Below are 288,358 nucleotides of genomic sequence, written 5' to 3'. Positions count from 1 at the left end.
AGTGGCTGGCCTGATGAGATGAAAAGCCAGGCTACAGCTGGCAGAGCTGTAGGGTGGTATTGCAGATAGGAGCTGCCCTCAGCAGTTTCATAGTCTTCCTTGGACAAAACAGTGAGGTCTGTGGTGTTGCATATTGCCTCATGATTGACTGAAAATCTCATCTGTCAGGTGACCTTTTGTCTTGATGCAGGAGGGCACGCAAGGGGTCTTATTCTGCCTCTCTCAAGCAGGTGGAGCGGTCTGTTCCTTCGCTGGAAAGCTTCTCTGTGAGTGAGAGTAGGGGCTTGTTAGCTTGGCCTTTGCCTGCAGCTACGGATGGCTTCTTTCTAGAATAACCATGTTCCTGCTCCTGTCACTCTTTAGATTTCCTAGTTGGTGGTGATCAGTCAAGAGTAGTAAGGCACAGTGACAAAAGGCTCGGTCATTTCTTCTCTGTCAGCTCGGAGACCTGAAAGATTATTTCTGTGTTTGTACTTAAGGAGTTGCACAAACCGTGGAAAGACATATTCTGTTTCAACCATCAGTGGAGTTTCTCAAAGATCTTTGCAAATACCACATTTGGGATAGGTCTGTCAGGCATAACTCAAGTAATTTCTTGTTTCTGGGTAAATACTGAAGAAGTTGGTCTGTCTTTAGAGTTTTAGATGTTGTACCTCTGTTTCTACTTAAAGGTATCACAGGGTCAAAACCTACTTTTGATCAAATTGGAAGCCAGCTGTGGATGATTTCTCTTTGGTTTATCTGCACGGAAGTAGTGTCAGCTACCTGTAGATGTGTAAATGGGCATCTATTGCAAGAAAATGACTGGAGGAGAAGAAATTTACTTTTCATCTAGAGGTTTTTTCCTTCTAATAATGTACCTGAATGCCTAGGGAAGGAGGCAGGACCATTACAAAACTTCATTAATTTCACTGTTACCCGCTGTTTTCCAGCGGGTAATCTTATATGGGAACAGAACATGTTTGAGCTGAGTTTTTTTGTATGCTAATAGCAAGACATGCGTACAAAGAAATTGTCCTCTTCTGTTGTGCTCTTCATCTAGTACCTCCACAGCCTTTGACAGAGCAGATGTGTTCTTGCCATATTAATGAAACTATCCTGTGTCTGTTACTGTTGATTAGAAACATTTTAAGGAGAGGAAGAGCATAGTGGTGTGAGTGGACTCCTCATTACTGTATTTTCATATAGTGTGTAACTTATTCCCAGCATGCTGGATACTACGTATAGTTTACTGTTGCAATATGCATTTTTATATTGAAAATACAAGTTAGATGATGTTTTGAATTGGAACTTGATGAAGCAGAGCGTACTGCTGCACTGACATGGTCTGTCTCAACATCCTGAGCCTTTTTTCCTCCTGAGTGATTTGTTGCCAAAGTTGGACCTGCCACTTCGGAGATACTTGTCCTTGAAAGCTTACCTGTGCTTCAGACTTTTTGCTCTTTTCCACAGTTTGAGAAAACTGATGCCTGACTGTTTGTTTGCTTGTTTGTTTTCATTTTCCTCTCATCCTTTCCCTTTCTCTCTTCTCAGTCCCTGACAATCTTGCTGTCTTATTCCCCTGTTTCAGTACAGCTCTCTTACAGCCTTGCCTCATCAGCCAGGATAATGAAGAGGCACATCAGGCTGCTCTCAGGATGCACAGTTTCCAGCTAATTGTGTACTCTTGAATTGTCCTCTTAAGAGAATTTTTCCGAGATGGACTATATGTACCTTCACAACCAGTTTCAAAAACGCCTTTGGGTGTTCTAAGCATTAAGGAAGCTGTCCCAGTACCTTCTCTTGCTTTAATTCATTTACATGCTGCGAAAGCAGAGCATCCTAATTACACCTCATCACTTGGAAGGTCACTTTAGCAGCTCTTCCAATTAACTTGTCTACATCAGTTAAACAGGAATTTATTTTTTTTTCCCCAGATTTTTATTTGACTAAGACTAAAGTCTCTCATGTCCCTTCGGTGTAGTCATTGTAAAACTTCAGGAAGGGAAGAATAGTGGTTTCTTCATGTAATGTACTGTTCTTTCAAAACTACTTTGATGTCAAATTGCAGGGCTTGTTTATTGTAGGTAGTGGTGTCCTTAGTGGAAGTTGGATGATGTGTCTCTTCTGTCAGCTGAAATCAAATCACCTTTCCTGCTGAGGCTTTGCTTGCTCACTTTGGTTTTTTTTTTTTTGTTTGTTTGTTTTTTTCCAAGTCCCAGTAAGAGCTTATCTCTGTCTTAATTTCTTTCACTGATTTTAGAATGTATTTAACTATTGTAGCATTGTGAATCTTTACAGTGGAATAACTCATGCAAACATACCAAGTTTCACCATTACAAATAGTGGGCTTCTTTGTATTTATTATTATTAAGCATGCTTAATAGGGAAGACTCTGAACATTTCTAATGATGGTGAACTAATTTTGTCCCATTGTAAAATGGCAACCCCACCCTGAGATTACTGTGGTCCAATACCCGCTTTTGTGTGTTGCATGTGTAACTTCTCTATTAAAACAAAACATTAAACTAGTGAAGTTCTGTACTGGTATATTGTACATGCAAAATGACTCTATTATAAATTAGTACAATTGTTTCTCTTCTAGTCTGGCATGAAGGATCTCCTTCAGGTTTTTTAGTGCTTAGAGGAGAATAGCCTTCTTCAAGGCATTCAGGAAAATGCCTTCATGACTATGAAAGCTTGGTGTGTTTGTATAAGATTGATTGCTATACTTTGCTCTTAGTCTTGTGTTCTTGTGAGCATTTGTTTTAGTTTTGCCCTTCAGAAGTTTTACTAGGTTAGTTCATAAGTGACAATATAGTACCTTAAGTGGGTGTGTTAGGTATTCCAAGGTGCTGTGTTCTTTATTGATGTTTGCAAGTTGCACTAAATATTGTTAGGAAAAAATAAAGCTGAGCACAAGAGATCTTTATGAATAATTGTATGCTTTCAAAAGTGTTATGCTTAGCTTAATGCACACTCTAATTCTCCAGAAAGCACCCAAGTGAAAGATACAATGCAACAAACTTAAGTTAATCACTTTATCTCCTCTACTTCAAATTACATATATCACAGCATCTGAAGTGTTTGCGGTGTTTTTTTAATGCCAGAAAGGTGTGAGCAGATCATGGAGCTATGGAAAAAAAAAAATGCAAATTTTCATACAGGAAGATTTGTGATAAAAGGACGAAAGGATAAAAGGACAGAAATAAGGGAGGGAAAGGAGGGTGCTGATGCAAATACATGAGGTATGGAGAGCAGGAGGAAATATCTCAAAATAAAAGTACATTAATGAAACTGTTACTCATTTATATGAAAATTTATAGGACAAAGTATATCTAACTGTTTATAACGGGAAATCTGGACCATATAAAACTCTCTTCCATCATACTATAATTTGTTAAAAGCTTGTGTTCAGTATGGGGTTGAGTTTGGCTTGTGATGGTGTTTGACTAAATGGAAGGCTGCATTTACCTGTTTAATCTTTACCCAGGTCTATTGTTAGATTTTCAGATGATGTAAAGCTAAATTTAGGCTCATAGTGGATGGTCATATGCCATCCAAGTGTGTAAAATTTCTTCCTTGCTTTTCTGTTCTTAGGTTTAACCCTTGATCCTTGAAAATCTGCCAGACTGTAACATCAGGTTTCCATGGCTGTGGATCAGCTGAGACCACTGTATTTGAAGTCCTTTAAAGTCAGTCTTTGAATAACACTGTAAGCAGGAGTGGGATGAATATGTGTGTGTGAAGGCAAGAGATGTATGTGTGTTGCTTTTGATTTAGTTGTCCTTTCTGAAACAAAATGACATGATGTCTTTATGCTACCAACACAAGATCAGAGCATCTCTTTCGAGACCTGGTGAAATGTACTGACCTGTGAGCACACAGCATTGAACAAGATTCACAGATTTTTATGAAAGAGGGCAATAATGGATTATTCAAGCAACTACATTAACTGGGCTTGTTACTGTCAAGGCACACAGGACTGTGTTGTGAGAGCTCTGCTGCCTGTCACTGAAGTGAACTACCAGCAGAGCAGGTGGGTAGTGCTCAGTACACATCCCTGTGAAATGCTGGCTTAAGTCGTGTGAGAAGTATTCCCCTGGAAAGGGCTGGCTTTCTGTGTACCAGAAATTGTGGGTTTGTGTGGCAAGGTTTTGGTAGCAGGGGGCTACAGGGGTGGCTTCCATGAGAAGCTGCCAGAAGCTTCTCCTGTGTTCAACAGAGCCAATGCAACTGGCTCCAGGATGTACCCAATGCTGGCCAAGGCCAAGCCCATTGTTGACGATGGTAGTGCCTCTGGGATAATATATTTAGGAAGAGGAAGAACACCTGCTGCGCAACAGCAGCTGGAAGAAAGAGTGAGACTGACACACACAACTCTGCAGACACCAAGGTCAGTGAAGAAGGAGAGGGAGGAGGTGCTCCAGGCACTGGAGCAGAGATTCCCCTGCAGCCTGTGGTGAAGGCCATGGTGAGGCAGGCTGTGACAGTGCAGCCCATGGAGGTCCACGGTGGAGCAGATACCCACCTGCAGCCTGGGGAGGACCTCATGCCAGAGCAGATGTACTCACTTGAAGGAGGCTGTGACCCTGTGGGAAGCCTGAACTGGAGCAGGCTCCTGGCAGGACGTGTGGACCTGTGGAGAGAGGAGCCCACACTGGATCAGGTTTTCTGGCAGGACTTGTGACCCTCTGGGGAACCCACACTGGAGCAGTCTGTTCCTTAAGGACTGCACTCCGTGGAAGTGACCCACACTGAAGCAGTTTGGGAAGGACTAATGTTGGAGAAGTCTGTGGAGCACTGTCTCCCATGGCAGGGACCCTGTGCTGGAGCAGAGGAAGAGTGTGAGGAGTCCTCCCCCCGAGGAGAAAGGAATGGCAGAGACATGTGATGTACTGACCACAACCCCCATTCCCTGTCCCCCTGTGCCACTAAGGGGGAGGAGGTAGAGAAATCGGGAGTGAAGTTGAGCCTGGGAAGAAGGGAGGGGTGGAGGGAAGGCATTTTAAGGTTTAGTTTTTATTTCTCATTATTCTACTCTGATTTGATTGATAATAAATTAAGCTAATTTCCCCAAGCTGAGTCTGTTTTGCCCATGATGGTAATTGCTAAGTGATCTCTCCCTGTCCTTATCTCAACCCATGAGCCTTTTGTTATATTTTCTCTCTCCTGTCCAGCTGAGGAGGGAAGTGATAGAGTGGCTTTGGTGGGCACCTGGTGTCCAGCCCAGGGTCAACCCACCATAACCAGCCACATAACTTGTGGGAAATACCTGTTTGCTCTTGAGCTGTGGGCATCTGCTAGAAATGGAGCAGCACGGCCTGCGCTTCGATGTGTTTTGGAGTACTTGAGTGTGGCCTTTAACTGCTGAGGTGGCTCAGTGTGTCAGACTGCTGCAGAGGCTGCTCAATTCTGTGCAGGGAACAAAGCCTCCCAAAGTCCTCTGACTTGGGTGTCTGTGGGAGTGATCGTTTGAAGAACTTCAGCTCTTAATTAGTTGAAATTTGAAAGGCATTTACAGAAGCTAAGAGCATGAAGTAATTTGTAAAGAGAGTAAAAGCTGCTGTAATTCAGATTAAGGACCTCTTCTATCCTTTCACCTACCTGTGGTCATACCAGGAATACCAGTCTGAGATCACTACTGAGTGGCTTATATCTCAGGTTGCAGTTTTTTCACTGAGAGGAAAAGTCTTCACAGAAAGTGACAAGAACGGTCATGCCTGTCTCTTAGAGATGTTCTTAAAGCATTTGTGTTTAAAAAAAAAAAAAAATCCCAGAGCTCCTATTTTTCTACTGGTTTTGTGGCTTATTTTAATTTATCATGGTCATTAAGAACCATGAAGTCTAATTTGCATATGCCTCATCAGAGTTGTTTTTTCTGTCTAGATTAAAATGTAAACATTTAAGTATAGAAAAGTGTCCATACTAAGAATTCAGTGACTGCCTTGTTATAATTGAACTTTCTCTCAGAGTAGGCATTTGTGCTTTAGCTAGTTTAATTTGCATTTGAATGAAGAAGTAGAAATTTTGGATTGGATAGTCTATTAGAAAATGGTATGCAGGTACATTCTTCCTTACTGCAGCCTCCAGAGACACTATTTATCTGTATAAGGTCAAGTTCTAGGTTTCCTGTTCAATATTTAGTTTTAGATTTAAAAAGTGTTGTTGGGGTTGGTTTGCTTTTTCTCTACCAATCTCAAACCTAGAATTTCCAGACTTGAATTGGGATTCTCTTTCAGAAATGTTGGGGTTTTTCTTTGCATTGATGTGGAGAGTGTAACAGGCTTGGTATTTTACTTGTTAGTGATCTTGAAAAACAGTAATATCTGGTGTGAGGTATGTTTGTTAAGCAGAGGTGATGCACGACAAGTCCCAATCCACAGAATCAAATTAGATGAAATTTACTCCAACTAAGCAAAAGAGATATTTCCAGATATTTTTAGAACATGTAGGAGAAGATATATAAAATCAAGTATGTAATTTGGAAGGTAGTTTAATACTGGTTTTTTGGTGAGACACCTTAGCTTGGCAGCACCACCATCACCACTAACAAATTGCAGGTGGGAGATGCAGGCAAATAAATACTTGCTGTTAAACTTGCTCATTACATGCTAAAAAAGCTACAGTGTGTCACTTCTAAAACATCACTTCAGAAGACTTTTCTTGTAGACATGTATTCCGAGATAAAGCATGAAGAGCAGGACAAGGGGAGGAGAAGGCAGAGTGTGAAGCATGACCAAAGGTGAATCTGCGCCTTCTCAGGCTGGTGGTGCATCCCCAGTGCTGTAGGGGGGAAGTGCGAGGGTACCGGGTGTGTAACGTGCTCCTGTCAGTCTCTAAAGCTTCTGCTTGAAGCACTAGGCTAGAGTGTGTTGTTATAGGTCCGATAAATTCAGAAGAGAGAAATTGATATTTTAAGCAAGAAAACAGTGAAGACATGGAAGAGCAGGGAGACACAGAAAGTAATTTTTGGTAGATCTATGTTAAATATATAAGGAGCTAGGCAGCAAGAAGTTCCTTATAGGGGAATTCGTTTAAAAATTCAGCAGACTGGAAAATGGAAGTAGGCTCAGAGGACTCTTACGTTTCCAGTTCAAGTGTTCACTGCTAATTTCAGGCCAGAGGGCATGGCGTGTTTGGGTGAAGCCAAGTGGTTTATGCCCACACTGGAATTTCCTTTGGGAAGATTTATAGTGACATTAGCAAGAAAGAGGTGCACACTTAAGACTGGAAGGGGCATCTTGGATCACTAAGTCACACCCACATGGTCACAGATGATGATATAAATTCAATTTATGAACTGACTGACTCCTTTTAAAAATGAGGAAGTCCCCTGCCATTGCTTCTTCCCCTCAGAAGGCTAGGAAACTTTGGCTTGTCAGAATTCAGTGATAATACATTAGTTTTGTGGCAGTACTTAAAATGCAGTTTAAACAGGTCTGTCCCCAGTATGTTTAGAGAACAAAGTCTTCTCTCCTAGCCTTCTCTCGTATGATACTTTCCTTTTCGACAAGTGAATAATCTTTTTACTTATTCGAGTTAAACTGGGTGGTCTTGATAATACACAAACAGAAATGTGCTACCGAGATGAGGCTTCACTATTGTCATTGTATAGTAACATTAATACTTTATGTCCCCAGGTATAATTTAGGCTCCTATTTCTGTTTGAGCTGAGCTGTCAGCCCATAGTTGCCGTGTCATCTGTCATGCCTAGGCTTATCTACTTGTACAGTGCTTGCAAGTGAGATGCCCTGGAGACCTTGCATTACTCTAACTTTTGTCTCATTTCTGTTACTCCACTTCTAAGGCAATCCCAGATCTTTCCATGTGGTTCTTTCCTCTTTTCTGATGACAATGCCTCTCCCCTCTGCTCAGCCCATGGGTCTCATTAGCACACTGTAAGGAGCATTAGTGAGAATTCAAATAAAGAATTTTGGTGGCAAGACAAGTAATTTAAGTCCACAGATAATTTTCCATTTCTGGTTAGACTTAACTTCTTATGTGGTTAATATTTACCCTTATCAAAACTTGCTTTGAGAATGAACATAGTGACAAAAGTAGTAGGGCTGTTGACTTGGTTATGAGCTGTATAGTGTCATTGTCTTGATTGAAGCTGGAGTAATTGATACAGCGTTTTCTTCATGTCTTAGCTCTGAAGCATACTTATCTTTGGAAGGCTAGTTTGTTCTTCTGGTATCAGACATTCTCTAGCATAAGTACAAATACAGTGGTTTTTTTGAGACAAAACATTTTGTTAGAGGAGAAAAATGGCTGATCTGTGAAAATGTCATGAATATAGGAAGGTAGATATGGATAGGAAACTTGACTGATATTTAAGGCACGTGAAAGTGCTGGACCTTTGTTCTAAAGACTTAGTCATACCTGCTTATACATGATTTTACTTACAGCTCTGCAGAGCTGAACCTGGTTCAGTTATTACTGGGTAAATCCTTTCCCTTCTGTTCGTCATCACTACATGTTTTCTGTTAGATTGCATGTGTGCAAGAACATATGCTTCCTACAGCTGATTGAAAGGAACCTGTAAATGTATACCTGACTGCAGGTAGGAGGAAAGGGTGTGTGCCTTCCTACCTGAAGACATCCTGAGATCTAGGATGTCTTAGATCTCAGAATCAATACCTAATACCTTAGGACACAGTTCAGCTCACTGTCCTTGATGTTAGTGTCCATGATGACCCCCCCACCACTCCACCCCCTTGTGTTCATTGAAAATCGGAGAAGAATTTGAGGTATAAAGTTTGGTGAAGTTTTTTGAGACAAGGAACTTGAAGATATTTTGAAGGTAAACATGTAATCACTTTTTACAGCATTTCAGGAGTAGGAAGTAATTGTTCTAACTATATCATTAAAACTATTTTTTATATTAAAATATGTTAAGGAATAAAAATAATGCATGAATTTTTTATGGAGTGTACACTCAGTAGGAAAAAGTAATGTAGTGGGAGAGATAGGAGGTAAATGAGAAAGGAAGGTATGTGAAAATGGTGAAAAATGCTACATGAAAAGTCAGTATGATGTGGTTTCATGTATTTTCTTATCAACATCAGATCCGCTGATTTCAAAGTCATACATACAGCATATTTGTAGGACAGGAGCAGGGATATAAGCAGTCTAGAGAGGCTGATTCATTCCAAACTTCTGACTTGAGTGAAAAAAAACCAAAATTGATATTTCTAGTGTCTCAGTAACACTTCTGTGAAAAGACATGGTTTTTTTCTGTACACATCCAGCTTTCCCTACCCACACATTAAAAAAAAAAAAAAAAAAATTGTTCCTTTTGCTGCTGAGTAACGACCTTGAGGGAGCAAAGCAGTGAAGTACTGCTGTGAGATAGGGTGGCTGCATGATTCATCACAAGGAGGCTGGACTGAAGGATGCCCAGTTTCCTAAGAGTCTGCCTACTTTTTTTTTGTTTTTGTTTTCCCCACAAATGTCAGGATACAAGTATCTGTAATAGCTTCTTTTAAGGTGGAAGAATATTTGAGAAAGTAGCAACACTAGAAGTGTGTGGAAGAATATTTATTCCCAGCCAGCATCTTCTGAGTGGAATGATTCTGAATGTATTTCTTCTGCTACTCTCTATATTCACCAATTATTTTGTCCTTAGTGTACTGAAAATAAGCAGTCATTTTTCTGACTGCCAGTGAAGCAGTGCCCTGCCATTTCTCACTTAACTGGAAGAAAGGTTGCTTATTTTGTGCACTTGTGAACCAACAAGAAGAGCTGATTCCAGAGAGCCAGGATCTACTCCCTTGTAATTATGAAATCAGGATTAATGGCTTTACATTTTTTGACATGTATTATTTCTTGCAACTACCCACACAGTTAGTGCAAATGCAGTGATAAAATAAGGGCAGGGAGGGGGAATAAAATCATGTCCACTAATTGATTTAGATAGGGAATATGCATAATGCTTTGGAGTGAACGTGCAGCTGGACTTAACTTTTTCAAAAATGGCGTTGTAATGAGACTCATGCTAGTTTAGGTTTCCCTGTCTATTGAAAAATACTTGTTTCCATATATTATTTCTACTAAATATTAGCTGACCCTAACTGTTTTAGTGACATAGTAAATTACATAGGGATTAATTTCTTCCTGGTTTCTATAAATAAAGAAATATCCAAAACAAACAAACAAGCAAACCAACAAAAAACAAACCTCAAGCAATACTGCAGTAGTGGTGTAAGGCTTACTGCTTTGGCGTTTGATGGTTGACTTTGGAGTTAACAATCAAAACTCTTGTTTTTTCAGAAGACAAAGCAATACGGAAGATAAGTAGAACGTCTTGTTTTTGTATCCTTTTCTCCCCAGCAGAAAGAAATTGGTGACGAGATGATAAAATAGAAGGCAAATAACAATGGCTGGTCCTGCTGAAAACTCAGCCTCCCTGGTTACGAAAGCCCGTTTCCTGCAGTAGCAGGCAGTGGCAGCCTATGCGTGTAGTGTATCTCTTACAAAGCAGAGAATGTGCAGTCCTCAAGTGCTAAACTGGTTTATTTTAACTTGTTTGTTGGCTTGGTGTGTTTTTCTTCTTTTAAAGTAATAAAGATAACCCTGAAGAAATGTAGAAATATTTTGGAAATTCCTGCACTCACATTTCTGGGAAGTGGTAAATATCACTCTTCATGAGTAAAAACTATACAGTGTAGGAGATGGTTTTGGTTCTCTCACTAACAATTTAAGAAAAAAGTCAGGAGAATAGGCTATTGGGAAAAAAAATAATCCTTAAATCTGTGTTTTACATTCAGACATTGAGCTATAACATGGTGCTCTATAATATGACTTTTCAGTTTTTGGGGCTAGCTGATAAATTCAGTTCTGGCATTTTTCCTTATGCTGAAGTAAATCTTCATGAGAAGATGAAAAGGTGGGATTTATAGTGAAATCACATCTAACTGTAAAGTAAGTGTAATGTTAACGTGCCCAGCTTCCAAAATGGTGATCAAATAGAACTTAAAAGGGGCTGAAACTGGACATCTCTCATGTTTAACATGATTGCAGGTTTTTTTTTGAGAAGTCTTATTCAAATACTGAGGCTGTAAATTGTGTTGTTATTGTTGTGTGGGAAGAGACTGTTACAAGAATAAATAACATGTCTTGCTGCCTTTTTCCCACTCCCACCCTGCGCAAGAGGGTGAAAGGACAGGACAGATAAAGCGATCAAATGAAGTTGGCAGGAAACATATGCAACACAATTGAGTTAGAGATGTCTGCTAAAAGGAATATATCTCTGTGCATTGAAGTCTTTAGACTTCAGCTGTCTAACCCAGAAACTAAAAAAAAAAAAAAAAAATTGGAATCTTTCATGAAAATAAAACCCAATGTACTAGAAATAAAACATTTCAAAAACGTGAGCAAAACCAAAAAAATAACTTCTCAAAGCAGCATAAGAAGCGCAGCGTAGCAATTAGGGTGATTCCTGTTTGGCATGGGAGCCATGGTGTAATTTTCTGGACATACAAATCTAAGAACCCTTGGCCAGTACCCGACCTGCGGGGTAGGGAGGGAGGTCTGAGCAGCCACCTCATGTATATTCATAAGTGTTCGCTGCAGCAGAAGTGGAGCCTGCATGTGTCAACTCCTAGGAAGCATCTCAACCCCCAGAAGAAGTCATCTGCATACAGAAGCAGCATGTCAACGAGAGAAACTGAGAGGGTCATGGCGCTTTGGCTTCTGGGCTTGCTACTGTGATGTGCAAGCGTTGCTCAAGCCAGCCGAAGAAACTGAACCCAAGCGTCCGAAACGCTCCCAGGAGCTGAGGGAGAAATAAAAGTGCATTATTTCACCTGTTTTGTGGCTGGTGTTCTTTGTAATAGGCCTGTAAAAAAACTGGTGGGTAGCGGGTAGTTTTCAGTGTGTTTTGGTTTTTGGGTTGGTTTTCTTTTTTTTTTTTGTTTAGCAAAATCAGCTAATCTGGTTGGGGGCAGTGGGTGTGTTTACTTCTAGAATTGACTTCTACTTGAAGAATTACCAAAGCATGAAACAGTTACTGCCTGAACACAGCTCCTCTCTTTCAAACCTTCTGTTTGTGCCAACACACATACTGTTCTTGTTTCTAAATTGTGGATTATAGCCATGGTGTGCAGCACGCTTGCATGAATCTGACATGAGAAAAGAGATTTCTGCTGGAAGGCAAGATCCTTGGAGGCCCTTGCCTTGATTTTTTTTTTTTTTTTTTCCTTATGCTTTTCTGTGTGAAGAAAAAAGTACTCTCCCTTGCTTGCTACACTGACAATACAATGTGGAGGCTTCTTTGCCCCTAGGAGAGCCCAAGGACCCTGTATGCTCCCATATGGAAATGAGGTTCAACCTAAAAATGAGCAGTTTATTGTAGCCAGTATTAGATTAACAGATTGCTGTGGTTTTCTGATCTGTTGGTTCAGTGTCAGTTAATTGTCTAGGCTGTGATTTATAAACAAAAAGCTTTTCAAAGTCTAGCCTACAACTGTATCGGAAGAAATTTCTGTTCACTTTATTTTTTTTCTAATCTCTTCTTAGTGGGTAAGCAAAGACTAATTTTTGGATGCTGTTACAAACTGATGAAGGAAGGGGAGGGCATTTCCTTCTCTGACGTATGAAAGTTACAGAAAAAGCTTTTTATAAGGTTAAAAAACAACACTAAAGTCTTAATTGACATACATGTTTATTGGTGAGTGGAGAAGGCAGGAGTTATTTTCTTAGTGCTGGGGAATTTTATTTCTTTTTGGCAGACTTCAGATTCAGGAGTTGCTTAAAACACTTTTTGAAAGTCCAGAGATGTAATCTTTAGAATACAGGTGTGGGTTTTTTTCCCATACAGTTGAAGAGCAGGAATAAATCCGTTGTATAAATGTGATGTCAGGATCTGAAGTGTTAGACTGTTTTTTATCTGAAGTGTGAAGTTTTAATAGCCATTTTAAAAGCTATTGTGAAGCACTATTCATATCCTACAAAGGTTAAGTTTTATAGCTTTCTAAAAATGGTGTGTGCTTAGGTTACAAATGCATTTTGAATTCTCTGGTACCATCTAAAATGTTAGTGTGGGGAAAGATACTGAATCTGAATGGATCTTTTTTGACCAATAGCGAACACAGTGAAATGTAATTTTTTTATCCGTAAGATTTTTTTCTCCTTTTTACTGTAAAAGTAAAATACATATTTTTTTTGAATAGAGGAAATAGACACTGGTATGCAAATATATGAAGTATACTGTGAGCTATGAATGAAAGTACTTAAAGCCTTAGAAGTTAGGTCAATGGAAAGTAGTGAGGGAGGAGATTACAGGTGTACACTTGCAGCCCTTGGGAAGACATGCAGTCTAATCCCTCAACATCTGTGTCGGACTGAATGGGGATTGCATTGGCCAGTTCTACATGGTGAATGACTTTAGAATTAGCAAGAGGTGAAAGAAGGCACATAACATCTGGCTAGCGAGGAGATATTTGTGCATCTCAGCAGTTCCCAGTGTCATTTTCCTCTGAGGATGCATCTTTGTGTGTTCTTGCAGTGGGGTTTCCTTAGGGATGAGCTGTGACCTTGGACAAAGATGAGGAATTCTGGTTTGTCACTTAATCTCCTTATGTTAAGAAATGTACATCTTTGGCAATAGTTAAGGGGTTCATTTGGGTTTTTTAACTACATACCTGTGAAAAATCAGAATGTTTCTAGGTATTTTTGCCATTATTGGTGTTCCACCATTTTTCTTAGCCCACACATACTCAAGATAAACAAAAGAAGCAGACAAATATTTAAAGAGCCTGTTGGCTTTCTTGGGCAGAATGTGCTGAAAGCATCGACAATAGTTTGGTGGTGTGATTTTTTTTTTTTTTTTTTTTTTTTTGGGGGGTGGGGAGAGTGTGTCTCTTTGAAAAAATTAAACAACAAACAAACAAAAAAACCACAACAACAAAACCAAGAACATGAACAGTGGCTTCTGAAAAACCTGCAGGATACCGGAGAAGCTGTGACTTAACATGTCTTATATCACTGTGCTTCTAGTGTATCCCAGTAACTACAAGTGGCTTCACTTCTCTGTTCAGGCAAAAAATTGAGTTTCAGAATGCAAATGGGTAAGAGTGATTGAAAATAAAATCTCATCTATGTGCATAATGCCTGATCAGAATTTCATCAGTCATCATTTAGTAGTCAGCATTGTTACCTGCCTTCCAGCGTATCCTGGCTATGTGGCTGATGGTGACTGCAGAAGTGATTAGGGCTTTCGAAGGGCAGTGGGGCCGTAAAAGACAGGGACTTTTTTTTTTTTCTGTCTCTGAAAATGAGCACATCTAGAATCTGGCAAACTCTGTGGCAGAGACCAAGAGAGAGACACTTTCTCTTACTAAGAAGCAGCTTTTCTGGCAGAAAAGTGTGACAGCTTTTGTTGTCCTCTTGGACAGAGTCACATGGGCTGGAGCAAAAACTTTGCTTAGTGAGGGATGTCACTAAACACAGAAATAGGGGAGCAAACTCTCAAACACTGTTGCTGAACTTCCAACATGATAAAGTGTTGCTCTTGCTCCCTCTAACTTTTCTATTGCAAGTGTGTTTTTGTTAAATTTACAAGCTGTAAATCTTGGATTTAAACTATTGTGCCACATGTTAAGAACCCTTCACAAAAACAAAAGGAAAACCACCATTTAAACTGGGGCTGACTTTCTTAAAAGGAACTGTGATTTTTATAGTGTAGCTACAAATGACTGAATAACCATTTATTTGAACAGCTTGTGCGTTTCTAACAATAGATCTGTTCTTTTTGATGGTAACCATAGTGAAATGCCTTTCAACTTTACTTGACTTCAGAAGAAACCTGGCAGAGAACTTTGTATGGCTGAAACATTTGTTTAACAATCTTATGATTTAAGCAAAACTAAAATTCATATTTAGCAGTATGTTTTGTGATGCAAAAGATGCTTTGGAATAAATTCCTGTGTGCTTCTTGGTGATTGACTTCACATAAACTAACACGGTAAAACTTTAAATATATATTCTTGTTGCTCTGAAGAGATTCTTAGTGCCTCTGTATAATATCTGAAATGACAATTGTTGCATAATGGTATGGGCTAGTCCAAGGACTGTGAGGGAACTTAGCTAGTTCAGCATTTTCAGATGTCTGGGTTTAGTTACTATGATTATGTGTGATAGCAATTGGCTAATTACAAGTATATGAAAGCACTTGGTTTATTAAGAAAGATAGACTAGTAATAAGCAGACTTGTTTTTTCTCTGTATGATTCAAATTAAAGTAGGTCTGAGAGTTCTTACTGTTTGATAAAGCTGTGAACATGGCAGGGTTTTTCTGTGATTCCCTTGTTAAAAAGTGTATTCTACTTAGTAGAGCTAGAAAGAGAAGTGCTCAAGCAACATAACATTTAGTTGGAATTGTTAAACATTTAAAGGTAATAATACATGGACTGACTGTTGAAACATGATGCCAATTTTGTATAATTCTAGAAAATGTGGGGTGATAGATTAAATTCTTGGGATACTTAGCTCGTTTGGTACTTCTGAGTTTTTAATCTTAACCCAGTGAAGTATTTTGTATTTCCTTTTTTTAAATTGTGTTGGAAAAAAAACGTAAATAAAAATGTCATGTACTAAAAAGTGAAGTACAATTATTACCAAGTCTGTAAAAATCAGAAAAAAAAAAAATCTCTTAAGCCTGTAAATCTTTTCCATATTAATTTATGCCAAGTCTAGAAGTTCGATAAGCCCTACTTATGGGAATATACAAAGGATAAAGTGGTCCTGCTAAGAAGTTCTCGTTGTTGTATTTAAGAAGCAGTAATTTAAATCGCAATGTAAATACGCAGGTTTAGTTTGTGGCTTATTCCTAAAAGTGTAGCTCAGTGCATCTACATTTCACAGCTTTGTTTGTTTTCTTCATTAACTCCTCCCATCCCAAGTCTGAACCAACCAGAACTGAAGCCATTTTGTATTCACATGAAAATAGAGAGTTGCTGTGGTAATGTTCTCAAATTGGATAACACCTATTTTTCCATTTTAAAACCCAAAGACCCACATGGCTCATATGACAGTGAATAAAAGTCTGTAAGTCCTTTTTTCATCTCAAAACTGGATTAAAGCATTAATGTGCAGAGGTGGAGAAGTGGGGGGAGGCTGTAACTGATCTTCAATTTTAAAGACTACATGTTTGACCTCTTTTACCCAGCAGTTCCCCTCCTTTCCCCATTCTTCTCCTCCTTTCCCTAGAGACGTGGTGTTTCCTACTGTCTGCCTTTCTGCTTCTTCCCCCTGCCCCGCACTGGGGTTGCTGCAGTCGTCTCTAGTCTGTCCGCACTCCCTCCTGGGGCACCATCCATACCAGCCATTGGAAAGGGCAGGCGGTTCAGCAGGGTGGACGTCCAACAGCCTAACGTCCTGCTGGGAGCAAAGCCTGGCTGGTGTGGTTTCGCTGGCATCGTGCCTTGGCACGGCCGCGTTGTGCTGGAGCACGTGCAGAACCCCAAACAGCACGTAGGCACGGGGAGCCTGTGCCCTTGCCCTGCCTTGCTCGCTGGTGTAGGTGTAGCCCACGAGATCGTACCCCACCCCATCCTTACTTACCATTACATGGTTATGTCTGGCGAGCAAACGGAGGAGGATCTCTCTCCATTAAGCTGTTCTGAAGTAGAAGCTTTTATTTTTCAGAAGATTTAACTAGAAAGTAACTTTACCTTTGCAGAGCCAGTGTTTCTAGGCTAGCTAGTTTGGATGTTGCTTTGTGACCCCCTTCAGGTATTTAACCTCACACACATGAACAGTGAGCTGCTATCCAGGAAAAACTTTAGCTTAATAAGCAGGATGAGGTCCTGAATTCTCAGGGTGACCATGAGTATACGTATGAGCTTACTGGTGTATGTTTACAGTAGTGACTTTGGTGTCAAACACTGTTTTGGGTTTTTTTTTGTTTGTTTATAAAGACCCATCAGTATACAGTCCTGGTCACAAAAAGAAGGAGAATTGGAGACGAAATTTCTAAAAATGTAAACAACACAATTTTCTCAAACATGCCACATACCCAGGGCATTAGGAGGCTTGCAAAGGTTTCCTTGATAAACAGAAGTTTCTCACTCACAAATGCTTGGTTCAAAGTTCAAACCAAAGCAAAATCTATTGGGAATAACAGGATTTTTGTTAAGATTTCAGTCCTCCATTACAGAAGATGCCATGGGTTTTTTTTATTTTTTTTTTCTGCAACTCCTGTTTACAAGTTATTTTGCAAATTGCAAATGCCTTCTGACTTGTAGTGGGAGTCTAATACCAGCATTAGAAGGGGAGGAAAAAAAATGAAAAGCTAGAACGCTCTTCCATTTTCCCTGGCAGTAACCTTAGTGTTTGGATGGAAGGCAGTTGTAGGCAACAACAGGAACAGTGTACTTAACAAATACGCAAATGCTATATGGTTTTGACATAGTGTTAAACAGTCTTACCCAAGAGTAATTGCCATAATCATCTTTATGTAGTTCAGATAGTTACTTTCTGAGGCATTCATCCTATAAACCTACAATTAAAGCACTTAGGCACTTGCACAGGTACAATTTAGTGATGATACAATAAGGATAACAATGAAGCTGGTTTTGTGTTCAAAGGGTATTTTAAAGTAACTAAGTTTCACAGTAAGACATGTAATTAGATCTGTTATTGTAGGAGGAAGGTTATGAGGGTAGTGCCAGGTTACAGTACACTGAATTCAATAATTTTAAGTTTCAGGTCATTTTTGGTTAATGCAAAACAAAAATTTTGAGCTCACCTGTAGCTTTTTCTTAAGAACATTCTGTTCTTTATGATACATAATCCGTCAAAAAACACCCACAGATATGCTCTTTTGAAATTCCTGTGTGGAAACGTCAAAACTTAAATGCTTTAGCATAAACAGCCTTACACAAAATTCTGTCTTTTGATCCATGTGAATGTCATCGTGAATGTTTCTTGGATTTAATATTTGGGCTTTGCCATTTGAGATTATTGAAAAGGTATGGCTTTGTTGAAGAACAGTGACAACGTCATTGCTGTTTCTCAAGTGAGGATTGTGAAGAGTCTGTGTGTACTGTTAAGATTGTTGAGATTACTTATACTGTGTGCCTTGTGTTGGTTCTTAAATACCAGGCCATCTTCTTAATACAAACCCCTAAGCAGGGGATTATTTTACCTACTTTTTTTTTTTTTTTTTTTTCTGATTATGTGCTACAGGGATAATAACCTTTTCAGATATTTAGTCAAGAAGCAACGTGTAGCTGCTTAACTCTTACTGCACAGCTCTGTTTCATGAATCATAAAATGCGCACACAACTTGTTTCTTGTTAAGGGCTTGTCTGGACAGGTTTGCTGGGGAAATTCATGGTGAGTCCGGTTAGCTCAAGAGCTTGGAGTCATTCTCTACCCCAGAACGGGAAAAATATGTGGAGGTTTGCAGATGTCCGTATCAAATGCACTCATTCGGTTGTTTCACAGTATTTTTCTGGGAGTGTGATGGCCCCTAGGAAACAAGCCCATAAAAAGTGCTTTGAAACCGTGAAGTGTCACTAGGCATTTGAAATAGAACTGAGCCATTATCTGACACATTTTGCAGTGGTTGTATTGACAGAGGAGAGCTCTGCTCTAAATTTAGTCTCCTGACTGCAAGTGTGCACTTCTGCAATATGGGCATATCATTTGCTGAAGCTGTGAACTCTCGCCTGGCTGTTTTGCGATGCTCTTGGTTTGGCCTGTGTTCTATGAGAACTTTCATCAGCTATAGGACATACTAATATAGGCTTTTAAGAAACACCTTCATTGCGTCAACAGTTTAAATGATTACCTGAAGCCCATTTACTTTTAGTTTTTGTAAATATTCTGTGACAAATTAAGTGGAAAGCTACATGGAAGAATTGTGGTGTTGCAACACAGCCTCATGGAAGAGATGAGAGAAGGTGATAGAGAGTATTACTATCCACAGAAATCTGAAAGATAACCATGTTCTCTTTTCCTTAGCATGTTTTAAAGTGGAATAAAAGCTGCTATGTGATTAAAGGAAGAAGTAAGTGTGATTGCTATAAAAGTAGGTTACCTTTCTGTGTCAGAATTTAAGGAAACCAGTTAAACTTGAAGTATAACAACAACCACTACACAAACAGTGTAAGACTTTATCTATGCAAAATCAGTCTGGGAGAAAAAGTAAGAAAAAACCCTATATAATCTCTGCATCTGGACTTGAAGCAAACGTACAGTGAGATTTTTATTTTATTTAATGTTAGAGGATTGATATATTTCTGTTGTAACAGTGGTAGCCACCCAACATCTTTTACAAGTCACTGTTGCCTGCCTTCTGGTTAATTAAATTTGTTTTCTTTTGATGAGTGGTAAAAGTTGTGGAAGGTAGGCTGCCTGCCTTAGCACATTGCATGTATGTCAGCATGTGCACAACAGGTGTTCCAGATACAAGTTTAATCTAAAATTTCTTGAGAGGACACATTCTCTTATAACACTTGGAAACCCAGGGTGCCGAAGAGAGCTGCGTTCACATGGGTCAAACAGTGGGTTTGAGAGTTTGTGGTTAGAAAAATATTGTGGTAAAGGAGTGTGAGGTCCATCCTCACAGGGTTGGGAAATACATGAATGAAGCTCAGCATTCTTTGGATGCTCCCACTGTTCTTTTCTGCTGTGTGAAAATTGTTTTCAAAAGGAAACAAGCTATTGCACATTTAAAAATTCTTACAAAAATTAACCTTCCAAAAGACAGTTCTCAAATGTTATATAATTAACCACTTTTGGAAACAAGGAAAGACAGATTTTTGAATGTGTAATTTAGAGTGATGTCACAGAATCCATAATTCAGGAGATAAGGGATGGGGTTGGTTGTTCTTGATTGATTGTAATTGCAACCAGATTTAAAAAAAAAAAAAACAAGGCAGAGAAATTCTAAAGGTAATTTTAACATGAAAAAATTAAAAAAGACTGTGGCACTAGTATGGAATTCATGACTTTTATCAGTGTAAATTGTCCAAATCTTAATACTTTATTACAGTATTCAGTAGTGACATCAATCAGCCTTTGACCTTATATTTTACTTCATGCTGATCCACTCTTCCTGAGGCTGTTACATTTTCAGCCCCCCTAAGCAGCTTCAAATAGCAGTTATTTGAGGGCAGGGGAAGATGAGCATGCTGGAGCTGTCAGATCTCATGCACACCGACTCCACAGAAAAAAGGAGATTCGCGGTTCACTGTGCATGTTGTTGCAAGCTGCAGAAGACATGTCATTAGAGGACACAGGGTTAGCTCCCACAGCATGCTTGAGCCTCTTGTCTTAAAGCAATTTTGTGGCAAGGAGTCCTTTAAAACTAGTGTAATATAGATGGGAAAGGGGTCTGTTTAGATACAGAGGGAAAGTTTGAATTGTCTCACAGTTGGGAAATTTAATGGCAGATTTGATTGCAGTTATGTTGGGTATACAGTGGCTTATAACAAGAGAAGTACAGGACAAGAATAAACAGTTGTACTTGAACTGTTGTGCTGATAAAATTAAGAGCAGACTGACAAGGGCTTTGCCCATTAAAATGACTAATAAATCTTCCTATGGCACAGTGGAAATCCCAGTGAAAGTACCAGGGGATGGTTAAAAGCCATTGGACTTCCTCAGTAACTGTTGTGTTTTGTAAGGCACAGGAGGGTTTTTTTATTCTTTTTTTTTCTTCTTCAGAGGAGAGAGGTGAATGGTAGACACAAAAGGGTCAGAATCTTATCATTGACCTCTTGGTATGAATGAGACTGGGTCGGCAAATCTGGGAGGAGAACTGATGACATTTCTGCAGGAGACAACTTCTGTTTTCAGTGACTTGGGGCAAAAGAAGGTGGTTCTGGAATTTCCTTCTTGCAGAGCCCTTCCTGAAGCATTTTCTTCAGAAGACCTATCTGAACCATGCTAAGGGTAAATAATCTTGCCCCAGTGCTTACAAAGAAAAGATGATTTTTGATGTATGTAGACAACAGAGGAACTATGGGTTGAGGGCATATTTTAGTATTTGTCTCCCAATACTCTGAAATGGAGAAATGAGTTACATGATGATTTATAGAAGACCATGAAAATAGCCTTACCAGATGGAAAAGTGTTGCAGTTTTGGGATTGGAAATTCAAACATTGAAGTGAAGATTCCTGAAATGAGAGATGTGCTGTTAGACAAAAGAGCTTGCGAATTAGAGAAAAAGCTGTTTTATCATCTCTGGGTCTGAATCTTGTCCTCTTATAAGGCCGTAGTGTTTAGAGTAGGTTGCTTGCTTTCTCTTAATGAAGGCTAGCAGCTGTTTGCAATGCTGAATTTAAGCCCTTAGAGACATGCATTAACAAGCAGTAGTACTCAAAATACATGATAAATGAGTGTTGTACGACTGCTCTTTCAGCATATATGCCTGTGTGATGGCCATGCACAAAGGAGGATTTATATTAATATATTTCACTTCAAGGGAAAACAGCCGTGATAGCCAGTTGGGAAATACAGTAAGTGATCCTAATCACCCTCCCCCTTGTTTATTCAGGTTGAAGTCTGCTGTGTGGCAAGCAAGCAGTTAAAAATAAAGCTATAAATAATTGTGTTAATCAGTATATAATTTATCTTTGTATTTGTTTATTGCCTTGGGTACTTGATTAGACAGCTCTAACATACAATTAATCAGTAACCTTCAGTGTTAACTTCTCAGCACTGTTTAATTAATCGGTTGTGTTGCAGAGGCTCTACTGGCTAGGAAAGCCAGGAACTGTGCCATGTAAACACTTTTGTTAATGTCAAGTGAAGGTTGAGATACACTTTATTTTTTTTCTTTATTAGCTTAATTGAACTAATCAGCCTTTCAGGGTCTAGGTGCAAGTTCTAGAGGCAATTCTGAAAAGTAGACAAAAAACATGGAAACAATGTGTCATATAAATGCTGAAAAGGTTTTGTGCCTTAACCATTATCATAAGTCTTCTCAAGTGTACAGAGCATCACATGTTTATTAAGTACCAACCAGTCCAAGATAAAGACCAAAGTGAAATCAGTTATGTTATGATAGTTCTGTATTTCATTAATACTGACAATGCAAGGACTGATTTTTACCTTTTCTAGACACAGAAAAGCTACCTGCAGATCCAGTAAGCATGGAAAATTTTCATATTGGTACTGCAAGTAATTACCGTAGACACAGGTACTGATGAATTTTGGGTATCAGATCTTTGTATATGTCCTGTGTGAAAGAGATTTTTGAAGTTCTTACAGGGTTGTCTAGGAGAGAGTGAAGAGGCAGGTTCTGGTTCTGGGATTCTAAAAAGAAGCCATCTGTGCAGGTTTAAGCCTTGCCCACCTATGATGTTATTCAGACCCTCAAAATGCCATGAATGTAAGAAATACTGGTTTCAAAAGTGGTAGGTCTTCATTACTTTGTAACAGTTATGTGAACTTGAAAGGAAAATTTCACATTTCAGTCTTAATACTTTGAATTTGATTAAATTTATGAAGATTGTATGAATGAAGTACCAGTGGAAGTGCTGTGTGTATGTGCTTGTGTTTCTGTGAAAACACCAGAAGAAAGAGCAGGATGAGGATTGTAGGAACGGGCTGTCTTCATAACAACAGACACAGTTTGAGGATACTGCTCCCAGGACATCATTTTTAGTAGTAAAATTGAAGAATGTGTGGTTTATATTGAGACTAGAAGGTTTGCACTCTAAGACCACAACATAAATGACTACTCAGAACAGTGTCTTTTGCTGGCGATGGGATGATGACAATGAGGTTGCAACATACCATCTATGTGATTTTTCTTTCTTGTTAGCTCATGAGAGAAGAACAAACATATTTCAAACAAACAAGGAGAAAGAACAGGTGAACGACAACCTGGTCCTACGATTTGTGGAGGCTGAAGTAAGCAACACTTTGAAGAAAAGGATGGTGCCATAACAAGGGTTGACCCCAACTGTTTACATGAGAATATTACAGGATGCTGGCATGCAAATCGGTGCTGCACACGGGAGACTCTGGTCAGACCACTTGGGCACATGTGCTTTGTACTTCCAAGTCTGCGATTGCAAGAGTGGGAATGAATGAAATCTGCGAGAGAACGGAGCTGGTAAAATCAGCTTAGAGATATGATAAATAAATATCGCTTCCCCTTTCCATATCTTCTTCCATAGAGTTCTCTTAGAGAAACTTTCTGATTATATTTGTCAAGGGTGGCCTTTCCCAAAAGATACAACTCAGGACATGCTACTGTAAATGTTGATCATGTTGGTTAGGATATACTAGTTAACATGTATTCCCAATTCGACATGTTCATCTGCAGGCAGAAGAAATACTGTAGTCTCTTTTTAAACAGCTTTGTATTGTCTGTCCCACACCTCCCTTCGACCTCCTCAAACTGCTGAAACCCTGACCCCCCTCTCCATGATAACCCTGACCCACTTACAAGGAGAATCAGCTAGACATGACTTAATTTCTCAAAAGGGGAACAAGTTAAAATGGATATTAGCTTAATGTAGTCCTCTAAGTGAGAAAATTGTAAGTACTTAAGATCCTTGAGGCTGGTAGCTCTGTATAAACTCTGAGATATTTTCAGGCCAAAGTAATTAGAGCTCAGCTAATGGATGGATGGGTACACAGATCAGTATGATTACATAAGCTTTGTTTCCATAGGACAGCAGGCTCCATATACAACAGTGTTTATTGTAGATGAGCAAAACCTGTTGTGGCTTTCAGCCGGTGGGACGGTAGATGGGGATTCTTCACAGAAAGAGAATGAGAAGTAGTGGCAGTACTGACAAAAATGCCAGATCGTGAACTGAAACAGTGAAAAGGTGGTATTGCAAAATCAATGCAGCTCCCTTCCAGGGTAATGTAGAGGGGTCATCTATCTTCTTCCTAGCAGACAGTTATCTACATCAGATACAGCTGAATATATTAAATAGAAGCCTTGTCCAAAAAAAGTATCAAGGATGGCACTGCTAAAAAAGACCAATGTTACTCCTTCTACCTGACAGTGAGGTGGGGCTGGAGTAGGAAGGTTGCTCTGTCACACAAAACACAGTGCTGTCTAGAGGTGTGGGGGGGGTGGGGGTGGGAAAGACTTCTGTGAATAGTAAACTAGTTATAGAATGCTTTAACTGTGAAAGAAATATTCTTCTTTACTCTTCTTCATTAAAAAATGTGCTTTTTAATAAAGAATTGGGCACTTTTTGTGTTTGTTCCTTTGGGTTTAGTGTGACCTACAAAACTACCATATATTCAGATGCAGGATCCCCTCTGCCAATATTTAACTTGTGTACTCAAGTGTATATTTTTCTGATACTCACTGAAATGCTGCAAAGTAGACATCTTTATTCATTGCACGCATCTGGTTGCTTTAGATAAACTAAGTAAAAAGAGGTGAAATAACCAATGTTAGTATTTTTCAGCTTAGTCTTTATTTGTCTGTGATTTGCCATAACCTTCGATACCTGTTACTTCGATAAACTGTTTCTTAGCCTGGAAGTTCACATTACGTTACTTTTTTAATACATGGGCTAATCTCAAGACACTGACAGGCTCATTACTGCCCTAAGTCTGGATACAGTGACCACTGCTATCAAGTGCAGGTCTATCTGATTTTTTACGGCCCCATAGTAGGTGACTGAGCAAAGTAGCTGAAACAAATCACCCAAATATTAAGAGACTTCAAAGTCGAGAGGCAACTTAAATGCATTTTTCACAAAATCCATCATTTACATAAGATATAATACCTTAGAATTATAAAATTGATATTGAAGTAGACTTAGAATTACCTTTTTTTGTTAACATGGATACTGACAGGACCTAGGGGTAATAGTTTTCTGATCTGTGGCTCATGAACAAGAAGAAACTGGTTGGTGATGTAGTCAATGACTGTAGCAACTATCAAATGATGGAGCTCATGATCTTGAGGAGATCTCAAGTGATCTGGCGAGTCTTTAAGACTGACATCCCCCACCCTCCTCCAGGCATGAAGACATTACTACCTGTTATTCAGGGAAACAAGGAGATAGATCACAACCAAGCTTCAGTTTGAAAGGGCAATATTGAGTAGGTGGGAGCAGGCACGGGCCACAAAGGAGAAATTTAGAAATGTTGCCCGGGCTCGTAGTAACTGTGTTAGGAAAGCCAAAGCTCAGCTGGAGCTGGAAGTGGAAAGGAACCAAGGGCAGCAAGGTGAGCTTCTGTCACTGAATGAGCAGTAGAAGGAAGAAAAATGTGGACCTGTTGACCTGTTGCTGAACAGAACAGGTAATTCAGTGACAGTGGGCACAGATAAGAAGTCCTCAGACACACTAAGTTCCCAGAGCCTTCTTTCCCTCAGTTTTCACCAGGATTTCTCAGAAGTCTTGATAGAGGAGTTGACCACAAGCTAGCAGTATGCCCTTAAAGCAGAGGGCAAACAGTATCCTGGGCTCTGTTAACAGGAGAATAGCTCCAGGTCAAGTGAAGTGGTTATTCCCTTTCCTTGGTACTCACTACACCACATATGAAATACTGCATCTGATTTTGGGCCTGTCAATACATGGCAGACATGGATAAACCAGAGCAATTGTGATGGGGAGCATGTCATATAAGGAGGGGCTGAGGGAGAGCGGCTTGTACAGCCTGGAGGAGAGGTGGCTTTAGGGGCACCTGACAGGAGCCTCCCCCCTATGAGAAGGTTACAGAAAAGACAGATAGGCTCCGTACTGAGGTTCAGAGGGGGGAAATAAAACATAGTGGCCTTAGATTGAAATGGGACAGCAAAGAAAATAAATACTTTCACTGGGAAGGTAGGGAAGTTTCACTGAAAAAAGAGTGAGTTGTCTGGAGAGATTGTGCAGGCTCCGTCTTTGGGAGTTTTAAAGATCTGGCTGGATAAAGCCTTGAGCAGCTTGATGTGATCTCATGTCTGACTCTGCTTTGAGCAGGGAGTTGGATTAGAGACCTCCCAGGATCCGGTCCAACCTGAATTATTCTGTGATGATTCTGTGAAACTGGTTAATTTCTGGATTATTGTCCTTCCTTTGCTTTCCTTCTTCATTTGTAGTCTTGATACTGGATGTACATGAAGTGTGTTATAAGAGGAGAAAAAGATCTTTTGAAACCCTGTTTTGGGGGGTTTGCCCAATAGTAAATTTTGTTTGAAAACTAGGTAATGCTGGTGCAGGGTGATATGCTTGGAGTTAGTAGTCTGCATTGTGACTTTTTTTCCCTAATGGCAGCCTGTTAGCAATATACAATCCCAACACAATTCAGTGATTTCCTGACGTATTTGGGAAACGTATTGTGTTCCCCTCTGACTTTTCTCTCCTCTCATACTTTACTACAAAGCCTGTGTCACAGCATACATTTCGCGCTGACACAAAGTAGTAGGAATCTAATACCGTATGCTTGGTAGTCTGTGTATCGTAAGTATTAGATACCAGACACACTGGTGCCAAACTAACTAACAGAATCATTTATCGGATCACTTCAGGGGGTTTCCTGCATTTGCTTTATCACTCTTTGAAGAGTGATGTAATAGGCTCTGACTGACTTCTTGTCAGCAGGGAATATACAATACTGTGTCTGGCTTTTGAAATCAAACCTCCAAGAGTATGCTCTATGAGGGGAGCTGTAATGTGACTCTTGAATTCTCAATACAGAAAAGTCCACTTTCATAAAAAGGCAGTTAGTATGAATGACAGTGGAAAGCAGTAGAACTTAATGTTCAGCATTTTTTCTTCCCTGTTTATCAGGAACCACTTCTCAGCTGTGCATTTTTCAGAAAAGGAATGACTTAGACCAGGTCACTTGGATCATTTAAAGCAACTAAGGTGGAGAACTCATGCATGCTATATGTACACTTATATACTATGCAAGACAGTTGTGTTTTCTCAGGAGAGTGCCCTAAATTGTTGGTCTTTTTTCAGTGTGGCCTCTATTTTACATATGAATGTAAAATCCTAATGTTGTTGCTCCTAGAGAGCCATGGCTTCTTTGTACCTCTCTCCAAAGCATTGCATGAAAACATCAATATAAAGGAAACCATGTATGCCTTTTGATGTATTTAGTCTGCAGGGATCTTTAAAAGCCTTTACTTTCACTGACAAATAGATCATATAAGTAGTTTCATTGAAATAAGCCTTTATGCTGGCAGGTATCATGTGCTTTGTCCATCTAAGGAAAAAAAAAAAAAAAGATGCACACTAAATTGCCTATTTCCTTAGTGTCTTTTTTTCTATGGGTTCATGACCAGACACTTCTGTTCTTGGACTTTTCTTCTTTGGGCAAGAATAATTTAGAGCGTAGAGTTTGAAAGTCTCTGTGCTAAAAAGCTTAATGGGTCTTACTTGCAAATTTTTATAATTTTTCAACTGTTCAATTCCCACTCCTGAAACTTCTGTTATTTCTGGATCTTCTTGAGAAGTTGTTGGTAATTGCAATAAGAAATATTATCACTAAATACAACAGTAGTCAATGTTCTCTAAATGTGCTAGTAATTTTTACCTTATTGTTTAGGGGTACTAATTTTGAAGAAGTTGTGTATTGTTGCTGTATCCCACCCTCATCCAGACTCAACATTAAAATAAGGTACCAAGTGTAGTTCATTCACTAAACATCTGCCAAAACTGATTCACAATAATTTTGAATGACTGGAGCAAGATTTTCCTGAGGGCTCAGCAATGTAAGTTTGAAAACTAATTTGGCACCGTAAATGGGTTTATCACCACATGGACATATATAGTCCAGAGAGTTTTATTCCAGCCTTGCTTCCAGAGAACTGTAGTTTATCATAAGCATATATACCTGTTTTCTCAAATTCTTGGGCTTTAATCTTGGGGTTATATGGCATCTGGACAGGTTAATCAAATATTCTGGGTTGTCATTTTGTTCCTCCTTTTTGAAATGAAGTTTCACACACTGTGAGCTGACTGTTGTGCCTATTTAGAAAGCAATGAATGGGTTACTCCATTTGAAGCAGAGTGCGAAGTTAAAGGACCTGATAAGTGCTGGAACTAATGCAGCGAGGTCAGGGCCTGTTACCTTCAGTTTATGAATTCAGTCTGTTAAGCAGCATCTGTAACACTTAGCTTTTGGCAATTACAAACAAAGAGTGTCACCATCTGCATTCCTCTTCCATCAGCTTTGAAAATGGGAAGATCTGGGGCTACCTAGGCTGTCAAGAGATGCTGCCTCCCTGCAGTGTGTAGCCTGGCACTTCCAAGGTCCTTCAGTCTCACCTACCTTTCCTGCTTGCTGGTCCTACTGATGTCAGGCTGGTGGCCTGAGATGTTTGCAGAAATGTTTGTGTGTCAGGCTGGTGACCCTGTACATAAGCAACCTGAACTGTGGTCTAATATGACCTTTAACGTTCCATGTTTGGTTGCAAGTTGTTACTTTGCTGGATATTAAGTCCGGTCTCTCTAAGCTCAAAACTCTGTTAAACAGTTGATTTTTCTCTTTTATTTTGTTCAGCTTCTGTGCCTGCAAAATAGAAACGGTAATACTGCTCTTTATAGGTGGCTTATATAGATGTAGCAAAAATCCTGTAAACTGGTTCATTCAAAAACCATTTATTATTTAAAAATAAAATAATATGAAAAATATATCAAATACATGGGGGTCCTTACATATGCAAATTTTTATATTGACTTCAGCATTTTTACAGTGCACTGGTACGAGTTTTGCAATTAAATTCAAGTGGAAAAAGGATGAAAAGGCAATTTTTTCCCCTTTGTCAGCTCATTAGTTTTCTCCAGCATCATTGAGACCAGTGTAGCACGTGTCATGTTGTCTGCTGGATTTATAAAGCTGGATGTAATTAATTAAGATGAATCTATCCAGAGCTAGTTTCTAGATCAGGTGAAACCTCTGGCCTTGTCCTCTTCTTTGAATGTGTATATGCGCTTTTGGTGGGTGGAACAGAGATTTCTACAGAAAATGTACTGGCTTTCATTTTGTTCAGAGCGTCTAGTTTCTTGCTTGGGGAGGGCAAAGGGCAGGAGGAAGAAGGAATGTGGCCGGATGAGCTGTCTGGTTTTGCTTGCCTTTCCCCCTCTAGTTTTGGAAACTTTATGGTGAGGAAGCATATCCTGGGCTCATCTACAGAAAAAGGTAGTAGCAGCAGGTAGATCAATGTGATACAAAGAGTAGGAAAGCAAGACTGGGAACAAAGGACTCCCCGCTGAAGCTCCTTGATGCTTCCATGACCAGACCAGCTAATTCTTTTCCTGTTTCTTCCCAGATAGAGCTCGGAGGCTAAGTGCTTCCTGACCAGAAACAGAGCCAGGATTAGTTATGCTTTTGAAGTTCGACAGCAGGAGACCCTTAGGCCTTTTGGACAGCTGGCGTTTGGAGAATTTATCACCCAGGTAGTCCCACCGCATGAGAAAATTAATTCTGACCAGATGACATATTAGTGAGCTAGTAAGTATGCAGTGTTTTTTCTTACTTTGCTTTTGAGCATCTCTCAGGGAGCAGCCAATGCACTTAAAATTGCCCCAAAACATATTTTTTAAAATTGCAACATAAAGTTAGGCTTCTTTTAGTCTGGAGATGATAAGGAAAGACTTCCTTCAGTATTTCCCATGACACTGGAATTGAAGGACAGGGGAGTGGCAGAGGTAGACCCCTCTGCCCATCTGTTTGCTTTCATTTTGTGTTCAAGAGCACATATCTTGATTTTGAAATAACATGTTTGATGTTAATGACCATAAAGAATTGACTACAAAACAGTTATCTACCCAGTAAAAAGTAAAAGCCTATTCAAGCCCCCTGTATCCCAGTCTGTTGGCCTTTGCAATTATATTCTGTCGTGCACTCAAGAGATTTGTCTAAGACACAGAAGAGAGATCCAACTCCTCTCTGTGCATCTAACCCTTCTTGGAGAAACTGCTTTTATGCTGCACCTCAACTACTGAATTTAAAGTCTGAGTGAGGCTGTGGAAGACAGCCAGGGTAAAGTCACACCTCTAAACTTTACAGTCTGTTGTCATGTACCTTACAGTGACAGCTTTCATACTGCAGAAGGGATGTAAAATACAATGGTCGTAACAAGGATTTGTTTGCTCTTGGCTTACACACAGTTCTCGCAAAATGACTGTAGAAGTATAGGTCAGAAGAAAATAAAACTGGAGAGAGTACCCGTCCAGCGATCTTAATACAGTATGTTGAATAATCTGTACCAGCTCTGCTTCTTCCCAACCTTGGTTCTTGAATGGCAGTACGGTTTATGCTTGAATAATCTTACTCAAATGTTCCTTCTTTTCTTGTAGGAAGAAAATGCAGACATAGGTCATGGCATATAAAAAAAATCCATTTACATCCCAGCAGTAATATTCTCTACTATAAGGTTAAACAGAGTTGACAACACATGGTGCCACATAAGTTATCCTCGTTTGTATGGGGGGTAGGACAATAATTTCTGTATGTTACTTTTGTGATCTTCCCAAAGAAAAAGAATAGCAGCATTTATCCTTCCCTGTGAAGAGTCACATATTGGTTAATAAAGTTGATCAAGTTACTGATAGCGGTGATGATAGTCAGTCAGTCAGTGCAGAAATGTGAGAAGATAAAATTCTTTTAAGCATCCCCCAAATCAGTAGGTATCAGCTAATTTCCGTGTTTAGTAGAGTGGGTAGATATCCATCCAAATATCTGATCTTGATATTCTGAGGAGGCAAAATAGTTGTGTAGTAAATAATGCATTTATTTTTTTTTATTTTCCCCCAAAGGGCAAAGGTTTCTGATTCAAGTAATTCTGATTCACTAGCAAAACAAATGTACTCAGGTGTTGTTTTTGACATCAGTCTGAGAGAGACAATAGTGCATTTAAACATTGAAACCAGCAGTTTCTTGGCTGTGTCTCAAAGCAAATTCCCTCAGGTCTTCACCATTTTGGGAGATAGTCTTCAGTCAGAATCAATTACAGTGATCTTTTCTTGAAGAAATACTAGGAAATTTGAAAAATTATGTGTATTGGAAAGACCTTAGATCAGGAAGAGAAGATCGCAAAGAGATTACAAAGAGCCAACAGCTCTTTGAAGGATAAGGAGTAGCAGCTTACACTGCTTAAGGGAGAGTGTGTGGATGATGACTATGTTGCTTGGGATGGTAGCTTAATACTTACCTGTTTCTATTTTGTTGAAATTGCTACTCTCATCAAAATGTTCCTAGATAAACTTTGTCTGAAAACAAGTGAGAAAAATGTGGGATTCTTCCTTTGAAACAGAAACTATCTGTCCTTTTTGTGAGTTATAGACAAAAAGATATACTATCTTTTTTACTGTGCTGGAGATCAGTGAATAGGAGAAAGGACTTCTTACGTTAATCCTATCTTTCTCCCAGGAACAGACTTTCCTTTGAAAAATGAGCTGTTCACAAGTTCTTAATTGTGGCAGTCTTAAAACTATAAACAGATTCCCCCCCCCCCCCCATTTACTTTACAACGTTTATTTACTTATTGTCAGGGCCAAATCTGCAGTGTCACAAAAGCTTACTAGGAAATTTCTTTGGTATTTGCTAACAGCAAAATTGTGTTATTAATTGAAGTTATTAGATTAATTTGAAGAAGTAACATAAACCACTATACATTTTTTTTAATCCTGGTGATTTATGGTAATAATGATATCTTTCAAAAATTATGTAGGTTTTTAACTGAGATATCTAGAGAATCTTTAGATTAATATGTATGAATGTCTCAATTACGAAGTTTTATACATTGTTGTCATTGTTACATCTTCTACAATACTTTGAATGTTTTAATACCACAGACTAGATGAAATGCCTGTATAGTGTTCTGTATTCAATGTCTGTGAAATATCTGCTGGTCTTTGGGGAAAGAAATCCATCACTTATGTTATCTGTGAAAAGTAATACTCTCAACACTGATCTATTACATGATTTTGCAAATGTGTATTTTTTTTTTCTAGTTGTATAACTTTAAAGATATTGGTAGCACTTGCAGCAAGTTAATGTCAGCATTTTTACTAGAAACCTTTACTTTTTGTCTGCAAAAATTGTAAAATACTGAAACTGCATATTCAGCATTTCAGCTTGCAAACAAGTGACTCCGCAAAATCAGTGTATTTGTACCAGTGTGATAGAAATGAGCATGTGAATCAAATCTTGATAAATATGTGAACAGTCTTTCACACTCCATAATACTGTGTTGTTATTTCGTGCATGTGGATCTTCTTGGATACCCAAAGTCACTTGATGGAACAGCTAAGGGAGGAGGTCTCTGCTGCACGAGTGGACCTGCAGCAGCAGCAAGCGTGGACTCACCGGGTAGCCCTGATCTGTAGGGAGGACTTTCAGTAGCTTCAGGTTTGTAAATGGTACCATCTGAGGCAGGGCTGGGAACAGTTGCAAGCTTTTGCATGGTATATTTGAGCGTCAGCTTCTGTTGAGAACTTCTTTATAAGAACTGTTGTCTGTTTGAGTCCTTTTTTTTGCATTGTGTTTTGTTTTGTTTTTCCAAATAGTTTGAGTACAATACTCACAGGAATTCATCTGGCCACCTGGGGATGTGTACATCAAAGCCAGCTGTCTAAATGGCGTTAGTTCACAAAAAAGAGAAAAAGTGCATGATTCACCATAAGGAAGACTATTCGTTACTAGTTCACTAGAAGTGCCGTTTTCTCTCATCTGAGCATAAAGGTGATGCTAGAGTAATATATGAGTCCATATTGAAAGTAACTGCAGTTAGGTGAGATTAGTTTTACCTGAGATTACTTCTCTATTAATTTTCTTAGAGTAAGAAAATGGCTCTAGATGGTTTTGTTGGGGGTTGCAAGAAATACAGTATGAAAAGTATCCTAAGTTTATGAGTTCATGACTCTGTTTTAATAAATAATTACTTGGTAAGCTTTACATCAGCATACAGAAAGTCAGTGGACTTTTTTACATACTTAGCCCGGATAATATTTACCTTTTAAAGTAGAGAAAAGTGTGTGTGTAGCTTAAAGCAGTTGAGGAGCTGAAATGGCAATTTTACAGCATGAACATAAAAGGCAAGAGTGGTAGTGTTCAGCTGCATTTTTGTTGTAGATTTTGTGTATGCCTCGGATACTGGTAGAAATAACTTATTTGTACAGCTCAAGAAGGACTGTTCATGAATCAGAATTAATTTGTATGCTAAAAAAAAAGATTATTTTGACATTGATAAAACAATCAGACAACAACATTCACGAAACCCAACTTAATAAACCACAGTTTTGACAGATAGTCAAAAGACACTGGTCTTGATAATTTTCTAAAAAAATTGAATAGGGAATTTTGTAATGTCTTACTGTACCCAAAACTCTCTACGGATTAGGAAGATTAAGATCCTTGAAGTATTTAGTGATTTAATAGAATCAGAATAAATTAGGGTTCTTCAGGTTTTTGCAGCGTTCTGTGAAATTTTATTTTATACTACAAAACATTTTTTCGTATGACCTGTTAATTTTGTCAGTGTTTGGTACTGAATCACATTAACTGATGAACTTTTAACTGAAATTAAAGTTTTTTGTCATCTAACCTCTTGTTATTCAGTTGCTTCCACTTCCTCGTCTTTTTTCCTGATATTTTTCTTGCCAGTGCTATGTTTGTATCTGCTGCTTTTAGCAGTATTTATGCAAGGAACCTTGAGTAACAAGAACAGCAAATTTCAGATTGCTTCTAGAGTGACACTGCTTAAATAGTAAATCAGCGGGTTTTTTCCTCATAATTATTTTGGAGATATGTTTCATTTGATTTGTTGTGGATGATGTTACAAGAAATGTGCTGTACTCCCCTTAGTGTAGTAGATACTACGGCTAGTGGTTGGTTATGATGCCTATCAAGTGATGCATTTCTCAAAGGTATAGATTGCGTCCTGTCTGCGTATGTCCAAGATAACGATTCTTTTTCATGATCAGGTGCTAAGTTCTTGACTTCATCTTTTGGCTGAAGACTTATTTCTCTTGCTTTGCAGCATCAACTTCAGAATAGTTAATCACAGCCTCAACAGGTAAAGTGCCCTCCCAGCTGTTGTTTTGGAGCCTGGCAGTCCAGGCATCTCTTTACACGACTGGGGTAATTCTTACTAACAAGTAGCTAGTGATCCTGGTTTCCCATGAAGAGTCTTTTTCATAAAAACTGTATCAGTGGCTACTTAAAGTGCAAATAACACCTATTTTAGCAATCAGGTGAAGAGTTCAGGGGGAAGAAAGAAAAGCCTTCTTGCACAACTTGAAGTCACATTTCTTTCTTGTATCTCTTTTTTTTTTTTTTTTTTTTTTCTTTCTTAAAATACTCCTTTTAACAAAACTGACATACAGAAGATCTTTCTTCCCTGTGGTCTTAATCTGACATTGAGTTCCTTAATGGAACCACCCTTTGAGCCTTCCAGTCTTGATTGGTTGTAATTCTTCTCTTTCCGAGTGCCTTTCCAGTAGTTATTTGTTCTCCTCAGTTAGTGTTTCAGATATATCCTTACTCTTCAGGAGACAAATTTTCCAACTTCTCCCAACTGCTCTTTTTCCAGTGTTCCAGGATTCAGATGAAAAGTTAATTTGCCCTTCAGTTAATCAAGGCTGTGTTATGCTTCTGTTCTCATCAATATCCAGAGCATTTTAGCTGATTAGGAAATTGTTAAAACAGATTAACCTTAACTGTAGATTAAGGACCTAAAATGTTTGTTCTGGTCCTGGAGGGAGAGCCTTGCAACTTTAAGAGAACAACCTGTCCTCTTTGGTTAATGGTCAGTTGCTTGTTGAACAAACTGTGAGATTGACAAAGCCTTAATTAAATTGCTTAAATTCTCAGATGTGGATCTGATCCAACACTCACTGAAGTTGATTGATGTCAGCAAGCTTTAGACAGACCCAAGTCTAACACAAAAGAGGTATTCGACTACTGTCTCCACTGTCTCATGATAATTATAAAAACAGCTCAGCATCTTCTTTCTCTCTCCGACTGGAAAACAATGTGGTGGCTTGGGTTTTGCACCAAATGGTACCTGGAATACAGGGTCTCTAGGATGCTTTGCTCAAGGCTGTGGAGCTGCATCATTATTGGTGGTGTTATCTCTATGCTGATATAAAACCAGAACAGGAAGATATTGGGTGGTTTTGAACCAACTTTTTAACCTTGCCTTTATTTTCTGCTTTGAAATTATATTAGAAGTTGTTGTTCCTTAAGTGAAAAGACTTAATAAGTGAAAACTAATCAAAATGAGAGGCCTCCATTAAAGTCAACACCCATCTGGTGTTTGAATGTTGTTCTTACACTTGTTACCTAATTTGAAAAGGAAAAATAGATAAAAACATAGTATTTCACTGTAAATATTTAATAACTGGCTTGACAGGGCCATGAATAACCTGATTTGAGCCCTCCTTTGAAAAGAAGGTTGGGCTAGATGATCTCCAAATTCTCCTTCAACCCAGACTTTTCGATGAGTCCATGATTCTGCAGTGTCTCCACGTGCACAGTGGGTGGGTATCTACCCAGAGCTGACTAATCTTAAAGATGTTACCTTTGACTAACTTTCTGCTCATGCTTCTTTGCATTTCTACCTCTTCCAAAAAGCTCAGTATAAAACAAAGTTATAAATGATGCACACCAGAAGAATTGGGAGATCTCTTTTCTGTACTTGGCAAGAGCTAGCTTTTCAGAATACATTATTGTTAGCATTTTAGGCCTGCAGGCAGTAACTGGAAAACCAAAGGAATGCTGGGAGCATTAATGGAGCTCCGAGCAGACATGACAACAAGTATAGGTAAGCGGAGTAAAGAAATCATTTATTACTTTGTTCTTTTTAAAAATTGTATGATGGGCCTTACCTTAGACTATTAGACTGTTCAATATGACATGGAGGACTTCAGGTGTGTTTAGCAGCAAAAAAAAAAAAAAAAGAAAAACAAAAGTATTTATACAGCTTACCTTTGGAATGGTCCATTTTTAGATGCAGTGAGATTATGCGGGGAGACTAATGTTAGTGAAAAAGCATATGGGTTGGGTCTATAATGAGTCCACTGTGAGAAGAGTGAGGGAAGTGTGGGGATTGTAGCCATCAGCAACTTGTCTTGTGTATCCTGCAGTGGATGGGGAGTTTCCTGATGACACCTTTCAAAAGCTGGGTAAAATGCTCTTAACAGCACTTACGTCTGTTTGACATACACCGAAGGGCCTGTACTCTTCAGATAGCTGTTTGGCTTATTTTCTAAGATGATGGGCCTAAATTCCTGGAGCAAGCTGAAAAAATCCACAACTGAGGTTAAACTATATTCTAAATATCTTACTACAAATCCTTGTTCAAAAGTTTTGATTTTAAAAAAAATAATTTCTGAATGTGTAGAAGGGTTTTATTTTCTGCCTTTTTAGGAACCTGAAATATCTTCAGATAGTAAGAAAAAGTTGTTTGTTTATTTTGACTACTTTCAACTTAGAATTTGCTGAGTTGGGATGGATTTTGTTTTGTTTTTCTCTCTCTAAATACATTAATTGATATTTTTATATAACTGAGGATTCTACGGGTTTGCACCAGATAGCAGAATTTTACTTATCCATGACAACAGAATTTTGGGGGATGTTATGTTGTGTAGAGGCATAATAATCATAAGTCGCTGTGCAATTGTCTGTGCTTAACCTTGGGATGCTGAGATGGATATCTTCTTGGAGTGTGGCTGAGGGGCAACTTCAGGAAATCGGATTTCTCCAGTGTCTCACTTTGATCACCCAAAAAGCAATACTGACTCTCTAAACTCATGTTAGTGGCTGTGCTGCCATGCTCGTACAGAAATATCTCTCTGACTGAATTAATGCTTTTGAGGAGTCTGATTTATAAATGTTCTTTGTTAATGATTAACTGAATTAAAAGATAATCTGAGTCTTATTACGGCTTACCGTTCTGTAGTTTCTGCTGCTTTTACTTATTCCTATTAAAAAATATCAAAGTTATTATCTGGGAACAGCTTTACCAGCTCTGCTTCCCTTTTGTACACTTTTCTGATTGAAAGCATAAAGTTGAGGTGAATGCGAGTCCTTGCCTCTTACCCCCTCCCATCTCCCCTGAGGTCACCGCTTAAAACAAACCAACCAAGGTGCCACAGAAACAGCATATTTAGAATTGAATTCCCAGGTTGATCCTGTCAGAGAAGGCGATTTCAGTCTCTGACCCCTTGTAATAGGCGGGTCTGCCCCTCTCCCCAGTTTCAGGCCTTGACCTGAGGAAGAGCATCGTAAGGCGTGAGGTTTCCAGCAGCCTGTCTGCAGGTGAGGCTGCCTGCAGGACGCAGGCGTGCGTGACCCGTTCTGCGGTGGCCTGCGTGCCACGGAAGGTCTCGTGGCAAGCCAGAGAGCCCGGCAGCAGCGGCGGGCGGCAAGCCGTTCCCAGCTCCGCGCTGCAGCTCCTCACCTGGAAAGCACACGGGTGTCTGCTCGCTGGATCCTACTTCCCAGGGCTACTTTAAGGGCGGGGAGGGTGCGGGGAGGAGAGGCCGAAGAAGAAATTGTTTACCTTTTGTCTTTTCCCTTTGCTATTTGCTTGTTTTGCAAGGTGTTTTGTGGCAGTTTGCCTCCAGAGGCGTGTAGTGCCTGGTACAGTGGAGGCTGAGCCTTCAGGTTGCTTCATGCTGCTATGATAGAAGCCCAAACAATGCCAACATTTGAAATGCAGAGAGAAATTGTGGTATCTTTTATCTGAGCAGTACGGAAGATTGTAAATCTGTAATAACAGGAAAGAAAAAAATGCTGACATCTCTGTAAAATCAAGTAGATTATATGTGTGTTTTAATGCTTACTCTGCTGACTGCTTTTTGCTGTCACATAATTTTTGAACAGAAAATATAAGCAACTGAAGGAGGAGTAATTCTGATATTTTATGTATAAGTGGAATAGCAATAAGTTGTTAGAAGGACTGATCTATGTGCTATAGTGGAAAAGTTACAAAATCTTGCTTTCTATAGTTTTGTGATGGGCAGCCCAGTCAAATTAAATTGTGTTTAGAACATGAGGTTAATACTTAGGAGACCTGGAATTGGGTTTGTAATATGATGTATTATGGGTTTAATTTTCTAAGTAGCTGTGCCTCCAAGTGACATTTACAAGCACCAGTTTAAAGCTGCTTCTTCCCTCCTCGTGTTTCATGAAGCATTAGCTGAAAGCAAGATCTGTTTTGTTTTTCCAAAACAGAAAATGGCTTTTTGTTTTCACAGTTGGGCACCAAATTATAACAATTATTTTTTTTTTACTGATTGCAATTAAAACTAGAGATTAGAATCTCAGAAGCAGTGTATAAATTCATATTTCAATTTATAATACATATAGAATGACTTAAAGAATCATTCAAAATATTATTATTGGTTTTGTTCAGTTTATCTATTCCCTGGATATATAATGCTGATATGTCATAAAACCCATAGAAAAGTCTTACAAAGTTGTCACTGTCAGACCGGTTTCACGTTTTTCTGTGGAAATTGGTGAATTTCTGTGAATTAACTGTGCATTGACAGGTTATTTTGCAGTGCTCATAGAAGCTGGATGAAATAACACGTTTTGTTTTTTTTTTTTTTCAGAGGCAGTTGCTTCTGTAGCATGTATCCATAGAGTGGAAATACAGATCAGCCAAAGGAGCCACGTGTGCTATAATCCAGTAACAAAGGGTTAGGTAAAATACGAAGTGCCTCAGTGGACCAGGGCCTCTGTCATTTCTTCCTTTGTTGTGCCATCTTCAACCTAAATGTGTTGGCCTGTTTTGGCAAAAGTCAACAAAATCGCTTAAATCTTTTATAGATTATTGTGAAACACAAGTAATTCACTAATCTGAAAGGGGCTGAACAGAGAGAGTTGTGTGAGTTACTCAGTGAAGACTGAAGTCAGGAGAAACCTTTGGCCAAAAATGCATTTGTTAGTCAAAGTTTCTTTTATTTCCAAAGCATGCGGGCATGAGCAAGTTATTTATTATATAGGTTTAGGTAGATACGTTTTAAAACCAGCCTGTTTTAGAGTTAATTTTAATCTTCAAGGGTATTACAGGGTCCAACCTGCTTCATGATCCATAGGTACAGCCAACACTCAGTAACCAATAAATATATCTAAGTGCACTATATACATCTGAGGAAAATGTTGGATAAGAAAACTGCTGCCCAGCTTCCGTATTCTAACTTGGGCACCTGGGTTAGATATGAATGTACTTCCAAAAAAGTAAAGAAGTAGCCATATGAAGGCAGAGTTATCTTTGTGAATTTCACCCATATTTTAGAAACACACACTGTAGATAAAAATTGATCATGTGTCTTGGATCACCTAAATTTTTTATCGTAAAATACTTAGGACTTGGCGGTTTGGTTATTTTAAATTCTCATTATATAGCTTAGTAATCTTTAGACTCCATATGTTGTTTGGGTAACTAAAACCGCTGTAGGTAGGAAGAACTGTGAGCATAGTAGGCAAGCTGTGAAGGAAGATCTTGAGTCTTAACCATGGAGACACACTTAATTGAGCCTAGAGGGCTGTATAAAGAGCTGTTCTCTGAACTGGAAACTTTCCCAGATGACATGCACGGGATCTGGAGTGTGCTCAGTCAAAAGCAAGCAGACCTAAGACACAGGTGACTACATTAGGTAAATGTACTGAGCTGTAGCAAACTTTTCATGGATAGGAATTAAAAAGTTATTTCTTAAATGTAGCAAGCAGATTCCCCTGTTGAGCTTCACTGTTTTCCTAAGCCTATTACAACGTTACTTCTCACACAAGTTTTCTTTAATTTTTATTTTTCTATTTCTCCACTGTTTTTGTGGTGCACAGTGGGTGTCACCGTTCTACTCCTACTGCTAAGCTTTTCATTTTGGGGATGTGTTGTTTTCTGCATGCTAACTTGGGTCTTCTTTATGGATGGTTTGTAATGAGTTGGTTGTGTAGTACTCTTCATACTGAAACCGTAATGATACGGAAAATACAGTAATTGTTTTACATTAACGAAACTACAAGTATTTGTCTTTATGCCAGAATAGAGTTTGTCATTATTTATTGAGTATTGCAACCTCAATATTTAACCTAACAGAGTTTAAAGCTAGATACTTCATGAAAACCTGATCTGCAGATTGGTAATCAAGTGTTAGGTCATTTTACTGTACTAACAGAATAATGATTTTTTTTTTTTTTAATATAATGTATTATTATTTAATCACAAAATACTTCAGAGTTGGATTTAAAAAAAAAAAAAGTTTGAAAGCAATTTGCCTGAAGTGCTGCATGCACAACATTTTATTTTTTGATGGCAGAACAAGAATATGAGTGTCCTTGTTCAGATCTTTAGCAAAAAGACTTTAGTTTCTGTAATACTCATAGATTGGTTGTGGCTCTGTTATACTCCACTTGTTACTTTAGATGTAGAACATAAAATTTTCCTAGCAGTATATCTTTCACATTAAGGTATCTGGCTTACATAAAGTCTTTTGCCCTTTTCTTCATGCAAACTGACTGGTGTGTTTAAGAGAATTAATTTAGAAGCAGCATGAAAGATAATGCTCCAGTGTGTTGACTAGCTTGAGCAGGGAGAGGAGGTAAGGACATACGGATTTGAAATAATTGGCTTTTAAAGTTTTGTTTTGGAGGCCATAACAAAATTTTCCACTATGATTTTAAAAATCTACATGATGACATTCAAAATGTAGAGCCAGATCTTAATTGCCCTAGTATGGCTCTGGAATAACTCCTACATTTCAGTAATCTATGCAGCTGCAACTGAAGTCAGAACCTAAGCCTCAATGAGTGTGTTTCATCTTCTCTCCATGCATTTGAAGAGGGGGAACTTGAAGGCTGAAATCTCAAGAAATTGTAATGAGTTCACTAACCTGTTTCTTTTTTTTTTTTTTTTTTTAATTGTGTTTGGAGTCTCAGTAAAATGTGTTTGAGCTAGAATATAAAATTTCCAGTTAAATCAGTCCGTATTTATAGTGTGATTGTACATACACATAACTGTGTGTAGGTATGTACACACCCTACATTTAACCCACTTTCTCTTTTCAGAAACCCTAAATACAAAATATCCTATCTAGTGTTGTTTTTTTTTTTTTTCAGTTGAGTGCATACAACAGCTTCTTAATATTTTGATGAGTCCCATCTTCATCTGCTGGTTTGAATATTTCATAGTATTTTATTACTCATTCCATGATATCTTGCAGGAATTTGTAGCTGAAAGAATAATGCAGAGACTGAATCATAATAGATCAAAGATTTGACATCTTTATAGGCCTCTGCTTAGTTATATGTAGGGTTCTGCAGAATTGCATAAAGTTCTTCATAAATCAGAATTTCCACTTGCCAGACTTGTTGCCTTGGAAGAGCTGTATGTGATCCCTTCTCTTGTTTTAGACTGGTGGCAGGGAAGGGAAAAGTCACAACCTGGTCACAGATGTGGTTTTTCATCAGTAAAAAAAGCAAGTTATAGAATACACATAAGTGCTGGTAGGTTTCCAGCCCATAAGTAATGAAATATGCCAAAATTTAAATTTTCAGCTCTTTACAACACGTTTTTTTTTCAGGATAGTAAGCTTATAAAATTTTGTAACCAGGGAAGGAAGAGTACACTTAATGGCAAGAGTATTTAAATCATTCAGAAGCTAAGAATATATCATATATATCTGTGAAATGTTGAACTTATTATTTGCAGTGTAATTTTATTTTAAAATCAGATATGTTGGCTTCAGCTCTTACCAGATATAAATTTTAAAGTTATCCTGCCAGAAAGATGATAGCTGGAACTTAAGTATCTGAAAAAGATCACACATGCATTTCTTTTAAAAATGAATGTGTAAATCTTATAATTAACGATTATAATTAAAAATATTTTTCTTTAGGCAATCAACTATCAAAGATCTAGTATTTGGTGTAAAATATTCAGTGTAATATTAATAAGCTCTAGTTGAACTATCCTTTGGGTTTGTTTTTTGCTTTCCTGCTAGGAATAGTGAGTGCTTTAACATAATTTCCCATTTATAAAGCTTCTTTCATGTGGATTTTTTTCTTTTTTTTTTCTTTTAAACCAGCAAAACAAGTTATAAATGGAATTAATATTATCTGTTTGTTTAAAAGCAACTGTTACCACAGGAGAATGTAAACTCTGTTTAAGATGGCATATCATCTGTAAACAATGAAGATAAGAAATGCTGCATTCTGTGTTTGCGGAAAGACAAACCACAAGTTAAGGTGATAAACCATACTTCTGAGGAAAGAATTATTCAGAAGACTTTTTTTTTTTTACCTAGCTTGAGACACTGAAACATGAATATGTAGAAATTTAAAAAAAAAATAAAACCGAACAAAAAAACTCCAGCAAACACAAAACAAAACCCCACAATTTACATAGGATTAAAAAGCCATAGGACTGAAGACACCTGTTTAAATGTGTTCTTCACTAAAATATCTGTGTGAAGTTAGGTGGAAAAGAAGATCGTACAATTGTTATCCTTAGCGTATTACTCCTTTGAATATGACAGAGCCAAAAGGCTGCTTGTTAATACACACTTTGCTCCTCTCCAATGGCTGTATCCAGAAGAAAAGGGTGGGTTTGTTTCTTTGATAGATGAATAGAAGGAATAAGGAAGAGGCAGGAAAGCAGGTGTGTCAGCGTATACTAAGTGTCCTTCTGAAGAGAAAACAGCTAAGTCCGTAGTTTATCTTGCCATTAGCTGTTGTGCCTTGAATTAATCTCCAGAGTAATATCTGGAGAAAAGTACAGAGCAAGGTGGTTTTTCATAATTGTTTCTAAGCATGTGTTTCTGTGACGATAAGTGACTAAGCATAGCAGTTCTGTCTGTGATGGAAACGGGAAAAGTTTGTCCTCAGTTTGCATCGACTACGGCAGCTAGCATAGGTGTCTCCAGCTAGGTATGCCAAAACCATCTGGAATAGCTATTATTTTACTGAATAGATGCTCTGTATCTTTTGGGGTTTTATTGGTTACCAGAAGGTTTGATGTTTTTTCTCTTTAGTAGATAATTTTATCAAGTTTAATGATTTTCAAAAAATAAACACACAAATTAAAAGATGCACGGTCTCATAGCTGATGAATTTTAGCTTTCCTATTGTCAGAGGAGCTTGTACAGGCTGAGATTCATAAACAGTGTAGGTGTGCATTCTGATTATTTTTTCTCTTGTTTGTATGATAAATTTGTGTTTAAGATGAGATGATAGAGTATCTCATGAGGTGCCTTCATTGCCCTGAGAAATAACATTTCATTGTCCTGCTGTAATAGTGTGATTTATGGAATCTCTCTTAACATAGATAGTATGGGGTTTTTTCAAGATTTTGAATACGTTGAGTATTTACTTTCAGTTGAAACCTGTAATTTTAAAAGATGCAGGTGTAAAGACTGAGAGGAGAAAGTGTAGTGCTGACATTGAGAGTGCTTTTCTGTCCCCTCCCTCTCCCCTCTGCTGGAAGGGGAAACCAAGGTTGAATGTTCCACACCAAATTATGTGATCTTGGTTTATAAATTTGGAGGGTGACATAAACAAATCCAGCATTAAACCACGTTTGGTTCATGGTGTAAACTGCACTACCTAATCTTACAGGGATGCAGGGCAGAGGAGATAGTGTGCAAAAGACCCTTAGAGACTAACATGCAAACACTGTTAGTAGTTAATACTGATTTTATCTCCTAGTGCCACTTCCACTCCTAACTGGCCTCACATTCATGATTTTGGAGAGTGTTTCTTTTGCCACAGTTATGTGCTGCTGTTATATGAGAGGAGGACCTATTCAGGATAGCGCAAAGCTTCTCTGTTGCATGTCTGCATAGTCTTCAACCCTCCAAGGCTGTGGTACCCAACAAATCAACCCGCAGCTGTGTTCTTCTATTAACCTCTTGGAGCTGCAAGTTGATAACTTCAATTATCTAGAGTCCCACTAGTGCATAGATTATGTAGCTTGGCCCTTAGAAAATTATCTCCTGAGAAAATACACAAAACTAAATAGCTGAAGCTCCTAATCGTAAAGCAGAAGAAATTCCGCATTGCTGTTTAAGCTGTACTTTAATTTATCTGACACGTGTACGCCAAAGGCCAGCAATCTGGAGTTTTTGTTACATCTTCATCATTTACCCTCCATAGCTTGTTTTTTTTCTTCTGAATGTTGCTTCTGGATTGACTGTTCTTATCACTTGTATGCTTTCAAGTGGTGTTTAAAAGTCCTTTTCTTTTGTGTGTCAAACGGAAAAAAAAAAAAAGCAGAATCACTGCATCTGTCTTGGTTAGCAGATTGCCACTCTGTGCTTCGGGTTCCCATAGTTTGTAAGGAAAAGTACCGCAAAGTTATCTTAACATTTCAAATTCAAATGTAAATCTGTTCTTATTCAAAAACATTGTCAGTAAAAGGGGAAAAATTATCCTCAGAGATTGCTGAGGTAGAATATGGCTGAGCAAATCCAACACAGTAAATCTTTTGGGGGGGATTGTAAGTTTTGTTTAGTTTTGCTTTGGCTCAGAATGATTCGGGATGGTCTTCATCCCCATCTTTCCGTCAAAGCTTTGCAGAGCTAACGGGAGTAGGGAAGGGCGCTTCAGCCATTGACATGGAAATAAGCAGCTCTGAGTCCGCAGCTTTGAATGCCTACTGAGGGCAGGGCTAGGGAATAAAGCGTCACCATTTTTTCATTGCGCATTTTTAGCAGAGCCTTAGCACTCTGGTGAAGAATCAAATAGTAGCTCACAAGGATTAAGAGTTGATATTTTTCATCAGGAACTTCTCCCTCACAAAAACAGTAAGAATTGTACGTACAATTAAAATGAGATACTATTCAGCTACAAGCTTTGTGCACTTTTGTCTTGTATTTAGCTCATGTAACTTAGTATTTGGTTTGCAGAGTTTTATATGGAGAAATATGTCTTGGTGTGCGTTGGTACAAAGTGAGTGTTGCCTCTGGCAGGGCTCTAAATAAAGGAAAAAAGGAAAACTGTTGAATGAATCATTAATGCGATACACTGGTAATGCTTGGGTGTACCAGATACAATGTGTGTGTCTGCCCACTCTCCTGAAACATCCTTTAAATCATTTTAATGTCTCTTTTCATTCTTACTAATACGCTTTGTTGTTCCCTACGTTGCTGCCATGTTGTATCACGAGTACCTACACATGAAATACATCTTGCTCTTCTGTCACCTCTGGGTCTTTTCCAGCATGAGTGCTGTCCATACCTGTCCTCTTCCTTTCTGCTGACACTTGTTTTGGATTGTTTTTCCCCACTATACATTATGAAGCTTTTTTTTTCTGGGTAGCATCTAATCAGGATTTCTGTCTCATATTCGAAGTGCTCTGAATAGTTCGGTGTTAGGAGCCCAGTACCAGCACTTTCCTAATTTATTTTTATTAACAGAAGCTGCAATAGTATCTTGACAGCTTTTTACATTTTTTTTTTTTTTAAGAGGATGCTGAGTAATATCAGGTTTCGTGCTATCGATAGGTGTCCCCAAATAATGTAATGTATTACCTTTTACTGGACTCTAATGTTCTTTGACACAAACAGATTAAAGTATATGGTGTTGCAAGTCTGGGGTGTTTTAACTAAATAGTTTTAGAAGAAAACTAAGCAGAAATCCTTTGTATTTATCAAGGCCTAAATTTATTACAATCTCTAAAATAATTTGCAATGTGTTTTATGTATGAGCTTGCAAGATTGAATGATTTTTAAAAGTGATGCTTTTTAACTCTGTTAAAAAAATAGTTAGCTCAGGCTTTGTAGTCACAAGTCATCAATGTTGAGTGACAATAAAAATTTTAATCCATTTTAACATAAAGTATGTGGTTCTTACAATTGCACACATTATCTTAACAAAATGAATGAGCTTTCATTAGGAAAAAAGTAAAAAGTGCAAGATTAAAGTTGATGAGCTAAATCAAGGTGTCCTGCTTGGTTGATTTAAATCCATGATTAAAATCAGTGATTTGATTTAAATCAATCCACTGTTCTTTCAGCCAGCCTGAAAGGAACCGTTCTTCATTTCCTGCTTAATTAGAACTGCTTCTATAAGATTAGTTAGGATTGTGCCTTGATAGAGCAAATCTGCTACACACACTGAATTCCCTGAATGTCGTGTTTGGGGTTGAAGACCTTTTTTCCTGTTGTTTTCCTGCTTTTCAAATAATAGCTTTAATGAAGTGACGCTTCCGCTGGAACAGTATACCACTTTCTTGTCCCTTAATAGCTGGTGATAGAAAAATGGGTTTGTGATCGTAGCTCACTTTGGCTGTTAAGGATCATTGCAGCTGGAGGACCCCTTCAGATACTGGGGAGGGGGCTGATGCTTCGTTGTACCCTCCTGCCGCGTGTCCGTTACGCGGGGACCGCTGTTCCCGGGTGCCTGGCTCCCCAGGAGCTGCCTCTGTGCAGCCTGTCAGCTGGTGCCAGGTTACCCTTCTCTACAGAAATGACTGACGACAGAGGTGCGGAGAGGTAACGACGTAAATGAGGGGCAGCAGAGATGATAATGGCTATTTTTTTCCGTGGCTTCATGCCCATTGGTGTGTCCTCTGGAGATGAAGTTGGTGGATGTTCCCGTTGTCTCCTGCTGGGAGCCGTGCAAACTTCTCTGCAGAGTGGATGCTATGGTAGCCTGTCAATTTAAGCTTGTTTTGCAGCCTTTTTCTCAGCTGGCCACTGTTTGTTTGTTTGTTTTTTTTCCCCCTTCCTCTGCCCCAGCTTCAGTACACTTCTGGATAAGAAGTATCTCCTAGTTCTCTGTGAAATGTTAATGCCAGTTGTCAAGTTCTTAATCCCTTGGCAGCACTATCACACAAGTTTCGTTTTCCACAGGTAGAAAGAACAGGCCCCTAACACAGCTCTAAAGAATGTGTATCATATACTAACTGTATTCCAGTTATTTTTAGGAGTACAGCAGCATCCTATGATGACAAACTACTTTTGTTCTCTGAAGTGTAACTAAATAGCAATTTCTGTTGTAGCTATTATATCCATCCCAAGAAATAAAGAAGTGATTTCAGCCTGGTGTGAAATCCAGGACAAAACCAGAATATTCTACTGCAATTTCATTTGGGCGCATAAGCTGATTTCTTCAGAAGAGCATTTAGTTGTGGATTTTCTTACTTTGGTTGGTCTGCGAGACAAGTCCTAGGAAGGATGGTTTTCTGTAGCAGGACTTTGGAGAACCCAACCCAAAGTAACCATGCTTCCAAACGCTGCCTGCCTGGCCCCTGCCGGTCATGAGAGCTTTGTGCTGCAGCTTCCCTGTAAAAGAAAAGGGTTTTCAATACGGCTCTTTTCCTTTGCTTTTCTTTCTTATTTAGATTGTTAGGCTGTTTAAAAAAGAGATTACCACGTACTCCAGATCTTTGGTGTGCCTAATATCATGAGATACAGGAGAGGCATGGAGGCATCTGTGAAATAGTACTTTACTAATAATGTGTAGGGATACTGTGTTTGAAAATAATACTATTGACAGTTCTAAAAGCTGAAGAATTTACAATGAAAATTAAAAATGTGTAAAAGCTTGCTCATGCTTATGACAAGAAAACAATGTTTTTTTAGGTAGAATATAATTTAAAATATGTTATGGGAATTTACATTTTCTAAAGAAGGAGCTGCCAAATCAAATTAGTTCTGAATTCAGAAACCTCTTGTTGAGGGATTCAGACAAGCCATATGGTACTCTCTTGAAAACATCAAGGCAAGGGAAGTATTGTGTGGGCTTTTATCACATTTTAGTCATTTTGAAAAGAAAATATGTTTTAATGTTTTTATATGTACAAAATGGCTCATATTGCAGTTTAATGAGAAAGAAATTACATGTACCTAAGATAAATCTAGATGATGAAAACCTACTCAGATGCATTCAGCTTGATTTAAGGTGCCTTGTTTTGATTGTAGAGTACTTAATATATTGAGGGTTTTTTTTTTAATAGCTATGATGGATATTAGTTTTACGTTGGACTCATTTCAATGCTGCAGCAGCCAATTTCATATACTTATATGGACTGTCAAGAGAGGCGTAATAATTCTTGGAGCAGCTGTTGGTGCACAGAAGGCAGGTTCAGGTGTGAAGACACTCTTAGGGGCTTGGTATTTCAGCCTCAGAGCAGAGGCATGATGCTTATTAAACAGTGCTTTAGGATCATGCCAAGGGGGTAATGTGCATGGTGCTGCAGAAACCCTCTTACAGATCTGCAGCCCGGTGGCCTGCCACCCAATTCAAAGCTGCTTTGTGCCAGCTGTCTGTCGCTTATTCCTACCTGTCCCAGCTCGGCCGCGGCTGGCAGCCCTCCTCACCCTGATGGGCAAGGCATCGCATGTCTGCAGACCTTGCCTGTGCAGTTTTAAAACAAGGATGAAAGCAGTTATGTCCATGGGAAGGTGCATTGAGGTTTACTGGTGAAAACAGCAATCTTTAAGTGGAAAGTTCGCGCTTCCTAGGCTCTTACTGATTTCTTCTAAAAAGATACTTTTGAGAGCTGTTTCTGAAGGTCCAGGTTCACAGCCTTTGTGTGCAGAAGCTGCGGGTTCCTGTTCAAAGGTCCCTGTCCTGCTCGTCGCAGGAAGGTGGGACGGGGGGCCGGCTGGTGAGCAGGGGGTGCACTCAAGGCTTGCTCCGGGGGGGGGCTACACCCGGCAGCTGCACTGGGCATCAAAATCCAGCCTCCTCCCTCTGGTGGTTTGATTTAGGCTGAGAGCATCTACCTTTCAGACTGAATTCGCGTATCAAATGTGTTTAAGAAAAAGAAAAGCATATTAAAATGTTAAACAAAACAAATCAGCCTAAAAAAGCTGATTTGTAGCTGTGAGAAGCCAAAGGCAGCTGTTCTTTGGTGGAGGATTCTATGGGTTACTCTGGGGTTTTGTTTGTGTATGTGGTGAGGCTTGGTTTTGGTTTTGTTGTTTGGTTTTTTTTTTTTTTTTTGCAAGACTCAGTGAAAACCAACCTAAAGTTAGATACATTATCCCAATTACCATTGATTCCCGCCATGCACACACAACCCATACCACGTGTGTCGTGAGCACACGCACGTGCCATGGCATCCCTCTGTTCTGTCAAACAAGCTGATACTGACATTTCTGCAAGGACCCTGGCCTCTTAAAAAAAGGCAACTTCTGAAGAATAAAACTCTGCAGAGTCACTTTTGTCTTCACTGTGCGACATTTGTTTCCCATTAATTTAGAGTAAAAAGGCTTGTTGTCAGTATTAGGGCATTAAAAACATACATCATTCTCTCAGCTGTTCAGACATGGTCAAAGCTCACATAAATAATTCTCCAGCCTTGGTATTTTAGGAAGGGCACCATCTGGCTCCAAAAAGGAAAAAGGATTCCAGAACTAATAATTAGTTTTCAGGATTTCTTCAGAATAATTAGGTATAGGAGCATTTTTTTAAAAATATGTGTACTAATTAGTTCAAGTTTTTACAGAATCTGAAGACTATTAAAAAGCATTCTGCTTCCTCACAAAAGACAGAAGAACAAGATTTTGTCTTTGAGGGCCAGATCCTTTACCCCACTGAGCCATCCTAGTGCCCCTCCTGGCAGTAAGAGATGGCTTGAAGTATCTGTGAGATTGTTTTGGCACTTCCAGAAGTGTGTTCTGCCAGGTACGCAGCACGGTCTCATTCCTCTTGACACAGAGTTGTGGCTAGGAAGGGCTGTAGGTATTGGGTGCTTCAGGAGTCCCCTCGGGTGTGATGGCTTTGAGAGCCACAGCACAGCAGGACAACTGGTGACTGACTAGCTCAGGGATACTTTTAACTTACCAGAAGCTGAAGTGGTCCTTTGCTGGGCCCCGTGTGAATTGCTGTTTCTCTGCAGAAAACACAAGGTGGCTTTTAGGAAAGAAGTCAGGTACCTCTCATTTACTTTGTGCTGCTGCAGTATAAAGATGCGCAGGAAGGCTCTGCCCTTCAGTGGGTGATCTCCGTCAGCCTGGCACTGCAGCGCCTTGTGTGTTTGGCCAACACGGGGGTGACACAGAAAACACCTTGTCTCTGATGGTTGTTGCAAAATGGTAGTGCTCTGAGTACATGGTTAGTGTCAAAAAATGGATAACTAGCAGTGTACAGGTAAAAGCTTCTGCCACAAATCAAAATAACAACTCAGGAGGCCTGTCTTCTGTGTTCCTGCTCAGGAAGAAGTGGTGATATGGGTGGCAGCAGTGTCTAGGTAAGGAAATTGGTAATTATGGCCCAAATATGGAGGTCAAAACAGTATATTGAACCATACTTAAAAGTGCAGTTGGGCATTAATGCAGTTTGCAAGAGTATAATGCACTGCAGAAGATGTCATGCTAACTAAAACACTAGTGCTTTCTCCACAAAGAGTTTCTGACAGGTAAATAGAGAAAGTGGCCAACTTTCACACTAAATAGGTGCTTACAGAGAGTTTCAATGACAGTGTAAGTGTGGCCAGTCTGTGCTGGAAGCCACACATCTAACTGAGGTGGGCTACTCTGAAGGAATTGATGTTCACTCAACCAGTCACATCGAAATCTAAAATAACAAGCATCCAAGTCTGTACAGCTGCTACTATTTCTGACACTGCTGTTCAGGACTGTGTCAAAATGAGTGTCATGTAGCGAACGCATTTCCTAAAGCCAGCATAGTGTATTACCTGGGTAGTCAAAGTTTTTCTCTTCCTGCAAACCACATACCAGATGTTACTTGTGGCAGAGGCACATGCTGCATGCCTGGAATTCGGGGGCTCAGTGAGCAGTGGTTATGCTCGGGAAGTAACAGTAGCTCCACGGGGGTCCTGAAGTGTTCCCCTGGAGATTGGGCTGGGCTGGGTCCCTGAGCAATCGATTGACCATGTCATGCCTCTTTACTGTCTTATAAATGGGGTCCTGGTCTTTCAGGAAGCTACCACGATATCTATAACAATAGGGAGGAAAGCCTACTTAGCATAACTGTGTTCTAGTAGTAATTCTGATGTTTTGTGCCCTTTCCCTCATGCTGTGGGACTGTTTGTTCTTGAAAATAAATATGTGCATAAATATTTGAAAGATTGAACTTCTGTATTGCTTCTGTTTGCGTAAGTTCACAGTAACTCTTCGGTACCCTTTTTGGGACTACAGATAGTCTTTAGAACTTGCTTTTAAACTTTAGTCTCTTGCTTTTAAACTTTATAGCACCACTGTATTTGCAGAAAGCAATGCCTACAGTTTAAAATTCTAGAAAGTAACTCATATATTAATTTAAAAAAATTAATAGGAACCATACTTTGCATTTTCTAAACCTTCATGGTCTTCTCCAGAGGGCAGCTGAGACTTACAGCAATTTATTCAATAACTGGACAGTACCTATATGTTCAAATGTTACATTATATTGGAAAATCATTTTAAGCTGTGAGACCCTCCACCAGATTTGAGCTGCTGTTGTGTGGTTCTTTCCGGCATTGTTTTATATATGCCGCATTATTTTAAGTAATGGGGTTTTTTGTAAAAAACAGTAAAGAATTCATGCAAGTAAGAAAAGTAATAGCACATCAGGTGCTAGCTTATATATGCATGTACATATGTACATATATGAGGTGGAAACAGACCCTGATATTTGGCAGCGTTTCATACGGTTGGACATGTCAGCAATGTCCACAAGTAGAAATGATGGGCACTGAAGTCAGACCAGCCTTACATATTTCCATATGCATGTGTCTGTGTTTCACCATTGAATAAGAGTCTGTGTAATGTTAACTCTTTCTTTTTGTATGTAGTTTGTAGTGTGCTGCTGACACACCTGTTATTTTTTGGCATACTGCTTAGGAAAGGCAGGTGAAGATGAATCTTTCAGAAATGAAGGTGATGCTGATTCTCCCACTGGTGAAAGTATACATCTGGCTTCAGCTCATCCTCCTACAGCTGGAGACAGTTGCCAGTACCGGGGCTGGCTACAGGCATCTGTGAAATTTAAAAAGCTCTGTCTGTGAGGAGCCCATTAAATCTAAAGAGAGCCTCAGAGGACCTGTCAGTCACTTATTTTAGCATAAATCATAAGGATTTATAGCATTATACTTTCAGTGAGCTTTTCCCACCTCACACCTATGTTATTGTGCTATCAGTGAAATGATAGGTCTTGTCTCCAGGTAACAAAGACTTGTTGATGATTTGAGGAGGCTACATTCATCTCATCTGTGTCGCTTTGTCCTCTCCCTTATCAGTAGGGAATGCAGTTGGAAAACAGATGGAGCAGCCAAAAGCCTATCATCACCTGGGGGGGTGTCCATCCAACCAGAGCCACCTGATGGCACATAAAGCTGATGCTTTCCATTTACCAATCTACTTCCCTAATTTGGAAGGGCTGGATGTTTTCTGTTGAAAGGATGTACAGCTTTTTCCACCCACTCAGCTTTATGGAAGGATAAACCTGTCCTTCATCTATGCCCTTTAAAGTTGTAACTTCTGTGAGGCTTTTTTTTTTTTTTTTTTTTTTTTTTTTTTTACAGTGATTTGTACATGGTTTTCACCACAAGTAAATGAAGCTCATTTGCTGAAAATAATATTCTGTACACATACACGTTACAGTCACAGGTTATGATTTGCTCTGTTGGTGAAATGTAGCTGATTTCTTTGGGAATTAACACTGCTAAAACTAGCAAGCAGCAGGTCTGGTAAGTGACTGCAGTAGAGAAGCGTGGCAGGACACTGCCTCTTAATTAGCTGTGGACCCTGCAGCCTTGGTGAAGGGCAGTCAGGAAGAATATGTTTCTGTGATATACAGCATTGGATGCACAATTTTGGGTGCCTGTCTCAGCAGAGTATCAGTGGAAGCTGCATTTGTGCACTTCTGCAAGTTGCCTATCAAAATTGCATTCACCAAATATTTTCTTTCTTACTATTGGGGTGTAGGTTATTATTACAGGAATATGGTTGGAGCTTCTGCAAATGTTTCGGAGCACTGATAAAGAAGAAGCAAAAATGATGCCTTCTCCCTACAGATTGTTCTCTCCTTGCTGGAAACTCCGTTTGCTGCAGAGGGGAATGCTGATAGCAGATATCAAGCCTGTGGCAGAAGCTGGGGAGCTGAACCTTAGGATAGTTTTGCATGAGTAAGCAAATGCCCAGATTAATGTGCGGGTAGTGGAGAGAGTGGAGGGTTTGCAGATCTGGAATGTACTCAGGAAAAGAGATCTCGCCCTTTTCTTTGTTTTATGATTACATGACAGACCAAATCATGATCTGAAGTAGAGGAACAACAAGTATGGTTAAAAAAAAATACTTTCTTGAAAACTGCCAGGCACTAATTTTCAACTTGGAAGGATCCTGGACAGACAGAAGGAAAGTGCCTCTTCTTATAAAGAGGGCTGTGGGCAGAATGCAGACAACTCACAAGAGGAAAGTAGTTAGAACAGTGTCTGCTGTTGAGATTCCTTTGCATAGGAGGACTGTGATGGCATTGATTTAACTACATTAGTTTAGCTAATTTTTTGTGTTACCTGTTCTTTCTTAATTCCTAATTCTTTTTTTCATTGCATTTATTTACTTTTAACTAGAGTGACAGCGATGTAATTTTTTTTTCCTCATACTTCTGAAAAGGATCCTCTGATTTGCTTTCTGGTACCTTGATTTTTCTCTTGAGACTCCTTCATGCTTAAAGAAATGTAAATGTATACATGTTTTGGGAAGTACATCTTTCATAAAATACAAATTGTTACTAAGTTTTTACTTATTAAAAAATTCAGTATTTTTTAAATTTACCTTTGTGGTGGGAGGTATGAATAATTCCTATCTGTTACTGTGCTGTCAATCCTTAGGTATGTTAACCACGCAATTTTCACTAATGGGAAGTAAAAAAGGCACAGAAAGCAAGTGAGGAAAACCAAGTAATGCTGCTGTTGGCTCTGCCAACATGGCCACTGAGCCCTTCCATATATTTCATTTGGAGTAGGTGGATTTAGGGTCAAACCTTCCTATGATGTGTATTTGTGTGCATCCTTGAATCTTGCCAATGCCAGGGGAAAGGAAATGCTGCTTATCAGCTACTTTTCCAAAGCTAGGGGCTTGCCTGAACTATTTTTCTTCTGTTTTGATGCAGGGGTTGGAGCATAGATCAGTAAGGCATGCGTTTCTTAGTGCCTAACTCCTAAACCAACTATATATGGAAGGTCTGTCTGCTCCTTGTCCTCTTACCTGCTTATGGGTTCTCATAGACCAAAAACTAAAAGGAGGTTCTTACAGAGGATACTTGTAATAGTCAAGCTAGCATATGTGGACCATAAAGTGTGTGAAATAAAACTTTTTTTTCCCCTGTTTTTTCTGTAGCTGGAGAGGAGCACCCTGGGTCAAGGATTTGGGTACACTACTGGGTTTTTTGTTAAATGGTGATCACAGTGAAGTCTTAACATGGTGCTGTGATTGTACCTTCCCAGAAACAACAGTTGACCAAGTGAGATGCAGTGACCACCTCCTTGTCGTCTTGAGGTTGCTTCTTCTCGTTGGTTTAATCCTGTGCACGCTGATGGGAAGTGGTTAATGGCTGTGGCAGGCAGGGAGCCTGAGTGTCTCACTGCTCACAGAGAAACAGTCCATTCTCTTCCAGGTGCCGCTGGAAGGAGCCAGCGGGTTTGGACCCCCTTTGCCATCTCCCATCTGGTGCCGCCACGATCGCAGTCCCATTTCCTAGGCCTCTCGCTGCAACGAAGCAGCACCACGTGCAAGGGGAAGGATACCGGTGGAACAAGTTGAGACTCCTTTTTCAGAAGGTCTTCTCACGTGGTGCACTGCCAACTTGGCATTGACTTAAAATCTAGGATGACAGGGCACTGTACTCAGAGCACCAAAACAAAGTCTCTTATAGTTCTGATATGAAAAACATGTGCTCTTTAGCCTTTTATTCAGCATTTATGTATAAATTATGTGGTTTTTCTGCACTATTAGCCTGTGGGGTATATTGATCCACACTGTCAATATGAAGTTACGAAAAAGCAAGAGAGCCAGCTCTTTTTTTAGTATGCTATCTATTGACTTTTCTTTAAGAAAGGAAAAAGGGATTCATAGCAATATTTAATTGGGGATTTTAGATAATTATTTTTCAGCTACAGGTTTAATTTGTCTTAATAGAAAAATTTAAGTCCCCCTTTAAGCTATCGGATACACAGCAGCATGGCTAAATAGCATAAACAAGATAAAAAACAATTGGAATAGTTTTAGCAAATGGAAAAGTGGTTTGGAGTGGCGATTGAGAAGTGTAACAGAAGTATGCTACTGGAGCAGCCGGAGGCTAACCTCAAAAAGAGTGAGAAGTTTCACCAAGCTACAAAGGCTCTGTTGATCTCGTTTTGCCTAATAAGGTATACCCTTTAAAGTTCAAACTCATTGCATCATTGACTCGGAAACTGTTTTCCCACATTTGCTGCTCATCTCTTGGAAGATAGCTTGTATCATCAAACTTAGTAAGCTATAACTCACTTCCCTGGCAGATGTGCCAGACCGTTTTTAGAAATCACACCATATGTTGGTAACTATTTTAATAAATTATTTTCAATTTTCCAGTATGTTAAAAAAAATTAATTGCAGTTCCATTAGTCATGACTCCCATCTTGAACAGAAGTATTTATATGAAGATATGTTGGCCATCTTCTCTCTTTCTCTGAATGATGAGAACTATTCTAAGCAATGCTTTGTAAAAATTTGCATCAAAGTAGATCATTAACAGTGGCCTTTGAGTTGCAGCACCACCTGTGGGAAAGAGCTTTTTTTCCCACTGTACAATGCTCATGAAAAACACATCTGGTTTTCTGATGCTGATGACAACTTGCGAATGTTGGACATGTCTTTTGATGTAGTTCCTTCCAGTTGTGGAAACATTTCCTCTGCTAGCCTTATACTAATTCAAGCATTTTTAAGTACGTAGATGTTTTTTTCCTAAGTCCTATTTGTATATATTTGCTTGGCATTACACTACATTTTTTCCTAATTACAGAAATACCACTATATATGTAACTTTTTAAAACCTGTAAGATTTACTCAAAGGACTTGAAAAATAAAGCCCGCAAATCAGCCTTCGAAACAAATCTGACTGGTTTTGGTTTAGCACTGAATCCAGAAATAGAGTTACATAATTCTGAGCCAAAAGCTAAGATTTCCATAAAATAGCATGATTAGAAGGCTGTTGAAATCGCAGATGATCTTTTGAGGTGGTGGTTTGTAGAAATAAGCTGAGGACCTTCCTCTTGAAAGGAGAATTTTGCTATAACAAAGCCCATGCGGTACAAAGACACTGGTGGCTTTGTGGGTTTTCCTTTCAGTTCTTTAGTAGATTCTGGAGCCTTCCTGATTTAAAAGGGGTGGGATTAAAAAGCAGAGATACGCTTACTGCTGCCAAGCAAACCAGAGCTTTGCTGGTCACATTTCAGAGCTATTGGTCTTAGCAGTTTCCTTTGTCTTACTGAAGCTGGGCATTGGAATAGAGGCTGAGGTGGGAAGGTAGGAAGGTTGATGTGCTGACACAAGTAATTAATTTTGCAGTAGCATTTTGCATCAGTTACTGAGCTTTGAATTGATCATTTGGTCTCAAGCTTTGCAGAAGCTAATGCTAGGAACAGCTTTTTTATGTAGTTTGAAAGCTTTGCTGACTCGGAAAGCAGTATCTGTTTAACTTTAAGTGACAACAATAATGCATTTAATGATGGACATTCAAATTTTAAAGGAGTATGAGTATGTACAAATTTCTTTTGCGTGCCTATCGAAAATTCTAGAAACTTCTGATGATTACTGTCTTGATTATTGCTATTTATATATAATATTTAAAGTTCCTAAGCTGACAAAAGGTTATTAGTCATCATTATTTAGATGCAAGCTAGGCGTTTTGGTACATTCAGGCTGAAGAAGCTTTTCTTCTGTATGTTCTCCAGCATACTCCTTTAGCAGCAAGGATGATGGAAAATGTTCTGAGTGAACCTCTCTAGGGTAAAGCTTACAGTAATGGTTACCCCTGTAAACTATGTGCTGTAGCACCTACTACAAACCTATCTACTCTTGGAAGGACACAACTTCCTAAGACCTCTGCCTTGCAGATTGAAATTTCCCTCAATCTTTTCAAAAGCTTGTGCTAAAATTGTTCCAAATCAAGCTAGAAGCACAGCTCACAGGAAGGGAGCGTACAGATGCAGAAACTGTATTCTGGTGTGGGAAGAAGGGAAAATAGCCACCGAAATACTCAAACAGCTGGATGTTTTAAAATCTTAGAGCAGAAATAGCCCTCAGTGAAATAAAGAGCAGTTCAGTAGTCTGGTTTGTGAAGAGGCACACAGCACCCAGAGTTTTATCTGGTCATGTTGTAGGACTTTGAAAACTGTGAGTAAAGTATTCTGTGAGATTTTGTACCTAAACTCATGGAGGCCTCAGCCTTGAGTTCACACTTAGGGTCTCACGGAAAGCCAAGCTATGTGCTTGTGTAGGAAAACTGTTCATCCTGTTCAGTGCATGACTGGCTGAACTACAGAGCAAAACACCAGTGAGAAGCATGCATTGGTCTTTGTCTTCTTGACCAGAGATGGAGGGAGGGGGTTGAGGATTTCTTTATTGATAAAGTGATAGAACCCATACAGCCTTGGTCAGATGGGACAGGTTATCTTGGCTTGCATCTGATTATAGCTGGTTTGTTTGTACTGATAAGGAAAACATTTGATTTGTATGGAATTTGAAAGGAGTAGAAGCATATTAGTTGTTAGTGTTCATAGGAGAGAGGATTTGTGAAGTGTTGACGCGTTTCCTTTAGTATTTTTTCCTCATTTATAAGGAGAAACTCTGGGTGTTCTAAACAAGCATAATGCTTTGTGTAGAGTAACGATAGCTGAACTGTACTGGCATTTCATGCCTGCTCTCCAGCTCTGGTGTTTTCAGTATCTCTCTGACTTTAAATACCCTGCCTCTCTTGTGATGTATACTGCCTGATGCCTTGATGTTGCTGGGTACCAAGCCCCGTCTCCCTAATCTACCTGAGTGCTTGCGAAAATCAGTGTTAAGAACATAAATGCTCCTGGTTCTGTGGGTTTGGGTACTTGTGTCTTTGGAATTAAGTAGGTGGGTTTTTGACAAGCTTGTCAAAAGAGAATTCAACATCTTCCGGAGTCATGACCATGTTTTGCATTGGTTCTTCTCAAAAAAATAAACCCATACCACTCCAGATGTGCATTCCCATTCAGCCACTTCATATCTTCAGGGAGCTCAAGTTATCAGTGACAATTCCAAAGGGTAATTGCTGTCCATTGCATCAATGCATATAAGATGATAAAGGATTTTTTTTTTCCTTTGGTGTTAAAATTGCCTGCATGCTAAATTTATTCAGAGCTTAAACCTCATTGAAGAATTGCTGTGATAAAGTATAAGAAACCTTTCAGCAAGTTCTGTTATGTTGCTTTACAAGTATATGTTACATTAAATACTGTTGGATATGTTTATCTGCTGTTAGTTTCCCTCTTGGATAATATTGATGATTCTCTTGTAACTAATAGTCCTTTTGAAGTCCTAGTCACCCATGTGTGGATTTGTTTCACTATTTAAAGAGGTAGAGATAAGAAACAATATAAACTATTTATATAATCTGTATCAGATAACATGTACACAAACACATAGTCTTTTGTATTTAATCATTATTTGTACGATGAAGATAATAAATGTTTGAATTTTCTTGGAAGTGTTTGCCCTGCTTCTTTATTTTGATGCCCAGCATATGAAGCAAAAAATGATTGTGACCACCAAACTGAAAGGAGAGCTGTTATATGTGTGAATTTTGACAAGCCTTTTTTTTTTTTTTTTGCTTTAACCAGTTTTTTCACATCTTGAAGTGCATCTTGTGTTTTCTGTGCTATGTCAGAAGATTAATGTCCAAGGGCACGTCCATGTGAGCTGTGCATAAGAGTACCTGTTGTAGCTCATGTGAAGAGGCTTGTTTTCAGTGAAGCGAGCTGGATCACGAGGACAATGTTGTTGAAAAAAATGGCACCTGGGCCTCTCTTGCAGAGATCTGCAGACTCAAAACTGAGCAGTGTTTGGCTCCCAGACTGTTGTGGCTTGGCAAAAAGGATGATTAAAGTCCCATTACATCCATACAGAACTTACCCTTTTTTAAGCTGACTTTGCCAGGCCCAGGTAGGGAAACATGATGTCCATGACATGTTTGCTGTATTTTCTCCGCTCCCATGATCAGTATTGTCAGTGTCTTTAAAGTTTACTAAATATCTTACTGGAAAAGTTACTTTTTGCCAGGCAAGGAAAAGAGAGGGAGTAAAAATAGTTGAGTCCTGAATGAAAAGTCCAGCTCTTCCATGCAGCATGGAAGGTGGCCCAGTCAGCTGGAAAGCAGCTTTGCAGAAAAGGTCCTGGGGGTCCTGATGGACACCAAGTTGAACATGAGCCGGGTGTGTGCCCTTGAAGCAAAGAAGGCTAATGGTATTCTGGGCTGCGTTAGGCAAAGTGTTGCCAGCAGGTCAAGGGTGGTGATGCTTCCTCTCAGTGCTGGTGAGCCCACATTTGGAGCAGCGTGTCCATTTCTGGGCTCCTCAGTACTAGAGAGACATGGACACACTGGGAAGAATCCAGTGAAGGGCCATGAAGATGATGGACTGGAGCATGTCTTCTATAAGGAAAGGCTGAACGAGCTGGGACTGTTCAGCCTCGAGAAGAGAAGGCCTGGGGGGATCTCATCAATGTGTACAAATGCCTGAAGGGAAGGTGTGAAGAAGATGGAGCCAGGCTTTCATCAGTGTTGCCCAGAAACAGGACAAGATGCAGTCAGAAAAAACTGAAATGTAGGACGTAACTGAACATCGGGAAACACCTTTTTCCTGTGAGGGTGACCGAGCACGGGCACAGGTTGCCCAGAGGAGAGGCTGTGGAGCCTCCATCCTTGGAGATATTCAAAAGCCGTCTGGATGTGGTCCTGGACAACTAGCTGTAGATTGTCTTGATTGAACAAGGGAGTTGGATCCCATGACCTCCAGATGTCCCTTCCTACTTCAACCAATCTGTGACTCTGTGAACTCTCTTAATTTTTTGTCTAAATAGTGCTTTTAATTAAATGGAAATAGTTTTCAGTGTTAAAATCCACCTTAAGGCATTTTCAGTGTCAACAGCTGGGACAGTAAGTATCTGCTGTCAAGTCTTGTCCTATTCAAAGCTGGAGGGTTTTTTTCCTGATCTTTTTTGCGTTGTACCAACACCCAGCTGTCATTCATACACTGCTTTGTCTTTTTTTTTTTTTAAAAAAAAAAAAAAAATATAATAAAAGCATGTCCAAAAAGGAGCAACAAAGCTGGTGGAGGGTCTAGAGAACAAATTCAGGGAGGAGCAGCTGAGGGAACTGGCGTTGTTTAGCCTGGAGAAAAGGAGGCTGAGAGGAAATCTTATTGCTCTCTACAACTACCTGAAAGGAGATTGTAGTGGGATGGGTGTCAGGAAATGGTCTCAAGTTGTGCCGGGGGGGGCAGAGGGGTTAGATTGGATATTACAAAAAGTTACTTCACTGAAAGGGTTGTCAGGCATTGGAACAGGCTGCCCAGGGAAGTGGTTGAGTCACCCTCCCTGGAGATCTTTAAAAGTCCTGTAGACCTGACATTTCTGGACATGGTTTAGTGGTGGACTTGGCAGTGTTAGGTTTACAGTTGGACTCTATGATCTTAAGGGTCTTTTCCAACCAAAATGATTCTGTGATTCTAAAATGACTTCCTGATCTTAAGAACATGTTGTTTTTGTGAAATACTGATGTTTCCTAATGGAAATCATTTAGTCTGGTACCAACCACTTGGGCAGGTACCTAAGTGGATGCTCAAGAGGACCTATGTGTATGCCTATATAGCTGAAATCCCTTTAGGAAGTGTAAGGCAGAGAGAAAAATCTGCCTGTTGCTATTTCAGAGTGAATAGCAAGCAACTTAATAAAATATTTATTTCATGAGGCAAAGCTTTTAACCTCCCACAAAGTATTAAGTACAAGCTAATCTGGGCTACACGGAGGTGAAATGGGAAGACCAAAACCTCAAGTAAAGATTTGAAGTGCTAATCCTAATTTACAGTTTCCAAAGTAGATAACTATAATTTCTAAAGTAGGTGCTAAATAGTCATAATAGCTCTTGGGTTTGGACACTTCCATTCCAGAAGCTGCTAATTGACCTCCCCTGGTCACTGCTGCTGATTGCTGCAAAGAGCCATAGCAGCCAACATGTCCTGCTGTTCTCTGGTAATGAGACCTTGCTCCTTGGGTCCAGAAAATGTAATAGAAAGCATCATTGTTGAACCTGCTGGTACAGAAGCATCAGCAGTAAAAAATTAGGTGTGGAAGGGAAATACAGGACATCTCTGTAGATGTAAAACAGCATTTAATCATTTTAATCAGTGGATTCCAGGGTATTGAGGGAGGTTCAGCTGCCCAGTTTTCCATTGCTTTCCACGTGCTTCCAACAGCTTGTTATTTCCTTGGAGAAACATCAGCTTCCTGATTTTTATAGATTCACCTTATATCCATTCCTCTTTATCTGATCCCATTGATTTAAAAATAATAATTAAACTAAGTTATGACCCGCATCGTATACTCTTAGTGAGGATCTACAATAACAGTACCTCCTCTGCCTTTAAGCCTCTGATCAGGTAGTCAGATTTTTTAGCTTTGTCATCCAGATATGTGGGTACTGTTTGTTTCTCCCCATATGAAACAGAAGCAGAGAGGGGGACAAAGAAGGATGCCAGTTAGCACTGCTATGGGCATGTGGAAAGTACTGTAATTCAAAGCATCAACAGCAAATGCCATCTCAATTTAGCAGTGTCCTGCTGGGGTCTTTCTCTGAGTCATCATACCTCCTCATGCTGCTGCTTTCTTACCATGTCTGAACCTACATGGAAAGGTTTAATCTTGCTCAGAGTTTCTTCAGCACTGGATCAAAGAGGGGAAAATTAGTTAAGCCTCAGCCTGCTCAAACCTGTATAGAAAGACATGGAAGGAAAGTGATCTGGATTAATCTGGTATATAGGTGTAAATCATAGCAAGTTCAAATAGAGCCTCTCCCAGCATATGTGGGATGAGATTCAGTCTCTGAATTAGTGTTGTTACTGACAGTGCTGGCTCAGTTTTAGAAGGCAACATCTGAAAAGTATGCAGGGGAGCTGGCTGAGCTCTTAATTAGCTACAGGAAGGTGCATGAGAAATACAGCAAGGCAGGGCATGGTGTCCAGTGATTTCTTGTAGTGTCATTCCCTACGGTTGCCTTTGCACCCTCCTGCAGTTAATGAGATATGAAGGCCTTGACACTGACCCTGTGTTGTGTCAGGGCATGGAGCAATTTGTTATGCATTTGTAGATCCTGCTTTCATTTTCATACAATGAGCTGAGAACTATGTAAAGGGCTCTCAGAAAATGATGTTTGATGGTAAGCACTTGTCATATCATTAAGCAATTATTTTCTTCTCTTCTTCATCCCACCATTTTACAAATATATCTAATAGCAACAGAGAGAGGAATTTCCAAATTTGAGATGATTTTTTGTTTTTCTCTTAAATGCATAGGTTTTCAAAGTTGTTTTGTGAAGATTACTGCAGTTCCTGCAGTGAAAGTTTGCAGTTACTCAAATAATTTGCACTTCTTAAATGTCTTATATTTATTGCTACAGAAGTGGAAAGAGAAAATTCTATAGAAGGACCTCTTGTTTTCTTGCAAGGACCATTTTTCTGTGTATAAATTAAAACCTGTGTCTTTCTGGTTCTGTGTTAACAAATTCCTAGAAAGCGATATTATTTTAGTTTAGGCAGAATTTATGGCAAGACCTGGTTTTGCAGGGGGAGTTGTCCATCTTAAGGAATGCTTTTCAGATGAAAGAGTTCTAAAATCAGAGGCCAGTCATTCTCTTTATCAGGCTGTTCAACAATTAACCTGCTCTGAATGCTGCAAATGTTAAGCCTTTCTAGAAACAGTTTCATTCACGCTGTTGAGGCTTTGTCAAGTCTTTGGTAGGGTATACTTGTTACCTTAGCAACTTGCAGGGGTTAAACGGGTGTCTAGGAGAGAACAACATTACAGATCCCACAGGGTCATTTTGTTTTCCCCTCATGACAGGGAATATCTCCTAGCAGGAGGAACAGTTTCTGGTTTTCCATGGGATGCAAAATACCATTACAGAATTTCAAATTACTAAACAACACTTGACCGGAATTTGAACTGGTACTAACCAGCTTACTAATCAAATATATATTTGCAAGTCTTTTGTGATTTTGCACCCATGGGAGAGAGGACCCAAAAAGGACTGTTTTTTCTAGCTCTAGCAGAAATCAAAATTGGGATTCAACTTGCGAAGCCAAAGTTGCTTTGTCCCCCTCCTGGAGATCAGAATGAGGATGAGAGCAAGAGAGGGCCAAGGGAAGAATTTGTTCCAGCTTTGACTTTTACTTCCATTTATAGTTTGATTTCGTAAAGCATAGGTCGTATTTGAATAAAATTGAAGTTAGCTGATTTCTTCAAAAAAATTTTTGTTTCATTTTTAGAGATTGCACTTACTGAGCACCATCTAGTGGACCGACTGATATTGTAATTTCAGAAGCGGCTGGTCTGCCTAAACAGTACAGCATATTAGAGCATGCAGTCCTTCTTACAGTATGAATGATGTACCTAAACTACATCTGTGAGTAATTATATGACAGGTTCAGGGAAAGATTACTGGTTGTTTAGTGGAAAATGAGTGGTTTGAAGGAAAGAAATTTTAAGATATATGTGGGTAGTGGTGCCTGTTATCTCCTGTGTTCCTTCAGTCCATTGAGCTCCAGCCTGCTTGCCACCTCCTCTGCCTTACCATGAGATGCCGTCTAGGTTGTAAGCTTCTCTAAAGCAGGATTTTGGAATACTGTTTGTTTGTTCAGTACCACACCACACCAATCACAGCCTGATTGTCACTATGATACAAATGATAAATACGAGCTGGTGCTAACAGTGTGTTCTGAAGTCCTCACCTGAGGACAATGCTCAGGAATCTTTCTAATTTAAATTCTAGGCAAGGAATTCAGCGCTTGGCTCTTTGAAAATACATGGTTTTGTTTAAAGAAAAAAAAAATCCCTTGGAAAAACCTCCCTACAGAGTGCACACATGCAGAAAGCAAGAGAATTCTCAGGTCATCCCCACCTCGGGACTCAGGAAAAGATACGGGGTCTGCAGCTCCAGTCTTTCAGAGGGGCATGGGTACAGGTTTGCTTTTTCCAGCTCTAGCAAGAAGGTCTGAATCTCTGGAAAAATTAACGTCTCTAAGAAGCCTGGGTGTTTTTGTGGCCCTGGCTACATCACCAGCATCCTACTGCTCTCTCTTAAATAAGGTTTCTTTGGCAGCAAGCATTTGATTTTGTAGCTCCAGTTGCAAATGAAGAGAGAGCAAAGGGGGGAGATCTTGAGTCTCTGGGCAGAAGACTCTGAGAAAAGCCACAGATGTGTGGGTGAGAATAGACAGCCAGGGCACTTGCTTAGTGACACCAGGCAAGCTCCCTCCAGTCGAAGGAGCTGTGAGCATTACCAAGAGCAGGGGGAACCATGGAAAATAGGAGCAAAACAATGTTGCGTTATAGCAAATGCACCAAGCTGTAACATCTTCCCCTTTAAATTTCCTTGCATTTTAACGTTTCAGCACTTGAAGGTCTGTTGGTTTTGTTCAATTCACATGTTTTGGACAATGAAAATAAGTGGGTCAGTTTTATTCTGTAAATTTGTGTGCATTAGCACAATAACATTGTGCTCAGGTTTCCAAAAAAGCTATTCTTAAATAATTCATAGAAGTATTTCACTTCATTTTTCCAAAACTTAAATATGCATACTAATCTTTTTCTCAGGTTTAAGGGAACCCAGCACTCTCCTCCTTTTCTGAATGTTTATGTAGTGCAGCAGTCAGAATATCACTTGTCTGCTGGCCTCCTCACAAATACTGCATTGCAACATAACCTCTCCAGGCAGAAATGGGTGGTTTTGCAGATGAAGAAAATAAAGGTTTAGTGTTTTTCCTTTTCAGATTTTAAGTTTGGGATGATAGCTGTGTATACTGATTGTAGCGTACGTGTTCATCCAGTTGAGTGGGTGCAGTCCTGTCTGAAAAACCATTGGCTCCCAGTTACTGCAGCAGAAAACATGGGTCCAAAAAGGTCATAATATTTAATAAGAAAATTTAGTGACAGGAATCCTGTTTTGTCAGAGGTTTGAGGATAAATCCTATACACTGGAAAATATCCATTTACAAGTGACATGGCTCTGCTTTTGTAATAGCTGTGAACCAAACATTAGCTAGAATATGGAAATTCAAGAAAATGCTTAAAATTGTTTCCTCCCTTTCTGTTTCTGCTCTAGCTCTGGGATTGTACACAGTAAATGCAGTATATGGAGATACTATTACTATGCCTTGTCGTCTAGAAGTACCAGATGGTCTTATGTTTGGAAAATGGAAATATGTAAGTATAGCTTACCTTTACATTCATTAGAGCTGGTATAAGATGATGTGTATTTTTTGTGTGTGTGATTACAAGACTCCAATCAATAGGGTTTCTGCCTCGGGTACGAAGACATTCATTCCTGTGTTTGTAAGACTGCAAGATTCGAATCTGCATAATTTCTGCCGTAGATTAGAGGTTTGAGGAATTAATCTCGTTGTTCAAGAGAAATAATTATTCGGGAGTTCTCTGCCAACGTGGATTTAGAGGTCTGGCATGTTTACCCAGTGATGTTTCACTCGCTTGACAGAGCCATCGTTGAACATTTGCATACTTTTGAAGTGGGTTGCCTGAAGCAGCGCGTGCTTCATCCCTGGGAAGTGCTGTCCCTGGGTCTTGTTGATCTGACAGTCACTCAGTACTGTCCCATGCTTCGGTGGGTTTAATACACAGCAAAGCAAAGCAGAGGGCTGAGCTGACCTTAGTAGAGTTGCTGGTGGTTTTGCTCTGCCGTTTCTGGCGCGTGGAGAGCAGAGGCAAAAATGGCAATGCTCTCCTGGTTGTCTCAGTCAGCCTGCAGCAGGAACACCGCAGGGTGTGCTTCTCCTATATGTGATCGGTTTCCAGGGCCAAAAGGAGAATAGGCATATCATAGTCAAATGCAACCTGGAAACCTGTGTGGAAGAAACTGCCAGCATAACAAAACCCTTCTCAGACTGACACTGGGACAGCTAGTCTTCCTGCTACTGTAGATGTTCATCTATCTACATCTCTTCTCATGCTCAAACCAAAGTGTTACCAGCAACAGGTGCTGTTTACTCTCACAGTGGATTTAAAATTACATAGTTCTCTCTTTCTCTTTTTAAATGGCATCCACCTGCCTATTTCACAGCAGACTGGTCTGCCACTGGGGATGTTTCATAATACCCCTGGCTCCTTCCCTTGGACCTGGAAGCTTGCAGCTTTTGCAGCCCTCATCAGCTCAGGAGTTCCTGCACCACAAACATGTTTTGAGAATTGAAGTCAGAAGTCTATGGAGGATGTTTCCCTAAAAGGGACAGAGAAACTGTTTCATATAAGCAATCAGAAGATGCAAGGTCTACATTTTTCAATGTGCTTTTTAGTCTGCTGACTTTTCTTGGGAAGAAGTCCATCTGTATGAAGATGCAAGGCTATTCTGAGAAAAAGAAATGCATTATCTCTTGCTGGTGCATTTGGATTGCTCATCTCAGACAAATACCAAGCAGCAAATGGGACATTATAGCTTCTCCTAAATGGAAAGTGACATGAAACCTAATGTGCAGAAAAGCCTGTCCAGTTGCTATTGCATGAAATTGTTGACACAGCCCACACAACCCCGTGAAAGTGATACCCATTCTTCCAGGGCAGCTCCCAGCATGTCAACACTTGTTTTTAGCAGAGGGAAGGTTTGGTTTAGGTTTTTTGGTAGGGTGATTATTTAATTGAAAGAAGGAGGAGCTCAATTTTCTGCTCTGCTGCCTTGGGAGTAGCAATTTGGTTTGGTGGGAGGAGCCCGGGGGTGCTGGGAGCCTTGCACCACGGCAGGAGCATGTCTTGCTCCTGTGAGCATCTACCTGTGCATGCTCATCTGCCAGGTACACTTATGGAGTTAAGAGCTTGTTTGCACTTGACAGCCAACTTTGTGTGTGTTGAGTCAAGGCAAAGCTTTCTTTCCTGTGTCAGACATCTACAGTACTACAAGAGTTAAAAGTGGGAGCGGGAGAAAGACTGTAAGGGAATTTGAACATCACATTAGCTGTTGCCTCCTGCTCCCTGCCCGGCTCTGACACTGCTCATCTCTTGTCACGGCATTGTCATGCTTTTGTGGGTTCTGCAGTCAAGCTGAGGTATTGTGTTGGGAACACTACTCGCATCAGTGCTGCAAGGTGCAAGGGATAAAAGGGAACGAAAACCTCTTCCAGCCCCCAGCACAATACTGAACATAAAGATGGCGTCAACCTTTCACCTTACTTTATTTAAAGGCAGACAGTGTCTGTCCCCGCTCTCTGTGTGTGTGTAGGGACGGTGGGAAATGAAGCCTTGCAGAACTCAGCCTGTAACTTCATCTCTCATAAAAATAAATTTTTTATCTGGTAGCTTTGTGCAAGGCTGTCAGCTTTGTATTCCTTCTTAGGATAGCAACTATGCTTATTAATATAAAGAGGATGTATAGAAAATGATATTTTGCAGATTATCCTGAGATGCATAAATAACAATATTTGATTGTATGTATATTCCCATGTCACAAGCTCTTGGGTCCTTTAATAACAAAGGAAAAAAAAAAAAGCTAAAAACTAATTTAGAATAAAATAGGCAGTTATGCCTGATTAAATCCTACATTTGAAATGAAGTCTGAATATGCCAGACAAACAATATGAATATGTAAAACAATTATGAAAATAAAGGAAAATGAAGCTTTTGAGCCTAGTTCACTAATGCTTCTAATTCAAATACTTCTTCATACAGACAGAGGCAGGTGGTGCCAGAACCACCAGCCTTCATCCGAGAAGGCCCTATGCTATGCCAACTTTGAGCTAAAGGATTGAAATTATTCCTACTGATGATATTCTCAATGTGTACCACAGCAGTCTTAAACTAGCTCTTGTATTACACTGAATTTCTTGTTTGTACAGCAGAAATTAATCATGAAAAAAGCCATTTGATGTAGTTTTCAGATTTTTTTAAATCATAAATTTATACCAATTGCAGATCTTTGGGGATTTCTAAATGAGTATTTATGCAAAATAGAGGTGTTTATCCTTTTGTTATAGGAAATGCCAAATGGATCTCCAGTATTTATTGCCTTCAGATCATCAACAAAAAAAAATGTACAGTATGATGATGTACCAGACTACAAAGACAGGTTGAGTCTCTCAGAAAACTATACATTATCCATCAAGAATGCAAGAATCAGTGATGAAAAGAGATTTGTATGTATGCTAGTTACAGAAGACGATGTTTCTGAAGAGCCAACGATAGTCAAAGTCTTCAGTAAGTAAATCTAGTTGTTACTACTGTTAATATTCATCAGCATCTGAATTGTAAATTACAGAAACTTTTGTTTAAGGGAAAGATTAAAGCCAAGAAAGTAAGTTTTGCTGAGTAAATTACTAAAACTAGCAAATTTCTGCAGCTTTCAAAAATGTAATCTACTGGTGGCATTTACGTAACAGGACTGCCTGCACTTGCAGTTTATTCATGATAAGTGCTGGCTCAAAGAGAATTTTAGGCTTTGATAATGATTCACTTGTGTGATGTCATTTGGCCTTGGAAATGAAAAAAGTAAAATTAGCACTGATTATTTTCCATTTGTTCTCCGAGCAAATTTTTCTGCAGGAGGGAAGCGTTAGCTGTGTGCAGTCTGCAGGATTAGATCAGTGGAGAGGTTTACACCAGTTCCAAGCAGCTAGTAAGCAACGGGTATGAGCTGTGAGTGAGCAAGCGAGAGGCTGGAAAATGAGTTGCTAGCTCCAAACGCTTCATTTTGCCCCCTGTTGAAGTATCAGGAGGAAGACCAGTCTGCTGTTCTCTTGTAGAGCGCGGCGAAGTTAATTAGCGTTCGGTATCGCTACAAACCGACGACCGGCAGCGCCGGGCCCAGCGCTCTGAGGCCCAGTCCTGCCCCGAGCTTGCGCAGGAGCCTGCACAAACCTGGGCTCTCCCTGGCGCTGCTTCAGAGCGGGCACGCAATCCCTCAAACCCTGACTCCGCTTGTGGAGGTGTCCGTTACTCCTTTTTAGGGGTGCGGGTCTGCTGAGGCTCAGGTTAGTGTTGGTAAATGCTGCCCTGTGGCCGCAGTGGGTGTCTCCCTCAGCTTCACGTTTTTATTTGGCTTTTTTTGGCCTTTGTTGCTCTTCAGATGCAGATACACACAGTCAAAGTAAGTCTGTGCCGTGGGAACGCGTGGCTTGCAGCAGTGGGCAGTTTCAAACAGCACGCACTTCTGCTTGAAAAACATGAATTCGTGTTTTGGTTGGCCACCCGTACTCTTCTCTCAGGGAGGAGGTGTCAGGGAGTTGGTGGTGTCAAGGCGAAAGTTTGTCAGTGGCATAAATGAGTTTGAAGCTAGATTAGGAGTCAACAGTAATTCCTATCCCTCGTTTCACTTTCAATTTGACTGCAAGAGCAATTGAATTAATGACAACAGGGAGGAGTGTGCTCAGAGCATGCATAGTAACCACAGTGCTTCAAAGAAAATGATAAAGAATTATGTTTACTTATCGCACAGCAGTAAATATGTAGATGAGACAGTGGTATATGGTGAAATGAATGATAACTGCTAGTATTACTGTGTACTGTACGAAATATTAACACAATGCTAACTCAGCCGTGGAGCACAGCTTGTATGTTTTATTGTATGCATTAATACTAATAGAGAAAGCTTCTGTTTTCTAAGGAGGATAAGAATAGAGGATGCCATGTATGTAATGTGGCTGACTTAGCACTGCACGAAAAAATTATCTTTGCAGTTTTTCATCTTGAGTTCACAACTTTAGGATTCTCTTAACATTATTTACATTTAACTTCCTTGAGTCTGGTTTTTGGAGTTTCATTTTTTATTGCTGCTTGCTTGTTTGAACTAACTATGAAAGAGTTAAGAGTAGCCTGCAGGCTTCATTTATTTAACCAGTGGAGTCTCCAACTCCTTGAACTACAGATAAAGAACTAGGCTGCAGCTGTGCCAACCCTCATAAACCAAAATTTTGTGCACCTGAAACTCAGCTGTATCCCAGAAGCCATGAGTGATGCTGGGTTTCACTGGAGCTTGTCAGGTCCTCAGCTGTGCTACCTGATTAACTCAGAACTAACGAGCTGAAATGGCTCATTGCACAGGTACCACCTGCTAATCTCACTCACTGGACTACTCAAACAAGCTCTACCAGCTTTCCAGATGGATCCTGTCAGCATCTTTTTTTCGGGAATTAAATGGCTAGAGTTTCCAAAGCAGAGCAGCCTGGCGGACATCAGCTGCTGTCCTGCTACACCGATGCCTGGCTTTTGCAGGCAGTGAGCTCTTTTCCCCCCTATTATAGGATCTATATAGAGTTGCGAAATACTCTGGCAGGCTCTTAAGTTGAAAGATACGCAGTGTGCTGAAGTTGCAAACCCACCGAAGTGGACTCTGCTGCTGCCAAATTTAAAATTCCTTCTTGCTTCAGATGTTGCGCTAGTAAATGCCAAGTAGGTCTTTTCTAGTGAACTACTTGGTGCATGTGCTGCAGTGGTGGGGATTTGGCAGCAGGTGTTGCCGTTCGGAGGTGGCTCTGGGAGAGCAGGTGGTGGCCTCTCAACTGGAGCATCTACTCGGTCACCAGAGCACCCAAAATAGGGAGAGCCATGCAGGGGCCGCGGAGCAGGAGGCCCCTCGGTAGAAGCATTGCAGGGTGGGGGGTCCAAATAGATCTGCTCAAACTGGTCCTGGGGGAGATGATATGAAAGGAAGCACAGCCGAGGTGGGGGGGCGATTTGTGGTTTGATCAGCTGGTGACTGTGACAGGCGGCTGACTGTGTCTGTTTATGGGACATGAAAATCTGAACCAGAAGGCCTGTTAATGGTCATGTAAAACCCCATTTGCTTGAATTGACATGAAAATGTTTTGTCCTCGACAGGTTCTTAGAGAAAACAGGTTAACCTTTTTCCTTTAAAACTAACAGAAGAGACACAAAACATGCACACATCTTTTAAATAAAATTAAAAATAAAAATCTTTACTATCCCTTTGAAGAAACTGTGATGGTTTTGGTGTGTAGCTGTGACTATTTCTTTTGTTTGTTTTTTTTTCTTTTTGCCACAAGCAAAGTTGTTTGAAAATATTAAATGAATAGCTGCTTTTGTTGCCTTTCATTTCCCTTTTGAGCTGTTCTTGTTCCACCCTGGTGTAGTCTTAAAAGCAAAGAATATATGTGTGTTTGTGTACACACAAACACACATACACACACATACATGTACGCAGCGCAAGTGGATTATTGTAGAAACATGTAGGCTTGCTGTCTCTGTGGCAGCAGGAGCAAGTACACCTTCACATTAGTAACTTCATCAGTGTGTAGAGATTTTGGCAAGACAGTGTGAAGTTCACTTTGAGCTGGGATTACTGACATACATAGATTATTTCATAGGGAGCTTGATTTGGGAAAAAGGTTCTGTAAGCTGGCATGGTTAAGAATGTTTCAGTCTGTAAAAATATATATGTATGCTTATTTAAGCAGTATAGCTAGGGAGTAGAGGCTTTCTTCGACTGTATAAACACTGATTTATGTTTTTTTCCCTTTACTCTTCCCCTTTTCTTTTAAAATTGTGGGGAAAACTGTCTCTTTTGGAGATAAAAATTTGCATTCCGGGCTGCAGGCCAAACTATTTTAACAGAGAAGTTATATAGTCTCTAGAAAGTAGTCTTGGATGATGGAAACACTGATAGATCCTCACTTTGGCAAGCTAAGAGGTCCATCTACCACAATAAAAGTAAATAAGAAGACATACAAGCACTGAAGAAAAAGTTTATTTTTTTTAAGAGAGTCATAACTAACTCAGAATCAGTTAAAGTAATTACACTTATCTCCATCATCCAAATTTCTTAAATGTAACAATCCCAGTTATGAAAAATAAACATTAGAAGAATTATTGGGTTGAATTTGTTCCTTTATAATGTGACAGCTCAGCTACAGTAATATCCACAGTAAAGCCGCTTTTCTATTGCTGTAGTTTCTGTACCACTGGTTCCTTCTCCAGCATGTGTATCATATAAATCAGGTAGATCAGATCAGGTTCTCTCCTCCCAGGTGCTGAACTAGTCCGCCAGGCTAAAATATATATTGTCAAAATGCATGAAATCCATTATGGAAGATATGACACATTTTAAGGTGATTGTTTTTTCCTTTTCAATCCATTTGGCTAATATTGAGGTAGAAGTATCTCACTTTTTCTTTTTTTAATGACAAACATAGCTAAGACTATACCAGGCCGGATTGTTCTATACAGTCTCAAAGTACATATATCTTTTAATAACTTTTTGTTTTTCAAACAGCTGTTTTTGCTCCCTTCACTAGTATTTCTATTTATGTTTTAGAACAACCCTCTCAACCAGAAATCTTACATCGAGCAGAGTTCTTAGAAACAGAGAAGCTACAAATGGTAAGAGCAGCATTCTCCCTCAAAGCTACGTGCCTGACAGCTGCCTGAAGTCCCTTCACAGTCAGAATGGAGAGAGGTGATGGACTGAGGCTGGGAGAGGGTGTGTGTGTGCGTGCGTGCACACCCACCTGTGAGAGATCGTGGTCCATGGCCAGGCTGAGCGCAGAGCACTCCCCACTACTGTATTAGCCCTGCCCCATCCTGCAAACAGGGGACATCCTGATCTCAGACCCACCACCAAACCCTCTTCGAAATTGTACTTAAGCCTCGCTGATGGCATTTGTCCTATTTAAGAAAACAGGTTGGGGTTAAGCATTTGTATTTTCTATAAATTTTTACCCAAAGCAGCATAAGCAAAAATAGAATTATGTTAAAACATAGTGGAGAAAAACAGTGACTAATTCCTGTCTGTTTTGCAGCTTGGGGAATGCGTTGCAAGAGATAGTTATCCTGAAGGCAATGTTACGTGGTACAGAAACGGGAGACTTTTGCAGCCCATGGAAGAAGGTACGTTTCAATAATGGCCGATGTCCCTGAATCCACAGACACGGGTATGCATGAGGAACTATGTTTATAAGAGTTGCTCTACTTTAGTCTAATGTATTGTTCCTTTGAGAAAAGCTCCTTTCAGTTACATCTTTCCATATGAGTAAACTTCTAGGCTTTTCAGAGCACCCAAGCTATGCCATATAATCTCTCTCAGTTTCATCTTTAAAACCACATCATGGGAAGGAGGGTTGCGTTTGTTAATGTTACTGCAAAGCTATTCTTGAGCCTGTGTAGCTACTAGAAACCTGTATCTAATTTCCAACTTCTTACGAGGTTTTAACTGTCTCAATTTCACACCTGTCCAGTATTGTCTTTTGGACCATGTAGGTCATCATCTCCTTATACAGATACTTATTTTTCAGGATATTTCAGAACAACATGTATTTTTTTCTCTTCCTTCCAACTTTGATTTTGACAGGCTGATGAGATGACAATATTTTACTTTCCATAACATAGAGAATGCTTACAGAATTAAGTTATAAATTTGATCCTAAAAATTGGTTTTGCCAGCATTTTTGAGGCCTTCTTTCTCTCTTACAGATTAAGCTGAAATTTGTATTAAAAACCCCACCAGTTTGCAGTTAGGGTTTGAGGTTTTGTTTGTTTGTTTGTTTGTTTTATTTGATTTAAAATGTACCGTATATAAGGAGTATGTTGTTGATAAAATGTTCCTGGTAGATGTCAGTGGCAATATTAGAGGAAAGCTGTATGGTCTCTTGGGTAATTTGTCATGTTGCTTGAATGTTTGCAGCCTGATAACAAATACAGAGCAGGCAATAAAATGTGGGGAAAAGGTTGCAAATTCTGTCTGTGTGACACTGAAACAGTATTTCTTTTTCAGTTGTGGTCATAAATTTGCAAAAAATTGTGGACAAATCAACTGGACTCTTCACCATGACATCATCTCTTCAGTACATGCCAACAAAGGAAGATGCAAATGCCAAGTTTTCCTGTGTTGTGACATATTATGGACCATCTGGCCAGAAAACAATACAGTCTGAGCCAGTTGTCTTTGACGTTCACTGTAAGTTATTAGAAAGCATCTATTGCTGTACAAAGTCTACAGTTCAGACAGTTTACAAAATTACAGAAACATTGCTGCTTGGCTGTCAGGATGGTTCTTCAAAGCTGATTTGCAGCAGGAAGGTCCAAGTACATTGTCTGTGTAATTTTTACTTATCTTCAGATTTACCTGTGATTTCTTTCTTGTAGTAGAATACTGAATATCCAGGTTGCATTGACAGGTGGAAAGCGGTAACCAGAGAAAGTTACAGTGAAAGGTGCTTTTCAGAACTTTAGCAGAAGTTAGAGTGATTGATTATAGTGAGTCTCTGTGTCCCCTGAAATATGCACTAAATACGCAGTACAGTTTTTAGTGTACTCATTTTTCATTTTTGCAGTCACCATCAAACAGCTAATGCTGACAGACTACCTTGCACAAAATGCAGTAGCTTATCTACAGCTGTAAGATGCTGATTTTTACATTTAATATCTATCATTTGAATATTGGTAGAGTTCTAAGTAGAGAATTCATGTAAATAATTACTTCCAGCTGGCTTAAGTCCTAAAACAACTTCCTTACTGCGTTACTGACTGATGTGGAAATCATAATTCTCCTTCGAATAAACAAAAGGGGCAGTTGGCAAAGAAAGGTCAGAGGGAGTGGCAGTGGATAGAGAGGGCAGAAGAGGCATTTCAAAGTCTTGTAAAATGACACTTCTGAAGGATTGTAGAAAGCAGCAGGTTGTAGCGGAATGTGAGGAGTAGGAGATACGCAGTATGTCCAGTCAAGTGTTACGGTTCCACACACTCCAGGTTATACCTCAGCTTATAAAAGAAGTCCCTGTTTTGGGAATGATAGCATCTAAATACACAGTCCAGCATCTAATAGGGTCTTAGTATACATTGTGTAACAACTCTCTAATCTACTTGAATACAAAGAAAATTGGTAAGGCAGTGGATTTCTCCAGCTAGTATGCGTGCTCCATTGCCTTGAAAATGAAAGCCACAGGCTTGAGGTGGCAGGGTGTGTTCTACTTAGATGATTATTTGCTGCTCCTTCACAACTGAAGTTTGTTGAGCTGCAGAGTAGGGGATCAGTTTTGACCTTGGTCAAATCAAATCGAACTTTGGAGCAGTTGCTCCTTGGTTTCATCTGGAGAAGCTGGAGTAAATTGAGGCCTTGTTTTCACCAGCTGCTTCTCCGGAATGATAATTGGTAGAACGAATGGGGAAGAAAGCCTTTGGGACATCAACCATTATCCTTGGAAATAATATAGGGATTTTAAGCCTGTAGACACCTATCTTTAAAGTGTGTAAACACACACTTTAAATCTAGAGGTTTATTTTTTGGTTTTGCTTTAAAGTTGGGTACCAAATTTCACTTTTTTTTTTTTTTTTGGTCATCTGTGGAGTTCCATAACCATGAATAATTCCTGTTGTATATGGCAGATGTTCACAGAGAGGAAGTGTAATGACCAGAAAGCAGTTGTTGCTGTTACTTGCCAGGAGGTGCTTTGCTGTCTTCACTTCCGCACCATTTTCATGCATTCAGCTACTTCACCTGCTGAGAATGAGGCTCTTGCAGATTTCTGTGATGTGTGTACTACGGGCACTTGCAATTAAGGACTACCCAACGTGAAGGAAAAAAAAAAAAGGCTGCACAGCACTGCAGAACTGTCACTGCGCCAGATATCATGTGCACTTTGTAGTAAATATTTAATGTTTGCTAGACTAGCTCTTTTAATCCTGATGTAGTATCAGACAGTTTAATTAAGGTGGCTATTCCTCCAGAGATGAACAGTATCATTGTGCAGCTAATTTGCCAACAGTGGGAAGCAGGCACACCCTTCAGTACTGAGGAGGCTTTGAGTATGAGCGTTGGCTTTAGAGTATGGGGTTACCCAGTTTCCTCTCTGAGTATTTTCAGTTGTAACTTCAATTCCATACTCTGCTCAAATGCATCTCCAAACAAATTTGTGAAACTATTAATAGACATCCAGAGCTTCAACAGATGAATTTTGTGACTCATATTAGTTGATGATAATGACATATCTGATTTGGTTTTGTTTTTTAATTTAGTTCAGTGATCCTAAATAGTTTCTTTCTCGATAAATATGATTTTCTTTTAACGAGTCAGATGTAATGCAGACAAAAAAGAAGTCCGACTCCAACTCTAAGAAATTGAAGTCTCTCTCAGCCTTTTTTATTTTTTTGTTCAGATTGACTGTCAAAACTACCGTTTTGCATCTCTGAAGCAAGGTAGAAAAAAATTATAAAGACCTGCTGTTCATTCCTTGCAACCTACCCATTTAACATAATGAAATGGGGAGAGCATGCTTAGAACTATGCCTATACAAGATTTTTTTTTAAGTTATACCTATTCAGTCAGCATCTTAGAAATGGTTTACTGACTGTTGGTGTTTTTAGCTCAGGGTTAGTGCAGTCGATAGTACTCAAGTGTTTAATAGCTAGTTGACATCCTGGAAGCAGCCAGCCACTGTAACCTAGTATGAGAAGAAGAATGAATTAGCTTCTGTGGAGTTGGGTGCTAGTTGGAACTGGATAATTTAGCTCAGCTAGTAGTAGTTATCAGCTTTGGTTTGCAGCTATAGCAAGCAAGCTACTGAAAGTAACGTGAGGTAATACAAGAGAACTCTTGGAACTGGACAGTTAGATAGTGTCTGAGGTATCTAAATTATCTAGGTTGTTGGGTTCTGCTCAGCGTTAATCAGTGTAAAAAGATAATGTTTGTCAGGCAGACTTTGCAGTCATGCCCTGTTAAGTGTCTGTCTTGCTAGGATAAACCTCTTTACAGAACGGATTAGAGTAAAAGACACTTTATACTCATGCTATTTCCAGCATTGGTGTTTTCCTTGAAATTGCACAGCTATGGCCATGGTAGGTCTGGGATAGCAGCATTCATTTACTAAATAACTGCCTTTTGGTGCTGACTCCCAGAATTTTGCTCTTGCAGAAAACAGAACCTCAGGTTTATAGAAGCACAAGGTAGGATGAGCCAAGCCAGGGACATGTGCCTCAGAGGCGAGGTACACATTCACCAGGCTGCTCCTGTTTATTAGTGAAAGCAGGGGAGAGCACATTACTCATGCTAAGTAGCACTCAGCATTGCATTGAACACTGTATCCTCCTGTCATCGGGTTGTGTCTTTCTCGACCTCTTCACCTTAGAGAACAATTTAATTAGTCTTTTGATATTTACTTCTGCAGATTTTTTTTTTCCAGTTTAGAGAATGAAATTAAAAATTTGTTCCTGGTTGATTGCAGTAGATAAAAGGGTAAGCTATTCCTACAGGAAAGACTGGTGGTTTGCAAGAATGTCATTTTTGTTTAACTGGGTCCATTTTTAATCCAGTTCTGTCCATCTCTGTGGGAAAACCTCTTTCAAATTTAAGCCCTAAAGTCTTCCTCATTATGATTCATCCCTTTTCAGTCCTGATACAAAGCCGAAGCAATTCCAGAGTATATCTAGACATCCTTTATAACTTTTTCACGTTTGGTCACCTTCACATAAACTTGGCAGAAGGAGAGACAAGTTTCTGCAGCAGGCTAGCTCACCAGACAGCCCCTGAAACTGAGTTTGTTGGCCCAGCAGCTTGCAAGAGGTGTGTGTGTGATTCCTGGCCAGCTACTTCATTGCATCTGTTGTGTTCTACACCAGCAGCAATGCTGGACTTCCCTTTCCTAAGCAGACAAAGTCGTGCTTCAGCTGGAGGCTGCTTGGATGTGGAAGGGAGCTGAAGGAGGGAGGATGTGGCTTTTTGAAGCCTGGTACCCCTGCCTCCTGTGAGGAGGAGTGAGATGCTGTGTTATGGGCTCTCAGTCATCGAGAGGCCACAGCAGAACGCAGCTCCATTATTGAGAAATCCGGTAGCAGAAGACAGACATGATGAATGACTTAAGGGTCAGAAGGGCTGTAGAGCACACGCTTCACTAAACACACAAAATCAACTGTCAGGCAAGGGTTTCTTTGCTATCTAGAGGTTTTTTTAGTGTCTAGTAAGGTGCACTGTACTGTGCCTTAATGCAAGACTGTCATCATTGGTGGAATTTTATTTAGTCATTGAAATTAAACCAGTGACAGTTATCTGCCCGTATTATTTTCTTTAATTTTGTTCATTTTACTTTGTTTTGGAAAAAAAATATATTTAGGCTTCTAGTTAGAAAGAATAGCATCTTTTAAAGTATACTCTTTTCCTTAAAAAAAATTACCAAAGTAAAATGTAAGTTATAGTTCAACTTCACTGAACATGACAGAAGTATGTTACATTTACAGTTCTGTTGACTATGTTAAGGGTCCTATTATGTTCACCAGATTCATCTTTCTGAAAGCCCCTAGTGATCAGCATATAGAATAGGCTGAATGTAGCCACTTAGTTCATATTTCTTTCTTTTTAATGCAAGAAAGCTATTATCTAGTACTAATGTAAGGCGTTGAGAGCTTCAGTTGTTTTTCTGAGTGCTGCAGTCCTCCAAACAGTGAGCTTCACAGAGGACAAGTTAATCCCTCATAATGAAATCATGCTGGGAAACTTCATACTGATCAGGGCTTTTTTTCTTTTAAGCATATGACATGGTTGTAATTGCTGTTTCAGATACAGGTATTTTGACAAAGAAAAATGAATTTTATATGTCTGCATTTACTTCACTGGCAGAAATCTAGGAAGTGAGATTAACTTCAGTTCTTTCATAGAAAGATCTACACGTGCAGATAACTTCACCTGCTTGATAATAAAATCGCATACTCTTCGGCCATGAATATCGTATGCATAGTGTTACTGTGTGTTTTTTTGCAGAAGCTATTAAATGTATACATTATTTTCACAGATCCAACAGAGAAGGTGACTATTCAAGTGCTGACACAAAGTAATATCATTAAAGAAGGCGATAACATCACTCTAAAGTGCTCAGGAAATGGCAACCCTCCTCCACAGGAGTTCCTGTTTTACATTCCAGTAAGTCCTGTCTCGCTGTCACTGCGTAGTGAAATATTTTGTATCATCCCTTCCTACAGACATTGCTACATGTCAGTGTATACGTGATCTTGTAACAAATGAAGGAAGGAGTTCAGTGCAACTACAACTGAAGGTAGACATTGGCCATTACATCAGACTCTGAGAACACCTCACCTGAATTGTCAAAATCTTTCCTTCCTCCCACCCCACAAAAAGGTGTTTGGGGTTTGGACCTACTAAAAATTGCTAGGCTTCATTTCTCATCTTTGGATACTTTGATAAGAAGCTGTTTTGACTAAAGCAGTTTAGCATCTTGAAATAAAACACCTCATAAAAGACAAAGAACCAGTAGTGATAGTACAGGAAATTAATTCAGCTGTTTTTTGGACTTTCAGAGATGATTCTTTGCACAATTTCTTTTCTTTGGTTAATTAATTGTTTGTTGGCAGAACAACACAAAAAAGAACATGTGTGACAGCACAGGAGAAAGTATAGAACAAATCTGTCAAATGATAAAATGCAGATTGAGAAAAAGGAAGGCTTTGATACCATTAATCTTCTTAGTATTGGTGAAATCCACAGAGAGATGTGGCTTTATATTCAAAGATTGCTACTCCTGCTTCCTGTGTCCTGCTTCTCTCCTATTTTATATCCCTTTTATTGTTCATACTGCAGTAGTGAGCAGAGCTGATCTTTAGAGAGGCTAGAAGCAGTGGCATGCTTTCAGGTATTCCAAAACCTGCACGTCACCCTTTTAACATAATCCTCACCTCCGTTGGACTCCTGACACGTTTGAATTGCTGAAGAGCAGCAAGGGAAACTAGAAGCTGAAGTCCTCTTATCTCAGAACAGCCGTTTAGATTCAGTGAGTCATCCTAGGAACTCACTATATGCCAGGGAAAAAGTGTATGGTATCTCTTCTTGCTCCACTATCTAGCAAGCTAAACATGCAACTTCGTCTTATCTTCAGTCTCCCTACTACCTGATACTAGTCTTTTCTCTTAAGGAGAGCTGGAATTGGTGATTTCTTTGCAAGACTCACAGGTATTGTAAATCTCTTTCTGGATACAGAGAGCAGAATTAGGGTTTCTCTATATGCTTGTTTCAAAGCTGATCCAAGTCAGTCAGTTGTAATCAGAGGGAAACTGGGGAACTGGACACCCAGAGAGCAGCACTTGCAGACTAACTCAAAACACCAGTTTCTGTTGATAACTGCATATAAGGTAGTGCATACCCTAACAGGTTCCATACCATGATGTGGCTAGAGCAAGGTTTCCTTGCGCTGTTTAAAAATGTGCAATGCGGTATGCTTCATTTCATGATTTTTCCTGAACTGAATATATCATTTCAGATACAGATTTAGAAACACAATTTGTTTTGCTGTTGTGATTTCTGCAACAGTCTTATTTGTAGACTGGTTCTTTCGTTTTCTCCCCTTCTGTCTGCTAAGCTTCCAAATTTTGTATTTTAATGTCCTCTTAAAATAAGAGTTAAATTCAGTTAAAAGAGTAAGCTCTTAATTGTAGGTGCTTTTTAAAACTATGGTGTCATGCAGGAAATAAACCTTAGTATTATTAATAGGTAACTATGCCTCGATGATGCTGTGTCTATACGTATTTTGGAGTATTTCACCATCCTTATAATAAAAAAAAAAAAATAATCCTCAACAGAAGTTAATGTTTTTAGCAGGACCATATATAGTAAATATTTTCTTTCCCATCCACAGGGAGAAACAGAAGGCATAAGAAGCTCAGATATGTACATAATGACAGATGTGAGGCGAAATGCAACAGGAGAATACAAGTGCTCTCTGACTGACAAAAGCATGATGGACTCGACCACCATCACTGTACACTGTAAGTCATTACAGTTTTGCACTCCTAGTTTGGATACAAACTTATCTTGGACCTTCCAGTTTAACTTACAGGAGAACTGAAAGATATGGTTTGAAGTAGTGCCAGGTCATTTTTATTTTTTCTAATGTATTTCTCTTTAAAAACCTTAACCTTCTCCATTTGTTGCCTTAGATACAGATTCACTTTACGTAACCTTTTATTGTACTGTCACATACAGTGACAATTCTGGTATTTCATGTTTCGCTCATGTAGACATATATATGGCACATTATTCTGCACCAACTGTGCCTTAGAATGTACTCAGACACACAAGCTGCCTGCAGTGGTATCACTGAAGGTCATTCTTCATAGTCTCAAATTCATGTTAGTCCAATATCCTTTCATCTTGTCTCAATGAGGTTAATGTGTAAGGAGTCTAGAAACATGTTCATGTAGGACAAACTGTTTTTTTTCACTTTTCCCAGAATCATGACAGCTACAGAGCTCAGTAGAGTTTCTTGAGCTGGATACTAAAGCATTTACTCACACTTCTTCAGCAACTGTTTAAAAGCAGCTATTGAACTGGTTGAACCATTGAAGCAATGGTTTCTTTTAGTCTCTTTATGTGAGAAAACAAGAGTAGGACTCTTTCAAACTTTGCTGTACTATCACAGGCTGTGAAGTGGGACTCAGGCAAACAGTACTAGGTTTCCCCTAAAAACATTGCTGGTCTGTAGTCTTCCCAGTAGCATAAATACTTTTAATAGATTGCAAGTTCAGAGGGACATGATGGATAATGAAGTTGAAAGGCTTCCACAATAGTTATACTTTACATGAGAAGAAACTTAATGTTTGTATACTTGGTTTTGATATTTTTTATTCTTGGAAGAGGTACAGTGCATGCAGACTATACCTGTACGTGAATAATTGCACTATTCCATTTAATTAATTATTTTGCATTCAATAAGGTCGTCTGCTGTTTTCCTACACACCCCTTCTCTTTGCCAAGTCAGGGTATGTGCGACCTGAAGAGAGAGATCTGTACTACTGCTGCTGGCTTCCCAGTATCAAACATAGCTTGCTGATAGTTTGCTATGGTATAACTGACCTTTTTCTTTTACTCCAAGTGGATTGCCTGTCTACTTGTACTTCCATAAATAGTTACTCTAAAGAATGGCTTCCTCAGCTCCAAGTTATTTATAACAAGCCAGTTTTCCTTTCTCTGCTATTTTGTCTGTGTGTCAGAAGAGCTTTACTACATGAGAGAAGCATGTATTTTCTTGACAGAAGTCATTCCAGTGTTGGCAGCTAGTGCAGCTACTCAGAACTCATAGAGACAACCTAGTACCCTACTGCTTTGCTTCACTTACAGTTCATTCTGGGGTTTTTTTGTTTGTTTTTCTTAAACACCTTGATCTGCAATAAAGCCTTTGCTTAAGTGAGGCGCGGTGACCTGGAGTGGTTCTTCAATTCCTGAATGCCCAGACCATGCCCTATCTTTAAGCTACTTTGGTGTCTTGCCTTATGCTGGTCTAAAGCATTTCTGCAGCATGTTTCCTTAAGAAGAACTTCCCTGAAAAAGTCATAAAACTTGTAGATTTTTTATAATATCCTCCTTCGTCTTTCAAATGTTTACTTTATATTAATTTTCCAGCATAACAAAGTATTTTTAATGCCTTCTCCTTCTAATGTACTTATATATTTTTCATGTTAGATCTTCAGTTTTTTTTTTTATGCCTCTATGATGGTTTTTGTCCTTCAAATAATACTTATTAATGCCTTTCAAATCCTTCTTTTTGTCCCTGTTTTCCTTTATTGCCTAACTTTTCACATACGGATGAATATTCCCTTCTCTCCTGTTACACTGAGAAAGCCCTCATTCTGGGTCAGGTCTTTTTGTTTCCTCACATCTGATCTTGGCACTTCAGATTTTTTTATTTTCACTTTAAAAAAACACCACAAAACCCAGGCAATATAATAATTTTAATTTAAATCTGTGAAACTATTTATAGTAACTTCTTACATTTCAACTGTAGTGCTTTTTCCCAAACAGATTTTATTGAGCATTATAATTACACTGGTTCCTTTCAGTGTCTAGGGAGGGAAAGATTCTTGCTGGTATGAAAATACATTAGCACATTATAGCCCTTAAATATTTTTGTAGCAGAATACTCTGGCTCAATACAAAGCTCTTTTTATCCAAGATTAATGTATATTATGAGATTCACAGAAAGCTGAAAATTGACATTGGAACATCTGAGCTACCCATACTGTTTAGGGAAATACTTTATTTATAAAGCAAATTGAGGGTGGGGAGAGTCTCTTCCTTACCCCCAGAACATAAAGGACAAACTGAACAACCTGAGCTCTCGCCCCTCCGAGCGGGTGCTGGATGTGTGCAGCAAGGTCCCAGTTTACAGTCTGGCAGAACCGAGTGCTTGTGGTTGGCCTGATTTGTCCCTCAACAGAGGGAGCAACAGAACAGGATTTATGGTGTGGGTTTGGTTTTTTCACACTGAGCTGTTAATTTTCTGCCAGCTCTGTTCCTTGAGTGAGTTTGCCCAGGATCAGATGATCAAAACTGGCAGAGACCAGGAAGGAAAAGGGAAGGGGCTGAGAAAAAAAAAAAAAAACTGTTTACAACCACTTAAACTGCTATAGAAGCACACCCTGTGTGAGTCAAGGAGAGCACCTAGCAGTAGGGGACAGGTATACCTTCCCCAGCTAGGAAGCAGCAGCTTCCTTTTCTTTATATCCTGAATAATTGTTTCTGTATGTAAAATCCACTATGGAGTAGGGCTGTGGAATCTCTACTTAGTGATGCTTTCCTTTTTTGCTAAACTGTGTTTTCTGGGGAAGTAGGTTTGCAAGCCTTCCAATAAATTATAGGTTTTAGAAATGTTAAATTTCTATTTCTTCCTATGTATTTTTTATAGTCTTACGCTACAGACTCGTTGAAAATACAGGGGAAATCACCTTTTGAATGTTGCATGGAAATAATCTATTCTCAGTATACTATGAGAAGTTTCTGATTGTCTGCTAGCATATTTGAGGAGTTCAGACCACAGGCAAGTGCTGTGCATAGTTTTCCCAGTCACAGCACAGTATTCCATAGGAGACCTCCTTTAAATGCTGGGAGCCTGCCCTATATATGCAATGGAGTTTGAAAACAGAAATGTTTGCTCCAGTCTTCCCCACATTAATTCCATACCTCTCTCACATGATGTGGTAATACATGCAGAATGCACTCTTTGTCTCTTCTCTGTGCTACTTGGTATGCAAAGGCAGCACTGAAATCAATGCAAGACTTCAAGTGAGACCACATTAAGAGCTAGCATGTATTGAAAATGGTGCCTGATGAGAAGTTTGTTCATGAACATTTCAAAGCCAAATGGGAAATGTATGGAAAATTCTTGCAACAAAGTTTTTCTTTTGAGGGCAAGGAAAATTAATTTTGACAGTTTTCTGTGTGCAAGAAATAATTTCTCCTCATACTTCCATACCAAGAGGAGATTATTTACTAATGGAGCATATAAGTTGAGAGGTAAAAGTATCTACATCACATTTCTTTGTGGGCCCTACAGATAAACTGGCAGAATATTAATCCAAATCAAATTGCTTTATGTAGAGTTCCTAGAGGAGATCCTGTGTTAAACAGTAGCTTAATTCTGTACTTGCCTCATAAATCACCTTACAAATATTGCTCTCAGCTATGCAGTTCATCTCACACACTGTAAATTTTCCAGAAATTCTATAGCAACCAAGACCACTGTGTGAGGGGGAGTGTAGTCTCAGTTAGAACACAAAAAGCAGGGGGTGTTGGGGGCATGCTACCCTGGAAGAAGACTGGGTTGAAGCATTGCTCTGGGCTCAGTGTCAGTCTTGCCTGAGATGAAGGCCAAAAATTTAATGAGTTTCTGCTTCCTGTGGCATATGTGAGAGGAATCTCTCCTGTGTGATCTTCAGTGATCTCTTGGGTTTGAGGTACTATCTTGTTTCAAAAAAAAAAGGTTTAAGTAGATATTGAAGGACAGTCACCCTGAAGGAAAAAAAAAAAAATCAACCACCCAAAACTTAGCTTTTTCTTCAGCCATCCCTCTGCCTTGGTAGTATGTGCTCAAGAGTAATAGCAAGAAGAAACACATCCCATACACCCTCTGAATCTATATACAAATGGTCGCTGGCTGAGTCTTGTCTTATTTATTTATTTATTTATTTATTCTGGTTTATGTTGTGGAATCAATGGTAAGATCTGGAGAATCTTGTCAGTTTGGTTGCATTTACTAGTTTGGGGAGGCAGGGGGAGAAATCCCCATAGGAATACAGAAACAAAATGCTATTTTATCTCTTCAGTAAGATCTTTGCTTTACTCGTGCGCAGATGAAAGTACAGTTCTTGTGACCTCTTGGACTAGGCATTAGACTCATAACAGATAATAATGCAGACTAATAGTACAGAATGGACCCTAGTTGTTCCCTGAAGTTCTGCCTTTAATTACAGTGGTGTTCCCAGGGCAACCACTGAATGAAGCCAGTAGCTAAGTTCACTGTTTTGTTAAGGAAAACTCACTGTTTTCCCTTTTCTCTACCAACTGTGATTTTTGCCTCAAGCTTTTTTTTATACTCTGCTTAAAAGCCAAAAGGATTTATGCAGTCCTTTTCCAGAAGGTACTATGTTCGTGATGAAATTGTGTGTGCTTGCCATTTGAGAGCATGTGTGTGTGTGCATCTGTGCTAGTCGTTCAACCAGGCAACTTGGCTTACAAGCAAGACACTGTGAGAGGAGAAGCAAAATAGAGGTTTAGCTTGGCAAACTCTGCTTTTCTTTCAGCATAGGATTTAAAAAAAAAAAAAAAATCACTAGCCTGCCAAATCCATATACTAAGAAAAATTTAGAGCAGTGTTTCCTGATCTGTTACTGGTGCTCCCTCTGCCTTGTGTCAAGCACAGCTATGGCTGACTGCAATTTCTGTAGAGCTGAAAGAGGTGAGGCAAAGCTTGGGCTTTGGGTTACACCAAAATGGTATTTTAAGTTGCAAATGAAAACAGATAAAGGGGCCTCATGTGTGGTCCCCCAACCCTACAATTCAGACTCCTTACCCCTTCAGTCAGTGTCGTGCCTCACACCCTGTATTGACCATCCTCATTGTCTCCAGATGCTGAGGATAAAAATCAACTTGTTTTATCAGATTCCAGAAAGTTGCCCATTCTCCTCCTACCCTCTTCTCCACACTTACTGTTTAGGTTAATCTGTCCCCACCTTCACAGGTCCTACCCTGAAGATACATTTCTACCTGGCCCATAGCAAGCCACCCGCACAGCAGTCTGTGCTTCCCCTTTTGAAATGTACATACTGCTCTGTGAAGTACTCCTTCAGCTTCTTGTACCTCCTCTGTCATTCTTTCAGCAGTACAAGGTGAAAAAAAATGTATCCATTTGTCTGGTGATTAGTGAGCTTTTGCTTTTCCTTTTAGCCTATAATTACAGCAAAAAACATGAATGTTCTGCAGTGCCTATTTTAGAATAATTCTCTCTTCTCCCTTACTTGTAAAATTGACTTAGATTTTATTGAAGAAAAGAAATCTTGAATTTAATGAGTGCAATTAGTCACATTTTCTTTCCTTGGTAAGCCTTTGAAATGGGCCAGGCTTTTGGAGATTAACTTTTGAAAAATGTTCTTTCTATCCCAGATTTGGATTTGCAGCTTACTCCTAGCGGAGAAGTCACAAAACAGATCGGAGAGGCCCTGCCTGTGTCATGCACGATTTCGTCTAGTAGAAATGCAACTGTGTTTTGGATAAAGGTCAGTAATTCATCTACTTCACGCTTCATCTGAGTGTTCACCTCTTCGTATTACTGTTGCTACTTCAGTGTTTTGGAAGGAAGTTGTTCACTGGGCTTTTTAAAGAATATTGTTAGAAGGGGTCTTACACATATGGCTAAAATGAGAGTTACTGACTCAAGTCGATGACCGAAAATCAGTTACTGTAATTATCAGCTTGGTTTTCAACATGGAGAGAAGTAATGCCTGCTGTAACACAAATATAACTTTTTTGAAAAGGTCTATACAAGGCCCTTTGAGAATCAGGTCCCTGTAAGCAGGAAGCCTGTTTGGAAGAATTTGGGTTCATTGTTTTCTCAGAGGCAAGCTTGGTCTTAGTTCCAATAAACATAATAAAAGGGCAAGGCAGGTTGAGAGATTAGATGCTAGCTACTGGCGTTCAGTGGCTGGTGAAGAAGGTAGCTATCATAGGTGGTGGGTTTAAATTAAACCTGTACTGCTGGAAACTAAAAATAGTACCTGATGGTTGTTCAGTAACATAGGTTGATCTCATAAGCCTGGCCTAGAGGAGAGTCGTCTGTGTGTCAACCAGTTTGTACCACTAGTGGTTTTGGCCAGCCTACTAGAAAAGCTCAGACCCAATAACTGATCCCATCTATGCCCTGGATTTGAAAGCGAAATTGTTCAAGAAGCAGCAATGTGGCTTTTATAAATCTCCAGTAGTTTCTGCTTTTCATGCTGTTATGTTGCTGTCAGCTATTCACATGTAGTTATTAATGGCAGGGTGGAGGGGACGGGACGTGGCACCACTTCAAGAGTAAGGCTCTAATCTACCAAAGCACGTGAAAAATTCTGTTGATAGTAATCACACTTGTAATTGAGAGGTTAATATATTTTGAGTTAGAATTCACAAAGATTAACTCCTTACTTTATCAGGATAATATCAGAATGCAAACAAGTCCATCGTTTTCAAGTCTTCAGTATCAAGATGCTGGAAACTACATCTGTGAAACTACTCTACAGGAGGTTGAAGGGTTAAAGAAAAGAAAGACACTTAAACTTATTGTGGAAGGTAAGGGAGCAGATAGCTATGATTATTAATTGTCTTTTTCAAACAAAATGGTTAACTATAATATTGTTCTTGTAGGAAAACCTCAAATCAAAATGACAAAGAAAACCAACACAAATAAAATGTCTAAAACAATTGTCTGCCATGTGGAAGGTTTCCCCAAACCAGCAGTGCAATGGACAGTTACTGGTAGTGGAAGCATCATAAATAAAGCAAGTATCTTTCTTACTACTTTATTCACCAAAAAATAGTGCCTAGGAGGTGCGATTTAAAAATCAAGGAACATTTTCCAGGTAGTGAGATTAAAGAAACTAAGTCTATTTCATTTATCTAAGAGAAAGGTTAAGTGGTGGCTGTAGCTACATGGTACTTATGTGGGTGATTTCTGATGATAAAGCTTTATTGAATAGAGCAGGTGAAGGCACAGAAGATCCACTGGCTACAAGCTGAAGCTGAAAGGAAAAAAGAAAAGATTACAAATTACATGCATTCTTAAGTGAAGACACTTAGTCGCTTTATCTGGGTAATGTGGTGTGTTGGCTGTTGCATAAGGAATTTACAAATAATGATCGAACTATAGAACTTACATTAGCAGGCAAATGGGTACTTGATGTAGGCATTAACTGGGTGAGATGTAGTGCAATGTGCCAAGTACAAGTCAGAAAATACAGTCGATATAGTTCCTTATGGGCTTTGCTGCTTTTATCCTGATTTTTATAGTTGGTTTTGTATGGTTATACCTGTTGTTTCTCACTGGAAACAGAGCCATAATACAGTCATCCTGGAGGAGAAATATGGTATACCCATATACATCAGGAAAAATCCCTGGAAAATAAGCAAACGGAAGGATTTTCACATGGATTACCAAATCACATACAAAGCATTGCCACATTTTGCCTTAGCAGGAAAAATGAATGAGACATCTATACAAGCAGTCAGAGACTGCAAGTACAGTGCATGGTGCTGCTGTAGATTTCATTACTCCATTAGGTTTTGCTTTAATCCTACAGAAATTATGTATAGCTGTCAAAATCTGTGCATTTACTTGAAGCTATAGGGCAGGAAGCATATTGAAACTATATAAATGATTGAAAAGAATTTTCTCTGGACACTGTATTAATCTAAGAATGATGTACAGCAAATTTAAGAAACAACTTCATGTCACTATTACAGTACAGATACTGCAGGTACTACTAAATGCCTGTACCTTGGCAAGATAATGCTTAGTGGGGAGACAACTTGGAAAGCTAGAAAGTAGAAAACTTACAGTGAATGTTTTCCTTATAAAGACATAAATGAAAAACAGCACAATGGAAAGAAATGAGACCTTAGGAGTTTGGGTTTGGGTTTTTCTTTAAGAATTTTGACACCTGGAATATTTTTTAAATAGAAACAAAAGCAAGTATATAACACGGTTAGCTTTCTCAAAAATGCCTCTTTATCAGTGGCCTTACAGTGCATGCTATACCAAATGTAGCTATAGCTAAATATCTTGGCCAAAGTGTTTTCTTGCAGATATTCACATTACCACTTAATAAAGTAATGTATTATTTCTACTGCTATTATTTGGAAAACTGAAATATTGGTTGAAAGTTATTTTCCTCTGAACATTTTCGGTGTGTAATACAGGCAATGCGTGTATCGTTCTTTGCATTTTTCAAGGATACTAATCTTAATTTTTTACCTTTTCAGACAGAGGAGACCAAATATGTTAATGGAAAATTTTCCAGTAAAATTGTAATTTCTCCTGAGGAAAATGTGACTTTAACTTGCATTGCAGAAAATCAGCTAGAAAGGACTGTGACCTCCCTGAATGTCTCTGCTAGTGAGTGTCTTCTAAAGACCTTAAAGTTATAATTCCACATAAAGTACCCACAATTCACACTCATATGAAGAGTAGGTCTACATAGTAATATTTAACCTAAGATATTTAACCTTTTTGTCTTAAGTCCATCAATTGTAAATCCACTATGGATCAGTAGTATGTAAAATTTATTGATAGCTTTCTGGATGAAGTCACTTAGTCTTCATGACTTTCTTGGCTAGCTATCTCATGTATGCAATATATTATTTACAAAGGTAAATAATATTACAACATAATAGTACAAAAATATTGCAAAATCATTTACGTTATTTACAAGACAAAAGTCTTTATTACTAAATTAACATCATCTTTTAGTTCCCAAATTCCAGTTTATTATTACTGGTATGACTTGGTTTAGAACAGAAATCAGCCATACTGGGCTTTAATCAAACGTCAATTTCCAGTGATGAAAGGTGCTGAGAAGCTACAGTTTGTGGAAGGGTAGCACAGAAATAGTCAGAAATATTTCTGAGATTAATATTACAGGTTTTGAATAAGATTCTTCAATGGGATATATTACCGTTGCAAAGGAAAGACTTCTGCTTAAAGATAAGATTAATTAACTTGTTGTTTGGCAAACATTGCATTAAGTTTCAGTGTTTCTGTGATTGCTGTAAATAGGTAATTTAAGGTGATGTTCAGGTACAACACATTTTGTCTTTAATTTAATTTTAACATTTTTCATTTCAGTAAGTATTCCAGAATATGATGAGCCAGAGGATAGAAATGGTATGTATGGTTTTCTGTCTCCATAACCCTTTCTCTTGATTGTCTTAGTTCAAGACCTGTGTAGTGACACTGAACAGTTTCCACAGTCACTCAGAGTTGGACTTGATTTGAAATAGGTGGTGCCGTGATTGACTAAGAATGTTACTTTTTAAAGATTTAAATGTGCTTTTAAGAATAACACCTACCTTTTTTTATTATTATTATTTTGACTTTCTGACCTCTTTTCTTGTTTCTGTTGGAAATTCTTTAGAAATGGTGTAATGGTTTACTTTATCATAGGTCACCTCATTAACTTTTCTTCTTTGCTTCAGATGACAATAGCGAAAAGGTTAATGACCAGGCAAAACTAATAGTGGGGATTGTAGTCGGTCTTCTGCTGGCTGCTCTGGTTGCAGGTGTTGTCTACTGGCTCTATGTGAAGAAATCAAAGTAAGAATTTATGGAAAACTTGATACTAAATTGAAAAAAGAATAACGATAAGCAGAAATGTATGTTTACCTATTTTCCTTCCTGCAGCATTCCAGTAGTCCCTCAGTGGGGAAAAGTTGTTACAGTGGGTGCATTTAATAGAGAAAGGAAACTTGGTACCTCTGGTAGGCTTGCCCTAATGCTTAATAGGACACATCTCCTGGACATGTGGTTCCAAGACTTTTCATAGATCACCACCTGTAATGAGGTTCCCTTTCCTGACAGCCTAGTCTGTGCTGATTCTTGCATTTAAATATAATACCTGGTACTTCATTGTGGGATGTTAACTCTGTGTGGCTTTACTGGTATTAGAAAATGTCTTCATTTAGAAGTTGGGTAGCTTGTTTGCTTTAAAAATTGGATGAATCACAGAATAAGTCTAAACCATCTCAGGGAGAAGAGAGATCCTTAATTCATTCGTTCATATATACTTTGAGATCTCTGAAGCAGAATTGGTAAGGATAGACCTTGTGTTGCTGGAAGTCTAGAAGCTATCATCCCAATCAGTATGTTTTAGCCCTGCTAGGCGTAGAACAGGATTTTCCAGAGAGGCCTGCTTGCTTTCAAGTTTGTTTATTATCACACGGGCTCACTTTAGAAAATAAACTGAATGGTTTCAGAAAGTAACCATGTTTCTTCATCCTTTTAAAGAGGACTGTTGACTGTATGCCATTTGGCCTTATCCCCATACATTGTCTCCAGGGAGTACTGAGGGCAGGCTTGCTCTGTAGAGGGTTCCTTACAGCTGCTTTTTAACAGGGAAAATTAAGGTAGTTATGCATAACATGCACAAATCAGTACAGGTATAGAGGCAGTCTTAAAGTTCAGTTGTTCTTTCTATGACCTTTCATTAAAATTAGATCAAATGAGATCTAAAAATATAGCAGTAGGATTTTACTATGAACTGATGTTTTTGCATTGATGTGAAAATACAAGGAATTCTCCATCTGCTTGAAAATACGCTTTTTTGGATAATAAGGATTTTACTCCAGCCATAACCAAGCAGTTTTTAGAAGTTCTGCAAATAAAGAATTGCTATAAATTACTCAAGCACCAAACCACATTCAGATATTATACAGGAATTTTTTTTTTTTTTTTTTTTTTTTTTTTTTGCAGAGCTTATGCTTCTTTCAGTAAAAATTAAGAAGTAATAATATCATTGAACTCCTCCTCCCACACTTTGCTACTACTCTAATAATGTCTGGAATAATTTTCTTTTGTCTTTCCTTTTTGAATATGAGAGTGTGGAATCATGAAACTGTGGTTCACTGGTTTGGATTTTTTTGTAAGGGGTGGTTTGGATATAAGGAGGGCAAAGAAGGTAAAGTATCTTTTTGTACCATTAGGTAGTGTGGGGAGAGATAAGAAGAATGATAGAATATAGCATGTCCTTTGCTGAGATAAGTTTATGAGTTAATTTTTTCAGCTTCAAAGACAGTATACAGCGTATTCTAAAATGGACAACACTTCTCATGTTCAACTTGTCTTCTAGAAGCTTAGAGTAAAAATTAGAGCTAGAATTGATTAGACAGGTGCACTAGGAACAAAATAAAAAACCATTTAGAGTTAAATAATCATCTCCGTATTTGATACATGGTTACTGACCTCTGAAACCCTTAATTGATGCATCATCACTGACAATCTCCTGTTCTCAGCATATATTTAAGTTGATCTGTTGTTACCCTCCCTGCTTTCTGCACACTGTACTTGCAAGAGCGAGCAGAGTGTCAGTACCTATTCTGACAAAGTTTTCATTATTAATTATAGCCTACAAATCAAAGTAAACCTTGCAAAAAGCACCTTATGCCTTTAGACACAACCTGTGTCTAGTCACAATCCTGACATCTCCATACAGGCCAACATTTAGTAGCTATTTTTTGAACCCATCCTTGAACAGTAACTCACCTAATCTCTATCCCCAAAGTGACACCAAAGGAAAGTCTGAGAAGGCAGCAGCACAGAACTTTTCAAGTCTGCCGAGGCAAGAAAAACATTACTTTTTTTCATTATTGGTGTTGTGGTTTGTATAATCTTCTATTGTCTTGTCATCCACACTAAGTAGGAATTATACTTGTAGCCTTGGAACATATTCACAATAAATCACTTACATAGTTATTTACTGCCTCAGCTCCACTTGATGCAAAAGCTGATTATTGCCACATACTCTTTTCACTATGAATATTATTCCATAAATCAGGGACTCATCTGTATTCACTGTTCTGCAACCAGCCCCCTCATGAATAAAGAGTTGAGGCTACCTACCCCAGCATGCCATGTTTCTCCTTCATCTGAGCAGAAGGCCAAAGATTTGTTTTCTACAGCTTTCTCCTTTTTTCAAAAAGGAGATTTTAAACTAATTTGCACCAAACATAATATAACTTAGGACTTCGGTGTCTTTCTAAAATGTTCATCTCAAACCTCAGTTGAGTGATTCTAGGACACCCATCTTCAGTAAATCCTTTGTATATGAAGTCCTCACATTGCCAGAAACAGCTGAGAGTACAGCAGGAATTAAAGATTTAGAAGAGAATGCAACCAGCGCCCTGTGTCTCTGTTCTGTAGGCATAGAAGTTTTGTATATAGATTTGACCTTTGTCCCATTTTTGCTCCTTGCATTTAGAGGTGCACAAATCTCAAGTCACATGAGGCTGGATCAAGGTTCAAGTGGTTTAAAATGCAGTGAAGGAAAATTCAGCTGGGCATTTTGAAGCACAGCAGCAGTCTTCAGATTGTTCATGCTAAGAGCACACCAAACTCTTTTTAGGTCACAGTAATCAAAAATATTACTGATTTCTCTGAAACAGAACATTTGAAGCATAACAGTTCTGCTTCTCTGATACTTTACAGGAAATAAGCATATGAATTCAAACAGGGCAGGCAAAATATGTAGGAAACTTGCTGTATGTTTTGAACAAGACTCAGCATTTGTATTGATTTTTGTGCAATTCCCTCCCAGAGAAAAGACAGGGTTACAAACATCTCTGAAAATGTGAGTTCATGTCACAGATCTTCTACAAAAGAGGCTTGAATCAAAAAAACGGTCACTCATTTCTTGATGACTGGAATATTTTTCTAATACCTCTGTCTTTTTTCCTACTGATAGATATTTGAAAGTAATTGGAGGAAGTGGAAGGCAAGGTTGGGGTAAATAGAAGGAGGTTGCAGATAATCCAGATTGGGATGTATAAGACTGTTACCTCCTATAAAATCTTTTGCAACAGTGGAACTGAGTGTCTAGCACGCCTTTCAAAAGTAAGGCAAGCTTTAATGAGGCTCATGGCCCTTGCGTCAGCAAGCAGAACCACACTGATGTGTGTTCTCTTACCTGTCGTTATTGCCACCTGGGGCAACAAGGACAAAGAGAACTGCAAAATTTCTTCCTTAAGGAGCATTGAGGGTAAGGCCTCGATGTGTGAGGAGGTTAAAAGAAATCAGGAATTAAAACCCAACACCACTTTCTGGGTCATCTATATGCAGTCTGTATTTACTCTACAGCAGGCTAAACAATTGAGATGGAAAATGGTCTTTATATTAAAAAAAAATGCTAGGAACAGTATCTAAACAAAATCCACAAAAATAACAGCCCCTGAGCACACACACACACTCCAAAGAAAACTAAAAACCTCACTTTGGTACTGCTTACAGAGAGATTTTGATTAGGATTCCCTGAGGATAATTATTTTCCTGAAGAGCAAGCATAGATAAATGTAAAATATTAATCATAATTTTAGCAAGTGCTCGGAATGATCCATGTTTTAGAAATTAATTTTAAAAAAAGCAGTTGAGAGACATAAGTAAACTTACATTCATACGTCCAACCTCTCACTCTTCAGAACTACAGTGTCAGAGCACGCTGAGGGGTGGGCTTTGTTTGTGGAGCTGCAGATGATGTTGAAGTGTGTGAGATGGCCTGGGCAATGTGGGCTGTCTTTTGGCAAATCCTGGGGAATATTTCCATCCATTTGGAACCCATTGCCCAGCTGCTGAGATAGCATCAGGAAGTCGCTCCTGAGTTGCAGATGGAGCAAAGCTGACAGGAATTAATGCACAAAGCAAAGTAAGGAACAATTGGCGAATGTTAAGCCGGCAAAGGACCATTTGTCCTGTGCCTCAAGTCAACTCAGCGACGGAACCCACGTTTTGAGCCATTTCTCTGTTACAAACCCAGGCCACGTCTGTCGAGCCCTGAGGATTGGTGCCGTGCCAGGGTCGCCTATTCCTCTGCTGCTGGCAGAGCACTGCCAGTGGATCAGGCTGCTGCAACTCAGTGCAAAATTACTCTTCTCTCTTAATAACGCTATTTAGATAGCACTAAAAAAGGCAGCAGTATTGCTTGTGCTGAGGTGGTCATTCTGCCTCAATATCAGCATTTATTTGGGGAACAAAAAAAATAAAAAGTCAGCAAGATCACTGAACCACCAGAATTAAACTGCTATATTTCAGTCTCGGGCACTGAGAATCTAAATCAATCTGATTGTCAGACATGAAAAACTGCTGCTGCTCTCATTTCAAGCAAGCGGTATATACCATCCTGCAGAAGAGTTCTGGATCACCTGCCTCTTTCAAAGTCAGAGTGCTGCCTTTTAAATCTCCCATTTTCACCCATTTTGGCTTTAGAAAAATAGAGGTGACGGTGAGGGGAACAGTTTCATTAAATGCAGAACTAAAATAGAACACTTTAAAAATCAAAACCTGATCGCATTGAAGAATCTCCCAGGTTTAGTCATTGCACAATTTTAACCTAATCAAAGACCAGCAATGCTCGTTACAGTTCCCTCCGCTGTTAAGTGTCAGGTCATGAGATACTCAGTTTGCTTTGGGCACCCTAAAACCCTTGATAAGAGCCCAGAAAAAAGGATCACACTGAGCCATGCCAGTAGTCTGTCCAGTCTGCTCTCTAGTCTCCGAGAGCGGACACACGCGGTTACGTGAGGGCAGACGTGCATGGCCCTGCTTCCTCGCCTCCAACTCATTTCAGCTCAGGTCATTGCCTGAGTCCAGATTCTTTCAGCTTCTCATCTCTTTCTGTACTGGCTCCAGTTCTGTAAGACCTACTTATGGAAAAGACTCACTAGCCACATGAAAAGCCAAATCCTGTGCTCTACCTAAACAAAATTTTTTTTTTTTAATTAATTTTTTTCTTTTTTTTTTAATTTTTAATGGATTGCTTGTTTGGGGGGTTGTTTCTTTTTTTTGCTAGGATTAAAGAGATTTGTGAAAGGTTATTAAGATCACAGAGGGTCATTCTCTACCAAAGCACTGAATTTTCTTCTTCATTGCATCTCGCATCGTTTCCTTCTATGCACATCACATGATTCAGTTTTTGAATACCAGAAGAAGGTAGAGGGTTACTGCACACCAGAAACTTATCGCTGTAGAACGAGTTACTATGTGATACAACCTCAGCATTTTTAAAATTAAATTTCCCTGTGATAAGCAGGAGTTCAGATCTTTGCAGTAAGGGGGTTTTGAGCACAGACACCTCCTGTCAGCCACACAACCCTAACACACACTCTGAAACCAATAGTAAAAGGTAAACGCAGCTTTGGAGCGTCAAAACTTAGAGCCACTCAGGAAACAATCTTCTCTAGGACCAAAAGGACTTTGGAGTGATCCCATTCCGTGTAACCGGTGGGATTTGGGGCCGGGGATCCCCTGCCCCCCTGCCACTCCACCTCAAACACCGCTCCCCGGCCCAGAGAGCAGCATTTCCGCAGCGCTCCCAGAGGCGGTGAGGGTTAGGTGGGTTTGCCACCCCATCAGAAGCTCTTCTGAGACAAGAACGGAACCGTACGCCCGTAAGGGTACTGCTCGGGGCTACGTAGTGCTCAGACACTGCTGGCGGCCTGTGCTCAGATGGAGGATGCGCACAGAAACACTCCACTAGCAAAAATTCAGATCAGCGGTTTTGGAAGGTTCGTACCTGCATGGTGTCAGCGTGACATGTCACACTATCTTGCCAACCTGTGTCTTCATTGTATTTTGCAAGTCGGTGTCACTGCGGGTCTTCACCCTGAAGCAAGGGTGAGCATATGCATGAATCCGTCACGACAGGCGTTGCTTTCCTGGAGGGGAAACAAATTATCCACAGATAAAAACACGTATAACGGTAATCTGCTCTGACACAAGGGATTTACTTTGTCCCACTCAAACACATTTGTCCATTTACATTTTAAAAATTGCGGCCTTCACAATGTTATCGCAGCACTGCAGGAATCTTTCACCTTGGCAGACGGTGAGGGTTCTCACACGTTGAGTGAATGGCATAGTGGTTTTACTGTGCTAAGATAAACTAAGCACTTAACTCATTAATTCATCTCCACTACTTGCATTAAGACCTGCTATTTTAAGTGAGGCATGCCTCTTTTTTCCTCCCTCAAACATTTACACAATCTTTTCTTTACCCAAAGCTTATCAGTCATAGGTAGCACAGATCTAGAAGCCAGAGTGGGGGTTTTTTGGTGTTGCTGGAATTTTCATTAATTCCTTCACATTTAGAGAGCTTCCATTTGTCATGGGCTCTGAAAATCAATTACTAGAAGTACAGAAAAGACTGCTGTGTTGATCAAGGTATCTTAGCCACACTTGTAAGGTTTTAGTACACCTTAAAGCAAAAACTCTTGTTTATTGAAACAAGCTACACAATTAATTCGTCAAGAAACATGGATCTGCACAACTTGGTTTAACCTTACTAAATGTCTGCTAGCTCAAAATAATTCTGAATTCCTCAAGCAGTAAAACACACCCACACAGTGGTACTGCTGTACTTCCTGCGGCACTAATGCCAGCGGGGGAACTGGTGCTATCGGTCTATTTACAGACACATGCAAGCCTATTGCTCCACCCAGCACAGAACTGTAAGAATTGTATGTGTTCCTGAGAGGGGAGGAGACACTGTTGTTAATGTAAGGATGGAACAAAATGCTATAGACTTGCAAAAGTGACCTTATTTTTTCGTTATAGGACAGCATCAAAACACGTAGACAAAGATCTTGGAAATATAGAAGAAAACAAAAAACTAGAAGAGAACAATCATAAATCTGAAACTTAAGAGACCAAACGTGTCAGTCATCGTTCCAGGTAAGCATTTCACACCGCAGCCTTTCACATCTCGCTGGCCCCCATTTCTCCCGAGCGATCCGTGTCTAGAGACCTCAGCAGTAGCCGGGCGTCTGGCTCACCTGCCAGCGGTTCGGCAGCGCCCTCGTGGTGAGAGGTGCTTTACTGGGACAGACAGGCTGGGCCCCTGGCCAGTTCAGAAGCCGTACCTGCATGTGTACATGTTAAAAAGGCCTGACGTTCAGACATAACTTAGTACTTGGCTTTATTTTAAACCACATGCTTGGGGAAATGAAAATACGAATTTGTATACTGTATCACTGTGGGGTGTGTGTCCATGTAATGTATGTATGCGGAGAGTAGGTTTAGGTATAGTTTAGAAGGTTTTGAATTATGACTTTAAATGTTCACAGGAACCTTCTTCCCTTACTGAAAGCAATAGTTTCAAAGTCTCTGGTCAGCTTATTAATCATCACTGCAAAAGGCATGAAACTTTCCCTAGAAGAAAAGCATTCATTTACTCAAGATTTCGCATACTCATACTATTATCCATTTCATCCTGGAAAGAGACACCTAATATTATGTTAGTAACAATGCAACAGGTATGGAAGTGTCCCCAGCCAGGATCCGTATAAAATAAACTCTGTATACAGATACTAGAAGCGGAAGTTTTGTCAGGAATTACAGCACTACAAAGCACCAACAGCACCACCCGGTGTTCGCACATATATACACCACTGCTGCGTGTAGATGTGCCACTGCTGCATCTCTGCCCTTAGGACCCAAAGTAGGGGTTTAGCTCATTTTTCTGACCAGCTGAGGCTGTTTTAAATTAACACTGTGGTAGCACAACAGCGTGGAAACCAGGTAACCATACTGAGGTTTCTTGAGTTAGTCATCAATCGTTCTTAAAAATGAGACTAGCAAGTGCTTGGTGGTGGTGCGTTGCAAGTGGAATCATCACATTTCATATTTACATTTAAAAAGTTTCATATTTAAGTAAAGACAGCTCTCCTTATTAGTAATTTCAGTATGTTAGTATTGGCTGAAATTTTAAGGCGCAAGGCCCTACTTTTGCACTAAATATTCAGAATTCACTAGGTAGAATGATTATATAGTATGTAAAGAGATAGAGCATTGCTGTCTGCACTTTGCTAGTAATAGCACTGTTTTACCACTCTGCAAGAGGGAATTGGAAATCCCAAAATGATGCCCTATGAATGTAAGTGGAACACACATCTGGATCTTGAAAAAGTTGCAGTGTAAATACCCAGCATTTCTACTGCAATTCTATGGGAAAATTCCGTAATCTTTTTTGGCCAGGGCTTGTTTTGTCTTTTTTTTCTGGACCTGGTACCTTCTGCAATATCGAGGTGATTAGATGGAGCTGAAGTCACCTGGGGGTATTTATTGAACATTGGAGTTCAGTAGCGTTGTGTGCTTTCAATGCAATCTTTTACTCTAATTACTTTATTTCTTCAGATCAGTAGATCTACATAAATGAAATGGACATAAATCCATTACTTACCACATAGGCTTACTGGATTTAGGGGGAACAATATTTCAACAGCTATTCTTACCATGAAAGAAAGTACCCATTGAATACGGATTCATATTCAGAATGCAAAAGAAAGTGCTGTTTGTGTAGCTGTTTATTTGAAGGTTAGATACTGAGTAGTTACATTGGTTAAGATATTTTGAAATGTTTAACTGGCTTTATCTTTTGTATTTTCAGAGAATACATATAGACCAATCGAAGCATGAACGTGGATTGTATTTAAACATATACAAAGAAGTGACAGCTATTCATGGTTCAAGTATTAAACAGATCATACTACCAAGTTTTCAAAGGATTGTAGACACAATTATCTCAAGCTAAAAAAAAAAAAAAAAAACCCACAAACTAATTTTGGCAACAGCCATGATAATAGGTCACCATGTTGTGTTCTGTTTGAAATATTTTTTTGTAAATGTCTGCACTGAAGATTTCTTTTTGTTTGCCTTTATGTAAATTTTTTACGTAGCTATTTTTATACACTGTAAGGCTTTGTTCTGGGAGTTGCTGTTAATCTGATGTATAGTGTAATGGTTTTATTTCAATTATTTTTATGACACCCTTTGAGCAGGTACATGTCTAATTTTGATTGTTATCAGTGAAGCCTCTGCTTTGTAGCAAGTACCTAGAATGTAAGATTGTCTTAAAGGAAAACGTCAAACTCCTTTCTTTGAAATCACAGCAAAGAGGAAGGGTGACAGCTGTGACAAGAACAAACTAAATTGTTAATAAAAGTGAACATTTAAAAAACCATGCAAAGCTAAACAGCCAGAAAGGGAATAAAGAGTTTCCACTAAGAAGTCTGGGTATTGAGCAAGGAACACAATGGAAATTCCTAGCCTGCATACAGACGGTGGCTAATAATCCTTTTCTTCTAGAGCAAGACACACATTTTATTGATATGCTAGCAGTCGTCTTTCATGTTAGAATTAGGATAAGGGACTGGAATTCTGGATTAATTTTGATTCCTTTATGTTATCCGCTGCCTTAAAGTACTGTACCTTTTCTTCATTTCAAAAAGATACCAGTCAGATTTGGAAACTTTTTTTAAACAGTGGTCATATCAAAGCTGCATTTTTTTTCCCACAAAAATAGAATATATATATATATATTTTTTGTGTGTTTTTGTTAACTATGCTACAGATATTGAATGCACCTTGAGATAATTTTAGTGTTTTTAACTGGTACCTAATTTATCAAACAGTACATATAATTGTAACAATGAAGCGTCTATGTATCTTTAGTTACATTCAAGTTTGTAACTTTATAAACATGTTTGATGCTTGAGGGAATTTTTAGAATGGTACTGATAAGAAAATGTTTTAGGATAAAGGGCCAATAAAAAGTTGTACTTAAGGGAGAGAAGTTTCATCTTCCATGGAAGGTTAGTTTCTGGAAGAAAGTAACAGGCAGCTTAGGTGGAGAGGAACAGTAGTGTAAGCAGAACATCAGGTTTCCATTTACAAATATCCAGGGAAAAAGTAAGTTTTTATAGACTGGTAGGCAAAAATAAATAAATAAATACAAGAAAAAGATGGACGTTAGGAAATGTATTTTGCCACTTTTGAATTACTTAGGGGGAAGAAAACACTGTTACTTGTAAATTTGTAAAATGTTAAATGTCTGGGCAGTAGTGACTGATGTCTTAATAAAAGCTTCCTGTAGTGCATTGGCATGGATTAAATACATAAGATGTCCTATAAACTCTATGCTGTATAAAATATTAGAGGGAAATCCTGTTATATGCCTCTAAGGTTTGATTTGTTACTGTTTTATTTGGCAAAAGGAAAAAAATTATAATCTTGGTCAATATTTAAACCAAAGTAAAATGGGGGAAAAACCAAAGTAATTTGTTTTGCATGGCTAAGCCATTCTGTTATCTCTGTAAATATTGTGATTTTTTTCTTTTTAGAATTTTGTTAAAAAAATTCTAAAATTTTTAAACACCTGTTTTTTCCAAAATAAAACGTGAACACACAAAAAAGTTACTTTATATACAAATATATCTTTTTCTTTTGGTGCGAGAACACTGCCAAGTGATACACATTTAAAAAAAAAAAAACAAAAACAAAAAACAACAAAACCAAAACCAAACACACCGAGCATGACTCTAAACAGGAAAAGTCCTGTGAAGGAGTGTGTAAACATCACCTGTCTTTGTTTATATGACACTACAAATAGCTCTGAAATACGGAGAAGAAACCTCCAAAGATCATAAGGGAAAGCATAGGGAAGGGCTGAAAATTTTCATACCACTGGTTGGGGAACACAGGGGAGAGGAGAAGACAAAAGGTCCTTCAACTTCCACAGCTACGAAAAAGGATTAACAACCACTCCTCGCCTTTGGGGATCCTGCTAGAAGTCCTATGCACTTTAAATCCTCAGTCCAAGGAGCTGGGTTTTTCACTGCTCCAAGTTCACTGTAGGCACGTTCCAAGAACCAAGAGCGCAAAAAGAATTAATGTTTCTATCCATGCCTAAACAACAATAAAACTGAAGTGTGTCTTCACCTGCTTGTCTGAAATCTCAGTTTACAGGTAGCACGTGAGAACAGGAGGGAGGGCACCTACCGAGAGCCCGCGCTGCTGCTGCCTCCAACCCTGCAAGCACGCTGCCGAGGAGTCCGGCCGGGAACAGAAGTCCCGGGGGGCTCGGTGTGGGCGCGTGGGGCCTTCTGGCAGAGCCCAAGGTCAGGACCGAGAGGGCACAAGCACCCCCTCGTGCTTGAACTTCTGAAGGCTGATCACATAGGTCTCCACTTGCAGCCTGGTTAAAAAACAAAAAAACAACAAAAAAAAAAAAAAAACAAAAAAACAACAAAAAAAAAAAAAAAAAAAAAAAACAAAAAACCCAAACAAACAAACAACAAAAAAAAAAAAACACAACCAAAACCTTACCCAAGCAATGAATCTTTCAAACTTGTTTTTGTACACCACTCAGGAGTTCTGCCTCAGTTTATGACACACAGGAAGCAAAAAAATCCCTGCTTGCAAACAGTTTAAAAGGATGGCAAGGGGGAGTGGGAGAGAGCCAATCCTCTTGTTGTAAGGTTGGGAAATTCGGGCAGTTCGTGGTGCCTGCTCATGGCTGTACAGGGAACTGCCACTGAGCTTGGAACAAGCCAACAGGTTGGTCTGCATGCTGCAAAGGCAGCATCGTGCAGAACAGCCCGTGGGCTTCCCAAGCAGCTCTGGAAGGCCCCAGCAGCAAAAACGCCAAAACTGCAGCTGTACTGCAGTGGATAGGAGCCACTATTGAAACACTCGCACAGAAACGTGATAATGGTGAGGCCTTCTGAAAAAAAAAAAAAAAAAAAAAAAAAGTGCTTAAGGTAAACACAACAAAAAGCAAAGCATCGGGGACATTTTGCAATGGTTCCGAGTGCTGCAGAACAGCCTCAGTTCTAGGGCTTTACAGCTCCTACCCTGCTGGGCTGGCAGCTGGTCAGAGCCTTAACCAGTGTTAAATACTTACAAGGAACACAAGTGATCCACACCCAGTTGTCCGTAGAGTATCCAGGACTTGCCAGTGTTAACCCACCACTACAGATGGTTTAGGCAATATGCTACCTCTCCTGGACAGAGAGTTTTCATTCTGTCATGTTTTAAAATACGTTTATAAATAAGTAATTCTAAATGCTATATCAATTATTACTCGAACGTTATGATACTCTAACATGAGTTTTATCTATAGTCATATTAGCCCATGGAGACAGACAAAAAGAATAAATGTAAGTTTGTTGTCTTTAAGATAAATTTCTTCAGGGAACATCTGACATTCACCTGTTATCTTCAGCTGCTGGCTGTTGCAGTCAAATCTGATTTACTTGGAGTACCACGTGTAGCTGGATACCTTCCTGTTGACTTCATGTTTAGACAGCCATGTGTATGTAATTATCTCGGCTAAGATGAAGCAGTGACATAGGAAATGAGGTCATGACCTCCTGTGTTAACCACATCTGTGCAAATGGTGTCTGGGTTTCCTTCCAACAGGAATGCGTCTCCATCCAGGTGTCTGTTTCCAAGAATCACCCAATACGGGTTTTTTCCAAACAGATTTCTCCTCCAGGCAGAAGATGGAGGGAACACAGGAGATACATGATTTCTTTCATGTGTCTCCTAGCCCCTGAAGGGCTCCCGTGCTCTTCTGGAAAAGGGTAGCGTCCTCGGGCTGGCATAACTCAGCACTGAGCAAGGCTGGCTGCAGCCTTCCCCTGGCACGGCCGGCCGGGACTCGCCAGACGACAGCGGGAGGGTAGGAAGGGAGGCAGACAGGTTGCAAACAGACCAACACACCAACCCACCACACACCCCTTAACCGGGTACGCTTCACGTGTAATGCAGCACACACTTCTAGTAACGATTTGCTACGTTTCAAATTATTGGAGAATCAAAAATTGGGCTTATTATCAAATTATGTCAAAGTCAGTTATTAAAATAAGACTAACTCCATCCACCCAGCCACTCACAATTCCTTAAATGTTCTCTAATTCATACGTTTTTCTCATTTACATTCTAAATAGAGACATACATTCTGTTAGCAGCAAGGCACTCACTTTGATGTAGTAATGAATCTTAGCTTGAGAAGGTAGAGCCTGACAAATTATTAGGAAATTTTATTCCGTAGTGAGAAAGCAGTAATCTCATCACCCACCCCACCCTCAAATATTTCTCTTGTTCTCACGTTCCACCTGGTGGTACAGCTAAGGCTTCCATAGTCCTCTGTTCCCTGTCCTAGTGCTAGTTTTCACATGGCTGGTTCTGTATCACTGCCTCTCCGCTGTCCTCACCATCATTTGTAGGCCGTGAAGTTGTGCAAGGCCCTGCATATGGGTTGGGGCAATCCCCAGCACAAGTACAGGCTGGGTGATGAATGGATTGAGATCAGCCCTGCAGAGAGGGACTCGGGGGTGGAAAACTGACTGTGAGCCAGCAATGTGCACTCACAGCCCAGAAAGCCAACCGCGTCCTGGGCTGCAGCAAGAGCAGTGTGGCCAGCAGGTCGAGGGAGGGGATTCTCCCCCTTTACTCCGCTCTCGTGAGACCCCACCTGCAGTGCTGGGTCCAGCTCTGGGGGCCCAACATCAGGACATGGACCTGCTTGAGCAGATTCAGAGGAGATTATCAGGGGGCTGGAGCAGCTCCCCTGTGAGGCCAGGCTGAGAGAGTTGGGGTTGTTCAGCCTGGAGAAGAGAAGGCTCCAGGGAGACCTTACAGCGGCCTGCCAGTGCTCACAGGGGGCTACAGGGAAGGTGGGGAGGGACTCTTTGTCAGGGAGTGGAGTGATAGGATGAGGGGTAGTGATTTTAAACTGACAGAGAATAGATTTAGATTAGATATAAGGAGGAAATCCTTCCCTGTGAAGGTGGTGAGGCACTGGCACAGGGTGCCCAGAGCAGCTGTGGCTGCCCCCTCCCTGGAAGGGTTCAAGGCCGGGTTGGACGGGGCTGGGAGCACCCTGGGCTGGGGGAAGGGGTCCCTGCCCGGGGCAGGGGGGTGGAACTGGGTGATTTTTAAAGGTTCTTTCCAGCCCAAACCATTCTATGAGTCTGTCATTTAGTTCAGAAATGCCAAAGCACCTTGAGATAAATACCAGCAGTTTAACACAACTGTAAACATAAAATGGGTTGTGAAACAGGAAAAAAAAAAATGGATGTATACCCAAATTCCCTTGCTTGGGCTTCTACGTGTTCATATCCACTGTTCTGGAGTCCTCTGGAGTTTCCCCATTCTGGAAGAGTTGCACAAAATCTAATCCACACTACAGAGGCTCAACTGTTATACCATAACACATACCTACAACTATAGCACCAATGTGCCCCTAAGCCTTTTACTCTTTTTTTTTTTTTTTTTTTTTTTTTTTCTGGCTAATTCTTTTCCTGTCACTCATATAACTAGAAATAATCTTAAATAAATAACATTATGAATTTTTGTACTGGAACATCAGCACAAGTATTATGTTTAAGGATGTGATCTTTTTTTCACAGATTTCAGTCCACGTACCTGTGATGCAAGGATTTACTGCTTACTACCCAGCCCTGGACTTGAGAAAGGAGAAGGGAGAAACTAACATCCTATTCCTCTAAGTAGTAACAGTTTAAGTTCTATTTAAATATAGTCATTTCCACCCATTTACTTTTTCTAGGAAAAAGCAGTCACTCTTAATACAAACCTACATTCAACCTTGCTCAGAAAAATGCTGTATATAATAAATCTTGTATTAAAAGAGGCAAACTGCAAATCCAGAACAGGAGCAATGCTTCCCTCAGCTCAAACTCACATCATCCTAATCCTTTTTTCCCCTGAAACTGTCACCGGAGCAGTCAAGTCATCACCTGCTTAGGTACATCACTGATGACAATTTGTTTTCTCCAGAGCTAGAAAGCAAATACAAATTCAGGTTGTAAGTGTTCAATGATGTCTACACACCAGATCCAAGATTTCATTAATATTTGCATCCATCACAAGAAGAGCTAGTCTAGCATGGACAACAGAATATATTTAAAGGGAAGAACATAATTGAATCTAAATTCAGGAAATGAAATGAATTAAAGAATCAAATAAAACCTCATATAGACAAAATATTTCCACAAATTCGATTTCAGTGATGTTGATATAAAAATATCTCTCTGTTTTTATTACTCCAAATAAAGAAAGATCACACTCATTTCCACGAATTTAAGAAAATAACACACACAACAAACACAACTGGCCAAAGTGACTGCTCTTACTAAACAGAAAGAATCAGGATATGGAAATGAGATCAGACAGATTTTTTGATAAAATTTGGGTTATCAAGATTACCCGTGGGCAGGATAAGATAGTTTCACTTCTATGTGCAATGTCTTTCTAACACCCACTTGCTGTAACTCGAAGTAATCAATTTCGCAGTGCAGTCTGCGTTTGCTGCGTGTCTTCTGCACAGTGCTGTGTCACAGATTTTCCTATTCCAAAATATATCAGGAACAATGGTGGAAAAGCAGAGTTTTTTCACTGAAATTTTTTACACATATTGTAGGCAAGGGTAGCAACTACAAGTCTGGCAATGAACCCCAGCAGTGGTTAGAAGCTCTTTGGGAAAGTAACATTCATGGACCACCTCCTTTCACACCGCCCCTGCCTGAAAAAAATCAATTTTTCTAAGTCCTTCAAGAAGGGAAGAGTGAAATTGCCAGTAAATAGGAACATAACTCACTAAAAGTTATCTTTAATGACAGCTAAATCTTTTTCAAGTGCAAATATTTAAAAAAAAAAAAAAAAGACAAAAAAAAGCAGCTGAGATGGGAATGTTGCTGTGGTCACTGCCCTCCAAGGATGCATGTAGTCCTCAGACAGGTGCAGTGCTCCATCCTAATGCTATTGCTACTCTCCTTCTGGAGTGCTTTTCCAAACATTTACTCTCTCCTCATGCTTTCCTGCATTTACACTAGGCTAAAAGGTGCTATTAACTATCACCACGAATGGATCAGGATCCAAAGGGAATGAGAGTTATCCTTTATAAAGCTGCTACCTTCAGTGGCGATCTTTAGCTCCAATGGAGGATGCCATCAAATTTCTTTATATAATTCCACAGAAGGAGCAAACTATAGTATTGGACAGAGGCAAGTTCAACAAATTAACAAACCAATCTAGTTCCATTTGCAGCAGGACAGAGATTTAAATGCTGAAAAGTAATTTTAACTGTTACAGAAAGTGTGCAGAGTTGTCATTAAGCAAGATATATTTGCTTCCCTAGTTTTAAGGAAAGTCTAATGGCTGAACCAGCAGAAGCACCTGGAGCAGAACTTGTTGAAGCAGTAATTCAGCCTCAGCATAGCGGTAGGTACCAAGAGAACTCTTTAAACATTTGCATTTCTCCAATCAGTACAACTCAACTCAGAGTTCAGAGATGAACTAAGAGGAAAAAACTTTCTTGCAATCTGTGAAAATAATCAGGCTGGACAGGATGAGCCTCTTCAACTCTAAGACATATGGTGACCAATCTCAAACTGCTCAACTCCCTCAATATACATAATACTACTGCCTTTATTATAATTACTCAGCTTTCAATGCAAAAACATTTACATAAATTTACATGAGGAAAAATATCCAGGTGCATTTCAATGTATTATTAACTAATAAACCCTTCTCAAATGATATTTTAAAGCACTCAGTTCTTTCATCCAACTAGATCTTGACACAAGACACGTGTATAGTAAGTAATTTGGCATAAAAATGCATTACTCACCATCGCTAATAAATCCACTTGAAATATGAAGCATGGCCATTTGTTGCTGGCTGAGCATATGGAAGAGAGACGGCCAAAGAAACAGTGAACATGGCCACAGTAAACAACAAAGGCAAGAGAGTATCTAAGTGGGAAAACGGCTTCTCTGTTTCCATCATTCTGAAGAGAATTTTGGTGTGAAGATATCACAAACAGCACACACATTATGTGCTACTGATGTTCATCTACATGGGGAAAACACTAAATTCTGGTTAATGCAAAAACTAGCACAGCAGGACAGAGGTGGTAAGAGAGAAACTGTCAGAAACTGAGATAGAACAAATAATGAAATGACTTGTAAGATGTTAAAGATGACCAAGAATCATTAGAAGAGATTCAAAGGAAATTTAATCAGGAATGACAATTTTCTCAAAAAGAAACTAAAACAACATATGTAAATTTCACAGGAAGGAAAAAAAAACAGGCTACCCAGGGAAAAAAAACAAACAAACAAACAAACAAACAAACAAACAAAAACCAACAAACAACTGTCTGCAATAGCAGCTCTAAAGTATCCAAACAGACTCAGAAAGCTGATTACAAAGTTTCCAGTAAAAATTTGCACACACACGCCCCTGCTCCAAAATAGGTACCATAATCTGAAGCTAACTGGAACCAAAATATTTATCAGGACATATGAAGCCAAGATAATGGTGACCATGTAGGAACTAATGAATTACAATTGGGAATAAAAGAGCTTTTAAATTAAATATATCACCTTTAAGGATGAATGAAAAAGACTGCAAAATAGTATTGAAAACAGCCTAAGCAGAGAAGGAAGCAGATTGATATTTAAGATATGTTTACAGAACTTTGCTGCTGTCTCAGGTTCAACAGTGACACAGTCATGCAAGGTCCAAATTCAGAATTACCTGCTAGGTTGTTGCCTCAGGGTCTGAATCTCCTCCTTTACCTTGCAGACTTGAGACATAACTGATAGGGAGTATAATGTTTATTGATTAATCAACATATTACTAGTAATTAATAAATCAAGTAACCTAATTAACTAATAAACATAATACTTTTATCAGTTTACATTATTTGGCTTGTTATTACACACAGCGACAAAGATACTGTTTATCACTGTTAAACCCTACATACAACTATGACTAGAATACAAATCTGTCACCCTTCTTTCCCCTCACCATTTAACATTAAGGTGGAAGTTATCCCTCTTGGCTTGGCCCTCCTACACCAGGCCTTTCCAAAGCAGACCTGAGGGCTAGTCCACTGAGTTGCCCCAAGGATTCCCTCTGGCATCCTGGTGGCCTTGGGCCAGTGGAACAGCTACACTACCATTTGTAAAAGTTCATACTCTTACTGCTGGAAAATCTGTCCTCCTCTCTTCTTTACCTGATCTTTATCTTACTTTTCATTCTTCCATTTCTTAATCCACCTTTTTGGTCCCCTTGTACCTCTTTTTTCTCCAGCTGATCTCCTTCCAAATGAACAACTTGCTTCTAATTACCACTTCTCTGTTGGTCCCAAATCTGATAAATATGTACCCCGATTCCATGGTGTCCATATAAGTAGTAAAGCACTCTCAGCTTCATCTGCTATTACTGATACAGTTATCTAACTGAGGGTGACCTTGCAAGACAAACCCCCCAACAGTTTTAGCTTACATGCCCTCTAAGACAAATCACTCTACTTGAGCCTTGATAAGTACAAGCACTTTCTTCTGTGTGAAGAGCGTGCACATGACAGCAACTTTTTTTCCAGACTGTTTCCATTCACATACAACATCCTGCTCTCTCTTAGTTGATGGATTACAAAGCATCGCCCTTGACATGTGCTTCGGATAACCTGCAGGTTTCCTGCAGAGACTTTAGAATACAAGACCTGGTATTCCAGCAGGACATCTTGCTCCCTCCCATAGGCTAACTCAAAGTGAGCTGAGGGAGGACAAAAATCTATGGAGGTCATGGCCAAATAAATCATTTGTGCAATAGACAGAGTTAGTCTAACTGTAAGGTAGCACAGAAAATGAGTTGATTTAAATCCACAATGTTGAAATTCAAAGAGGTAGCAGAAATGTCGTTTTGCTCCCATCTCCTGTCCCTCAAGTAAAGTTGGCAGAGCGCTGTTTGCTGTGCTGGGTATGCAGCAAAGCAAAACACTGTGTAGAGAGAAAATCCAAATCCTGCTGCATCAGTGCCTGAAGTAACTAGCAGAAGCACAGAAGCAGAGCTTAGTGCTTCGAGCAGAGCGTGATGGTCACCCTCTCACTGTGGTGCCTGAGCTAGTGTGAGTAAGTGTGCTCCAAGGGAGAAACTGTCCCGCCTGAACAGAGCTGCAGCAGGGGAGAGTTTTAGATAAGATGTAAAATATCAGTTAAAGTTAATGGGGGTTTGACTGTAGACAGTTAACTTCATTAGCCACAAAGATCAGGCAAACATCAGAAACATACCCTTCTGATCCCTAATCATTCTTGACAGCAGGTGGAATTTTGTTTTTTTGAATAAGCAGTCCGTCTTCCCTCATGTCAGAGATCATTTCCTCCCAGTACAGTCTCAGTGTCTGGAGAGCAAGGCAGCGTTAATAGGTTTCTTCTCCCCTACTGATGCCAAACAGCCTATGATCAATCACACTGTCACCGGATCCTATTCTGATGAGAAAAGTAAGCTAAGCATTATTTATATTTCTAAATATGTTAGGCATTTACAATATGATTTTAACAGTTAATGCATTGACTTTCTGTGACACTGGTTTGAATGGCAAAATGGAAACAGTTCAGTATGTTGAGATCTGCTAGACATTTCTAAGCCCTGGCTGAAAGTACCAAGGCTCCATAAAAACATTACAAGAATTATTTTATAATTTTCTTCTAAAGTTCTCAGTAAAAACCCAAGCTCCATTACCATTCTAGATAACATTCTGTTGGCAGCTGCTTCTTGCATGTAATTAGCCTGTTCACAAGGTGCTAGTGACATTGCTTACTTTAACACTTTCCAATAAGAAGGTTCAACTGTCAGAATTGTTCAGAATTTTTTCAGCACTGAAGTAGGATGCAATTTGTGAAGGCTTAGCCATATTTTATGTTCCTATCTTCTGCAAAATAAAGCCCTGTACAACATGAGCTCAGGGCCCTTCAGCTGGGACATCTGGCCCTCCTGAGTGGTCACCTCAGGCAAACGACAGCAACCTACCAGATTTTTCCAAACATATAAGTTTTACCTCATTCATTAAAGGCAAAGATTTCCCTCCTTCCTTATTATTATTTTTTCCTGCAATTAAATGATTTGGTAGTCCTCTGCCTGGTTGTAGACTAAGTCCCAGAGCATATCCTATGATATTCAGCAGTTGCCTCAAAGCCCTGTATCATGTTCAGAATCTCACGGGGATGTCAGATGCTATAATTTTATTACCTGTTTCTTATTGAGAGCAGAACATCAGACTGAAGCTAATCTATTCTGTTGACACAACAAGCTTCAAACTCCTGGCTTACTCTTTCCTAATCAGAAGTCTAATCAAATTTGACTTGTTAATACAATCTGATTATTAACCAGCCCAGGAAGGAAACATTTTTTTTCCCCCGGTTATTAGTGTCAGGACCCTCCTGGGCTCACTGCCTAAAATCCAGACACTGGCAAGTGTGGTACAGACCTGCCATCTTGTTTGGCTGGGGTGGGGTTTTGTCACCTCTTTAGTAATGGGTAAAAACCAGCCATGAACGAGCAAAAAAACCCGTCAAACATCGTGCTTGCGGAAAGGCACGGGCGCTTCCGCAGACGGCACCCCGGGCCACGCGTAGCATCTCCCACAGCAGTCCCACTGTCTGACGGAGCTCCAGGTCTCCCTCGCACGTGCCTGCCAGAAAGAGGCACGTGTGGGATTGCAGCCCGCTCCTCTCACCACCCTCCCCCCTGAGACAAGGTTATCGCCGCTTCCTCTGCGGCTGGCAGCTATCACTTCACCCCCAGCTGCACTCCACTTTCCTGCCTCTCCCTGAACTAAAGCACTGATAGAGCTGTGGTGCATTTGAGGGCAAGCAGCCTGTTGCTTTGCACGACGGTATCCTACCCTTTGGTCCTCCTCTGGCTGTGCTGAGGTGGCCAGGGGTCAGGGAGAAGGAGGAAACCTTGTAAAGAGAGGCTCTGAAGGGAAGACGGGAGGAAATGCTACAGAGCAACATCAGACATGTCACAGAGCAAAGGGGTGCAGGTGACGAAAAGCAAAGCAGGGGGGAAATGCATTCCAGAAAATAAGGGAGGGATCCAAAACCTACAGAAAAGCTGAGGAGCGGGAAAGGAGAGGAGAGAGCGGAGATCTGAAAGATCAGACTAAACACGCAAATTCAGACGAGAAAGCAAAGGAAGGCTGGTGAAAGAGAAAACAACACAGGACAGGGAAAGCAGCTGTGTAAACAGCAACCATCAGCAAGATAGTGAAACACGACTGAGAAAGGATACGCTGCTCTGCAAAGGACAGACAAGGAATGACGCAAGGAGGGCAGAAAAGGACAGGTTTGGGGAAGAGGATAGGAGATCAACATCCTCAACACTTCTTGTTTTGTATGACTGTTAATAAATATTCTACACTGAAAATCTACTCTAGATTTGTATGTGTGAAGAAGCATTACAATAAAAAGAAAATGGAGAGAGGAAACACAGACCAGAGAAAAAACTTGCCTAGTGAATTCTACCTTGTGCTTCAAATGTCTATTGGCAGGGACCAAGAAGGAATGAGGTGACTTTTCTGCACTCCTGCTCGGGCAGTGCTACTGCTTGGAGGTCGGGGGAGGGAGGGGAAGAGCTCTGAACATTTCTAAAAAATGTGCACTACTTCGGAGCACAATCTCTCAAAAAGTGGGAGAAGTGTCTAGGGTGAGATAAATTATAACGCTCTCTCCATCACGTAACAACAAAGATAAGCTCTCAATACAAATTACTTGATTTTTCATTTTTTTGGAAGGGGAATGAGTAAACAAATCCATCTGATGATGGATGGATGTCACTACGGAAAGTTCGGGAAACAAAGTATTAAAAAACCCATTCTAATTACTGTAAATCTTAGAGGATTTAAAGCATTTGGGGGTCATCTATCAAAATTAAAGCATGCTGTGATTAGAGAACAGCATTAGGACAGGATACATCTTGCATTACAAGGGAGCTTTCCAAATTAAAAACAACATACAGGAAAAAATGCCATTCCTTTGAGCTTTTACTGAAATCTTAGACAAGTTGTAATTAATATGCATGCACAAGGACTTGTAACTTGGTGGGTAATATCACTGTTGTGCCTTTTTAAAACTTGGTAATTTTAATGCCATTTTTATTAATATGATTAATGCAAGTCAGTTTGCGTAGATGGGAAGGAACAGAAGCAAATCAGAGTTAGCTGTCTGCTTCATTTAAATTCAGATTGGTAGGTGTGTAGACTGTTCTCTGGCTTGAGGTATCAAATGGAAAGGGGAAAAAAAAACCTCAGAGAAATTGAACCATTACTTACTGAAGAGGATTGGAAGTTGTCATCCATTTAATGGAACTTGTTCAACCATACTTTGGGACATAATCATACCTTCTGCAAAATGCCAAGATAACGGATATGGATTTCAAAGGAGTTTTAATAGAAGACAATATTTTGCAGACTGTAAAAGAGTTTGACTGACAAGCAACCTCCAACGGTGAGCTGGAAAATTATAGGGACAGTTTGAACCACACTGCCTTGATTTAGGTTCACTAGACTCACAAAATATTGGCTGAAACGTGGGGCTGCCATTTATGAGGAATCAAACCTTCTGTAACTTGAGACCCTATTACAAATGAGCACGCAACACCACAACTCAAGCTCAAGAAAAGAGGAGACAGAAGCGGTTGGCACCTCTGAAAGCCGAGCCTGTAGTATCTCAGATTAAAATCTTGTAGAGGATCATTTTCACTTGGCCAGAGTCCTTTTGTTATTGAACAGCACTAGAACACAGGTGATCCAAACACGAGCCGCAAGCCTACATGCAGCTTCCTGGGACAATTAATATTCACCTTGCGACACTGCTCCAAGTAGCCTCTTCTCCTGTAGCTGTGCTTTCTCTCAAAACCCTCACAGCTCCTCTCCCCTCCCTTCAGCTGCATGCCATGGCACAGCCATGGAGCAGATGTCTTGTGCATGCAAGCAATCCTGCAGAAAGTCCATTTTTCTGGCATTTGCTACACGTTTGAAGAACACATGCAGAGCTAGCCTTGTACTTCAGGAACAGTTTTATTGCAGGGCCTACTATACACACGGAGCAAATCCTCTACACTCAAGAGGATGTGTTCGTCACGTCCTCCTGTGCACATGCACAGAACAGTGGAGTGAATGCGCAGGGCACTGGATTTTTCAGAAAAGCTCTGGGTAGGGTTGTGTATACACACAGAGCCTGGCCTGTGCGGATGTGTTCAATTCAGCTCAGCAGGAAGCTCCTTCAGAGGAGGACACAGTTAGGCCCCTTGTTTTATGTGAAATAGTCCACATGGGTACAGGCGAGCACTATATATGTTGCATCAGTACTGAGTCAGTAACTAAGGCAGGCAGCCAAGGTTTGGAAAGAGCGTGCCTTTGGATAAGGTTAAGTGCATTAGACAGTCCATACTTTGGTGCTAAACTATCTTCAGAAGAGCTGTGCATCCACCTATTAACCACTTCCTTGACTCTTTTTTGCTTGTTGTTTCTTCTCTTATTAACAAAGCCAACCGCAAGCAGGAAGATTCCCTCTACTTTACCTCTTCCCTTGTTTCCTACTGTTTAACTTTTGTCTGATCTCCATCCTGGAAAGCCTCCCTCCAGCTAGTTTTTCCTCAAGATAGAAAGTGAAGCAAAAAGAATCAGTCTTCCAGCAAAAGCCTTTTTTTGCCTGTCATTAAATTCCCTTCAAAGCATCTCAATGGCTATAAATCTCTCCCGCCAGCTTTACATATTTGCCATAATTTTATCCTTTACTTTCACTGCTGCTGCAATTCCACCTCCTTTCCATCTTCAGCTTTGCTCTATTTGATCGTTGTTTCCCATTTGTTTTTGATCTCATGGCCATAGATTTGGGTAGTGATGTGATTTCCAGTCTTCCTTAAGAATGTGATTGTCACAGGTAATTAAACAAAAGGAGGATGAAAGTATGCAAGACCTTGCTTGACCCACACGCTCACAAAAAAAGATCCCAGTTACTGAGGGTGCAGATAATATGAACATTGTGTTAGTCAGGAATGACAGCGCTCTGGGTGCATGCAGCACCTTCTGCAGCAGACAGACAGAAACCACAGCAGCTGTAGAGCTGATCTTCCATCAGAGCACATTTAAGGCAAAATCTTCACATCCAGGGCAGAGTCAAGATACCAACCCCCAGCAGTCAAACAATGCGCAAGAATATTTTTTAAAAGTAAATTAAAGTAGTGCAGCTATCCCACAAAAGAGGTGGCATACTATTAAACAAGTCTATTCAAACAGCAATGACCAGCTGGAATCCTCCCCTGTTGACTAACAACCAAGTTGTTACAAGGTAGAAACTAGATTATTTCAAAGCACACAAACATACCACATTTCCTTACAAAACTTAAGATTTGCTAAGAAGTGGATGGAAAAAAAAAATGTAGGAAAAAACAAACACCTAGAAAAAACTTTTTCAGCCTCTAAACTCAGTCCCTTCTCTTTAACATCATTTCTCCACACTGTTGCAGCCTACAAGATCTTACACATTTGAGCTATTTTTCATATGTCTAGTTCAGTGGGCTCCTGCTTAAAGTGAAACTACATGTTATTAATAGTCATAGTGGACAAAATCACCAAGCCAAGTAGATGAATTTCTATCATTAGTATCTTCTGACTCACCTTAGGAAAACAGCTAGCACCATAGCCTTCCTAGCTATCAAACTTTACTACAACCCACAGGACATGCTAATATCTGTATTTTAATTAAAAAAAAAACAAAAACAAAAACAAACAAAAAAACCCCCCTCTCCTTCAATAATAAACAAGGGGCTAAAATCACCAGTTTAAACCTGCTCCCAGAGATAGCACACCACAGTGCCCCTCTACCTGTTTTCCTGTGAACTTTCCTGATTCATACCAGATAAGAGTAAAGTAAGGATAGGATCTGGGGCAAGGAATAATATGGGAAATTCTTGCCCGGCCAGAAATTGCACTTCCCTCATCTCTGTAGCCTTCCCTCAAGTAACTGGGAAACAGGACGTCTCAGGCTGATAAAAGCAGCCCCATTAGCCTTGCCTGAAACAGCAGCCACCTTCTGGAGTCAATGTGGAGCAGTGGTGGCCCGATCCGTCGCAGTTGCACAGCCCACACCCACAGGAGCTATACCACTGCTCACAGCTTACTGCAAATCACAGCATGCCTTCTTCCTGAGACTCCCCAAAGAGCCTATTTAGCTCAATTTGAGACATCCCACATGTTCACAACCTGAGACTGCTGCAACCAAGCATTTTGCCTATAAATTAGGAGCTACCATTCAGCATCAAGGAAAACACTGAAAAGATGACAGCACTATGGAAACATACAGACTGCCAAATACTAAAAAAGAGACAAGAGCAGGCACATCTTCAACTAAATCAGGTTGCTCAAAGCCCCGTCCAACCTGGTCTTGAATGTTTCCAGGGATGGGGCATCTACCAACTCTCTGGGCAACCCGTGCCAGTGCCTCACCACCCTCATTGTAAAAAACTTTCTTCCTTATATCTAGTCTGAATCTACCCTCTTTCAGTTTAAAACCATTACCCCTTGTATTGTCACACAGGCCCTGCTAAAAAGTTTGTCCCCATCCTTCTTAAAAGCCCCTTTTAAGTACTGAAAGGCTGCGAGTACTTTATATACTTCAAGTATTGTTCAGTCTCACAGTCCTGGTGTTTGAAAGTGAATAAACAAACTGGCACCAATAGGTACATATAAACATACATACATCAAAATTTGCACAATCCATACCATGATGAAATGACACTCACCATATCAGTTCATGGGGATAAATATTACAGTTAGAGGAGAACTGATTTTGGTCTCTAATAAAAACTGTTTATTGTCAGGTATAAGTGCTAAGACAAAGATGTTCAGCTTACAACTGAACAGAAAGGCAGATAATGAAACATGTTTTTCTACCTTTTAACATACACTGTTCCAGTAGTGTCTAGGAAGCAACACTTGCCTCTGATAGATCTGCAAAACCATGTCCTCACACTTGACACATACTGTTATTTTTTTCTCTTTTCTTCCAGCTTCAATTTAACACTTTATCAAGCAGTAAGTTTTTTACCTCCTCTCCCTCTACGCAGTTTCTCTTTCTCCTTTTATCTCCCCACCATCAGCATGCAGAAGGCCATCCTTGTGCCACCCAGCTCTAACCTCCTGTTCCTTCTTACACCACAGAGTGCTTCACGAGGAACTTAGATTCTGAGACTATATTCCAGCACAGTGGGAATGTAGACAACATTGCTACTTGCATCACATACAGAAAATCTGGATAAATAGGAAGAGAACCTATTAAAGGAGAGAGAATAGTTAAGGGGGAAAGGAAACAAACCATAGACTCCTACATGATGAGAACCCCCATCCTTTGAACCATGTGAATTTTGTATTCTCAGCACAAGGAGGCAGATGCCATTATTTTCACCTACCCTTTGAATTTTTCATTACCATGATGGTTTGACTCTTCCTTTAAACTGAAGTAATCAAATTTCTGTCTTTTCAAAATGACCCACGTTCACCAATGAGAGAGCTCGAAGAAACAATAAAACTGACCCTGTAATGCTTTGTTCCATCATTTATAGTTTGGCCCATCTCTCAATGATCACAGTACAAGTGTAGAAAGGGCAAATTTCTTATTCTCTAGAAGAACAAAGAACAGGTGTTTTGTGGCTTTCCGTTTCCCTTCTCCAGCATTTTGTACAATGCCAGCCCCCACTTTCAGAAGTTCAAATAAATGAGCTACAATAATGATGTGTATTTAAATTCCAATTATCATACAATTAAGCTACAACTATGCTTCTCAAGAAATCATATGCTCTTACAGCACTAACAAAAGATCAGCAAAATTATTGAGATTTGTTTCTTAGAGGCATAAACCATCTTCATATATTTCATACTGCTTGACACAGGGACACTGCTTTATACTCAAAGGATGCCACTCTCTCTATATGTGTGTTCTGGTATCACCATTCCTAAAATAGCTTTCACAGCATTTTGAAAACCACATGCATCAAATCTTGTGGAACCTGACACCTCCCCAACCCCCCAAATTAATCTGATAGAGCTTTCATAAATAAGCCAGGTCCCTGCTTCCCAATGGGGAACAGTTGAACACCTCAGAAACCATGGATTTTAATCAACAGAGTTTAAGGTGAAGAGCTTCAAGGTAAAGGATTGAAAATAATTGTCAACCCCCACTCAAACCTGCACATTCAAATATCCTGTCATTTTTTTTATCTCATAATTTTAGTTTCAGTCTCAAAGTCAAATTTCTCTCTAAACTCAAAGGCAAGTTCTAGCAACATTTCCTCCAGTCAGGACACAGCTTTGTAATACAGATCCCTTGGTTTGAATAAGGCCACATTCATTGATGCAAACGTAGAATGCAAAAAAGTACCAAAGTCTTAAGGACTTTCCCCCTTCATTCTTATTCTCTGATCCAAGAAAGCCCACTGTCACTGCAGCTTCAAATTAGCTGACATGCAGTCCAGAGATCAGGCAACCATTTCTAAGCTTATTATAGGCTGTTTTTTCCAAGAGTCTCCCTCTCTCTACATGTTATTCAGTGGGCATGCAAATGAAGCATTGTCCATTTTGTTCCCAAGTTTCTTCCACAAATGCAGCAGCAGTGCTCTCCTTTGTAAACTAGCCTACAGGCCTGGCTCACAAATTTCTGCAGTCTCTAGGTGCGTTTCTGTATTTAAACCTAGTGATATACATAAAAATTATATTTCTTGAGCAACAAAACTCACACAAGTTTTACTAATACCACAGAAAATAAAACCTCTACAGTTTTAAAGAGTTCTCTCTAAACCTCTACAGTTTAGTGAGATTAAATATTATAGACAGACATAGACTAGGAATAATCTCCCTCCCCTCTCTCTCCCCCCGCTTCTGACTTCTACACCTACCAAGAGCACATTACAGAGTTTCTCTTGATAAATATGTTTAATTTGTGATATCAAAAGCAGCAACTGATTTTAGGTGCACAGATAATTTTAAGTGCACCAAGATATCTTAAAATATGCTGGATGATCAGGAAGTCACTTCTGAAACTGGACTACCTGAAACTGAGGTAACCCAATTGCCCCCCAAATAATTTTGTTATATTTGTGCAATAACACTTTTCAGCATGCCTGATGGCTGCATGATTTAATGCAAAGATGAGCATATAGCCTAACGACAGCATGACTGCTCTGTAGTTGGAGAATTATTTCTACTACTGCACTGAAAAGTGAAACCCAGATTTCAATGCTGAGGAAAAAACCCAGAACTTTAATTTCAAAGACTAACCTGTTGCATGTTCTGTACGGAAGAAGAATGAATGTGTAACTGGACTGCAGGCTGCTAGCACTCAGTAGAGAATAAAGTATAACCCTCATTATGGCTTGGTAAGGCCTAAATTGACATTTCTGTAACACACAAATTCCAGTCCTGAATTAAATACACCCTGTTACTGACATGTATTATGAGCCTTCCCAAGACTTAAGAGGTCTTCTGCTGTAGTAAGGTGTCAACATTTTCTAGATTTAACAGGTTCTCCAAACAGGGCTCTGATATAAAACTGTCAAACAAATGAGGTTTTCTTTGCTTGGTCATTCATTTGCAAGAGTTGGTCAACTTTCTCACTATCAGTTTCTAATCTTAGATGATGTTAAACATATTTTTGTTATAAAACAAAGAAAAAACAAAAGGCCCATTCCTTTTGTCTGAGATTTGCTGTTAATTTAAAGCAGCATTCACTAAAATTATTAAGTTCTATTATCTGCCACCATTTGTGTTTTAGCTAATGATGTTATCTACATTTCTCATTTACACCTGGCGAAAGAATGGTCATCAAATGAACCATTTTATTTCTTCTTTATTTTCTTAAGAGTATTTTCTTCACCTGTTTTCATTTTCTTCCTTTGCAGGTACCTCTATCACATCCCTCCTTCCCATTTCCTCTGATAAACCTTTCTACCCCGTTGTCACTAACTTGTCACTAAGAGATAGATAACAATGTCTTGTTCAAACAGTGTAACTGTTGAACAAGCATCAGTAGCTTGGCATCATTTCAGAAAATATATAAAGAGCAGAAGTTTTCTTAGTTCTTGATTAACCAAGGCAGAAAATAATAGTTGGAGAATGTGCAGCTCCCTTGAAGATACTGTTCACTATATACCTTGAAAAACAAGGAAAAAGAGTACCAGCATCCTCCCTTCTTTAAAGGTGTGTGCAATAGCTTCCAAAAACTGAAAAGAAAAGCTCTTCCACCTTAAAAACCATTCTCTTCCAAAAAAAGAAAAAAAAAAAAAACCCTTCTCCTGAAATCACTTTTATCCCACAAATACATGCTACTAAAAAAATAATCAGCCAACCAGTACCCCTCTACCCATCTCATACAGCTATTCTGACAGACTTTGCTACAGTCTTGAAAGGGAGAAGACCAGGCAGTCTCAGGAGGCATGGGTATTACTGTAATGGAGAGAGCTCAAATACAATGATGACATAGTACAAATAATACAAGGTCCCTTAAGGTCAGATCACTGAAAAATTGCTAAGATAGTTTGTACATCAACAGAAGCCTCTGTGTATTACCTGTTAGTCCACCCTGCTGTACTCATCACAAGCAAAAAATTAACCTCTGTCCTGCGCACCCCATCACAGGAACCTTGTGTACTTCACAAGGCAAATTATATCAACCACTAAATAAGAATGGAAATGACACAGGTTTCAGGATAGGTTGAATTTTATAGCATTATGCTCATGGCACCACACATGAATACAGTAAGTTATACAGCCACAAGAAGTGAAAAGCATACCCACAGTATCTTTGAATGAAGCCACAGACAATTTTAATTTGGTCTTGGGCCCTTAGGAATTGTTATAGGATGTGGTTAAAAAGGGAGCCAAGAGCCAGTTTGATGGCAGGTTCATAGCCTACAGCGGTGCCCTGGTCAGCCAGTATCTAACATCACAAATACAGAGCACAGACACAATTAAGACTCTGCCTCTCCTAATAATCTCGGAGACTGTTTACTCAGCAACACCAACACATCAAAGGAAAGGATGCCAATGCCTGCAAGACGAATCTGTTGAACTCCAAGCCAGATTTGTTTATTGTTAATAGTCATCTTGTTAGAACTAAACCTCAAAACATACAGAAAAGTCTTGAAGGGCCTGAGAAACCACCATGTTACACCACTTGCTATGAGAACTGACCAAGTGGTTTGCCACAGAATTTCAGAGCTGTGCCAGAGACCACAGCAAGGTCGGGGTGAAGAGTGGCAGTGTGAGGGTAAACACTAAAACAAGGGTATTAACTATGGCACAGGTCAGCTAGAAATGATACATGCAGGCACATAACGACCTTTTCAAGTGACTATGCTGTGCCCCAAGCATGGTAAGACTTCCCTCACTTCAATGAACCTTGCGCGCCACAAATCAAATTCCCCCCTCCACCCACACGCTGATTTTCTAAGATATCAAACTTTTTTTTTTCTTCTGATTTTTGCTCTTTACTCCAAACTTCCACCTGTCTTCTCTCACCTGATTCACTCCACACTTTACTCTCAACATTTCCCTTTCACCCTTATTCCCTTTCCTCTTCTTTCCATTACGCTATTCCTGTTCCCCCAAGGTAAATCACAGTTCCAACACACCACCACCCCTTTGCTCACTCATCTTGAACATTCTCAACCCTTCCCTTACCATCCACTGTCTTGTTTCTGGAGGATCTCTTCCAGGTGGGTAGTCTACATTTGTGTAAGACCTAGTGTAAACCATCCATTTCTGTTAGATTTGGGGAAAACTATAATGCATACACCCCCAGGCAGCAGCATGCAAAACCGGAAATCGTCTGACTACAATTATGCTCACAAATGTTGCTTCACCTTAAAAGCGACAAAATTATCATCATCACAAACAGCCTGTGCGCAAGATTGCCTGACAAATGAAGAATAACGTGTCTTTTGGGGGCCATTGGTGGAATCATTCAGATGTTGAATTTTTACTTTTTCTGTGTGAGTTTTCAAGCTACATGATACTTACTTTGACTTCAAAGATATAGACGCAATCTTTTATCCCAGCCACTCATGGCAATCGGTTACATTTATATGCAAGTGCCTTCCCAACTTCATTGACCCATCTTATAAAATTTATCCCTTCAACCTGCACCTTACTCAGTATTAAAAGTAATCAAATATAACTGTGACTTTGCAAGCTACAAACCACATTTGTTGGACAAACTTCTTAACTCTCATATTGAGACAGAAGTCATCCCAAACACAAGGATTGTTATTAGGAGAGGATGTCTTTATTGGTTTCTTTTCACATCTCAAAAACACAATAAGGATCTGCTGAAATAAGCAGTGGATTTCATCTCCGTCCCTGACAAACAAATCATGAAACACAGGAGCATATTTCCAGGCTGCAAAGGGAGCAGGAAAAAATGTCAGTGATATTAACCAAGAAAACAGTTTTCTCACCGAGTTCTGAAGCCATTTTGGATGACTGTGCTCACAGGGGCCATTCAGACACGGCATGGAAAATCTGTATAATGATTGAGACAGATGGGACTAGCAGAATGCTTATGAGGGATTACAGAAGAAAATACAGATGCGATTGCAAGCTGAGATGGGAAACTGTCAAGTATCTGTCATTACTGAGATGAAGGATGGTGGCTGATGTCACTCTGAAGAGACTTGGGATGGGAGGAAGAGAGGAAAAACAGCTAGAGGAAGCAGAGGAGGATGCAAAGTGATGTATCTGTTGTGGGACAAAGGCAGGGCTGAACTTGGGCCTAGCTGGGATATGTGGGAGCAGGATTCAGTTTCAGTGTATGAGCCTAGATAGTAAAGGTACTACTGATAACAGCCATACTGAAAGGTACAGAGAATAACTTTTGAAATAACGATCCAAGAATTTTATATGGACAACACTGAATTGGTAATGAGATGTAAACTTCAAAAGGAAACACCTGAAAGTCACATGTTCAAGCAAGGTAACAGCATCAGAAAACCATGCCAGCCACTAACTTGAGGTATTTCTGAATGGCTGATGATACAGACTTATCCTTCTAGAGCATCTGAAATTCAGTGATATGTAATTAGCAAATTAACCCAATGCAAGTTCTCCTTAGGGCACTTTTTGCATTGTGGTCTAATGAAAATTATGGAGCATTTCTTTTCAGTGTCCTAACTATTACACAGATGCACAAAAGAAAGCTATTTATTTTGGGGTAAATCTATGCACATCCCCAGCTACCTATGGAGAAAAACTTGCCTTTCCAAACATGGACGACCACAGTAGCTTGATTATCCTGGTACCACAGCCTAGTTCTGAACTCCACAGGCTGGCATCAGTTGGAATACTCTCTCCTTCATGCTTCACCAGACTAGCACGTACAAATGCATGTATATATAAACACCCTTCAAAAACCAAGACAATGAGCTTTAAAGCAGAGGTGCTTCTACTTAAATCCTTATGAAGCTTTTGGTTGTTTTGCTAGCATCAAAAAACATTCTGAGCAGTGTGCTACTTCACACTTCCCACCACTGCTAAGACCCTGGCATCCTGTTCCAAAAGAGCAAGTCTTTTACAGAAATTATCTTAGAGGAGGACAAGGTAATTGAAGACTGGAGCAATCTTAACAAATACTGCATTTGCACTAGACACCCAAGCAATTCAAAACAGCTAAATCCCCTATGTCAACAGGAGAGAGGGGCTGGGATTGTTAGGACAGAATTATCTTCTCTGTAGTTCTCTGCTCCTGTCCTGGTTGGGACTATCAGCCAATCGGGGCCCAGCCCCCCAGCTGTGCTCCCCCCGCCCCCGCACACAGGTGAGGGCACTGGGACCTGGGGAGCCCCTGGGGTCTCAGGGGGCTGCAGCTCCTCCCGCTGCCAGACCAACGGGAGCTCTAGGCCAGCCCCAACCAGGACAGCTCCTCTCCCATCTTGCTGGCAGTCATTGCAAAAAAAAAAAAAAAAAACCAACCAAAAAAACCCAAAAAGCTGACTTTTTTCAAATACGTATTATTGTAGTTAGACTGGCTGATTCCCTCACAGATCAAGACAGATGCAAGCAGCTCAGCTTCACAGTCAAAGATCAGAATTCAATGGGTTTCTGCTTTTGTTTCTGGCAGGTCTAGGAGGCAAGGATCTTGTCAAGGTTCATACTATTCTGAGGCCTTTAAATTCCTTATGATTTTCAGGAAGGTTATGGGATTAAGTTTCAGAAATTTAAGATTTATTTTGTGATTTAAGATTAAGAGATTTGGGATTTATAATTTATTTTGAACAAGAATTTTCCCTGCTAGACATGAAATCATCTAAGGACAAATGGAATGTTTAGGTGCCAAAGTAATACTGTGTTTTAAAATCTAAATTTATAATTTTCCTGATAGAGACTCATTGCAACTGATAAATGGAGGCAGGTATCTTGTACGAAATGAATGACTGAGTCTGAGACAAAAATTTCTGAAATATTCCTAAAGCACTGAGCTGCTAAAATTTTATTATAAGACAGTAAGGTGACAGCTGACTTTCGCACTGGAAGAGCAAAAATTTAAGAAATAAGAAACTATAGTACTACAGAGAAGTATACCGAACAGTTAATCTCCCTACTTAGTAATATGATTACTGACCTATATAAAGGATAAGGACTTAAAGGCTGAAGAAAGTACCGTGAAAATCCTATCACTGAAGGTCTGATCTGACCTTCAGGGAATGGTGTTGGGGATTTTCCTAACCTTTTTTCAAAATGCTGGAATACAGTAACAGAACAAAATATTTTACACTACTAAAATATTTTTTACATTAAAATGCACAGGCTGTTAAAGAAATATCAGTGCAAGCTTACTGTAATTTTCTTTAGGAAAAAACGCCTGTATATTAAAGTACAGTCAGACTATATGTTCACCACTTTGGATTTTGATTATTTAATGATTATCATCTTTCTCCCATACAACTGTTACACACACATTCCAAAATTACTGCCAATTTATAATTTTTTACCACTGAAATTTAGAAATGAAGTAATGTATGGGTATACAAAGGGAATGTCTCAATGCAATGATTCACCTTACTTTACAGCAACACCTCATTTTTGTGGCTTAGAAAACAACAGTTTCTAAGAACCCTACGTAGGATAGGCTATGTTTCTAAAGCAGCATATGAAAAGTGGTATTATTCAATAACAGAGTCTTGAAAAATCACAGACCAACCCAACATTCTGTTAACATTAATTTTATAAAATACCTTACATGAACAGATAAAGAACTTGAGCTTACATAATAACCAAATTTTAAAAAGAATATTGAATAAAATATAAATTAATTGAACACATCACTAAGTTTGCCACATGTTAGACAAGTTTATAAAAGGCATTTTCAGATAAAATAGTTATTTGAAAGAAAAATCCTTCAAAATGAAAACTACTGAAGTCCTTTTTCAAGAAGTCATTCCTAAAAGCGTTAAATTCCAGGTCAACAGGTAGAACCTGAATTTGCTTAGAATATGGTGTTCATTTTCTTCAATATTTGTCAAGCTTTAAGACACAAATTTAAATGCTTTCAGGTCAGAGTCATCAGTGCAAAGTAAAGCTTCAAGCTGAAAATGAGAGAAATATAACAGAAGAAATGATCCTGGTACAAAACTTCCTAAATTCACATTATGAAAAAAACTGTGCCAGACGCACTCTTGAGATACTGAACATTAACAGATTTTACCAGTGGCCATTTAGAGTTCCAGCCAAGCCATTAACATGGCTAATCATATTAAATCCATTTATTTTATCACAATTTCAATATTTTTTCTACTCATATTCTTTGGAAAAGATCCATGCTGCTGATGTCCACTTACTTTGCTCAACTTTTGATTCAGCCAATTTGCTTAAACTGAAATGATTTACCCAAAAGGAGATAAAAGGTGAGGCCAACAGACATCAGAATGGTGTTCTAAAGCCTACAATGACATTTAATTGGAAGAAATATGATAGCACATGTTTCTGAGTTTAACCAGCTTTGTTCATTCATCACAGATGTTCATTCATTCAGACATCAGTCTTCCTTAAAGTTATGTGTATAACACACTGCCAGGCTCAAACCCTTAAGTCTTCCAAAGGTTAAAATATGTTTAGAGAACTATGTATTTAGAGAACTAGATTGCAGCCAGATTAATTTATTTTAAGCCTATTAATTCCTGAAGAGTAAACATCAACACTCTAGCAAAGCAATTTTGCTCTATTTGACTTTAAAACTATTAACCAAAACAGGTTTGAAATAGTCTTCATGTTCCACTGCTTAGAAGTGTTATTAGCACACTCATTTAAAGATTAATGGAACTCTTTTCAAGTCACCACTCAGAATATTGCTCATCAAGCTTTTTTTAACACATACTAAAAAAATGCGTCACTGGTGATCACGACCAGAAAGGAGAAGGAAAAATTTAAAAACCTAAATCTATCAGGCAGCAGTTCCAGCCTCTAATTGAAATATAAGGCTGTAATTTATACTAAGATGCTGCATAAAAATGGGAAAATGAGTTCTCCGTTACAATTCAAAATTTCAAAACTCAGTCTGCAGATTATTTGCTTGCCCTTGTAAATTGTTCTTTTTTCACTGTCATTATTGCTATGCTGGCAGTTATGCTAGAACCTCATTTATGTAATTCCAGTAAAACCAGAGTGTTTAATTTAATAGCTTGAATCAGTCTGAATTTATAGTTAGCTAAAATGCTAGCCTGATGTTGTAAACAAACCAAATGAACAAGAGGGTTCAAGATTACACAAAACTTTCCCCCAAAACAAAGGTATTTACTTGAAGTAAAAGCACAGAAATATAACTTCAATCAAAACTTTTCATAAGCTGTACTCAAGGAATGAACATTTAAAGCAAGTTGAAAATGCCCTATTTTAGAATATAAACTCAGAATCATTTTCTTAACTCAAAATGGAACAGAAGCTCTTCCCTATACCCTGAATTCTCCTGATCATCTTTTATCACTGAAGCAGATTAATGATATCCATACTTTGCTTTGTGATGTTACAAAATAATTTATTTAATTAGTTTTAAGAGTAAGTTCTTTGATGAAACAACAGACTTTGAGATATCGCAGTAATTTCCACTGGGTGTTCCCAGTTATTTTGAATCCTGTAATTCAGCCATTTGCTGTCTTTAAAAAAAAATCTTTAAAACAAATGCACTGGCTGCCGAGATCTGATCCTGTAAGTGATGTAAATTTTACCACTTGCTCTGAGCAAAGGAGAACACTGACAGCTGAGAGGGAACAACAAACATATACCTCACACCCAGCTTGGCACACTGTGAAAATTCTCATATACTGGTCACATCTCAAAATGTGAAAAATATTCTAACTACCACATGGTTTTAACTTTTCAATAGTAATAAAACAAAAGAACATTTCAAAGTTAGAAAAAAAACAACAAAAAAAAAAACAACCCACAAAACAAACAAAAAAACCCCAACCAAACAAAAAAAACCCAAACCAAAACAAAACAAAAAAACAAACAAACAAACAAGAAAGCAACAATCTTAAGAATTATTCTGGAAATATTTGGACTCTTAACTTTGAGTGTACTAAAACCAGAGTTGTCTTGTCTATCTCTTCTCTAAAATTGGGAAGATATTTTAATTTGGCTTGCATCAATTTGGGCTCAAAAATAAAACATCTAAGCCTGGAGTATCACTAACCACACAAAGCAGAAATGTATTTCCAACTAAGCAGCTGGAAAGTGAGTGAATGAATTTGGGTATTAAACACATACTTGAGAATAACAAAGTGTACAGAGGAGGAGGTTACTAAAGAACTTTGCAAAAAATATTGCTACAGTAGCATTAGGAATTAACAGTGCATCAAAGATTTAAAGTTTCCATGTTAATACAAACTGATCCAAGCCACAGTGGACCACAAGATAATCACTCAAAAAAAAAAAAAAAAAAAACAAAAAAAAAACAACTGCATTCTACTTTACAGAAGCTGGAATTGGAATTTACCTGAATACCATTAATACGATTCAAAAAGATTCCTTCTAGTCTGGCATGCCTCAGTTTACATCAGTCACAGAGAACTGGTGCCATTACTGTGTAATCAAAACACAATATTATCATGTGCATTTGGCTTTTTTGAACATTTGCAATCAAATACTCAAATCTGAAAGAGCTTTTACATGTTAGAACTCAGCATCACTGCTGCATGAAGTGTTTTATTTGTTGGTTGGGATTCTTTTTGTGGAAATTGTGTATAAAAGATCTTGAGGACTACAGGTCATGGAATTCATGTTAAACAGAAAGCTGCCCAACATTACTGTCAAAACACCTTTAAAAAGGCAGTTCATAGACAGAATAATGCATTTTACATTCAGATATTTCCTCTCTCAAAAGCAAAGGAATCTCAGAAGAAAAAATAATATATCAGTAGTGAAGGCCACATATTTTTTGCATTTGATGAGCTGAAATGCAAAAAACAATTAAAGCATCGTATAAGAGGAGAAAACCAAACAAACAAACAAAAAAAAAAAAAACAAACCCAAACAAACAAAAACCCAAACACCTAAGTTCTGGAAAGTGATGATTTAGTTGATGGGGTGGTCAGCATGGAAACTGTTGGGAATGCTACAGCAGAACTGACCACAAGTACAAGGGAATATGAACAGGAACATAGTACAGGCATCAACTAGAAAACTGTAACTTGCCAACTTGTAAACAAGAAAAAGCATTTCACAGATTAAAAGTTCTAGGGAAGTAAACTTCTTTAAATTATTTCGTCAGTTCAACCCTGATTTAAAAAAGTATGGCTAGCAAAAATACATAAGCCTCAGCATATTTATAAGTCTTGATCAGAGCAGCCATGAGCCTTTGATAAACGGCTGGAAACAAACACCCTTCTACTAAGGATGAAAGAAAAATATTCCGTTTTCTTCTTTCTTTCATTCCCCAATCCACATGTGTATATGTAGAATTCACGTGCTCCAAGAATATCTTGATGCTGCTATAGATTGAGACGTGGGGAGACTGGTGGAGGAAAACAGACAAACTCTCTTAAAATACTACGGGCCACATCAACATTATTCTGGGCAATTTCAAGTGCCCTCTTGACTTCTTCAAAGGAATAGCCCTCTCCCATAAGTTTTGCAATTTTGGCATCCACATTTTCCGTGGAACTGTCAGAGGTGTATGCTTTCCTGTGGTGTATTTCTGGTGCAGTCCTCCGAGGAAGTGGTTTAGGGGGCCTGGCTGGTGCTTGTGAACCATCTGTTTCAAATAAAGGAGATAGAAATCATTATAGATTGGCTAAAAATTGTGTTATAGGTAGGTCAAGCCTCATGAAGCAGTTTAAAAAGCAAAATTCCAAAGAAACATGAAGATATTTTTTAATTCACCGATATATCCCATTTTAAAGAAGCTATATTCCTCAAGAACATCCAAGATGGAAATAATGTAGCGAAGTACTACTTTAATAATATGAGAAGAACATGCAAGTTACAATCTGAATTATCCAAAGTTGGAAGAAAAAGAAAGTATGATGAAACAGCAAAGATGGTGGAAATAGCCAGTCAAAACTTTAAAGGTTCTCCACTCTCAACCCACAGTTGGAGAACTTTTTCTTCATTTGTTTAAAAAAAAAAACAAACAAAAACAAAAACAAAAAACAAAAACACCACAACAATTTATCACAATTTTATTCAGGATCGTAAGTTCTGTAGAATTAAGAATGCAGCCAAATATGCCCGAGGAAGAAAATTCCTTCACTTATTGGTACATCTTGCAGATTCTGTTCAGTCAATTGCAGTTCATTTCATGCATAAGTACAGAAATAACTGGTTTCTCAAAAAAACATCTAGTCCAATTATTTTCAGTGGTGAGAACAGAATATGATCCTGACTCTAGTACCCACTTGGAAATACTTCTCCTTTCCTTCTCTTCTATGGAAAGGTTACCTTCACAGTTAATGCTGGTGCTAAGAATCATATGTGCTGATGAAAAAAAGCTAATATTCAAACTTGCTAATCTTCTCAGAGTCAAGAGTTGTGTGCTCAAATAAACTTGGTACTTTACTGAAACCTCTTTATCCTCACTGATTCCACAATAAGAAGCTTAAATACAAGCAGGCGCAGAGCAGAAAACACTTTCAAGAGCAAAGTATTAAAAAAAAAAAAAAGTCTTTAATCCTTCAAAAAGGGTTCCAAAAAGTTCCATCAACAGTGACTTTAATAGATAAATTAGAGGAATTTCTGTCTGTAATACTTCCTGCTTACTTATGCTGACAGCAATGGCATTTTGCAGTGTTTAAGTACTTCAGAGACAGCTTTTTAGTGATGAAAGAATTTTGTATTTCTAGTATTGCTGTTAAAACATGCTACCTTATTGTAACACTGGATAGAGGGAACTATAATTCAACTGAGTGCATTAAACACTTCAGACAAATGAAAATACTTCACATTAGTGCATGTATAACCAAGGTGTATTTTACTATGAACTTACTTTCCGTGCATTCAGATGAGAGTGTCGCTATAAATTTTAATTCCATTTCTTAATTCAGAGATGATAAGCTAATACTACTTTTATCAAGATGGTGAGATTCATATAACAAATGGATGAGAGTAATTTGATTAAAAGTTTCCAGTAAGGGGCTGAGATTAATTTTGTTCTAATTTCATTGCCTATTGTCCTTGCAAATAGTTATGACACAATCTACAAATAGTAAGAGCTATTTCATATTTGTTATATTTTTTTATCTCTGAAGATTAAAAAAATTATATAAACACTAAACATTCTAGTAAACACACCTGAAGCAGATCCAAACCTGCTATGAAGGTGTGGAAGATCCATGAAACACTCTGGTTTGAGAAATTATCTACAGCTAAGGAAATGTGGTTAATCACTAAAAATCAAATCAGAAACAAGTTCAAATTTCTCATTTCACTTATTTTAGAAAACTCAAGACTGCAACAGAAGAATATTCTTTACATTTAAAGTAAAGGTATATCATGTTAAAAACAATCAGTTTTGTTTCACAAACAATTCAAACTCTTTATATGTGCAATTTATTATGGACTTAATTTCTATAGAGGATGAAACAAAATTAATTTGCAAACTTTACATTTTTCCTTGGATTTGGAGTATGGAAGGAAATTCCTTATGCATAGATCAGATCCTTCCATGTGTGTTATGTGAGATATTTTTTGCTCTACCCAGCCTAATACAGGCTTAAAAATGAAGTTATTTCTTGTATAAAACCTTCACTTTGCTGAAGCTTCCAAACAAACATTATTAAGCAATCATATAATTTAGAAAGGTCATTTTTAATTCTGTCAGCAGATTTGCAGCATAGGCATTTTATTCTTGCTACTGTGACATCTCTCTATAGCACAGATACTTTAAGATCTTCAACTCCATTCCCATTATTTATTTTTTTTAAGCGCTAACATCTTTCAGTATCTTCACATCCATATAAAATATTAGCTGAAGCTGGGTATTGCATTGGATCCTGAGCTTAAAGATACTAAGCCCAAGCTGCATGCACATCTGGACACTGAGATAGAGGTATTTAAGAAGGACTTTCCTTCACAACCTCCCATCCTCTCTGATGCTTCAGCCACTGCAGATGCCTAACTAAAAATTCAAACCATTTTCTGTGTAATTCAATTAACAGTTTCTACAGCAAGGAGCTGCTTCTATCACTCACATCTCTAATTCAGCACTAGATTTAACCCTCAGGTAATGGTTAGTAGAAAGGCAGACAGACTCATTTAATATTTGTTTGACAAGCATGGAAAAAGTCGTAAGGCATGAGCTCTGTGGCACACTGGGAAGAGGATATTTGTAACTACACCAACTGTCTCTCCCTCTCTGCTGTGAAAGGGCCCTCCTCTTTTCTTCCCTTGCTGCTTCTCCTGTATGTTCCACGGTCTCTCACCAGCAGACTGAGAAGCATCAAAGAACCAGGTGACGAAGGCTTGTTGTGCAAGGCCCTCCGTGGAGCTGTGGCGAGCAGGTACATCTAACCTAACCGGGGTACAGGAGCGGAGCACACCCAGGGGACGTCTACACTGCGGACCCGAGAGAGCAGGCAGAAAGTGAGAGGGGTAACTGCACTGCTGGCCCATCAAGCTGTTAGGTATGATCTTCACATTTTGCATTGCTGCGGCACATTATTCCCCCCCAGGGTTAATTGAAATCCGCCTTGAATTAATGTGGGCCACCCTTCCCCTAATGTTTCCATATAAAGGAATTTAATTTTGCATGCAAGTGCTTTAGTAAGGACAGGTGAGTGAATAGGCAGCAAGACAAACATACTTAACTTGCCATTTGGATCCATTTCTTACAGAACTGTGAAATTCAGTAAAATACAGCTGACGTCTATATTAGGAGCCTAATTTTCTACCACCTTTCCCACGTATCGACTGTGCTTAGGTAAAATATGCTAACTATTAGCAATATCTCCTCTTGCTTTTGTTGTAATAAGTTGTATTTAAGAAGTTTGAAAAAACATGCCTTTAGGATAGTTAGGTGCAAAGTTGAGAACAATTTCTTAAGTGTTCAGTGCTGAATACATTGCTGAATTAGAATAAATTTCCCATTACATGTTAACGATTCAGTTAAACATCATAACAGCAATCTTAAAAATAGCCAAACCAAAGCACAGAAGCTAAAGAACTACCCATGCTACTCTAGGGAGCCAGTGGCTAAATTATAATTAGATTTGAGGGTGAACTACATTTTTTTTCCACCTAGTTCAAGGATTCACCATACAAAAGGACTGAAATGAAGAATCTCCTAAGTGAACTGATTAGTTCAGAATAAATGCAAAAACAAAAGTTCTGAATAGAGTCACGCTCTCTACATTGGTCTTTTTAAACCATAGATGAAGGTGAATCAGTTCATCCTGAAGCTCATCAGTTCTGTTCTGTGGAATTACTGCCACTGTAAAAACAACTTTCCAATTAACAGTATGACATGATCTATCGCATAGTTTTCATTTAATTGAAATTAAATTTAATATCTTGCTGTACATCATGCTGATTTAGAATTATATTTATAGCAAAGGTCGACACATTTGGGTATTTTAGAAGATGGCTGTGGGAAACATACAGATAGGAAAGTATTTATTAAGTGACATCAGAAACTTCCTAAGTAGCAAGCATCTTGCAGTAATTTAGGAAAATTAAAAAATTTCTACCACAGAATTGCAAGAACTGCAGGAAAACCCCATAGCTTTAAAAGGTAGTTATATATTATTGTCATAATTTGTAATGTAAAAGAATTTAAAATGACCTAAATAGATCAGGTTAACATTATAAGACAAATAGATTCCTCAGTGTCACATACAAAACATGCATGTTAGAATATCTTTTTTTTCCCTAACAATGGGGAAAAATGAGAAACTGCTATATTACTAGAGGTTTCCTCCCAAAAGTGCTACTATTTACCAAAGGCATCACACCAATTCTCAGATGTGCTATTCATTAGAAATTCTGTAGTACTCTTCAGGCTTCCTTAATTTCCCCTCATACTTTAAGTTGGAAAAATACATTCTTTCTTTGCTATACCGCAGCAGAGTGGAACTACATATTCCTGAGAAGGAAAGATATAATTACTAACAAAAAAAATTATCATTTTTCCACTTGTAATTGTTGCAATTAAACACTGATGATAATTAAAACTGAAAGACTAGAGAACTGAAGTCCCTTCCTTTCTTTATGCATTAGAGAAGAGTTTTCATGCACAGCTCTCATCTGTAGAATGAATAATGGTTCGAAGCATCACTTGGCTCACTCTGTGTGGTCTCTCCACACAACAAAACGATCCAGGTGAGACAATCCTCCCCCTTCCCCATATACCATGCAGCTCTGAAGAAAAGAAAACTTGCCCAAAAAATTAAATGAACGTAATACTGTTATTGTTTTAATTAATTTGAGTAGCTTTCCTTTCAATACTATTAGAATTGCCTGAAAATCATACTCAAAGTTTCTATGGCAGAGGAATTCCTTCTACTGTACCTGTTCTGTTACAAATGGAAGACTGAATTTTAACTGGTTTTGGTTCCTGCTGTTTTATTAAAAAACATTTTTAAAATTTTCTTTGAAGTTCAAACATATTAGCCAAAAAGACGAGAAAATAATAATACTTAAGAGAGATTTTTTGTTTTTGTTTTTTTTTTCATAAGCAATGAAACAAAGATGGAAAAGAGAAGCATGTGGCCCCTGCAGGACTTCTGATCTCTTGTGAGCTTTAAAGGTGGCAGAAATATCTCTGCCTTTCTCAGAAACTAAGGAACACTACAACTCACATAAGCATTGTTTGGCAGCTAATGAAATTGATGCCATAATATCTACACCTACAGACAACACATAGCCACTTCTACCTTTATTGCAGAACTTTGGTAAAGCAGTATTACCATTACTATTTGTTGCCCAGAATGACAAAAACCTCATTGGACTTTATGCCTAAAAGTTATTTGCTTCATAAAGTTGTAAATTTCTACAAGAACCGTTTTCTACCTTACCTGAAGAGGGAGGAAGTTGATCATAGTCTTGAGATGTCCTATTTGTTTTGACATTTTCTCCAGTTACTCTACGAGCAGGTGGCAAAGGAACATGACCAGTTATTGGATCAAAATGGGGATCTGTAATAACAAAACAAAAAAGGTGTCTTAGAATAATTAGCATTATTATTTGGGGAAAGCAGGGTCTGATACATAGAAGCTAGGCTTAAAATAGCCTCCCTTCAGATAGAGGAGCCATGAATCCAAAGGTGTTCCCCTATAGCATGTATATATGCACGTATGCATCCGAATTCAACACCTGCATAGTAGACATGTCTTGAAGTAACAAAAACAAGAGCACAGGTCAAAGATGGTCTATCCTGCACTAATCATGGCTCTTCTGTTTACATCCATGAGGTACCTTTTAATTGCTCAACCCTGACACTGCCAGGATAGTGGCTGGCAAAGCACTGAAGAGGTTGCTAAGCCTGAAACAGCACAGTTCGAAATATCTCAGCTATTCAGTTTGACTAGTTCTTCATAACACTTCTGTGCTTTGCAGTTCACAAAGACTGCAGGGCAGCCTATTCATACATTCCTAGCTACAGGTAAATATTACAGGGACTGGTAGAGGCTGTGACTAGGCTTTTCAGTTCTCTGTTGACTACAGGTACAGAATTTTTAAAATGAGAGAGATAATAGTCCTGGCATGTTGTGTCCCTTTTTTTTTTTTTTTAGGGTGGGTAGAGCGGGGAGGGAGGGCAGCTATTGAGGATGCAACAGAGCACGTGTTAACAACATCCTGGCCCTGGCTTCTGCTCTGGACTCATAAGCGTGTTTATATATGACTACAACATTTTGCTGTTGTTGATGAGATTATTCTTCTAATCTGACAGGCTCTGATGGATAGCTGAGAAATGACCCTCAAAACTTGTATGGAAACTCATCATAAATCATCTACAGCAGTTTCTCTGACAAGATGCAAAGTGAGTAATATGGCTTTAGAAATACCATATGAACAAAAAAAAAGACCAATCCACACAACCTTGTATGCCTAAGTAGATGTATACACTTCTAAGATTAATGAAAACTGCTGCTGTAAGATTGTATTCACTATGCAAATACGAAGAACACGACATGGCCGTAGATACATTTTCCAGATTTCTCATTAAAAGCAATTAAGTGTTTTTCAACACTATCAGTGATGTTTCTTAGATTATTTGGAAATAACACTTAATTTAAAACTCTGCATGTTTCTGGGAACTGCACACAGATTGACGGAGCTTGTGTGCATCTGTGCGGGGGAGCTTCTATTTTTCCTCTCCGTTCCCATTAGAACTGAATGGAGCAGCGTGTGTTGCTGAATTAGATGACACAGTTGACGCACCCATTGAGACTGGACTGAAGATTACATTATTTTTATTTTGAAGTGTAGAAAATAAATTAATTCCTGGCCATGTATTTATGAAGATCAACCTTTACATCCTGTAACGTATAAGTCTTATTACTTGGATGCATTCAGAGGCATATATGAGAAAGTAACACACTGAGCTGAATCTGCATTATAAAAATATATACAGTTTTGGCAAATTACGCTATGTCAGGCCTTGACTGGCGGCAAAAAATACAAAATAAAAACATTCCATAAAAGATCACTCCAGTTCACCCTAAACTAGCTTACTGTCATCCCACAGCTAGTATCATTCACAGAGGTCAGCCAAATGCCCGGCAGCCTACCAGGCCATTATGGAGTTGCACATGACAGCTTGTCATTCTGGCCTTCCTGTGATAGTGTCACCAACACATTTCAATTTCTCCCTCTCCATACAGCTACGAAAAACAAATAGGAGGAGGAAGACATCTAACCACAACGCAAGGTTATCACCAACAATATTTGTGGGACAACAACATTCTTTGTAAGCTTCCACGGAGAAAAAAAAGTCATTTCACAGGTATGCACTACAACCCACAAAAAACCTGTTGTAATCTGTATCCTCAGCAGCAAATGTATTCAACTTAATTAACCTGACAGTCAAACATTTTTCAACTCAAAGACAAAAATCGTAAATTGTGAACATAGCTTTTATACCTTTTACAAGCAAAATACCAGACTAAGAGTCATGGTGATTCATGGGGAGAGATGGGTGAAAACTTGACTTAGCAAAAAGGTTGTGAACCACAGGTGCCTGCAACTGTGTTCACAATTAATATAGTTTTGCAGCAAAATTTTATAAGTTTTAACAAAACAGGATGTTCTTCTCCCTTGTTTTCTAGTTTTTCCCCAAGTCCCAGCTTGAAAATAAACCCACGAACTATGTTTTACTATAGGAAACAGCGGCGTTGATGGAAGTATACAGACTAGTATCACAGATTACAACAGAAAACTTGGCACTTCACAAGTAACAGCTCTTATGAGAAAAGTAAAATTTACCAAAATATCTAGCCTGATACAGAAATATTGACCTTATTTCATTACTTTCTGATAATGAAAATTTAAGTCGTTATATTCTGTTTCGCCTCCACCATTAAAAAAAACCCTTATTTATTAGCATTTTGTATAATGAAGTATAGACAGAAGAGAATTCTGAAGCCTCATGACAACTTTATCATAGAACAGATAGACTTCTAAAGGAAAATCAAATAAAATACGTTGTTTCCTTTGTATTCCTACCTGAATGAAGGAACAGTTCATGTCCTGAAGGAGGTCGGCTTCCTGACCCAGCAGGTTTTGTGTGCTCAATCATGCTGTGCCGAGCAGGTGGTGGTGGTGGTGGTAATGAAGGGGGTGAGTTATCAAACACATCTTCACCTGCATGGTAGAAAAGAATTATTAGAGGAGCAAAACTTCATTAAGAACTGTAGAATAAAGAGTGAAGCTTAAAATTTATTTTTCTCTGGCTGCTTAGGCCTTTACTTCTAACGTTCATCTAGCAGTTCAGTGACTCCAGTAATGAAATTGTAAACCTGACTCTTATTGTGCACAATCCTCTTCTATAATATGCTCTGAATGACCTTTTGCAGTGCTCAGTTTCTTTTCGGGGATGGGGGAGAGATTTCTTTTAGTGGCTCAATTGCAAAGGGTGTATTATAATGAAAGCTTCACTGAATATCATTGTAGAATAACAGCTATGTTTCAGTGACTAAGCAAATATATTTACATTCAAAGACCAATGCTGACTGCATTGAATATGCTACATTTATACTGTGTATTATCTTTACCTGCTGTTCAAAAGCTCTGACCCCAGATATAAAATGAATTTTCTAAAGCTTGGCAAAAGAAATGTACCCCTTCCACAAAGGTGGTGCAGACATGACTAGAGTTGCCATGCAGTGATTTTTATGTTCTACAGCCTTCAATTCTATGTACTCTCCCAAATCAGGAACACTTCAGGGACCAGACAGGGAATAGTGCAAGAACATGGCAAATGTTCAAAAGGTCTTATGGAACCAGAAAACTGGATGATGACACATACACAGACACAATCATGCAGCAGAGTTTGTTGGTGAACAGAACAGGAATCAGGGTTGGAAAAGAAAGCTTTTGGTGACTGTAGGCCACAGTGAGTTTGGAACTGTCCATTGACAGGGGAAAACCCTCAGAAATATAAACTTATTTAATTCAGTTTTCCTTGACTTAAATACCACCTCTTTGGCATTCTTCTTTGTATTTGACAAAAGAAATGGAATTAATTAAGCTACAATAGGAAAAATCCTCCTTTTTGCATTAAATTGCAATGCTCAAACTTAATATTAAGGGATAAAAAACCTGCAATTTATTTTAGGGAAAATGGTTTTGCTTTTCTCTATAGCTTGAATACAGATTTAGTATGTCTTTATCTGTCTTGCATGAGGGCTTACAGACAGATACCAAGTACAGATCATTGACACAAATATTGACTTACATCTGTAATATTTAGCCCATAGCTTGATTGGTACTCTTAACATACTCAACATTGGTTGTCTTTCAATAAATATGGCATTTGACTCATCTAGGCAATGTTAACCATTAAACGTAATCAGCAAAACGTCTGCAACCTAAAGGGGGCACCAGAAGATCATAATCCGAGGGCGTCCTGTTGAGCAAAGAGCTGTGTTTTGGGTTGTCTCTAGTAGGAGGTCGTGCAGGTGGCAAAGGTACTGGAACAGCAGGTATATCACAGCCATCTCCTGAATGACACAACCACAAGAAGTGAATGTTTTGTTGTACCCCTAGAACAGCACATAGTAAATTTTCTTGCAGAACAGTGAAAAAACAAAAACATACCTAACTCTGGATGTTTTGATTTCTTGATCTCAGAAGTAGTACTGTGTGTTCCATTCGTTACTCCAGCACATTGACCATTCTCACACGCCCTGAAGACAGACATTAAACATGAAGCAATCAACCAGTTATCCAAGTATTAATTCCCAGAATGACCAAGTACCTGAGCTGGCAGTTCATTATATGGAAACGAATGAAAGATGGTAAGCTGCACCAATTTTAAAATTTAAGTTATTTAAGTTTTTTTATAATGAAAGCAGATGCTGGTTAACCATCAATAAAACCACTCTGAAGGACTATACTGCTTTCTTGGTGGGATACTGACATGGCTTAAATAACTTACTCAAAGCTGCAATACAAGTTAAAGGAAGGACGAACATTAGATATAGTCCTCACTTCAGAGTTCAGGTCATTAGTTTATTCATACAGTTAAGTCACAGACTCAATCCTATTTCACCTTCCCAGCTGCTGAATTTTCCTTAGCAGAAATATGACAAAGGGAAATGAGAATTTTGGTAACTAGCTACACTGAAGTACACAGAAAAGCCATTAAACAAAATAAAGGAAAACAACAACAACAAAAAAAAACCCAAACAGAACACCACAACACGCCACTAACAGCAACAAATCTGAATTAAACTCTTAGCTGAACAGTAAAAAAAAAAAAAAAAAAAAAAAAGTAGAACTAGCCAAAGCAGTTTTGCAGGCACCTATTCACATCTGCATCAAAAAGCTGTGTCTTTCTGATACTTCTACCAGAGTCTACTGCTTTTTGGTGTGGTTTGGTTTTTTTTTTTTTTTTTTTTTTTTTTTTTAATGGAAGCATATTACACTGTCAAAATTAAAAACAGTATCAAATTTAATATGAAAATCATCTAAACCAAGCAGTACAAAGTTGCATATTATCTTGTCAGAAAAATAGTGGAGATTATTTTTGTAAAATGACTCTGTTCAAATATAGCAAGGAAAAACACAGAACAGAAGCCTTTTCATTATATTAAGTATTATATAAATAAATGTGAAAGAACTGGGAAATTACTCCTGTCATTAGAACTGTGGACCCTGCATATTCAGGAAGAACCAGATAGTTTCTCTGGAAAAAGGCCACCATGCTAAACAATCCTAGCTTAAAATAAAAATCCCAACCCACCATGCATCATTACTACTAAATACTGGCAAATCTGCTAGAGCTATAGACAGCTAAAATTTCAGATCTTGGGTTTTTACCAATAGGATGAACATTAATAAATCTATCAGCTTTGGCCATATGGAAAGGAAGAATGAATAAAGGTCTGGAATCATTTAAAATATATAAACAGGAAAGAGGAAGTGAAATTGTGTTTGTGGTCCCAAGAGTTCTAACTAGGAGTAATGAAATAAATGTAAGAATAATTCCAAGACTTAAAAACAAAACCAAAACAAAAAAAACCTAATGGTAAGAGCTATTTTGTTATGAATTAATTTCCCCAGGGAAGTGGTAGAGGAAGTGTTGCTACTATCTTTGAAATTAGATTGGTTCATCTCTCAAATGCAGTGGATGCAACACTTCCTTTGACTCCTCATCATATACACTAAATAACTAAGAATATTTCCTACTTTAATTTGAATCTATTCTGCATTTTCAATAATCTATCCAGCCACAACCAGCGAGATAACTTAACACTGCACCACTTCAGAAGTATTCAGGTCATAATGAGCCCTGTTAAGTGATCAGTTTGGAAATCATGCTGAAATACCCGTTTACATCAACGGTAAACACCAGAAAGAAGGGCAGCAAATGAGTACTAACAAGCAAGCCTTCTGTCCTTTTCCTTTTGGAAAAAGCTTTATTAGGAAAAGATAGTGAATGTAGGAGTGATAGGACTAAGGGTAATGGATCTAAACTGAAATAGGGCAGATTTAGATTAGCTATAAGGAAGAAATTCTTCCCTGTGAGGGTGGTGAGGCACCAGCACAGGTTGCCCAGAGCAGCTGTGGCTGCCCCCTCCCTGGGAGGGTTCAAGGCCGGGTTGGGTGGTGATTTGAGGAAATTGGTCTGGTGGAAGGTGTCCCTGCCCGTGGCGAGGGGGGTTGGAACCAGATGAACTTCAAGGTCCCTTCCAACCCAAACCACTCTATGATAAGGGACAGAACTGAAAGGTGCTAAAAATTTATGACACTTAAAAAAATTTATGTTAACAGTTTTTCTAAACAGTACTGAAAAGTTAAGATTTTATTGACACTCCCCTCCCCATGAGATTAAAAGAAGTGCATTAAAAGAATACACTATCAAGCAGAATCAAGATCCTTTTTGAAAGCTTATCTCAGCTTTCACATCTAAGCAGTCACATTAGCTAAAAGGAGACATTTTAAGTATACGGAACATCATATATATTCACAAATACTCAATAGGATATTTTTTTTTTTTTAATGCTTAGGAGAATGGTTTGTTTTGAGTCAAAATTCTTCTCAGAATATAGAAGAAGAGTTTTTGGTTTTATTCATAGAGCAACCCGAATGGCAAACTGATATATTTCCTCTATAGCAAATCCTGGATTAATGCCAAAAAACCCCACTGTAAGTGCAAGACCAAGTACGCTTGTGAAAAAATAAACTAAAAACTAGAAAGAAAACTTTGAAATCAGCTTTCCATCTACGGCCTCTATTAATAATTCTAATGGCCTGGTGACCTGTACCAGCCAATTGAAAGCACTCAACACTTTTTGCTGCAAAAGAAGGATACTGGAAAATTAGAAGTTTCTAGTTTTCCAGCTGGTTATTTTTTCAAGAATCTTTCAGAGTACATCTAGATATTAGCATAGTTCAGGTCAGGAATATGAACGGAAACAAATCTTCAGAAGTCATGACTACTTACAGCACTTGTGTTTACACTGCAGAAAAGTCTCAGAGCTTGCAGACTCAGTTGCTGCTGGATGATGTTAACTCAAAAGATGTCCTGCAGGAGCTCATCCAATCTGCTGCAATTACTAAAGGGTACTCCAGTCACACAGAACCCTGTTAGGGCTAGTCTGAATCCAAAACTTCCCAAAAATATAATAGTGTGGATGTGGGGTCCTTGGAATCAATCGGTGCCCTCTACAGACTCACTCCCATTGCACCACACTACTTACTAACCTAGACATAGCCCTCAGAAGCTGCTAAACCAAGGTAATCTGTCCACATACTGCTCTCTTCTGTTGCAGATGATTTCTTGTCTAAGGAAGTTTACACCCTATGTAACTCTAGTCACGCAAGCAACTAAGCGTCTGTTAGACTTTGCATGGTACAGAAAGACATTCCCATGCCGAACAAGACACTCGGATGAAAAAATGGCAGAGGTAAAAAAGGATCAGGATCTTGGAGTTTATATTTTTTCCTTCCCATTTTTTCACTTGGCCAACATTGAGTGTGTTACTAATGATTGATTTTTTTTTTTTTTTAAAAAGTCTCATATGGTAGACAGGTATTTATGTACTCAAGATCATAAAGCTCAGACAACTGTGCATTATTCACGTCTATGCAGTGAAAGTTGGGACCAGCATTTCTAATAAAGACAGAATTTTAAACCTGCATGCAAGGACTGATCAGACTATGAGCTTCTTTCCACCTGTTTAAATTCTGATTAAAGAGGTCTAAAAATGGTAATTGGCTAATCTGGGGATGAGACACGTCAAGTTTTATCGATGGTGGGTCCTTGACATCACATTCTGACAGAGAGGAAAAAATGGCAATATGTCACTGCAGAAGAGTCTGAACACTTTTGATCAATACTTGATTTAAATATCATACTTTTGACCCACAAGACCAGTAGAGAATTGGCCCTTCTTTTTCCCAAAGCTTATTCCCTTAATTCCAGACGTTCAGATTTTTTTTTACGTGTCAAAGTCCAAGAAGTTCACCAGGAATGACAGTCTTCAGTTGCCATGTCCCTTGCCTCCAAATCTCCTTGCCATAATCCATTAATAATTCACAACCGTGACAGTTTGGAGATACTATTTTAGAACATGTTGAAAGCAAAAGAGATATACTTCATCTGAAATTAAAAACAGGCTTTCTTCCTGAGAATCACAAAGAAAATATGCTGTGAAAGAAGCTCAAAAAAGCTAAAAAGATACAGTACACGTGGGATAAAAAGAGAATACAAGCATGTACATGAAGCTGCCAATTCACATATTTTTCAGTAGTGCATTGTTTCTTAAAATGAATTATCTAAAATGTGAAAGTTTAAGATTTTTCAAAGTTGAGTTTGGGAATTTCAGTCACACAACTCTTCTTAAAATTAAATTTTGCACACGTTGTTGGGGTTGAATCTCCTGTTCAGTTCTGAAAACCCCAACCTAAGGGAAAAAAGGATCAACTGCAGAAAAGGGATTCAAAAGAAAAAAAAAAAAAACAGTTCTGACACAAGAGCAATATAATGAAGTGAACTTTATCGGTTATGACTGTGATAGTGGTCAAATGAAAGAGAGGCATAAGTAATCCAAGCTTGAAAAGATAAGACATTTTAGAAGGCAGGCAACCTTAACCATCATTATAGATGCTGAATCCAGTTAAATTTTGGAAAAAAAAGTTTTGGTAAATAAGTTGCCTTTAAGGCTGCTAAATGAGCTTACCGAGCAAGAGGCTTTATGTTATGACCATGAGGTGGTTGTGAGCTGAGTATTACAGGATGTGAAGAAGGAACTTTGTATTCATCATCGTCTGTGTGATCCCTTGATTTATCAGACAGAGAATTTGCTGAAGGAACAGGGCATCTAAAGGGATGAGAAAAAGATCAGTTTTGCTTTAACTGTTATGTAATTGACCTCAGTGTAATAAATACAATACTCTTCTTTAGCCTAAGCATCCTTAATATGTCTGCTACACGTAAGGTAACAAAAAATGAGAAACTTGCACCAGATTGACTGCAGTAGCACAGCTGTGGAAAGCAAGAGTATTTCAGATCAAGTACAGTTCAACGTATTTATGAGGGCTTAGTGCAGTCAGTGTAACAGGAGGAAAAGTGCACTGTAAAAATACTTTCTTTAACATCTCAAATTAAATCATGCTAAATACTATTCAGGTTACTTTTTGGAAAGCAATTTTTCTAGTTGATGGAAATATTAAACTTATTAAATGTGTTATTTTTGAAGATTTTTTTTTACCCTGACACACTATTATAGATTATTGGGGTAATTCTTAGTGGCAACAAAAACTTTATTTGAAATCAATTTAAAATAGACATATTAGTGTTTCAAGAAAGAACGTACAGTGATCAATTTTTAATTTTAACAGCCATTCTATATAACATTTTAGTAGTTATTAATTAGATATTTTGAACTTCTTACTCCTAGGTTATATATTGACACTTTTTACATTTTGAAAATCAGAATTTAAAATGTGCTGTATATGTTTTAAAAAGTGTAAGTACAAAACCAAACCAGAAAGGAAATTTCTTCTTCAAAAGTCTATGGAGTTTGATTTTAGAAAATGAAGATTTTCTTTTGGCTGAAATACGTCAACTTTCTATTCCGAAGACTTCAGTTAATCAAGATACTTCTTCTGACCAAACTAAAGTCACACATTCTAGTCTTGGATATGTTTGACAATGATTTCGTGCCTGTCCATATTGCTGCAATATCCTGTGGACTTTCCAATAAACACTGTATGGTGTATGTATACATTGTACTTTGATTCTAAGCTACATTTGCAAAAAGCTGAGTAAAAAAAAAATCGGACTTGCATGAAGCAGAATGTTTTGCTTTTTCAACACTATGAAAAGTAAAAATAAGAATCTTCCCCCTTTCAGGGTTGAATTTGCTTTGGAATATGAAAGTATTTAGCTTGTTTCTGACTGAGTAGGGAACATCCCCACGGTCTGCGTTATATCATGGAAGGTGTTGTCAGTCCAAGGAGATCAGTCTACAAGGGGATTGATTACATGAGGCATCCAAGCGGTACTCCTGTGATACCCACCCTATCTCAATCAGGTTACATCACAACATTCAAATACAGAAATGTCTGGATAATGTTCTAAAATTTGCTTCTGAACTGAAAGTAAACATGGAGAACTTCAACTCAGCAACTGTTCCACCTGGAAACTTGTTTCTGAATGAAAAAGTCAGTTCTCCACTGCACCTTTATTCTAGTGCTCAGGAAGAGAAAAAACAGCATATTAATGAAATGATGAAATACATTTGTCTTTTTTGTTACTGCTGATTGAACAACCATGGGATGGGTGCTGAAGATATGGCAAAAATACATACTAATGAGAAAATTCTCAGTATTAGTGTGTACTGACTGCCCAATTATTTTATTTAACAGCAAGAATCACAAGTCGTACATTGGAAAGAAGCTGCAGGATAACATCAAAACATTGAAATATGCTCTGATTTCCTTACAAAATCACAAAAACTCTACAAACTACATTATAGCACTTCCAAGCCTTCTATTTTAAATATCTTGTTCTGTAAGAAAGTCCTGTGTGACTCAGAGTCCAAAGATACTTTCTATGCACAGCAACATCTTGGCACCAAATAAACAGTCATGAAGACTAAGAGTAGCCTGCAACTTGCAATTACAAAATTTCCCAAACCATATCCTAGAACTCAGGGAGGCTGACTCCATTTAAAATGATATAAAATGGTTTTGTTTGCTTGTTTTTTGGCCACAAGGAAAAGATACAGGTGTGAACCCTGGATAAAGCTCCACATGCAGAAAGCCCAGAAAGCATGATTAGATTAGGGTCAGAACACACACAAATCATGCTCTTTACCCTTAGCACTTCCCCTAGAATGCCTCATCTCTTGCGGTAAATAGGTCTGACCACACTTCTGTAGTAGTAGAAGCAAAACCAGAGAGTATCTGCTCCCACTGCAAAATGCCTGTGAGCAAGATCTGCCACAATGTATTCTCTCTTCCCATAAAAATGTAGTATGTTCAATTAACGTTAGAACTGCTCCCACTTAATCAATACAATTTACGTTTCCTTTGTAAAACCACATTAAAGTTCGTGGAAAATGTATCACCTAGTTATATTAGTTTGTTTTATTTCTTTCTTTTTCCCATTTTTTTTTTTTAGCACCAAAGAATCAGTGCAATTATCTAACAGCAATTAATGCATTTCATTTGCAGATAAAGTTAACTTACTTTATACTAGGGATGATGGAGGCAGCTGGAAGAGGTGGTGAAAGCCGTGGAGGGACATCATATTCTTCATTTATCAAATGACCATTTGAAAAGACCTAAAAATCACACAAGTGTTACAATGGGTATCTCCTCCTGTTTAGCACCACAGATGTTTATCAACTAGATATTACAAAATAGACCTTGAGAGACTATGGGTAAAGGCTTTCCTGGGAGTTCACACTACAGAGCTGTTACCTGAAGTGATTCTTTCATGCCTGTTTCAGCTCACCCCATTTGGGAGCTGTAGAACTCATTAGCTTAAAACTTCACCAAAAGAGGAAGTTCCACATCACAGTTACTAGATGGACGACTCAGTTACAGCTGAACTGCTTGGGGGAAAATTAAGATTTCAAGCTTGCAAACCAGTCGAAGTGAGAAAGATGAAGTACAGTGAGAAAACAACGGGTACAGGATGTTAAATGTATAAGTGATTTTTTAAAATGCTGTGATACAGTGCCTGCCAGAATCCACCCGCTACCCATAGGATTGTCCTTCCTGATTCTTGGCTTTTACCAATACCAAAAAAGATTACATTACAATTGAAATATGAATCAGGGATGAAAATGCATTAGTTTCTCTTGTGAACGTGCATAAAGCCTGAAATGATAGTTCAGAATTGTCAGTTGCTCCATTTGACCAAATGGCTTAAGATCTATAACCTGAAGATGACAGTTCAAGCAAAATCTGGTTAAAGAAATACATATGTAACTTCTCCAGACTACAATAGCACTTCTACACTGGTTATTTTGATTTGAGAAGTATTTGTTCCACCAGCTTCAATACTGTGTCAGACCACAAACGGAATACTATATTGAAGATTGAAGACATAATTGAAGATATAAAAGCAATATCCTTCCAAAATCGGATGAAAAGCTATAGCATTTTAAACAACAGCCTAGCTTTAAGTAAAATTTTGGTGTTTTGCCTCAATGCTGATAGAAAACCAGTCTAATTACACGCAACATCATGGACTTCTTAAGCACCTTTCATCACATATGTCAGTGCTCTTTACCAATGTTAATTGAATTTCAGTAATATACTTTCAAAATAACCAAAACATCCATATAAAAAAAAAAAAAAATGGAGATAGAAAGGTTAAATAGCTTGTGACTTTGAGAAAAGCAAATAGAAAAAGTTATGATTTCTAACTACCTTGACTTAACCGCTAATCAATCCTCCTCAGCACAAGCTCAGTAGTCTTCAAGCAAAAAAAATGAAGAGCAGCTCTGAGTTCATCACCTGCTCTATGAATAAATTACTGAGCTGCTTTGATAAAACTGATTAGAGCAGAACTTGAAATTTTGTCTTAGGCCATCACCACTTTATTTCTTTTCAAACCTATGCCTCCCCAACTGTCCACTGTCTTGCAAGTTGTCTGAAGCTGCCTAATGCCAGAACTACTCCCTTGACACTCTCCTCCCCAGGTATGTTCAATTAACATAGAAACAATCCTTCATTTCTTTTTGATAGAAGAAACACTGTCATTACAGACATACATACTGGTCACTACAACCAAGGATGAGAAAACATACTTCTGGGGGTGACAAGCAGATGCGCCCTAGCCAAACCAAGCTAGACAATCAGTGGAAAGGTTGCATGTGACAACTGTGAATGCCCTCAGCACTGAAAATGGATAACTGGACATTACACTGGACATTTGTCCAAGATAATTCAAAAGCTGCTATGGACAAATTACAACAGTGTGCAACTCCAGCAGCTGGAGTCCTAATTTAAGTACAAAGGAGGAAAAATTCAGATGAAGATATGTGTACTCCTGTAAACAGTTGACAAAGAAAAAAAGGGAGTTGCAATGCCAATTATCCTGAATAAGGTTTAGAGTACTGATGTTAATACTAAATCTAAGAACGCAATACTGGGGTTGTGCCACTAGGTGCTTCCAAGGATGCTGCCCATATAGCCAGTGGTAAAGACAGAATAAATTATTCTACATTTAGCTTGGCTTTGGATTTATTTGATTCCTCTTTCTTAGGGTCAAGGCAGGTTAGATCTTTTCCCTTAGAATATACTGAACATCATGACTAATTTAATGCTCTCTTGAAGATAATGTTTTACTGCTGTTTTATTTATGACCAGCTATTATTAAGTATCAACAGGAAAGATTTGGAAACAGCAAATCAAGAGTGACCAATATAAGCAGTACATTAGCCAATCCAAAACAATGCTGCAGTAGGGTATCAAATTAGGATTCGACACATTCAGCTCATTTCATACCTTGGCACCTTCCGCAGGCAGCTCGTGACGTCTGTGTTTCCTCCCAAATCCTGGATCAGAACCTATGCGGTTGTGCCTTCCATTTATGTTTGAAATTGCAGTCAGTCCTGGTTTGGGAGAAGCATCACTCCCTATTCGACACCCTACCAACTGACTTGTCCCAAACACATCCCTGGGACACCAGCCTTCGAGGGGCATGGGCTGGTCTCTGGAAGGCACGCTTTCCGCATGATGCAGGTGTCTGCTGATCCTGTTGTCTGGTGGAATCGGAGGGGGTCTCTCTGGTGGGGGTGGTGGAGGATCACGCAAGGGAGGTGGTGGTGCTGGCAAAGGTTTGTCTTGTTTCCTTACCATACAAGGAGAAGACTAAACAACACAGTAAGTTAAAAAAAAAGTTACATATAGGCATGCATTTTTCTCTCGTGGTCAAGTATAGCTTTACCATTTCTAACTGAGATATTTTCAAGGCATCACAAGAATACCTGCCAGTAGGTTAGTCTTGTCTTCACATTCTGCAGACAATCTGGCCTTTCTTCAGAAAGCATGTGTCCATCCCCCCCCCCCCCCGCTGTTGCATGAGTAACCCGGGGAAGGAGTGAAAAGGAGAAAAGCAACTGACTGAGGCAGATTTATCTGACCCATATTTTTTTTGCTTTCATCCTTTGAATCACTTATTTAGCTACTGAAATGAATTCTGAGGAATGTCTGGAAAAAAAAGACTTCCTGAAGCAGAAAATACCCCAAGCAAAATAAAATCCACATCCAAAAGGGAAATGACTTATTGACAGTGAATGGGCACAAAAAACGTATTATTAGGGAGCAAGTGGAAGAAGAAAATAACTACTTTGTTTTTAATCATATACCTAGGGATGATTCCAATCTTTATATGACATGCACTGACCAATTTGTTTGACCTGCAGTTCAGTTTTCCAGGTAACATACTTAGTAAGTAGTTATGTTTGCAATTAGCTCATCTGCAGACAACTTTTGCCAGAGGACTTCCTTTTTCAGAATTGAACTATACCATAAATGGTGAAATATTTTCTAAAATTATGTATACTAATACTAAAAAGCTGAAAACCAAGTTATCAGAAAAAAAACCTCATACAGGTAGCCATATAGCTTCTAAGAGCACAAATCTGTCAAATCCAAAACATTTTAATTAGGAGTGAATTACTAACAGCATTTTACAAAATAATACTCAGATCAGGCCTTTAAGAAATCTTTTTCTCCTACCACCAGATACCATAAGAAATACAGGGAAGATTATTTCCCTTTGAAGGTGTAATTTTCATGGACTCTGGTAAGCCTGAAGATTATTACCACTTGAAGAGATGGAGGTCACAAGAGTTTTAAAGTAAGAGCAGTATTTGCTCTCACTTCACACATTTTCCCGTCATTATTCTTTGAGCAGCATCTCAACACATTACTTAAACTGAAAATAAAATTATTCTACCTGCAGGTCTATTCATGCAAATAGCACAGTATTTTAAATAAAGAAGTGTTGAATTCAGCTGCTAGTTAAGAAAAATAGTGATTCTCACTGTCAAGGCAGAAACATAATGGCTGGGTCCAGATTTTGTTGTAGCTTATAGTCACAGTTATAGTTTTTCATTGCAGAAAAAGAGAAGAGTTTTCTGAAAGAAGTAGTAGTCTTTGTGGGACTTAATTGCAGTTTGGTTTGTTTTTTTGTTTGTTTGTTTGTTTGGTTTTGTATGAAATTATTCTTTGCTGCTCGCATACTTCCCTTGCACCCCCCAAATTTTTGAAAATAGTATCACTGAAAAATTTAAATCAGTATTAATGGTATTTCTGATTTCCTGGTTTTTAAAAGATGTGAGCTTTGTAAAAATATGCTATTGTAAAATTAATCTTAATGGCTGTGCCGTATGTTTAGCATATATCCTCAGTGTGTTACAAATTCCCTTGTATAATATAAGATGTGATAAAAGAAGATTAAAGAAACTATTCAAGCTTATATTTTTCCCTCTAAACTATAAACTGCTAGAATATTAAAAAGAGGTTGATCTTCAAGCTTGAAGTAAAAACCTGACAAAATAAATAGGGTACTTCATACTGAATTATTATGAGCACACAGGTTTCAAGTCATGCTTTGAACTTGAATTTGAATTCATCATCTAAGAATAAAAAAATTTAATCTAATTCCCCCACTCTGTCCAGCAATTACAACAAAATTATCAACTCCTAATAGACACCAACAAATATACTATTTGTCCTCCTTCATGCTTATCCACACAAAAGATCATTAATTCTTTAGTATCATTATTTTCACAAAACACAGCATGCAATTCATTAGCTACAGAGCCATTATTATTTCCCTTGAAACTTGAGTCCTAATATATGCCATTTAAAGTTCTGAAAGCAGTGTATATGCACGTATTTTTCTTGTAAGGGTACTGTAGAAATTGAGCATAAATCATCATCAGAGTACAACGTATAATTTTAATAACATAATGACCTTTAAATCTATTTTCAGGAAACTTTTATTTTTATTTTCACGAATTGGGGCTTATTACAGAAACAATACATTAGAGCAATGTCTTCAAAATTCGATAACCAAGTACAATATTATCATCAGACAAACAGAGGTCATATTTGACCAACATATAGAGCTGTAAACATCTGGCTATGTGTATGTGAGATATTATGCAAAGGGACAGGCACTTGTCAAAGTCAACTGAAGGATATAAGAGACTTAATCCGTGTGGATCTAATCTAAATTTTTTCTAAGCTACAAGGAATTAAAGTTCTTTTGGACAGAGCAAACTCCTGAAAAAGAAAATACACATGTAAAATTTCAGAATAGTCAATCTTCCAGAACAAATAAGCAAGCTCACCTTGAAAACAATCAAATACAACTTCTCAGTATTCATACAGAAAGAAATACTGGTTCAATAAGACTTACCTTTGGTGATCCAGTTGGGCTGGCACACGGTGACCGTGCTACTCCCTTCTGAATAAGATCCAGACGAGGAGGTACAGGTGGAAGACTAAGATGCGGGATTTGCAGGGGGTCTGGAAGTGGTTTTCTTCTTTGTGCAAGAGGGGAAGATCCTGGGGAAGTCACTGGTGAATTCTGCCTCTCATTGCACTTGAAGACAGGACAAAGAAAATTACCGTTTACCTGATGATCAAGTATATAACTTCTATTCCATGACTAAAATATTTGATAGTTGTCAAGTACTGACTAATAGTCATTTATCATAATGGACACTCCGCTGCTCTTTTAATTAATATACAGTATGGGTGCTCATCTTACAGCTACTGAAAAAGTCTACAAGTCATTCTACCTCAAAACTAAGATCCATGTTAACTTGTGATTAAAATAAAAGAATATATATTCCAGTGATTTGTTTAAAAAACAATCATTGTCATACAAAAGGAAACAATCACAAACAGACAAAGATTCTACTGTAGTACTGCTCCTCTGGATAACCTTTTTATTAATAGAGTACTCCATCTAAAGTTCTATAAATTACTTTTAAAAGATGGACTTCTGTGATATTGTCTATTAGCTACAGACCTTTTTCAAATGCTACTTCCATAGAAAATATAACGTATGTGTCTTCTGAAAACTTACGAATCAAAATCATCAGCAGTCCAGTAGGGAAAGTAGTTAATTATTTCCTCATTTGTTTGATGATTTACAAAAATAATTTCAGGACAATTCAGTTTATAATTTTAGAAAATTTTGAATCACACACACACATACATACATTTAAGAGGCCCCCTAGTGACAAATTATGGTAACTTGCATAACTTGCTTAGAGGCTAGCAATCTGCCATCTTCAGGCAAGCACAAAAATGCACCCACCTTTAAGCTAAATCACTGTGATCAAAACTTTCCCCATCTTTTCGTAAGCTTCTAATCACCAATGCGTTATGTCCCATAGGGATGACAGAGATGAGACTAGGAAGTTCTTTAACAAGGTAAACAACTAAACAACATTACCTTTCTTTACATATATAGTGTCTATATTAAAGAATGTGAAAACTTCATAAATTCCAAAGCAGATCCAGGAAAAGGATCTGGTATACTGACTCCTTACTCAGTGCTCTGTCTACTTAGTTAAGTACACAGTAATTAAGTACATGTAGTTAAGTACATCTTAGTTTAATATTTTGTTCTAAACAATTGGGATTGCTATGAGATTTACTTCAAAAATAGAAGCCACCACAGTATTACTGGATAACACTGCAAGAAAATAAGAGGAATGAGGATGTGTGGAGGGTGAGGTGCAATTCCACTGCCAGAATAACTTTTTTGTTGATACTTAGGGTCTTACTGCTTCATCTACATGTGTAAGCTCAGTGTCACAACTACATATTCAACTCTGATAGATCAAGCAATTAAAGATTTGTGCTCTTCATGGCTACCAGAAATTTCCCAGTTTCTCTTTTCAGTGAAGAAGTGGTCACAATGTTCATATTAAATGGTTTGAATGCAGTCCTTAAATTTTCTTTGTTTCCTTTAATTGGTGAATGCCCCTGACCTTGACTGAAAGACCATGAGGATAAACACATGACTGACTAAAGTGCTCAGCCTTTCTGAACATTATGAAAAGCTGAATAACTAAGCTAGATACGTATCTTGCAAGCATGCCTGAGCAACCATAATTATGACTATAAACTGAATGTCAATTCATTTTCCTCAACAGAAAGCATCTATCAGTTAAATACTGTAATAAGCATGGTATCATTTAATATCATTAGTTTTCAAAGTTTAGTCATACCTCCAACCAGGCATTCCTGAAAGCCAAGGGCCATGTAATATAACATATTCAATGCTTTGGCTTCAGCAGACATAAAATGAATTTATTTCCCAAATTATTTGACATAGAACCAAATAAGCAGGTCACATGCCCAGAAAGATACAATTATTTAAAATAAACAGAGGTGTTGCATTAAGTCTCTACATTTTTAGTGTTGCACAACATACTGTGTGTCAGTCAGCAGGGAACTGTTCCAGAACTAAGAACCAATCCTATATGTAAAAGGAGTTTGAAACAAATAATAAGAAAAATATGAAACACTAAAAACAGAGTAGTGGACAGGAAACATTTGTTTGGAATTTAAGATGTTCTAATTGCTGTACTATCACAGTAATTAATGCTACCTCCTCAGTGAGCAACCTGTTAGTCTCAACCGTCACACTGCATGTAGTTGTATGAACCCACTGCTAAGCGAACAACACTGTAGAGATAGCATTTTAAGAATATCCATCACTGTTGCTATATGGCAGCCTTCTACACAGTTCTGCTCTAAAGAATCACTAGGTGAAACGATACGCTCATCCCTCACTGAGCCCACCGGCCCCAACCATGTCAGATTTCTCCTGCTATAACAACAGTCCAGCTCCAGCAGAGACAGAAATCATGGAAATATTCGCATTTAAAACCCAGTGGGGACTGGTAACTGTTTTCAGATTTATAGAAACTGAAAGTGGCTGAAAGACACACCTAATATGTGGTAGGCAGTAACAAAAACTAGAATAATATGAAAATTCATTTACAAGTTCAAGATTCTTAAAACCTGACGTGTTTTTAACCCCGCTGAAACAAGAGATTTAATTTATGTGATAAACTTCTGGTTCCATATGTATTTGGTATTTAGCTATCTCTACCCACCATATTCCATGGATGGTAAATCACAACAGCCAAAATGAAATGGAAATTTTTCAAAGTAGTAAGGTACCAAGTGTGTAAAAGAACTTCAATTTAAGCTTACATCAATGTCTCCTTTCAAAATAACAAGATAATTTTTCAGTCCCCTGAACTACTGCTGCCTACAGGCACAAGGCTAACACAACATGCTGTGGCCCCACAGATTTCAGAAAGAGAAGTGATTATGACCAACGGGTTAAAGAATAATTTATAAAGCATGGGGCGGGGGGTGTGTGGAGGTGTGGGAGTGTGTAAGGGGAGAAAAAGTGAAAATAGATGCAAGCAAAAGCAGTTTCTCTCCCCTACAAGGAAGCTTAATCCGTATCACTGCTTGGTGCAGAAGTCAGAGAGAATGCTTGGCTAGAAGAAAATAAAAATTATGATAGTTTAGATCTACTGATACTAAAAATAAAGCAAAACAAAATATTCTACAGCAACAAGCAGGTTTTCTTCAGCATTTAATAACATATTTCCATCATATTCCCATTATAAAAAACTCCATTTTATCTTGTTCACCCCCATCCAACCTCTCTAGCTGCATCATTCGATGTTTGTTGACAGCTAGGACAACAAGATGGTTGCATATCATGTAGATATCTGGGCATTAAGAGATGTACATAATACCTGCTGGTTTTGGCAGACTCCCTAAGGACGAAGAAATTGAAAATTTTTGTTTGTCACCTACTGGAGGTTTCTGTGTATTTTCTGTTCACTGGAAATAAAGGAGCAATGAGAGCAGCACAGTGACAAAAAGATAGAACAAGGAAGCAATTAAGACACAAACTAATACAAATGAACTGGCAGTGACAGAAGCCAGACCTTCAGCGTACAAAGGGGCTCTGCTGCAACACAGACCGACCTGTGCAATAAAGATGTAATTAAGGAAAAGAACACAGACTCCTTTGTAACAACATGGACTTCATCTGGTTGGCATGACTGCTGCCAAGGGAAAAGCAGCTGTGACTGACTTTGCAAGTGTACTGCAGAGCAGACCACGCTTGTGTTATTTAATCAGATGTATTCATTACTGGGATATACTGGTATCAGTTTGCCCCTAGTGGTTGTGAGTTCAAGAATAAGCCTGTTTCCGATATTGATTACAATTTCTAGTGAAGGTTTTTCTGATGGAAATATTAACAGTCTGGCTATTGAATCAAGAGTTTTAGCTTCAAACACCTTTCTGCCAGATAGGTGTTTGAAAAGCATACTGAACACAGATCCTAACAAGTGACTCACTGAGGAATATTATCCTGATTGTTAATGTCCTGTTGGAGCAAAGTCAGTAATTTATAAATTAAATAATGAGACATCTAAGCAGGTCTAAGCAGACCTACACCAGAAGTGGACTTTTCATTTCCAAGTAGTTCCCTGAAGCTTATATATAATCAGATAAGAGTAACTCACATATTTGCTATTTTTTGTTAGGATAAATTGTGACCTAGACAGATTAGTATAATCTGGATTTAAAAATATGTATGAAGATATAAACTTACATCACTTAACAGTGATGGCTATAAACATTTTTTACAGAGACAGGTTTGTTCTTTATTTGATCCTTCCTTTGCAGACCCAAGAAAACGCATGTGAGGCAGGGAGGAGTCAAGGCTGTGAGAGTCAGCACCACACTGCCGAAGTGAATCAGTAAAATACATTTTAAGTAGGCAGGCACACTGCCTCCGAGAATGTACACCTCTTTCAAATATTACTAACTAAGTAGTTAAGGACTCTTGTTATGTGACATGCTTTTAAATACGCTCCCACAAGCCAGGTGTGCCGTTAAGAAGGAAGTGACATAAATGCATGAGTTAATGTGCAGCTGAAAGGAATACTTGAGTATGTGTTTGAAGTCTTTTTTTACATATTCCTGTATTTTATATGATGAAATTAAACACATTATTACCACATAATACATGCCTTTTTTTGTTACCAGAAAGAAGTCAACTTAATAATATGGAAAAGAGGGGGAGGAGTCAAACCCACAATCTCCTCCCGTATTTTGAGAACCAAGGTCTTTTGTCCTGGTTTAAGTTTGACGTAACTCATCTGCTGGAAGAAGCCTAATCATGACAAACAGTGGCTTTCAGCTTTGCAATTTCCTATAACTATGTTAAAGTAACAGTGTGAATCAAAGTCAGGTTTTGGTGCAGACAGCTAGGAAATTAATTCCAGATAAGACAGTAACTCTCCGGACAACTTAACTTCATCTAGTTATAGAAGAAAGCGTTTTTAGAGAATGTAAATTTTAGAGAACTAAAATCTCACAGTCTCCTATACTGCTAGAGCCTTCCTCTACGTTTTCATGTAATATTATTTGGATCAAACAATTATCTTAGCACTCATTAATTCAAAATTATTTGCTCTTAGCAAGAAATGCACTATACATTTTCCTTTCTTTTTCAGTGAAGTGTATCAAGTTACATCTTGTACAAGGTAAAGTGACAGATAATTCATTGGGACAATGGAATATTAAATATTATGGAATAATAAACATAGTCTACTGGAGACTCAAATGCCCTCTTTAAAAATGGAAAAAAAAAAAAAACATTTTTAGTATTTACCTGAGCCTGTAATCTGTGCAGTTTTTTTAATGTGCATTTCATAATGTTGTGTTTGGCTAGCACAAACCATATAGAGCTGAGAAAAAGAACACTTCAGGCAATAACTGCATTAGCTAATCTCATACCATGGGGCTGGAAATTTCTCAGCAATGAGACAATTAACAGAGGTTTTGGCACCATTCTTAATCTTTCTTTCAGAAAGAAATATCTGAAGACAATTTAGAAATTAAAAAAAATAAGCTGCTTGATGAGGCAGATAAACTGACTAATTGTAGTGGATTTCTCTAAAGCCTCTGTTACAGCTGATCTGCTGCAGCTGACTCATACACAACACCTAGCAAGAAGGATTAATTTTTCTTAAAGTGTATCCATTTACTCATTCCATTGAAGAATGAGTAAGTAGCTTTGTGATTATTCTTTTCCTTAAAGCAATTTCAAGTCTGAGATCCCTCAGGGACTTAATTGAGATACCTCTTAAAAGTTTGAGTATACTTCAGAGAAAGAGTGATAAACTGCAGAATTGTTATTCTTCTGATATCCAACTTACATTCATAGTTCATACAGGTACAGCAGGTGATTAAAAAAAAATATGTATCTTCTTTACACTTTAATAACAATTCCAAAAAGTGTTTTTCAGCTTTTCATTTTGTCAATTCACTTAAAAACCCAATCAGGCCCTTTAATCAGTGATGAACCTGACTGTGTGTGCTTCTAAAATGAGCTTACTGCAACTATTTTGCATTATGAGTATATTTCCAACTACAAGTCCCAAAGATAAAGAAAACAGATAGCAACAGCTTAGAAACATTTTAGCAGTGCCCCTCCCACAAGGCTTTCAGGACAATAAGGACTGATTTGAGTATTTCCCCAACACATAGTGAAGCTCTACAGTCACTTTCATCAGGACTTCATGAGCCTGGAACTTTCCTCTTCTAGCAAGTTTAACATCCCAGCCCATTACTAGCCAGATATGCCACGAGAATATTTTCTCAGTACTACCACAGGGGCTAGACAGGTGATTTGAGACAAAATCAGCCCATTTGATTTTCAAGATTTAACAGCCTTATGTGGAGAAAGCATATGACAATCCTTGCAATAAAGTAAGAATTTAAAAATTTGTTCACTAAGATTACAAAGTAACAACAGGATCAGCAGGCTGGCTGCAAGAACTAAATTATTGTCTTCCTCATCTAACTTCCATTGTTTCAACAAATCAAATGACTACAACACAGCCATTATGCCGTACCATGTACATATTAACAGCATTAACAAGAAACAAAAGAAAAATCCAAGAAGAGTACAATCCTACATAATGTCATAGAGGAAAAAAAAAATTTTTTTTCTATCAGGCTCTGGAGAAACACTGTTTAGCAGGAAAAATAAATAATGACTAAAAGAAATAGACAAGCCTGATGAAAGCATTACTACCAAAAAGTGTATATAAATAATGCCATATTCCACACAGGTAGCGTGGTTAAGAGCATCACTGTACAACCACTGGTAACAGTTTTAAGAAGAAAACAGCAGATGAAAATCACCAAATGGTCTGATAATTCAGCACTTTCAAGTAAGAACCTCAAGAGGCTAACAAAGAGTGAAAAACACTGTTCCTAAACTTCAGGGGTAATTAGTAGATTTCTTTCACAGAGTAATGAAATTCATGACAAAAACAGCAAGCACCAAAGCACTCAAGCACTCGGTGGATACTGAAAACAAGACTTCTTATAGTAAAGCCTAGTGTTCCTTCTTTAGATAAAAGCATAATGCATTTTTGCCTTATCATGGAAGTGATAGTGTTATAAAAGCCCATCAATTCAATGCTATCTCTCAGAGGTCAGGCTGCAGACTGCAATTTCAGTCCAAGCAGGAAGGATAAACTGTTCCCAAGAGTAGGCCATGCTATATTACATACACAAGAATGATTCATATGACTTAAGAGGTTAGGAAGGATATCAGAAGTATGCATATTAACTGACAGATACTCTCAGATAGGAGGGTGAAACACTTTTTTTTTTTAAACAAATACAACAATAAGGAAATGGAAGAGTAAGATGTTAAAGAAATACTTCCAAGACAACTACTCAATCGAGACGACCTGCGTAAAATGTAAAAATATAAAAAATGCACTGTAAAATTCAGTGCTGCATGGCCTATGACAATATCTATTATATACAATAATGAAACCTATCAACATAAAATAAACTTTTGTTACTGATAATGCTTATTTATCAGTGCTAAAATCTCCTGTGACCAGATCCCAGAATTTAACATAGAGCACTTTCAGAACAAAAAACACCCCAAACCACAAAGTCACTATGAATAACCTCCAACACACTTTTCCTGCTAAAAGTACCTAATACTAAAAATACAGGAAAAAAATCATAGACAACTCACATGAAAACATGATTAAAAGCTACTTGTGTGCAATATAAATTGGGTTCCAATTCACCTCTACAAAGCAGTAGTATTTATAGCCTATTTAGAAACTCAAGTTTAATCCTAAACCATTCTGTCCATGTGTATACACACATGTACAGAATGTATTATTCGGTTTTTACACATACGACATTTTTTGCTCTTTACAAATAAAAGTTAAGGGAATTGTCCATACAGCATATTTTCAAAAGGAGTCTCAGCTGGTGCAAACTCATGCTTGCTCCATTGTAAACAGTTAATTCTGTTCATACCAGCCAAGAATCTGGAATTGCCTTTTTTTTTTTTTCTCGTATTCAACTTAAATATTATTGCTGCAATATTGATGCAGTTTGCTTTTTAAACCCAAGAACTGTTCAGTGAGTTGCTGAGACCTAAAGCATAAAGTGTAACATCTCATTGTTTAAAGTTACAGGCAGCTTCATCTACAGGCATATAGCTTTATCTGCTGTACAGTATTTAAAAATTTACCTTTCGTACTGAAGCCAAACGATTCATCATTAAAGACTCTTCTCTATCATCATCATCATCCAAGTCCAACATGGGCATGCTAAAGCTATCAATAATACTGCAGCACCTGGAGTTTTCATCCCTTGGATCAAACGGATCCACAATGATTGGTTCAGTTCCTTTGATTTCACAGCGGCAGAAAGGACAGCCTTGGCCATCAGATTCCTACAGTAAGACAAAAAAGTGCATACCTTCTTAAAAATAAAAAAAATCTAAGTAATTTTAAAAAATTGGTCTTATATCTTTCTACATACAGATACCCTTAAAAGGTCTCAAGATCTTGTAAAGAAGCACTGGATTAAACAGGAAACAGATTCATATATATTTCACTATAGTAAATAGTAAAATGACTGCACTTTTAAAGGTGTCTCTTCAACAGATTACACTTCACCTAAAAATAACTAATCAAAATGCAGCCATTATCTCTACAAAATACCAAAATTGTAATTGTCTTAGTATCAAAGGTCAGGAAGTAACATCTTGCCTTTTAGGATTGCAGTTTTCCTATTTCTTCAGAATAAAGAAGGTGAGGTGTGTAGGCAGAGATAACACATTTTATTATATATCTTTTATATTAAATATAAAGTATTTATTTTTCATTTGAAGTTAGAAAACGCAGATGAGCTTTATGGCATGCAGCTCTTGTTCTCTGAACAACATATATCCAGTCCATCACAGTTGCAACATTACCATCATTCAGCAATATGTATACTGAATATCTAAAGCTACAAATGTTTTTTGACATGTTTAAGTAACAAACCAGGACTTTACTACATTTTCAATAAATTACATATAACAAGAAACTATTTTCATATAAGAAACAAGAATTGCTTGAATTTTAATTTTTAAGTGGTATAATGTGTTTATTTTCAAGCAGCCGTATTTCCCTTCCTTATTAATTTCAGAAGTGTATTTTTTTCATCACCAGAAGTAATCAAAAAGTCTTTAAAGTAGATTTCAGACTACTAACAAACAAAAAGAGAAGTCTTTCAAGCACTTACAAAGAAATTTTTCCATCGAGAGGCACAATGTAGAAAAAAGACCAACTACACCCAAAAGAGACCTGAAACTCTGAGATCAAGATAATTCAATCTGATTTCAGAAATCACATTGTGTCATATTTAGCTGTCTCTCTACCTGACTGCAAAGAGATAAGAACATCAAAAGTAATTCTAAACCACCTACCTGTCCTGAAATATCTTCAGGCAAGCAAAGCTTTTTGATTTCTCAAATGTAAGGACAGGTTTAATTTTCTTCTAGCATTATTTTTATCCTAACACTTGCCAGTCTTACTAAACTGACAGATGATTTTTGTTTGTGGACAAACTGTATTCCAAGGCCAGACAACTATAAATGATGTCACATGACAACAGTCCTGTCTATCTGCATGGTTAGTACTGGATTTTCATTTTCTAAGAGAAGATATATGTAATCTACTTTTAGCAGCCTTGCATCCTACACTACAAAGGACTAGTCAACATCATTCACTACCTGAAAGAGCGCCTCCAAATTATATGGCCCTACTGAAGTAATCACTGTCAAGTCAACAGAAGTCCTCCCTTACACAATTCTTCAGTCTCATTTTCTAAAAACTGCCTTACAGATGAGGCACAGAGCTTTTAATTTTCAAGGCTTTCTTGTAGCTGTGTTGTCAAATAGTTCTGTACTACCAGTTTCCTTCTCTTCTTTTCAAAAGCACTACATTCACCAAAACATATTGGGTAACCCATCACAGCAGCAGAGCCTTGTATTCAACATTATGAATACACCTGAGAAATTAAAACTGAGATCTGAGATGCCTATATGAATACACATTTGTCCATGCCCACAGAAAGGTTATTTAGAACCCTGAGAGTAGCTACTGTGAACCTTACAATGCAGCATATATACCCATATGTTTTTAGAATCAAGTCCAGATAGGTAGTTTTTAAACAAGACTAGATTTCTGTGGAAGCAAAATGACATTTTACTCCTGTTGTGTAATACAAAAAGGATCCAGTTAAGCCAACTCTTATTTGAGAGCCTGATCTCCATGAAAGTGAATAACTCTGAATTATCCTTAGTATTCTATACCGATCTGATGTTGCTTAACTCAATTTTTTTCTGCTTAGTGAAAACATCTGTATTGGACCTCTTGAGGCATGTCTAATGACCCATTACGCTGCCAATTAAACACTAGCCCACCAGAAGCTCACAACAGCTGATGCTGTTACAGTGTAATACTTCTTTTTTGCCTCACTAATTATACAAAAGTTAAATTTGTAATGAAGTCCAAAACGTACCTGACCAATTACAGCTGGTTGCAAAGATGCAGATATGAAAGAAGAAAGGGGCAGGGAAAAGGAGGCAGAATTGATTCAGTTTGAGAAGCACCTACTAGGGTAAAGTCTTAAATTGTAAAGATGAGTGGCCTCTGGTTTTGAGTTTAATTTTTAAGTCAAATTATTGTTAACTATGCTGAACTAGAGGTACCAGTCCTCCCTTTTCCCACAGACTGGTATGTCCATGAACAAGATGGACAAGGCACACCCATCTGTGGCACCAGGAAGTCTCTGTGGTTTGTGCGATATTCAGTAAATGACATTGAGAGATGAGTGTCCTCTCCATTCAATCTCCTACCCCAACAACCTTCTAAAGCTAGGTGGTTTAGTGCCTTACATATTATTAACATGAAACACAAGTATCCTAAGCTTACTTTTCCACAGGACATTGGATGACTTACACTACTGATCAAATCCTCTCACCAAAGACATCCTGTCTCCTTACAAAACCCTGTCTAGTCAGTTATCCACTCTCAGCTGCTACCTGTCCTCTTCAGGCCTTTCGAATGATGTGACCTGTGTGGCTGAATTGGCACCAAATGACCAGCTTTCACTGTCTGAGTAGATACCGTGCTCAGGGAATAGTTTCCACTTAGCAGCAGTCAGCTAATGGCCTTGGCAAGCCTACAAGACCAGATTTTAATGACTCCTGGAACTTCATTTTTTAGTTTATCATTTTAAATATATATGTCCTTGAACCCTCTTACCGAGTACCTGGAAAAGTAAACATATACCCACACTGTAAACAGGGACGTAACAGAGAAATCCATCCTCTTCTCCACTAACTGAACTATGACAGTACCTGCCACGCTGTAAGACAAGAAGTGCACATAAGGTGTCCACAAGGTTCTATCTTCACATCCTTGTCATTCTCTGCACAGATTTTACACAGCTGAAAAGTGGAACCCATTTCACAGTACAATTCATACTGCTCCTGTAACAAAAGAAAGTCAAGTAATTATTCCTTTACTGTGATGTGTTCACAAAGAAAATACTTAAGCACCAGTAGTGACTAACTCCCCCCCCGCCCCGAGTCCCCTGTTTTCCAACCCACTTTAGTTATTAGACAAGGAAATTATTGCTACTGATCTATTTAAGTCACACTAAGGTTGCTGAAACAGCTTACTTTTTTGCTTCTTCAAATCAACGATATACTACAATACATACTACAAAGAAAAGTTTAAAATTATCTGTGCATATTAGGTTTTCTACAGGCTTCTCACATGTAACTACTATGCAAGGCACATATCCTGCTTCTCCCTGGTTGCAATTAAGAAGAAAATAACAAACACACAGTTGTTAATGAGAAATTAAGTGATGAATGGGAATAAAACTGGGACTTCCTTTCCTAGGTATAAGTTTAGGACTAATAAAAGTTTTGGACTGAAAACTGACAAGCAAGAGAGCTTTCTACATGCAGCAAGTATGTAGTGTGGTAGTCCGATTAACTGAAGTAAACAACCCTTGTAAGAGTAAGGCAACGAATACCACCCAGGATAACGTGGCAACAGGCATGCACCCATCGCTCAGTACTTTGTATCCTCACAAGACTGACAGGAAGGTATAAGAACACCTTCAGGAGAAATAAATAATAGATAAAACTTGAGTCCAGAACACTTTTCTAGAACTAAAATATTGTTGGGAACTGGCAAAAATGTATTTGTGTAAAAATAAAGCCTTTTTAATTTTGAAAAACCAAATTTTGAAAGTTAAAAATAAATACAATACAGGTCACAGGAAAATAAGCAGCTATTGCTGAGTAAAGGGAAGGGACATGAAGCTAAGAAAAAGAAAAAATAAGGGAGCTCGTATCTGCAGCTGTAGTCAGTATATACTAAAGATGCTTATGGTGAGCTCTCATAAAGAATCCATTTGCAGCAGTCTAGCTCTGCAGCCACTTTTATACCATCTTTTCATAGTTTAAGCAGCTCTAGTGACAGCTTTAAGCTACCACAGTTAAATATTAAGGCAGCATTCACATAGTTCAGACTCTGTTGAATTACCATCAGCATTAACGAATGGTGTCCTCATAACTACAAGTTCAGAAGCAACTGGATTCCTTCAGTGAAGTCAAAAATACACGATGACTGGCTTTGAAGAACAAGGTAATCACTGAGAAAGTCTAAGCTGCTTTTCCTTTCCTTGAGGAAAAGTAATGATATGGGGCTAGAAAATCATTCTGTGCAACACAAATATACAGTATCTCTGCATCACTCTTTCATTACTATTTTAAGACTGGAGGGAAAAGAGGGAAATCAGAGAACTACTCAGGCTTTCTTCAGGTAATTCTTTTTAGTGATTCTCTTACTTAGGAAGCAGGTATTTTCACAATGATATTCCTGATAATATCATAGATGGTAATGAATACTTATTTTCTAAAATATTTGTGGAGGTGGAATGCACATAGACCATTCAATTACAGAATATTCAGCAGGTCATTCAGAATGCTCTGAAGAAATGGAAGACCATTTGAAACAGTATGGCTTGTATCTAGTCTGATATCCTTCCCTGAACATATCCTCAAGTCTTCCAGATGTTTTTGTTAGGCAAAATGCTCTACACAATATACCTTAACCTTCTAGCGTTAATTTCAGCACCATTTTTAATCAAGCATTTGTCTTGTGGTGGTTACTTCCTACTACTTGAGTATCAAACATCCGCACATTCAGTTATCGCATCATCACTTAGTAAGACTACAAACACATCTAGATATTCTAATTTTCTCTGCAAAGTGACTCCCTTTAAATTATTTCTGTTGCCATTCCCTGATCTCTCTTTTAATTTGCAAAACAGACAAAGAAGAAAGGAGAGACACCCTGGAACCGATATCTTTGCGATATATGAACTATACTTTTCCTCCTGGACCTGTTAATAAAAGGTACCATTTCTATTCAGGCTTAAAAACTATAATTTGATCTTGCTTTTATTTCTATATTCCCATCTGCTATTATCAAAGAAACATCAAGACACATAAACCTGTAACATAAATATCAGAATCTTTAATAACCATTAACACATTTCTGACTTGGAAGAGGCTTAGAATAAACAAAACTTTCAAATACATATCATCTGCATCACCATTGGCTCTAGAGTTTAAGGGATTATTATCCTGTTCTTCATCTAAACCCTTCTATCAAACATATTTTCACTTCTGAATTTATTTCTCACATTTTAATAAAAGCTTATTATCACTGCTAGATGAGATAGTAAGGGAAGTGAAGACTGCCAAGTAACTGACAAACTCTGAACATACCTGTGTGACTTTTATATGATCATGTGGTGTGGGTTCACATAATCCTGTCAAATCAGGATTATAACTTCGTCCATCTGGGAACAGATAGCTGCATCACAAGAAGATTGTTATAAATACAAACATTTCTTTAGCTTTATTAGCTATACAGTATCTATGAAATTTCAAAGGGGCAGAATAAGATACAGTAGACATTAACTAAAATGCATCATCTTTCCTCATCCATCTTTCATATCTTTTGGGTACAACTGAATTGCTACATATGCATTTTGACACATACTCAAGTCTGTCTATAAAAGCACAGGACCAATTTTGACATCATGTGCATACCTACCACCAGAATTCAACTGAGCTCTGATTAGCAGGTAACTTTCTGGAAGTAGCTCAACAGAGTATTAATTTTATCTCAATTTCACAGTGAGCTTATACTTGCATATGTTCCTAGTGATCTCTCCACTGAGAGCATCACACTTGGTGACTGTATCGACTATTTCAAGTAATGGAGTAGAACAGAAGGTAACAGACATTTGTGTTTATCTGTGTGTAATATGACATATATAATACTACATATATGTCGTAATATTATATGTGTACCTGTGTATATTATGACATATATAAATCTATGTATATTGTAACAAGAATCTATACTGAAAATCCAAGATACAGCCTGAACTTTAAGCAAAGACCGATGGAGGCATTTCAATCCTGTGGGAAATTAATAATAGGTTAAACAATATTACAGACACACTAAGTTGTTCTATATTCAGATTTATGTTACCTCTGACTTGGAAATATTTTCCTGAAAACTGTGTTGTGAAGTCACACTGTGAAAACGTTATATTTACATAGGATACAAAAACTTCACTCTGCATTAAATATTCTCAGGGCTAGTTTTTGTTCCATCAGTTTTTGCCTAGTAGAAACACTATCATTGTAAGTGTGTTTTTTGTTACAGGTATGAAAATCGTCATACCTGGAAAAAAAAAAAAAATAAAAATAAAAAAGTCACTGGGCTGTGCAGGACTAAGGAAAATTGCAAGATTGTAAAGGGTTTCCCAGTCTTTTCTGGGGGATTGATCAATTTTCTTGTGTTGTTTTTTGTGTTGTTTTGTTTTGTTTGTTTTTTTTTTTTCATTATGATTATGTGGATATATCAAAACATGTATTCCAATGGAAAGATTCTGACACCAAAAATTTGTCTGTTACTTCAGCCAATCTAGTAAAACTGTACTACTCCCCTCAGTAAACTTAGATTCTCTTATATTTATAAATCTTTTCAGTAAACTATTAGAAGCTGGAAAATGTTCTGGCTGCACAATATATAAAAAAGCAATTACACAGCTTTCAAATCATTGTCCAGAGTTAGACACATGAATAACTGGCAGTAGTAATTGTTCAATAAGTTTAAGTGCATTTTGGACTCTTACGGGGGGAACAGGGGAGAAGCAGAGGAATCAATGTGACAGCTGCCTGATTTTATTTTCTCCTGGAATTTATCTGCTTTGAGATATGGTTTTTGTTAAGTTTGGTTAATGGAATTCCCTGGAAACAAGCGTTTTTCAAATGAATAAAAGGGATGGTTCTTATACTCTGAAGGAATGCTAAACACCATATCCAGATTCTCTGTTTTAAAGATCTTTAATAACTACTGATATAAGCACCAGAAAACAATCAAACAAAAAAAAAAAAATCAGGATTTCATACTTATGGTAACTATAGGAATTTGTACTTACAATCCTTCCCGGCTGCCATCAATCAAAGCCTGAAACAGAGGCTTATTGTGAGGTATTGTCTGCAGTATGTTCCCATCACCAGTCACATACCCAATGGCCCACTGCCCCAAGCGAGTGCAACTCAGTCTGAAAATGTAGCTAGATAAAAAAAGGATGAATAAAAATCCAGTGTTAATCAGAGTTCAGCAAAATAAGTGAAGATAGCAAGGATGGCCTCTGGTTAGGACAGTGAATTAGGTCTCTGAAAATTTGGGTCAAATTCCCAATTCTGCCATGTGTTCTTTGTATAAATAATTCTGCACCTCTTACTCTGTCAGTTCCTCATGGGCAGAAATAAGGTAACAGTAGCACCCTATTTCCAACTTTTCATTTGCTTGCCTTTTAGCTCTTAAAGTGAAAGCTGCACATTCACTGTGAGTAATCTTATTACGTACATTTAGACATGCCCATAAACCTTTTGAAAAACTATGCTGTGTTATCAAGTTTCCATGGCTACAGCATATACCTTTTGTGCATACACAGGCCAATAACCTGAATGAATGGAAGGGGAAATATAAAACATCTTTAGGTGCAACAGAAATGTGAACAATGAATAATAAAAACTGGTCTACTAGCCATGCTAATTTTGTGTGTACCATAGGAGATGGACAGAAGAAATATCAGTTCTACTTCAGAAAATACCAGATCATACCAGCCCAACTGGACTTAAATTTAAATACTTCTGTGCGTTACAGTTGATAGCTGGGACTATACATAATGTAGACAAAGAGCACAGTAGGAGGAAAAGGAAGATTATAGGCAATAGTATTGGGCACGTTTAGTTCTTCTTACTCAAAACTCCAGTCCCTTTTCATGTCAGACACCATCTCATATGCAAAAGCCTCATACAGAAAAGCATCCCACAGTGAAATACCACAAACTCAGTTTTGTATAACAGAACAGCTTTTCTTAATTACACATCAATATTTTACTTCCTTCCAAACTGTTTAAAAAGAGAAATCTTAGCCTCCCTGAAGTTTCGCATAGCTCTTACAACCATCAATGGGGACATTACATTGAAGTAACTATTCATTTGAACAGAATCTTGTAATTTTCAGGATGTATTAGACAGATTAAAGAAGCTATTTCACTTCCTATCTCCTCTTTCACACTCCAGCATTTCACCTGAGCAATTCAGAAAGTAATTTTCTGATATGCAATAGAAAGTTATCTTAAAACTAACTCTATTTACAAGGAACATAAAGACAACTCTGGATAATTTCTCTATTACTTCTTTTTTATAATCACAGAATCAGAATCAATAATAGAAAAAACACTAAGTATAGCAACGACTCTCAAGATCAACACAGTTATCTGACTTCCACAGTAGTGTTCATGAGTGGCAAGCTAAGAACCAATGTTATTCTACTGGAATTGACCAGTCAGGTAACCTAACAAGACACAGTATATTGCTTTCTAAAAATCAAAAGAAGTCAAGTACAGAATATGGATAGAACTGTTGCTAGACTTCTCTAACAACTTTCAAAATGATGCACCTTTAATTATGTATACATGTGACCTTGCAGTAAAGTTAGACAACTAGACATTAGGGAAAAAAGCTTTATAACTGAAAGCTAAAACTAACAAAATTAAAGTTAATTAATATACGATTAAATCTATTAATGAATTTGCTTTCCAATCTGAGTGAAGAAAAAAAATAAGGCAACAGAAGTGGCATAAATACTAAAACTTCAGGTTGAATAATTCAGTATGTATAGCACCACATTGAAATTATTTAAAAACTCTACATGGCATGATACTTGATCTGACAGATTTCTTTTCTAGGTGCATACTTTGTGATATAGAATCATTACTGGCAAAGAAAAAAAATATATGAACATAAAAGGAACACATAAGTACTGATTAAATTCATAATCTAAGTGTGATACCATGAAAGATGTTAACATGATTTTTACTTTACTATTAAGCAACAATTCAATGCAAATGTTGAAAAGCAAATTCTGTTTTCAAATATGTTTTTCAACAATGCATTGCTTGTTGTACCTAATTCAGAAGAAGAAATGAAAAGGAATGTACTTTCATTTTTTTTTCCCGTTTATTCGTCCTTATTTAGACTTTTGTGCACTAATACAGTATTTCTTTGCTTCACAGCACTGCAGAACAATTATGGCATAAACAACAGATCATGGCTACAAAATTTCTATGTATTAAAATCTAAAAGGTCAGCATTTTTTTAATGTGGACTTCTGAGCTTTAGTATTAAACTACTTGAAAAAATACATTTTGATATAAATAAAATCACAAATATATATTAAAAACCCTGCTACTTCTCTAATTCACTGTTACCAAAAAAAAAAAAAAAGCCAAAAATTCACTCCTTCAATATTGCAGGATCACATAATATACAACTATGAACCTAGAATAGTTATGTAGCTTCTGAGACAGCAAGTTTATTTGGCAAGCAATAATCAGCAAAACTTCTCACCTCCCAGGCTTAGTGCTATATTTTTGCAACCTCGCTTTCACTTCATCATATGTCAGGAATGCCATATATCCAGGATGTGTTACAGCTAAGAAGTTCCAATTCCTTAAGATTGAACCCCATGGCTAAAGAGAAGAGAGAAACAATTAAACAGATGCGGCCAGGTAGTTACATATTTCTAATAAAACGCAAGTGAGCTTGTCAGAGACACCTATACTGTTTTATATTCAGCTGAAAAATACACACTTTTGGTTAAGGTCTATATAGTACAAAAGATGGTCCTATATACCCAGCTTTGCTACAAGGGGTCCTTCAAAAGCATTATTCCAAGAACATCAAGTGTAAGTTTTTGGATAAAGATTTTAAAGACCTTGAATTTAAGGGATCTCCTATTTGTAGCTTCATAAAATATTAAACATCATGTTTAGTTAGAACCTGGAGAGTATGGCTCCACGATGGTTTAATAAAAACACAATTAAGCCTATTCTTGAGAGGTCCTGAGGCACTTTCATAGTTAATGATAAGTAACACTAACAAATGAAGCCTAGTAACACCACTAATTTGAGCTGTCATTCCTTTTCCTATTCTCTACTACTTGATTTTTCCCATTACCATAATAGTATTACAGTCAGAAAACGAAACAAATATTGACAGCACTTCATCACAGTCTTTGCTGACCGGAACAGCAAATGCCTCAGAAAACTCAGTGAAACATGTCTGATATGCTAGCACTTTGAAGAAAACAGAACAGTCCTTTACTGTAAATGAAGGATGATTTTTAGAGTAGTGTGTTAATAGAAATATATTAAGTGTTCACTGCCAGCATTTGGAGAAACAAGAAACTGCCTCTGAATGGTTTGGAGATTTTTTTAATGTATTTGTTGAAAGATCAAAGCAGGTGAAGTTAAGCAACACAAGAGACTTGTGTTCTTGTGTGCCCTACAAATTCCCTTTAAAAGGACTTCTAAGGGCTAGTAGAGATGAAATGTCTGTATGATACACTTGAGCAGAGTATTCTAACAGTTCTGCTTGAGAGTATGATACAATTCCCAGTCAAATCCTAACCACTACATAAACACCAGTTTTATTTCAAAATTAATACCTCTTCAAATCAGACACATGAAATGGAACAGTAAGATTTCATCACAAAAGCTCTAGGAAACCTTAAGTGTTCAAATTTGTACAAAAGGAAGGAGAAAAAAAAAAAACAAAACAGTTCCAGATGCAACACCACATCTTGCCAGCTCCTCTCTGCACTCTCACCAAAGATGGGAGCCAGGAGGCTTCATAAAATGAAAAATTTTAGTTGCCCTAACTAGAGAAAAAAACGAGACTTGATTCTTCCCCTTTCACCACACCAATACTGACACTTCCTTCACAAAAACACAATGTTCTTTCTCCTGTTGTGTTACTCAAGTGCACGCATGTAAATCAAAAAGGGTAATCAAACACTCAGTACTTTGATGTTTCATTGGACTGTGGTAACATAAAGGCTTGCTACAAGACATTATATAAAAAATTCAAGTAACATGCTAATTCCTTGGTCAATCACATCCATCAAGCTTTCAAGTTGACAGGAGACAGTACCTTCCTCAAATGCCTGGACTCTGTACAGAGAATCACACTACTGCTATACCTAGATAATGATGTGACAGTACCACTGAAAAATCCAAGGGCAAGAAGTCATAGCTTCCATAGTGCACACAAATATAAAGAAATGTTAAATGGGAAAAGATTTGTATACTTTCTCCTCTATGGAAATATTTTTGCATAAAAGATCAACTCAAATGAACATGTTAACAGTGACAGAATGAAGTTCCTTTCCTCCAGAGCATCTACATATTCTGCTGTGCTAACAATCTCTGGTCAGAGAACACAGCATTTAAAGCTGTGCATGCATACAGTGGGGAGGCAGGGGGAGCAACTTCACTTCTACAGCATCTTCCTAAAAAGTAGTCTTCCTTTCTTCTGTGAATAAACATCATTATAAATGTAGCTTTTCTGTAACACAACCCACAGTTGGCAAAACAGTATTTTGATTACTTAAACAATTGGGATTTTCTCTCTGTGGGTGTATGCACACACAGTTAGAGAAGCTGTTTAAAAACTAGAGAAGTAAAACGTAATCTCTGGGAGAGGTTGTCAGAGCAAGTTCAGTGCAAGTTCACTTCAACAGTTACACAGCTATTGCACCCGTTGGTAATCTGTTTGGCAAAAATTCGCTCTGCTCTTTGCTAAATTAAAAATTAATCCTGACCAATCTTCTCTCCTTACATGTATCAGTACTACTGATCCCCTTTTTCTAGCATAAGGTGCAGTAATGAATCAAACCAGCAACGGCCTCACAAAAAACCTAATTCAAACAGATTCATTGGCTTACAGAACAAGGAAAATAAATCTCATCTGAGGCGTCTGTCCTGAAGTTTAACACAACCTATGGGACTCCACACAGGGTCATCAGAACAAACTGTCACTTCTCAGATTGCTGATTTATTTATTTTTATATTTGATATACAAATTAAAACAAAAAAAAAAAAAAAAACACAAACAAACAAAAAAAAAAAAAAAACAACAAAAAAACACCAAACACAAACCAAAACCCTAAAAGAAATCCTACAGGAAGGAAACAAATAAATGTATTTCATAGTGATGATGCTTCAGACATTTTGCAGTCAAGTCTGAGATCAAGATTTCAGCTTTTTACTAACTTGAACACCATATTAGTTTGCCAAATATTGAATAAAAGGGATACACTTTGACAGAGTAGAAACTGAACCCAAGGCAGCAACATTCAGACAGAAATGCTCGATTGTATCAAACCCCACATAAAGGGCAAAGCTTAGGGGGATTTTGCTAAAGCAGCATAAAGGACAATGATCTATATTCTCTAGTTTATTATTTCATCAAAGAGAACGCCCAAAGTTCTGCTGAAACCTGCATAACCTGTCTGTTTTAATAAGTGACCAATGTCTGTGGTTAAATTAAACAGGGAGATTACTTACACTGTAACATTTTCAACTTTGATACAGTTTTGACTCAGACTGGGGAAGAGATGATCAAAACCAAAACTCTGTAAACTAAAACCTTTAATCACCTCCTGCCAAATCTTAATATTAACTTCGTAATGGTACCCTTTCCCATAGCAGCAAAACCAAGAAAGCCAAATAGGGATTATCACAAAACAACATGGAAGACAGAACAAACATATGGCCCAGGCTTTGACACAAAATTGGCACTTCAAACATATCTCCATTAAGCTGAAGAATCATCACAGAATCATCAAATCATTTAGGTTGGAAAAGAGCTTTAAGATCACTGAGTCCAACTGTTAACCTAACACTGCCACGTCCCCCATGTCCCGAAGTGCTTGACAACCCTTTCAGTGAAGATATTTTTCCTAATATATCCAATCCAAACCTCCCCTGGCACAATTTGAGGCTGTGCACCTATTTATCACTGTATGGGGTAAAGAAACTAAATGATCAAATAAATGGTTTATACCTCAAAGATTCCTATATATAAAAGAAATATCCGAAGTGACAAATTCAGAATCAATACATCTTAATATGGATGCAAACCAGCATAGCCTTCTATATTTACTAAAATACTTCAAGTATGTTCTGTAGAAGGGACACAAGGTTAACAGAGGCATGTAACACATAACAGGTTTATTTCAGATAAATACTTCCTATTAACAGTAATACAATTAATGCTATTCCCAAAGATAATCCCTTATAATAAATAAACAGCAGAGCATTAATGGCAAAAATACGTTCATAAAGAGTTATGCTTACATTTAGCCTAAAAAAAAAAAGTCACATGCAACTTTCCTTATATGTTTGTAGAAACACTTTATCTAAGTATATGTGGATATAAAAACACAGTGAAAACACAAATTAAACTCAGATAAGTACCCGGAGGTCTACATTTCTAGAATGCATTTAAGAACAGTGAAAAATAAGCAGCAAACACAAAGATACTGCAAATATATTAAATATGTACAGAAATGAAGAAAGTGTTGCTGGATGTTTTCAGTTTTTCAGATGTAGGTGTTGATGCCCCAAACATCTGTGAAGGACTAAAATTTATTTCTGAATTCTAGTGTTTCAGTTATTTCAGTTTTTCCAAAAAAACCCACTTCCTTGACCTACAGGTACTTGCCTCAGGACACTAAGCTTCTCAAATTTGTAAAAGTATCTAAAATTTTCAAATCTTACCTGAAATAATCTAGTGAAGATATCAAATTCAAAAATTGAAATGTAGTCATTGCAGGTCAAATCAATAGTAGATTTAAGAGCCATTGCTTCCAAACCAGAGCTTATCTGGTGAACTTCATGAAGGCACTGTCTGAACACTTTCCATGGCACTATAGTTCTGTGAGAGGGTTGGAAATAATAAATTTAATAAACCCACATATTTAAGACATCAGAAGTGGACTTTTAAAAGAAATGGAACATTGATTTGGTTTCTCTATAGGGAAAAAAAAAAAGTTTTCTGAAAACAACATAAGCAAATGAATGAACAGTTTACCTTCCTTTAAATACAGTCAAAATTTGTTTTTACAATGATAAATATTCAAGCTTCCTTAGGAGAGCAACAAAAGCACTGCAGAAACTGAAGTGTCCTACCAAGCAGGTGCAGCAACCAACCCCACACCCTCTCGAAGACAGCGTAAAGGACAAGAGCTCTGTGCTTAGTGAAGAACTCCTTTCTTCTCACCCTCTCTTCTCAGAATGATAAGCATCAATTTAGTATCTAATGTGATGACATTTTTTATAGCTATAGCTCATAAACACTGGTCAGGTAACATGACAGCAATCAACCAGACACCACCGATACTGGTCCGAGGCCTGTCATGGCCCATGACAGTTACATGAATATTAGAAGATATAATCTCAGATCTTCACCTTCACGCATTCCTGCAGGATAGGGAGTGTTTTCAGACAGTAGTGAATGTGGGAAAAGGTGAAAAATTACAACAGAAGGAAATTAAAATTAGCCCCTGTAAGACAAAACAGTGATCTGTCAAATTCAGTATCTATTTGCATAGTCAGAGATAATGCAGATTAGTTATTTTGCCAGCCAAGGGCTTGTAATTGGAATCTGACATGAGGCTGATCACTTCAAAGTGCTCCATTTTATCACTCTCGAAACTATGAGAAATCATTGAATAGCAATTCTTCTGCTCATATCATTAGGGTCAAATCCAGATTTTGCCAAGCCATAGCACCTCTTATAGTAAGTTCTGCCTCACGTTGAGAGCAGATTATATGATATTTTTAAAACATTTTCATTAACCAAAATGTAACCAACAAACCCATTAACCAATATATAACTATTTTCAGAACTTAACAAGATCTCACACATTCATAGTAATATTTTGTTAATAACTGCTAAAATTACAACAGACACAGGCCTCACAAATAAATATTTCTTGCAATTTTTATCGGTTCATATTGCCCTATTTTTTAAGAGCCAAAATATTTTGTCTAACTGTTTTCTTACGTGGAAATGTATATTACTTGGTAGTACAGTACTGTGTGGGGGGAAAAAAAAAGCTCAACTGCATAAAGTTAGTCTGCATAATAAATATTATGCAGTTAACCTACATTAAAAAAAGTAGTAATTTGAAGTACAACACTAAAGACACACTACTGTATTTCTACCACATCAGGCATTCACTACATTTTTAAGTGCAAAGAAACCTACTTGTTACTTGGAGGCTTATATCGAGAAAGTCATAAATGATAAAATGTGAAGTTTAATAGATCTCAGCAGATACTTTCATCTGTGTATAAAAAACAGGAAACCACAAAGAGCTGAAGAGAGATACCACATCAGATGCCATTTAAGAAAGAATGCACATCAAATTTTGATTATGGTAAAGAGAGAATGAAATGTTGCACTGAGTTCAGAGAACAAACTTGGAAAACATCAGTGCTTTTGTGGTGTTGAAGTTGTCTTAGTTCAAGTGCTTACTGCTTATTTAGTTCCTGTAACCGAGGCTCTGAAATGTTTTCTGATTCTCTTTGTAAATGACCCTAAATGGTTACAGCACTGGTATCATGCTGAAATGGGGTTAAAAAGATTTTTGGGTTTTGTTTTTTGTTTGTTTGGATGGTTGTTTTTGTTTTTTTTGGGGGGGGGAGGGTGGAATAAGGGTTATTTGGGGTTTTTGTATACTTGTTTTGTTGCTTTGGTCTTTTTTTTTAAAGGGTTAAAACAGTAACTCTTAAATAACAATCAACAGAGAATCTACCAGGAAAGATTATAGCCATACTTAAGAACTGTTTTTTCATGCCTTCTGAGACAGTTTAATGAAAACACATTCACTAGATGCAATTAATTCAGATCTTTCGCTACCTATTCACTAACACCCTGAATCCCCAAAACCTCACCAACAACGAGAAAACAAAGAAAAATCTTCAGAAGAGTATGTTTTTGGAACTCAGTTGGCTAGTGCTTTGACTAAGACAGAAAGCAGATGTTGGGAATTGGGTAATTATCTAATGAAATAGTATCTAAAGCTATTTTATGGGACTTCAAGAACAAGTGCCCAAAAAAGTGGTGGCCTCAATTTAAAATTCACTAAATTCAGAAGGTCTTCTTCTACAGTTTTGTGGAACAGGTCTTTTATCTTCTGCTTTCTCAAAGGTGAGAAGTGGTTGTTGAAACATGTTAAATCCTACTTCTCAGCAGCTCCTTCTATACAGGTATCATTCCTATATACTTTGGAAACAGCACCAGCCAGGGATTATTTCTCCCTAGTTTATGCACACAAACTGCTGTGCCCTTTTGAGACCCTGCAGGCAGCACACACACAAGCTGAGGGTGTTATTGAGTCTTCGCAAGGTGAAGGATTCTGCAAGACCCTCCTCTCCTCCAGCACTGACACACGGTGACCTCCCAGGCCCCTCCGGCAGAGATCTGGGAGGGGGTCACACTTCCCACACCAATGAGCGGGGGAAAGAGGTTTTCAGAGACAGCTGGCAAGTTGAGTCTCTCTTCAAATTAACATTTCACTGCTGTTGCTTTCTTGTGTCTTAGGGGATATATAGCCTTTGAAATCATCTTTTCACTATTCAAATCTAAAGTTATTTTACTTGTCTGGGGAGGTGACAGGGGCAGTGGGGGGGGGAGGGCAGTAACAGGACCAATCAAACTAAGGTTGAGAGCGGTACTATCCTCATTAATAGCATGCTTTTATATATATATATATATATATATATATATTAGAGAGAGAGAGAGAGAGAGAGAGAGAGAGTTATCTTTTTAAACACACACAAAAAATTGCCTTTCTAGAAAGAAAAAATGGAATCCTGTTTGTAATGAAATACTGCCTGCGGCATTCCGCTCCCGAACCATAGAAACTATCTCCTATAAATATTTTCAGTGATCTTTGTCCTTGTAATATTTGTTGCACCATGCCCTAATGATACCCTGCACTAGAGGCTGGCAGCTACTCTGCACATGCCTCATGCTATTAGACTGACCTGTGGAAGCTCGTCTAGGAGGAGATGAGTTAGTCAGCTCTGCTACGGTTCATCAGAAAGATGCGATTTGACATCCCGGTAACATTAGTTCTCTATAGAATTAGGTTGAGGAAGTGCAGTGTCTCAGTATTTCAGGTATTTAATCGTAGTTACGTAAGCTATCCCTTGCAGTAGAGCAGCTGAGACCATATTCTGGAGAGTATCTCACATGAGAGGACGGTACTACATAGCGACTGTACTTCCCTCAAATGTTTGATGCCCAAAGTTAAGAGCCCTACTACACATGCACACGTTATGAACAGATACACCCAGGGCTTTGGTAACAGTTTCTCTTTTCATAATATAATTTGGGAAAAAAACAGGACAGGGAAGTAATACAAAAATATCTGACTACATTACATGTACATACTGTTATTGTGCTACATCTAACTATTACAAACTTCAATTAGTTCAAAATCTTCAGAGAGACAATTTTAGAAGGAAGCAAAAATATTAAGGAAGCTGAAATACACACCTTATACAGCAGAAGAAGGTTATGGAAGACCTTTTACAAGGAAAACCTCACCTCTATCTGCCAAACTTCTAGGGGATTATTAATCCATACAGTGTCTTTGTAATGCCTTTCCTCATCATTAGAGCAGAAGCAAGCCCATATCAATTTAAGGAAAGAAAACACAAAATAAAACAAATGCTCTTGAGTATTTTTCCCTAAAGAGGCTTTCTGCACACATCTATCCTCAAATCAACAAAACTAACTATCCATATCTTGGCATTTACCTTGGGGTTGTTGTGTTATTTAAGAGTGCTGTCAAAAACCCTAAATTAAGCCAATCCTTCCCCAAGCCTCTCAAAATGACACTACTCCACAGTTGTTTTGCAATAGTAAAATTAGTAAGTGTATTTGAAGAATGATTTTAAAAATTGTTCTGATTGAAGTATAAGCTTTTTAAAAATATTTTCATATAGGATGGTATCCATTTACTATTACTGACACGTTAAAGGGAAGTGTCTCTCTATCATCTCAAATGCAGTGTTTTAAACACTACCCACACAATTTGCATATGCCTAAAAGAGAAAAATTAATGTCCAAGCATGTAATTTTCAAGCAATTTAGCACCGGAATTTAGGTTCTCCCTTCCCTCCTTTCCCTGATCATGTATACATAGGATTTTCCTGAGCTCCCTGAACGTTGCTGCATTATTAAGCAGCAAAAGGCATTAAAATAAACCTGGAGAGGAAGCAAGTATTTTCTGAGCTTGCAGAGTACAGCACTTCAGTAGAACTGCAGAGATGCAGCTATGGAATGCCAAGTGACAGTGCTCCCATCTGAACCGGAGCAGACCACAAGTGTGTCTAGGAAGGTAAACACCTACCTGCGTAACTTACACACAGAGTGAACATTTTTGTCTGCAAGAGACTTTCTTAAATGTTGCCAGAAAACATAACATGAAAAGGGCATTACTGCATCCAAAGCAAACACAAAAACATTCAAGCAAATACTGACCCAGATAGAAACAACATTCTTTGCAAGTCTGCAGTGAGCAATGTGGATTTTGGTTTATCATCACTGAACAGAGCATTTTCTTAAGACTGCTGCTTCAGTTTTAAGTGAGAGGCCATATGTTTTCATTGCTGCTGAACTGCAAAGGAAACAACTGACACACAGAAGGCTTGAGAACTTCAGTTCTAAGAGAAAAAAGGAATTCTGCCATATCATGCCAGTATAATTGTTGAACAGTCACATAATACAGAAGCAATATAGATTAATCTAACATGAGAAAAGAGAAGGTAAAAGAGAGAAAATAAGCCTTATGAAATGGGGAAAATAAACCACCAAAAACATCGACTTCCAAAGCCACATAACTGGATGTTGCTGGAGAGACAGCTAGTTAGTACTTCCATAAGGGACGCAGGAAGTCGACATTTCCTGAAGTGTCCCCAAAGGGATACACTTATCTATATATTTCCAAGTCTGATCTCTAACCACAAATCCAAAGCATGCCCGTGCTTCTGCACATCCTTTTATACTTAAAATACTGCCTCTCCTGCCTATCCATCAATAATCTATTCTCCTGTCTCATAACCTTGTGTGCCAACTATTACAACTTTCTTTTCGCTACCCTTTGCACATGCAATTTTACACAGAACAGCTGTGAAAACCGTTGTCCTTTCCTGTTTTTTAATCACATCTTCCAATTTTCCATTGAGTAGCTCTTCTCTATAATGTTATGTCTTCTTGTTCAAACTTGTTTATCTCGCATTTGTATGGCAAATATTTGGCAAGATTTAGGTCTCACTAGCACCCAGGGAATGGTACCTTCTGCCTCTACCTCAGGTTTTTAGATAAGGGTACCAATAAGCCTATTTCCCATGCTACTGATCATCCGAAGGAAGATCTGTCCTTTAAAAGCCCCATTCCCTGTTTAATTCCTTCTTTTTAAAAAGTTTTATTGACAAAACACCTTTGTTGATGGTGATGAAGGCTATGGCACTGGGATCACTGCCTCTTCACTCTTTCATCTCTATCTTTGGTTTCCCTTTACACTTTAGTTCATACTCAGTTTTGAAGCACTCTGGGCCAGGACCACCTCTTCAGTCCATATTTTTACAGTGTTCAGGGCTCTTGTGCACTATCTGCAGCATTAACTGGAAATCAAGTAATAAATTAAGAGGATCAACAAGGTGTTAAAACCTAGCTTATTTGAGGTCTCGCCTTCCAACAGCTAAATGCTGTCAAGTTGTCATGCATTGTGGTCTGCCTGTTTTACTGCTGCCTCTCTGAACCCAAGCCATAGAGGCTATGTCTGTTCTATCCCAAGCCAAAAAGAGCTGACCACAGCAGAACCACAACTATTCAAAATCTAGAATATCAATCTGAAATACACTGTTTAACTGCTACTGAGAAATCAATAGCCACATTTTTTCCTAAATTCCAATAAAAAATAAACACATTTTAGGCCTCAGTTGGAGGAAAAAAAAAAGTATCAGAGCATTAAAATAGTAATGTGTTTGACCCTAGCAGTGAAAGAAACTAAAAGGTTGGGGCAAATAAATTTATATGGCAATAAACAGAAATGCTTTCAATTTTTTAAGGTTTCACAATGAAGAGTAAAACTTTAAAAGTTAAAATAAATGGCAGAACTATGGAGAATTGGAAATCTAAGAACATTGACTTTTCGTTGCTGATTCATTCTGCAACATGAAGACAGCCACAAATCACAAATTTCAATAGTTACAAAGCTGTGCATGACTTCACTGCAGCTTTCAAATTTGGAGGCTGGAAAGATCTGTTACGTCATCTCACCCACTCTCCTTCTCAGTTCAGGATCAGCCCCACTGGTATTTTGCACCTTTTTGCTCAGAACAGAAAACCAGCAAAAGACATAAGGCGCTATTAAAATGAGCAAGGAACCAGGGGAAATTAACATCAAGCACTATACAGTGATAAAATGCTGATAATGAAGAAACTATCACATTACGTTTTATATGCATATTTACAACTCACTGGGGCTTACTAAAGTATCTGTAAACAAATGTAACTGCTGATTACATGCCTTACAATTTCACAGTTCCATTTAACATTACTGTTTAGCTGTACATTTAACCATCATTTGCTTCAGTGCAACTATAATGGTAAACCATGGGTGAAGATTCACTCCACTAAAACCACTTGCTCCAGTAATTGCATTCTAGTAATCAGTACAAATTCAAAAACCACACCTCCTCAATTTCATTGCTTTCCTGCTTTTGACATTATCAAGCTCTTTCTTGGTATAAATCTTAACCTAAAATCTCGACCTTGACCATGGTGTCAATTATTCCTTAGTTCTTTTTCAACCATCTCCTTTATTTTCTCTAAGAGGCTCTCTTCCTCCTAATAGCCTGTGAATATGTTCCATTTCTCAGCCGTCTCCAGTCAGTCAGTCTTTGGAAAGTTCTCACTCGTTCCTGATCTTTGTTTTCACAAAGCAAATCCAAAATTCTCTCTTCCCTCATCTCCCTGATAGCTCTTCTCTGTCAGCTTCCTTGACAAAGTCAATACACCAAAACCATCCTGGGCCTTCTGACACTGCTGACCTCCTCACCTACCCCCTAATTTGGACACATTTTACTTTGCCCTTGCAGAGAAATCAATTCCTCTATTTCTTCCTTCATCCTACTGCTATTGTCCACATTCTCCTTCCACCCAGATAATCAAAATCTCATTATCTTCCAACTTGATTTATCAATCCTCCCTGTACATTCCCTAAACCCCGTATTAGTCTCTCCAGATCCTTTCCAAACATCATACCACTTCCAAGGCTTTCCCTTCTCCTCTGAAACATGAGATACTGGAAAACCTCACAATTGTAAAGGCTCTGACTATTTACTCCTTTTACACTCTCTGCCTATGTGAGGGCTGGTGACTGCCATTATTGATGTATCTGTTGCTCTCACAAGCACCACAGCATTCTCTCCCATCCAAGCTTCTCTAGCTACTGCCATTATCTAGAAGCTTTGTAGAGGTGTACCAAAATGCAAAAGTTGCAGAGGAATCTGAAGGCCAAGAGTGTACGAAGTTATCCCAGTACATGGCTCTGATGGAGCTATTCAAATTGCTTGCTGAGTTCTACTTCTGTGTTTTCTACAGAAATTCAAAGAGCAGCTAGATGTGTGATCAAAGACTTGAATCAGTTAGCCTAGTCATTTATTTTGTTAATGAGTTTGAAGTCATGTGAATGTACACCTGACTAGCTTTAATCAGAAAAAGAATGACTGCATCCTATGATACCTATTAGTAACAGGATGAACTTAGTTACAGCTATCAGTTTTGCAGCAAAGTAAGTGTTCAGGCAGTGAAATGTAACCAACACAGTTAGAAGTTCCCCATTCACTGGGGAAGAGCAGTGAAAGAAATCTGATAAAGTTTGGTGGTTTTTTTTTTGTTTTTTGTTTTGTTTTTTTTTTAACTACAAACTAGACTCTTGATATCTTTTGAACTTTATTCCTCAGCAAACTATAATATACTGCTTCCTGTAAATGGAAGTGTAGGTCACATTTTCAAAAACTGAAAGTCAAAGAGTCGACTCAAAAACGTAAATGGCATTGATCTCCTTGTTATTTAAAATATTGTACATAAAAAGAAAAAAATACAGCATTTCAGAAAGAAACTAAGGCAGAAAATGGATTAATATGAAAGCTTCCAATTCATTATGTTTAGAAACAGGAAGATTATATTTATGGTAATATTATCCTGAAAATAATCATAAATTAATCTAATAGTTCCAATTCCCTCCTTCCAATCAGATCAATAAATGCATCAGAATTCTTTCTTGTGCTACAGTTTACCCATCAGAAGACAAGATCCGGCACAATTTACTTTTTTTTTTTAACACTCTAATCTTGAGCAGCATTACTTAGTGACCTCAAAGTAATGGCTGCTTTCTGCAAGCCGGTGAGGAGCCCAGGCCTGCCCTGTAAAATAGAGATGCAGCCAGGAAACATAAAATATAGTTCCTTCCTAAGCTCCTTCATTGCACTGTGTACCTAACCAGAGCTGGACGTTTCAGATAGTCCTAGGGGCCTATCTTTAGGTGATCAGGTTAGCAACAGATTTTATCAGTTGTTTGCAACACCCAAAACCTTTGGGTAGGCTCTGCTTCTAGGGAAGTGATACTAGCATATTTGAGAACTAATTTGTCATAACAGGCCCATTGTAAAAGATATGGCTCACAGGCACACCTGCCATATATTTCTAAATCGAATAAAAAATAATGTTTTAAAAGCTTCAGGTATTTTGTTTAATGAAGAGATTAGACATAATGCCAAATAAATCTTTTCCCCATCTGCTTACTTGACATACATGTTGCTACATGTTTTACAGTTACTTAAGCACAATTAACTAAATCTGAAATAATGGCAAGGCTGCCAAGCACAGATCAACTGTTCACTGCTTAGAAAACAGAGAACTAAAATAGCTTCAGTTTATTAGAAAAGAGCTGGGAATACTCATAACAGTGGTTATTTACCTAGTTTGTAAGTAAAGCACCTGATAATACAGAACTCAAAAAAACTTCTAGGCTATACTAGATGATCAAGTTTACATATGTAATTAGCAGGACATCCCAAAACTGACTTGATTCCTAGGCTTTTTTGGTGCATGGATGCTTTAACCAAAATGAATTATAAAAAAAAAATAAAAAAAATTACACTAAAAGAAAAAAAAAAAAAAAAAAAAACAACACAAGACAAACAAAACCCCAAAAATGCCCCAAATAACCCCCTATCAAAGTACATACAGGGGAGGGGAAGAGATCAAAGGGTTAGTACTGAGAGCTAATATTTAAAGTTTCATTTTATGAAGAAATCTACTTAAGTAGGAAAAAAACAAAGCATAAAAAGCAAGAGCTCTGGGGCACCGAAAAGGATTAGAAAGAAGCGCTCCCGGGGTTGAATCAGGAAAGATGAGAGTCAAGAATGAACAAGAGGAAGACAAGGATAGAGCTGAGTCATTCAAATGGAGCAATGCAGCTGAAAAATTCTTATTGCCAACCACATTCTGATAAACACTCATTAATATGTTACAGTATGATACTGCCTGATAACTCAAGTAGCACTGTACTGTGCCATCTCCCAAAGGATACTGGCAGAACCACTGGAAGGAAACTTGAAGGGAAGCAATTGAATCTCACACAGAAAGCACAAGTTAGTAGAGAAATACGAAGAGGAACATGATAGTGAACGGGGAAGCTGATGAAACTGGTTAAGATGAAATGATAGAAAGAAACAGCAGCTTGCAGGAGATGAGATCTGTAAATCTCAATGGCAGAAATGTAATTTGTGATCAAGACAGCTGGTCAAGGTCATTCAAGGACAGAACTGAACAGGAAAAGACGACCATGAGGAGATTTACATTCTGAAAGTTGTTAAGCAAAGGGGAGAAAGGAAGATAAAACAGAAACACTGAGCAAATATGATCATTAGTCATTTTTTGAAAGCTCCCACTTTCCTTTTTTTGACTCACATTTTTTAAAAACCTCAGCTGATAGAGACCCCTACATGTCATATAAATTAATCCTTCAGATAACTTTATCTCAACTTTTGTAGGTAGTTTGAATATCATCTTCACATTAAAATAGGTAACACAAAACATGGTCAGATTTCTTTCCTCTAACAAAAAGAAGACTGATACAGCAATTTGATCACACTCTAACGTTATCTACATGTAAAAGGTATTTGTTAGAAGACTGAAGTTACCAGATAACACTATAATGAAACCAGAAAGCAGGAAGCTAGCAGTAGGTGTGTTTAGATGAGCAAAAAAAGGAAGTGATACCGCTGTAAAATCACACTGAACAAAATTAATTTGCAAAAGTGTCAACCTACTACACTGGTATTCTAAATAAAGAATGAAATACTTATTTAAAAGAGCTGCTCTTGCTCAGAAAATGTAACAGATTGTTGCAGGATTTGTTCTGTGACCTTCTATGGCCTACACTGTCCAAGATATCAGACTTGATGACCATAATGACTGCTCCATTATACTGTAAAATATACAAACCTCTTGCATTCTCCCTCTTATGTCACTGTTACACTAATAAACATTCAATATGAGAAAGTGAAGCTATGCATCTTCTATTAGCCTCCTTCTTTATCATAAACAAAACTGTTTCCCAAATAAACCCTCACACCCACACCTGCCTACTTTTACATTTTCAATATTGCATTTGCTATAAGGATTTAATCACATATCTACAAGTCACACTTAGCACCCATTTTATGACCCATTCTTGAACAGTAAGTTTCATCAAAACCTGCTTCTGATTAAAACTTCTGACATATTTCCAGTTATTCTATCCCTTTCTGTAACAGCACTTAAAAAATAATAAAACATTAGTCCCCTGTGAGTACATTACAGGCAGTACGGTTGTAGAAAAAAAAGTTTCAATAATAAGAGATAAAAATATTACTTCAGTTGCTCAAAAAACACTAAATATTGTATTAGTCAGAAAGTTAAAAATGGTATAAGAAAACATACTGTCCATGAAATCAATATCAAGTTCCTAATTCAGACTTCAGAGTTACCATTTGTAGAATATATACATAATACGAAAGGACATGATTTGCTGTGTACATTCTAAAAACAGTGTACTATATTCACCCTAGAATGGAACCAATAAACTTCAAGCAATACAGTCTAATTTATGATTAAGTGTATGTGCCCTTGGCAGAACTACCCACACATTTTTACTCATCATTTGAGAGAACTACAACGTTGAAAAAAAAAAAAAAATGTTATTAATGAGTTTACCTATTTCATCCAATTTAAAGACTTGGACAAGAAATTACCTTTAAAATGCCCACCCACATACTTTGAGACATTATTTAGATTTTTGAAAATATCATTATTTTCAGGCTTATGATTAAAAAGAATTAAGGATTTTGCAAAATGTTAATACTTACTTATCTCCAAAGAATTTTCTCCAGAAATCTGCAGCATCAGCTTTGGTGATACGAAAGTTATCACCCTGGAATTGGCCATTTGGAAAAATAGCCTTGATTTCTGCTAGCATGTGGCTGAAGATGAGGGACAGCTTTGTTAGGTTTCTCCTGCAGATATAACAGGAAAGAAAAGAAAAAAAAACAAAACAAAACATCATCAGATCCTTAAAATTTAATGAATTGAATCAATCCTTCGTTATCTCATATATCCTGCACATTAGTGTAATAATCACTGTGTGACAAGAAAAACACTGAGATTTCAACTGAAAACAGACACAAATCAGAAGTTTGTGTTTCCATTCATTTGAGGATGTATTTATCACTAAGTATTGGTTCAGCAACAGATTTGAGTTCTCAACTACACATTCCAGACACATTTCTGATCCCCATAAAGATTAAGCTAGTGCAATTCTATTTCATTTAATCATTGCCAAAGCAGGAATTTATAATAATTTATACTAATTAGACAGCTAATATATATTAAAAAAAAAAACACCAAAAAACTCAAAATATAGTTTTATGTGTGACAAACCTATTTCAGTCCAGTTTTCTAGAAATATAAACACAGTACAATACGAGGTTAACTCTTTTTTCCTATGACAATTTTGGTTTTTTTTATTCTCTCCAGCTTTCCCTTACTGCAGCTAATTCCTGTTCTCTTTTTTAATGCCTTCTCTTTAGTTAAAACTTTCTTTTAGTTTTCAGTGACATATTAGAAACAAAAATAAAGCTTCTGTGCTATCAGCTCACTTCCATAAGCTTTCCAGACTTTTATCAGTTAATCAAAAATTACTTTGTCATTAACACAGAAATCCCATTTAGTATTGTGCAAAGAACATAGCATCCTTAAATGCAAATAATCCCTTTGTATAGAAAAATCTGTGGGAGATGGTAGAGAAAGAGAGAGAGAGAAGGGTGAAGCGATCTTTATGAGAGATTTCTTAGAGGATGCTTGTAGTAAAAAAAGGGTACTTTCCCACCTGATATATGAAATAGAGACCAGGCAGGAGATTGACCCATTTCTGATGAAGAATTCATATTCTTATGTATTTTAATTAAGTACTTTAATGAGTTAGAAGTGTCCTGTGTCAAGACTAGTCACCTTTCACAATCTCAGGTACTACTTAATAGTGCCTCAGTTTAATGAAAAAACATAATAAAATGTTTATCAGTCATGTAATTTATAACTGCTTATAGACAGTATTTTAAATAAATTAAAACTTATTCATAAGTCCCTAGCTACATGAAGATTAAGACAGATTTTTACACATGCATACCAAACAGCTTTCAGAATGTTCAAAATCTCGAACAGATTTCCTGGGGTCTTCCTAAAAGAACACTTAACTTAGTACTGAAACAGTACTTATTTCAATTAAATTTGTGAACAAATTATAATAGAGATTCCTGTGGAAGCTGTGTTGCAGATTTTACTAAAGGTTTTGCCACCAGGAAAACTATGATAGTTACTTTGCAAACGTAAGTAACTTGAAACAAACAAACCAATCTCTGATGAATACACTGCCTCTCCCCTCGTGGGGCTAATCGTTTCACAGTCCTTTAACTCCTCCAGTATAATCAAATGTCTATAATTATGACGCCCAACTGTTCTGTATTTTCTGGATTTGTTCCTCACTATTCCCCTTTCTACTTCCTTTGTACTTTAATTACACACATGTGTTCTTTATTATTTTACTCCTCAGTACCCGAGCCTGATGCAGAGAGCAAGCAACAGCTATTTTAATGTGGCTTCCTCAGCTTGCCCTAGACCCAAGATTAAGCAAGAAGCGTTCTGTACTCAGGACAGATGGCAACATGATTCGATGCAAGTTTGAACAGGGCTCTCCCTTGCCTGATACACCACACATCTGTCTACACTAGAGCAATGCACTGTGCTGCAGGGGTCCTTTTCGGGTACAAATTTATCTAGTGAGCTTGTGGGATTCATGAGGTTTGAACCCATTAGCTATAGCTGCCCAGGATGTGACCTGAACCGGCAACTGGTAGGAACTGGACAGCAAATGCACAGTATAGACATGCATCCAAATGGCTGTACCTGAATCACAAAGCCTGTTCCTTTCCTCTTTGAACAGCACCACTCAGTGCACCAACACACTTTTGTTTCACTATACAAGTTGGTTAAAACAGAGTCAAATTAATTTTTGTTTGTATTTGTATAAACAAGAACAAATGTTTTAATATCAAACCAAGATACCTTCTTTTTATCTGAAAGCTGAAATTTGAAAACAACTGGAACCTTATCTGCAGCAGAAAATGGAAAATTCTTGATCATTTATATATATGGTAGCTGTGTTTCCTCCTAATTTTGATTCTTGCTGTACCCGATTATTATCTCTAGTCCTTCTTTGGTATCAAATAATCATGATAAATCATGTCTTAACTTTTCACTTATATATCTCTTTCTTTAGAATTCTAAAACACATATTGCACCATTTTTGCTTAGATATGCTTAAGTGATAACAGATCTCAGTAACTTACTGAGACAGAGATACAAAGCTCCATGATTTCAGAAATAGTTTTCAAGAATTATACAAGGTGCAGAGATGATGTCATCAAGGTGGGCCAGTGATTCTCCCTACCTGTGCATTTCACTGCACATTTTATTTTGATGAGAAAAACCTTATCTTTCAGAAATCAAACACCACTGCCTCTCTATATCAAATTGGAGATGATCATTCTCCACAGTATAATAGCTACTGTGGTAAGATCTAAGAATATTTTAACAATAAATGATGCTATATCAATTGTGTTTTATGTAATGCATAGTGTAGCTCTCTTCCATACTATTTGCAACATACTCAACACCTATTACTTGATGCTTTTCCTATGATCCATGCTTAGCTTCTGCTAACTTCCTCTTGCCAACTCAAACTGATGCCATACACCTTGTAGAATTTAATTTCTGAAGTACTGGCTTTTCAGTCATAATCTATTATTTTTTGCCAGACATTCTTGTACATGACAGATTTACTGAAGAACCAACCAGGTTTGAACCAACCCCAGAACACCTAAAATATAAAAATTAAAAATTCAATTGTCATTTAGTATAAACTTGCAAACCTCTATTGAATCAGTAACCAACTTTAGGTTAATCAAAAGAAAGATACATTTTCTTGATCTCAAAAATAATCAGTCTTTTGGAGTTATGCCTCATCAGCAAGTTTTCTAACTTACAGACAGTAAAGCCTGAACACAGGAATTGTGAGTTTGTTCACTTTTCAGTAAATGACTATATTCTGAATCAATAATCTCTTCAACTCGGGAGGGTGGGGGGGGTGTGGGAGGGCAGGGTGGGTCAGGCTAGAGAATACTGCAAAGATTTCATAACTGAAGGACTTTTCAAATACCCGGTCATATGTAATTTGAAAACAGGGCTTAATAATGGAAATATTACAACATCCCAGCCATAACCAGAGCATCAGCAACTAGTAGTAGAAGGTCTGAAAAAGTCCTACCCTCCTAGATCTATTAAACAGAGAAGTGAAGCGTGACCAGCATGCTATAACACAGGTAAGTTTCGGCTTTGTCAAGTCTGTAATCACTGTATGAAAGCTAATTTTACTTTTTGGAAGGCAATATGGTCTAGCAGACAGAACTGGCTAGGCAATTAGACAGACAGTGTCACTTCCTTTCTGCCACTGGCCTGATTGATGAGGTGGGAGGAACACCTGTGTCCTGCATTTACTGCCTGCCCATGCAGATGAATGGAGCAAAATACTCCAAGAGCTGCAAACACACCTGGCAGAATCAGCATATACCTAAATATACAAAGCAAAGCATATATCTGTGACCTGATCCTTCATAATTAGTGGGTTTCACAGACGATAATGAAGACAAAGTCATTTTAGTGATACTCACTTATACCTCATGCAACAGCTTGAAAATGCATAAACCTGCTTACTTACTGTATGTGTATGTCATTTCTACTTTCATGCTTGTATATTGCTACTCACATGAAAAGCCATTATTTTTATTTTACAACTATATGTATTTCTAGAAAAAAAGTGTAGAAAAGAAGTCTGACTGTATATCTTGGCAGTTATATCATTCTAAAAATTAGGTTACTGCTGAGTTCCCTTCTTCATTGCATATAGTAAGTGTTTAATCTTTCTGCATCCACACAGCTATACTTTGTTAAACAACAATCTCCTGCAAAAAACAATATATAAACTTTCCAAACTCATATAACTCAATCCCCTAGCACAGAAAAAAAAAGTCTATTTGGCAGCTAAGAATAGATAGATCTAGATAGATCCAGATAGATCTAACACAAAGTATACCACACTATTACTAAACAACAGATAATTCCCATATAATTCTTATTTAGAATAATTGTACAAAGACAGCTCTGGTAGCTGGCAAAACTGCAAATCATAACTGCTTATGAACCAAGATAAAAGAAAGTATGAGACGCCTTTATAAGGTGAATTATTTAACTTTTAAAAATCCATCCCCCCAAATATTAAAGCTTCTAAATCCAAAGCATATGTACAAAGCTCACTTCACATAATTAGTTATATTCAAAACAGATTTCTGATCCATATGCTTGAGTTGCAGTATAACACAGAGATCCTACAAAATACATGTTATTAATTCGAAGGGACAGAACAGACACTTGTGATTCAAGTACAATAGAGGGAAGTGGAGACCCAACTTTGCTCTCAGAGTTCAACATTTACGTTTTGCGCCCTGGGCTTCTATTCTGTGAAAGAAGCCCTTTGCAAATTATTTCTCATTTGTATTTTACCACCACAAGGAAAATCATATACGCCCACAAAGCCCCTTGACAGATTATACTTCTGCCATTAACTACTGACAAGTGACACAGACAGGACTGCACTAAATTCAGAACAAATCACAAAAAAACCCCACCAATATTTCTGAAGAAACATATGAATTTCTGAAGATCTCCAAAAGGCACAGGAACATGACTCAAAATGATATACACTGCTAGCAGATCAGTCTTGATAATCCAGTATAACCCTGACTCATTTATCCCCCTTCCTCTCCCAGAACATCCGCTTTCACAGACAGTAAACATAGGAAGAAAAAAAAACAAAACCAAACAACAACAAAACAAACAAACCAAACCAACCACACAAAAACAAACAACAACAAAAGAACCCCCCAACAAACTAAAATACCCAACACTAATGTTTTAGAAGACTACTCCTACAGAATACAGTCAGATAGTGTTAACAATAGAGCTCTCCTTAACACTTCAGAGGAAGTAAAGGAAACCAAAGGTTCCTGTCAACATGCCTGCGGAGAAAAAAACCTGTCTGCCATCATATTTGGCAATCAGCAAAACTCTGGATTTGTGCAATAATTATTTTTAAAACCTATATAAGGACAGGATATTGTTCAGGGAACGAAGTATACAGGCCTATTCTTGGGCTGAAATATTCCTGAGACTAAGAGTAAGCACGAGCTCTGTTTCCTATTTGTGCTGCTGACTCATGGAAGGAACACAGACAAATAACTTAATTTTGTTGTGCTTTAGTATTCCTGATCTGTAAGACTAGGGAAAAAAAAAGTGACTGCCTTAAATATGGTGAGGTTCAGCCAAGAATTAAATTCATCATATGCTAAACATTAAAAACAAGCATAAAATTGTAAGAAACTAGCTGGAGGCAACAACTACTTTTTCTTTGAATCATGGAGGAGTTGAGCTTATCATGAATAGGAAAAGCAGTACCCTTCCTTGAATGTCTCTTCATCAGCCTCTTTCTGACAGACACAAGGAGTTACTGTGTAAGTCTACTGCAACTGTGCTGTTCACAATGGGTACCAAAAGGAAAAAACGGCAGGCTTTGGGTAAGATTTGGGGAAGAATGTTTGGGAAAACAATGTTGAACACAGTATCACCTTGAATTTTCCTCCATCTTTTCTTTTGTTTAAAAATCATTTTACATTAACACACAGACTTTCACCAGCAGTCCTTTCATTCTTATATTTTAAAGACCAGAAAAGTATACAAATGGAAGCAGGCAATGCTTGAAGGATTCAAAATTTCATTTTGTTTTCCAAAATTGCTTATCAGCTGTTGTTGATTCTACAGTAGGTACTTTCTGCCCTATTTACGCAAAAATAAAGAATGAACATAACATACAATACCTTCGTAAAGAAAATGAAATACAAAATACAAAGGAATGAAGATGGCCAGGGTTTCTCCAAATCTAAGACTCTCTAGCAAACTGATGAGTCTGTCTACTCACTGTTCTCTCCGATCTTTCATTTATCAACCGGCATGCCATTGTGCCTACCAACACCTCTTAAGCAAAGTTCTATCCAAGGATTATATTTGTTTTTTGCTAAACAAACACTCCATACAGCAGCGATCATGAATAACTTATCAGCTGGGCTTTACAGCCCACATTTTGAAAATTTTACTACCAGTTCTGTCCATAGGACAGTTATCCAGCACAGATGAACATCTCAAGGTACTCCTCTAAAGCAGTTTAATCTCTTTTCTCACTAGTACTCAAGTATATAAGGCAACAAGTATGTCCATGAAATGAAAACACCGTGTTAGCAGGAATTAACATAACAAAGGAAATACAGTCTGCATAAAGCAGAACGCAAGTTGTCAAAAATTAAAAAATGTGTTTTGACAAGATACAGATCTAACCATTCTCCTCGTCGTTATTATCTTTACTTATGCATAAGGACAGAGGTAACCAAAAAAACCTCTAGAGAATGCTACTCATGGAAGGAAATCTGAATAAAACTGATCTGAATATTTACAAGTATAAATGTTTTGTAAAGGACTGTCACAAATCCTATGACATCGTAAGTAGCAACATAAACTAAGAGCTAACAGATTTATTGATTTTACTACCGAAACTTTTAATTGAGATACTACATCATCCTTACAAAACACATGATTTAGCATACTTAATCTAGTATGTGTAGAGATTTAAAAAAATAGAGCTGGAGATTTGTTTGTTTAGTTTTATTTGCTACTTTTTAACAGTCAGTTGCTTCTGCACTATGATCCCCACTCATCAGTATCAACATGTTATTTAGCACTCTTCTGCTCCCTTCAATCCTCTTCCTGTACATGTCTTTGTCTACCAAGATCCAGTGTTATTCACTGAACACGGAGTGAAGTGTAAAGACAAATATCTCCATCTATAAATGAAACTTAAGTTGTCACAGAAATCCCCAGAATCAAGGGTAAATCCCATTTCTGAAAAGTTGAATTAAGTCACTGAATACATAAATACATAAAACTTTTCAAAAAACATGAGTGAATTAATATGAAACAAGGATGAAGCAATTAGCATGCCTTCACCACCTTCCAAAGCTTTCTTCAAGTGGAAAGAATGTTCAAAAGAACACTTGGCCAAAAAAAGCAGTCTGTTAACGGCAGAGGTGTAGTTTTTTAGCACCTGATTAGCACAGTTAACACCTTGAATTTCACTGCAAAGTGAGGTCACTACTATACTGCATATTATCCATGTACTAGAATTATAATTGATAGCATCAGCAGGTCTTAACATTTCCCCATATAATCATCACCCTCATAATTCTTGTGAGGATTACTTGGTTTGGAGATTATCCATGCCATGGATAAAGTACATCTGTGCTAGGCCAAGCAAAGCTGCATGCAAAAAGGGACACTTCTGTGTATGGAGCAACTCGAGTCACTCTGGAAGGGATACAAGGCTGAGTCTGGCACAAATCCTGCCACTGCCAACTGCAGCAGCCCAAAGTCCAGGAATGGCACAAGGAGGTACTGATGTGACTCAGTGTTTTGTCTGCTTGACAGCAATTTAGCATGAGCAAAGTGGTTTAGTTATGTGTTGTGCTTCATCTAGGTTGCTGTCACACAGCACCCGGAAACCCAGTGGTTCTGAGATGCTAACACCAAAGCACGTGAGCCATACAGTACCCTGAGTAAATATCTTAGTATTCAGGCCTGCCTGTTATCTGAGCAGCAAACAGTTGATTATGCCTTTCTGGGTTGTGGTATGTTATTTTCTTACACAGAAATAGTCCAGAACATGTACTGCAGGCTTGTGTGTTCAGAATTTTCTATTCAGACTCTATTACCTCACCATAAAACGTGCTGTTATTATGTTTTCTATGTGAAATAAATTAAAAAGAGACTCCATAGAAATGAGCATCCTCAACAACAGGCAATATAAAGTACTTAAGTTGAAATTCAAAACCTTTTGAATTCTGTAGGTGTGGTTTCTTGTGTAAACAAATCTTTCTGATTGTTAAACAGTTAAATCTAAAATTTTTCAGGCTTACTGCTCTTGTCACATCCAATGACTGTGGAAAAAAATCTGCACACAATCTAGCCATTTCTGAGAGCAGGACTGGTAATACTTTTTACTTCCGTTAATAAGGTTTGGCAATCTGGTATGCATAATTGTCCTTTTTCATATATATCGTTCTCAAGCACCTAAATCCAATTTTGGTATTAAACACAAAATGGTCTTTGGATCATACGTGCCTCCCAGTATTCCTGTGAAAATTTACACAAATTTGGCTAAATGATGAAACTGAGGGAAATCTTACCCAAGAGGGCCCAAAACAACATTCAAAATTCTTAGCTCCTGTGGTTGATTAAACTACAGATGAAACATTTGCATACAACAACTCAGCCTAAGCTAGCTTGCGGCTGTGGGGCACAACTCTAATTCTTGAATAGTGGGCTTTCAACACCAAAAGAGGATAGGATAAGAAAATTCTTCTCCATTTCTCTCAGTGAAGCCCACAATGACTGCAGAAAGGAAGACAAACTGTTGGATTTGAGGGCAAAGAAAACAGAGGCTAGAGAAGGAAGATGGAAAGGAATTGATGGCAACAGCAAACTCAGCAAAACTTGAATTAAAAAGTTATGATAATACAGAACAGCATAGGAAAGCCCACGAGAAAATGACAGTGCTTTTAGAGAAGAATTTGAACAGCATGAAAAAAATAAACTATAAGGAGATGCATTAAGCATCAGGAACAAACATATATATCTTATGGTTGCTTGCTAAGTGAATATCTACCCTTTGCATTCAGGCCTACCCAAGCAATCGTTCCATGGAATAAGAAAGTCTCTAAATACAGTATGAAATTATCACAATTTACAAATACAAAGGGGACCAACCATACTCATACATATAATCTTTTTATCTGGCAATTCTTTTGAGATCTTACCTTTTCAATTTTAATATTTTAGATTTTTTTTTTTTTTCTGTGAGTGGTAGAAAGTGTAATAGCATTTTTACCAATCAGATCTCCTGATACAGATATGGGACCTGAACAGACATTTTAAAATAACTTAGCATTCACTTTCACACATTAGGAGAGTAGAGAAGTATCAAAAATGATGTTTTTTTTCTAGATTATTTTAAAATATGCCATAACATCCAGAGGTGCTTATTAGCTGCTGTGTCACACATGTTTTCCACTGAGTGCAAGTCAACAAGATTGTGAGTCAAGAAGCTCTTCCAATGTTCCTAAGAGACTCGCCAAAAGGGAACTTTCCAAGCTGAGCTGCTTTTGAGACTTGGTCAAGAGACAGTGCTGAGCTTCATATTTAGCCCAAGAACCCAATATTTTCTGAAGTCCATGGATTTTACTATTTCAGTCTCTTGTTCATCATTACTTCTGTGTATTTGTTCTGTGTCAGTGGTAGCAGCAAGACTCTCATCCAGAGTTCTTTGTTTTACAAAGACTAACTCTCTTCATCCTGCATATCTTGCTGTTAAAAGTATCATCATTAAATGAGTAGAGGAACTCTTCAACTCTGTATCTTCACTAATGTAACTATACACAGACCTTCAAATACATCAAAATAAAAATTTTTACCCTAAGCCCTGAAGTAAGATTCCATGCATTTTAATCAATCCAGCTAAAAATCATTCACTGAAAATGATTTAAACTTTACTTAGTGCTGAGATGCAGTTTGTTTGAAACATTCAGGTTAACAAAAATCTCTGTATCACATAGTTAAGCAGTGTCACACAAATGCATATGTCACAGAAATATACAAAATAAGATATAAGAAGTACAGAAACTGTATGTGGGTCTTAAAATAATCACTGTGTTTATTTACTGAGAGAATGTAAAGTGACTTTAACTCAAAGAAGAAAGTTACTATCTCTGGCCAAAAGCAGTAAGCAATACAAATCTACCCTATTCGCTTTTATATATACCCAGAAGCAATCAGCCTCCTGTCCTCCTGCATATCAGGAGTTCCTCTAAACCATTTAAAACCAGATACATTGCTGCCAGGTTGAGTTAGAAAATTTATCTGTACAGAATAGCAAGGAAAAAAAGCAAATGCTTGGTTCCAAATTGTTACCTGAAATAGTTTCACGATGCTACACCTACTTAAAGCCCATGAGGATCAGGTCCGTAGATATCCAACAGAACAATTAGGAACAAACTGGCACCCGTTGGGAATACAGCACAGACCCTGGGAAAAGTCTAACAGATTTCCTCTTTATAACAAGGTGTACGATTTCATAACTACTAGAAAAAAATAGAACTGGCTGAAATATTTTCATCAGTAATTTGGTTTGAGTAAAAGCAGGTGCTAAAAAATGCAGGAATATAGTTTGACAGACAGCTGTATTTCTCATGAAAACTGTAGCAGAATCTTTACCTTCAGTAAGTACAGATGTCAAATTTCAGAACAGAAGCTGTCTGTACAAATCAAAATAAAGCATTTTGCTTCTTCACTCCTCATCTCCCATGAGAAGCAAAGTAAGAGAACAAAATGAACAAGTTTGAAAAGTTCTTTGTGAAAAACTCTTTTTTTTGTGCTAAAGTACAGTAACCAATGAAGAAATTTATACCCTGACCTGCTTACCAGATTTTTTTTTCCCTTTCAGCTTTAATAAGCTTATCATATTTCAACAACTACATTTATGAACATGGGTCATCCCCCACTGATTTCAACCAGTAGTGATATGTTTCATACGTAGACACTTCAATATGGGAGACAAACATTTCAAAGAAAGCTACACTGCCATGGCCTAAGAGGGATGGTCTAGCATGAATAATTGAGCTAAAAAAAATGGAAGCAGAGGGTAGGCAGTAAGGGTTTCTGCTTGAAATGAAGGGAAGCACCAGCTGAGTTATACAGGGATCCGCTCTGTTCAGCACATTCACAGGAAAGCAGTGAGAAGCAAGGTGGCAAAGTTTGCTGATTACATAACACTATTCAAAGGCTATAAGGCTGACAGATAATGGCCAAATAGCTGCAGAGTAACTGAACAACAAAACCAGCAGACGAAGTTCAGTATACATGAAGGCAAAATGTTGTATCCAAAAAAATAATCTTGACCTGAGGTACAAAAGGGCAGGCTCTGAGGTCACCATTGCCACTCAGAAGCAAGACTCTGGATTATGCTAAGCAACTTCATGACAGTATCAGCTCAGTGCTCATCAGCAATAAAAACACAAATCAAATATTATGAGTATTAGCAGAGGAACAGAGAACAAAACAGAAAACACAGTTATGACACCATACATAATTACAGTCACCTCTTATCAAACCAGGTATGTAAGAACAGATACACAAGAACCAGGTATATAAGAGACATCAAAACCAACAAGGATTATCAAAGGTAAGAAATTGCTTCAAACTGAGGAGGAACCGAGTATGTCGGGACTCTTCACGTTGGAGAAGTAACCATGGAGCAAATGGGACAAAGGTCTACAAATTGCAAGTGCCATAAAGAAGATGGATGGGGACTGACAGTAATTTTGGATTAAATGAATCCGATGGGATTTAATTCAACAAAATTAAATGAAGCTGACGGGAAGCGAGCTCACAAAATCCCTGATGCACAGAATTTGTTGCCTAAGGATACTGTGGAGGCAAGTTTAAATAGGCTTGAGAGACTGGAAAAAATACCAGGAAGAGCAGCTTCACTGAAGGTTACTAGAGTAACAAAACAACAGGCTCAGGAAATCCCTGAGCTAAAAATGGCCAAAGGCTGGAAAGTACTAGGGGAATGTACTATATTATGCATGTTTGCCCCATTTATTCTTCCTTAAGCATCTGCTTACACACACCATGGAAAACAAGAATGACCATACTGATTCAGATTAAGGGTCTGTCTTAAGAACTTAAGACACAGTACTTCACTCCTCATACAATTTGATTGCACAAAGCCTTTAATACTTTATAAATTGATTTTGGATGCCTTGGTGAATGGAAGCATCCTACAACTTGACAATCATTCTGTTTCACCCCCCTAATTGGGATTGAAAAACTGAAGTTGCCCAAAATGCAGACTGTGTCATGAGTGTGGCTATGTGTTCCACCAGGAGGGTGGCCTGGCAAAGTCTGGCAGTAGAAAAGGCGATGGTGCAACACAGCATTAGGCAAAGATCCAGAGAAGTAACAGGGTCATTCAGGAGCAGAGCGCAACAAGAACCTAGAAGGGTATTTGCCAACACTAGAGAAGTGAGTAGTATTAAAAGATCTGATGGCGAAATCAAATCACAGATGTCTTCCAAGATAATCAACTTTAATAGTGAGAGCCAAGGAAGATAGTGTGTTCCTAAAATTAGATCAAGAGGCTTATAGAGAGTAAGAGTCCAAAGTGGATGAGAAGACGTTACTATACCACAGCTGGAGTAGAAACATCAAAATTCTGAGAGTCAGTGTGAAAATCTGTACATTTCACTCACTGCTAAGTCTTATGACATACAAACTATTAAAACAGTACCCATGAATACAATCACAATTGGAAATGAAATGGACTTTAAAATGCCTTCCAGCAAAAATATTTTTTGAGGCATGAAGGGTTTGAGAGTCGCACCCGATTTTTGTTCCCCTGAGACTAAACACTTGTGAAGTTTTGCCTAGCAATGCAGTTTACTTTGCTACTTGCAAAAGTAAACACTTTCTGTGATTATGGATTCTGGGAATGACCAGCCAGCCTCTGAGAACAAATTGCTTTGAAACAGGAACGTAAAATTAAAGACAACGGTATTCTTCTATCAAATACTAAAGCATTCCAGCACCTGCTACCAAAGCAAATAAGAACAGAGAAAACAGATACAGAATTAACTTCTTATGTTGAAACAAACAAACATACATCTCTGGATACTAAGAAATCCAGCTGTAAGTTTCTAACCACTCTTTTTTTTCATGAATCACCTTAAAATCACTGCATTGCATATTCTGGCAAATTCTTGCCACCTGAAAATACTTATATTAAGATTATATGAAATTGTATATACTATCTTTAGTTTGGTTTAGTTTGTGAACCCAACATTTCAATTTCTCTAATTATTTGAATGCTGTAGCTAAATTTAAAAAAAAAAAAAAAAAAAAAAAAGGCGGCATATATTCCAAAGAAGTACCAAGCTAAAATATTCACAGTCAAAAACGTATTCCCACTTCTGGTTTTCAGACAGTTATCCTGGGATAGGAAAGAAGCAGTAATTCCCAAAATGTACTATGTATTTAATTGCCCTTTTATACTATGAATAATAGGAAAACTGTTTAGATCTGAAGGGAAACAAAATTTAAACTAAAAGTTCATTCCTTCCATCTCTGTGAAGCTCAGAGCACCAGCTACCACGGCAGATGGCCTGCTGAGGTTTGGCACCATTTGAAACACCCATGACAAAGAGCTCCACTTGGTGTGGCATATTTGGCGTTGGAAACCACTTTCACTCATACTAGCAGTTTTCATCCTACATAAGTGACATCTGACATGAACTGGCTGACATAAATATTTTTTCTGTTTTAAGTCATATCTGAGTTACTATAACAAATACTTGTGATCAACAGCTATTGTTTGATCTTGTAGTCAAACCAATTACAAAGCCTCTATTGGCTAAAGAGGCTGAAAAAAATCATTACCAAAACAAGAACTATTACAACACTTATATACTAGAGAAGCCTACGCAGCCAACTTTAACAACATCTCAATCTGTATTAGCAAAAACTGTTCTGGAGAGATTTTGTGCCCCAAGTCCCTGCACAGCCTGCCCTGTCTTTGGCTGGCTTCCCAGAAAAAAGCAAGGCCCTGTACACCAGTTTCCACCAGAAGTCCCACAGTACTTCTTCACTCCTCCTATTCCCTGATGGCTGAAAGTAAATTTTTCATCTGGCTCTCAGAGAAGAGACAGGAAAGAAGGTGACAGACAGACAGGAAGGGGGAACAGAGGAGGCAAAGGCCAAATAGCTTTCCTGAGGCTTCTTGCTTCCCACCCACCAAGCCACATTCCACAGCTCCACAAGGGAGAGCCCCCTCTTTAGTACGGAAAATAAAATAGTATCTGACATAGTGTTCTCTTACAAAATGCTCATCCATGAAGGAGACCGAAGCAAAACATGAAACGTGCAGTGCGTTGTACTCATGTGCTCTCATACCAGCCTAAATCTCACCAGATCACAGTAAATATTTGTGAAGGGAAAGAACTGTACTTCACGTTAATACCCTGAACATATAAAATTCCCAAATACTTCTCCAAAGATCCTGAGGATTAAAAGGCCTGGCTAGTATGTCCTAGTGAGTCACTGCTTAAATCCAGAATATTAAAAGATTAGCCCGACAGAAAAAACTTTCTTTTTGTCATGAATGATGTTAGTTAAAAGGTAAAGAGATCTAGAGAAGATACTGTGAGGAAAATGGCTGAAGGAATTGAGGAGGACACCAAAAATATTTTTTTAAAAAGGTAGGGAGTAAAGGAGGATACTATAAAACCCACTGAAAGATGAGGAATGAGAGAAGGTAAAAGTGAAAAGCGGAAAATACAAGTTTCTAATTCTTCCTTTGGAACTTTTTCACATTTTCCTCCATGTTTAGTCACCTTAATAGCACACATTATTTACAATGAGCTGACTTGCTAGCAACAGAAGATACATGATTAACAAGGCAGAGCAAGTTCTCATTTCAATAGCTAAGTAAGACCTCAATATATTTGAAAAATTTCAGTCAAACTGTACAAGTATGTGAAGAATAACTCTGCATTTGATTTTTCCAATTCTTGGTCTTTCTACAGTCTGGCTGCAAGAAGTCTAGTAATAACAGCAACGATGCACTAAGCAGTTCATCAACATCTCACACTAGCTGTACATAACTCTTTTGGAGAATATGAAAGCTATTTACTTCCAAAAGCAAACCCTTAGTATATGTTAGGAACAACCTAAATAATTTTGAATTAAAACTCAGAAGTAGTTTCAATTTGCAATAGTTACTCAAAGAATGACAGCTGTAGAAATAAGAAAGTGTTTTCAAAGTATTTAATTCTGAACAGTCTACTCCGGCTTCATTTACATGTTTTTAATGGCACATTTAAGCAAAATGCCACTGAGACAACCTATCTCCTTTTGGAAGAAAGAGCAATGCTAAATAACACATACCTACCTAATCTAAACTTTCAGCTCCCTGAATGTTACTTTTGAGTGGAGATGAAGCAGTAGGAATGTGTTCAAGAAAGAGATCGCTTTTCCTGCAGAACAAAGTCAGTCATAACAGAGAACACGAACATTGCCGAGGATCTCTCCGAAACAGGTGTGACCCTCTGAGCAGGTGCTGGGAAGTCACAGACATCTCACTGCAAGCTGGGGACTTGAGCATACCACGTGAAGTTCTAGCTTTCCACACCTGCACCTGTGCAAATTAAGCACCTACAAGTGTAAAACATCACCAATTCCAACTTCGTACAGCTTCAAGTAAGCACACAGGTGCAGCTTTCCTGTGACTCAGGGCCAACATGTTTAATGCCATGACCACATACCACCATTCCTTCCTTATGCAGTCCACAGCCAACCCTCCACAATGGGTATTTAAATACTTACAATGGTTATTTTTATCATCAAGGCTGTGTGGGGGGAGCTGGAGGGCGAGATCCTGGAAGCATTCAATAAAAACATCCATCCCATTTGTACACGGGCAACTTAAGCCTGCTTTCAAGCTGTACTGAAGTAATTTCACAGTCAATTCATAGAGCTCAATGGAGGCTGCTGTAAACAAGTCTTGACTGAAAACAAAGTTCATCCCACTGTAAATCTGGTGCTATATTCAGATGGCCTAAATTCCACCTAGCTCACTATGTGCTTATTTTTGAAAACTCATGAAGCAAGACCCACTGAGAACCTGTGACTAAAATTTAAAAAAAAAAAAAAAAAGAAAAAGCAGCACATCCATTCCTAAATTCCTTTGATCTAAAATTATGCTTTTCCCCAGGTATTAGGAATATCATTGAAAAAGACTTCTCATGATTAAAAAAATTAGGAAAATAAGAGACATTTGTGCTTTGTTTCAAGAATTATGATTAGAGCACATTTTTTTTTATAAGTCTTGTTAGACACTTCACTTCTGATGAATACTACCTCACAAAGCTACAGAACTGTAAATATTTCCACTTAAAAGGGAAATTTTCCTCTGCTTCCTCTCCAACTTTCTCTATGAAAACAAAACCAACTGAATGACTTTTTGCTCAAAAATTGAAGATTTGCAGAAGTTTCGAGTCAAGTATTTGTAAGGAAACCACTGGAAAGGGACCTTTATAAAAAAATTACAGAACGTGACTTAAGTTTACAGCATATAGTCCATCTCTCTCTACATTAATCAAAAAGACCCATTCAGCCTACAAATTCAAGAAAATTCTGAAATAACAGCAGATAAACCCGTGTAACTTGCTGTAATAACAGCTTACAAATATCAACATATGTAATTGAAGCATTAGTCAAAATGCAACCAGTCAACATTTATCTGACTGCAAGGACTTATTCCCAGATCCAGAACTCAAAGGGACACTTACTATTTCAATAGGAGCCAGAAGAGCTGTGACTCCAACAGGTTAAGTGTTAAGGGACAAAGGCTTCATCTTTAATGCTAAGAGAGCACGCACTGTATCCATTGGTTAATTTGCATTAGTTATTCTATTATGAATTCCTAATCCAAACAGACATCTCTAACCTTACAAGGTTATAGTGCATTATAGTGCATTATAGTGAATTATAACTCTTACAGGGTTATAATGCTGATTTTGTCTAACAAGTAACTTCTTTCCAGGTACCCTGCCTCTACCAGAGCTTTATGTGAAGCAACTACCTCTCATCAACTTTCCATCAGTTTCATTAGCATCCCTCACCATCTTTGTCAACAGAGAATTCATATATGTAGATCAAACAAAAATCAGACATCCTATTTTCATGAATGGTTACAGTCTGTGGCACCCAGCACTATCAAAATCTTGCCCCAGTATTTCTCTTACACAGCAGAGAATAAAAATACAGAAAGAGGTCACAAAAAATATCACTCTACAGTTTATTATCCATCTTCCGACAACAAGTAATAAATCCTTATCCTAATTGCTAATTCTTAACTACTGACTTTTATAATGATTAGCTTCCATTATAATCAACTGAAAGAGTAACAAGGTCCCTCTAAAGACAGTGCCAGAAAATCCAAAAACATAAAAGATGATTTTGATTCCAGCTGGATGTCTCCATACAGATGGCTTGTTCAGGTGTAATACTGTTAAACAGACAACAGAAGTCAATGGCAGAGATGCAGTGGATTCTTTCAAGCTCTTCCAGAAAGGGCAGCTAGAGAATGGTCTGGGGATCCAACCAGTCTCTGTGTCACCCCTTCTGACCACTAAATATTTTATTTCCTCATCCAATCCTTCACTGTTCATAAAGGTTTCCTGGGCTTAGTTCTCTACACGTCTGAAAAAATTTCAGCTCATGCTGAGGGGAGGAATATGGCTTCCTGAAACTCCATCAGAACAAGTGTGTTTGTTCTGGGATACCCTCAGGGGCACTTACTGCCTCTTCTTCACCATCATTCGCTCTCTGGAGAGACCATGCCGCTTGGCAAAAAAGCCTCTTCAACAGAGAAAAGACTGATGCTGGTTATCCTTCATTACACAGGAGGAGGTGATCCTTTTATTACAAAAGTCATATAAATCATAATACCAAGAATATATGCAATATATGGTGGGATTTACCCACAATCCATGTCATAAAAATAGCATGCTGTTTCTATGTGGTAAACCGTGTGGTAAATGTCACATTAGCACATTATATAAAAAACAGCATTTTCTTCTGTTTCTAACTTTATATGATCTTCTTAGCCTACCACATTCACCTCTGTCCTTCGGTATTTTCATTAGATTACTCGCATTCATTTTAACATTTATTCAGTTGACTCAAAACATATTTTTCAGCTACGAGTAGGAGTGAGGTAAGGATCAGCTATCTACATAACCAATAAACTAGTTCTTTCCTGTATGACTTTTGGTATCAGAGGGTATTGAGATACATACACACCTATACATATCAGAAGAGGCTGCGCAGGTGTGTATACATACTCTCTACAGGTGTGTATACATATGTATGTGTGTGTAATTGGCAGTTAGCTGAAGAGGACAGTAGGCCACTTCCTCTCAAACAGTAAAAGAAACCTGAACTGGGCATGTGTTTGCTCAGACTCTAGGGCCCAAACATTTCCTGTGAGTGTTGCCCCCAGCCCCGTGCTTCCCTTTCATGTTCTTAGTTGCAATTAAGACTTCTTAGGTGCATGACATGTAAATGTATTCTTGGTGTCTGACAGTTACATACCTTACATCAGACTACATGTTTTGCCCTGTTGGGAACAAAAAGCACTAGCTATAAGCCATTTCTCATGCTCTGTGCTACCAAAGCACCTCAAAGAAAAGGCAGGATCAGGCAGCGGTTCCATCTCTGCCACCATCTACAAACAGGGTCACAGCCTGGGGAATGCTCCACCCATGGGGAGCTCCACCTAAGCCCTGAAGTAGGCACAAAGAGCCTCTGCTACTTTCACAAGAGACTACAATGTGAATAACTTATCTAAGGGGTTAAATGAGCCTCTGTGCTGCAACATGTCACAAGAGGGTGACTAAATTTGTGTTAAACAGGGTGTTAAAATGAACAGTTTGACCAAGTTTTGCTATATCCTGCAGCAGATACGTAGCTAATGCTTGCTCCCTTGATTTTTAGGAAAAAGACAAGGTGGCAAAGGTACATTATTAACAAGTGTTCAACAGCCCTAACCACGCTGGCTACAGGTATTAGGAAAAAAACCCCAGGTCTCCCTGTCTTGAGAGAAAGGCATGTCATTCTAGACATACATGTCATAACACAACATTACCCCTGCAGATCACATCATGAGTGTTAGCCCATTTTATTTATGTGCACAAAAATGGCTATCAGTTCTAAAATGGAAATGACAACCAGGGAGAATCGGTAAGCAGGGATCTAACTCAGGAACACATTTAAGGCTCACAGACAACAGTGAACCTCAGCAAGTGTCTAAGTGCCTGATCAATTAAAAAAGAAACCTAAAGATATCTGAGCTGACCTATAAAAAAAAGTTAGTGGTGATTCAACCCAAACTTCTGTAATGATAATTTCTGTTGAAGAAAATATTTCATTTGTGAATGCTAGCAACTGAAAGCAAGGAAAAAACAAATAAAAAAAAAACACACCACAAAACAGAAATAAAACGCAAGGGAAGAACAGCTTGTGTTTTTAAATAGAGGGCCAGAAACTATTTGGCATGCACCTTTTCTAATAAAAATGAACCAGAAATTTTACAGTGTAAAAACCTGGATATTCACTCTCAAAAGCACAAAGCCATTTCAGCATCTGTTGAAAACACTGCATTATCTCAGAATGTAACTATGACACAAATATACAGAACTATAAATACAATTACATCTGTAGTTTTTATCTAAAGTAATCAGATGTTATGCATGAGAATATCAAAACCAGAAGGAAAACATCAGGTTTTGATAAAGATTGAGATATTCCAGGATTTATATGGCATTTATTTTGCTCTAAATCAAGACAGACCAGTTCCTAGCCTAAAAAGGGAAAAATATCAAACCTGAAGTCCACTTGAATATCCAGCACTCCCACTGTTTTTACAGGAAAGGTGGTAATATGTACTCAAATGTAAAACCATGAAAGTTTTCAGGAAAGATTTTCTCCTTTGTCTATACTTCTGAAGTTGAACCCGGTATTTTAAAAAAATAACATAACCCAAATATTAAGGAACAATGCTACATACTCTAAGATTACCTGTAGGACAAAAGTAACCTTATGAAGAAATATTAGTTGTTTATTCTTCTGCTATCCAACATTTGTTGAGAGCACTTGGTAGAAAAACCCAGAAGACCCTCTCCTAATTCGAAATTGTAAATTTTTTTACCTGCTTTAACTGAACTCTCCCACATCGCTAACATCAAATTTTTGCTCAAATGAAACTACTAATGAAAATCTCTCATCTGAAAGTGACAAAACCAAATAATTTTCCAAAAGTGAGAGTTGTGTTGAATTTCCTCACTTGTGAACATCCTGTTCCAAATTTTCCTATTTTAAAATCAACAGCAGTTTCCATACTGAAAATTAGTCACCTCAGTGAATGCATAGCAATTTCTATCCAGTTCAACAAGGTCAGAATTCGAGCTGGCAGGAAACACACCCATCATGAAAAATAAGTGTAAAATTGCTAGACAGTTTTCTGCATGGAGAAACTTCACAGAACCACCAGAAAAATGCATCAAAACTCTATATAATGATGCTTCCAGGCATAATTTATCAGGTGGTATTACTAAAGTTTCAAAACAATGTTAAATTCCACCTGTAGCTTTCTTTTTGCATATGCCATACTAGAACTCATTTAATGTAATTATTCTTTGAGGTACAGTTTCATAATTCAGCTCCTCTGAAGTATAAAGCAAACAGGAAAGTTCCAGAGTTCACCTTCACTAAGCAGTGAATATCTAATGGAAATTTTGACACATGCTTAGAGCCACTCTAGTCAGTGCTGCTTTGTGCAAGTTCTTTCCATTTAAAGGCCTTTTACTTTTTCATACATGAGAGATTTTCATGTAAAATTCGGTATTTGGGATGGCTTTTTCCTCTCTATTTAAAATCACTGATGTGTTTCTTGCCTTGCAGAGGTTGTTGAAATGCAGTTGGGTGTTTTTTTTTTTCCTTTTTCAGGGAAAAAAATTGAATGCATTTTCTTACAGCTGAGAAGTCAGATGTCTAGCACTTAATTGCTTTGCATCCAGTGCATGTGAAACACTGCCAAGTCAAAGTGGCAAGTGAAAATAGCAAGCAGAAACCACTTTGGACATATGCAAATAGCCACTTGAAGTAATGGAGAAGAAAGGATTGCAAGGGCTAATCAGCCAGTCTAAAGCTATATGATGTATAGATCTGTTTAGATATTTCTTCGGTGCCAAAAGCAATACTGTGCTTTAAATGTTTTTGAAGAGTTAGCAAGTCACAGAAAGCAAATCTCTCCTCATATTCTGATGAAAAAAACATTTTGGTTATTTTCCTGTCTTTCTACCGAGTCTTGCACTAACACTATAGCATTTGCCTATAATTCACTTTTGTAACAGTCAAACGTAGTGGAAAACTAACTTCCCCCACCTCTGGATTAAAATTATAGCAAAGAATACCTATCTGTCTTTTCAACTTTCGGAAATCAAGACTGGAGTTCCTCTAACACTATGCACATATTCTCGTACATCTTCAGGTGGGTCATTTACACTTTGAGTAAGGAAGGTGTTGGTGCTTGTCTTACACAAATGACTTGGTAGTTATGCAGTGAATGGGAAAGTTCCAGAGTTTACCTTCACTAAGCAACAAGTATGTTGAGAATGTTGGTGTTTTTAATTATTGTTTTTACTTTTCATAAAGAGCAGAGAATGGAGACAAAGTGACTGAGAACACGAATCAAACTGAAAATCTGATGGTTACAAAATTTTGGATGGGATGCAATTCTTCAACTGGGTATAAACTTTAATCAAAAAAACCCTACACAGAACAAATGAAAAACTGCTTGGAAGCTTTATCTCACCACTGAAACAGGTACTGAAAATACATAGTCCCCACCCAAATGTAATTTCCCACTCCCTTCCCTTCCTGGCTGCAAATAAAACCAAACCAGCAAACCCAAAAGGTTCAACACTCCAACTCATCCCACTCCCTTCTCTTACCATGAGCAAAAGTTTACAAGTCTCTGATTTCTTCATCCCTGAATGCGAGTGAAATAATCATCACCAGGGGCAGAATCATTTTGCTGAAGTGGTATAAGGTTATCCTACACCACATGATACAGAAGGCAGTTTTACTCAGGTCTACGTTCATAAGCAGACCTTTCACCTCTGGAGCTGATAAACAATTCCCAATGCATTTTCAGTTTGCAATAGGAGATGGACTATATATAGAAATATATATATATCCTCCAATGTCCTCATTCCTATAATAAAAACAAAGTAGTAAAGTACTACTGTATGTGACATGTACAAGCATGCCCATGAAGGCCTTTAAGTTCCACCCAACCTTAAAAACATACTTCTCATTTAGATGCTTTAAAAAAGAAACGTATCACTTTTGTAAATTACATACTGAAAATGAAGCAAATGGAAATCACATTCTCTACATAAAAATCAATTAGCACAATGCATGCTGTTTCATGGTTATCTATACCATATTCATACTCAACTAATTAAAAGTCCTAGTTGTTTCTGTCAGTATCCTCTGTAGAATTCAAAAATGTGGCCCCTGCCAGGATCCTTACTTTTATTTTATAAACAGGAAACCGAGTAACACGAAGTCAAAGCCAGTTTACCCAAAGTGGTCCAAGAGACTGATATGAAACTAGATAGAGGCTGAAAACCTGGGTTCCAGGCCTTTTCTCTACCCATTAGAAACCATCAGCTAGGAAAGAAAAAGACATCTGCCCCACTGTTTGAGCCAGACCACACAACTGGTATTTGCATAGCAATTTAAGAAAAGGTGAAGTTCTGATACTTTCCCCTACCTCCTAACCCATAACTTCACATAAACTATTTTTGCTGTGGCAGAAGGGAGTGCTCACACATTTGCCAAATACCCTTCAGTAAATTAAATAACTACTCTTGGTCTGACACTAACACAGCATATTGCTCATATAACTTAGATCCTTCCCCACCTATTTGCTTAAACAGCTTCAAGTTCTTTAATAACAACTGAGCCTGTTCTTGATAGCTTTACCTGTCACTTTAGATAAAATTTTAGCTTCTGATTTCATATATTTAAAACATGTCTCATATTTTCATTTTCCCATTCTACTTATAAAGCACAATCTGTTTGGCAGCTACAAAATTTTCTTTAAATTAAACATTATTAAGGTAAAGCCTGAAATGGGCAGAGCGCCCAAGCGTGGTTTTGTGGCTTGGCTTGAGTTCAAACAGAAAGTAGTAATGAAATCTGAAGGCAAGAAAACCCACCTACCCAAGTCAGAGCCATTATCAAAACGGCTCTGAAGCTTTTCAGCTCTATGCACCTACTTTCTCTATAGATGCTCCAAAAATAAGGCCCAGACCCCATTCTGTCCTTCCCAACATGTACCACCGTGAAATTAAATGATAGGGATGACAGACTACAAGATACCCAAGCTGCTCGTTTCTGTCTTCTACAGTGGCGTGAAAAATAACCACTAAAACAGGTGTCTACCATCTCAGTGCACAGACTCGCCTGAGCAAGGGAGGTACTGACTACATTTCAAATACACTGCCAGATTATTTCTTCCAAGGATAATGACCACAGAACTTATGTAAAAAAAAAAACAAAACAAAACAAAACAAAAGTTCAGTCAAAACATCATAGAGCTCCCCTTCAAAGGGATAATTACCCTTCCACTTTGCTGAAGTGCAAACTAGCAGAATCAGAGACAATTAATTAAAAAGCCACGAGTTACATAGTTATCTTCTTGGTACCCTGCTCTGCAGCTTGACAGTCACCAAGTAAAGGGGAAACCATGGAAAGTATTTACCAGTGACAAATTAAGGACTGTATTTTGCAACCAATAAGCAGTTAATGATGGAATTTGTTTATAGACCCCTCAGGAATGAAAGGCTTGCTCACAGGCATGAGAAAGGATTACACAACCTGACAGAATGGGCTGGGCAAACAGATGGGGAGATAACATACACCAGGAAAGGCACTGACAAAAGTTACACATACAATGAAACAGTTGATCAGTTTAATTAAATCGGTTTTGTTCAAACACTTTTGTAAGAAGACATTCTCTATCTCTGTGCAACTATTCTGAATTACATTTTTTTCAATAACATTTTCAATTATTTTATTACTATTTATTGCTTTCCAGACTCTGTACCATCTGGAGAGTAAAATTTCCCTGAATCTTTTCTTTCTCTCTGTGCCTCTCTTGTGTTAACTGGTATTATCTCTTCTAGCAGCTCAAATTGTTGCCCTAAATTTATTTCTTCATTCCAGTGCAATGACCAAGAAGTCAGACTACACTGTCAGAAATATCCACAACTTCAATCACACATAGCAAAACCTCTCTCAACAGACAGATGAACACCACTTAGTTTTGCTTTCAAAATACTGATTAATGAGCTATATTGTGAAACAGTAGACAGCACATAATCAGAAACAGTGCACTATACATTCTGCAAGCAAATATAATCATGTACAAAGCATACCAATTTTTAAAAATAGCCCTTCAGAGCCCTGAGGATGATAGTTCACTTGAAAAAGAAAAAGGGAACATTTAGCAATATCCCAAGTTTGAAAGTGCCTGTGAAAAGTTTTATAGCTATCAACTTCCATAAAAATTGCATTATGTTAGATATAATGAAAGCTTTACATTAATGAACACTATTGCCTTTGTGTTGCCTAAATATTACAGTAAACATATCGAAAGTGACCTTCCAAATTAGACCACAGTTGCTTCACATCCAGAGCTCCCAGTTCTCATCCAGAACATCTGAGCTTTAGTGATTAGTATCTGAACAATTTCCAAACATGTTTTTCTTTGTCTACTATTCATTAAGTACAAATACACATTTATAAATACTATTTGTCCTAATGAATATTTAGAAATATTAAGACATTAAGAAATCCTAGCAATGTACAGTCTCTTCAAATGCAGTTGTTCTTCCAAAGAAAGATTAAATGGTTGAAAATACTTTAAAATTTCTATATAGGTTTTTTTCCTATGCAAAATACTTCAAGTTGAAGATCTCTGCTCCCATTTTAGCCAAATTAGGTCGGAAATTAAGTATGAATGACTGTACAGATTATATAATTCCCGTCTACTCATCTCATTAAATCTGTGAAACAATCCAAGTTAGATTAATTAACTCACTTTTGTGACCCAAGCTACGAAAGGACTATTGCTACTGCTTAAACACAGCTTAAAGCTGCTGTAGCAATAGCCTGCCAAATAGTATCAAACACGGAACTTTACTCTTCTTGCTGAGATGTAACACAGCCTCAGTTCATGGCTCACGTACATTTATGACTACAGTAGGAGGTTGGAGTGAGGAGAGGCAAAAGAAAGCTGTAAGAAGCCAACACAATCATAGCTAGTTTATACTCACTATTGAAAATGTTTAATTTCTTTTTAATGTCACTACTTTACAGCAATGGTATCTTGACATGGATGAACTTGTTCCTTGTCTGCATCTGTTTTAGTGTATTTTGCTTTTTGCAAATAAACTGTTTCATAAACCAGCCACACCCCAAACATTTTAAAATCATGCCATAAGCAGAGAATTCATTTTTACCGAAAACACTAAAAATGTATTAGCATTAGATAGCTTCCTACATGTGTAAGTGCTTATTTTGAGATTTTTTTTTTTCTAGCCAAAATTTGACTGAGAAAATCAATGACATCTTCAATTAAGAAGGAAGCTTTTCAGGACAGGGGGACTCCTAAGAACACTTTGTAAAGTTTGTGCTTAAAGTAATCATGTATTTTCTCTTCCAAATGAGAAATACAAGCATGAGACTGAAGGAAAACAACAGACTGAATATAAAACTGGATTTTCAACTGTACAACTACATCCATGGCTTCCTGAAGCAATATTCTGAGTGTCAGAAAATTCACCATCCACTGACATAGATTTTTAAAAAACATGTATTTGCCAGTATTGAGGCATTAAAGATCAAGAAAAAAGTCATAATCATCACTTAAATTATTTTATTACTCATTAACCGTAAAACTTTGTTTCAGTAAGTTTTTTCACATCATAGTGCTGAGTGTTTCTACTCCTTTTAAAATAAGACAGTAAAAACAGCAGGCTACTGGTGACAGTTTCTAGGAATAATAATCTATCAATAGAGAAGTGAGGGAACTCTGTCACTTTAATACTTAACAATAAGTCCTGTGAAAACTACCAACGTCTCAAGTATAAAACAATCATATATCTGTTTGCCTTGAAAACTACTAAAGGTTGATTAAATTTAATTAATACACTCAAGAAAGCCCTGACAAACGTTTATTAAAGTAATAAGGAAACATCAATTAAAGCCAAGATTTTCAGCTAGCCCACCCTCTTCTGATAGTAGTTTCTATTAGTAATCATAACAGTAACCTATTAGTAGTTTTATTACCTTTGCAATTGTACATCTGAATGCAACTTGCTGATGAACACTGAGTTTGATGTTCAGTTTACCACTAAAACAAGAAGGAATTAGAATCACAAAACCCTTTCCTAATGGCCTTCCCTCATTATGCAGGAAATATTACATAGTATATAATATTATCATCCACTAAATACATTTCCTCACAATATTTTAGTAGTATTCATGTACTTTTGCAGTATAAGGAACAGCACCAAAAATCTGCCATGTTTACTGTAAAATCACATCATGTATTTAGCCTGGAGGTACATATGAGAGTCAACGAACTTTCCACTACCTGGAACACAGCATGCGTATTTGTTGGATCTGAACTCAATCTCTTATAGGGCAGTCAGTACTGTAAGTTTGTCACAGAAATGTTAAAGCAGCAGCCATGACGTGAAAAGTCTGACAAATACAAAACTATTTTTGTAACAGGTTATTTCACAATATGTTAAGATCATTATGACATCTCTTGGGCACTTCACATGGTTACTTTAACAGATGTAATTTTTTTTTCCCCACAAATAACTTGCCTTTTTTCTTCCACCTCCCCCCCCCCCCCCCCCCGCCCCACCTTTTCCTGATTATGCATTTCAGAGCTCAGAGTGCCAGTCAACCCGCCTGTTCCTGGGAGCCCCTCAGGAACATCACCCAGCACTTTGTTCATTCATTAATTTACTTGATGCACACGAAGAAATATAAATGATTTCTTTCCAACAACTTCCTTTCTCTAAAATTATCCAGTCCATTATTTATGGCAGCAGTAGTAAGCATTTTCTCCCAGGAACAAATCCAAGGTCTGGGATTCTCTTTTGCCTACTTCTGGTGTCATGTTTGGCATTTTCATACTTTTGGATGGGGCTTAGTTTTCACTCCAAACAAGATCTTTACACATAGAAAGATGTCAGCTTCATCTCACTTTTGGCTACAATTAATTTCTGGGGAAATGATAAAATATCACAGGATTTTAATTGTGATTTTACAAAACAAAAACATCACTTACCAGTAATTCAAAGCATCATCCTTTTTGCAAGGCAGAGGATGGAGAAAGCAAAGGTTGTCTAAATAAAGGGGCCTAATCTTTTTGTTTGTTATAATGATGCCAATTACTACAACATAGCCCATTTCGAATTAATCTGGTAGAAAGGTGAAAGGCAGGTTATTTGAGTTTTTATTCAAGACATTCTGTTTTTTAAGCTATTATCTCCAATTTATAGTAGTTAACTAGATTAATTTTTCTATTAATCCAAATTCTTTCCCTTTGCAACTATTTTGAAAAATTAGTAATTTTTCACTTTCTTCTCTAAAAGCATAAACTCATTCGTTTTGTGACCAGCAAGCAGATACAGAAGAGGAACACTGAAGATTTTTTTTTGCCCAGCAAATTATAAGCCAGATAATACAAAAATAGAACCTCCTACACAAACATACTTTAAATACATTTCTTAGAAGATAGCCAGTAAGCCATTAAAGAACAGTCATGATACATGTGAGAAGCTTCACTTCTCTGAAACAGTGAAAGCATTCTTCCTCTGCTTGTACCACATTGGTAGCAATATGAGAAAAACGTTTGCCTTCTCCATATTTAGGCACAGTATTTTATATTAATTTCCCAGACTCATGCCTCTAGTTTGATGTTAAAAAAATGGAATACTTCATGATAAAGCTCCTAGTAATACCAGTAGAAATAATCTCTAACAGTTGACCATGAATGTATAAACATGGAGAGTAGTATCAAACAACCATAAACATTTAAGCTGTTTAGGCAGCTTGAAGTTTCACTTCCAGAAGCAAAAATCAGCATTAGAGAAAAGGCAGTTGAAAACCAGAATTTCAAAGCACTGCCTGAAACAGAAGAGAAATAAAGGAGGATGCTCCTCAACAGTCAGCAGCAAAGATAGGTCAGTGACGATACTGAAAGTGTCATTAGCTTGCAGACTACAGCAAAGACAGCTATTATAAAATCAACGTTACAGTCAACTGGCGTAGGTAAAGAGCCAGTCCTGTGCTCAGGCAACACAACAGCAACTGAAGTTCCGAACATATTCTATAATTCCTTATGCTTTAGATAACTGTAATAAGGAAATACATCTTATAGCAGCTGGAGCACCTTCTGATACTTCTTTATCCTGAGGGATCACCAAAAAAACCCAGACAGATGCTGATATTTAGGTTTTCTGCCATTTGGCTAAGCAATTCCAAAGACAAAGCTATTCTCTGCACCATACCTCAGGCCCCTATACCCAATTCCACTATTTTAATTGCAAGATGAACATTAAATACACCCTCAGAAGCAACTGCCCAGTTACTTTTAGTCTACAATAGTACTCTAAATTTAACAAGACTTCGAAAGTGGCTTTGTGTAAGTTAAGGGGTTCTTTTCCTATTCTAAGATGCCTAAATCAGAAAACAAAAACTTACCAGAAATTAAAGTAGGGGTCAAGAGATACCATTTCTCAACCACTTCTGAAGTCACTAACTTAAAATTAGGACTAACAAAAGCTGTTTCAACTGTGAGCCTTTACAGGACCTAGCATAACAGCTCAGACCCTGCTCATTCAGCACGCAGAAAGGATTGCCTCTGAAAGTGATCTGGCATCCACAAAGCTACCTGTGACTATCAAATTCCTGACCGAACTGATGTTAATGTGGAAACCTTGAGACATGTTTCAATCAGACAAACAAAATTAATGGCTGCTTACCTTTACTCTTTCAATTTCCCTACTAAGCTATCCTCATGTGAATGCCTAAAAAAAATTATTATTCTGAAGTACTCAGGCACTACTGTGATCTGTTTTACAGATGTCATAGTAGAAATTATTATTTTACTATTCAGTAATGGATAAGGCCAATAGGCAGGAAAAAAGTTTTATATTACACAATGCGTAAGTAAAATTAAAAGTACTGAAGGATTCTGAATTCATTAGGAAATATTGTGGTTATATAAATATTGTGCAATGATAATATATAATACTGAATACAGTTTAAATGAAAACTGTATCTAAATGCAAAAAATACAAAAGGGGTCTTGAGGTGGTATATCATGCACATCCTCAGAAAAAAAGTAACTGTCTCCCTTCCTGAAAGAAGTGGGATGTATTTCTAATCTTTTGTACCAAACTCATAAGGCCAAGTAGAGAAGCAATCCTTGTTTTTCTTGATTGTCAAATACTTAGTATCATAACTTTAGTGGTTCTAACACTTTTTTCAATTCATGTTATACTGGCACAGTCTATGAAGCAAATAGTAATAGACAATGCAGGACTGTATTTGTGGAAATGAACAGAAATAGAGAAGTATTTCAACTACATTACAGGTTAGACTATCATCAACGAAAAGATAAAATATCAGACTAAGAAATAAAAATGTATTGTCATTGTCTTGAATCTCAACTGAATGTTTTGAGCTCAAGACCCCCTCTTATACTTAAAATTCAACCATTAGGTTGTATACTGATCCTGAAATTGTGCCCTTCCTATAGAAACAGGCAATAACCAACAAAAGCTCAGTTTACTCCTGTTTCAATATTAGTGCCTTTACTATATTAGTATAATCTTAAAAGAGGGCCTGACAAGCCAGTCCACCATACTTAAACGTTCCAACTTCTAAGACTGGCTCTTCCATTTAATACTTCTGCTTCAAGCCATGGATATAACTCATTCCTCAAATGACAGTGCAACTTTGGGTTAAAAACAATCCTCATTTTAATTGAATTACAGGTTTTGCTTGACTCAGAAATAATGTATTTACAGAAACTTCAGGAAGCTGTAGTTTTCTATTTTAAGTACAAATCTTTCTTAAAAAAATTGTTAGATAACATTCTAGTGTAGAAAGTCAAATAAAAATTAAATGCTTTTAAAAATTTCATCCACAATAAAATAACTAAGCAAGGGACAGAGTAGCAAAGCAGTGCTCATAAAGAACCCTAGCACAAAAAAGATACTCTATTTAATGGCCAATTCCAAAAACATTTTCCCTGAATAAACTAGAATTATTTTGTGAAATATCTGAGACTATCCTGTCTAGTCCTGTTACTATATCAGCACAAGTTTGACTTTATTAGCCTGTTTTACCAAAAAAAGATTTCTTAGTTCCAGTCACGAGCAGAATCACTAGCAGTAGATTTCACAGAACATGAATTTGTCTACCTACCCTTGGGTTTATTTTCTGCAGAATCTATTATTTCAGTTAATGTAGCACAGAGAGGCTCCAATCAAAACTGAGGCCTTTGTTTGTCAGACTCTATACAAACCACGACAGGAAGCCCTAAAGACTTCCAAACAAGGATGCACCCTCAGCAAGCCCACAGCTGATACAAAACTGGGAGGAGCGGCTGCTATGCCAAACTGTTGTGCTGCCATCCGGAGGGACCTTGACAGGCTGAAGAAATGGGCTGACAGGAACTTCGGGCAGTTCAGCAAGGAGAAGTGCAGCAGTACATGCTGGGGAGCACTCAACTGGAAGGTTGCTTTGCAGAAAAGCACGTGGGGTCCTCGTGGACATCAAAGTGAACATAAGCCAGGAAACTTGGCCTTACAGCAGAAGGCTAGAGGTATGCTATGCTGCATCAGGAGTGTTATATCAGGTCAGGGGAGGTGACTCTTCCCTCTACTCAGCATTTGTGAGGCCATACCTGGAGTACTGGGTCCAGTCCTGGGGTCCCCAGTAAAGGAGAGACAGAGCTACTGGAGAAAGACCAGCAAAGGGCCATGAAGATGATTAAAGAACTGGAGTATTTTGCATGTGAGAGCTAGGATTACTTAGTCTGGAGAAGAGAAGGCTCAGGGGAAACCTCATCAGTGTGTAAAAACACCCAAAGGAAGGGTGCAAAGAAGACAGGACCAGGCACTTTTCAGTGGTGCCCTGTAACAGGCCAAGAGGCAGTGGGCACAAAGTACAGCACAGAAGGTTCCCTCTGAACATCAGGAAACACTTTTTTCCTGTAACGGTGACCGAGAACTGGCACAGGCTGCCCAGAGATCTTGTAGTGTCTCCATCCCTGGGAAGCTGTCTGGACATGGACCTGGGCAACTGCCTGTAGGTGGCCCTGCTTGAAGCAGGGGTGTTGAAAAAGATGACCTCCAGAGGTCCCTTCCAACCTCAACCATTTTGCAATTCTACAATTCTGTGACACTTTTTCATTTTACAGACTTGACTCAACATATATATTAATTATGTAAGGAGTAATGAGACTCATTAATTATAGGAATAATGTGTGATTAGTAGTATCACACTCTGACAGTAATCTAAGAACAAACCTGATGCAATAGCAAGAAGTTTATCCTTAATTTTACAAGGTACAAATATCCATTGGTATTTTAGGTGATCATGTAAAGATCCCAGGTTACTGCGAGAAACAATTGGTGGAAGTCTCAAAATATACTTATTCATTTATATTAAAAATCTCAGAGCAGGGGAAGAGTATAGAAGAATAGCAGAACAAAGTAAGAACACATAGCAACTTTTAACCAATGTTTATGTATGCAAACTTAATTATATCAAAAAGACTCAGTTCACTTTGATTGTCATTTACAATTATAAACTTAACCTCATATCTAAGAACTCTCAATTAAATTAATAGCGCAGTCTTTATCAGCATGTCATACAACGGGCATCTCAATTTCCAAAAATTCTTACTTGCTTTAAGCAGTACATTTAGCAAAGCATATCCTTAATTTTAAAAGCAAAACAGAAGCAACCCTTTGGGAAGTGACTGAGTGGATATATAAAGACTCAACTGGTTATTTGTGTATCTAATGCCTAGAACAATATGCTAGTTAGGCAAGGACACAAAGATCCTGACTGGATCATATTCAGGATACAATCAGAGTTCCAGTAATGCTTCCTTATAGACATAGACCCAAACTGCTCAGCTTTACAGACACAAATAGCTATTCTAGATGTGAAAGGGAGAGTTAAAGGTTAAACTTTCAGAGCTTATAAAGCTGCATACTACAGTTGGCAATGGTAAAAATTGACTTAAAAGTCTTACAGAGGTGCTTTACTAATTTAAGTCTAAACGTCTCTTTAAAAACACTTAGAAACCTACAGAATTCCTCCCTGTGTAAGACTTGTGTAATGCAATAGGCCCCCGAATGCCTTGCCATACAGTGCAGTCCATTGACTTTTGTCTTGCAGGTCTGCTGGGGGAGAGGAAGTTTGGAACTGCGAAGGGACTCCTGCTCAGCACATACTCAGTAACAGCTCAATAAGGGGCTGCCCCTGTCAAGGCAAGATTTAATCAACAGCATTTGAAAGGTAGTTCAGACTGCTGTGCTAGCAGAATTCATCCAAACATCTCACAGGGAAGAAGCAGACCATGACAAATATTTCTTTTTACTGGCACTATACAGAGATGAACAGCTGTTACAGTGAAGTACAAACCTGACTACTATTTTCAGCAGCAGCAGGAGGACAGCCATTCTTTGAGCTGTATGACCACTCTGATGACAGAAGTTGTTTAACTGACTCGCTCTGTGCTGCTGTTTGGCCTAACTTTGGAGTCTACAAAGCAGACTTTCCAGTTTCACGAAATCTGGCCTTCTCTCTAGACTGAAGGGTGTAACTGTTAAGGGTTCTATAAATTGAGTATATGCCTTTCATAGCCCAGAACAGTAATGGCAAACCGTTTGCCATCAAAATATAATAAACAGTGAAAATGCAATAAACATGAATTTAAGGTAAGCACTTATGGAGAAGATGCTGTGGACGTAAGGATGAGACACAAAACCACCTCAGGGAGGCACACATACAGTGTTCCCCTCGCTGTGGGTGCTGAGCCAGCTCTTCGGCAGCAGCACTCCCACTCCCACAGCCTCTTGCTCCAGAAAGCAGGGATGGTGCTGACAGACATAGATCACCCCTTGCTGTTTTAGTTTACCCTTTGTGTTAAGTCATGGATTCCCTCAGAGCCTGCTCATGAGACTAGTCCGCTTACTGTAGTCTATGTGGAAAGCCCCTTCAGAAGCCTGCTCTACAAACAATCATGACAATTACTCATACAGCTCAGACAGCAAGCAAATTCAGTGAAGGAGCTACTGATTTAAAAAAGTAAAGCATCCTGGGAGATGCAGTGGTAATAAAATCCTCTACTTACTGAACCACAAGAAATTTTCAAGAAAGAGATAGCTGTATTAAAGGAACCACTAAAAGTTTCAAAGTCATTCAGATGTGCTAATATACTGAAGCCTCCAAGTTTAAAAAGCATGAAACTAGAACTCCACACTATTGCTAGTGGAGTTATGTTTCATCATAGGGCCTTAAAAATTATTTCACCCCACAGAACTGCTTACTTTGAATAGCAGAGACATAACATTTACAGCAAAAACCAGAAAATGTAATACTATGACAAGAAGAAACATAGACATATATAATTTTAAAGATTGGAATATAAAAATGAATTCAATAGCAGCTACAGATTGGGAGTCATGATTATTCAAAATAGAGCTTTTCATTGGTAAAAGTTACACAATATGATTCAAAACATGTATTTTATGGAAATGAAACAAACTAAACAGAACATTTACACTTGAGATTTTAACTATTTATCTTCAAATGCTAATGTTCTGTGGCTTTTTTTTTTTTAATAGAAAATTCAAACTTACAGACTTAGAAAGACTTCACACATGTTGACCCCAAGCAACTTTTAAGGTGGCCTAGAAGCACTGTATTCATTTTTACAACACCCAAAACCAAGTATCAAGAGGAGCCTAGTCTAAAGTTATACATTGTCCTTGGAAAACACTTAGCTGTCTCCACACACACATTACCTGTCCAAAGAGAAATTTAATAATTTGCTTTAAAATTCTAAATGTGGTAAAATAAATTTGACAGACAACTGCACATGTGCACACACACAACCCCCACCATAAGCAGGCATGTTAATAAAGCGGATGCATGTAGAGACCTCAACTAGACACACATCTGGCAACTGCCCAAGCACACATAGCAAACTTGCACAGAGCACAGTGCACAAATATCACAGCAATATCTCTAAATGTTGGCCAGAGATTAAGAACACCTTGTAGCAAATATAAAGAGACAAAGTCAATAGAGGACTAAAACCCCAAGGCGTTACAATACTTGCCACATTAAAAAGGATCACAAAATAAGACACATTGTGGAAGAGAAGTATCTCAGAAACTTACATACAGATGTGCTTGCCTAAATTTAAAGCCAGCTTTTCAGTATTTTACGGACAAATACACATCTTACAAGCTTGCAAATGTAAACTGCATCACTGAGGCTACGATCTCATTATTCATAATCTAGTGGACTGCAACCTCTTCTTATGTCATCAAGCACAAACAGAGAACCTCAGGTAACTAGTCTTCACTAACCACCTTTCCTTGCTGAGGGTTTATACACTTCCCTTCAGAACAGTGTGAGAAACTAGACTCCTGGGAGCAAAGATGACAACACAGGACTAGTCAAGAACGTCTTTTGAGTTATTTCAAATCAGTAAAAATACACATGAACTTAAGATTTGTTTGAGTTCATTAAAGGCTTTTCAAGAAAATAAGCATGTCTTGCACATTAGAATACATCCTGAGCTTTAAAACGTCAGTCTCTCGCTATATTCTATTTATAGTCTAGCAAATTTATATTCTGCTCTTCCAAGCATAACTAAATCCTGCAGCTTAAAAATCTGCATAGCTGATGAGTTTTGAAGTACAGTTCTATAAGGGCCTTCAACATGGATGGCCACTTATAACGAAAGCCTTCAAGGCACTGTTATTACAGTCAGAGCTCTACCGTCTTCAGACATACCCTTCCAGGAAATGCCATGGAAGGGCTGAAGAAATCCTATAACTCCAACTTTTCTAACATACATCTCAATTTTATTAACAATGAGATTCTCTTGAAACACATCTCAACCGTGGGTTGCTTCCATGATTATTCCCTGTACAAACCAGGGGTGAGAAAGCCATGTTTCTGTATCTTGCTCTGTTCTTTATTTTGAAAGCCACAGGCTGATTTTAGACTAAGCAGGCCCAATAGCATGTGCCCGCTGCACAGCTGAAAAAAAATATATATTATTGATTTTTACCTATTTATATAATTTTGGTAAGGTTTTGGTATTCCATCTACAATCAGTTTCCTTGCAGCTCAACTGCACACACCTTTCTGTATAAAACATACATATAAATTAGCCAGACAAAAATCAAGTAATCTTGCATCATGCTGTCTTCTTCCCTCCAAAATGGAATTATTTTAGCTCAACAACTTTTACAGCTTAAAGACTGAATAGAAGTCATGCTGCCCGAGCCACCTGCTCATGACCAGAGAACATTTTTTCAGTTTATCTTCTCCCACACTAAGTTTCCTCTGTTCTAACATCACTCATTTCTCGTAAGTCGCACTGCCCAAACTAAAAGGTAGCTAGCAGGTTTCCTCTCCAGTCATTTGAAACTGAGGCCTAAATTTCCTCTGTGTGATTAGGTAAGCTTTACTCAGTCTGTTTTCAGTGCTACTATCATCCAGCTGCTGTCTATTAAACACATGCAGTGGATCATCATTCAGTGATGGCAGCATCATATCTTCTCCCACACCCAAGCTCCCCACAGAAAAAGAAAAGGAGGGGTGAGGAGACTGGGGGAAAGGGACAGGAAATCTCTGTTATCAATAGACAACATCCTGTTAACTTCACTCACATGATGCTATGTGATACATACTCAGTAAGTGTTAAACTGATACCAGAGCCTATAAAAATCTTCTATTTCACGCCAGCTGCTACAACATTAAAATAGATAATATTTAAGGACAGTTATTTATACATAGCTATGACTGCTCCCTTTAAGAACCAAAATAAAAGGCAAGAGATGGACCTTCCCCCAAACTTGTGAGGAAAATAATTCATTTGTTTTCTCTATCTTTTTTTTTTTTTCTTCTTTTTAATTTCCCCCTCCTCTAGTCCCTGCGCAACTGGCTGCAGGCAGCCGTCCCTGAGCAGAGGGGTTGAACCAGATGATCTCTGGAGGTCCCTTCCAACCTCAATCCTTCTGTGATTCTGAATTATGCAAGTCCTAATATCAGCATGTCCACTGGAAATGCAAGTCTGACAATATGTAAAATTGAAGAATCGACTCTCCAACACTAACAATAGCTTTTTTGGAAAGAGACTGAATTTCTACTACAGAAAGGTAACTAAATGAGTATCAACTCAAAAAGGAATAAAAGATTAATAAGATTCCCATGAGAGTCAATTCACGAGCTGTATAAATCAAAGTTCGAAACTGGTTTCTGTGTATCCCCAACTTTGTTCCAAAGTACTATCTGTTCAGGAACCCCAGTCCAACTGGGAGCATTTCTCCACTGAAAAAGGAGACACTCAACATGCGATGCTGCGGCATTCCCTGCACTCAGGCAGGCACAGCAACAACAGCCAACACAGGGAAAACCGTTTCTGTTCTTAGAGCAAGAATTTTTGAGAACAGCATGTCTTCAGTACTGCTGAAGTCAAAATTCAGTGTGGCCTTAGAAATAAAAATTACAACATAAAAAAAATAATAAAAAAAAAAAAATCAAGGCCTGTTCAATTTAGTTTTAAAACCTTCACTCCCTCTTCATAAACATTTGAACAATCAGATATAAGAGCAGTGGTATGAATATAGGTTTAATAATGAGTTATTAATGCCTATTGCGCAACTTGGTGTCTTTTTCACATGCTGTCACAAAACATTGCATTGTACCTCTACTACATACAACTAACTCCAAAATGCTCTATTTCCAGTTATTGTAGAAGATGCAAAGTTTATTCTCCTGTTTTCAAGCAGTTAAACAAATGCTTAGGAATGATTAAGTCCACTTACTCTTGCTCTGTTCAAGAAACAAAACCAGAAAAATCTAACTATTCATGGAAATTTAGTTATGTACAGTGGTCCTACTGTTATTCATTATATCCACTATGTGTATGTATGATGCCAGGCAATGTCTAAAGAGTTTTTAATCCAGCTTGGCAACCACCCACATGAAAAGGACATCTGTCCTAGTAACTCTACATCTAATGTGCTAGTTCCTCCAGGAAAGATTGTCCTGATCTTAGAGCAAATCCCTATATCAGAAAGAAGTTCAGTAAAGTCAAACATCTTCTTATGTATTCTCCCCTTTCTCATCAAAATATGGAAGCAGCAAAATCTTTAGCACAATACAGTAATACAGAAATTGAAGTAAGAGTCTGAAGATCTAGAGACACTGTTCCTGGCACTGCAACGAACAAGCTACATAATCCTAAAAAAATTACTTTCACACCTGTATTCCAGTTTCCACAATTTCTAGATGAATAAAAGACAAAAATGCTTTTAGATTTAAGGAATTATACTGTATAAAGGCTAGAAATATCAAAATCCTGCTTCAACTTATTTCACACATAACACTGACAGGTGGGCCTTTGTGCAATATATATCAACCACTGGGGGCTGAAGGTGGCAATCAAATGCTTCAGAATCCTTGTCTACATGTTGGATACTATTAGGTATGATCATGTATCAACTTTCAGAAATACCGTGCAACAGTTATGTAAAAATACTATTTAGAAAACGAGTCTGCATGTGTATTTATCTTTCGTCAGGTTTGAGACAGGAACATGACAACAAGTATGTCATTTAGATATGTATAAAATAATTTCTCTAACAGTGAGATAAGTGAGATATGTAATATAAACCAAAAGCCATAGAATGTGGCACTCAGGAATATTTGTGCTAGTTGGGGTGATTTCCCCACACCCTCCCATTCAAAGCAGTTCAGTGGGGAAAAAAGCAAAAACTCAGCTTCTTACATCCATAATACAACCTCTCAGTCAGTATTACTGACAGAGCAGAACTTTGTTAATTCACACTGGGATAATACCACCTTTGAAAGGAGAAAAAGTATGTGTTGCCAAGTTGTGATGCATATCTTCTTCAGATATGTTACCGAGGTCATCTTTGCCCTGAAAACAAGCAGATTTTATCCTGAGAACCAGAAGATGCACTCACTTCCAAAAACATGCCCTAACAACAAACAGTGCTTGGATGGAGTGGCAGCAGGCGCAGCAGAAGGCAGCAGTTCAGATGGGCAGGATATCACTGTTCAGAAGGTTTCTGGACAACTGTTGTCCAGCATTCCCCTTAAAACTTCTGGTGTGGGACAGAGAAAATGAAATCAAAGCACTTCAATTATGCCACTTCATTTAAGTTAAAAAAGAACGCATGACAAATTAAAACTTCACTGGTGGGTAAATTAGATTTGAATAGACATTCAGCTGTCTAATAAATCTCATTTAGTTCTTCACTGTGAAAAACACTCAAACCCTTCAACTAGCTTTGACTTAATAGAGGCGGATAAACTTAGTCCGTTCTCCGATTGACCCACAAATTCCAGATTAAATAGATACCATAAACCAAATGGAATCAAATTAAATTACACACATTGAAACACTCCTTGGAGAAAGCTATTGACTGTGAATGTTGATTTTTCAGTAACAAAACACTGAGGTCATATATAGCAAGGGGAAATTAAGACATGTCCAGTCACACAGGCAGCATTTTGTGTGGTCTCCTTGTGAACTCTCTTAATAAATTTAATAAACTATTTTAAATGACTGAGCCTCTATCCATAAAGAGAGATTCAGAGAGAAGGGAATCTGAGCAGTTAACTTGCTTTTATACAAACTAAATAACTGATCATGAGCTACTAAACGTCTAACCTTGTAACGGAAAACAGAATAATGCTCTTTATGTTTACTGTTTTTGCCAAAAAGTAACAGGCCAGAAAGTTACCAGATCCAAGGGTGGGTCACACAAGACTTCATGTATCTTCCTCTCCTTCACTCTTCCCCCACAAGCTTTTATGCTCCGACCCTCTCTGGCCATACCTAACGTCTTTTAAACTTGTTAATCATAAGAGCAGCACAAAGCCAAATGTAATATATCCCAACTCTGCACCAAATTCAGTCCACTTACAGACAGGTAGAAGCAAACTGATCTTTTTTAACATTCATCTCCATGATACTGCTTTGTCCCACACCTTACAAATAGAATTTCAAACCAATCTTCAGTTTTAATATCTTCTTAATATTTTGTTACGACAAGAACAGTAAGAAGTTTCTGCTATTTAATCTAGAAAGCACAAATTTAGGCTGAATCAGGTAGCTATCCTCTAGCGGTTCATTTGCAGATTTCTCCAAACAAATTATACTAGACAGGGCACATATAGAATTGAGAAGCAAAGCAAAACTCCCAGCGCAATCCAGTACCTACATTAAAAACCTAAAGTGCTGTTGTTTAAAAATAAATCTCTCTGAACATAAAAATCTAACTACCCTTTGTAACACCACTTTGAAGAGGTAAAGTACTATACAAATAAAACTGCCACTCAAATATTAATGATATCAAAAAGAATAAAGTAAGCTTTCTGTGAAGGTCTGGTGAACACTTGCCAGACTAGCAAAATACAAATGTATTCTAATTATTCAAAGTTGAAAGAGTATCTATTTAAATGCATGTGATTGTTTGAATAGTCCTTGATGGGACAGCATTAGTACTACTTATTTCTCTCCATTATAATCTAAAGAGTATGTAAAAGCTCAACTGCCAGTGTAAAACTACATTATAACACGGCAGTCACAGACAGCTCTATTTGCTGACTATTTATTTTTCCTCCCCAGGGGCCATCCATTCATCCTAAATTCACAGGGGAATCAAGCCTTGTGGAAGAAGAAACTCTGGGGACTTGGTAGCAACACTGTGGTGGGGAGGGAAGAACAATCATGAAAATGTGGCAGAACTATTACAATGGAAGCTCCAGGGCATATAAGATTGATAAGACCGGGAGGGGAAAAACACCTTTATGGTCATGGGCAAAAGGCAGACTTGTTAGAGGAAGAAAAAAAGAACACACATTTTTTACAGACCCTAACAACAACACTTAACAGAGTAGGACAGTGAGATGCATTGCCACGCCTTGAGAACACCTTCCCCCCACCCCTCCTCCCTTCTTCCCGGGCTCAGCTCTGCTCCTAATATCTCTACCTCCTCCCCACAGCACAGGGGCAGGGAATGGGAGGGGTGCAGTCAGTGCTGCTGCTTCTTCCATCTTCGGTGGGGGGAGCTTCTGGAACTTCTTCCCCCTGCTCCATTGTGGTCCCCCTCTCACAGGAGACAGTACTCCATTAACTTTCTCCGACGCGAGTCCCTCCCATGGGCCACAGCATTTCCTCACACTGCTCCGGTGTGGGACACCAACTTTCTCCAACTAAAGTCCCTCCCACGGCTGCAGCCCTTCTCAAGATGCTCTGGTGTGGGACTCCCCCGCATGCTGCAATCCTCCCAGCACTGAACTACAACAGCGGGGCCACCTTTTCCCACAAGACCCCGGCCTCCTTTGGGCACAGCACCTTGATCAACCATATGAAAAACACAGGCCATAAATCAATGTCTGCTCCACCTTAGATCTTCATGGGTGGCAGGGGGGGGTCACCCTGCCATCTCACCGCAGGATACAGGGGGGTCTCTGCTCCAGCACACTTCCCCCCTCCTTTCTTCCGCCGTTCCTCCACTGACCTTGGTGTTCACGCAGCTGCCGCAACTCCTTCTCACAAGTCCGACTCCTCCTCAGTACATCCCTTCTTAAATACATTATCGCAGAGGTGCAGCTGATTGGCCCAGTTTTGGTGCAGAGGTGGAGCTGACTTGGAGCTGGGGGAGCTTCGAGAAGCTTCTCATAGGGGGCCACAACTATAGCCCCCTCCCCCGATACCAAAAAACCCCACCACTCACTCAAACCCAGGACACTACTGAAAGTTGATTCCATATCTGATGTGGAGTATTCAGAGGAAGCATGTAAATAGGAGCATGCGCATCAGACATAGGAATTTAGTCAGACTTCAACATAGGACTTCACTGATAAGTCAGAAGCACTTACAAACATGAATAAATTAGGTAAAGAATCACATTTTGCAGATGGAGGAAATTAGGACACAGACTATCTAAGTCTTCCAACAACATTTATAGTCATCATCCTGCATAAGTATTTACTGCAGAACACAGTATTTGTAGACCATCTATGCATAATTACTGCACACTGAATTAGAGCTTTACACAAGATTTAATGCCTTAGTGACCTGCCAACTACATTACAGCCACGCAATTTTCTTGGACTAACATTAAAAGGAACTCAGACTACAGTGACTCATCTAATCAGAAGGGCAGTTGGATTGTGCACCCAACACATTAATGTGCCATGAGCTCTGCTGGCTACCTGATTACATCCATGTCCAAGTCATCACCTAGATCATTCTTCTCCCTGCAACCTCCACCCACCCCAAAAAAGGGCCAAAAGGTTACATTACTATTTGCTTCAGCATTTAACCCCTCCAGCTCATAGGGGAGGTTAAACTCTTGCAACATTGGGGCTCATTGTTCTTTGTAGTCAAAGTTTAAGGTTCCAGAAGATTCTCTGAAGTTTGGTTTTTTTTTGGTCAGTTGGTGGGAGTGCATTAACAGGGGGTTCAGAATAGAAACAGGAAATCTCATGTCACTCTCAAGTCAATATTCCTTTACAAAGGGTATCAATATTTATTGGTGTCTCCTAAGGGAGGCACAAAAACGAAATAAAAACTCAGCAATTTGCATATTTGCTGTCACTGTGCATATTAACTGATATATTGCATATTTAGTTCCTCTCAAGAGGTTCAAGCAAGCCATGAATAGGACTCATTCCATATAAAGCAATAATTAGAAGGATAATCTACCACTGCAGTAACATGGGACCACCTATCTGGATGTCCTAACACGACCAATAGAGCCACACAACAGAACTGTTTTTACAGCAATGTCCCGTTTGCCCACCTTTCCGATCAGGGATGTACAGAGGAGCTCTTTCCAGGGCTGTCAGCTCTCAACTTGGATTTAAAATTGTAGAACCACCTTGATTTGCTTATCTTCAAATTGCAGGCTTGTCTAGTTGGCATGCTGTTGCTCAAACATAGGCCTACTTACAAAACCATTTGTCTTTTAGATGGAGGTTTTTAGATGGCATTCAACCAAACAGGGCTGAAACCATATTAATCCAAAATAAAACTGCTGTTCAGCAATTATAATCACATATAAGTAAATCCCAGGCTTATAAAACAACAACATTTTGTTTATGGCACATACTTTTTGAAACTGTAGTAGTAAGTTACTGTTTAAAACTAAACATTAAAAGTCTGGCAATTTCAAAATCAATCTGAACTCTGCTCCTACACAGCCACCCACATATTCCAGAACCAGCATGTCCTACCACACAGTTCGCCCTGCTGAGTGTATTAAACAAGATGGCTTCTGGATTAAAGAAAGGCTTCCATCAAGAAAATGTTACAACTTGAGGGAATTCTGTTTAAAACACAGGGAACATGCCACAGACCCCATTTCTCAGTAATAATAAATAAATAAAAAAAAGACTAATTTGATGTGTAAGGGAGACAGATGTCAATTAATTCTAGACTGTTGGGATGATAGAAAGAACCTCTATCAGCCAAAAGAAGGTCAGTGAAACTGGAACTTCCTCATACTCAAACATAATTATTAGAAAAACATCATCACTTTTTAGACTAAGCAAGTCGCAAGACCAGGCACAACGCCACCATATTTTACTAAAAATCTCCTACAGTTCTTCAAAAATAGTAGGATCCACTACAGCTTCAGTTCACTTAATGATAAGGTACTGCTTCAGAGTTAAAAAAAGTAAGAATAGTCTATCATGACACCATGCCTCTAGAGATATTCAATTTGCATACATTAATTGAATTCAGCTTATGTTCACCTGGCAAAAATTCACACTTGAAAACTACGATGGCTGAGATTGTGTGTAAAAAGTTCCAACACAGAGACAACTTTCATATGCAGGCTAAAACAAGGCTCTTAAAATAGGGAATTATTCTGGAAATGCTGACACATCTTTAACACTGTGAGTGGGCGCCAATATAATACACACATTGTGTACACATATGTTGCTGTCTTCCTGGGAAGCTTAACTGAAAGCCCACATGGTTGATGTGGGACAGCAGGAATGCCTCTTTGAAAGCACTCATCCTGCTTATTCATAGTATCTCAAACCAAACTCAAGGCATATGGTAAAATTATGCTGTTTCACAAAACAGCGCTTATGACAATGAACAATTATTTTGAATCAAAACTACCCTTGATACTTCAACAAAAAACCCACACCTTGTTGACAGAACTTGGACACAATATTAAGCATTTCAATAAAATTAAATGCTCAGAGCTAGATTTGTTGAGGTCATCAGAACAGTTTAGTAAATTGAGTTACATTCATTACAAAAAGACTTATTTTAGTTGTCCTTTTTTTACTGAAGCACACACCCACTATAGAGGGTCAGACTCCCAAAAGAATAATGAAACAATAGATGGACCATCTGCTGCTACATAAAGCAAATTGAAAATCCAGGAACAGAGTATATGGGAGTTGTACTAAACTCAGCATTACCTTTCCATTTTCTTTCACACCAGATTCTTATCTTGGCTAAGCTTTTAAAAACAAAAACAACCAAAAAAGCTGCCACACAGAGAACTTGTAGGAGCTTCCAGGCATCAAAGTACAGGGTAAAGTATGACATGACACATCCTTTGAGAAATTTTAATTTTCTTCTCTTGGCAACTCTAACCTATACACGAGGTTTCAATGACAAATAATCTGCCTCCTGTTCATATAGCAAATGATTGGCATTTATGGAATTGGGTGTTCCACAATGGTACAGGATATGACAGGTATCATAAATACCACCTCCATGGATATCCACAACTAAAACAATGTCTTCACAGCTGTCAGTTGACTTCACTGTAAGGCTTACTTGTCACTGTCCTCCCCTCCAGCTTATTTATGCACATCAAGCATAAGGCAGTCAGAACTACCTAATAGGCTTAAAACAAGTGTGAACAAATAATTGCCTAAGGAAAAGATTGACTTGGAAAGACTTGCTGTGGAGTAGATTACCTGAAAAAGAAGTGCAAATAACAGAGAATAGTACATTTACACTTTTTTTTTCCTGGCAGCTGTTCATAAATTCAGCCTTAAACTACTATAGCTGATATGATTCTTCTGTTCCATTATATGGAAAGGATTTAGCCACTAGATACTTTTACCACATTATGACAGATACTAGGAGGTGGGTGTTGCTCCTTTCCTGCTTTGTTTATGTTGCGTAAGCATAAACTAATTTATTTCTCTAATATTTTAGCCATTCATTTCTTCCCTAGCTATCACCTTTCTGGTAGCTGGGTGGGTTGGGTTCACAGGTTTCAAGAAAGTATTTATGTCAAAATGCCTTTCAATCATCCACTCCAATAACAAACTACATTCCCAGAAGTCACAGATTTAATAAAGGACAGATGTTTTTAGAAAATATCCAACAGTCTGTCCTCCAACCACATTAAAAAATATATTTTAATATTCTAACAAACTCTGTTTATCTTTTATGTTGCCCATTACAGTTTAGCATTAGTAACACTAAATTCACACAGCACAAAAATAAAACCTCTTAAACACCATTAGCCCTTTCAGAAGAGCATTTTGTATGGACGCTTCCTTTAAGCCACTAAAAAAATGCTATGTGATGTTCAAACATGTCTCTTCCTGGCACTGGGCTTCATTAAAGATTATTTCAAAGTGACTGCTGGGACCTGTGATCCTCACCCTCACAGAACAACCTTCCCTTCTCCATTTTTTTCTCCCTCCCAATGAAAGTGGAAAAATTAGAGAAAACAAACAACTCTTTCTCAGTGTGACTTAGACAATTTCATAAGACAAGGTTCTTTTTAGACAATCATTACCGGGCTGTCAGACAGATATGCGTGTAGTTAATGAAACCACATATGCATAGACTGGAGGACAGCTGCATACCAACTGGGTCACCAGTGATCCATATTACCGAACACCTCCCAGATGAGCACTGTCCTTTTACATTACTGTGCTCTGTTAGTGATTAGAGCCCCATTCCTCATAGGGCATTAATTATGGGGATTAACAGTAAAAGGAAACACATGAACAGGATGTTACGTACTTTTTTTTTTTTGCTTTGAATCTTTGTGTATTTGCTACAGCTATGAATTAAGGAATAAAAAGGATATGCAGAGTTCTGAACAAAGTAACACAACACAGTCTTCCAGTCTGCTATCCTACAGAAGCCCATTTACAAAGACTATAGGGGAAGAAGATTTTAGCCTGCTGACATATTGACTTCATCAGCTAGACAAAAAATAATGGCTATCTATGCCACATTTTCTGTATTTTCCCAATTGCAGCACAGACCACGTATCATTAAGTTACAAAAACACTGAAGCATTGGCCACTACAAATGAGCTGCCAGTAAGGTACAGTTATGAAGTGGATTGAAGATTTGTATGTAGAGCAGACACAAGCCTCTCTCATCCTGTCATCCACCATTACTCTGCTACTAGAGACAAAAAGCATGGAATCCTACATACTCCTCTTTATTCTCAGAAAACCTGAAAGTGCTGTACTGTGAATTAAACAGCACAATACTTAGATGTAAGTGACCTATGATGACTAAGGTATCCAGTAAAAAGTAACCTATCCAGAAATAAAGCATAGGTGTCCAAACTCTGTCCTAACAAAAATACCATCACAGCCTATTAATTGTGACCCACTCGACATTATCGAGATGACCTAGCAACTGAATATATATTTTTCATATTTTAATGTTTCAGAGCTGAAAGTTAAGACAATATTTCCCTAAAAAACACTAGGTTTCTTTCTAAGGTTTTAAAAACAAGTCTTGGAAATAAAAAAGATTAAAAACCCGTAAGTTATAACACAGACATCTTCACTGATGGTATATTAGGAGAGCAGTTGTTCTTAATGGAGACTGTCATCACTTTTAATGACAAACAATAGTTGAAACAGGTTCAAGGTTTGTGACATCAACCTCCACTTCAGAATTTTCACAACAGGCTGTATATTTGTACAACAAACAAACATTTTCAGGCTCTATTTGTTGCATTACATCTTCCTTAAACATGCACAACATTTATAGAGTTACAAATAGAACTTGCACAGCTCTAAGTGTACTGATGGAAGGCTTGAATACCGTATTTGCTGAAACTTACAACTCTGAGTTTAAAGAAACTGATTTTTCCTCTGTCAAAACTAAGCATTCTCCAAAAATAAGAATGGTGCACAGGGAGTTTGATATTAAATCCTAAATTAAGTTGTCTAGTGGTATGATCATTTAATTTTTAAAAGTTACATAATGACTAATCCTCTCTAGTTCCATAAACTGTTTAAAATGCTGACATGAAAAAATCTGAAGGTGTTTCTTTTCATCTTTACACACTCTCCCACTAGTGTGTAGTTAGAATTCAAGGTCTGCTCTTTGATATACACCTGTAAGGTCCCACCAATTAATGGCTGTTTTAATAAAAAACACAAACAAACAAACAAAGCCCAACAAAACAAAAACATTGTTCTTACAAATGTTCTTAGGTATGAGATGTTTTATTACTGGCCCTGCATTTCATACTTCCCATGACAGACATTTCATGACTCAGAATCAACTCTGAGATGAGTTTACAGAATATGCTGTTGGCTAAGGACCATTCTGCATTGGAACAGTCTGAAAACAGATGCTAGTAAGTTTGCCTGTCTTGCATTAATGCTCTTTCACTCGTAAAGAGAGGCAAATTTTTTCTCATGCAGTCAATTTTAAAACAATACAGTATTACTCAAAATGTCCTATTTTAAGAGTGATAACTACCAAATTAACTTATCTCCTTTTAAAAAGGCAATAGTATTTATGATATGGAGTTAATGAAGGCATTTATTGGGGGTTTTTTCAGGACAAATAAAGGGTTTAGCAAAAGCCTTTAGGATATCACTAAGGCCTGGCACACAAAAAAAAGAAACAAATTAAGTTTATTATTCTTAGGGTAAGCAAAACTAGAATCTGTTACAGAATAATCCTCTATGCAAGCTAAGGAGTGATCACAGATTTTCTAGTAAGTATGTAGGTTTCAGTTCTTTGAACAAGTTAGTCAACAGATACTAGGAAAAAAATGAACACTGGGCCCTACATATAGCTAATCAGGCTGTGCAAGAGACACTTATTTTACTCAATTATAAACAAGCCCATGGATCCTTTTCTTTCTGCTACCAGTACCTAGTGACCTAGTGTCTTATCCAATCCCTCAACATGCCAAGTACTTTCTGAGAAAATCCAGATGTTCTCCACTCTTGGTCATATCAGTATGAACAGGTACTGTGCAATACTTTGTTTTGTTTTGAGCTCAAGAGAAGGAAAGACAGCTATTAATCAGGAGCTGATAAGACTTCTATAGCTTATTGTTCAGTATTGTCTCCCTATCAGGAGACATATTTATATTATGCAAGGTAGATGCAAAACTGAGGCTAATATTTAAAATGAGATAAGGTTGTGGATTTTGTTTCTAGATACACATCTGTTCAGTATCACAGACAGAACAAATTAGGGCTCTATTACTAGTGACAGCTTCATGTAAGACCTGTGGAATAGATAAGGTAATTTCATACGCATTTTTGCTACAGAACATAAGAATAATTTTCCTATTTACCGTTGCTTCAAATCTCAAAGCCATACAGTTTCACTATTTTATCTTAGGGGAAAGCAAGACAATTGTTTGTGAACACTCCTACAACAGTATCAAATAGAGTAAAAAAAGTAATTACATTTAATTACTTTTCCCAACATTTTTCTCCCACCACACATTCACAGAGCTTGCCAAAGATCAGCTAATAGCAGTAAAAGACTAACTCATCAGGCGGGCTGTGCAGGTTCCCAGTGGAGTCCTGATAGATACAAAGCATCAGATATGCTGAAATTACATCTAAACTGTCTGACCACTCAAGAATAAAAAATGGAAGTCCCCTTACAAGAGATCCTTTTATAGAGAGACCACAACAACCTTCCACAGCAATTAAATTTAGCTCAATCAACATGTTACTATTGACTATAATCTTTCATCACATATCCCAAAACATTTGTTTCTTACATATCTGCTACCTCGCCCTTTAGTTTGTGTTACATCACATTAGGAAGAAATACAGTTAAATCTGACTTTACATCAGACATACAAGAAACACAATTAAGTCATAATTATTATGATCAATATTACTGAAATGAAAGAACATAATTATTTGTTCATTAGTTTTCTGATCTGTCAAGATCTGCATTAAGTATGAAGTCAATACATTCTTCAAGATGTATTTCACATAACATAAATAATCAAGTAATAAGTAGATTATGGTTAAGATCCTCCATTACAAAACAGGATACCTCTATAATTCTGATGTGAAATTTGAGCAAACTATGGTGAAAACACACAATGTTTTATCATACGCTAGAGAAAAACACAAGAATATTTCAATAATAAATTCTTTAGCTCTACCTTGGTTGCAACTCAAAACAGAAAAATTCAAAATGTATTAGTCATCTACATGACAAATTAATTTTTAAGCTAAAAATCCTTGTTCCTCTTTTCCTCTAGACCATACATAACTATTGTAGAATCTATAAAGACAAAGTTAACTTGAGAATGTGCAGCCACTGATATAAAAAAAAAAACAAACAGGCATAGGAGGTACTCTGTATGCAACTTACTAAATAATTATTACAACTATTTTGTGCCATTTTTAAGATGACTAGTAACTTCACTTTATTCATATTGAAGCAAACACCAGAATAGGAAGAGAAACTTCATGACACATGTTCACAAAATATTTTTAAAATTTCATTAAATTATCAAAGTACTTTAGTAATAGGACTGGATAGTTCCACCCATCTTCACCTCCACCAGTATCTCATTCTCATCCATCTCTTGTTCTGAACTCAAACTTCAATGTCATTAATCAAATATGATTTCACCCTTTTGCAGATTAAGGTTATTTCCTACTCTGTACAGGTTAGTGAATCTTTCTTTACTATAGGTTTTTGACACATAGCAAGCACATCTCCTAGCCTGATTTTTGATCAAGCATTCTTTGAATAAAAGAATTCACTACAGCATGTCTGTTTTTATAAACTGGCTTTACCTTCAAAAATAGGCAAAAGAGCTGCTATTAATTAAGCAGCAAGTGTACCACTTGAAAGTGATTATTCCCAACTTCCTTTGCATTTCTTTATAGAATAAAAGGAGATTTTTATGCTCTCATGTTTCTAATTTTTACTGGAAAACAATGCCACAGAACATTAGGGAAGGAAACCATTTATTTTTATAACCTGAAGTTAAAATTAGATAGGCTTATATATTTAGACCTACATTTCATAAAAATGGACACTTTCTTCTAAAAACTTTCTCTGTGTTTCTTCTTGATAGTAATTAGCTGCCATCACAAAGGCTAGTGTTGAAGGCATCCTAAAACTAATACCTTATCACCGAATATAGAATACTTCTGACAGAGGAAGAAAGACCACATTTTCTAAAAATCAACCACGCATTCAAACGTGAATGATGGAAGATCCCTTCAGGTCTATTACAGGATCCTTCCTTTCTACACGGTAAATTCAGGAGTCAGTGATGCCTGTTCTTCAAGAAGATCCTAAATTTACTACTTGATATGATCAGCTGGGCTTTATCATACCCAAGAACACAGCTCTATAGCTGGCAACCACGGCCTGACTCCACAAGCACAGCTGTTCCCTACAGAGACCATGCAGACAAGTATAGTGAAGGGATGTGAGAAACTGAGCTGGTATAAAGCAGAAATGGGTACTAGTATCCTCACCGCCAAATCAGATGGAGTATTTCCAGACCTCTCTGACCAAGAGTACTGTATTTTCAGAAAACCACCTATTCTTCCCAGCTCATTTTGTCATCCTTTATTGCCTTCTAAAGCAGAAATGGAACAATGCAGAAAACTATGTCAGTACAGACATTGTATCAGTGATATCGTATAATCCTAGTAATAGAACTGTCATTAGGTTTATCACAAAGGAAATTGATATGTAACACATGGAAAGCCTGCGGGACTGATTCCCCTAACTGTGCTTTTTGAGAGCTTTCACACCTGCACAAAGTGGGTATAAATGTTACAGCATCTTAATTTGGCAACATTATCACATACACTTTTCACAGGTATAAACGATTATACAAAGCACAACAAGGAAAAGGATCAGACCATGTATATCCCCTCACAGTCAGCTGAACTCTGCTCAGATGTGACTGCCAACACCTCATTACTTCTAAGAAAAAGTTCGACAGAGACCTTGCACTAACATCAAATATGTTGCCTGAGTTTACAGTAGAGTAAAAAGGGAAGAACAAAGTGCACACATTATCCCTCTTCTACCCACGTACACGAGTCAAGGATCTAAATTAATTATAAGAATTTACAAGCCATTATTTTTTCATCTAGGATCTTTTGTGGTTTTAAAATCCTTGTCTTCTTCTGCAGTCTGAATAAATAGTTGCCTTTAAGTTAATTTGGTACTAATACTTCCTTTGTTCTCATTTGGTAAAACCCTCCCTCAAGTAGTAAAGATGATCAAAAACATCTAAAAATTTAAATATTGCCTTACAACAACTGCAGTCACACAGACAGTTTGCATTTCTGTTGGGAACAAGCTGTCGTAACACTGCCTTACCATTTGTAGCCTCCACATGTTCTCACCTGCCCTCTGCAACAAGAGTCCCTTTGTCTGGAAGAAAGTTGTGTAACATTCATTATTTAATTTAGACTAGAACCAAAAATAGCAAATGGCTTGTGCTTCACCAAATTTGCACTGAAGCTCAATTACTCATGTGGTTCAAGTACACCAAAGGGTTTCTTAAAGCTGTTTTGGTTCATATCTGGGGTTTCATATCACATCTAAGGAACAGGAAGGGGAGAAGAGGGTTGAAATTCTCACCATAACACAAAAGCTTAGAAGAAAAATCTCATTGCATTTCCTTCTCCCATGCAACTCCATCCAATCAGTCACACACTCTCTTTTCCTCAGTAGCCACTTTATTAGAGGCTACTTACTGTAGCCCAGTTCCATTCCCAATTACCCTATTATAGGTTACACATTGAAAGATAAAGTGTCTTTTTTTTCTAGGGACAGCACAGGAGCTCAAGCAATGAGCAACACTGGAAGCCTTTAAAGCAGAGTAAATCAGCTTATTTTCCTAAAAATCTAGTGAAGGAACCATTTAAAAATATAGGTAAATAAATACAAGAGAGGGAAGGATAAATAGTAGATTCTTTTGCCTCAAATTCAGCAAGATTAGAATATGAGAGTCAATATATTTGATCTCTAAAACTTGTTGACATAGATGAAGAATAGCAGTTTACAGATCGTGTCAGACAACAGATTGATAGTATATACAGCCTAACTGTTCAGCTCAGAATTTACTGAAGACCAAAAACTACCTAATATGCTTGGGAAATGGAACCAATCACAGGATTCTAAGGAGCAAATAACTTTCACCACAAGATCACAACTTCAAATCCAATCTACTTTAGTGAAGGTTGCCATCCTTACTATCTGACATTTACTGAGTTATCTATGTGATATTAACCAATAGACAAACTTTGCTTTATGAAAAGAGCCATTAACATCCTTTTCTGAATCTGTACATTCTACGTGTCAAGCAAGACAACCATCAGACAAATAATCGTAACTTGTCCAAATAAAATCGTCCCAAACTAAAAAATATACTCCTCATGATCCTTCGCTCCATCAACAAAATCTCCTCTGTCTGAAGACACGAACAAGTTACAAGTCTGGCTAAGTTACACACTTCCTAACTTCCTGTAAATAAACCAGCAAGGCTGTGGTACAAGAGAAGGCAATTCAAAGCAGCAGGGTAAGCTACCGCTTACCACAGGAAAGAAGTATACAAATGGCTGTTCCTGTGATGCAGCTGACATAACTGAAGTCCATCCTGATGCTGACCCTTACAACTTCTTATCAACTCTGTACTTTCAGAGTAAGTAAGAAATAGGCTAGAAATTTCAACAGTAGAAAAGTCTCTACTTAGAATGCTGTGTACTTTGATGTGCCAGTTGAGGGACTTGATTCAGGAACCTTAACTGATCTCACTTGTCAACACAGACTTAAGGAAGAGAAATGGAACACTTTACAAACTCACTAACCAACATGAACAGTAACAAAGGAGAACTTGATCTATCACTTGAACCATAGGTATGAGACCTCCATAGAAGGCTTAAAGAATGTAAGAATTCTGCACTAACAAAACACTTGATCAAGCTGTAAAATCTAGAAACATACAATTTGAATTAAGACACCAAATGGCCCAATGAACAAGAGAATTTAGCATGGCTTTCTGTACAGCAACAGGAATAGTTCTGATCACCTCCAAGGACTTCCTTGACTCTGACGTTCCCTACATACACACGTCTTTCTTCATCAACCTCAAAACCACCTCAGCTCATCTACTCTTGCCATCTTCATCTGTACTGCCCACTGCTTAAGGAATACTCATCTTTCATCTTATCTTCCTCTTCCACTTCTGCAATGCCACTTAAAAACAAGTAGCAAACTCATTTTGGCTGAATCAAGCAGCACTTAAGAGGTTATTAAAAATCAGTATACACCTTGGTTTTATACTTTTCATCTTCACCTCATATAAAGGGCACATAGCAGAAGGCATGTAGTATTAAAACAAACAATAAACAAGTTCCACCTCCAGACTTATTCTTCCAAGGACATGATTTACAGGTAAGCACAGAAAAGTTCACACTTGTCTCCATTACTAAGAAATGGTTGTGTTAGCCCTGAAGACCATGTCCAGCACCTTCAAAGAATCCAAATGTAATCTCCCTACTGCCACTTCATTCCTCCTCTAGTCTTATTATGTGCTTGATTTCTACACCTGGTTAACATGTTTGTCAGAAAAAAAACTGAGAGCCTACAAAGTTTTTATTTTTTCTGGATGCAAAATTCTGGAATGCAGCAAGACAAAAGGAAGTTTGGACTTCAGAGAAATTATGCCTTCCAGTTCTAGTCTACTCTCAATAAACAAGAAAGGGAGAAAAAAAAAAAGGGGGGGGGAAGAGGGGGAAAACACCCTAAAACCCCAGACCCTCAAAAACACAGAAGGCCTTTTAAGAAGAGTAGATGTACCTGAACCAGTAATAAGCTTGTGTTACTAACCTTTAAAAAGTAAAATCTGTGACAAAAAAAAAATCTTTTAATTACCTCATACATCAAAAAACTTGTGTGCAGTCTGTATCTAGCAGAGTTTACAGAATTTATTGAACATCATCTCTTCAATTAAGCAAGAGGACTGAGAGCACATAATTTCATACTAGACACCATATCCAGAAGGTAGATGCAATTCATATACAATAAACAAACTTGTAAGCCATACTTTCTCTGCTTAGCAAGACTCATCCCATAGAGTAGAGAATGACAGCATCAACTATTCTTAAACAGCTATCACACGTGTTTGATGTGGAACACATGATAGAGACGCAACACCATCACAGTGTAACTTTTTTTTTCAGCCATTTGTATATAATCTAACTGGCCCACTATCTTGTTTCATCCACAGGATCTTGGAGAACTAAAATTCATAACAAATTATTCACAATAAAGTAATTTTGGTATCTTCGGGCAAATAAAATCACATGTATATTGACACTGGTTCCTGAATGTACCATCACTACAGAAGTTAAAAGATTATTCAATAACTCTAATAGGTTAAAAGTATACCAGTGAAATATATATATATATATATACACAGAATGCTTCCAAATGTAGCCAATTTCTCTTTTTCATTATGACCTTTTATCCAGAAACCACAGACAACACTAACAGAAAACAAAAACAGAAATGTAAGACTGAAAACCACAGAAGCTGGCCAGGTGTCAACATGAGAGACTTATGGCTTGTCTTTTTTTAAAACTGACTACACTTCAATTTAATAGTCATTTTAGACACATCTTCAAAAACACTTATTTAAATGATCATTCCGACATTTGCATTGTAACATTAACAAATATCGTACTTAGGTTAATGCAAGCATATTTGAAAGCAAAGAAGCTAAAAATGTTAACAGTTTCTTTTACTAACTTACCAAGAAGTAACATGATTAGCTATGCCAAAGCACTGCAGAGCAAACAGGTACCTAGTCATAGGGATCAGCAAACAATCATACTTTCATTCAGCTTTAAACTAGGACACACAAACAGATAAAACATTGCCAGCAAATGAAAGAGGGTACACTGAAGCTGCAAACATGTAGACTTTAATGGCATAAAGCATGAACTGCTGAAACAATGCTTACACTTTTCCTGTTGTTGTTTAAGCATTCTGACTGTATGTCAAAATGCAGTTTGTATAGAAAACACAACTACCAATTTTTGCACAGGAGAAACATTTCTATTGTACTCCTTTCTTCAAACTTCAAATTCCATCAGTCAGGCAAAATAATATAGTTGTCACCTTCTGAAATACAAATTTAAAGAGCCTGAAGTAGTTGTGATTCAGTACACTTCATTACTATGTTTTGTTTAAAATCTGTCCTCTTCAATCATCTCACAAGACTGGCTCAAATAAATGACAGCAAATATGCTAACTGCACCTTCTTCAAAATCTGTTTGTTTCACAAAAGACTTCCTTCTATCACCAGTTACCCTTATGCAGGAAATGAAGTGGGTAACTGGAAGGAAGAAAGCAACTCTGGTAACTAAATACAGTTACTAAGACACTGAATGACTGCACAAAGCATATAGCAGACTTTTTGAAAAAGTGACACTGAAACTGGCTTTAATTTATTGCTAAGTAAAACCACAAGGAAATCTGGGTTTCATATAACACAGGGAAGTCAAAATAAAACCTGTTCACATAATGCAACCATTTATGTCAAATGTCCCTTACCATAAAAAGTTCTTATTTCTTTTGTAACACAATGGCTTCCGCACACACAACAAATATGATATTAAAAAAAGAACCCATAGGCTCAGTGCTGAATGACTGTTCCAGGGGTTCCAGTAAGAATGGGTCTACAGTCAAAATGTTCCTTTAGATATTTATGAATTCAAACACAAAAAATTCATAAACATCTTTACTCATCACTAAAATAGTTCAGTGTATTTTGCACCTCTTAGTCAAACTGTTCCACGTACATTCACAACTGGACAGTCTTTATATACTTAAAAAAAATTCCTTAGACTTTAAGCAAGCTTCAGACACCCTATCAAGCACAGGAGACTACCACAGCATACTGAATAGCCATAATCATTGCTAAAGATCTGGAAGAACGTATGTATAAATCAAACATAACAGCAGTGACATTTACAAGAATGTAGGCATTTCACTGCTTCCACTAACACTTTCACCAGCTGTAAAACTATACTGCAACCCTGCCTCTGAGCTCAGGTGCAGACAGAAAGCCAGTGATTCAACTCTCTATTGACTTCCTCTCTATCTCCCATTCCTCACTATCTCCCTTCAAAAGGGAAGACTCTGGAAACAGCATTGTATCTTTTATTTTAATAGATTTAAAGGTATACCACACATGGGAGAGTCTAACTGCCACAAGACTGCTGTACCCCTTCCCAAAACAAAACTACAGATTTTGCACAGAACTTCTTTAAATATTATTTTTAAGAGATTAGGTAATAAAATCAAATATTAAAAACTTCTTCACTCACCACCAAGAGTACACATAAAGTGGACATTAATCCATTATTAAAACTGAATCACTGAAAATCAGGAATCCATTAGGTTTCCGAGAAGGTTTCTCAGCACCAAACTAACATTATCATCACCTTATTCTAACATCACACAGTATCTCAAAAATGTGCATTTTTTTTTGCTCCATTTCATCACTTGTGAAAGCTCTAAGTCAATATCCATCATGGCTCCCACAGTTTTAAGAACTGGAGTAGGGAGGGTCAAGCTCAATCCAAGTCACAGTCACTCTCTCTCTCTGCCAGAGGAAAAAGTACATATTGTAAGGCCGTGTGAGTAAGTAATTACAATGAAATGAATGTTTTATGAAGGAAATGCACTTGGTTTTAAAGGTCACAAAGTGACAGATAAGAGCATACAGTGGAACAAATCCAGCACATTACTGATTGACCTGCAGGGTCAATGAATCTAAACAATAAATATTTCTGCTCTTTAAATAATTAAAAATGTCAAAACACAATGGCTGCAGACAAACAGTATTAAGAATGCAGATAGGCCAGACAATCTACTTCATATCTAAATATTTCACTTACCTGTCCTGTGACTGCTCCTCATACATTCTTTCCTTCCCTTCTTTGAAGAGTCTTATAGCCCGTTTTGATTTTTTCATGAGACTGTCAATGTAGATTTTAAAATATTCATTCTCACTGAGTTGTGCAAGCTTCTGGTTGTCATCATATTTGCTCAGTATAAGTCGCAAATGTTGATAAGTGTCAGGTAAAATGTCAAGTATGTAAGGTGGGCTGTTTTTGAGTTGAAGCTTTGGGTTTTGGCACAATCTTACCTATAAGCAAAAACAAGAGAATGTAAAAGACAAGAAATATGTTGGGGCAAAAACTGATCTGACTTCTAATAGGTATAAGCATACTTCTCTAACCTCCAGACACAAAGAATTAAATCCTACTTCATTTATATTCCATGAAATCCCAATTATAGTCTCTTATGTCAAAGGATGCAAAATTTAACTTAATCCTGCCACATCTATAAAAAGCAAAACAAGCTTACTTACATAGTTTGGGGGTCTGCACTTAAAGTAAAAATGTCTTTGCCTGCTTACTTTATGCTAAGGAGTATATTATCAAAACCAGGCCCAAACCACGACAAGTATGCAACTATGCCAAGAGCAGTAGCTGCATACAGATCTGCCACAGGTGAACTTCCCTATGGATTTTTAAATGCCTACTAAGAACAGACCTTATAAACTACCTTGTCATCTGCTGGCTCCCCATTTTCTCTACCCAACAATATAACATCTTAAAACCTACAGAAATTTAAAGTTTGAGAAGTCTATACATACGAAAATGGTATTAAAAATGCCAGTGGTTCAAAAGCTATTAGTTATGACAGACAGAAATTAAGTCACTCACAAACAGATACTGTAAACTGGGAAACAAAACATTATAAACACAACATCTTCCAGTTCATGATTGTAATAGAAGATACCATCTTAATGGACTTGGAATCATCATGTTCCTAAACAGCACAAAAATTAATTGAATAATATATATTACTTAAAAAAATAAGCTTCAGATGAATTGAACACCTTTACTTGAATCTAGTCTCCACTGGAAATCTTTCTGGAAGAAGAAGATACTGTTTTTATTCCCTGAACATATACACAGTTAGAGTAACTATCTCCTGGCTTCCTAAATTATCTGGTAGTTGGTTCCATAATGTTCTCTTCTAGAATGTGAAAGAAATTGAAACTCATGGGTAGTTTGAGTGCTACTGCACTGAGCTATACATGCTCAGCTAAAACACTGCTGAGGGACACATTCTAAACATGTGTGTACAACTGCACATATGCAAATACTTATAAAAAAATTAAGTCCATGTGGCATAAAAGTTTTATAGCTATCATTTGGAGATTGCCACATTATACATTAGTGACTTTGACATTCTTTTGAGGTAACTAACGAGGCTGTAAAAACATCTTAATACTGCTGAAAGCAGACTCCTATTCCTACTATCGTATTAAATTCAAAATAAGCGCAGTCTTGAGCGTTTCAGGGGTGGGGGGGGTCAGACGACCAAACTTGTATCCTGTAACATTCATCTTTCTAAACTCAAAGCTGTATCACTATTGCTGACCTCTCCTTCACTTTCTAGATAGATCTACACCATTAAGACTGTTGCCACTAACAGACCTTTATGCATCACAAACAGCAAAGCAGACATGTAATTGTTTTTTTCCCTCTGAAACACACACACAAAAACACACCATGCAATTAGATTTAGGTAACAGGACTCATAGTTAGAAAAGTAGAGATATAAGAGTGGATGAAAGTCAAGCACTAGCGAGTTTTTAAAAAGAATCCTAGCACCATTAGAACAGTGTCAACTGAAGTAACATAGAAATATTAGCACCATCCAAAAACAGTATTTGAAACATGACATTTGCAATAGCTCCCCTAATTTCACTTATCTACTGTTACTTCAGTAATTTCAGATAATCTTTCACCCACCAGACCAAGTAATGGATCAGGAACCTTTCTGATGTGTTGTAGAACATACAGTCCTTCCCACAAAGAACTTTACAATCTCAGTAGGAAACAAAATGACAGCAGATGGATGCAGGCAAATATGAATACATGAGCATAACACTGTTCAATGTGCTAGAGAGCAGTTCAGGGCACTAGCACTTACATATTTTTAGATATAAACTGCAAAGTTTCAAAGCAAGCTCTAAAATAATTTTGTGTCTTGTAAAGGAATTCCTCCTAAGTTGAGGAAGAAGCTGGAAGGAAACAAAAAGTAAAGCTTAAAGATGTTTGGTCATCTCTTCATCAGGTGATGAAGTCTGGAACTGCAGTCCATAGCTGCAAGAGTGAAACAGCAAGACACTATGAAACTGAAAATAATTTGTTTATAGTTCATGTGATAAAGAAGTGGTTATCAGGATAAAGAAAATGACAACATGGTCCAAGTTGTGGGTTAGAAGATGCCTGCAGCAGCATTCTCAAAGAGTAAAGGTTGCATAGGATGACATTCTTTCAAGGTCCGAAAGGCAAACCTGAACTTACTGATATACAAAATAGCAAGGCCTAGATGAGAAATTTAGGTGAATGGATTGATCTGAAGATTCAGACATAACTTTTAGAAGAGCAGTTCAAGTAGAAGAGTTGCCTGAGTGAAGGCAGGATGATTGTGTCACCCCAGAAGATCGAGAAAGGAGCTAACAAGAGAGACTTATGAAGGAGATTAAACATTTTCTTTTAGTTACACTGAAGTTAAGATGACAGATAGAATTCTTCAAGGAGATTTCAGAAACATAAGCAAAGAATTGTACATGTGTAGACACATCTGAAAATCATCCATGCAGAGACATACATCAATTTATTTTTGTAGAAGAGTTAGAAGAACTGGAATCCCAAAGACAGAAGTGAAAAACTTTATGAAAAACGTAGACATTTTTCATCTGACCTTTTGTTCTCTGTGATTTCTGATTTAGTGAAAACTTGAAACAAGATTGACATTCTTTCCAAAGCCAACTACAGATGACAAATCAATATCACTGATGAGGTGTTACAACTTTCTGGAGCAACAAGCACAAGGAAGAAAAACAGCTGAAAAGAGGAAAATAAAACTCAGTAATGAGAGCAGACCATAAGCAGAGAAGGCTGCAATCATGTTGAATTTACTTGTTTATCCTAACTTAAATCTCATGAATAAAGAATTAATATTCTTTCTGAAGTCTATCTTTTCAATTGGATGTGCCAACAAGTAGAACATAAGTAGTTTCATACATATTAGAAATACCACTACTAATATAAAAACAACAGGAAAAAGAAAATTGCTTATGTGTGTCAGTGTATTTTCAACAGTCAGCCCATACAACTATACAAAAAGACCATCCCTTTATAAAGAAGAATGAGTTTCTCTTTCGGATGGCCTAGAAAGTCTTTTTCAGTCTAGTATCATTACACAGACTCATATGCACATGAAAACAGGATCCTGTGGTCATCATGGTTTACAAGGCTTCACCTTCCGCTGAACTTAGGGATAAACAGAACACATTACTAGAACCTTCAACACCAGAACAAGCCTTTAAGAAAGTCACACAAAAATTCTTCTATAGTACAAGTCCATTAGTCTTATGCATACTTAGTAGAAAAAGGTTAACATTTAGTTCAAGTCAGTGATCCAGTGAAGTAGTAAGGCTTTCTTCACTTTATATAGAGTACACAAGGCTTCAGTCCAAAGGAAGTAGGTTTGTAACGAGATGGCTGGTAAACCATATGGTTTCCAGAATCAGGATGTCCTGACACATACCACAGCAGTTCACAATTAAAAGTAAGCAATAAGAAATGACATCTGCTGACGCAAAAGATTTACCAATGCACCAGAAGTGGCGCACATACCTTTCTTCAAAAGAAAACAGAACTCAAAAAAAAAACGAAAAAAGACAACCACAAATTAAGACCTCCATACTGCACTTTACAAGGGAACCCGCACCAACACTTTAAGAGCGGACATGAATCATATCACTGTGTGATCTGTGTATTGTTATGACTGGAAGTAAGCATGTATATATTTAGCAAGCAGTCTAAAAAATGAAAATAAATCAGTCAGCAAATTAGTAAGAAATGTCTCACTGAGGTAAACTGAGACAAAGATAAGCTCCTTTCACTACCTCAACTCAGGGTAAATCCAAGTATTTACTCCAGAGTCACAAAAATAAAGTGCAATTCTGATTGTGAAGAACTGAGGCGCTACCAAAAACAGATTTTGAAACCGTTCACTTGAGAACCTCCAGATGAACTTACTCTAGTGCCTACAGAGAAAAAAACCCCAACCCTCTCCTCCCTCTCCCTCCAACCCAAGTACCAGTACTCATTACATTTTTCCAAGATATTTGACCTAAATTATAAGGCATTATTTCACAGCATCTTCAGAAACGTGAGCCATGAATGCCTATTGTATTTAGACAATTAATTTCTTACAGAAAACTGTATCTTCTATACACCTTTTAAAGCAAACAATGAAGTTGAAACCCCTGGACTCGTTTGATAAAAGAACTGTTGTTCAAGCAAAGTATAGCAGCCCTAACACAATCTGTTTAAACACCTAATGCTAGTCAAAGACAATACATGGAAAGCAACACAGCTAAAACAGAGTAAGTACCTAAGGAGTAGGACATCCTCTAAACACTGTTTTCAGCTGCAGCAAATGGACTAGAACAATCAGAGCACCGGTGCTCGCACACTTCCAAAACTGCACTTCAAAACCATCTACAGAACAAGTATCTTCTGCCATGCAGTACAAAAAAGTCAAAGTACACACCACAGACAGCATAAAAGTAGCTCTACAGTAAGTTACCACAACCATTCTCCAAAAACCACAACACAATGCTACCAACAATGAATTCTGAAGAACTTAACCAAGGAGGGGCTGATCAGGAAAATGGATGAAATCTGGACATTATGTTTTCCTCTCTTATATTTCTTCCCAGCAGAAGTTACCGTAACCACAACGCATTTTATTTTCCATAGAAAAGGGTTTTCTCTCTGAAAAAAGCCTTCTCATCCAAATATAAGTAGAGGTAAGCTACCACCAATCTTTTCAGTTGAGTATACAGTAAGTGCTTGTTCAACACCTATCACACTGCAACCGAGCCATTTGTTTCCATACTGGAGGAATAAGCAGTAACAATGCTGATGCTACACATGCACAAGGACTGCTGACTTCGGAGGGTCAGTTGTACTTTCTTCTGATTAGGAAAAGAAGCTTCCATTTCTCTGTTTAAAGTTTTATTCTTCTTCCACCAACATTGTAATCAGGACAGAAAACTTCCTATCAACTTTGACCAGGTAACACACTGAAGAATACCATAGTTATGACTGATGCTTGTCCTTTCTAGATCCTTTGTGGAACAATGACATTTAAATTATGTGGAAGGTTGCACATTAATGTAATAATTACATGAAGTGTTGAAAAGAATAACCAACGCACACAGTTTCAACTACAGCACTCTTTATACTCACACAGATGCTGTTGAAAACTTGGATGCTGACAAATGTTAATGTAAAAAAAAAACACATTACTAAGTTACAGAGGTAGTACAGCTTTTACTCACTAAGTCAACAGTACGGGCTTTGGAGACACACTCTGATTTGCTCTTAGGTAATTATTAAATAGCAAATCAAACTGTCATCCTCATTTATATAGGCAAACAACTGGATGAGCCATAACAGAGCACCTGAGCAGTTTAGACAATATCGTTAATCTTCGCAGTAGAAAATACAATTATTTTCAGGCCCAATACGTAAGAATACTTAAAAGTAACTGAAAGTAGATGAAATATTCCTGTTTTTAAAAATCCTGTTCAGAATGTGTCACAATTTTATTGGCTTGAAACCCACAATAGTAAAGGGTGCACAATAGTACTGCCAGCTCTAAATAGCCCAAGCGGTAAATTAACTTAACTACTCCCGTGTTTACATAATAGGCATTCTCTCCCAAACTTCTTCTCAAGATAACCACTATCCTCTAATAAAAAATTCTAGCTAGTTTCTAGGTTTTAAAACCATTAGGTTTAGTATCTCAGAAGAAAAAAAATCCACACAATTTATGCACAGTTTAAAGGAAGGCTTATGATTTATTTGTTAGCAATATTTTGTTTTCTTTATTTATTTACAGGATATGAACTTTCTACAATATACATCATGTTTCAAGAACAGTAATTTGCTTGCTAGAAGTTCAGAGATAAATGGTCAACTTCCTAATACAATACTAGCACCGGAAAGCAGGGCTAGCCTTCCAAACCATAAAAGGATTATTATCCTTTGCATTGCAAAGGAATGAAACGAAGTATTTTTGGTTCTTAATGGTAAAGCTACTGCTTACCCATAAGAAAAGCAACAGGGAAACTGGACATTGATGCTAACAGTTGATGTCCCTTTAATAATGTAATTAGCATTATAAATTCATATATATATATAAAGACATAGCAGTAAACCTCAAAAAGTACAGATCCCAGTGAATGAAGTACAAAAAGGAAGATGTAGATATAAGATATACATACAGATAACAATTCACATTCACTGATTACTCACAATAAGATTTTTTTTTTTTTTTAATTATGATTCCCTGCCAATATATTGCTTACAGTAACTTTTTACAAACAGGTCTCTAATCAGGAGAACCTATTCCAACATTCTGCCCTGATGAAGAACTCTTTGAAAACCCTTGATTTTTTTTCAAACCGGTAACAGAAGTTTAAAGATAAGACACTTAAGCAGAACTGCAACCTTCTGCCTATTCTAGCAGCTGAAGCATCAGCCCATGGAAAGCAAACATTACCATGAAATCTGAACAATTCCAAAACATGACATACAACCAGTGCTACAGAAAAGTTTGCACGGTATCTAAGCAGACAGAACTTTTACATTCACCATAAAACAACTCTCATGGTATAGTTCTTATAGAGTAGGGGTATTTGTAGTATTGGTTAATCCCTTATTGTTGAAAACAAATAATTCATAGAAAATCTCATTTTCCACAGGAAGAAATTACAGAAATAAATGAAGGAAAGGCAAAGAATGGCAATTTTAAGAAATAAGGAAATGTAAACCAGAAATTACTGAGCTCTGCCTCTAGTTTTTACGACTGTTCTTTTTACATCCTTTAGTCAAGATAATAGCTTTGCTTTGCTTCCATTCTCCCTTTCCCAAACATCTTTAAAATGGGAGAAAACTTCAGTTACCTCATTGCAGCAAAAAGATGGTTATCACAGCTATTATAGTTAAAGAATAAACAAGGATAATGACTGTTATTAAAACAAGCAAAATAGGCCTCAAAGACACAATCTTACAATGGGTGGCACCCCACCGACTTTGCAGAGCCTTCACTAGGTATTAAATTGATCAGTGACCCACCATAGAAATAAGTCATAGGACACACTCCAGAAATGGGATTTGAAACAACATTTGATTGAGCAGGTTTCTATTTCTGATTTTAAACCCTACTTTTGATCTAGGAAGTTGAGAAAGTGACCTTCCTCTGCCTACTGCCACATAAGGATAAGAAACTTAAATTTGTTTGCCAATACATTAAATTTGTTCAAACACATCCCTTCACTCTAAGTATCAAATGCTAAAAACTCAAGAAGCCAGCTACAGCATTCTCACACTATGACATCATCCTGTCTGGTATACTTTAATATAATTTGGAAATGAAATTTGATTAACTGAGAGCAGCTTAAAGAGGATACATTAAAGATCCAAATTGAGGACACTTATCCAGTAAAATGGAAAAGAAAGCTCAGCACAATGTCCAGCCTTTCCAGTGACTTCTACAGAACAGGCTTTACCAGCTGTTCTGATGCTCTGTTGTAATAGTGACAGTTATCCTGTATTGGCTGAGCAAAAGCAATCCACAGATCCAAGCAGTGGGGTTAAGACTTTCTGGTAACCATGAATATACAAACCAATTGAGGGACAATCTTAACATATAGATTTGTGAATGGCCTGACACAGGCGGAAATTAAGCCATACATTCCCCACGCGGTTTCAACAACAAACAAGATTCCTGGTTTCCAAGCCAAAAATTTCCTTCTACTGCAGAATAGTGCCTGCTTCCACATACTTATACCTGCAGCTCCTATTACAAGATGCTCACTGTTTACAGCATCCTGATCATTATCAGGGAAATGTCCACATAGTCTTTGTGATAATAACCATTTCTATCAAGGCTGGGTTTTAAGTTTATAATCATCATCAGAAACTGTGGTGGAAATACAGATGGTGTTCTTGGAGCATCACAAAGGAGAAAGTCGAATACTTTAAAATTAGCACTTGTCAAGGCATATTACATGAATTAATCACCACCATGTCAGTATAACAACTTATAAACTTTAAGAAATGTTAAACATCTGCATTTTACAAGAACCACAGGGAAAGCAAACAGTTACACTAATTCACAAAGAGTCACAGAGTTAGAAACTCTCTTGCCATACAGACTCCAAGGCTAACAGGTAGTCACCCTCGTTCCCCAGCAGTTTCAAGAGGAAGCCCTCGAATATCACCTCATCTACAAAGCAGAGTGCCTGCATGCCCTGAACAGTTATCCGTGCTATAATCAAAGTGTTCCTACCATTGCTAAGGAACTCTCCCAGCTAATCTATCACCATACGGGCTGTCACTTTGTATAATACTGAACAAAACATATCGGGCTGGTGCAGAGAACTGTAAGATCTAAAAAACTATGGTCTATTGCCCCACTTCCTGGAAAATGAGTTTCAATACAATGTGTTTCTAGTTTCCAAATGAAGAGTAGAAGTACTTAAAAATCATTAAAATGCAGAACACGTATTTAAAGTTAGGCATGCCATACTAATCTGTTTACTAAACTGACAAGAGTGACATCCCCCAGTCCCTACGCACATTCCTAAAAGCACAAACATATCTACTTTGCCATCATGAGCTTGTCTCACAGGACGATTAGCTTAACTGAAGTTTCATACTTCAGAGGTCTTGTTTGCAGACTAACAATGTGATCCAACACGAAACACACTGAATATGTGATTACAAGTCTAAGTTAAGCAGCTTTTCGGTAGGACAGCTCTTCAAGTTTGAGTCATTTTCAAGGATCTGAAAATAACAATAGCCTCAGGCAAACACACACATTTGTTTTCCCTCCACAAACCATGATTAAAAAAAACATAGCCAGAGGCCATAGGAAAAAAAAAATAATAAAAAAAGACAAATAGTGCTTAAATAACCTAAAACATACGTCCCCTTACTTCCCGAGGCACACACAGCATAGCAGTTCAGTGCTGCAGGAAGACGCCGTTTCCCCACGTGTACCTATTTAAAAAGCCCCATTCTTCCCTGCGCGGATCCACGAACGCACACAGACACTCACCACTTTGTCCATAAGCTTCCAGGTCTTCTCCACAGTCCTCCGGTCGGCAGCTGCCTGCTTGGGGGGGCCCACAGCATCCTGAATGGCATCAATGAAGCCCAGGATCCGTCCCTTGCGCGGGTTCCGGCCGTTGAGGGAATTAGCCATCTGGGAGCCAAGCTGGCCGCAATGACAGAGAGAGAGAGACTCACAAGGTGCTCCGAAAACATCTTGTCATAAAACTCGCCGCGGCCAGTGAGGTAACACTTCCTTCTCCACGGGCAGGAAAGGGCAAGACTAGGGCATGTTTAGGAACAAGTTTAACTTTTCACCGCAAACAGCGTAAACCCACCTGGCCCGAGTTTACACTGGCAGAAGCGAGCCCGGATTTATTGTCAACACCAAGAGGCGGGAGGGGGAACCCACCCACCCACCCACCCACCCGCCCGCCGGCGCGGCCCGGCCGCGGCTGCCCGAGGGCCCGGCCTCTCCCACCCCCCCACCCCCCCCCCCCCCAAAACCTCCGCGCCGCTCCCCTGCCCCCCGCCGGCCCCTCCGCACCGGCGGGCAGCGGGCACATGCCCCTCACCGGACAACAAAAGCGGAAAACGCGGAGCGGCCGCGGAGGGGGAAGGAGCAGAAAAAGCAGCGAAGGCAGAAACCCGCAAAGCACCCGGGGGCAGGGGGCGGGCAGGCGGGGACCTCGCTGCCGGCGCAGGCATACCTACAGATCAGCACCGCACCGCTGCGCGCCCGGTGCCAGAGGAACCGCCGAGAAAAGCCCGGAGCAAGCGGGGAAGGGAAGGGGAGTGCCGGGGGGGGGGGAGGCTCCTCAGCCCCCCACGGCGACGGCTTCCCCCGTCCTCAGCCCGAGGCGGCGGCGGAGCGGAGCGCAGGCGAAGCGTCTCGTCGGACCAGGCTCTCCACCCCGAGGCGGCGGCGGCGCCGGGCTTCACCGCCCCGGGAGGCAGGAGGAGCGCATCCCGCCCGCCCGCCCGCCCGCGCCCCGTCCCGGCCGCCGCCACGCGTGACCGCGGCGCCGGCTCCCGCGCACACGCCGGCCGCCCCGCAGGGCTCTCTGCCCCGCGGCGCTGCCTGCTCCTGCCACCGGTACCGGGCGGCCGCTGCCCTGCGGGGGAGCGCGGAGAGGTACTGCCCCGCATCGCCCTGCCCGTACCACAGCCCAGCCCGCCCGGTGGGTGGGTACGGGCGCGCGTGTGTGGAGAGAGAGAGAGTCCTACAGACACATGCAAGAGAGATAAGAGATAGATGCACACGCACAGGTCTGTCTGTGGCACCGCTCGCAGCCCCCGGCAGGCTGTGGTCTCCCCTCACGCCTAGAAAGTGAGGCTGGCTCCCCGGCGGCGGCGGCGGCCCCGCTCCCGCTGCGGCTCCCGCTCCCTCCCCCTCCCCGCGGCGCTCTGGCGGCCGCTCCTCTCCGCGGAACATGCCCACCCACCCCCAGCACAACACTCGCCCCCGCGCATGCGCGCCGCCGGGGAACCAAGGGCGCCCCCCTCCCTTTCTCCCAGGCGGGAACCACCGCCCCGCAACAGCCAGTCAGAAGAGGGAACTACGTTTGATTAACGTGGCCGCCAGCAAGTGAGCGTGGAGCTGGGAAAACGGGGCGGGGTGGCGGCTGAGGAGAAGGTTTCGGCGATGAGGAGGGGGGCGGGAAGGAGAGGGCTGGCGGGGCTGGGAGTGATAGGATGACTGGCCAGTGGCTGAGCTCGGAGTGGAGGGAGGTGGAGTTTCCGGTCCCGCCCCGTCGCGTTGTCCCGCCTGCTCGGGGGGCTGAGGGGGCAGTTTGAGGCCTCTCGCGGGCGTGGGGGCAGGCTGTGAGGAGGCCCTGACGGTGTCCCTGGCTGTGGAGTTTCCAGGGGCTAAAGCGCCGGACAGGGACTATGGCAGCCCCTTCTTCCCTCCGTGGGTGAAGTTGCGGTGCCCCCGCCCGCTGGAGCACTTGATGCACGTTAAAAATCGATGGTAGTTATTGCCGCCTTTTTGGGCATGTTCTGCCTTTGCGCTTCCCCTCCACACTTTTGAGAGTTTGTTGAGGTGTTTTGTGGCCCTCAAAGAGCAGGAACTTATTTTCCTAGTGTACATCAATTTTCTTGTTTGGTTGGTATTTTCTTGTTTTTTAATTTTTTTGGAGCAGAGGGAGGTTTGCTGTTAAGCAGGTGCTGAGATTTCCCATGCTGGACACGGGCTGGTGAGCAGCACGAAGCGGTGAGGGCTGGAAGGCTCATGCTGCTGCTCTGAAAGGCAGTGAGGGAACATGTCAACGCTTTCTAGTTAAAGATGCCCACTTATGTATGTTTATTTTGATATAAGCACTTTCCATAGGGGTATGGTAAATAAAACCCAAGAGTATGTTACACTTTTAGGGCAAGTTTTCCTCTCAAATTTGTATATTATGTGTGAATGCTGAAGAGGAAAGAGTGATGCTTACCTTCATAGGGTACGAGACATTTGATTTCAGATTCTTCTGAAGATGTTCCAGGGAGTAATTATGCTTTGCAAGTGTTACTCTTCTAATTAATTATCATACAAGGAAGCAAATGTACACTTCGAGGCTGTTTACTGAAGACAACTATTAGAGGAGTGGTTTTAAGTTTTGGGTTTCTGAGTATCAGCAAGTGTGTATTCTGTAGTAGTTTACTCTGTAAAGATTTTTTTTTTTTAAATGGTTTCCCCTTTTTTTTATATATTTTTTCTGATTTCTGGCTTTTTAATAAAATAGGAGTCAGGAAAAACGGTAGAAAAAGTGTTCCAGTGTTCCTTTTATTGCTATTTATAGGTATTTTTAGTTCAGGTATCTTCCCATTGATTTAAAATGCGACAAATTACTCTTCTGGGCACACATACAACAATAAAATCATATCAATAATGTCAAAAGTCATTATTCCTCTATAGCTTTAAAATATGAATTGTCAGGTACTTGCCTTATAAGTGGGCTGGAAGCTTCTCATTTCTTTGTAGGCTCTGTAAATTATTTTCTTCCCAGTGTTGTTTTAAATGTTGGTTTAAACCTCTTCTCTGGCAGCGCTCCCTAGCCTTTTGTTTGCAGCTCAGTTTGTGTAAGATTAGGTTGGTAGCGTCTGCTCACGCTTTTGCTATCTCTTGGTTGGTCGCAGATAAAGCAGAGGATCTGACATTTTTTCTGAACTTGTTAAATCTTTGGTTCTTTTCCTCAATTGTTTTGGTTTTGTTGTTGTTATGTCATTCTCTTCATATTTCACATGCTGCCAAGAGCTATGATCTGTGAGTTGCACTTGGTAGCTGTCTGGGGCTGAGTCATGTTGTCTTGCAGTTCATCTGAGTGCAGAGCCAGCAGGAGCGAGCAGCTTGGTTCCCTGCATCCCTGTGTATGTGTGTTACATTATTAAGAGAACAGGCAGCTCTACGGGGAAAGTGAGTGTTTTTCAAGCAGTGGTTTTTCAATGCCTATACTGTAGAGTAAGTACAGATATTCTCGGATTTACAGTCCTCAGAGGGCCGTGTGAATGTATGTTGGAAGCAAGCCAGCTGGGAGAAGCAGGGGATAGAGATACCTATGGCTTCAGTATCCAGGGTGTTAAAGATGGGTCAAGATTTTGTGTGCTGTGCTATGAAAGGACTAGAAGACACAGCATTGCTTGTGTGGTTTTAACCATGCAGAGTGAAAGGGCCGTTTGATAGCAGACAGCTGAGAAGTAAGGCTGAGAGAGGAGGAGCAAACAGCTGACATGTTTCAAGTTTGAGGCATGTGCTTGTTAGGAGTGAAGAACATCAGGACTTGACTTGCACTGTGGGGTACATAAGGTGTCGCATAAGAAAGATAAAAGGCCCCTGAAAGGGTGGTGGCTGAAGGCACTGGCCACCTGCAATATTTTGATGCAGGCCAGCAGCAGCACGTTAATGTAGCCATCCAGAGGGATGTGTGAGAGGGTATTTCCACTGCCTAACTTTAGGCTCTCTAGCAGCCTAAATTAAGAAACCAGCCTGCTATGTATGGGTCCATTGAGAAGCCACAAGGTAACTCAAAGCAGAAACCTAAGTCAGGTATTTTGATTCTCTGTGGGAAAGAGCATCTGTCTGGGCTATATGTATGGCACATAGTTAAGTTTGCACCCAAGTTAACATATGTACAATTAAAATGCCTCCATAGATCTCTCCTACTCATAAAATCCCTGACTAAATACTTATTTTACTTGTTATTATACTAAAGAACATGACAGTTTGGATCTGTTGCTTTTATGTGTGTTAATAGCTGTATGAAAACACTACATAATGGAAATAAGGTAAATCTGGGATGACAGATTTTGAGAATTCCACCTCATATGAGACTGATCCTCAATTTAGTTAAGGTACTAACCAGTCATGTGATGATATCTGGATGGCTGCTGCAAGGATTTGGTAAAATCCTGCAATGAAAAAGATGGAGTGAAGGTGGTTGTGAGTAAGGATATGATAAAGGAATCAAGAGAGCGTGAAAGAAGCCTTGTTTTGAACTCTTAAAGAAACCCTTTGTAAGGTAAGGATTTCAGATCTGAGCATTTTACTGACAGGCAAAATCACACGACTTCTTGAAAAGTCCAGCTGCTTGGTAGACAGGGTAAAAACAGAGATACACGACATTAGAACTAAACTAACAGTTATATTTATCTATTGCAGTAGTTTCCTATCTGTTAACTGGTTTGGGTTTTGTTGGGTTTTTTTTCTTTGCTGACGACTCTCATTCCTCTGGATTTGTGAGACAGCCTTGTGAATGAAACTTTATGTTGCTGCTCTTGAATGAATTCCATCAAAGAGCCATTGACAGTAGTTGGAAGCAAGAGCGATGTTTTGTTTTGGTTTTCTTTGTTCACCAGCTATTAAAATATTATTGATTTTCTGCAGTCAGTCAATGTATGTGGTTTGGAAGCAGTTTTCATTTGTGTGGGTTTTGGGTTTTTTTTTGCTGTGGTACAAGTGACTTTTTGCCCAAATACGCTGAAACATAAGAACAATGAAGAGGTCAGATGTAGGTTTTATTTATAACCACATAAATAAGATAAGGTATTTCCCTCATGTATAATATATTTTTTTAAAGGCTAATACAGTATACAATATGCTGAGTTAAGTGATATGGTAGCACTGTTTGTAAAAGCTTAAGTCAGCTATTTCAAAAGTTGAATGTGAAGTGACTTCTTGCTTATTGAAACACAATACCCTGGCTATCCCAGCATCCTTAAACTTCCAAAGTTATCTCTTGGCCTTTTGACTGAATGTGTACGACATTACGAAAAGGCAGCAGTTCATAGCGGTGTAGCATTCTGCGGTGCACTGTCAGGCAGCGGTTTAATGGCTGAACTCTGACAAGGTCCCGCTCTTCGCAGAGCGTGCTGGGCCCCAGCAGAAAGCTGCCAGTCCCCCTTTCCAGGGGAGCTGAGGCTGTAAGGGCCTCTAGAACCCGCTGTTGTTTTGATGCCCTACATCCATCTGTTCTGTAAAAACACCAAACAAACCAAAACTAACCAACCAACCAAAACAAAAAAACCCACACCACAACTCAAAGAAAGAAAAATAAAAGATAACTAAGGTAACAACAGATACCTTTAAGCTCTGGGACTGGTTAAATATATTTTCATTAGCCTGTTCTAGTAATGTACAATGTCTTATGCATACCCCTTGTCCCCCCAGTATCCAGTTATTATGTAGTCACTTGTAATAGCTGTTAAGAATATTAAAGTGGAGCAAATGGAAAATCCTTTCATGTTACTATTTTACAGTGCCCTCAAGGATGCTAGGCTCTTCAGATATATGAAAAAAAATTAAGCCATTTATTTATGTTTTTGAGGGTTGTTAAGCTGCAAGCTACTGTTGTGGGTAACTTTTAAAGTAGATTGCAACATATTTACCTGTTTGCTATGATAAAACTCAGAGACAGAAAGCAAAACCAATCACCTGTGGCACTCAGAATTCTCTTACTGATAATTTAAGTTGGTATATTAATAGATGCTTTTCCTGCCTTAGTGGGTAATTACTTAGAGAAAATCGGTGATAGAAGTGGCAGTTTGCTGTTAGATTATTACCTAGTTAATTCATCTACCTCTAACTATTTTTCCTCTATTTACTTAGATTTTATTTTTTCATGGTCATCACGTACTCAATCCTACATTTTCTTTTATTTTGTTATTGGTTTCTAGAAATGAAAAAATACTATTTTCACACATGAAAAATGAATTATGTAACAGTTTAACCCACTTTGCTGTTGAACTACTGAAGAAAAAAAAAAAAAAAAACAACAAAAAAAACCAACCTGCTTTTCAAAGTTTCTGTGCACTGTAGAAATCCATCATTGCTCCAGTAGGCTGTTGCAATACAACCTATGATATAACAGTGTTGCTGCATTAGTTTTTTCTGCTGAGGATTTAAATCCTCTTTTTATGCTTGATTTGGAAAGAGTGGCTAAATTTGGCCTGTCTGTACCTGTAAATAAAATGGGCCAGGCATTGTTCTTGGGCCCTGAGGCTGGGAGGCATGGTGCAACAGGGCTGGTTGCCACTATTCTTACTAAAATTACACCACCTCCTCCTCACACCCAAAATACCTGCATCCAGGGAGTGATCTGAGCCTCTCTGGTGTTTGTTTGGGACCACACCAGCTGACATGGGCCAAAACTACTAGGGAGTATCCTAATAATTTAACGTCACAGATTGTCATTTGCCTAGGTCATCATGACAGTAGTAACTGTAAACAGATATAGTTGGAGTGTGTGTGTGCATGTAAATATGCACATGGGCACACACACACACACCCCCCCCATAATACAGGGCCTTTCATCTTTGTTAATTTTGGCTGGACTTCAAATAATGAAATTTATTTTCACCTGGCTTCTTGAGGAGTGAACTCCTTAACAGGCACACTGGAAGTACATTGGCAAGAATTTTACTAACTAGGGCTCTCAGGCTTATGTTTTCAAACCTTTCATTTGTACTAGGAGCAAATGAACCTTAATATTATATTGTTTCCCATGCAAAATATAGCAGAACAATTTGCTTGACTATGAGTAATTAGAAAATACATTATCTGCTTGCAGAATGAGTATGAAAAGTAATTGTGGGGCCCGGCCTGTGTTTCTCTATATACCTCGCTAATGAGTTCATTTGCTGTAAACTAGACAGCCCACTTCAAAACACATGTCCGCCCTTAATATATTGTATTAAAAAAGTGTGTCAGCTTAATTTTAAAACAAGCTAACCCTCAGGGAGCAATTTTACTTGAGTTCTTCTGTTTCTTTTCTGTTATTAATTGCATCCATCTGCCAGAGCAGGTGCAAAGGCTTTAACTAAGTCCTATCATTTTAGCACTACCTCTTGGATTTACTCCATCTGTGCAATAGCATGAAAATAATCAATGTCAATGTCTTCCTTTTTTTTTTTTTTTTTTTCCCCTTCTTGTTCCTGTGGAATGCCATGATCTTAGTTCTTCCTAATCTCAATCTGATAAAACAATAGCAGCAATATTTAACTCCAACATCCTCTTTAATATCCTGCCCAAATACAACTGGGATTTCTTGTTTTACTTAGGAGCTTTCATTCTTTTCCATTCAAATACTTCTGCTTTCACCAGAATTTCTAAGATTTTCAAATTGTGGTAAGTCGTTGTAAAATACACACCTAGGGACTTTCCATTGCTGTCTTCCTCTGGAGTAAGTGTTGTACTTTGACAGGAAACAAGCCTGAGTCTATTGAGCACAGTTTATCATAGAAAAGACTTCCTTTGTGCTTCTGCAAGTTGAAATAACCTCAGTTAGTGGAGATTTGAACTATATTACTAGCAACTTTAATTGAAATACTCAAATGAGACACTGTCATACAGACCTTTTTGCACCAAGCAGCTCTGTTTTCAGTTTAGTAAGATAGTGTCTTACAATTAAGCAGGAAAATACAGTGCTAGGAAATCATAACTTAGGCATTACAATTAATTTGCTTAAATTTCTTCTGTGCCTTATTGTAGCTTCTAATGTTCTGTCCATCCTTCTAAAAGAACACAGCTTTTTGTGGTATAATCTGCTTGACGTCTTGACTGTGAATTTGTGGTGTATTTTGTGTTTCCTGTATGCTTCATGTTCTACCGATATTTTGTTTACGAGCAGAGAGACAGGAACCTTTTGTCTTTGACTAGTGTAGTAAACAGGTTGGGGTTTTTTTTGCCCCATCTTACTTACCTTCATTTAAAATAAGTTATTTTTCCAGTCTGAAAGTAAACCATATGTTTTGTAAGGCAAGTCACTATTTTAATAGAACAGAGTAATTTTTGACCTTATGCGTGGTCATCTGCAAACACAAATTGAATGCCTTTGATATTTGTAATTATTTGCTGAATGCTTCAGAGCATTCAGTTATTGTCAGAATGAGTTTACACGGTTTTTGCTTCAGTCACGCATTCTACATAATGCAGTTGGTGATTGTGTTTTTCTACTTCATTACAAGACTAATCTTTTCCTTTTTTTTTTTTTTTTTTTAAGAAGAAAATGAAAAATAATGAATCAGGCTTCTGGGGAGAGGAATAAGTGATTTTTGCCTTTCTGAAATGTTCATTTTAATGCATTAAGCAGTCATATTTTGAGCAACAGTGAATACTACATCGAAATGTGCTTTTTCATTAGTCTATTAATTCTGTTGTATGGGAATAATAATGCTTGTTTCCATTAAGTTTCAAATTAAGGCATGTTGTGTCAAATGAAATACAAGAGGTCAAAGTTAAACTAATAATGAAGTGAAGATTGAATTAACCTTTTATGCTGAATTTCTGTCAATTTCCTGTCTAGTTTTCAGTGTATCCAGTTCTACATGCATGCCCCCATTGTCCAGGCAGTCAGAAAGTGTCCAGCAAAAGATTTTCACCCTTGTATCCAACAGCAGAAAGTGGCTTTAATTACTGAGAATGTGATTTTATTTGATGGTGGTTTTTGTTTTTTGTTTTTGTTTGTTTTGGTTTGGTTCTTTTAGCCCTGGAGGTCTATTTCCCGGTGTTTTTATTTTGTTCAGTTACCAGTCACTTGCAGGTAAATGCAAAACCAGCAATACTGGCTTATAAACTTGTTGTGCTGGTATTTTCCTCTGTCTGTTAATCTTGGGGTTTTTGAAGTATCTGGTATTTTACAACTTTTATTTTAATAGTGTATAGGACATAACAAAAAATGTCATGTTATGTAGTTCTGTTCTTCTCAAACTCTTCCTTCATTAGAGGTGAAGATCAACAAATAATCTAAACCAATTTCTCTACCTAGCCATCAGTCATCTGTCCTCAATGACAGCTCCTCGTAGGCTTTATCCTGCTCTTGCATAAATTAGTCAGACCGTGTCCTAAGGCTCAATTTTTAAGGAATAAAGTATTCATGATTAAAGCCTCGTATCTCTGAACAGCTGCATCATTTTGGCACCAGGTACAATATGTGGTTGGTGCTCAGTAAATAGTCTGTCACATTAAGTGAAAATTTCTCTTCAGTTTTTTTTATGTAGATGTGAATAAAAGACAGTCTTCATAATATTTTCTAGATTGTCCCTGATTTTGAAGTTTGACTTATTTTTGTGCTTTTCTCTTTAGGAAAGAAGGATAGTCTAAATGCTACAGATTTTCATAAGAAATATTGTTAATATGCTCATGTGTTAGCAGATTGGAGAGTATATTGTGCTTAACTCGGTTCCAGTAGAAAGGAGTATCAGCAACTGAGTTTTTAATGTTTGATGTCTGTCCAAGCCTACAAAGACAGGCTGGAAGAAGTAGGAAAGTACTATGTCTTGGAAATGTTTTTCATGTGTTTTACATATAGGCCATGTATCCAGAATTTTGAAAAGTAAATAATGATCTGTTTAGATGCCTATTCACGAATCCTTGTAAAAAGCAAGCTGATCTTACAAAAGCAGATTTCTGAAAACTTACTGAATGTGAAGGTTTCTCTTTTTGAAGGTACATGGAGGTGCAGAGTTGCTTGCTAATTCTAAAAACCTTGGATGCTTTCATCTGCTTGTGCCTGTTTTTCTAAAGTTGTTTTGGAACAAACATTCAACTTTTGCCATAGATACAAGGCTCAGACCATTTATTTTCCATGTGCAGCACACCTAAATTTTGTCAGATTAAACGGGAATAAAATGGGTTCACTAACTCCTTGATTCTTCTGTGCTATATAAATTGGTTTTGGACTTCTTCCATCAATACGCTTTTGGATTATTCTTTCTAACCCAAGGCTGTAACTGATAACCGCCGAGATGCTTGGGGAAGGCTCAGTTGTGCTGCTGATGTGTGAGACAGTGCTTGAAGGGCTGTGTCAGTGTGCACAGAGCCTCAGCAAGACTGTCCCCATCCTGTTCATGTGGGTACCATGTACCTGCTCCTTAGCTGTCTGGCTTCACTGTCTAATACAGGTGAAGAGACTGTGTAGCTTCCAGGGGACAAAGTCCACATGCTGGAAAGATTGACTGAAGCTTGGCTCAGGACTTCCAAAAGAGATATTTTTAAAGGCATCTTCTAAAGGAGATGAACACTTTAAAATAGAAAAAAGAATATACTCAGAGAGCTTTCTCCATTCAGTGACATACAGACGCTAAGCATAGTAATTTTGCTGCTTTTTTTGCACAGTCTCAACACAATTTCTAGGGATGCATGGGAATTCTTACCACCTTTCTTCTTCTTCATAGCCTTGTGGTCAGCTAAAGCAGTGTAATGGCAGGAGTAATTCACTTTGTACACTCTGAATAAAGGCACATTCTGCTACTCTTAAATTCAATGAGACTTTACTCCCAAAGCTTTTCAACATAATGCACAGTCTCATGACATAATAAACTCCACATAGTTATATTGGTTTAGTTCATCTGAATGTCCATTCCTGTACGTCTGCTATATCTCCTGCCCATGTAGAATATCGATTTTAACTTACTGGCACTGAGATTATAGGTTGTTGTGACTTTTATGGAAAGTAGGAAGATCTGCTCTTTTAGAAAGCAGAGCATGGTAGATACTGGGGTATGTGTGACAGATGGCATGCCAGTTCAAATATTTTAAAAATGTGAAACACTTTGTCAAGGGGAAAAAAATTACAACATGCATCCCCCCTTTTTTTTTTCCTTTGGCCAACACTGAAAATATTCTCTTGTGAACTTGCTTCCCCTGACTCATTGGCTTTCTATACTTTTTCCTTCCACTTGACTAAATTATGCCAGTTGGATTTTAAATCTATCAAACATGATTACTGAGCAGTGAAGCCTATAAACAGTGTAGTTGGTTGAGCCAAAAGGCAGAAATATAGCATGTATACTACTATGAAATCTCTTTAGGATAAATGGGGACAATTTACAGAATTTATCATGAATGAATGCTAAGCAACTAAAGTTCTGGAAGGGTACTTGGAATAAGACAATTTAAAAGGTTTTATTTACTGTCCAGAAATTTTCAAGGAATGCAGTGATTACATAAACACCCTCATGGAAAATGTGTTCAATTCCAGATCCTCTTGCGCTACTGTGTAACGACAGAACTAGCAGAAGGCTGTGATATCTTCACATGCAATTGTACCAGTGATCTCTGAAGGAGGAAGAAAGGAATCAGAGAGGAGGCAAAATAATCATAGAGAGCAGCCAGAGCAAAGATGCTGTAAGTAGTAAGTTGAGATTGAAATCTGTTTAAAAATACAGACTCATGGCTCTAATTAAATGTCTTGGTTTCACTGACATTGATACAAACATCACCTTTGGATTTTATTCAAAGTTCTCCCAAGCGTTCACCATTTTGGATCAGTCGAGGGGCCCCTTCCTCAGCCAGACTAAATGAGTAGAGTTGTCCTCAAACAAAAGGAGTAGTATTTAGATTGGAGTACCTGTTCCTTATAGCTATATAGGTAAATGGTTCATTACAGCTCAGCACTGTGCTGATAGTAGCAATGGCGGGAAAGCAAAAAGTTGTGGAAGACTCCATATAGTTAAATCAAATGTATTTGTTTACCATGTTTTCCAGTTTCTGAACCCTTCCTGGTAGATACCACAGAAAAAAAATGTATTCACTAAGGTGCTACTTTACTAAGATATTTGTTTTTATAAGAAAGAAACGTGAGATCTCCTCACTGTTTGTGCAAACAGCACTTGATCTATTCCCAATTACTTGCACATCTTATCTGTCAGTCAATTGTAGTTCATCTTATTTTACAAGATGCTGTACACTGATGCTCACTCAGGCTTTCTGCGTTTTCACTTTGACCAGCTTATCTGTTTGGCATAGAGAAGTTGCAGTTTACTTTGAAAAAATACTTGTTTGCTGAAATAGTGAAACTTGACTTGAATACTGGAGGCAATGCCTGGGAAGTGAGTTTTGAGCTCAAAACCCATGATATTATTTGTGAATGTTTGAATGTAATTCTTTCATCAGCTGCGTAGAACATAAAAAATGCCATAAGACTACTTTTTTTTTTTTCTTAATTGGCCTGCCAGACAGAATATCAAATATTAAAATACTCTTTATAAGATGCTTGTGACTAAGGAGTAGGATAAGAATTAGTCAGAACTTTGGCAATAATTTAGAATGTAATAAATTTGCTGCAGTTGCAGCTCTTCTATGAAGTGCAATACCCACAACTGCAGTTGTTATGTTGTTATGTGAAGCCTCGTTTGGATCTTGCTTGTGCAATTTTATTGTATTTTAGTGGAATTTTAATATAATCTTGGGAATAATGATGTCAGATTAGCCCAAACAAACAGTAGAAGAGTGCAGGACTATTCAGTGACTTTACTACAGGCTCATAGGAGTATGAGTAACATTAGGTAGATTTGGGGCTCACTCAGCTAATGTTATTTTCAGAATGACAAGCTTATAGAATCAGAAGGAAGAGCATTGGCGCTAAATATGACTAATATTTAACTGTACTGCATGAAGGATTTAAGTACTGTACAATTTTACATGTTCTCAAAGCTTTTTTCTTTAAATAGTGGTCTCTACAATGTAATGGTAGTATGGTATTTTTAAAATATACTGAGCCTTTTGCAGAAGAGATATAAAATTAGAGTAAATTGACACCAGTGGGACTGTCTTGGTTTAAAGAAAAATATAAAATGTGGCTCTTCAGGTCATCTTCTAAATTGTAAAGTTTGCTTGCTTTTGTGGATTCATGTCTTCAGTTGTGTTTAATCACTTTCTCTGTTTAGTGCTTCAGCTTCATCTGTGTCCAAGTGCTTTGCTAAAATGAGGCTGAATTTTTCACTGTGGCTTTTCAGGAGTCCTTAGCAGCATAAATATAAAAATGTGTTTGCAAAATGTGCATGACTTCTACAGGAAATTCTCCATTGTTTGGGGTCTCTGTCTATATATTTGTGTATATATATTATATCTGTGTCAGGACTAGAAAAATAAACTTAGGCAGCTTCTAAAATCTTATTCATGCAGGCATAACTTTATCCTGAGGAAAGTGGACATGTTTGATTTCAGAGTTTTTGTGTAAATGAGCTTGCTTAAATGCAACTTTAAATCTTGGTTGTAATTCTCAAAGGACTTTTTTTAAAGTGGACACCAGAGGCTGCTGAAAAATAACTGGCTCAATTTCTTTTTATTTTTTTTTTCTCTCTTTTTGAGTTAAAACTTACCCATACAGCCAAATGAGTCAGTTTCATCTTCTCCATCTACAGCTGGTGTGATGGAAATAAATGATCTTTTTAAATAGCTATGACAGTCATAGTTATTGCAAAAGGGTAAATGGGGGAGGAAAATGAAAGAAATTAATTAGGAAAAAGTCTAGGCCAATGATGACTATTAGTGTGATAACTTACAGTAATGAGAAAATTACTTAAAACATGACATGAAAGCCATCTATCTATAAAAAGTCATGGTGGCAGTGCCCTACATTCTGTCCTTGTTCTACATGATACTGGCATGATGACTGGGAGAACTCGAGTCTATGAATTCACCATTAAAATTACATTTTCAAAAAACCACTTATCAGACTTAATATCAAATCATTGTAACCTTTTGAAATGCTAAGAGATGAGTAAACCTGTTTTACAAATATACATATAATGTAAGAATGGAAATCATCACTATGCAGAGTTTTACATTTTGTTTTTAAGGTGAGGAGGTTCACTTGTGTCCTGAGGGTGCTGTATTCCTATATTTGCCCAGTCTTCTCCATAGTGACTTCACTCATTACAGGATCATGCCTAATTTTTACACAGATCAGAAAATACGTTATTCAAAGTGGCATCTGATTTTCCCATGTGCTTTTAAACTGCACAGTTAACTCAGATCTTGAGTCTCTGTCAAATTCCCACCAGCATTCTTAGTTTGTCTTGCTCATTATTTTAGTTAAATCTGTTTTACATGACTATGCAAGGAGCAAGGGGAAAATAATTGCCTATCAAAGAGAACTTTCTAAAAATAAAGTATGTTCTTACTGTTTATTTTGAGAAAAAAAATGTTAGACTCACCAATAAAGAGTTAAACTATTTAGAAGATATCTTCAATAAAATTCTAAATGCACTTTTGAGTATTGGAAAAGCCATAGAAGGAAGGTCTGCCCTTTGTGTCTGTCACTGTTTGTTCTTTATTCCTTCTATGCCCTTTTCTTCTCGGCTCCCCAGAGGCCTTTGCTTACAGTGTGATAGTGACATTGTGTGTATCACAAAAAAGCAAATACAGTAGTTCAATTGTAATCTTAGCTCCTACTGCCCACACACAGTCATGAACTCTCTTCCCTTAACCTTGCATATTGGTAATTGGGAAGCTTGGAAGGACAAATAAGATAGAAAATAAAGTTAACGCACCATATTGAGCTTCTATTATTCCTTATTTGTCAAAGGTGACAAAAAGAAATTTCACCCCCAAAAAAACAGTTTAGAGAGTTGAAATGGTCCCTGCAGGTTCCTGCTGATGTTTCCTGGAGAAATGTTCTGGGTAGGATTTTACTTCTACTGTCTCTGTCAGTTATCTTCTTGACTAGCCCCCCTCAGCTCTTCTGAGTTATCTGTTCACTGAACTAGATTATGAAATTATACAGGAGATACTGTATTGATATTGTTGAATAGGAGGCAAGAGACTCAACTGTGACTAAGGGCATTTCTGTGAATGGGCTTGGATTCCGTAGCAGTATGTCTGATGGAAAAGAAGAATGAACAGGAGAACTGATCTCACTTTTCTAGAGAGCATGCGTCTTGAGCACCTTTCTTGGGTATAGCACTGCTGCGGGTCTGCAGCTGCTAGAATGCATGCTAGTGGTGGACTGACAAGCAATGGTGGGCAGGCATGGTCTGAGAACTTCAGTGGGCAAAAACTTGTCATCTCTGATTATTTCAGGTCAGTTTGGTATTAGACATCTGGCTATTCAGGGCAACTCGGATGGAGGTCTAATATGCAAAAGATGTTTACTGTAACATCCTGGGAACCTTAATGCCCAATACTGCTTTCCTTTTATGCATAGTCAGAGTTTCCAAAATACACGGGTCTCTTAAGTGGGCAAATACCTCTATTCATTATTTCCTAGTGCCGATGAAAATGCTTCAGCTTCAGGCATGAAGACAACAAACTTAACTGACTTCTGGAATTGCAGCTGGAATGTTGTGGAATTTGATACAGATGGAAAATAGAAGTTGAAAAGCATAAAATTTCCAGTGTGAGTGCCATTTTGAGTAGGCTATGTGGGTGGAGAATGGTGTTAAATGCCAAGCAGGCAAGTAGAACTGAGAGTCTCTTTCCAACTGGTAACAGACAGCTAGCAGTGGAGATGGGGGGAAGTAGTTTAAATGTCCCAATGGAACTATTTACTATTTTGTAATAAGTCACTAGCAGTTACTGGTAAAGCTCAGCTCATCAGCGTTTGCTGCTTTCTTCTCCATTGAGTTCTTTTCAACAGTAGTTTCAGTATGATTTTTATGGTATCAGTATTTAATGTCTTACTGTATGTAGACGGAGAGTTCATGTGGCACTGAAATCTCTTTTTAGTCAGATTATATGACACATATCAAGTAAAAAGTGATTTTGAGTAATCTGGTTAACTATCATTCTTCAGTATAAAAGTAGCATTACTTCTAAGAATTAAGTGCTGTTCCGTATAGGGTGAGCATGTAATACTAGTGTTACTGGACATCTCTGCTGCTGCTTTGTTCTTAGATCCTCAGTTCAAGTTCTGATACCTTGTTTTGGCATCGAGACCAGATCCAGAAGCAGATCTCTTCTCTTCATTTGCTCGAGATGTGTTTCCTGTGTATTCGTGGGACTCTCCTTAAAAAAAAAAAAAAAAAAAGAATGAGCATGCAGCAAACAAGTCAGCATATAATAATAATAATAAGTTGCTTTTCCTTTAGAAAACACCTCCAGTAACTTTTAAGAAGCAGTTCCCTATCTTGAGAGTACATGACAATACTTAGGCTGTCTGCTACATTATCATACAGAGGAAAAGGAGAAGTTCAATATTATTCTGCTTAATAGTCACTAAGTGTTGAGAGTGTCCTTGGCTACTTGTCAATCAAAGGTAGATCCCAAATTACCTGAAAAAATCTGATTTTCAAGATGGACTTATGCCCCTTTGATGGCAGAAATCCTTTGTAATGAATGGCCCAAACCTTTTATTCCCTAGTGAGGCTTTAGAATAAGTTGTAAAAGCTTTTGAATATTTGTATGTATAATAGTTCTGGATCAAATTTGAACTAAGTGGAGGTCATTACTAACATGAAAGTGTTCCTTAATTTTTCAGAAGGGTCTCACTATTAAAATGCAGAACATCTCTGTTATAATGCAAACAATTTAACTTTGTGTGTGTGTAGGAAATGGGGTATAAGGGCTGTAGTCATTCAGATTTTATTGTTATAGGAGAACCTATTTGTTAGTCTTCAGCTTCTGAAAGGAAGGTGTAGTTGTCACAATCCTGTCTTCTGCAAACTATAGGGGTCCCTCACATGGATTTAAAAATCTGCTTTCAGCTACAGCCAGAAAACAAGACTAAGCTATAAGTAGTACATACCAGAAGTGGAAATGACTCAGCTCAACAAGCTTCCCAAATTTATAGGTGGTTCCCTTCGGAGAGAACTGACACTGCAATGCATGTGGTAATTATCTCCGTGAAAGAAGCACACATGCTCTTGTGATTGAAATTTAGAGTTTAAGAACAATGCTGGGTGTGAGGCAATAATTGGGAAGTCATTTGAGATGCAAAAGCAGTGAAAATGGGATGGGTCTGTATACAACTGGAAACTATAACCATGGGCTGTTGTTCATAAATAATATTAACATCAAGCTTTCCTTACACTGAATTTTAAATGGTAAATATAGGGCTTGGAGGAGGGAGGTTGTTTGTTCTTTTATCCTACACATTTGTAAAGTATTTGGAATGCAGTCCTGGTGCTTCCAAGTCTTCCCATTGCAGCTGGGGAGAGACGTTGTAATGCTGATAGCTGTTCACAACTGGCTGTGTTTTGAAATCATAGCCCAAGCAAAGGGAAATGCATAATTTTACCACCTCTCCCAGCTGTCGTCACAAGAAACACTGACTCAGATACACCTGTGAGTCAGAATTCCTCTTGTGTCCTTCCTGCTGCCTAGTAGTAGTAATTTGCCTCTTATTTCAGCTGTAACCTTTACTGCTGTTCTCAATCTCTGCATTGTCTCACTTAATCTGAACAAGCAGCAAAAGTGAAATTAAGCTGTCTCTTACTGCCCTCTTCCAACCCATTTATTCTGAAAAGAGGGCAAACAGTCAGAAAAGTATTGTGTTCCTCTTTGCTTGAGGACAAAATTTGGGTAGACAGTAAAGAATTATAAAGGGATTTCTTTTTCTCTGAACCGGTAAGTAACTAAGTCATAAGCTACATCAACAGGAACTGAACTGAAGAAAATCAAGAGTCACAATGTTTCTTAAATGCAGTGAAGACTCTTACACAAGCTACTTCTCTGAAAAATAACTGTGTGGTTGGTTTAAATTCATTTTCTTTCCTCTTGTTTCACAGGCAGTTGTGCTGTCAACAGAGCCTCTGTTGTTGTGTTACACTTTTACTTTCCAGAACATAATTTGCTATTGATTTTTTTACCTCCTCTTAAAAGTACCTACCCTTTCAACTTATTTTTTTTCAAACACAATCCATTTATTTTGGTGCTTCACTTTTTGGTTGTCTGCGTTGTTTCTTCTGAAAGGTCTGAGAGAAGCGCTGAATTGCTTAGTTTTCAGAGACGATTCAAGTTGGGTATCTGAAATAAGAGATAATTTAAGAAGAAAAAATACGTATTTGCATCAATAATTGTGATGGTAGAATATCTGCTTAGACATGCAGATAACAGTCTCTAACAGGTGAAAAAAACCCTCATGCTACGATATATTTAGACATCAGTAAGAAATGAAGTGAGTTAACAACAGGAGAAACAAATGGTCTGTGGTTAATTCAATCACTTCCTTTGCTACAAAACGGGGACAGCCCCTAAGCAACAGTAGCAGGAACATCCACCGCTAATCATTTCCCTTTGCCAGTTTTTATTCCAGTCTTTCAATTGTTCTGCTCACAAAAAGAAAATGTGACAAAGATGGTTATGTTTGAACAATGACAGTCAGACCAAATGTTCAAAAGTGCAGCTGCTGATATTTCTTAGAGATTTAAATTTTCATTTAAAAATACTTTATAATAAAACATAGCATGTGTAACATAACTAGCAAATCTTGTGCAGAAGTTATCTTTGCTTTCCTTTTATTAAGCACAACCTGCTTCAGGCTGGGGAATACCGGAACAAGAAGTAAAGGTGTTAAAATGCTAAGAGCCTTTTGCTTCATGAGACTAGTGGGACAGAATCAGAGAATCCTATACAAGTTTTGGTTCCTTAAAATGCAGCATCATTTGGATTCTAAACTATACACAGAAATTTAAATTTGAGATGGAACCAGAACTAAGAGGCACATTTTATGGATCTGATTTTGGGTCAGATTAAGAGAGTAGAGACCTTAAAAAAAAAAAAAAAAATCATTAATTTTATCATCTAACCCAAAATCTAGTAATGACAGTCTAAGAGGTTGGACCTGGCAGATCTGAAACAACTGTGATACTGTTTCAGTATCAAGTCTGAATTTGGAGGCTGTTCAAAATACAGACTAAGGCAGTATATCCATAGCAGATTTTTCATTTTAAACATCTTATTTGATAAGCAGAGTCATTATTTCTCCTTCAGCCTGCATCCCAGTGCTTTCACACCCTATGGCTGTTTCATTGTGCATTAACTTTTTGCATACGAAAATGTCCTGTTTAAATTTGCAAATTCAGTGGATGGAATTGGTCTTTCCCTCTATAAGCAGTTTGGAGTATCTCTGCAAGCATTTAGTCATAAAACCTGCAACCATTTTTCATTGTAACCACTTAACTCTTAGAAGTTTGTCAAAATTTGTCATTGCTTGGCAAATAATCTTTTGGGGTGTTCTGCTAGATTGAGAGACAGTCTGCCTGGATTTGGTATTCATTCAGCATTTCCTGCCTTCAAAGGCTTGTCTTCCTGAGCAGTTGCTAGACCCTTTGCTTACTTGGCATCATCATCAGTGTGCAAGAAATTCTGCTGTAAGTAAATGCAACCCACTCACCACTGACCCACACTGAAGAGGCTCAAGAGAAATAGGCCAAAGCTACCAAGTTCTTAAGGAAAAAGACCGAGAGTTAGCCATTAGGAATCCCAGAGCAAAAGTAGCTTCTGTAATGCAACACAATGTCTACACTTACAGAACTCTGTCAGTGGATACATGTCATGTCTGTATGACATTTAATGAAAGCTGTCAAAGAAGAAGCCTCTTAATCTGATTACTAGCAAAAGATCAGCACTTTTGCTAATGGTAACAGGTTTTCAGTGTACTGAAAGAAGAAAAATGCATTGGTCAGTAGTCATTGCTATAGATATATATAATTTGCTGTCTTTACATCTTGGGACAGAATTTTGATCTTTATTTTGTTTAAGTTCTCTACCAGATATTTGTGTATTTTCCTCTTTTAGGATGTGAGACCTGATTTTGTATTTGTGGTGTGTGTGCATTGTTTGTGAATTTGCTTTGGGTGATGCTGGCCATCCTGCAGTTATCTTCTGTGATGAAAGTGGGCATTTGCAACTGGTAAGCTGCTAGCATTTGCAGAAAATCTTTTCTTGAGCACCTAGTCTTCATGTAGTTGAAAGTATTTTGGTTTGGTTTTGTTTTGGTTTTATTTTTTTTTGCCATAAACCATAAAAATCTCCTAGGACAGCTACACAAAGTGTGAAACAGGACTAAACTCAGGGAAGAAACAGAGTAGTCATTACATTCTTTTTATCTTGTTGTTTTTTGGTTTTTTGTTTTTTTTTTTTTTTTCCTTTTTATTTCAACTATGTTGCACTGAATTTAAAGACTAACATATTGAATCTCCAAGTGTAGGTGGAAATATTGAGGGCAACTGACATGAAGTTAACTAGTAACAAATAATTATCACCTATAAACTGTTTCAAATAACTTCTGGCAGACAAGTAACCAGTTTGCAAGAAGAATTGTGGCAAGTGCAGCATAAAGTAGGAGCGTGGTTCAGTTATAAGGAGGTACATTGTATTAAGGAATACATTTTACTTGAGTATTCATAAATATATTAATTTAACAGATTATATTCCTTTAGCAAGTCATTTGTAATAGTTTATTTTCTATGTTATTGCTGTTTGTATTATTAGCAAAAGCATAGACTGTCTCTATACCTGAACTCATTTAACACTAATATATTTGTTTGGTAAGCACCTCAGATGTCAGTTTTTGGCTGACATCTGGCCAGTCTACTTTCAAATGGGCTCCAGATCCTAGGATGCTTACATTAGGGAGACTGTTAACGGATGGAGGAATTCTTTTCAGAAGCAGTAAATGGTAGCAGCTGAATAGGAACATATTTTTATTCTACCCAGGGTTCAAAGCATACTTTCAATGCCCAAGTATGTTTTCTGCTTGCATTTTGGTTTCTATTATTTATTTATATGCTTTTAGAATGAGCTTATGCATGGTTTTCTCCATTAATTGAGCCACCAAGTATTTGGGTCAGACTCCTGCCTGCTAGAAAATATGTCATTATGGATGCATCATTTTCAGGATAGGTATATACAACGTAGCAAGCAAATACTTTAAAGCTCTTAAATTTATTGAATTTGGAGATCTGGGACTTGGTGAAGGTGAATGACTCGTGGTCTTGAATGACAGAAAGTGGTAATAGTGATACACTGAAAGTAAGTGTAGCTCATATTTTAAAATATATAGAAATTAAATATATATGTAGTATTTTGCAGACTCTAAAAAACTTAAGATCTCTGACAGCTCTGGAAATCTTATGATTACATCGATCTGTACCCCTAATAAAGATTGAAGTCATTGTACATTCATGTTCTAAAGAATTTCATCAGTCTCTGGCAATGTAGCTTCATGAGGATCTTGACTTAGATTTTAAAAGATGCCTGTGGTTAGTTTTCAAGAGTGACTTAAACTTTTGGGGCCGAAAGTTCTCTTCACAAATAGGAGTTAGGAACCCCTGTTGAGTCCTTTCTGCTAGATTATTTATAGTAAGTCATGAGTGGGTGTTACAAGCTAACCTTATAAAACAATTTTATATTATATACTTCAACGATGTGCATAAACCTAGGCTGAGCTGCTTACATGCAGGTAATCATCAATGTGTTTGCAGGATTGGCATCTAGAGGAGACAAGAAAATTTGGAACATGTGGTGAACATAGTTCTAGCTCTTGCTTGATAGTTCCTCTTAAAGATTTCAATGTCAGTGTGATTTACAGTGAATTGAGTGTTGTCAATCTCTCCTGGTCATCCAGTAAAACAAAGCATGCCTCTCTGTATGACTGAGGAGTGGAGGAGCTTTTGCAGACTGTACCACCAAACCCAATCCAACTGCAACAGTCAATTTATATTGCTAAAGTCCTTGCTTCTTTCAAGTACTTACTGCTCCAGTGTCACCTTAAGTGCAATAGGACCTGGAAAACATAACTGATCTTTTCCAATAAAAATGTCTCTTTGTCTCTTCTTTGGGAATGCTGTAAGGAAACACGCTGTGTATAAAAGGACTTCCTTCCAAATTTAAGCAGGAAGAGAAGTACATGTTTGTATACAAGGATAGAATTAACTGCAAACCTTCTTTTCCTCCCTCCCCTCCCTTTGTTTTTTTGTTTTTTTTTTTTTAATTCTGTAGCTGGCATTGAAATGACAGCAGGAGAGAACTTATGTTTCCTATGTACTTACACAAAGGGGGTGGGAACTTGAAGCATCAACGCATGTCCTTCTTAAGCTAACAAGAGAAACATCAAGGCTTTTTAAGATCTGTGTTCAGTTTTTAGCACTCTTCATGAAGCTGCTTACAAAGGGCTTCTTTCTGTTTTACTGCAGTATAATTTTTAACACTGCTGACAGACTTGGATGCTGAAATTCAACCTCTGGTTATTCACAGAGCAGATATAACTGACAGCTGCAGTTGCATTTTCTTGTGACTGTTCCACAAGTAAGACTTCTCCTTGACCTTTGGGGACCACTTACTTGGGAAAGTGGAGAATGCGGTGTCAGTAGTTATTCAATCCTTGGACTCTTTCCTAAATTTATGGAAAATGTCATGGCAGCATTGTCATAGCAACCACTTACCTGAAACCGAACACTGACCACCACTTTTACATACAGCAGCTTTTTCTTTCAAACTTACACACATTGGAGCTAGCGACCTGTGGGTAGAAATGCTTTGTATGCCAGTATTGATGTGCTTAGCTAACAGCTAATTTTATTAGAATATAATTGGTGGTGGCAGTGTAGGTAGGTAATTTCATGCTTAATTTTAACAGTTAAGTTAGGTGCCTATTTTTCTCAAGTGAGGGGGGGGAGTTGGGTTCATCAATTTAGTTTTTCTGAATTGTAACAAGAAGTCAGAAGTAGATTAACCCTCCCAAATATGTGCAATGTACAAGTCTCCAGTGCTTGAGTGAAGAGACAGCTTAAAGAGGTCACTGAGTACTTACCTATCAGCACTTTAACTCCTTTGCAATCGGTAAATGCGCAGTCACTTTGGTTGTAAGCTCTTGAGGACTGGGAGACATTTCAACATTGGTATAGATACTGTCATGTTTTTATACACTTCAGGCCATGTTATTGCACTTTTATTGAAGTGCAGAATCTAGTCGTAAATAGATAATGAAGTGGTATATATGCTTATGGTACTATGTGAACATTTAGTTTATTTCATAAAAGAATGAAATTGAACACCTTTGACCAGTTTTAAGAGCTTCTGGAGAATAATGGGTGAAGACAGGAGAAATTAAGGGTTTACAGTAATTCTGTTCCCTCTTGAGTCCTTTCATTCTAAACCATACTAGCGTATAATAAGTAACCCGGTATCTATTCCAGCTCTCAGTGATTCATTCTGAACATATAAAACTTCCATTCATGTAGGCAACTGCATAATTCCTGAAACTTTTAAGGGTTTGGAATTGTCCTGCAACATGGTTAATTCCCATGTGGTGCATATTTCTATTCCTTTTTTTGTGAATAAGTATGTTTTGGTTCCTCCTTAACATTTACAGGAACAGGAAGCAACTATGCTATTAGTACTCTGGGCCTGGATTTTTGGGTTTTTCCAGACAGAGCTCCTAACCATGAGAGTGAGTACGTCACTTAGCAATTTGAAAAGCTTTACCTTCTTGAAAAGGAAGTTACTTGCAACACCGTATAAGGGCATGAGTTCTTTCTCGTTGAGCAACAAGTTTTTGCTAGTAGGGACTGTTATTTCTATCTCCTGGAACATTCGAGTTTAACAACTTTATACTTTTTCCATAGCACTTTTGTGTACAGAGGGAAGTTAGGCTGCTCCTTATCTGAAAATTTACGGAGCAAACTGCATCTGCAACAGAATAGAAAGCAAGTCAAACAGCAGGAACATTTTATTACCACCTTTGTAAAACAAAACAGTCAAGCTGGGATGGAGTTTCAAAGGTTGGTTTCTAAACTGTGTTAGGTTTCAATTAGTGAAAAAACCTAGTGACTTACATCATCACTTGTTTATGAATAGTGATTGACTATACTAAAATTGTGTAGATACATTTTACGTTAGACTGCCACTTACTTATAATTCAGTGTTTACAGTTTTTCAAGTTTTGCTTGTTTTATTTTAAGACTGCTTCAATCAGGATCAATAATAAAAACACCATGACAATTAAAGTTTTCCATCTGAATTAATCCCATCAGTGTAATAAAAATAATATATTAAAGGTTTTGATTACTTAAATGCCATTCCAGTCTATAATAGAGCAGTTGTTTGGCAACAGCCCAGCAACTGTATTTCATTTTAGGGAGGTTCTGAACTCCTCTCTTCTCTCTCTTCATCTTTGTAATATTTTTTCTTCGCCCTAGACTCAAAGGATTTTTAAAAATTTATTAAATTAACAAGAAAAAAAAATCCCCCTGAATCATCCTTTGCTGGACAGTGACTCCATAGTTCTGGCTTTCCCAATTTAAAAATCTGACTAAGGACCGTTCATCCTATCCATTGCAAGGAACACTAATGAATTGTCAGAAATCCTGGCTATTCATTTGTGTGGAAAGAGAAAAGAAACAGCAACCTGTGGAGCCTTCTTTCTTACCTAGTAGAAGTCTTATTATGCCACACTTTCTCAGGGTAGGGAATCCTGTGTGATTTTTGGAAAAAAATAGTTTGCTGCCTGCCAAACAAGGAACAACATTGTCAGTTCTCTTAATTTTATTAGAAGTTATACAATGTCTGATCTAGTTACCTGTGCTCAAAGGTCCAGCTGTTCTGGTTCAGGTTATTACCTCAGGAACCCCTGAATTTACTTTTAAAAGAAGTTCCTAACTGTCACAACAGCAAAGAAACACCTTGGAAGTATGTCTCTTAAACACCCCAACAACAGAAGCAAATTCATTCTTGCAACTGATTATTAAAAATGGCAGCCTCAACCAAAACTCTGTGGTAGTTGAGTGTTTGGGGCTGCCTAGGACTGTCTGTTCTGAAACCAAGAAATTAAACCCAACATAGAGACTGAGAAGGGAACTTAGAGACTTTAAAAGTCAGGTGGACACAGAGTCCATATCTCCTAAACAAGGTATCTTATGGGACAGAAATTCTATATGTGCAGCGTATCCTAAGCCACAGCTTGGGTCTCAAACTTTGATTTCAGCGTGGCTGCCTTACAAAGTTCGAAGTCTGCAGAAGCGTGCTAAACAACAATTTATATGCTTTATAGCTCTGCATATCTAGTTCATGATGGTTTGCAAAACAGTGTGCATTGACAGGAATACCCAAAATAAAGTGGTTTTGTAGCAATGCAACATATTTTTGGAAGTCATCTTGCCCTTTTATACATCTTCAGCTTCCTGCCCTCCTTCTCCCTCTCCATTAAGATGAGACATTACAAAGTTCATTGGTTTTTACTTACTTTTTGTGTACTTTTTTACTTTAACATGAACAAGGGTTTTTCTTCCTTGAATGTGATTCAACAGAGCAGTCAAACATTTCTTCAGCTTTAAAGTTGTTAAAATGGACTTTGTGTTAAAAAAACTAGTTCCCAGCCTGTGTCTATAAACAGTTGCTTCAAGTAAAACCTGAGTTCCCTTTATTGAAGGAGCCTTGAGGGATCCTTGTGGCTAGCTGTGTTACATGATTATCTAATGAGACTCTCCCCCTTCCCTTCTCAATTGAGTTCAGTGCTACCTGGTGTTAAAACTTTCAGTACTGTACCACAGACTGTTGTGTTTTGAGAGTGACTGTGTTCCCCTGAAATGATATGGGGAACCTATTTTGCTGTCACAGGGGTGAGTAGTTCCAAGCATTTAAATTGTTATAGACTCTGGGTTCTCCTTTCAATTGCCCCCTTCATGATATAAATAAAATGAAAGCTATGCTAGTGCTATGAGCCATTTTGACTTACCTTTCATTTGTAGTCTGGTTTCTAGTAAATATTGCATATTTGGTGAAATGCCCTAATAGAAAAAATTGCTTTTTAATTTAAACAACTTTTTTTTTTTTTTTAATTCCCCTAAGTAGCTGTTTTTATTTTGATATACATGTTGAGTCAAGCGAATTGCTGCCTAAAGTCATTAAAGTGTCTATGATATCAACAAATGACTTAAGTGTAACTTTGGGAAGTTTTTTGCATGAGTTCCAGGAGCTGTAGGGCAATTGAAGTAATAATTGCTGATGATTCATAAAGTCTAAAACGAGCTGAAGTGGGAATTTACAGGAAAGAGTGTAAACTATGGCTTTTCCCCTCTGTGATTTCAGGGCTATTTTTACTAGAGGCAAAGGAACTTTTGCATGCCTAGAGAGAAGATGAAATGACTAGGGAAATAGATATTCTTAGAGAACAAGGTAGTGGCATCATGAACTAAGGTGTACTAATCATCCCCAAATTTTGGTGCAGGAAGAACCAGGAACTAGCCTTTTTTTTTTTTTTTTTTTTCTTTTTCTTTTTTGCTACAGTAGTGGAATCTAATGAGGTTAAGGTGCATCCATACTACCTTCAGGGTCTCAACAGTGGAAGTTGTTGTGTAGTTTGCAACCAAATTCTTCAAATTAGAGCTACTGGAGTTCAGAGCTACTGGAGTTCACCACTGTCCTCAATGTGAGTGGACTGTGAAACCCTTTGTCTGGCTGTGTATTTTACTGTAACTGGGGTGAAGGATGCAAAATGTTATGGCCATTGTCTTCCCGAGCCCTGTGTTACACATAGAAAAAAGGCTTGCATATGCAGAAGCTGTTCTTGAAATTAGGATTAAAAAAGACATTACTGTTTTCAACAAAACAAACAGGAAAAACAGAGGCAAGCTAGATGTAATTTATCATTAATACAACATTCCTTCCCTTCCAATGTCTGTCAGGTTTTCAGAAAGCTCTTTCTGAGTTGAAAAACCAGAAAGAAAAAATGTATTTTAAGGAATCTCTTAAGACAAATTCTTGCATTACAAAAGCTCTCTTCCTGCTCCTCACTGTGAACACAGCAAGGAAGCATCTACCTACAGCTGCCCTGTGTGTAGCCTGTTAGCGTAACTCATCCACACCCACAAAGGCATACAAAACTATTTCCAAGTCTTTTGCTTTGTGCTGGCATAGAGCCATCCAGAAGTAACAGCCAAAAGGAAAAATTCCTTTCAGTGACATTCATTGCACTAAGCCAGAAACAAAGCAGAAGGATATGCTTCATTCTTGCACGCTTGCAAAGTTAGAGGCAGTGCCAATATAAACCCTGACTGAGGCTCCGAAATGATGCAAGTCCACGTCACCACTTCAAATTCAGTGATGCAACCCGGGTTTACATTAACTAACTAACTTTTAAGGATTCAACCAATGTAAAGCTTTTGGACTATGAGAATTATCTGAAAACTTTCCTACTGTTTTATTTTCCTCATCTACATGTGTTTGCTACCTGTATCTCATTCAAGGCACAGGCCTGGTTTGCTTCTGTTTGCTCTGAAAATTTGTATTAAGAACCAATTGTTACAATTAGTGCTTTGATATAGGGCTATAATGAAACATATTGCACTCCCACTTGGAAACTGGAGAGGAAAATGTTGATATATCCATATAAAATAAACTAACACAGCTGATGTTAACCTTTTAAGGCAGAAAAAAAAAAAAAAGTTATAAACCTGAGAAGCATCAGGTAGTTTCTATGTCGTCTTTGGGAAGAATGTACTGTTCTGTATCTTGGTTCTACACAAACTGCTCAGACTTTTAAAGTTATGTTCTCAGTCATCCAACAAACCATTCATTGCATTATGTGTTCCCCTGAAAATAGATTAAGTACTGAGCACAAGACCAGACAGGTAAATAATTCTAACATGTCAAATTAACTTGTAAACATGTATTTTTTTGGCCGTTTCCTATGTACTTCGTGGGCTCCGCTGTACATCAGTGAGAGGAATGTCTTCCAGCCTGGACTGGAAGACCAGTCCATGTCTACCTGCTGCAGCATCTTCTTTTGTTACAATACCTTGTTGAACACCGGAAGGAATTGCAGATTCATAAAACACAGGTAGCAGAAAGGTTCCTTCTCTTAGTATTTTTCTTCTTTTTTTTTTTTTTTTTTTTTTTCTTTTTCCCCCTCTCTTCTTCTTTTTGCCATACAGTCTTAAAATAAAGGTTACACTTTTCTGGCCTTTGGCAGATTGCAAGGTATTCTGGGCAATTGGATATGGAGACTGGAACATTTCACATTATGTATATTATACTTTCTTGAAATAATTTCATACCTATAGTATGCTGCAGGCTCAAAAGTAGCCTATGCCTCAGGTACCGTGTTTTATGACTTTGCTTTTTTTATTACTTCCTTGTAAAGCTTCAAAAGGGAAATGAAACTATACTATACAGAAGGAATGCAGCTTACCTCCACTTGTTAGGGTCTGTATTTTTCACTGAAACAAAAAGCAGGAGTCTTACTGACTTGAAGAAAGGGTCTTTAATTTATCCTGGCTTGTTTACCGATGAAGTAACATGAACAAGATGCATGTCCTTGCATGTGAAGAGAAGGTGAAAGAACAGCTAATGTGAGGAACACAAAAGTCAGTTGGGCCAGGGTAATTTGAGACTGTATTTAAATTTGGAGATTCTGAACACCTCAACTTCCAGATCTTTATGAACAATAAACATTTCGGCTGCAGTCTAAGAGCCAGATGCACACATGCTCCCCCAGGCCAACCAATATTCTCATGACCTGACAAAACAGAAATGCACGCGCATAACCAAATAAAAGCCATTAATCTTAGCCAAGTTCTTGACCTGAATGATGAGTGAATTGGGACCCAGGAATTCATATGTTTATATGCGTATACTTTATATGCAACCTAAATAAATATAGTAGTCAGAGGTCATAGGGTCAGATTTTGAGAGGTCACTGATACAATGTGTCAGCTGTGTTCCTTCACCTAACTCCCTTGGAAACTGATGCACAGATACCACTGAAGATCTGGACATAGATGCTCCCCTTCACCTTTAAACACCAAAGAACTAAGATCTATGGTAGCATGCAGGAGGGGAATTTTTTTGGGAATGCTGGTGTAAGGCAAAGAGTTGCAGATCAGGAAAAGTAGCATTGGCAGTTGTTCACACAAAATAGTAATAAAAAAACTTAAGCAGATTTCAGAAAGGAATGAGAAAATATTTCAATTCGTATGTTTAGAAATTTAAAGTAGAATACTTCACAATGAAAACTATTAAATGTACCAAACCAGTAAGTTCTGTTACTGCAGATATGGAATAGAAACTGCTATGTTCACTTTCCAAGGGGAGCACTAGGAGATCAAAATTTGACATTCATACTTATTGGCCTATATTTACCTTTTAGGAGTCATGCACCTCTCCGTTCATTTCCAGGTTAAATTTATTTTGCCTGCCAATAAAAAATGAAATGCTGAGATGGGTGATGATTATGGAACATAAACACAGTGTGTTTATCCAGCAAGAATAGTCAAAGAAGAGGTATTCAAACCTGAAATTCTTTAGTTCACCACACAGTTTGATTGGATGATAGAAAAATATGAAGCTTTCTGGAAATCAATTAGCATGCAGAATGTTAAAAGCAATATAAAGCATTTTGTACTGTAATGTACCAAACTTCATTATTCAGCATGGAAAGCTATGTTAGATAGTAGAACATCTCTATAGAAAGATCATCATGGCATTACAGGGAAAATTAATGTTTGAATCTGTGTCATCAAAACTAAAAGAATTCAATATATCCTTTCTAAATACACATAAGGGAGAGGAGTTCCCAAAACACACACTGAATGGATTTTCTCACCTTTTTAACATGTGTTTAAGATTCAGATTACTGGAAGGCAAGGAGGAATATTTCTCTGTTAGTCAGGATTAATGTTAGTTTTGTCTCAAACAGTAGATTACTTACTAAAATCATTTTACTAATGACTACATGGAGGAAATTTAGGTAAACCAGTTGTGTTGCTCTAGAGTGGAATACTTCCAGGTTTTCTACACGTGGCATAATTCTAAGAAGTTTGTGCAAACAGCACAGGGGAGAGAGCATGGTAGAGTTTATTCTTAGTTTGTAAGTATCAGATAGCTGTATATTTAGCAGTGTGAACTTCTTGGACCAAAACAGCTATTTCATTAGTGGTCAAACTGGTTTTATTGTCTTCATAAGCTGTTTTCAAAGGTTTGGGCGCAGGGGAAATTCAACACACTTAAGTATCTTAAAAGCAAGCAAGAATCTCACCAACTGCAATTTGAGCTGTGGGTGGCAATGCTTCTGGAACACTAGATAACTTTTACCTAGCTTCTTAATTTTAGTTTTGATGGAAGATCCAGTCAATGTGTACATTACTTTCTATTTGTATAACATTAAAAAAAAAAAAAGATAACGTAATGATAGTAACTGCAGTGATCTAAAAATTACTGATTTCCAAAGGGTTTCAAAAGTAAGAAAGGCTTGTCGCTATGAATGAATATAGACTTTGGAAAAAGTACAGTGGTTTTGTTTATATCAGACTGTGATAGCACATATTGGTATAGAGTTAATATTGCTTAAGTAACATAATTTTAAGGGTAATAATCAGTCTTCCATGTTTAGCTTGATCTATTGTGTCAATGTGTATTCAAGGCATTGAAAGGTTTCTTTTAAAAATTCTTTTACTTTGTAGAGTACTCAGCCTCAGGGAGTGCTCATACATAAAGAATTTGTGGTTAATTTGTAAAGTAGTTCTTAGGAATTATTGTGTATATGCAAATCCTTGCAAGTAGAAATTAATTTGTTCTTGTATTTTGTTTAATTTTATTTTCTTTGGGATATACTTAAGTATACAAGCTCTCGTGAGTCTGTATGTGTGTGACCTTAGCTGGTAATTATTGTTCTTCATAAGCCTTGTCCTAAGAGTCTTGTCAGACAGAAGGAGAGGAAGGAGTCTTGATAGAAGGTGCCATTTAAGGGGATACCTTTTGTTTCTTTGTAGAAAAATAAAATAAGCTAGTAGTATCCATACAAAGAAATGTTTCATAAATGATTTAGTAGAAATGGAACCGTAATCAGAAGCTTGTCTTGGTTGCGCAGGGCTAATGCTGCTAGAGCAATACAAGATCATGCACTGGGATAACTATGTTCTTGTGTAGATTCTGGGAGTGCATGGATTTGCTTCCATTGTTAATATCTACATGATGAGTTGAGCATGGAGTTTAGTTTCCATACCTATAATATGGGAATAATCATCCTCCCCACTTCTAATGCACATCTTATTTTAAGTAGCTGCTTGTTATGTTGAACGCCAGCTACAACCTATTTTCATTTGTTGTCTTTGGTGTGATGGATTATGGCAGAAGCAGATCTGAGGCCCTAAGCAGAGGGAATAAATCAGGATGTGCATCCTTTAGAAAACTTTTTCTTAAGTCTGGAAAAACTGCCGATAGTAAATTCAAGCAGAATTGCAGACCAGTGGTACACTCTGCAATATGCTATTTTGTACTTTCAGCACATAGGTGCATTAGTCCCAAGATATCGCATACTTCAAAACATTAAATAACCATAATGGGGTGATGTATTCATATAATTATAGCTAGTGGCAAGAACAGAATTTGGAACCTGTTCCTGGACACTTACAAGGGCTGTGCCTGCAGCAGCTGAATAGAACCAGATGCCTAAGACCATGATAGGTACATCAACTATCCTTTAAAAACACTGCCAGCACCTTCTGCTTCCTACCAATGCTGTTCTGTCAAAAACTGCTACTCTGGTGATGTAGATGGTGCTTTCCATATTCTCTTGTTCCCAACCTGTTAAAATTCAGATTTAGCAGTCTTTGCCTTTGAAACTGGGAGTGGTGGTAGTCTGTAGTGTTATGTTGTTGATCTAAAAGCACATTTTGTGGCTTTAAATACCAAACAACAAGATTATCTCTAATAAGCTTTTTCCATTTTTGTTAAAGGAAAGGAAGAAGCAAAACAAAACAAAACAAAACACTCACAACTGAATACAGAGCTTAGCAGAACAGCTTTCCAATTATAAGAAGATAATGGATATTGTAAATGCAGTTGCATGCTTATTCTTGACATGGGACTTTTCCCCTGTCAGGGATGTAAAACTGTTCACTGCATTTTGTCTTAGGTGCTGAGCACGTACTTCCAGTCTCAGTCATAAACTATATTTGGACCAATGGGCTCGGATTATGAGGATCTCATAGTGGTTCCACCAGAAATACCAGGTGAAACCATGATTTCTAGACTAATTAGATGTCATTTCTAATCATTCTCTTTTGGTTTCTCATTCCCACATTAGTTTTAGATCTGGAAGATGAACTGTCTTTTAGAGCTACTAACTGATTCGTAGGGAGTTTGTGAATGTCTGGAGACTATTCTCTCATGGGAAATTCTCTCATCCACTTCAAAATTAAGCTGTTACCTAGCACTTGATACAAATGGGTGGGTTTGGTATAAAACTCAAGGGGACATTATTTTTGCATTTGTGTATGTGTGTGTTCATGTTGCGGAGAGGCTGGGGTGTTGTTACTCATGCTACTACTGTTTCTGCTGGCTTTACCAAAATAGCAGCTGGTTCTACTAATGAATATTTAAGGTGCCCATTTTTTCTCTCCAGTCTCATGTGTACTGCATGGAAATAGGTTCTGAAGGCAACATTTCATGACACAAGTATTCATGAAATGGCAGTACAGTTCCCAAAGTGCAGTCTCTGCTTTATTTCCTTGACAGAGTTCTTGCACTGTTTCTTTCTCCTGTGGTCAGCCTCATGAAAGATAGGGGTGAATAATCCTCAGAATCAATCACCTTGAACCTTTGGACAGATTCACATCTGAATAGGAATAATGTAGTTTTCTGAGTGCAGAGGAGGATTTGCAAAAATCGTTTGGTATTGCTCTAAGTTTGCCACTGGAGAAGTTAATGGTAAAAGTCTTAGACTTTAAGGAGAACATAGCTATGTCAACATTTAACCTTAGTCATTCAGGTTTGAAGTGGCTTGTGTATGCAAATACGTGTCTTTCCAGAGTTGGCTATGGTATCAAACTGTTTTTCTTAATCAGTGCATACTGTCCAAATTAAACTATTTCTAAAAGCACTTGACGAGCTGATATATTCAAAACTGAAATTAATTTATTTAAAGTCATCTTCTTGAAACTATAACTTCTAGTAGTTTATAGGCTTTTGATTTATATACTGTGAAAACAGCAGTTACTTACAAACAGGTCATTCTCATACAATTTCACATATTTTAATGGAAATAACAGAAAAGGCCCTCTGCAATAAGTATATAGGATTGATCACTGCTTTAAATTCTGCAGTAATTCTGACTTTGCAAGTTTACAAAATCTAGGTTAAGAAATAAACAGCCCAATAAACTATGGCTTTTGACTTTTTTTTTCTGTATTACATTCATGATTTCAAGCTTTTCTCCAGAGGGCTTAGAATTCCTTCTACTTTATTTGTAAATATGCTCAAATGTTCAGTTTAGCTGTGTGATTTGGTGCAGATTTGCTGAAGATTGTTACTTCTCACAAAGGGTAGAAAATCCAGTGTAACCTGATACTTATTCCTTCCATTACAAATTCATTCAGTATCTTTTGAACTTTTGTCGTGCTTGCTCTTATGAGTCATGTTATGATAACACCTGTAGTTTCTATTGGAAATTAAGTCTGTACTGTATGAGGACTTCGTACTGTAAGAGAGCTCCTCTCTAAAAGTGCCTGCCATTTCCAGTGTGGATTTATCTGGGGTTGTGGGGGAGTATGTTAGTCATTGTTTTCTCCTCTCTCTCTCCTAGCTGTCACCAAGCACTAAGAATTTATGTATTGTTTGCTTATCTTTGGTGAAACCTGTCTTCCACTTCAACCAAGTGTCAATTTACTTCTCAGCCTGAGGCTTCAAATCAGCAAGGCTCACTTCCAAAGAGAATACCTGAGCTGGATTTTTATGGGCTATGACAGCTTTTGCTCCTTCTTAGGGAAGTCTTCTTTAGGTGGAAGGCCTCAGAGGTTTGGGCCAGAGCTCAAGACTTCCACATAACTAGAGTGTAAAAAACAAACAAACAAACAAACAAACATATTCAAATTTATAGTGAGGAATAGTATAGGCAACATATAAGGTCAGTGAATCAGACATAGATTTGCCAGTAAGGAGGCATTGACACTTCTTGCGGTGACATATCTCACAACAAAGCAATGGGTGAGAGCAATGGCACTGCCACCCTTAGCCATCCATTTCTTAGATGTATCTGATACTGATGTAAGTGTTGAAACAGGCATTATTGGCCAATAAGCTCCTGAGAAATGCCCCTGAACAATTGCAGGCGACACAAATAATGCTTTTTTGTTTGAATGATTGCCCGTGTGCTTTTCAGGTATTTGTTCATCTCTGATTGCCTGCAGCCCTTTCCCACTTGTGCATTTTGAACTGCCTTGGTAAAACCCAAAGAGCCAGAGGATTTGATTTCAAGTTCTCTCCTGGAATTTTTACACAACAGATACATTAGTAATGAAGCTTAGCCTTATCCAACTCTTAGCACTTGGAAACATCGGCTCTGGGTTTTGTTTCCTTTTCTTCTTTCCACCTTCCATCTTTTTAAAGGATAAGGTATCAAAACAGATTATGCTCTTTTAAGTTATAGCACTTATGGGGTATAATAACAATACAAATATTTCATGCCCCCTTCTCCCTACCTGAAATGAAGAAGAGGCAGCCATGGGCTTCCATTACCTATAGTAAATCTACAGAATCAGTAGGGATCTGTTCTGCTTTTATGAACACATGTGCAATCACAAACTATAAACATCTGAAATTAGAGTTAGTTATTTAGTAACACTTTGCTGTGCAAACATGTCTCTCTTTTATAATTTTCAAAGTACTGTATAAACACTACATTGTAGCTATAATCAGTAGTAATTTTACGTATCCCTTTATTTTGCAGTGTGAACATGCATTTACCTGTTTTATTGATCCATAAGCTAAAGCCAAAAGAAGAAAAAAGCCCAAGCTATTTCTACTAAAGCAAATGAGGAGGGTCTGTACTGCTTTTAGAACAAATTGGATCAGATTATGAGCATCTTGCCTGAGGCCATTTAATAAAGTTTATACAGGTTGGAAAAAAGGCACTGTACATTCTATAATAATTGTGTTCTAACTGATTAAAATGAAAGCACAGCATTAAATGTGTTTTGTTAATGTCCTTTTATCAGCAACAATAGCAGCTGTGTATTTTTTTCATGAAGCAAACTGTATTTGAATTTTTTTTTTTCTTGTAGTTTTCTAATTTTGAAGAGATTCTTAAAGCTATACAGTCAAATTCCACCTTTTGTGCGGTTGGGAATTAAGGATATCTGTCAATGTAGTAATGCATCATGCATTTTCACTGGTGTATCGGAGAGCAAAATGTCAAAAAAGAAACAAGTGCTCTTAACTGGATAAAATATAATAATCATCTGTTTATTAGCAGTTTTAATGATGAGCTGTAGATTTGGAATAAGGAATAAATTTTTCCTGATTTTCATATGTCCATAAATCACATATTTAAGCAAAAAACCCTACAAACCTCCAAACGTGCTGTCTTTGTGCTTTTTTTGTCAGCCTATAGTTTATAAAGTGAAGAACTTTAGGTGGTAAGGATGATGTTGTGTTTGCTTTTGCAGTCAAACTTTTGTTCCATCTTTAGTCTCCAGTAAGGTGCCTGAGGCAGCAAGAGTAGAAGATAGAAAAAGAATCTCTTCAAAAAGATTCAGAAATCATTTTGATAAGTCTCTATTTCCTTGCTTGACTTGACAGTTTTATTTCTTTGTAGTGCCACTGGCTATTGCTGTCTTTGATTCTCCTAACTCAACGTACTGCAGTAAAGCACTTAAAACAATTTCAGATTCTGTAAGGTATTTACTATGGCAAAGTGGAGGGGTGGGGGATGAGAAGCAAAAACATGGTGGATTTAGTAACAGCTGCAACTAGCTCATTACAGGGCTTTGAGTTTTGGTTCCTGCTGGATGCCTGTGGTAATTCCTCTTTAAGCAACAGAAGTCTTGAGAGGTGGTGACCTGAAAGCCTCAGGGAAGAATGGGGAAACAAGCTGAAGCAGGTTAGGCAGTAAGAAGGTATATATGCAGCAGAAGGAAAGGAAAAAAAAAAAAAAAAAAAGAAAAACAAAACCAAACCAAAACCAGTGTGATAATTCTTGTCTACATCAATATGCTCACTGAGTGGTTTGTTTTTTTTTTTTTTCAAAGCCACATATAATTATTTCACTTATGCTGTGTGGTTTTTGATGCCATGTGTCCACTTGGAGATCTTTCTGATTACATGCTGCTCAATATATGCACAGTAATGTGGGAAGCAGCATATCAGAGCTGCCAGACTATGTCACTTTCTTTTAAAATGTTTGGGAAGTATGTATAATGTCCTGGATTGTGCAGAGGAGCCAGAATGGAAAAAAGCAATTCCATCATTAACTTCAGGATATGCACCTTCTGAATTGCTTCTTGTAAAAAACAAAAGCAAAACACAAAAAATCCCCATTTGGAAGTCTTAGGCCAGAAGCAGGAGGTTTATGGTAGCCATGAAGTTGGTCATAAGCTAAAATAGTGATGGTTCTTTGTCACATGGTAACTATCTTCTGCCTGGAATTGCTGTTCTCCATATTAATAAAGGAGTGTTCTTCTAAGTGGATGTGATGAGAGTAAATTTTTTGTTGTTTTCTGTACCCTTATTGGAGTTTATATATAGGAAAACTTAATGGAAGAGAAATGTACTCACTAGACTTGGGAAGCTCATGTCAAAATTTTGTTTGTGTTTTTCTATTTTTGTTGAAATAATCAAGAGTGAAACTTTATTTTATCCTTCCATCAGCCCTCTATTCAAGAAATCAGGAGAAAGGGGAGGGGCACCCAGTTGGCTCTGGGCAGAACAGTGGCAGTACTGGCTGTATGGGTATTGCTTATGTTCTGCCTAAATTTGCACAGCAGCAGTTTTGACAATGATAACTGGAATGGGATAGGTACCAGGAGGTGGGGAGTGCTGTCATTCTCCTCATGCAGCACTAGGTTGGTGGGATATCATCAATGGCAAAATTGACAAAGGGTTGCAGTACCAGACCATTCTAACTTCCTCACTCTATATGTTGAGGAGAAAAATATGGGTATGTCCAAGACTTTATGAGGAGCTCCCACTGTTTCTGACCCTGCTGTCTCATTGGCATACTGTTTTAAGAGTTCTGGCAAAGCTGTTAACAAGGCTTACAACAGGGGGAGGGAGGAAATAAAATTAAATTCAAGCAACAGCAGAGAAGAGGCAGAGACAAAGCCTGGGAGGAAGAAGGAAGATGATTATGCCATTTGGGGATTTTTGAGACAAATTTCCCTCTGAGGGAGGTTGTGCTCAGCACATGCTTTACTCAGTTACCCAAAACGAAGAGCTATTTTGAAACTACAAGCCCATGTCATGTGACTGTGCGTATAAGACGTCTGCCCTGCCACACCTGCATCTCCTTCGGAGGTCTCTGTGGCTCTGATCTCCTGACTAAGCAAAGCACATGAAAGTAATGCAACTAGTTACCACTGCCAAATAACTGTAAATTTTGAAATCAGCCCATATCTGCTCTGTAAGTCATTCTATTTTGATTTAGACCTAATGTACCACACAGAAGATACAGCAACACTTCTCTTGGCTTAAACGAAGCAG

General features: G+C 38.1%; 2 protein-coding genes across 4 annotated transcripts in view; one reads left to right on the top strand and one right to left on the bottom strand.

Moving 5' to 3' along the window:
* ALCAM (activated leukocyte cell adhesion molecule) overlaps positions 1 to 101,814 on the top strand; it is a 122,524-nt gene extending 20,710 nt beyond the window's left edge. Inside the window, exons 2-17 of one of the 2 annotated variants that reach the window (XM_042788750.1) lie at positions 65,194 to 65,294; positions 68,066 to 68,285; positions 72,358 to 72,422; positions 72,842 to 72,929; positions 73,813 to 73,995; positions 78,818 to 78,945; positions 80,672 to 80,801; positions 86,470 to 86,582; positions 87,498 to 87,633; positions 87,709 to 87,842; positions 89,323 to 89,455; positions 90,185 to 90,223; positions 90,535 to 90,652; positions 92,616 to 92,672; positions 97,655 to 97,771; positions 99,486 to 101,814. In XM_042788750.1, the coding sequence (XP_042644684.1) occupies positions 65,194 to 65,294; positions 68,066 to 68,285; positions 72,358 to 72,422; positions 72,842 to 72,929; positions 73,813 to 73,995; positions 78,818 to 78,945; positions 80,672 to 80,801; positions 86,470 to 86,582; positions 87,498 to 87,633; positions 87,709 to 87,842; positions 89,323 to 89,455; positions 90,185 to 90,223; positions 90,535 to 90,652; positions 92,616 to 92,672; positions 97,655 to 97,742 (1,733 nt within the window). In that variant the 3' untranslated portion in view covers positions 97,743 to 97,771; positions 99,486 to 101,814. The remainder of the gene's footprint in view (positions 1 to 65,193; positions 65,295 to 68,065; positions 68,286 to 72,357; positions 72,423 to 72,841; positions 72,930 to 73,812; positions 73,996 to 78,817; positions 78,946 to 80,671; positions 80,802 to 86,469; positions 86,583 to 87,497; positions 87,634 to 87,708; positions 87,843 to 89,322; positions 89,456 to 90,184; positions 90,224 to 90,534; positions 90,653 to 92,615; positions 92,673 to 97,654; positions 97,772 to 99,485) is intronic. The other variant, XM_042788749.1, reaches the window with a different exon arrangement.
* A 22,375-nt stretch (positions 101,815 to 124,189) lies between these two features.
* On the bottom strand, positions 124,190 to 252,153 carry CBLB (Cbl proto-oncogene B). 2 transcript variants are annotated; one of them, XM_033005279.2, is made up of 19 exons: positions 252,011 to 252,153; positions 250,751 to 250,909; positions 241,420 to 241,670; positions 184,764 to 184,910; positions 173,046 to 173,202; positions 168,832 to 168,953; positions 166,347 to 166,484; positions 164,617 to 164,704; positions 162,166 to 162,297; positions 159,004 to 159,207; positions 150,784 to 150,969; positions 147,858 to 148,223; positions 145,587 to 145,681; positions 143,072 to 143,212; positions 138,483 to 138,571; positions 138,254 to 138,385; positions 136,890 to 137,027; positions 134,240 to 134,359; positions 124,190 to 128,985 (listed from the first exon to the last, which is right to left on the bottom strand). In XM_033005279.2, exons 2-19 carry the CDS (start codon positions 250,895 to 250,897, stop codon positions 128,723 to 128,725), a joined length of 2,916 nt encoding a protein of 971 aa, XP_032861170.1. In that variant the 5' UTR covers positions 250,898 to 250,909; positions 252,011 to 252,153; the 3' UTR covers positions 124,190 to 128,722. The 2 variants fall into 2 exon arrangements, with proteins under 2 accessions (XP_032861170.1, XP_032861171.1); XM_033005280.2 differs by lacking the exon at positions 138,254 to 138,385 and having other exon boundaries at positions 252,011 to 252,107.
* Between the last annotated feature and the right edge of the window lie 36,205 nt (positions 252,154 to 288,358).

The sequence above is a fragment of the Tyto alba genome, unplaced genomic scaffold (genome assembly GCF_018691265.1).
Source record: "Tyto alba isolate M040663 unplaced genomic scaffold, T.alba_DEE_v4.0 Super-Scaffold_14, whole genome shotgun sequence".
Taxonomy (NCBI): domain Eukaryota; kingdom Metazoa; phylum Chordata; class Aves; order Strigiformes; family Tytonidae; genus Tyto; species Tyto alba.
The sequence above is the reverse complement of the archived record's forward strand: the minus strand, read 5'-3'. Positions and strand labels throughout refer to the sequence as shown.

Bases quoted from the DNA above. Each gene is read 5' to 3' on its own strand.
- CBLB (XM_033005279.2), bottom strand. From the start codon at position 250,897: ATGGCTAATTCCCTCAACGGCCGGAACCCGCGCAAGGGACGGATCCTG. The intron at 164,705-166,346 runs GTAAGTACAAAT...CTTGTGATGCAG, and splicing joins GATGGCAGCCGGGAAGGATT to CTATCTGTTCCCAGATGGAC. The intron at 138,386-138,482 runs GTATGTTTTTGT...TGTGTCATTCAG, and splicing joins ATCAAAACATCCAGAGTTAG to GAGATGGCTGTGATATACCT.